Source organism: Toxotes jaculatrix, chromosome 11 (genome assembly GCF_017976425.1).
Source record: "Toxotes jaculatrix isolate fToxJac2 chromosome 11, fToxJac2.pri, whole genome shotgun sequence".
Classification (NCBI taxonomy): Eukaryota; Metazoa; Chordata; class Actinopteri; family Toxotidae; genus Toxotes; species Toxotes jaculatrix.
In genome coordinates, this window is record NC_054404.1 from 9,455,653 (window position 1) to 9,744,010 (window position 288,358).

The 288,358-nt window shown below is 38.3% G+C and overlaps 10 protein-coding genes across 21 annotated transcripts in view; 4 read left to right on the forward strand and 6 right to left on the reverse strand.

The window, feature by feature from the left end:
• mgmt (O-6-methylguanine-DNA methyltransferase) overlaps window positions 1-9,226 on the forward strand; it is a 21,513-nt gene extending 12,287 nt beyond the window's left edge. For both annotated transcript variants that reach the window (XM_041050445.1, XM_041050446.1), the window contains exons 4-5: window positions 4,020-4,159; window positions 7,167-9,226. In XM_041050445.1, the coding sequence (XP_040906379.1) occupies window positions 4,020-4,159; window positions 7,167-7,295 (269 nt within the window). In that variant the 3' untranslated portion in view covers window positions 7,296-9,226. The remainder of the gene's footprint in view (window positions 1-4,019; window positions 4,160-7,166) is intronic.
• A 6,174-nt stretch (window positions 9,227-15,400) lies between these two features.
• LOC121189369 (transcription factor COE3) lies at window positions 15,401-83,575 on the reverse strand. 8 transcript variants are annotated; one of them, XM_041049423.1, is made up of 16 exons: window positions 82,865-83,575; window positions 82,420-82,576; window positions 82,071-82,134; window positions 81,701-81,756; window positions 79,712-79,785; window positions 77,933-78,001; window positions 43,656-43,737; window positions 41,395-41,512; window positions 36,660-36,790; window positions 36,361-36,487; window positions 25,644-25,732; window positions 20,563-20,628; window positions 20,160-20,331; window positions 19,536-19,721; window positions 19,021-19,110; window positions 15,401-17,645 (listed from the first exon to the last, which is right to left on the reverse strand). In XM_041049423.1, the coding sequence occupies exons 1-16, from the start codon at window positions 82,993-82,995 to the stop codon at window positions 17,614-17,616; spliced, it is 1,644 nt and encodes a 547-aa protein (XP_040905357.1). In that variant the 5' UTR covers window positions 82,996-83,575; the 3' UTR covers window positions 15,401-17,613. The 8 variants fall into 8 exon arrangements, with proteins under 8 accessions (XP_040905357.1, XP_040905353.1, XP_040905356.1 ...); XM_041049419.1 differs by having other exon boundaries at window positions 18,943-19,110; XM_041049422.1 differs by having other exon boundaries at window positions 36,660-36,793.
• Window positions 83,576-96,220: 12,645 nt separating this feature from the next.
• ppp2r2d (protein phosphatase 2, regulatory subunit B, delta) lies at window positions 96,221-101,352 on the forward strand. The gene is made up of 10 exons (XM_041049486.1): window positions 96,221-96,403; window positions 96,621-96,695; window positions 97,200-97,297; window positions 97,428-97,593; window positions 97,720-97,832; window positions 97,928-98,105; window positions 98,223-98,387; window positions 98,739-98,908; window positions 99,421-99,512; window positions 99,669-101,352. The coding sequence occupies exons 1-10, from the start codon at window positions 96,397-96,399 to the stop codon at window positions 99,946-99,948; spliced, it is 1,344 nt and encodes a 447-aa protein (XP_040905420.1). The 5' UTR covers window positions 96,221-96,396; the 3' UTR covers window positions 99,949-101,352.
• An 80-nt stretch (window positions 101,353-101,432) lies between these two features.
• Window positions 101,433-104,651, reverse strand: bnip4 (BCL2 interacting protein 4). Its single transcript, XM_041049487.1, has 6 exons — window positions 104,490-104,651; window positions 103,884-104,058; window positions 103,707-103,767; window positions 103,452-103,558; window positions 102,990-103,139; window positions 101,433-102,105 (listed from the first exon to the last, which is right to left on the reverse strand). The coding sequence occupies exons 1-6, from the start codon at window positions 104,530-104,532 to the stop codon at window positions 102,063-102,065; spliced, it is 579 nt and encodes a 192-aa protein (XP_040905421.1). The 5' UTR covers window positions 104,533-104,651; the 3' UTR covers window positions 101,433-102,062.
• A 9,302-nt stretch (window positions 104,652-113,953) lies between these two features.
• Window positions 113,954-115,147, reverse strand: LOC121189471 (alpha-2A adrenergic receptor-like). Its single transcript, XM_041049617.1, has one exon. It carries the CDS (start codon window positions 115,145-115,147, stop codon window positions 113,954-113,956), a length of 1,194 nt encoding a protein of 397 aa, XP_040905551.1.
• A 1,832-nt stretch (window positions 115,148-116,979) lies between these two features.
• On the forward strand, window positions 116,980-120,796 carry smndc1 (survival motor neuron domain containing 1). 2 transcript variants are annotated; one of them, XM_041049619.1, is made up of 6 exons: window positions 116,980-117,116; window positions 117,473-117,592; window positions 118,133-118,275; window positions 118,904-119,065; window positions 119,241-119,394; window positions 120,185-120,796. In XM_041049619.1, the coding sequence occupies exons 2-6, from the start codon at window positions 117,473-117,475 to the stop codon at window positions 120,320-120,322; spliced, it is 717 nt and encodes a 238-aa protein (XP_040905553.1). In that variant the 5' UTR covers window positions 116,980-117,116; the 3' UTR covers window positions 120,323-120,796. The 2 variants fall into 2 exon arrangements, with proteins under 2 accessions (XP_040905553.1, XP_040905554.1); XM_041049620.1 differs by lacking the exon at window positions 120,185-120,796 and adding an exon at window positions 119,504-120,082.
• LOC121189472 (max-interacting protein 1-like) lies at window positions 120,791-129,545 on the reverse strand. The gene is made up of 6 exons (XM_041049618.1): window positions 129,239-129,545; window positions 128,037-128,139; window positions 127,797-127,826; window positions 126,330-126,444; window positions 123,374-123,545; window positions 120,791-123,249 (listed from the first exon to the last, which is right to left on the reverse strand). Exons 1-6 carry the CDS (start codon window positions 129,465-129,467, stop codon window positions 123,086-123,088), a joined length of 813 nt encoding a protein of 270 aa, XP_040905552.1. The 5' UTR covers window positions 129,468-129,545; the 3' UTR covers window positions 120,791-123,085.
• Window positions 129,546-132,389: 2,844 nt separating this feature from the next.
• add3b (adducin 3 (gamma) b) lies at window positions 132,390-154,503 on the reverse strand. Of its 3 annotated transcripts, none has more exons than XM_041050039.1 (15): window positions 154,244-154,503; window positions 146,187-146,424; window positions 144,550-144,694; window positions 143,674-143,825; window positions 142,909-142,989; window positions 142,191-142,340; window positions 141,742-141,885; window positions 140,534-140,632; window positions 139,447-139,620; window positions 137,384-137,644; window positions 137,052-137,168; window positions 136,666-136,755; window positions 135,954-136,077; window positions 134,576-134,671; window positions 132,390-134,364 (listed from the first exon to the last, which is right to left on the reverse strand). In XM_041050039.1, exons 2-15 carry the CDS (start codon window positions 146,385-146,387, stop codon window positions 134,114-134,116), a joined length of 2,085 nt encoding a protein of 694 aa, XP_040905973.1. In that variant the 5' UTR covers window positions 146,388-146,424; window positions 154,244-154,503; the 3' UTR covers window positions 132,390-134,113. The 3 variants fall into 3 exon arrangements, with proteins under 3 accessions (XP_040905973.1, XP_040905974.1, XP_040905971.1); XM_041050040.1 differs by lacking the exon at window positions 154,244-154,503 and adding an exon at window positions 147,272-147,484 and having other exon boundaries at window positions 134,576-134,668; XM_041050037.1 differs by lacking the exon at window positions 154,244-154,503 and adding an exon at window positions 147,272-147,484.
• A 21,417-nt stretch (window positions 154,504-175,920) lies between these two features.
• Window positions 175,921-279,016, forward strand: LOC121189452 (VPS10 domain-containing receptor SorCS1-like). The gene is made up of 27 exons (XM_041049581.1): window positions 175,921-176,619; window positions 192,324-192,391; window positions 193,858-193,957; window positions 194,191-194,349; window positions 195,763-195,836; window positions 200,181-200,245; window positions 200,846-200,964; window positions 201,313-201,402; window positions 202,332-202,511; window positions 203,880-204,026; window positions 205,423-205,525; window positions 205,768-205,844; window positions 206,528-206,619; window positions 206,777-206,884; window positions 207,219-207,336; window positions 207,517-207,650; window positions 208,717-208,830; window positions 209,151-209,322; window positions 209,609-209,795; window positions 210,520-210,653; window positions 210,740-210,863; window positions 211,561-211,673; window positions 212,588-212,722; window positions 216,211-216,310; window positions 216,746-216,854; window positions 217,935-218,089; window positions 278,884-279,016. Exons 1-27 carry the CDS (start codon window positions 175,921-175,923, stop codon window positions 278,940-278,942), a joined length of 3,735 nt encoding a protein of 1,244 aa, XP_040905515.1. The 3' UTR covers window positions 278,943-279,016.
• A 4,234-nt stretch (window positions 279,017-283,250) lies between these two features.
• sorcs3b (sortilin related VPS10 domain containing receptor 3b) overlaps window positions 283,251-288,358 on the reverse strand; it is a 42,852-nt gene continuing 37,744 nt past the window's right edge. The window contains exon 27 of the mRNA XM_041049600.1: window positions 283,251-284,037. Within this exon, the coding sequence (XP_040905534.1) occupies window positions 283,973-284,037 (65 nt within the window). The 3' untranslated portion in view covers window positions 283,251-283,972. The remainder of the gene's footprint in view (window positions 284,038-288,358) is intronic.

A 288,358-nucleotide genomic window follows, 5' to 3' on the forward strand; every position in this document is an offset into this window, starting at 1 on the left:
TGTGAATGGTGGTAAAGTTTGAATGAGCTTATTGTTGGCTTGACCAGTCACCTAGGGTGAGTAAAATGAAAGCACCCCAAAAATGGACAATTAGTGTCCTTTCAACTGGTAGTTGTGACTGCCGAGTGAATGATTGAGGGCGCTGAGGAAAGGAATGAGGAATTAATTATCCTTGGGGTTTTTCCTTTCATGGAAACAAACAATACTCGCAGCCTGACAACTCATTTTTAGAATCATAAACTTATCACGCTCGTTCCGTTTTCAAAACAATTACAGGCTATTTCTTTGTCACACTGAGACGTTCATTGCATTTTAACTTAAAGATTTTCAGAAGTGCTCATTTAAAGGCAGAAGCACACCTACAAAGAAAAAAATAACTCTTAATATATGCATTTAACAATTGTGCCTCTCTTCCCCTGTAATCAGGCCGTAGTTGCTCTCTAATTTCATGCAGATCTGCAGTGCTTGAGTGATGGCATTTTCAATGAGCAGGTACTCCATCGAGACCCTGTATACAGCTATGAGTCCCACGCTCCCGCAAAGGCAATGCAGAAATACATCAGGACCAATTACGATATCAACTTTCAGTGTGATTCCCTTCGCCACCAAGTGCTTGTGTACCAGCCCCAGGCTCTTTCAAATCGCATCTCATCTGAAGTCTTTGGGGTTTTAATTAAATTTCAGGATAGATGGAATTCTTCATTAGTACCTGATCTGAATAGGTGATTGTGCTGTGTTCCACCTCTCTCCCTCGCCTGTTGTTTTGGGGCTCAGTAAATACAGGGTTTAGGCTTGGATTGCTCTCAGTAGTCAGAACCATAGGCCATGCCAGTATAAAAATGTTAAATGTGAGCATCAAGAGTATTTGTCTTTTGAGGGAGGAAAATAGAGGGTTTCTTCCTTTTTTTTTTTTTTTTTTTTTTGCTTGTTGATTCACAAATATTAAGGATTCGTTTTTTCTGTACAAATTCCTACTCAATCTTGTCATGCAGCCGCTGCCTGCCTGGGAAAAAAATACAAGTTTAATCAGGTCATTACAATCTGTGACAACCAACTTTTGTTTGCTCAGTTATCTTGTGGGAAAACCTGAACGCGACAGCGCTCTCGCAGCTCATGTCATGTAATATTGAGTTGTGACCTTCACTTGAAGTGTTGCCATGTTTATTTACACATTTCTGACAAAACAAGCCACTTTTCATATTAGCTGTCACGATATACCTGAGAAACAGAGGTGACATGAAAGGAGACGCGAGGTGCAGTTTTCTATACTGTCTGACTGATTGTCATGCCCAACATCACACACGGGTTTGGTCGACAGGAGTACAGGAATGGCAAGTGTCGTGCTCCGTGAACACGTGTATGTTTGTGTGTGTGCATGCGCTCCCATTCGCCCCCTCAGAAAAGCACAGACACCATCGTGGGTTCTTAAAACGATGCATATTCTTATCTCATTAATTATACATCCATATGTAACAGACGAGAGGATCTTAGTCTCGGTAAGCGGCACAGGGAGTGTGCGGGGAGGGGGCCAGGCAAAGGGGGGGAAGGGCGCTCTTCAAAGCCCAAATGACTGTGTTCCTGCAGGAGCCTGAACCTCCCCCTGTGCACAGCGCAGGGCGAGATGAGACACTCACCAGGACTCGCCCCTGTGATGTGGAGAGGAATTAGGGAAATGAACGTTTTCAGAATATCGAATAATCAGAGAATCATCAGCACCCCGTCAGCCTTCAAAAGTATGGATCCCTCAAGACTCAAGAGACACTTTGACTGGGAGTCAAAGTCTTCCCTCCCATTAGACACAAAGGATAATGAGGTAGCTGCATTTCCACTATTGTCTTTTTACTCTCACAACCATGTATGAGGTGACTGTCAGCTGGAAGTCATCGCTCCAAATCTATCATCAGCAGCGCTGATGGAATTCAGTTTATTGTTTTTTTTTTCTCTTTTAAATTGCTTTCATAAACAAAATTATGAGCAAATCAATCATATCTGTCAATATCTTCATAATCACAAGATCTGTTCGATTTTACTCTGGGTCAATTTCTCTCTGCCTCTGCAGTGGCCCTATCACCTGGCCTCATGGCAGGTAATGACCTGTGACATAATTATGGGATGTCTGTAAACATGTAAGTGGTTCCTCTCAACTTTTATTTAAACAATTGACATCACTGCACCCCGATCTAAAGAGGGTCCTGACCCCAGACACACCATATTAGGCTCTTTATGAAGTATGGGGCTAGGGGACTGCTCTCCAAATCATTGCTGGTCACCTCAAGTGACCCGCATGAAGTCTCTGTCACTAACACTGATGAGGGCAAAGTTCTTTAACCTCTGTACCGGCAGATAAAAGCGCAGACACTTGTTTTTGTCCAGAACTGTGGGAGATGTGAAACCTTCCAGGAGAAACAGCTGCTCAGGATTTGTAAAAGGTGTAAACAGCACTGTAGCTTGTTGCTCGGTCTGCTTGTAGGCGAAAGTGCTCAGCAGCGACTGCTGGCATGACACTGACTTTGGTTGTTTGTCAATAACGTTTGCATCAACAGGGATTTGTCATAGCCATAGTCTGGGCAAGTTGTCATCTACCCACCAGTGACAAAGCGATATCAATATGTACCACGCACATCATGTGGCCAAATCCGAGCTTTATGAGGGAGAATAATGCATGAAAGAAATTTCAGGGGTGTATCTTATCTCCTCATAACATTAAGTCTATCTGCGTAAGAGCCCGTCATCTCGTTGACAGTGTGATTATTACCTGAAAAATTATTAAACAGTACCTACGGGCCTTGTTCAAGACAAAGAACTCACATGGGTGCGCATCAATCAAATGTATCCCCTTTAGGTTTTACACTTATTCCCCCCAGTTTAGGCAAATTGCCTTGTTCGCGTGGCTTTGTGTAGCGGAGAGTGACTATAAGGTAGCGAGGGAGCCTGGGGAGCAAAGGATGTTCACTCTGTAGAAGAGAGACAGGGGTGTGACATGTTTTCACACAATGCCAATTTAGAGGGATTTCTCATAGATCACTTGTCATGTGCTCTCTTAGACCATATAAATGAGAGAGAATGGGAGATCACTAATTGAATTTTCATGACTGAGTTCATGTATATACTAGAAGAATTTCACCCCCTCTTGATAACGAGACTATTGTTCCTCATCTTGTTCTCCGTGCAAAAAAATTGTTGTTCGCTTTCTACTCAGTCTCAGTGCATCCATGTCTTAAGGTTTCGAGATGCTTCAAATACTTTCCCCTTTTCTTTAGCAATCAGAGCTAGACAAACATGCCTCTCAGTCACTGCCTGGTAATCCAGAAAAAAGATAATGCTACTGCTAAAGTGCTAATGAAATCAAAGCCGTTAATGTGGTCGGTTAAGCTGTGGATGATTTGAAGAATTCCGCCATTTAAGTGAAGATGATATAATGAATCTACTCTGAATAGAAAGCAATTAAAAGGACAAATTGGTCTGATTAACCTCAAAGTCATCCCACTGCCACAAATGGTGTGCAACATTCAAATTATTATTATTAAAAATCTGGAGCAGATTTGCAGTCTTTTTGGCCTCTCTTAATCCTTTTAAATGAAGGAGCGAACTTTTTTAATTTTAGCTGTGACCTTTCAAAGCATAACCTAGATTTTTCTGCCATAGAAATAATTTTCTCACATCAGCTTCTGTAGCATGCTAATACTAGTTCTAAGGTCAAATTGAGGGACTTCAGTGTATTTGGTTGTTTAATGAGTATTGTAAAGAAAAAAAAAAAGGGACTCATACAGAGCACCTTTGAAGAAGCACTGGACCTCAAACACATGGGTGAACAGTGAAGTGGATCAAAATGTAATGATGTCTCAAACTTTTGATTTAAAGTCAAAACACTAGTTTATTGCAGAGTATAATCCACATTGTACAAAACTCTTGTCAGGCAGCTGTCTCGGTTTGATAGATTAAATGAAGGACTCTTTTTTTTGCTCACTCCTTCTTTCTGTCTCTTGCTCTTCCTCTCTGTCCTCTGCTTTGTGGCGAAGACGCGTTCACCAGCCGCGTGCTGCACGTACTTCTGAAGGATGTGAAGTTTGGAGAGACGGTCTCATACAAACGCCTCGCTGAGATGGCGGGAAACCCCAGAGCGGTGCGAGCGGTGGGAGGGGCCATGAGGAGGAACCCGGTGAGTGTGGATGACATTGATTGACAGTTTTCTCTCTTACATACTTTCTCTAGTCAGATAGTGAAAGTAATTTTTAGTTTTATGTGGTTTTTGAATATGTTGTATGTGGACAAGTGGACAAACAGTAGAGTTGCCTATAGTCAAAAATCAATTAGTAATATTATATGGGTCATAAATAAGGAATTTGATAAGTAGCATTGGAGCCACCATGACATCACTCACAGTATTAAATATAGAGCTGCAACAATAAGTTGACTGACTGAAAATTGATCTGCAGCTATTTTTGTATTAATAATTTGAGTCACTTTTCTAAGCAAAAGCTTCAGTCATTCTCTCGACATAGATTTGCTGCCTTTCTCTGTTTTATGTAAATGTAAACACAATACTTTGTGGTGTTGGACTGTTAGTTATAAAAAGTAAGACAATTGAAAATATCACCTTGGAAACAGTGACAGACATTTTTCACTATTTTCTGATGTTTTACAGACCAAACAGTTAATCAAGAAAAGAAGCAGATTAATTGATAATGAAAATAACCATCAGTTGCAGCTCTAATTAAATATCCCTGCAATTTGGATTTGTAATGTAATTTGAATTATGTGAAACCACCATGCATAAGTTGCAGTAGATTTAAAGGTACATCAGTATTTCATGTTCTAATTGCAGATAAAGGTTAAATGAATGAATGAAATGGCGAATTAATTAATAATAGTACAGAAAACAATGAAAAGATATTGAAATCTGTGTTAAACATGTATGATGAAATAATCACCTAATGCTGAAAATACATAAAAAGGGACACCATGTCGAAGAGAGCTTGTCTACCTGCAAAAGACAAGTTGAGTACACCACCTGAGTTTCCCAATAAAATGATTTTTAAAAAGTCTTCCTTGATGCAGTATATGTAATCTAAACTGTAGGTGTGTTCGAATATGTGCGATGGCAAAATAAACGCCTCCCGCAAAGAACTAAAACTCTACCTACAGCACGATTTTAAGCCCACACCTTTTGTTCCCGTTCTCTCAAGTCTTTACTGTAGATGTTCGCTGCAAATCTCCGATTCTTGTAGGAAACCTGGCCCGCATCATTTTGCCCATGAATCCACTGTGTACAAAATGGAGGGCTAGAGGGCAAGTGGTGTGTCTTCTTTTGATCAAACCCTTTGATCAAAGCCCGTTTAGCTCTGCCCATGTAGTGCTGTGGGCACCACCGGTGTGCTCTGTGAGGCAGAGAACACTTCTTGTACAGAAATACAGCCAGTGAGATGTTCTCCCTCATATGTGCTGTTGAAATATCTTGTGTACTTCCTCATCTTAGTGCTGTGTTTTCCCTCTGATGCTGTTTTGTGATTAAAGCAGGGAAGTAATTTATAATGACAGAAAGAAATTTAGAACACAGAATAAATGCAAATAAAACATACAAAAAAATATAGCATTTCTGTGTTTTTAATACTATACACTAGTTTCTACACATACTTTATACATTACATTAGCCAATGGCATTGCTGCTGGATGGCTGTATAATACTTCTCAGACTCATGTTTTACAGACATTGCTTTTCTTTCGTCAGGGAGACTGGGAGCCTGAGCCCTCAGCTCCTGATACAGATCCAGAGTCAGATTGTCAGTGTCAATTACTTGTCAGTAGCGCTGCTCCACTCGGGCTTCAGCTGTGAAAAGCTCAGTGTGTTCAATCGATCCTCGCCTCTCTGTGGCACTTCTTCACCAGGATTTGAGTATTGATAAGCCTGGTGTAGTGCTCTTTTCCCCCCAAGTGAAGAGGCAGATCCGAAGGCCTTGAGGGTACCCTGCTCTCCCACCAAACCCGGGGAACAGTATTGATCCGAATACTTGAGCAGTATTTCTCTGTCTGCAAGGTTAATCTGGGGCTCGGAAAGTTTTATTGCTGTTGATATGGGAGCGGGTTTAATGATGGATTTGAACTGAAACGCACTGCATGCCCAACTTTTTCTATAAAAAGCTGGAGGTGCAGCCATCAAGTCAAGATAACTCGGTTAAATTGGAGAAATATGGTCACAATGCAGCGAGAGCGAAAAGAGGGTAGCATTAAGAAAATTTTAAAAGAAATAATTGCTGTGATTCTTTCCAACCATTGCCACTCTGCTTGTTCTGAATTCACAATGATCGAAGTGTTTTAGGCTTGCTTGTTTAATCTTTCTCCAGCCATTTAGTTTACAAAGAACTCGGGACCCCCCTGGCAGTCGTCTGCAACAAGAGTAAACGCTCCACCGACTTCCTCTTTTTAATGATCACAGGGTTATCAGATCTTAATGTTGACACCCTCTCGATTGAATATTCATCCTGCTGGTGTTTTTGCCCATTAATTTTTGATTGCTTCTTTGCTTTACACTATTAAAGAGTAAAAAACATTTATACCCAAAGACTGAGCCATCACCCTGAATGTGGATTTGTGCAGGATCAAACCAGACACTTCTGGTGTGGCACTTTGTTTTCATGCAGTGCATGAACATAAAAAGCTAAAAAAAAAAAAAAAAACAACAAAAAAAGTGCAGATTCATATTTTCTGCATGTTGGTTACTTTTAAGTCACACCGTTTATGTGGTAAAACAGAGATTCTTTCATACATAATACATATCTGCTGCCAACACCTCCAACTGTTGTGTTGCTGTGACAATAAATGTCAACCAGTGAATATGAAAAGCACTTGACTTGTAAAGCTCCAAATTGTGTATCTGTTTTTATTCAAATATTATTTCTGCACCCCAGCATCATAGTTCTGTGACAATGGATCATGGAATTTTTATTTTTAAAGTTTAAAAGCTGTATACTGAAAATATATGTTTTGCATCCTCCTTAATGAATTGTATAAATTGGAAAAATAATTGTCCATTTGAGGAATAAGCAGAAACAAGCATTTTAAAAGTGTCTCTGTTTGCATGTAAAAATGTTCTTGGATAATATTTGAAAAGGTTGCACATGTTTATTTCCTCAGAGTTGAATTCCTCTCTCTGTCTGTGCGTGTGCCAGGTTCCTCTCCTCATTCCCTGCCATCGAGTCATTTCGAGCAGTGGACAGAGTGGGCCGTACATGAGCGGCAAGGGCAACCATCTCAAACAATGGCTGCTCACCCATGAGAGGCAGAGAAAGGAAGGCTAAAGCATGACGGAGGCCAACTGTCCTTCATTCACTACACACACACACACACAAGGCCAGGATTTTTTTTTTATTTTTATTTTTTTTAAACACAAAACAGGGCCATAAAGTTTAGCGTGCTTGGCACACACTGTGGAACAACTGGAGCTACTTCTAAATATTCAGTTTATACTCCTTTTTTAAATCTAAGAATAGAGATGCTGCATAGTTAATGTGATACAGAGTTGTTGCAGAATTAGAATGTACAAAAATAACTTAAACAGAGAACAGTAGGAATTACAAACATATGCTCCCGTGGGTCTCCGTTGCGTTTGCCAGATAGTGCTGGAATGGTTTTTCTAAAGAATTATTATTCCCTTAAAAATATGTCTCTTGCATTGTTGTTGTTGTTGTTTTTTTTTTCCTAAGCAGAATTAGTCTTTGTACCTCTCGTTGGTTTTTTAATTTCCTGCCAAGTGAATGCTTTGTTCAACATCCAGTGATAAAGGCTCTGAATTTTACTGCTACAAAGCTTTGTAGTGAAGCATTTGTTTTGTCTTCATTTAGATCTCATTGTTTGCTCTCGCCTTATAATCTACCTAGAGAAGAGACGTCTTCTGCATTATATACTGTACTTATGATACATTAGACACGTTTAGATAAATACATTTCACACTGACAAATCCTGCCTTTTCATCATTTTAATTGTATTTAATTTAAAAATTGATTTCATGTAGCATTCACTCAGTTCGGATCATAATTAATTATGCTGTATGTCTTCTCTCCCCGCTGCAGCTCTGTATGTCAGAGCTCCTTCTTTTATTTCTGAGTGGTGTTTTCCATTAGAGGGCAGTACAGAACGGGAAACAGAAATCAACATTTCAACCTTGAATTCATCCTGCACATTTAATCTCTAAGTTAAATGTTTATTATGTTATTTTATTTTCATCACAACTCCTTTAAATCCCTTTGGGATAAATTATTCACTCTTAAACAGACCATATGGAGAGGGCAGATGTGGTGGTGTGTGTTTTGAAAAATCACTTGCTTTAATTGAATATGTCCTGTACTTTTATTTTCTACATTTCCTCACAATGATCTGGTGTAAAATTGACAGTTTAGACTTTTTTTCCCCTTAAATTCTTCATTCTACTCACTGTCTAGTGCAGCTCCAGAGTGACCCTTACTTGCCCATAGTTATTCCTCCTCTGTTCGGCCCAGGTAGCCTAATAATCCAAGCTCCAAAAATAACCTCAGCTCTAACCTTTACAGAACCAATTCAAGTGGCCCACTCGCTGAATACATTTGAACTTTGCTGCATTTTTGAATTTCTTATCCGATCAGCTCCGTGTGGCTGTCTTGCCGTGCTGCTGGACTCACTTACTCTGCCATTGGAGCACCATCGCAGCGTAGATGTTGAGGCAGCAGACAGGCAGATGAAGAATGAGACTCAGTCTGTGGTTTCACAGAGGGCTAATGATGCCTGTGGTGACTACAGGCTACAGTCAGCCCCCTAACGAAGGGAGCTGTGACACAGCCACAAGGGGTCCCATTTAAGCTGGGCGCACTCTGAAGTGCACTGTAAGCACCCTCCTTTTTTGCTTGTGGCTAAGTAAATTCTATGGAATGCTATGAATTTAGCAACCAGAGATACTGATATCTGTAGAGTTGTGCAGTTGATGTTAAAAAACAAGTCCAGCATCAAAGCCTCAGACATCCTGCCAGTAATTGGCCATGTAATTGCTTAGGTACCCAAGGAAACTCTCTGAAATAATTCACACCTTTTATTTTCACCATTTTTACATTTTCGTGGTATTTTAGTATTTATCAGCATTAGTAGCAGTGTTATTATTATGTCTGTGTTATTTTGTGGTTGTAATTTTACCATGTGTACCACTTCCGTATCATGCTGGCTCAGAGATAAAAAGGAATTAGATTAAAAGAGGCTGAGACGATCTCATCATCCGCACTGTTAATCTCTGTGAAACCTTTAATTTTGGCCTAATATCTGCCTCCATTTCAGGGAGAGGGAGTACATGAGCGCACGTGCGTGTGTGCGTGCAAGGTGGTGTGTGTGTGAGCATGTGGCCATGCGTGTTGGTGTGTGCACATGTGTATGTCCATATGTGTGTGGGTGAAGTGGATGATATTGAGTCTGACTTCATAAATCACCCAGACACTGATAAACTCCCCATGCACCCACACACCGCTAATGGGCAACCCTTAAGGAGTGTGAGTGTCTCGTGCGGCGTTTGATTCAACATTTATTAACCCCCTCACACACACACACTTTCTCTCACATACGATACACACTCATTTGAGCCCCAGAAAGAGCGAGGATATGGTTGGTGGCATTCGCAGCGTTAGTGCGGGGTTTTGACCTGGCCGTGCTGTATTAATCATAGAGGATACTAGTAAGATACATTTTAGCTTATACAGCCACAACAACAAACCCCTGCACTTCCTAACATTAGTTTCCTTCTCATAACTTATATCCTGTCTCCAACTCCCCACTTCCCATCTCATATCCTGGCACCCCTCCTTATTATAGAACAATTTTCTGCCCCCACGTCAAATACAAAACACTCTCTGAGCTTCCATCTCTTGCTCGTCATACATGTCGGCCTATAATTTTACTGTTATCATAACTTCACACTCTTTGGTACGTCGCAAGCTTAGTGGGGGCACTGCACAAGTTAATCCTGCAGCTACGTCAGTGATTCATAAATAGCTGATCTTATTCTTCCAAAAAAGTTTGTACACTTAAACCCAAAAAAAAAACAAAAAAAAAAAAAAACTTTTTCACTTTTTGGAGAATATTAACTCAGCTGCAAGCGGTGCACGGCTGCTGGGAAGGCAGAGGAGTATCCGGCATGCAGATAGGCAGTGTCCAACAGTCAGTCAGACAGATAGACACAGGGATAGATAGCTGGATAGACAGACATTAGAGTGGGGCTTGGCTGCGCTATCAGGTTTCCTCCCCCTCTGTCTCTCTGCCGGGACAGCCTGGCCTCAGAGGCCCTGACACCGAGGCACCACGCAGCCAGCCGCGACAGCTGCCACAGCAGCATCTAATACCAACACACTCCACGCTACGCCACAACTACAAAGAGAAATATCATTTCAAACATGGCATACTTTGATGCTCTTGTAATGATCTTTGTGTTTTGAGAGAAAAAGCGGGAGGATAGAGGGTTCACATGGTGCCTTTTTTTTTTTGTTTTGTTTCTTTAGAACAAAGAGACCCCCCCCCACACAAGCAAGTTTAGGACAGTGGTGATGAGATGAGAGCGGGAGTAAATGAGAAAGTAAAAGAAACCCTGAGAGGTATCAGCATGTGAGTGTGTGTGCTGTAGCAACCTTGTATCAGTGTGTCATTGTAACCTTATGAACTCAAGTGCTGGTCTGGGGGTCTCTAATTAGGAACGGCTGATGAACGGCCATATATTACGTGAGAGCGGGTGCCTGTGAGTGTGTATCCCTGCATGTATCAATCTGTGACTGCGTAGCGTGGTTGTCAGCGCGGTAAGGAGAGTGTCTCAGCCTGGAGAAAGTGCAGGTCTAGCCTTGGTCATGTTGACGGAGGGGCGGCACTTCAGAGGCTCCAGGACCCCATGGCACCAGTCTCCCCAGTCCCCCAGACAGACTGGGAGCATCTGGGCTCTGTCAGCGCCTCTGGCCCCCGCAGACTCCGATCTATATGACGGGGGAGAGGAGTGGATTGGATCAGGGAGAGGGAAAATATGAGCCAGATTCCTTAGCCTTGTGCAAAATGCGTGCTTTGCCAGTAAGCATGTTACGTGTGTGTGTATGTGCGTATGGTTGCTTTAAGGCCTGATAACAGGTCATAGTGATTAATTTTGTATGATGAAAGATGGGGGTTATTGATTAGCGACTAACGTTGGAAGAGTCCTCTCTATAAACTGTCCAATTAAGCATTAATTAAAAGTGTGCAGCTAAAAATATGCAAAGCCTGTTCTGAGCAAAAACATCAAGATTAGACTGACAGATATCATTCCAGAGTTTCCTTATGAACGCGGGCAATGATTTGATCAAGTGGATATAACTCCTAAGCTCTACCACATGGAAACTGATACACACACTTGCCAAGACTAATTAATCCATACACTAAATTAGGAATATAAATTGTGGTCCCAATTTAACAAGGTCAGTCTTAACTTCTCCCTTTACACTTTATTTAACTGTGTAGGAGAAAAAAAAAAAAGGAGCCCTATCAATGTGCTTCGCTTATTATGATTGACGATTGATGATTAAGTCCTCCAGCTGACACACACCACCAAAGCCGGTGAGTTGGAATTGGATGTGACACATACACAGTTCTGCGTGTTAGGTAATTCGTTGACGAGGGGCCAAATTCATTTATGGAACAGCGGTATTGGCAGGCATGGACACTCTCTGCAAAAACAACGATAATCACAGAGGTTTGGCGCGGCGTGACAAGGACTCTTCAGGGAAAGGCCCTTACACGCTGCTTTGTTGGCCGTTCCTCCCTAAGATGGAGGGAAACATCCGCCACTGTTCTTAAGATGAGAGTCGCTCAGAGGAGAAGCAGAGAGGTTCATGCAAGGTGTGGGTGATGTTTAAAGGGTTTGATTAGTATTTGTTGGATCTGTTTTGATGGAATTTTTAGTAGTTCATCACCTTATCTGGAATGTATAGAATTTTTTAAATGTAAATTTGGTTGCAGCCTTCACTTTTTGGGGGAGAAGCAATAAGTGATATATTTTTTTCTTTTTTTTTTGTGGAATTGATGAAATAAAGGCTCTGATAAATCCTCTGTAATGAAACATGAGGGGGACCCTGTCTCAAGCCATTTAATCTCTTTTCACATTCTCCATTTTTTCTGCTAATGAGCCTTATTGACAATCAAACAGAAGCTGTCATCCCCCAGGATGCAACACTCCCAGCCCCTGCGTGTTTGTCATAGTGTCCTGGCAATCAGAGCTGCCTGCAAGACCAGGCTGGCAGTTAGTGGTTCTCACAGCAGCACTGCCTGAAAATGGCACACTTCCTGTAGAGTTGCAGCTGCCACCTCTGCTACTTCCATTACTTTCTATAGCATGCAGATGTTGTATCAACATTCCCTGCCAAGGGGACTGCAATAACTGTGAGATTCATGCCATGTTTCAGAGGCACGTCAATTTCTCAAGTGGCACAATTAAAGAGGGGAATACAGTACCAGGTTTTTCACAGGCGCTGAAATCGGAAAAGGGCTTTTTCACTTTTTTTTTCCAAAGGGGGGCTGTTTCATAAGGGTTCAGAAATCCACCCGATTTTTACTGCCCTTTTCCTGAGTTGAGCTGTTCTGTGAGCCTTTGTGCGGCAGACCTGTCGTGACCCACAGCGGATATGGAAATGGGGCTAAGGTTTTATGGGCCAAACGGATTGGACACAGTCAAGCTCAGGGGGCATGAATATTGGATGTTATTTCTGCTCCCTTTTTATGTAATCCATTGCCAATACATTATTAATAGATGATATCATATCCAGAACTACTGGACAAAGCACTACAGAGGGGTGCTATGAAAGGAGCTCTATGTGGTGGAGACTGTGGCAGAAAATACAGTTCAAGTGATATTATTTTATCGCTGTAGCCTAACACTCCCTGACCAGGCAATCTTTACAGTGTAATTTTTGGACTAAGTGAAGTTCATAGAAGGAAAATATGGTGAATACTGTATTTCTACCAGGGGTAAATCCTGCATTTGTGGGTTTGAAATGCACTGAAACATTGATGAAGTATCAAATGACACCCAAATACAAGTTTAATGGATTTTGAAGCACTGGGATACTTTGCTCATCCTTCTCGACTGCAGTGAGTGAAGTGGAAATCTTTGCAAGAATCTAGAGTTTTCCTTGCAAAGCTGACTCCCAGTGTACAGTAACAGGGGAGCAGTGTCTTATCTGATGTACCAATTCACAGACAGGAGACTGTGCTAATGTGGGACTATTTTTAAAAAAGCGGTTAGGTTCCCCGTTTTGAGTCAAATGTGAAATTGTTCAAAAAAGGTCAGATTCCCTATTTTGATTCATTGTGATCTCAAAGTTATGATCTCCAGTCGCTAGTGCAGTTTTTATGAGTCACTGCAGCTCTCATGTATAAACTTCACGAGAGTCGCAGCTGCTTTTTCTCCTGCACAAAACACATCACTCAGCGGTTACACAAATCCCGTCTGTCCAAGAGCAAATCCTTAAAAAGTACTTCTCAGCACTGCCCATCGAGCACAGAAGATAAACGATTGTCCATCTTTTAGTTTTATGGCCTGTCTTGATACTGTACACATGTTGGCACACAGGTATTATCACATAAACATCCATTAAAAGTGAATGTATAAGTCCCTCAATAAGAGTTACATGGGGAGTGGATGCGTAAGGTAATATTCTCTTTTTAAGGTCAGTTTGAATTGTTTTTTCTCATGGGAAACGGAAGATTGATAAAGAGCAAACAAAACCTCTTTTCTGAATGCTTGTCCTCCATGGCCTCAATGAAGGTTTCATTCCTTTATATCATCCAGCCCAATTCCCAGCATGCACGGCCATTGTGGCTCTTTCAACTGGAGCTCTCCATTGACTGGCTCATTGTCCGGCCGCTCTTTTGTGTGTGCTATCACCGGAGCACAATCTTTCACCTGAACAGCACAGGAGCGCAGCCTGGACATGGTCACGTAAAGCTACTGAGTCACCCATGTAGATGCCAGGCTGCACAATTAAGCCGGCGCTAATGAAGAAATATTTATTACGTATATATCAGCTTTTAAAAATCTCTGGTGATGCTTGTTAATAACATGGAGATTAGTCATACTCAGGCAGCCTGCGTCAGACAGAGATGTTCAATATTACCGCTCAGGCTTATATTATTGAGAGGAGGTTTTTTGAAATATAACAATGCACGAGCAGATGTTTGAAGCGTGGCCCACGGCAACACAAGGCTAGTTAAGATCGATATTGCTTTCAATATTTCTTTCCTTTGACAGATAACCAGTACTGAGGAAAGTCTTGATAAGAGTGGCAACATATGGATGTGGCGAGCCTCGCTCTCTTTTGATTGCGTGACCCCTTGACCTTTGCCTGTGTTTGAGAGGGAGGCGGCCACATGGTATGGTGGGGGTCTGTCGGGCTCTGGTTATGGGGCATTATTGACCCAGGATTTATAAATATTTAATGCACACATTAAGATCATGGTGGAGGGTGGCCATTAGAGTTCTCCAATAAAGAGGCTCTCACGATGATTGAGTGGTGTGGCAGAGCTAGTAGCTGGGTACAGAGAAACTTGCTGAGACAATACACTGTACCTCAAGCCTGCCTGCCAGGCTGCGAAGCTCTTAAAACTGACAACAACTGAGCAAACTTGTGGGGGGGCTTTTTTCTTTTTTTTTTTTTTTTTTTTTTGTATTTTACTTTTACCCTCAGAATTTGTTTTTTTTTCCCTCAGTGTCTATTTTTGTTCTGTTGGTTGTTGTTTCTGCGATGAGACACAGCTTCCTTGTTTTCATTTATGGGGCAGTTAAGACTAAATAAACATATGGTTTGTGCAAGAGTGTGTCACTGAATAATAGAGAGAGCGGTACGCAAAGCGATAGATCCAAACCTGTGTATGTGTATCTGAAACAGATAATGCAATGTCAGGAAGCAGATGTGTGGCTATTGTTATCAGACACATTGGATTATCGAGGGAATGATTTGAAGCACAAGGCGATCGCAGCTGAAAATTAAATCGCTCTTTTGAGTGTATCTGTCCTTTGCGCTATCAGCAGCTCCTGGACTATCTCCCGTGCCGTGAGATCTGTGCATGCTGCTTGACATAATAAGCTGTGATATGCTGATTGCCACTCAGGTTTGCCGTCGTTTAATTGTGCATTAAAGGCAGAGGTGGCCTCGGACAATGTTTCCTTGATGAGAAATTGACATTTTGTGACCTGCTCAGGATGCCAGATAAGATGCTCAGTTGTTTTTAAGGAGAACCACTATTCTTCCCTCAAACACTGTTTGACCCACTTGATGAGTATAGATTTCACAGTGGCCCCCCTTTCAGCGCTCAAACTATAAGAGGTTCAAAACGATACCAGCCCTTATAGACAAAGGATAACCTTGCTCTTTCAATGTATTGATTCTTTATTAACTAGGTGGCTTAATGCAATAAAATGAGGGATTTGAATGAGCCCCATTTGGGGTGCTTTGAATAAAAAGCTCGCACTGTTTATGAATAACTACAATGAACCTTTGAAGCACCACAAATGCAGGATATGCTGATACAAAGACCAGTAGAAATACGTAACAATGTCAGAGTGCTTTGCTGAAATAATATGAGTAAAGAGCAGTTTTCATCTTTTATGGATGTTACACTTTTCCACAGGTTTCAAACAATTCTATGGCAAAGTCATGGCAAACACTACAACTTACAGACGAATCACACGTTTGTCCTCAGAAGTTTCTACTGTCTTTTTCTTTGTCCTGATTGTCAGTTTGTCTGCCAGCCAAACTGTACTTAAAACTGAAGAAGTCCACAGTTGAGGAGCTATTGTGTTTTTACTGAAAATTTTAATAAAACATCACTTATTCATTTCTGTTTCCATTCCAAATGTTGACATTTTTAAATTTTCTTCCCTGTAAACACATGTAAGCTATGTGGCAGAGTCATAAGTGGTGAGTAAAAATGACTTCTATACATTCTACAAAACAGAAAAAAATACAACCACAAATGGAGTGTTTTTTTTTATCTCCAAGGTTGTCCCTCATGCACATTAGTCTCTATTGGATCTTAACAACTATCATATGGGTCACAAACAATTTATTTGACAATACAACCAACAAAGTTTTCTCCAAAATGGTCTGTATAGATAATTTAAAATCAATATAAAAATAAACAATGAAGTTTGACTTCCCCTTTAAAAAAATGGACAGAGAGTCTTGACGGAGTAACACAAATTTTGAGGATACACATGAAATATATGCACATTGCATTTCATCAAATACAAAAAAAGAAAACAAATGAAGGCAACAGTTCTTGGCTGAATTATCTGTGCTGCATCACTATATTAAGGGCATGACGATTAATACATACATAATGAAAAGCAATATACAAAATTTCAGAGATAAATACATTATTTATAGTTGATATGTTACAAAATTTCCCTCAGTGAGCGCAAGTGTGTGTTTGAACAGAAATATGACAATGAACTACTATACTCCTACATTCTCAATGGATTTTAATTTTGTTTTTTAAATGTTTTTTTGTTGATCTAAAAGAACATGAAAAAGACAGATGTATAAATATTTAGCACAAGTTTGGCAATATCACAATAGTCTACAATTTTTAACCACATATAAAACACATAAGGGAGTTGGAGCTAGAAGGGGGAGACTGCTCCTCATCAACAAGAAACAGACTTCACAGTAGCCTAGGAATGCATTAATATACAGTGCTAGCAAAAAAGTTGAAAAACATGGCAAAACACACTTGCTTAAAAGGAAGCTCTAGACATGGAAGTACATCATATTCATCAACAGAGCAGTGTTTTGTACACGTCAGTGTGCTTGTTGAATCAAAGAGGATTTTTTTTTTTAACTTTTGAAGATGATTTCTAGCTACAATAAATTACAAAATTTAAGTTAAAATGCAGGAATGAAACATGATACATCCTTACCCACCCAGCCCCACCCCCTTTACTCGTATTTGTTGTACTTTTATGATCAATTTTCTACATTATATATCTCATATATTTTCCAGTTGAAATTCAAACTGTCTTGGCCCCTGTGTATTTTTCTCACACATAAAAATACAAAAAGTCACATTATAAAGACACACAACTGTTGTGAATCTATTAAAAGAGAGTTGAAACAGAAAAAACAATTTCTGAGGCAAACAAGTTCATTGGCAAATGTACTGTACATCAGTGTTTTTACTTTACAACCAGATGGTGAGTCCACAGAGTCCCTTCCAGTATTGAATGTGTGGCTGATTGGACATGTCCGAGGCCGAAGCACAACCCGACAGGTATACAAAATAAACCCTTCATCATCCTGTGTCCTCTTCAAGGGTGATAAAATGGAGAAAAAAATAAACAAACCAAAAAATTCCCACAGAAAAAAAATATATTGTTCCTTGTGAAATCCTTTTTTTTCTGTAGGTTGGCGAAAGTCATTTAAAAGAAAAAAAATCCTTTTCTTTCTTTTCTTTTTTTTTTCTTCATCTTTAAAAACAGAACAAGCGGTTGACTATACATTACACCAGCTTTTTGTGGTGTGCTGAGAGAAGGAGGAGGAGGGGGGGTCCTCTGAAGTGGTAGTGTGTAGACTGGTGCTTGAGATGATGAAAGTGCATTTACATTGGAGGGACAACCAGGCCGGACATGGCTGGGGAAAAACAAAAGAGAGAAAGAAAAGGGATATTAATTTATTGGGCTAAAAAGGTAGGGATATAAATTTGAAAAATTATTAAAATGTTGTTATTTACTGTGTGTGCATGCATGCATGTGTGTGCTGGTGCATATGTATGTAAGCGTGTGTGTGTGTGTGTGTGTATGTATGTGTGAGTCCAGCCATCTGACAGTGCACAAATGCGTGAATGTATGCCTTAATGTGCCTGTTTGCGTATGTGCCTGTGAGTGTTTGCCGTGTCCGCCAGCCTGCTGCTGCACGTCCTCCTAACAGGGAGAGTTTGAAAACCTCCCTCCTGCTCTGACATTTCAGCCCCCAGCACGCCAGTCTTGCCATGTGTGATATTTCTCCTGGCGTTGGGGTAATGGCAAACAGTGGCCCAGACTCCCAGGAGACCCGGCCGTGGTGACGGCAGAGCAACAACACGGTCACTTCCCACAATGCCACAATACTACAGTACTAGACACTCCTCAGACTCCCCTCAGATTCCTTCTATCGCTTATTTTCCTCCCCTCATCTCTTTATCCTCAACTCTCCAACGCCGTACAGCACATTACTCCAACATTTCCACATTCCCCAAGTCGTGCCGCAGCGTCATTATCCAAGAGAGATTAGGCAAGATCAAAGGTAGCTTCCGTTATTTTACCAGGACCATCTGCTTAGGATATCATTAGCAACTGTACCTCACCCTGAGAGTTTATATATTCAGTATTTTCACACGTTTTAACAATTAGGCGACTAGTGAAGTGCTGGGATGATATATTATTATATTGCTCTGAGTATATTTGTAGAGTCATGGTTGAAATGCTTTTAAGTTTGCCAGCGCAGATGATGGCAAGGCATTGCTCATTAATTTCTGCACAACATGTATTAATAAGTATGAACGTGTAGCAAGATGAACTTTAATTTCCCACTTCATTAAGCCCAATGTTATTAATCTTGGGGCACACACTACGGCTAAGCTTGTTTTCAAAGCAATCATGTTGGTCATGACACATGCACAAAACCTAATAAACATAATTACTAAAACAATTCTGGGAAGGTCTTTTCCTGCGACATCAGAGGAGATCATTTGTATGAAAGGGCAACAAGGATGTATGTTTGCATGTATGTTTGCACAGACGTGAGCCGACGCTTGCAATCCTATACTTGCACACGTGTGTGTGAAGACATGCTCTTTGTGAGTATGTGTGTGTGTGTGTGCTTGAGTGTGAACTGAAAGGTGTAAATTGGCCTGTCAAAATGCATATATTTGTAATGATTAATCCCTCACCAAACCGGACAGAGGCCTGAGCAGCGGTATCTGACCAGTAGTCCGTAGGGAAGGGATGAGGGGGTGAGGGGGGCTCACCTTGCAGTCCGTTGCCGTTGGCGCTGGTGCAGGAGGGGGGTGGGGAGGCCTGGGGTCGGACCACAGGGGCGAAGGCGCTCTTTTGTTTAACTGCAGAGACGATAGAGAAGGAAAGGGAAGGAGGGAGGTTGAGAGTGAGAACATGCTGTGAGTAGTGCTCGAGCGGGAGAGGGCAGTTAAGGTAATGCTGGGATAGTATTTCTGCCAGAGGGGATACACGATCAGTACTCACAGGCCCCTGCCATCAACATCTTGTCCGGTTGAACAAACACAGGTGGCATATGGTGAAATACACATAAAAATGAGTATTTCTTCTATTCTATGCTACATGTGTGTTCTCCGAAGTACTAAAGCTAAACAAGCCTCCGTGAATGAATAGTAATATATTATCACCATCAATTATGTTATAACCCTGTCAGAAGTGATTCATAGAAGTGAAAACGAATGTGGGAGCTGGAATTAAATCAGCAGCAGCTTAGTGCTACTACAGCGTGCGATAGTGGCAAGCTACTCACTTCCATATGGGGAGTTGGCAGAGGATCCGTTGAGGAACCCAGGGGAGCTTGGCACTCCCAGGTTCATACCGGCATTGCCGTAGCCATTCATGCTGTTGCTGACGGTGTTGTAGCTCGACTGCTGCGGGGTGCTGCTGGAGATGTAGCCCCGGGGAGACACGCTGCTGGTGTTCCGACTGTAGCCCACTGAATAACACAGGTGGAAGATGGAAGGGGAAATTCATTCATTCCTTTCCTTCTGTACAGTATTTACCAGGGAAATGTTCACTGATTACAGTAAATGATAGTGGAAAATTTACTCCTGCAATCAAACATGCTTAAATCAGCTCATACTGCAGATACAAGTGTAATGAGAAAGGAATTTGTCACTTAATTGGACCCGTTAACTCCCTATATTGTTCCTGCGGATTGGGGCAGTGAGCCTGGTGTTCAAAAACAGAATTTCTATCAATTTCTTCATGTTAATGAGTGGGGAAAAAAAGTGAAACTTAACTATTTCTCAGTTTGCTGCAACCCCCCCCCCCCCCCCCCCCCCCCCCGGAATCCCCTCAAGGACCCCTGCAGGTCCCTGGACCCCACTTTTGAGAACCACTGAGTTATGGAGCCATACCCTAAATCACATACCTTGGTCATTCCCTTGTGACTCAGACACATTGACTGCTAGCTGGCTGCTGAAGGAGTTGACTCCCATCATGCCGTGGGAGGCTGTGTTAGCAAGAGAGGGGATCTGGTTGTGGTTGCGTGGAACGCTGTACAGGGCCTCAGCGATGTCAGCTGCCCTCTTCAGAATGATCTCCTGAGAAGCAAAGAGAAAGCAGAGGTTTTGTTATTTATGGTTTTTTTTTATAGCTGTGCTTTTGCTTTGATGCATGGTTCATGGCTATATGGTTAACTCACAACGCATGTAGCCTACATTGTTCCAGATATAGTGGTGAAAATACACTTTGGTGATACTATCAGTAAATTTTCAATGGTTTCTTATTTAGCAGAGGTAGAAGCACGCTGAAGCAGCTGTGTGAAGACAGACCTGATTGTTGTGGGGCATTCCATACAGGGCTTCAACGAGATCGGCCGCCCTCTTCAGTAACACCTCCTGATGAGAGAAACAGGAAGAGTACATGTTAAGATTCAAGCAGATTATGTTTGAGACCCCAGTTGTTCTTACTGTAACAAACAATATCGAAAACAACATTAAACAGCAAGGTCGTGGAGAGATTTAGAAATGTTTACATTTTCAACTGGCTAAATAAAAGCCACCCTGATTTAAGAGGCACCAGTGCTGCATTTATACAGCACTACCACTTTGCTCCTTCCAACCATGCAGAGCAGTGAATAATGTTCCCTATCTTAATTAAACTGGCATAGTCCTTTAAAAACAACACCTCACCCCTGATTCTGGGCTTCACGTTTGCTCTGGAGTTCAGCGCCGAGTCCCCTCTCTTCAGAACAATAAAGTGAATTAGCTCTGGGTTAATCTAGTTCTGTTGTAATGACATTAAGGAATTTTTCAATTAACCTCTTTGACTGGCTGTTGCAAAGGACTTCACAAATGACTTCCCATCCAGCAAGAGCTGGGTGCTTGTGCCTTGGGGACACGGATGCTCAGGATGTGGTCTTATCCATGTCTGCATGCTTGCCCCCGCTTGACAATGCGGATTAGCTGTGTTGCTTTGGCTCTTAACACCGAAAATGAGTTGGCCCCGGATCCTGTTCCCCCCACTCTTGTTTCGGGGTTTCAGCTAGGTGGGGTTTGGCCCGTTTGTGTGTCTTTATCTGCTCTTTGAATTCAGCTCTTACAATTAAATCCCTCTCAAGCAACCAGACTGCTCTCTTTGTCTTCTATAATACAGAAGGCAATATGCTCTATGAAAACCCTCTCTTCCTTTTAGAGTGCATTTAATCTGACAAAGGCAAGTTGCAGACATGGCTGTTGCATGTGTTTTTAAAATGCTCGCTTGTTGTCACCTGCTGTAGAGCAGAGATTTGTCGACTGTGCTGTTAGAACCCTGGTTAAAAGCAATGCAAATCTGTCACCAGAAACATCTCAGATGGTGCTTGTTTTCTTCCCACATTCGCTATGTTTTCTTTTGCGGGCCTCGGTAATTTGTCTGAAGTGTTCCATCACTTGGCAATAGCAGTGTGGGATTAAGACGGCAGCTGCCATAAATGAATGTAAACACAGCCTTCGCGCCTTCAAACAGCGGCCTCCAAGACTTGGCCTGCATTTCCAAGGCACAGCGTATGTAGTGTGTACGGAGTGTGTGTATGGGCCCTTTCATCCTGAGGAGCATATCTACCACAGTCCTTGATTTATCAAGATGAATCACTGTAGAAGCCACTTCCAGCGTATGCCATGCTCTCTTATAGAAACATATCGCTTAATCCACCCCACGTTACCGGATGGGTGGCTCTTAGAATGGGCATTTACCTCTGAAATTGGTGTGTATGCTCAACGTTGCATGCATCTAGTTTGCATACAAATAAAGAATTATGGTTGTCGTGAGGCAGGTAGACTAAATGAGAGGACCAGCTGTCTTGATGTGTTCTCATCAGGCAGAACAGATTTCTCTCTCTCTTGCTGAGTGAGATAAAGTGGTTTTCTTTCTTTTTGTCTGCAGTTAATAATTACCAATAATCTATTCTATCATATTTCAAGATCTCCTACATGGCTCTCAATTTTAAACAACAATTAAAGCAATTAAGACTGTCGCGTTCGCAAGCCATGTTTCATTCTCTTTAAAACGTCCTCTCCCTCCTTGTCCATATGGTACTTTGCAGCAGTGACATAAGGACAGCTTGGAAAAAGGAGGAGAGAAAACGATATTGCCTCTCATCCTTAATCTGTCGTTTACCGCGTGGTGTCTTAACTAACCAAGCTGACTCGCAAGGCTATGCTTAAGTGGCAACCTAGTCATATCCGAGGATGATGAGAAGTGCTGCACCCAATCAAGGAAGAAGTTTGTTTTCTTCTGACGAGACGCTTTCATGCGTATCAGCTCACGCTGTGAATACGATTAACACGGAATAGTGTTCTGAGGGCATTTCCATGTAAATCTCAATACTACTCCAGCATAAGTGTAATTGGCTTTCTTGTCATGGAGACATATCAGAACACACCATGTTAAATTGAAACAATTAAAGGCCTCAAATGATTTCTGTTGTTCTGTGACAAATGCGTGACAGATTTCTGCTATTGTTTGCCTTGCTTTGCATAAAGGTCTCGTGTTCAACAACTGTTTAAATGGGGCTGCTCAGATGACAGATCACCTAAGATTTAGAAGCTGTTTTATATTATTGCAGGGGGGAAAAAATGAAAGGAAGCCATAACAAATGATGTGTTATAAAAAATATCTAACAATAAGACGATCTGGTCTAAAACAGCCTGAATGTGATTCTTCAAGCACTAGATTAACATGGATGTTATATTTATATTATCACAGTTAATAAAAGAGGGCCTAGGTTATGTAGCTTGGAGTGCTAATGCCATTATAAAACTGTAAGGCAATTACTCTGTTAGCTCTAGCCTGAGGTAATGAATGCATTTAGAAGCATAGGGCCATTAGATGAAGGTACTTCAAAGAGCACAGGAAGAGAGATTCATTTAAATACATGGGTAATTGCTTGACATGAACACATTTGTAATATTTTCTCCTTGTGGATTACACAAAGAATTGGAAAAGAATGGGCTTATGCTCATTTTGGGAGGAAAGAAAAGAATCCAAAGCAATCAGCTTAATAATAAAACAATATTGAGTTTCCACTTTTAATTTCATAATGAATCTAATTTGTTACAGAAGAGAGAAATTGAGTGTGATATAATGTGATATCCAGTCTATTTGTCCATTACTGCCAGAGGGCACAAAATGGTATTATAAATTGTCTTTTTTATATTATGAATAGAAAATTGTTTTATAACAAGATCTTAAAAAGGAGGGTGAATTCCAAAGTCTCTCTTCACTTAACGCGATGCCCGCAAACCAATCTCCTTTCTCATCACTTGACTGCTCACACTTATTACTTTCATATTCACCCTGGACTTTGCATTGAATTTTTATATCTCCACTCCTCCCACAGGGTCAGACTGTCATCTACGATGTTGTCTTAGAATTACGAGGTAAACTTCAATCAGAGGCAGCTTCCCCCCTTTTTTTCTCTGTGTAGCAACAATATTAGCGTGCATCCCTTGCTATCCATGAGCACTCCCATATTGGCTTTCTGTCTCCTTACAATTACCACGTGTCTTACTGGTCCCAGGGAGAAGGCTGGTGGAAATCAATAGCGCAGTAATATTATCAACTGGAGGGTGAAGTCATGGGAAGGGGGGTAGAGGCGGTGAGTGGGCTTGGTGTCGATTTGCCTTTCCGCTAATGCACACCGCGCGTCCTCCAGCTTTATCTTCTTTTTATAGAGTCTCCCTACCTCACCTGCACCCTGTAATGGCAGTTCTCTATATGCTGTTTCTGTTCTCATTCCAAATGTACATGCCAGCCTCAGCACGCCGTGGGCTGTTTTATTGGGAATGTGCTTTTGACCCCGAGAGCTGACCCTCAGATGGCAAGCTTAACAATGACGAATCACTTGGTGGGATCATTTACATGCCCCCTGAACCCCATATTTGGGTCCATTAGAGAGCAAATCAAATATTTATGTTGTTTATTGGAAGTGCAGGGTTTCATCTCACTCTGTGATTGTTTCATGCAAAGGCTGGGAGACCGTGCTATATTAAGTATACGCACACCCAGGAAACTAATCTTGGGTTCAGTGTCAAAATCTGTCTCGCAGCCAACCACGCTTTGTATCCAAGGAAAGAAGTAAGGTTTCTCTGTAATAAAGCTGTGTTTAACATTGTTGCTCTCTTTCTCTCTCCAAAAAGATGTGGACTTCGCAAAGACACCGTGACTTAGAAACGACGTGACGTAGAAACAGTACCTAGATTGACCAGTGATGCCCGCGGAGATAGAGAGAGCCATGTGGATATTAAAGGTAAGTGTACTTTACCTTTTGGTCTACATTTACAGTTGAAATTAGAGTAACATTTCATGTCTGGGTGTTGTTTCCTGTCTCCACGGGGACTGAGTCTAATTGAAACACTTCATATACTGAACCAGGGACTAGCTGTGATGTTCCATTTCTCCACATTGCCTTGGTCAAATGTCTATAGCTACCACACAGTCTGTTCTTTATTAAATTGTCCGTTGGACGTTAATGATATTGCTGTGTTGCATGCTGGGATTTAATAGATAAGGTCTTTAAAGGTTTTACAGTATTATTAAAACTCTGAGGTGGCCACCACTTTACTACGTGCCGAGGGGTTTTGAATGTACTAATCAGTCATATTATTACACTTGACACATCTGGAGCGTCAGTCACCAAAATGGTTACTGGCAGGGTAGCAATTAGTGAAAACACACAGATAGATTTTATCAATCGGAAATGGAAAGAGTAAGAGAATCAAAGGGAATGAAAAGAATAAAAGAATCAAAGAGTTTCTGCAGGGGAGGGAACTAAAAAAAAAAACTGTGCACCTTAGTTTTCATGCTCAAGTCTTTCAATATGGCAGCGTATTTGTGTGCCACACCAGTGTGTCTAAAACTGATGAGGCTTTCAACTCCTTCACCCGGGTTCAAAAGAAAACAATAAGAAAGCCAAAGCATAATAACATGCAGTCTTTGTCTATTAGCTGCAGTAAGACTAGGGGGTTTACGGCACAGGGTTCTGTAAACAAAAGATTAAACCAAATCGAGCTGCAGAAAATGAAAGGAAAACATGAGTGGGGTAATGAGGGTGCAGACGTCGTTTCTGACCAGATTACCATCTCCACAGACTACTGGAGAGGAAAACGCCTGATTGAGCTATTTTACCACACAGAGAGTTTACGCCTCTCTCCACACACAAAACCAATACCATTACCACACTGGTTAGTGGGTAAGCCACATATGTGAAGCTAAGCTGTTACGGTTTGGGGTCACAGTGCTCTGCGTTGATGGTAATGCTGTTTTGTTTATTCGTCACATTCAGAGTATTAAGGCTTTATAACCCAGACAGCTCTGTCTCTTTGCTGTTCAGTGTTTCTTTTTTTTTTTTATGCTGCAAAGACACTGTACCAACCTTTGGTAACCTCTCAGGATCACCGGGGTGTCTGGGGATGACTTTCTGCAGCCTCTGGAAACCATAGTCAATGGTTGGCTCATTCAGGGCTGAAAGAAAGAGAAAGAAGATGAAAATTAAAACCATTTCAGGGCTAATTTTGCCAGAAACAGGAAGAAACTAATTGAGAAATCTACTAGAGTTTACAGTACAAAAGTCATTTCAGAATGCCTAATTTCAAAGAAACCTCAGGGGTGAGACAATGTTTTATGAAACATCAGCGGCTCCAGGGGGCAAGCGATGGAAAATGACACGGGTTCCTCTGACACTTGTGTCACCAAGTGTTATTCCATTAACAGCCATGATGCCCTACATCAGTCTGAGAATTCTTCAGAGGGACCCTCCCCCTTTTTATCTGCTTGAGAATATTGACTACAGCAAACTACATAGCAGGGGTCTTTTAATCTAACAGAGCTTTAATAATCTGTGAAAGGCTGTCCACACATTGATCTAGTGTAGGTTGCTGTCATTTCACCCTTCTGCACCAACTGTACTGCAACACTGGGTCCGTGAAATACGGCAGCAGATCCCATGCAGCCATTAATCTCTCCCACCCCTCAAATAGTAATCTGGGGCATGAGGCATATTGGGCGATGAATCAGAGGCACAAAGTAAATGAATCATAACCCAGACTTTGGTGAGAGCAGAGCGTTTTATGTCTGACAGTCCTAATGGGTAATTGAAGGCTTCCTTACAGCTCCGCTTGATTCTAAACAATCATGTGTACACTCATAGGCAGGACAAGGGGAGGGAGGGCAGAGGAGAGAAGGAGGGGAGGAGGGGAGGAAAGGAGGAGAGCGGTGTAAAGGGGGAAGGAACGACTTAATAGAGAACATCACTTCTCAATGTAGATATCATTTTCAGGAGAGTAACTCCGCCGAGCAAGGCGCTTCATAAATCAATGGCTTTCTATGGAGACTAATAAGAGCTGCCTGCCTCTATTCATTGTTCAGCCTGTAATTTGGCCCATCACTCATTACTCAGCATGTAATTTCAGCATTAACACCGCACAGCTCGCTGAACCTGCTGAACACCAGAGAATGTGAAAGCAAGCGAATGCCCCCCCCGCCACCCCGCACACACACACACAGACACACAGACTGGCAGGCAGGGCCACTGAAGCACAAGCCAGGCAGTCATGGCAGGAAAATGAACATTTATGTTTCTTACTCTTTCTTTTGTTCCCTCTCATCTAAATACACATGCAAGCACGCTTCCACACACATACCGTACCCACTCACGCATACATACATTGGTCATGTACTCTCTCACACACACATATACACACACGTAACCCATGTACCGCTTCTGCCAAAACCTGAATACAGTAATTGCCAGCTCGACCGTGATCAAATGGAGCAATTATGTGTTCAAGCATGGACAATGCAGGGTGCTAATCGATAACAAGGATCTAGCTTGCAAAATACAGTGCTATTCAGCCCCGTTGCCCTAGCACACCTGAATAAACCCCGCGCCTCAACAACATACACTGCTGGAAATCTGATTTGACATGTCATCATGTGTCCCGAAACGACAAAGGTCTGCTTTGGAATGTGAGGGAACGCCATCTTCTGCTTAATAAAGGATTGATCTGCCGTATTGATCGTACATGACAAGGCTGTAGCAAGGAATTTGCCCCTTTTCTTTTGTTATTTCCACCCCCTTTCTTATCTATGCACTCTGGCAGTCTCATACATGTGTACACGCAGGAGCATGCATATCGGTGTATGTGTGTGTGCGTGTGTGTGTGTGCACATGCCCGGCTGTGAGTGCATGTCAGCCCTGCCAGACCCCGCTGCTCAGTGTGATGTAAATTGTGTATGTGTAAAAAGCACTCCATAATCAGGCCATCCATCATCAGAGGCTGTCAGTGGGCTCTCTCAGGGTGATACATCACGCTCTCCTGTCCTCTGCCTCAGCTGGGGCCTACACAACCCGCCAGGCATGCTGGGAACACAGCCGGAGAGACGTACAGTACAGGACGAGACCTAGGTTGGGAGAGGTGTTCTGTTTGATGTACCTTTCCAATGATAATGACGCCCGACTGTAAATGCAGGCCTAAGAATTATGATGAATGTGATTTTGAGGGTGGGGTACCCTGTAGTCTTAAAGAGAAGTTTAAACTGAATTTTATCTGTATTTTCTACAGTTTATACGCAGCATTAAATGCTTACATGTGGTGGAATTAAATCTGTCAAACTAAACAAAAATATCATTTACACTTGTCTCAGTCTGGGTTTGGAACATGGCTCAGTGTTCTGCAGTTGCAGTCCAAGCATCAGGCATGATCTCCACATGTCGACATGTCGCCGTCTCATCTATCATGGAGATGATCTTTGTAACAACCCCAGCGTAATGAAATTGGTGACACAGACCGCCATCTGCTATTGATTTCATGCAAATGCTTTTGACAGCTGATGGAGACTTGCATTAGCGCTAAACGGTGCTGTCAGTTGATGAGTTGACAGTTTCGTAGTCATAGCATGTACACTGGTGCAGACAGACACAGACAATGTCAATAATCCTGTAAGAGCTGCTGATGATATATACTGAGCACTTATATTCAATCTGGACAATAAATGTGTTATATGTGTATTCATCGCATTGCTCCACACATTTTTCCTTCCAAGCAAAGATTTTCTTTCATCTGCTGAGCTTTTACAAGAATCATTGGGGCTACTCCTCTTACTTTTTCTTACACCACACACATTGACAGTGGCCTCTTCCCCCCACCCCACCCCTTTTACTCCCACCTTCTCACCCCGTGTCTTTTTTAATCCTTGGCACATCATTATGTTCCAACTTCACACTCTGTCGTAAACTTTACTCTCTGCTAAAGATATAACAGGCAAATCTAGCTCTGTGATGGCCTTGCATGACTCCATGCATGCCAAAATTAGTTTGGCCCTCCCAGTCCTTCCAACACAATATGGTGAAAGAGGGGGGACAAGGGTGTGGAAGGCGCGTACCCCCCTCCATTACCCCTCCTGTAAGGGTTCTCAGTCGCGGCAAGGAAACATGAAACCTTCTACACACATCCCATAAATCCTGCACTGGGTGGGGAGTCTAGCCGAGGGGAGGAGGGACCGAGGAAGGTGGGGGAAACTGGGAGGAGGTATGATGGGGGTGGGGGGCATGGGGGTGGGGGGGTCGCTGGCACGTTCCAGTCACGCCCGCTTCCCGGCCCGCGGCCAATCAATACCACTTTCCTGTTTTAGAGGCGGGTAATTATGAGGTGGAGAGATTGTGTGACCTCTCACCCCTGCTGCATTACTCGCCTGATATTAAGATAAATTGCCTGATTTTGGGTAAACATATGCTGCAATTCAAACTGTCAGCACTGGTTTGCTCAGGGATAATTTGTATTGATCTCCTGGCTTCTTCCCCATTTTGCTTACTGACCTCATGGATAATTAGAGAAAAAGAGACACAGGGAGGTAAGGCAGGGCTTGCATTTGAATACTTTGCAGGAGAGATGAAGAGCACATGGGAAGGGGGGGAAGGGGGGGGGGCAGAGTGAACATTATGGACTAATAGAATTTTCATTTTCTCTCATCTTCTGTTCAGATTTAGACAGGTTACATGTTTTGTTCAATTACATCGTTTATATCTTTTTCCCTGCTTGTGTTACATTTACAGAGATATAATTGTTCATAGATTTGTTTCCATGGTTTAATTTCAGAGATGATTAGAATTTAACTAAAGCAGTGAGACAACAAAGTGGCAGCAAATATGCTTCAAATTTAACAGCAAAAGAATTATTTCCACATATGAGTAAAATTAACGTGATAAGAGACAAAATAACAGACCTGCGGAAGACTCTCCTTCTTTTTCTTGAAGGTATGGGAAAATACATTTTAAGAATATTTCAGTAATTTTCTCACTCTGGAGAGTGAATGATCATGTTTCAGAATATGAAGAAATGGAATGCATGACTCGATGTGCAGCTGTGACCATATCGTTTCCAATTTTGAATATCACGCATGCGCACTAGCATCCATGGCAGGGCTTCAGTGGAATTCTTCTGTCTGGAATGTGCACTTCCCAATCTTATTTTGATCTGACGCCTTAATCTGCCTGTCCTTTCATGCCACTAACACATTTTCTCTGAGAGCCCCTTTAGCCGCTTCAGTCTAGCCACTTTACTTAAAATGTAGAGTGGATGGCTTGTACATGGCATCTGAGTGTGGTCTGCTGCTCCTTCTCCATGTTCTCTAGAAATAGGACATGAGTAACCGCTCTACAGGAACAGTGTAACATGGCCGACGTTGGCAGCCAGAAGTGCTTACATGGCAATACACCACTGTGTGCCCTCGGTCTATATGGAAGTGGATTGAACACGTGTATTGGCTTACAGTATCAGGATATAAACATAGGGAAATGTTTGAGCAAAGCAGTAAATTCAAGGGAAATTGTTCCTTGTTAAGTCTATGAGCCTGAATGGAAGCTTGCACAGAGTACTAGCATTCCTGCCAGCCATTACAGCTTATTACGATAACTCTATCTTTCCAGGAGATAAAAACCTAGCCTTGTTGCCATTTGCCAGCTATTACTTTCGCTAATTATACTTAACTGCTTCGAGCTTATCTCCACTCCTCCTACACCATTGAGCAGTTATTTTTTTCTTTCCCCTTAACACAAATTAGAGGTGGAGTGGGAGTTGGAAAGGGGGAGACAGATAAACAGCACAGGCAGAAGTTCATTCAAGTGTTATTGCATTTGTGACTTGTCAAACAGTCTAACTGAAGCCTTCTAGGCACCTGCAGTCTGTTAGATGGATGCAGTTCAGAACGGCATCAACACACATAATGACCTCATCTGGCTGATGCTCAGCAGAGTCTACAGGAGACACAGAGAGAGTGAATATCTTCTCAGTGTTACTGTAAGGAGTTAAAATTGAATACTGTGCATACAAAAAAGTAAGATACTCAGAAGTCATGCTGCTGCTGCACAGTATAGATGTGATCCAGTGTTGAGAGAATAGAAAACACGCATGCAGATGTAGAGGCCATCTTAAAAAATCAAACCAAGTGGAATATTCACAGCAAACCCACGCAAAGCAAACCTCATCTGTTTTACCACTGACCATATCATCTCCATCCACTGCAGCCAGTTATCACTGAGTGATTCCATCTCCAGCAGTCTCAAGATGAACAGGAAATTAAAATTTCAAAGATCTGCAGTTAAGATAAATCAATGGAGACAGATCAATGATCATTGAAATTTCATGAACTTTGAGCCAATACAGATGAAAAAACCTAGACAGTTACAGTCTCCAGCAGATATTGCTCCTGCAACAGATAAAATGTAATTAACACGGTTAAAAGGGAGCAATGTTACAGATTGCAGATCCATAATTTCAGACTCCCTTCATATCGGTTGTATTATTAGAAAGGGCCAGAGACACCTGTTCAATCCTCTTAGATGACATCTAAAGTATGTGTGCCACTTCTCGAAGGACGTCGGCGGACTTTCACACATTACCAGCCAACAGAAATCAAATGGGTTCCCTTCACAGCTGATTGCAAGCGCAAATTAATATTGTAAAATGAAGATCAATACATGGACGGGGCACAAATCGATGACGGCTAAATTACGGCCGCGTTTTCCCCCCTCATTCAAGATGAGTTGTGTTTTCCTCTCAAGTCAATACTGTGCTGCCTCCCTCATTCATTTCTCAATAAACTTGCCGATGAATTTCAATCAAAATGCAGCAGTGGGGGGGTGGAATTCTTTTAAAGCCCGTTGGGTGTGGATCATACTGAAAATGGGGCAAGAAGAGGAGGAAGGGAGAGGAGGAGGAGGAGGAGGGGAAAGATCCTCGTCTATCAAGAGCCCCCCTCCCTGCATTCTCTGTCTATCTTTCCTGTGGCAGAGGACTGATGCTGTGACTCAGTGAGGACAATCCATTTTAAGAGCCATTACAAAACAGACCTCTAACAATACTGTGGGACAAAAAGTGGGCCCAATTAAAATTAAATCAATGAATACCATCCTTACTGGGAGTAAAAACACACACCCATACTTTCATTTTTCTCTTGAAAGATACCCACAATACATTTCACAGGGAGATGTAATGGGAGAAAATACATGCTCAACTGCAAGTACTTATTTCAATCAATTTCCCGGAGCTGGATTTCACAGGTCACTTGCTGATAACACGCTGTGGAATAATGCCACAGTGTGCTTCTCAAAGCCTACCTGACAAGCTGCCTGACAGTGGGGGAGTACGAGCACGTGTCACGTCAGCCCTCTAATTGGACACAAGGACCTTCCTCCGCGGAACCTTGTCGCGCTCCGCACAAGCTCACAAGGCCTTCAAACCAGGCCCATCTAACTTGGCAACGAGTGTCTGCTCCACTCCTGTGGAGCTAGTGCTAAATACCAGAGTTGTAATGAGACAGGCAGGTATGGGGATACGGCTAGTGGATAACATGCTTTGACACATGCTAAAACTGTTGTGCCAACTGGTTACAACCCACTTGACTGTGGCGATGACATTTATAAATGCCTATGTCATCCCTTCTCATTGTAGCACTTCATGCTGTAGACTGAAATTTTTTTTTTAAATCTGCAGATAAATTACATTTGATCTTAAATCTGAAATGCTGTGTGTAGTTGGTTTGGGGATTTTAAATATACAGCGACTATATACAGTACTTGGCAAGTGTTTGCAAGTCCTCCTCTAAAGCTGCTCTGTTTACATACCTCCTTGAATGCCTTTGATTATAGCATATCTTTGCTGTTGGCCACACCCCATCACTGACTAGCGACCAGTGGAGTACCACACCCAACCCTGCAGGACAGGAAATGAAAAGGAAGCTCTCCATCTGATCAGCTTCTGAGTCTGGTACTTCAAAGTGATGGCAGGGCGGAGAGGAGACGTAAGGATAGGCCCGATTCACAGGCTGAACAGTGCGAGGCCCTATCTGATGCGCTCCGATAAAGACGTCTGTGTTTGTTTATTTAATTTTTTTGGGAGAGGAGGGTTCAAGACTACATAACATTTTGTTCCTCTTTCTAAGAGTGGAGCAGGAAGTGAGTTTAATTTTGGATTTGAGAACTAGATATCACTATTTATATCTCTGATTCGCTGTACAAAAAGGTTGCCGGTTTAGTTTTGGTGGACATCAATTGTACATGCATGTAAATCCATAGATTTTTTTTTAAATATATATTTTTTTACATTAATAAATTAAGAAATTGTAGTTGAAGCTTAACTAAAAAAGAGACCTTACTTCTCCACTAGCAAGATCTTCCTTTTCCATCCCTTACAGGACTGACATTTCTTGATCTCCACCAGTATTGAGTGAAGCACACATGACCCCTTTGTCCTTATGTTGATGAATGACTGCCTCATACCCATTTTGTCAGATTTTGGTGCAGTGGAGTCGATAGCGTCACCTTGACAAGGAAACTTTGTGATCCATCAGCCCTCAAGGCTGTCTGGCCTCACCTAAGGCCTGGCAAGAGCAGCTCACTGTATGGGGCATGTGCTCCATCCAAAATCCTTCACCCAGTGTGCTGCGATCTTGTGAGGTCGAACGAATGGCTCTTATTACTGCCGCTTTACAGAGGAAAAAAAAAAAAGAAAGAAAAAACACTTGACTTGTACTAATAGCTGAGAAGCCATGCTGGTCACCAAAGGTCTGAAGACGAAGCACCCTGTCAGTGCCCAGCTTGGGAAATTAGCAAATAATGTTCCCTTCCCCCTGACAAATGTGTGACAGCTCGCCTTCGCCAATCATTCTCTCCTAACGTTATGATGCATGTCCTGGATCCCCACTGGAGGATACAGGCGAAGTTTACTGACCCTCAATTTACCCATGACAAATGGGGTCCCGGTAAATGTGCGTTTTCTGGGGCGCGGAAGGGGTTCATTTTAAGCAATCCTGGTTATGTGGATGTCACTGATTAGGATAAATAGTGGCTGAGTGTGTTAGGACTGCTTGCAGAACCATATTACCAAGGGCCTGCATCGTTGCCCCTGGAGGGGAGCTCTCGTGGAAACTAGAAAACCAAAAGCTCTGATGCAATTAGGTGCTTAAATTGGATAAATTGTACGGTCAAAGTTTTTATTTATGATTTACTCTTTCATACAGTACTGTAACTATGCAGTAAAAAGGTTAAGATGCTGCAAATGAGGCTGAAAATGGAGACTTTTCCTTTAAAAAATATCTGATCAAACCAGCATGTACTGTTTGCAGCGTTTAATAAAGCGTAAAGTATAATAAAGTATTGACTCAGGTACGGCCAGGACTTTCTCCTTTTGATTTTCTACAACCTTGCTGACAGTTGGTTCTACCAGTCCTGTCCGGACCAATGGATAACCAATACATGGATTAGACAGAGGACAAGCTAGCAACCTCCAAGGGACAACACTTTGTTAGAAGGTAAAAGGTATAGACTGTAAAATAGCAAAAATAGCCAACATGTCATTCCTTTAAAAATGTGGCAATTAAAGTACAGATATAAGCTCCTTGAAGCAGTCAGTTAACTACAGTCTACTAAAGTTTTATATAGTATGTCTGTTTGTCTCATTAGTGTTTTAAACATTCAATAGTCAATGCCAACAGGATTATTTGACATACACTACAGGGTGCTCTCTTTCTGAGAATGGATTGTGAGTTTTGGAGCCGTTCCAGGGTACTAACCCGAATGAGGACGTGTCCCTCTGCTGTTCGAATTGACTGCAGTCTCCTCTGTGTTGACTCTTGGTAATTTGTGATAATTTCTTAAATTGACCGAGTTAAATCTCCACAATTAGGGTGGTGGTGCAAGAAGAGTCAACATGAAAAAAAAAAAAAAAAAAATCTAAAAAGGCACTCCTCTCAAGCCGTGCTCTCAAGTCACGCTTGAAGCCGTACGCTTTGATAACTAGACCTTTGATATGCACATGTTGCTCTCCAATATGACACCGGAACATTCTGTGCCTTTTAGACAGCACTGTGTCACTACATGCCCTTTTCAGCCCATGTAATAGGCTATTGTAACTCCAGGTCATTTCAAATCTATTTGCTTGTGTAGTGCCATTTGTTCAAGTGCTGTATCACAGAAAGAAATGCTACGGTTTGAAATGAGCCATTTCACTCTTAAATCCATGATCCTGCTCTCAGAGCATCAGCTCATTCGCTTTTTAATGCCAGATAGGAGTAGCTAACATCCTTTCACCTGGCAATTACTGTACATATGGAATCAGTGATACTTAATTCTAGTGTTATGCATTCTGCTCTCTTTAACGGTTTCATTCTCTCAAGCGTCAACCCTTGTACAATCAGGGTGAGCCACACGGGGAATAGCAGAGCAGAGGAGCTGGACCTGTCTATTGGTGACTTTCTCTTTTAATTCACCGCACTAATCAATTGTACCACCATTGCCTCCAGGGGTAATTGTATCTTTATACTAACTGGAAGTGAGTAGGAACCCAGGGAAGACAGAGAGGAAGAATGGAGGGGGGGATCAACAAAGATAGAGAGAAGGGGACACGTTTCCCCAGTAAAACCTGATGGTAATCATCCCAATCCGCTTAGCCTCTGTGACTAATGGGGTCTGTTCTTAAGGGACCTGGCACTTTCACCAGGGTGCTATAGAAGCCATTAATGTCTTAACTTATACACCTTCTCAGGGCTGTGCAGTACCACATGTACACACAGACACACACAAGTGCAAGCACACTTTCTCCCTCTTGCTCACACAAACAGACACACATACACTTACGCAGCCACACTACACTCCTGTTTCATTATCCCGGTGCCTTGTTGGCCTCTGCTCCGCTCCTGCTAGGGAGGTTAAATGCAGGAGAGCTGGGCCAGACTGCACGGTTGGAGGAGAAGGGGACGGATGGCTGGGGGTGGTAGTGGTGGTGGAGGTTTGTGGAGCAAGAGAGGGGGGACTTGATGAGAAACAGCTGCCCCAGGATGGAGGGGTCTGGACGGGATTTTTTTTTTTTTTTGGGAGGGGGGGTCTCCAGCCTTTACTTAGCAATTCTGCTATGCTCAAGGCCAGGGCTGTGCTGGAGGCCTGGGGGTGCTGGGGGAAGTGAGAGTGCTTTGACGAGCCCCTGTTTCATTCTGCCCATCAGAGTTGGAACAGACAGAGGCTTCCAGGTCAGACAGGCTCTGACCCCCGCAACCTCTGTCTCCTCACCAATGATGACAGATAAGACCACCACTTCCTTCTGTTAGCCAAGATAATCAGATCCCTTACTTATAGTGTGACACACACACCCGCTCTCCCATGCATACACATCTTTGTCATCTCTTTGTACACTTTCTCTCCTATGAATTCATATCATAACTTCTGACACACTCATGCACTTAACCTAGATATTGCTTTTCTAATCTGATTCATAAAAAGAAAGCATTATCTGTCGCGCAACAGGATAGATTAAGAAAATTGGCAGAGTGAGTTGTCCTGACAGCTTGAGTTTAACAGAGTTTGGCAGCGCCCTTGTATGATGGCAGGTCAGAGGGGGATCGAGTTGCACTTGTTGGAGCCCCTCCACAAAAACACCTTTTCGCTAGCAGTGCAGATCTCACACATTTAACATTCAGCAAGCAGGGCCCTGGTTAGTCCATTAATAGCGCCTGGACTTGGGGCTGAGGGCTCCTTCCAGACAGAGGGAGGAGAGGGAATGGGGGCACAGGAGAAGTCTGTAGAAGAGAGGGTTTTGACTCACCAGTGTAGACAAATCTCCCAGGGGCACCTTTGCAAAACTGCTTGGACTTGTAGGACAGCGTGACTTCCACAACACCGGGGATGTGCCGAGGTGGAGTCTGGACGCGGATGGCGTGGGGAGTTATCAGCTGGATTACAGAGGAAAAGAAAAGAAATAATGAGCTCTGTGTAATAATAAGCTATGCAGTCTGTACTGTTATCAGTGGTGGCTAGAAAGTTTGTCTTAATACTTTTGACAGTTTTTTGAATTTCTAATACTCTGATTGGACTTTAGTCCATCTTATAACAAAGACATCGTACCTCGCTCCATACGAGCATGGTGCCGAACACGACTTGTAAGCCATCAAAGAAGTTGTCCCCTATGATGATGACAGTGGCTCCACCAGTGGTCCATCCCTCGCTGGGGCTGATAGCCTTGATGCACGGGGTGGCTGCTTATCCAAGACAAAGAGAAGAGCAAATTCAGCACCTAGGCTTCAACACTCGGGCCCATGTCTCTTTCCACACAGACACATTACTGCCTCCATGTCTCTCTCACAAAGACATATCATGGAAATTGCCCCTGGAAAAAAAAAAAGATGGATTTGTCCTTTAAGGCATGAGAATCAAAATCATTTATCAGCGCGCTGGAGTGGTGTAGTTAAGCAGACCCTTCAAATGGTCCACTTCACAAAGGCTAAACGCCGGGCTCGCCAGGAAAATGATTTGATGGAGCAAATTATGTGTCAGGGCAAATGTAGCTATCAGAATTGATTAAGCATGCACCCGCATGTACAGTAAAATTTCAAAGTTGAACACATCTTAAATGAGTCAAGAATACAGGCTGTTAAAGTGGAAATGACAAGCTAAAGCTTTGCTGGTTCATGTTATTTCATTACCTTTGTTCTGCATATGCAGTACAGTGCAGGCACACTGAGTGTAGATTCAGGTTTCATAACGTGAAATGCACTCATGAATTATTCAGATTGAGTTTTTTTTTCTTTCTTTTTGTGATCGATTCAATCCATTTCATATTGTTTATTACAATGCTTTTCATCTGGCATGACTTCTGCTACGTAGCTCTGCCATTCATCAACAGTCTGGGTTGTTATTATAATCTAATTTGAGTGATCTGGTGCCTCACATTCACTGTCATTTGATGCATTACCTTAATATGGTGTTCAGCACAACACCGTGTTTACAACAGAAATAGCATGACAGCTAGCCATAAAATAGCAATATCAAATTTAATCTATTTCCATCAATATCTTTTAATACACTATGAATTGTGCATGTTTTTCCTACCCCTCAAAATGTGAGCAACTATTTCAGCAAGTTCCTTTTTACTTTACAAGCTCAGTTCTAAACCTCTATTATCCTTTCCATCCAGTAAGTAAATCACAGTCGGCCATTGTTGTATGAATCACCTCAGACAAGACATCTCCCTTTGTTTGCCTTGCTGTTGGGTCTGTTCAGGTCATGTTTGCTCTCTCTCCCTGCCCATAAAGTGCACACACACACATTGGTACTACAGGGAATCTGACTTTAACAGACGCTGTTGACTTCATGCTAATCACCTCGTACAGATTTTCATTTGTGAGGCCTGGAGGAGTGACATTTGCTTTCCTTAATTGCAAAGCGGAGCGTCTGAAAGAGGACCAACCCTCTATGGGCATGCTGGGCCCCCTCTGAGGGCCTGACCTTCATCAGTGCGGACGATTACAGCAAATAATTCACCCTTCAAAATTACTGTAAACAAATTGACTTTGGGGATGAGAGAAAGGGAGGGGGGGCAGGAAGGAGGAGGAGGCAAGAAGAGGGCCTGATGGTGACGGTGACTGTTGGGGGGCAGCTGCAGCCTGAAACCTACGACAGGCATCCACAATCACGCGCGCACAAACGCACACACACAAACCCAGACGCACCACCTCGGAAATCCCAGTGCCCCCTCCCACACACAGAAGGACCCACGGAGAGGCAGCGACTGAGGCCCTAAGCCGTCCACCCTTCTGCCTAAAAATTTGCATATGTCTCAATGCACAGACAGAGAGGGGAGCATGTGCTGAATGGGGACCGTGGCGAAGTGGATTACACAGTCAGCGCAGGCGATCTGATGACAGACACGCACAATGCCCCCTCAGCAGATGATAGGCACCATGAGGAGTGGACGGATGAGGATGCAAAGAGTCGTCCCGCCGGTCTGAGTGTTGCATCACTAAGACTCTGCAAACTTTGGGCTACAGTAGAGGAAATTTGCGCAATTTGAATTCATATGTCATGCCCTGTTTTTTGTGCTAAATTGTTACTCTATCTATTCGTTTGTGTGCTCGAATTTGTTTCAAGATCCACTTTGCGATCTGTGATCTGTCCTAATCTTTTTCCTCTCTGGTTAGGGTTAGTTGTAGAGGACGTCAAAACTGATCCGAGATCTGAGCAGAGGAGGTCCCAGCTCTAGTATTGTGACACTCAAACAGGTCTGATGTGGCCCCGCGAAGCCGTCCTTTGTTCTGCCTGCTGAAATGTGTTGTAATTGTGCTGTGGGATGTCCAGATGGTCGGTTGATAGTGCAGCTGATGGGATTATACCTTTTACCTCTCCCTGGGCCATCTGTTCCCTTTGACTCTCTCTCTCTCTCACTGCCTTTCACACACTCTCAACCTCTCTCTCTCATACTCTCTCCTTCTCTTTCTCCTTTCCTCCTCTCCTTTTCCCCCCTTCTTTTCTCCCTCTCTTTCTTCCTCTTAGGCCCAGCAGTCTGGATTCACTTGTCTTTATTGCATAAACCCTAACAGCATTACAGCCACTTGGCATGCAAATGAGGCAGGCGCTGCAGGCTCTATGCTGAGTCTCCTATATTGTCTGGGGCTCTATAATGGTGGAACTGAGCTAAGGAACGTGTGTGTGAGTGCGAAAAAGAGAGTGATAGAGTCTGTGTGTGTCGGTACTGTGCTCTTCGTGTGTGTCTGTATGTGTGGGGGGTGATGCTGTCTGTGAAAGACTCGGCTATTTGTGAGCATGTTTATGCACCTTTGAGCCTGAATCTATACATGTTTGAGTGACAGGCAGCCACAAAGCACATTCGTGTCTGAATGCATAATATGCTTGTTGTGTGACAGTCCACACAAGTGAACAAAAATGTCACATGGTGAGATTCAGTCTGTCATCCACAGGCTATCCCATCTCTGCGCCAATAGGGGGCAGCACGTCTTGATCAATGCGAGGCAGCCGCTTGCAAGTGCAATGTGAGCTGAGAGGAAGGATGCCTCTCTGTTTCAGCCACACAGTCAGCCAGTCAGCCAGCCACATATCTGAGGCTTCTCGCCCAGTGAACTCACAGTGAAGAATGTGTTGCTAATTTAAAGCACACTGTCTGACTGCCTGCTAGTTGTCAGAGCACTATGGAGGATAAGGCTAGAATTACATTTTATGATAGGGGCTCCTTTTCTCATGTGTCACATCTCTGTTTGTTAAAGGTGAACCAAACAAAGCGAGCGATCGTTGTTGATGCATGTTAAATTAGTTTGTTATGGAGCTGAGTCTGGGAGGGAGGAAAAAAATAAAAGATCTTAACTTGAGAGAGCACACACGGTTAAGCGGAAGGAAGGTGTATTAAAGTTATTAGACAAAGACATGTTCAACTGGGCGGTTGACAATAGCTTCTTTTCTTGCTTTACGGGGCGTCACTCTGCTGCTTTGAAGAGTGTGGTGAAGAGAGGAAGAAAAGGATGGGTTGGGGTAACCTGTAAAGAACACAAGTACACACACACACACACACACATATAGACACACACACACACACACAAAACACAGAGGGCCCCATGGGAGTGGGGGAACATGGAGGCGAGGGCTCAACCTCTTTAATTGCTCTCCTCATTAAGAAACTGGTTGCTAGGCGATCCACACCTATCGTGTCATAAACGTGAAACACACAAACAGAACGTCAGTGAACATAATGACTTTGGTGCTCCGGGCAGGACTTTAATTATTTGATTTTGTTCTCCAGTAGAGGAGTCATTAATAAAGACAAAAACAAATAGATTAGCTTTTCCCCCACTAGGACTGGAGAGCACTGAGATATATTAATTGTCTAGTCTTTTTTTTTTTTTTTTTTTTTTATTAGTCGTTGTTGTATTAAACATTACATTTGCTTTTGGTGATAGAACCATTAATGCCCATTAATGTGTAGAGAAGCTTGTTTTAGTCAGTGGTGTATATAAACTGTTTGCCCAGCCATAATTGGCTCTTGAAATCTGAAGATAAGCAATTTGCACAATTGGCCCAAGTCAGTTCTCTCCTTTTTTTTTTCTTACAATCTCTCAGCTGTGTGTGCTCCCATCTGCGAGTGGAGGCCATGAGGGTCATAAGGTTATGTTTAGTGCATTTTACTTTTTGGATTTCCCATGGTTTGGTGGTCCTTCTTTTCTCTCTTTTGGCTGAGCAGGCAATCAGTCTATCATATGGAATCAGTTGGAGGAAAAACAGTAAGTTCTGTTTTTCTCATAGCCCCCCCCCCCCCCCCCCCAGCTCCACACACACACACACACACACACCCCATCAACCCACCCTTCCAACCCCCCCAATCCCCCCACCCTCCTTTCTCCTTTCTCCCCCTGTTTCAGCTCTCTCACAGCTAAATCTGCAGAGCCCAATGACAGGAAATTGACCTCACAGCCAAATTCTTAAGCAATTTGATCATGTTTCACATAGGCTTTTAGGACAAATGTAGGTGCATTAGGAGACTGGAAGTAGTATAACATTTTTAAATCATGAATTAGTCTGAGTATTATCATCATCATTAGTGATATCTAATACACTTGCATAATGCATACTCTTGCCAGTCAAAAAATAACAGTAAGTATGAGGGAGGCAAAAAGCAACTTAAAAAGTAAAAATGAAAGCGATGGAGGAACAAAAGATTCTAAGGAACTAGAAGCAGCTACAGTAGGTGTGTGGTTTGTAAAATGGGAGGATGTCTGAGAGAAACTAAGAGAAAAAGAGCGTAGCAAATTATAAGATGTAAAAATGTGCCTACCATTCTCCAGATAAGGAGGCGTACCTTCTGAAGGGTCGAGTCTGCGAGCCCTTCGCCCATGCTTGGAATTGTTGTGTACGAACATGTTGTCAGAGACAGCCAAGACATGGCCGTCCACATTGACCGTCGTCGATACGACAACCTGCAACAGGAGTGAAGGTGAAACATGTAATTTAGCATGTTGTAAAAATAAATAGATAAATAAAAAAAACTGAGCAATATAGTTTCACAGATATTCTCACCGATGTTCTGGGGTACAGAGGATACATGAATGCTTTAGAAATTCTGTTGTGTCCAGGTGCACATGCCTGTGCGCTATTGATTGCTATTGTCAAACCTCTTGAAGTGGTTGTTCTCTTTGGACATATCGCATTACCGTTATCCAGCTTCTCAGCCATTTTGTTTTTGCTTTTTAGTGTCTTGCATTTGTGTACAGCTAATTGACTTTTCAATCACTAAAATACCATTTCCGTTTACCCACTCTACCAACTGTCATCATAGCCGAAGCTCAGAATTATTGATCAGCTTGTCCATCTATTTGAGGACGGAAGGCCTCCCTTTTAAAATATTACTGGAGTCATTACCAGCTGAACCGTACTCCAACCCATCACTCAACAAACATTTTACTAGGATCAGATTCCAAGCCACACTCCATATTTCATAATGCTTATTTTTGTTGTTGTTTTTTGGCTACCACATCTCCAAACAGTGAGCCGCATGTGAATGGCCAAAGTGTTTCTGAGCCGGAAACAGAGAGCCCCTCTCAGGTTTGCTTCGCCGGTAAGTGACCTCGGTGTAGCAGTGGAATTTAGGGGGGCGCTTTTTTTTTTTGGTTGGTTTGGGAAGGGTGGGGGGTGTAGGGGGAGGGGGGAGAGAAGGGGAAGTGAAAGAGCTCCATTCTTGTGAGCAGGTTCAGAGCTGGGCCAAGCTGAGGATGATGGATTGGGCCCTCTCTGGCCTCCAGCTGGTTTTTGGGGGTAATAAGTGGAGTGGAAGGCATGCAGAATACACAACTTTGGCCAGAGAAACACCTATGGTGGAGCATCTGCGAAATCTATTTGGCGAAAATGGCATACTAACTGTTGGACTGGAGACAAAGGATGATCATCAGCAAAAAATAAAAATCCCAGATCTTGTTGTTTTAAACTTAATGTGAACATTTTAGTTTCACAAAAAGTGAGACGCTGCAACTTATTTCTTGCATTCCTTTTGACACACAGGAGTGAGAGGTGAAAGCCCTTGGTGGCTGTCATGCATCAGTCCACATTCACCCTGAGGGGAAGATTTGAGGAGGCAGGGGAGGTCTGATGGTGGTGACATCAGGAGGGGACACCCTGTCTTGTCTGTTTCATGTCTGGGCTTCCTCCTGGAGGATGTTGGCTTGGTGTGTCTATCACAGAACAGTGCTGTCAGTGACGGACGCCCTCCTGTAGTTTGTCGTTATCCTGATAGGACAAATCACACTAAACTCTCACTGTCTCACCTTGACCTAGTGGGCTGCTTGTGGTGAAAATGTCTGGGTAGGATGGATGGATGGTTGGATAAATGGATCAGCAGGGGGGTCAATAATTTCAAGGCTCAACTACTTGACACATTAGAAGCGAGAGGGTTAAAGAAGCAGTAAAGGTGCTCAACGGTCATGTCCTTTTAGTGTAAATCGCAGCATTTTGTCAGCCCACAGTAATGATGGCTTTCAGATGGTTTACAATGGTTTTCATTGGCTATAGAGAGAATTGCATATGTGTGACTCTAAGTGTATGCATATGTGGGTAAGAATGAGAGAGGGATATAGTGAAAGCAAATATATGCGCTCCTAGCGTGTATGTGCATGCAGCCATATGTGTATGTGCATGTGTCTGCGTGCTTGTGCATATGTGTGTATAAGAAGGTATGCGTTTCCGCTGCCAGACATATTCTGAGTTAACACTGTTGTTACATGTGGTTGGATCGTCCTCCCCTCTGCGCTGAGGCTCAGAAGGCTGTCAGGAACACAATTGATGGCACTCTTAAATCCTATATCCTTATTTGTGTCAGATGGTACTCCCTAATAAATATTCTGTCCAGAGCGCACAGGACACAAAATCCCTCGTTCTCTCTTTCCCTGGTTTTTGCCTCCTTCAGTGCCAATAATAGAATTGTATACATATGTGAATTTGTGTTGAGGTGACTTAGTGTAGTTCAGTTGTGCATTTGCACACCTTTGTGTGTGTGTGCCTGCAAAAAGAGAGACAGACAGTGAGAGACAGAAATAGACAGAGCATATGTGTGAAATAGATTTCAGTCACCTGGAATCTGCGCATGTCTCGAGGATTCCCTGCATTCTTCAGACAGTTCTGATTGCACTTGAGAAAGAACTTTAGGAAGAATCTGAAAGAGAGCACAAAACAAAAGCGAAAACTATTAATTATACCATTAAAGCTGAGTTGTTTAATTGCAGAGTGATAGAATATTTAAATAAGATTTCTCACACACTCCCACGTCTGACACATTCATCCAGTCAGTCAGAAATAAACGTGACACGACTACTACTACTACTACAACTTCAGTGTTTAATATTCCCTCAAAATCAAGCGCATCAGTCTCTTTGTCATCTCATCCCCTCACCTGAGTTCATGGGTCTTTCCCAACACCCATCTGCCACTAACATACAGGAAGTCACTTGATATTCCACCCACCTCTTTAATCCCAGGACACCCCCTGTGCAATTAAAGTTCTCCTGTTCAATAGGGAAGCAAATGAGGCCCACCTGTGACCAGGTCTTGTTTGAAGAGCATCAGGGATAAAGGACCTAACAAGGTGAGAGCGCGCCACAAAACTTATAGTCCTGTCAGGCAATTAGGCGGACACTCTTGGGACCACCGTATGCCACACACACACAGACAGACACGCATAACGCATACACACACCCATGCACTTGTGGGTGGGTGAGGCAATTATGCCACAAATTACAACCTGGCTAATCGTCTCTGAACAAATGTCACGTCTGAGTGAGATCTGGGCTTGGTTAGTTTGTAAGCTGCCTCCCTTTGCCACTTTCTCCCAAGTCTTGCTGAATTTACAGATAAAACCTCGTACTGAGAGCTGTATATAAGATGTGTTCTCACAGACATAAAATAGTTAAAGAGAGGAAGATTAAGAACTAGGCCAAAAAGAAAAATTGTCTCAGATGTAGCCTATTGTGTAAAATCTTACACAACCACACAGAATAAACAATGAAATTGACTTGTTGTTTCTGCAAATTCTCCCCACAGAATCATGACTGATTGTGCCTTTGCTTTCTCCGATTCATTATAATACCATGCCGCGATATTTATTTTTCATCACATTGCACGAGCATTACTATATGCAATACTGTGGTTTCCATTGTAATACTAACTTGGCTCACTGAATCACAGCAGCTCATTGGATTACCATAGATTGCACCATAGATTGCATGGCCATTTCATTCAGCTAAATACAGTGGCTTGTGTGGCCTGTGAGGACGCTTTCACAACACTTAAGACTTCTCGTTCGCCCAGTGGGATCCTGGCCAGGCCATAAATCAGAGTCTGAAATGACCCCTCTAACCCTGGCCACATTAACACATGCACTGGTCATTTAGAAGCGTTCTTCGATAGACTCCTATACCTTGTGCTTCACTGAGGGCCCAGGAGGGAGAGGAGAGGTGAGAAAATATTTTCACTCCACATCCAAGGAGCTTTGGCTTGGACATCAATAAAAGGCGTTTTAACCCATGCCAGAATGCTGATTGCCTGTCGGTGTGTGGTGAGGCCATAAAAAACCTGACTTGTCATTAGTGCATTTCGCTTGATTGTGTTCACTGTGTTTTCGGGTTGCATCTGTTGGCTGATCATCAAAATGACCATTATGTACTCTAATTCCCTGACCCTGTTTTTATTTCCCCAAAGAGTCATAATGTAGAGCAGCAGACATCTGCGGAAAGCAGACCTGAAATACGACTTTTATTTGTCTGTCGCCTCTCATACAGATTGGGTAAGGCCAGTGTGTGTGTGTGTGTGTTTGTGTGCACGTGCAGATCTACACATGCGTATGTGAGCCTGTGCGTGTACATGCATCACCCATTGGTAGACAATTTATGTCAAAGCAAGAGATAGAATACATTTCCCAGGCAATACATTGACTTCATAAAAGAAACACATTACTTTCAGAGTTAGTCTTGTCTCTTTTCTTGGATACTTTAACACTTTTACATACTGTTTCTACTGCAGCCAAACCAAAAGTTAAGAAACAATAAACACAAGAAACTGAGTGCCCACGCTATCATAAAGTAGCTCCTTTATGTTTACTGTTATGAAGCAATTAAGCACAATTTCTCTGCTAAAAAGATAAGCTTAATTTTCATAGTCCACAGCAGTGGCAGTGCTATAGCATCCATTACATTTGAGTTGGTTAAGATTCTCCATGAGCACAGTGCAAATTGGTCCTTGGTGAAAAGGAGAGCAATTAAGACAAGGCCCCTCTCTCTCTGTTTTACTTCTTAAATATCTACAGAAGTTTGTGCTGGTGTTTTGGCACGCATGGAGACAAAAGGAGGTTGTTTAATTGTTTTTTAATGGGATATCAAGTCGTCGCTGCCATTAGATGTTGGCAATGGAGGGCAAAGGGGGATAGAGAGAAAGAATGAACTGCAATTAGGTTTGATTAAAGCTATCCTTCTCAATAATCAGCTGTTCTGACAGGACAGGGGGACCCTGGTGGCCGCTGAGATGGAGGAAGGTGTTGAGTGATATTAAGGCCAATGAAGGGGATATTAACATGGCTAATTAAAGCTCTTCCAAAGCCGGGAGAGGAGGCTCTCAGTGGACCGCACTGGATGAAATAATCGGCCAAGGCAGCTATCAGTTGGAGGAGAGAGAGAAAGGGAGTGCGGGAAGGGGTGGGGTGTAGTCCATCTGAGAGAAGGGGGGAGTAGAGGGAGGGATAGTGGGAGGCGTAAAGGAAAACTATGAAGTGTGAAGAAAGACAAAGAGGAAGACATCGACAGGCATATAGAGAAAGACTTCCAGGGCAGCCACAGAAGCTCATTTTGACATCAGCTCTGTCTGCATGCCCGAAGTCTGCCAGTATAACTAAGACCTGACATCAGCTTTTATCTCCGACAGCTAGTCATACAGGTCCACAAATCAACGTTAAAACAATCCTGCTCATGCCTTGGTCTAAGGCAATTAATACGATTCTCCTGTAGTACCTCCATGCTCGCCCACTGCTGAAGCTACTAATCATGCCATAATGATTTCTCTCCCTCTGGTCAAAGGGGAAATAGATTGTCTCTTTAGTAATGCAGCAGGCTCTGCGCCTTCCACTCCCTGGCTTCACAGACCCGGTAATTGAGGAGAAAAAGGCCGACTTTGGCACTTTGACTGATTTGAGGGCTGCTAGACCCTCTTATCTTTACTCTGATCATTTTAGGCTGACACTCAAAGGAAGACCCATCGCCCTAATTCTAGCTCACCCTCTCCCATCATCAAACAGAGGGGGAACAGAAAAAAGACGAGAGAGAGGGGGGAAAAAAAAACAAACAGGCGAGGTGAGGAAGGCCTTCTCTCATTTAAATGGCCAACTTAATTGCCGGGTTGATGTCACTCATGCATAAATGTCCATCTCTTTGATTTGAGTGAAGAGGGCAAATAAGGATAATGTTGTATTATTAAGAAGGCTCCGTCGACACTGGAGGCTAGCTGTCCTGTCAGTTTCATTCATTTTTTTATCCATTCATTTTCAGATTTTTATTATTTTTAATGACTTGTAAAAAATTAAAAGTTGAGCCTGAGCTTTTTGAAATTATTTTCACATGCCAGTTTCTTAAATTGCAACCACGAGAGTATATTTTTTTCCCTTAATAGTACACCTTGTTCTTATTGTACAAAAGAGCCTCCCTACATTTGTTTAGGCCGTTACACAATACACTGACAGATGGCCACAGTATCTGTAAGAGTCAGGTATTGACAACTCTAAGCTCCTGATTGGTGCCCCGGCACTAATGACTAGCATGCAGTGTCCACAGCCGGTAGCCATGACAGTGAGGTCATCCGTTGCAGGGCGGTGAGTATCGATCACCACCCAGCTCCAGCCCATCAGGCCCCAGCTGCCTCCCAGACTCAATGGGCCCCTGTTACAGGAGCCCTGTAAGAAACGGCTCCCAACACCAGACTACAATCTGCTGACACCAGATCTCTACGCTGAGATAGTAGTACACGGGTCAATAGCGTATCGGATTTCCAAAACGCCAGGGTCTTAATGTCAAGCCTCCTGCCTTCCCTACCTACTGCTCCAGTTATTAGGCACTCCACTGAACTGCATTCAGATCCCTGTTGTGACAAGGCGGAGCAGGTAAAACGAGAAATAGAGACACTTATAGATCTTAATCTTCCCGAACACTTATTTATGCAACTGAGTGGGCTTGGATATATGTGCCAGTTAAGTCCCTGGGAGGCCGAGCCGAGCTGCGTGGCCATTTCTGTCGTATTCTGGTTCGCCGCTGTCTTCTCTCGTCAAGCAGAGCTGTTTTTCTCGCCTTAGCTGAAGTAAACCACAGCACATTAACAATATTTGCTCTACCCCTGTACAAGCGCCGAGGGACCAGACCCACAGATCCTATCACTTCTTTGTCAGGGAACAAGTGCCTCACTATCCAACCTTATTGGGTTTGGGAGATTAACCCCTTCCACTCACGGGCTTCTACCCATTTCCTCCGAGAGCAGCAAGGCAGATGTCACTGTGATTATTATTGTTCGACATCAAATATCCCAGCTACACGTCTCTGAGAATTTATTGAGTATTTCCAAGGCCCATATTTTGTTTTTATTTCTTTATTTTTTCAGCTGTTATTGTCAGTTCATTTTGTTGTTTCATATTTCATATTTTTGTTAGTGGTGCGTGTGTGTGTGCGTTGCGGGGGTGTCACAAATAATTTATGTCCTTCCCCTGCACCCTAAGATGTAGCTGTGTCCCTCCATTCATCCCTCTTTACCCTCTCCTCCACCATCCCCCTTTCTCTCTAATGGGCAGAGTGGCATTGACATTATTTCACTTGAGGATCCCTCACTCTGTCAATCCCTCTTCATTTACTCCATGGCTACAGGACTCATTATGGTATCTCTTCCTCCTTCTCCCTCACTTGTACTCTCACTCATTCTCCTCACCTCCTGTCTCGCTCACTCTCTTGCTCACTCTCTCTCTCTCCGGACACTGTTAGTTTCTTACTTAAGAGAATCGCTCGTCTTCACAAATGGTTTCACGTCAAACCCACTCCTAGCTGGCCCCCTCTGATTCCCTTCAGGCTTTGGCACAGGTTTACTGTAACAGATTAGACGAAGACTCCGAGCTCCTGCTAACTATCCATCACTTGCTAACAGTGGACTAAGGCTGTGTGCTTTATGCAGCTTTTAGCTCCAGCCCGCCACATACTGCATGTTTAGCCCCAAGCTTTCTCTCTGCCTCTCCCATCCCCTCACATCCAGATACTGCTGAGGCTGTGTACTGTTGCACGCTGTTCTTTGTTTTACTCTGAATATGGCTTTTCTCTACCAGGACTTTGAACACAATATAATAAGACACAAAACATAAATAATTCTGTGTTGTTTTGTCTTGCGCAGCACTGTTGTAAAAACGAATCAAACACTGGTTGCCGCCATAGAGCTGAAATCATCTACATCCAAACTGGAGTTCATAAATATTATTGAATCATCACCTGTACCGTAAAACTTGTACGATGATGATTACTAGTAATGACTATGTAAGTGTCAACAATGTCAGTCATGAGGTTGCTGATATTACAAAAATAATCACGCTCATCAACAATACGGTTCTCAGGAATATTTACTCTGCTCACCAGCTGGACGGCAGAGAGGTATCTCCAGGTTATTTTTGCGCAGAAGGAGAAATATGGTGCTTTGATTACTGGTCAGCATTTGAGCTCGGGGCCTTGAGGAAATACCAGTCAGCACCTCCCTGCACTAGTGAGATGGAAGATAAGCATATGTTGGAGTAACTCGCCTGGGTGAATAGTAGTATTTAGGGTGTTGGACGTGGGGTTCTGGAAGGCCCCAGAGCCGGTCTACAATGGGAGCCATACAGCGCCGTCTCATTCCTGTGGCACCTTAGAGTGATCAGACCCAGGCAGGACGCAAAGGAACGCAGCTGTACAGAGAAGGCCAGCAGGGGGGTTTTGACCGTTTACCGACAGCCATGCTGGATCCAGCAGGCCAGTGGGGGCTTATTTGCATATGTGTGTGTGTGTGTATGTGTGTGTTACATACAGGTCAGTGAGTCAGTGGTTTTGCTGTCTGTCCATGCATGCTCAAACGTATGCGAGTCTATTTCTACATCATATTATTACTAATGTATAATACATACATCTAAAGTGGCTGTCAGGACTGGTCAGTCATCATAAAACATGAGGCAGCCACTCTGACATGGCCGCCACATTAACGTGTTCTCAGAAGAGAAAAAAAAAACACCCACTGTGGACTATCATGTAGGCAGGGGGGATAGAGACAGAAAGACAGAGAGCGGGTCGGTGCTTAAAGCTAACAGGTAACCTTTCTGTGCACCTAGGACAAAGGCAGGGGGAAAAAGAAAATGTCAAATTAAGAGAGGCCAGGCAGAGAGACGTGGCTGCCATATTTGTGTGAAAGCCCAGTGCTGTTGGCAGCAGAGATGGCTGCTTTCTGATTCATCTGGGGCCGTATGGCAAAGCTTTGTCAGTCTGTGCGAGGTATAAATAATTCAGGGTGAGAGATGGCAATTACAGGGCCCTGCACAACCAAAATGAATATTTTATAAGGACTAAAACTGCCCTGGAATGAATCACACACATGGAGTCACACACACATACACACTCACGCTCACACACACACACACACATGCACACACAAGCATAAGTGAATGTGTGCACCCACACACACGTAAGCACACATGCACCCAAACACACACACAAGGTAGCACATATGAACCCTTAGCATTGCCGTTGTATTGTTGACAATATAACTATTATATAAACCTCTGTATTGAGGGTTAATCATTTTTAATATGCTTGCATGTGTTATTTCTCACAATATTTGGTTAAAGGTGAGGGAGTGTGTCAGATTTCTTGCGTTGTATTGTAATTCTGTTGTGGAAAAAAAATGCACGTGGAACCACAAACAAATATACCTGCAGAAACAGTTGAGAAGGCCATATGAAATACATCAGCAAAAAATAAAAAAAATAAAAATAAAAGCAAAAAGTGCTGTCAGTGCACAGTAAAGATCTACACAAAAAGCAGTCTCCAGAGACTTAGAGCCTTTACTTTTGACCCTGTAAATATGGTCTTTGTGCGTGAGCAAGGGGGGGGGGGGGGGCAAAATGCTAATGGGAAAAGATTAAACCCAAAAGCCGCCTGGAGCATTTACCTCTAAAGGGTTTTGTCTGTCAGGTTTCCTGCAAAACTCTGTCTTTATAATTCTGAGACAAAAAATAACATTGTTCCCTAGTCCTGAGGAGCGCTGTGGCTTGGTTGAATGGCCATTGTGTGGGCCTTGCTAATGATACCTTAGCTTTTGTGAGAGGGAGGCCAGGTAGGTCTGTGACATCAGCGCCACACAAGTGCTTCTCTGTCCGGATGTTTAGGGAAGGATTTCGTCCGTGGTGGGAAACGGGTATAGAGAATAAACAGGTCCTGTTTTTGTACCAGCTTTTTGAACCCCTCTCTCTAAGACAGGGGTATCCTGAAGAAAAAAAAAAAGAACCACATTTAAAATAGCTGTTTTATTTTAAATCACTACCATTACTTTTATCAAATTATGTGAATATAATACATCAGTTTCTGGAAGAACTGCTTCAGCGGAGACTGATGTAATTCCAGGAGAATCTTCTTTTTTTTTCCCCCTCCTTTTTTATATTTCAGCGGGAGTGTAGGCGTTTTATTTGTCAGTCCAAAGGGAAGATGGCAACCCTCTGAGGGAGGAGAGACCCCAAGCATGAAGACACAGATCGCATGTGTTGGAAAAAGTGACAGCAAGGCAAATGCTAAGAGAAAGCTGCTTCCTTACCGAACCGCACACTGTTAGCGATATAGCTAGCTGTTGTGAAGGCAGCTGACAAACCCATAGCGTGGCATGTCTCGCCCCGTTTGTGAGTTTTCAAAGAGTGTGATTTGCAAATAACATGAGTCTCTGGGCATAGACTGGGCATGTAAGTACGGTGAATAAAGCCCCCCTGCTCTGCTGAGGGAAACCCTTACTTGTCAGCTCAGTTCTTTGTCAGGAACCTGACAGATAAATAGACAGTGTTTTGCCGCTCACTCCTCCTGCCTTATGTACACAGAGGCGTGTGTCTGCTTCCACATACAGGTTGACTTGCTTTAGGGGAGGAATTTGTTGAAAGACACCCCACCGCTTCTCAGGGCAATGACTGAAAATATTGTGGGCCACTTCAGACAGCCTCAAACAACAAACAATGGGGGTTGATGTGTAACCAGATAAAACACAGATCGAATAGCTGGGTCTAAGCACCACTACAGGGCTTATTTTTCATGCAAATTACTACTAATGAGCTTCCTGAAATCTGACTAATTATATCAAAGTGATTTCTTTAATTAGTTTGTAATAATTCCTCGCATAAACATCATAGTAAACAGATTAAGCTATATAAAAATATCAATTTGTCACACTTTATATGAGATGCTGTGCAGTTGACGCTAATCTTGCTTCTCCAAAATGCCAGTGCAAACATTTATTAAAGAATTAAATATGTACTTAGAGTGTTTGGTAACAGTAAGGAAGTATATCTTTTGCATATTTGTCATGGTTTCTCCACAATGATTGCTCTAACATATAACGGAGAAGCCTCTGAAAGAATAAGAAAACATAACGAAGTGAGTGTAACGACTTACACATATGTAATTGGTGAGAGAGAGTCGAGTTAATAATTCAGTATTATAATATAAAATACAATAAAAAATTCTATCATTAAAAGTCATAAATTAGTGTATGACTATCTAACTCAAACAGAGCTAATGTTATTGTAATCCGACATCAGAGATAACACCGCTGAGTGACTGGAAATACTCCATGTCAAATCCAAATACCTATTTGAAAAATAACAGACAACTTCAGAAAAGATAAGACATTGCATTTATCTACCACTTTGCACCTCTTGTTAATCCAACAACATTCCTCAAACCCCCAAAGAGCAAAAATATCTAATATACTACCAGTCACAGGAGAACTCATACGACTACCGATCTTTCTGATACCCTCAATCTGCACTGAGATGGATTAAACATTCAATTTGTTACTCGCCAGACTACCACCTAGGTTCACCACTTACCATACAAATGGAAAACACGCTAGTAATCTATTAGCCTGCCTGGCCTGACACTGTATTATGTTGTATTTGTATTATATTTACTTCAGGGAAATTACGATTCAAGTCATATTTATCTTCATGTGGAAATGTGTGTCTAAATGGAAATCACCTATAGTGTGAGGGTGGATGCAGAGCAATACTAATGTGATCCATGAACCGTGCGATTTAGTCACCCTCTATGGATGCACTATGGGTTGATTCTACATATCAAACATGCTCTCCCCCTGTTAAAGCCCATACCCAGAGCCCCCGATGCTGTTTGATAATTATTACGCTTACATTACAACACAAGACCTTGCCTGTGGAGCTGGAAGAGCCGCCCCCTTCCCCATAAACACACACATACACACACGCACACGCATGCATGCACGCCCTTTGTCATATACAGTAGTAAACAGCTTCCCAGTAAGCTGTTTGCACTTCACTGCCCGCTCTAGGAAATAAAAACAAAGAGCAAATTGGGGGTTTTGCGTCTCAGTGAATAAATAAGGTTGTTTTACTCACAGAATCCATTACCTTTTAAAACATGTGCCTAATGCGTTGAGCCTTTTCATTTTACAAACAAAGCCTAAATTAGGAATTAAATACATTCGTATTTAGATAACGGCATTAGCTTTACGACATCAATGTGAAAAAGTTGGACGGCATCCATATCATTCCCATGCTTCCATTGTTACGTTAAATTGCAATATTAATCCTGGCTCAAACCAAGGTACTGTAGCTTTTATGCAGTACACTTGAATTATGCTATTGAAGTAATTGATAGTGATTCAGTCATTGAAGGTACTAATCCCATGATTCAGTTCATCTCTCTCAGTGCCATTTACCTCCAGATGTTTAGAGTTTGGGGTAATCAATAAAGAGGGAATAAAGATTGGCATTCACAATACTCCCCTTGACAAGCTCCAGCCGAATGTTTGTCAAGCAAATTAAACACACTTAGACTTTTCACCTGCTCCTACAACGACACCACATATGGCCATGAAGTTAAAAATAAGAAACTGTGCATACATTACCATGCATAATGCACAACTCCCTCCATTTAATATGCAAATTTTGTAAAATATTACTGAATACCTTCTGTTCGGAATGAATAAATTTGAATTGCAATTAGAATAATCTTGTATAATTAATGAAAACTGTCAATTTTGGTTCCGAAGTAATTTGATTAGCATGTTGATAGGACACTTATCAAGTTCAGTAAACTGTTAGATTAAGAAGATGAAAAAAAAGATTCTAAGGATATTTTTCTCAACGGCTCTGACATTTTCCCTTGGCATTGTAAACAAAGACAGTAGCTGGCAAACTTCCTGAATCGAAGGGCGAGAAAGGGAGGGTGGAGAAACAGAAAAAGAGAAATGGAGACGAGGACAGAGATAGAGAGCCTCTTGAGATAATCTGTGAATCTCAGTCCACAGATGAAAAGGAGTCTATCGTCAAGGCTCCTGAGTGAGCTACTCATCTCTGCCCTCTGCTCTCCAGCTAAGCCCAAGTTTATGGGATTTATCTTGTGAACCATTTGTAGTTTTCACATCACATGATGAGTTAAAAACAGCACACAGCTTTTCTAAATGTTTCGAGGCTATAAATGTAGAGTTCTCAGCTAAAACCCACAGACAACTGATCCCAGTCTGCAATTCTTCTGAGAGTAGCTATCTATTAGCGATCAACAAATTGATGTACGCCATTGTTGTACTGTATAAAACAGAACCATCTGTACTGTCTACAGATGAACAGAGCAAGTGACCTCCTTTTCCCCTCTCTTTCTCTGCTCATTAGCTATCCTGAACCTCTTTCTCTCCTGCTTTCAGTTTTCAAACCCCCAAATGAGACCTAAATCGCTTGCAATACAGGTTAGCTTGAGGAAGGGGGGGGGGGGGGGGGGGCAAACATCTGTCGCGCTAGGTACCCGCACGCAGCTCGGGGTATCTCCTGCGAGGAACTTTGGGGATGTTTAATTCATAAACGCTGTCATCCATGTAAACCTCCTGATTTCATAATGACTAACTCTTGGTGGTTTAATTAATTTAATAATGCCTTTCAGAAGCCATAAATGAAAGGGTCTCTGAAGTGGTGCATTAATTAGCCAGCGCCGATGCTAGCCCTGTCAGACTGGTGGCTGTCAAAAGCGGGGCGAAGCGGAGGATGGGCACAGCTGACGTCCTGAGGTCAGAGGTCATGCCAATCATGCTCCTCACCACACTTAATGACTCATAATTTGTGTCTAGTATACACATGTATTAGGGTCAACGTGTGGTCATGTCCATAATTCTCTCCCCTTGCTAGACTACATGAAAATAACTGGAGGGGCGACAAGGTAGTTACACTCTCAGTAATAAGCTGTGGCGTGGCCACATTATGCTTCCACTTGTATTTACATGGCAACCACCCCACAAATTACAATCCATCAGAGCTTTGCCTTTACCTTTTCCTAAGGTTGATGTTGTTACTGTCTACATCTTTTGCTTTAATTACAATGTTATGGCTTTCTCGCTCACAAGGTTATAACATGGAATAAATCAAACTTCATTAAAAGTCTCAGCAATTCAACGCATGAGCACACAAAATCATCACAGAACCAACCAGATTATATTCCAAACTAACTCCATGCATCTCATAAGGAGGTTGTTTTCCTTTTTCATATTTCATAAATATGAACCAGGGAGGTTTGTGTCTGTGCCTGTCCATTTATTACCATAAAAATCAGCTGACTGAAGTATCTCACTATCTGTGGAGGCAATTAACTGTTTTGAGAGAATGCGTAATACGGGACTTTGTAATGGTATCATTTGGAGTCAAGGCACAGATGCGCCGTGCGGAGCCATACTGTAATTAGAGAGAAACGCTGTACAGGTTTTCCACTAATTAGCAAATTATGCTGAAAATAGCATCAAGCTAATTAACAGTTATTATGGCATTTTTGAAAGTATGACTTTAATTAGCAAAGTCCTGACGCAGGCAATTTCAAACTCGTCTCCAAGAAGATGAGGTAAAAAAGGAAAAAAAAAAAAAAAAAACATGGGGCATGATCAAGAAGATACCCAGATTATTATGATGCCGTCAAAAACTAAAGGAAGGGGAGAAAAAAAAAGGAGACTGAGAGAGTGAGTGAGGGAGGAAAGGGAGGAGGAGGGCCGGGGGGGTAAAGCTTTTGTGTGTTGTGTCTGCATCTCCATCCAAATGAGGGGACATGTGTGCTGTGCCACGTTGCCAAGAGGAGCCCTGAGCCGTGTGCCCAGTGTCAGGTGGCAGCGGCTCACCCCTCAGCTACCAGGCGAAGACGAGAGTGAGCTCAGCTGGTGCCCACAGCCACTCACTTATTCTACTCCGCTGCACATTAAAGGAGCCCTCGAGTGGAGCCAAGCAACGCCAGCCAGCCAACCTGACAACAACACTCCACCTCCTCCTCATTTCCAACAGTTCCTCTTAGCACTTCCAGGGACCCACCTTGGACCTAATGATGGTCGGTGACAGCAGATAAACCTGAAGAATTATGCATCCTCTTAGTTTATAAAAAGAAAATATCTTCTCCGTCATTTTGGAAATGCTGTGTGGAATAATTTGTGTTTGGAGAAATGCCATTCATTAACATCACAATTGTTGATACAAGTGAGTATTTGGGATGTGTTTGGAAAATGTGTTTTAAAGGCACCTGTGCAGAACCTTTTGAAGGGAGGAAGTGTCACCAATGGAAGTGGGGAAAAGAGTAAAAGAGGAGTGGAAGAGATGGAGGAAGAGAGGAAAGAAGGAGAGGGGTGGACTGAAGGGTCTTTGAAGGCCCAGTGTGTGAGAGAGAACAGAAGTGTGCCTAGCCCCAGGCAGCCTACGGCTCAGGCCCATTAGCTAGACTGACCTTGCCCGCGCCTTTGTCTTTGTGCTCTCCTCCCGCTGCTTCCCCTTCTCAAGCATTCCCTTTTTGTTGTCTCCGAGCGAGATTGGGAAGGGGGCCATATCTTTCAGCTTTCTAAACCTCCCAACCCCCCATCTACCACTCCACTCCACCCCCCCCCCCCCCCCCCCCCCCCCCTCCACAACACACACCCCCCACGCCTTGCCTGGAGCTTGTGCCCCAGAGGGCTCAGTACGGTGACACCCCTAGCCGGTGGCCACCTCTGCCCCAACGAGAACTTGGCTGGAGTGGTCAGTGCCCCGAAGACCCCCAGAGAAAATGCAACATATCAGGGAGCCCAAATCATGGCGCTGTAGGCCTCGCATACGTGCACCCACTCTGGGCAGCCTGCCTCTTTATTGCCTGCCTCTCATTTGAGAGGATGGAGCCTGGCTGCCAAGTTTTGACACCGCCACATATGGCCTCCTCCATCAATCGGACTAATCAAGCATCAAGGGGAGGCAGGACCAGCTTAATTGCCAGCCAGATATAGCTGCTCTCACTTGACGTGCAACCTGAAATAGAAACAGGTCTGAGGAGACATGACAGAAGATAAATGAATACGGCCATTGTTCTAATAATTATATCAAAATGCACTTCTTTACTCTTATTCTTCATCTATACTCCACACACATGGCAGTTAATGCAGTAGATGGTCTTATTTCAACATGACAAATCAACACTATTGCAAATATTGCCTTAATATAGCATCATCTACTCATTAAAATGTGGATTATGTTCACATTTGTAATGTTTGATACCTAGGTTAGAGAAGTGTACAGTAAGTTGTAAGGGAGTGCTTTTTTTCCATGCAGGCTGCAGTGCTCTGCTCCTCCAGAGTCCTTGAGGCATTCTGTCTGCCTCTGCCTGCCTCTCTCAACTTCCTGTTTCCCTACACCCCCCACTGGGGTAGCAGCCACGGAATAACTTAGCACATGGAATGAGGAGGAGAGATCAACAGCAGTGATCCATTCATCTTGAGTTTCTCCTGTCACTCTCTCTTTCCGTTTGTAAACACTGAGGGTCTGTGGTCAGAATGGCCTTTTGTCCACTGTGTTTTTCTGCGTCCCTCTCTTATTCACTTCAAAGGTAACAAGTGACAGATGTCTGTCTTCTCTGCGGTCTTAAACACTGAGGCTCCGCGATAGCATCTGGGCTGAATGTCAAACTGTGAATCTTCCCCAAGAATGTACTGTGGTTATGCCAAGCTCATTGTTATTAATGTCAGGGACACTGCCTACAGAAGTATTTAAGATACTCCCTGTTGTTCACAGCAGGGTGAGCATGAGGGGGGGCACGTATGTAAAAATGATGGACAACAATTATTAGAAAAAATATTAAAATAGAGAAATTACAACAAAGGACAAAGTGAATGGATGAATAGCTCAATTAAATCTATAACAATATTTCCTGGTGGGCGTGCTACTTCCCAAAGAATCTGACTCTGCATGAATCAATTTAGCCACAGGAGATGATAAAAAACAAAAAGGGAAAAAAAAGAAATATATAATATGGTAAAGCAGAAGTTCAGCTGGATTAGAGAGTTCCTTGGAGTTGCAGGAACTAAAAATAAAAAAGTGGCAAAGGTGGTGGTGTTTTGAGCTTGTAATCACAGCACGGTGCTGTGTTTATTTAACTTTCTCATCTCCATCGCTGCCTGCTTTTGGTATTTACATGTTTAATTGAGAAGTGTGCTGCCGGTTTCTTCTGCCCATCTGCCGAGTCCCTTCCTCTTATCAGACTCATTCCTCAAACTGACAGCTCTCCCTTTCTGCATATCTCTCTTTCACTCCCGTGCCACTAAGCCACTAACTCCTCTCTCTCCCTTTCTCTGTCCCTCTTCAATCTGTCAAGGCCGAATATGAGTAATGACAATGCATTTTCCCTCAAATCAAACCAATAAGTAGAAACACGCACAGACAGCCTCACAAGAAAATTCCCCGCCAAGGGTATCGTGTCATGAAACTCTCTCTGTTGTGTGGTTTAGGTTTGTTTTTTTTCTTTCTTTTTTTTTTTTTACCCCCACGTCTAAATCACCGCCTGTCAGATGCAACATGTGTGTCATTGTATCCCCATCAGCGTGTTTCATTGTACACACTACCACCTCTGAAGAGCTGCCTCTTATCAGTCGAGTGTCAGAGAGCCCCCAGCACCACCACCTCCTCCCCGCTGCCTTTCTAAATGCTTTTCTATTAAGAGCAGTGTTGTGTCCCTCTGATAGCAGCAGCTTCTCCACTTCATCATTCATAATCCCAATGGGCATCAAAGGACTCTATAGCCACACCAAAGGCTTTGTCATTCAGTGCAAATGAAAACAACCTAAATGAGAGAGAGAATCTGAGGAATTCACTAAAAGAGAGACGGAAATGACCCAATAGGTCCAAACACTCCAGTCATGAATAGTCCACTCCACAGCAAGGCACTGCTGAAACCTCACATGCTTGGAGTGGGATTTTGATCTGCTTTAATCCTTTCTAGATGGCACAAAACATATGGAAGGTATTTTACAAGTGTAAAATGGCACTACTTATGTGCTTTGTTTTTTAACTGCTGTTCTATTTTAGATTTTAGCTAACTGCATGGTATGACAGAGAAAAAAAACAATAAATTCCCTGAGGTAGACAATTGCTCTGCAAATCAAGGAATGAGAGCCATATGAGAAAACAAGGAGGAAAAAACATCCACTTCTCTACATTATAGCGACGGCGTAGGCTAACTTTCACCAGCTCAAAAAGTCTAAAATGATGTTCCCGCCCTTCCCAGCATGCAGAAGTCCCGCTGGGGGCCTCAATGTGATCAGCAGCATCCCCACCACGTCTCCTCATTATTGAGTAAATAGGTTTGGGCATGTCCTCAGTAAACAAAGCCAAGACTGACAGTTAAGGGAGTGAGGGGAGTGGGAGGCAGCCTCGTTCCCAATTAGAGTCGCCTCAGGCAAAACTTTAAAGAGGAGATCAATCCTACAGATCGCTAAACTGATCCTGTCACAGGCTGGGGATATTTAAACCGTGGTGCAGAGCAGAGCGGTGCAGGCTAGTTCTCAGTACAGTTTGACTGTGTGTGCTAATGACTTGGGGGTAGGCTCTCTCACCAGGACACACACCCCACAGCGAGGCGGCCGTGATTGACGGGTGAAATCGGACCTCAGCTGCAGTTCTCGGCACTGTAGGGGCCAGATGGGGAAATAGTGATTTGCGTTTTTTAGTATGCAGGCCCTGCACTTACGGATATTCCCTAATTGTCTCCCTTACTTACCTGTGAGGCTGTTTCCCATCACAGATGCAGAATACATTTCAAATTAACCCAGGATGTTTTGATTTTTTTTTTTCCCTCACCCTACACCTTTGAAGCAGACTTATTAAAATGTGCCAGTGGGGGCTCATCCCTGTCCATCTACATGAGGTAAAAAGTTAGTTCTCACTAATCTTGAGACAAAAAAAAAAGAGAGACTAACATAAGGTGAACGAAGCAGGAGTGGTGGAGATGACACCTGAGTTTAATCGCATCGTCAATTCATGACGTCCTGCTAAAGAAGCACGTACTGTATCTTTGACTACAAGTAGGTAGCTAGCACACTCCAACTCCCAGGCACACACGGGTAATGTGTAATGAGCTACCATGCTCTCTGCAACTGCAGAGGAACTGAACATTTAAATGAGCGAATGATGCATTATGTATATCACCAAGGTTCCTGTGCAGGAATTAATCATGATCATAAAAGCCAACGACAAAACAACATACTCAGGCCATTGCTAAATTGTTGTGATCTAATGCAAAACAAATTCATTTTTCATGCCATTAAAGATAAAGAAAATCTTAAAAGGTTTGGTTTTGCTTGTCTGCGTCTCTTATTGAGAGTCATTCACTTTCAACTTTATTTGCGGATTATTGCAAATCCCCGGTACAAATCATATCATGAAATCATGTAGCTGGGACATTGGATGTGTTCTGCTAATGCTCAAGGAAGATCCCCTGAGGGAGCCATTGAGTGGGGGAGAAGGGAACGAAAGAGAGAGGAAGGAGAGAGGCAGATAGAGGGAGAGCAAGCAAAAGAGAGGTGGAGAGTTACAGGACGGGGAAAGGAGGGAAGGGCGGGAAAGAAAGACAGAGAGGAGGGGAGGGCGGCAGCAGTCAAGCTGCACTTTATCCTGACAGATCTCCTTTACACACTAATTTCCTTGTTAAAGAAGAGAAAATGGCACTCAATCCGGAGAAATCCTTTTCTCCTGGAGCAGGCCTGTCAGCTGAGGGATGAGTGGATACAAGCAGAGCTTTCCTCCTCAGGCTAGCTCCCCCTGGCACACAGCAGCTAGGCTACCGCTCACAGCAGAGCTCTCTATCTATAGCCATAATTAATACACCATCGGAATATAATGAACCATACCATGATACATGAATTTCAGTGGGTGCTGTCGACAGCAGTCATTTAACAGCTTGCTGGAAATCAAATGTGAAGTGAATTGATTTTTTGATCATGTCATCTCCATCACAAATGGCAAACAAATCGTGTACAAACATTTCATGCTCAGTTGCTGTTTAGAAACATTCCCCATGACAAAATAGTAAGCCCCCCCTTCATTCACAGTTACTAGCACAGACAATAAAATCCAACAAGGGCACATCTCTCACCGCAACATATTTATCACTGAATTTGTAATTCACCAAAGTGTATTAGCTTGGATTTGAAAAAGGAAGAAAAGAAAAGCCTCTTTTATTTTAAGTCAGGGGTGTTAGCTGTTCAGTCTGGATGTTCTCATCTCCCAAGATTACTATTCGCGGGGTGTGTGTCAAGACTACTTTTCAGAAATCTCGGTAACAATTCAGATGCGATCGATAAGGAGTGACAGTTTATTCTAAGGCTTAGCACAGGCCAAGAAAAGAACGACTGAAGCATCAAGTTTAGAGGAATGAATCTGTTTTGTATTTGATTTTTCCATTAAATTTATCACCACTTTAACTCTCCCTTTTTCCCTCTGCTTCTCACTCCTTCTCTCTCACTTTCTCCCACACTCTGTCACTCACATCAACAACAAGGCTGTAAACGGCTGTCAATTTCTCATCTGTGATTTCCATGTCTTCACTTTCATCCATTTTTGATTGCTTCACACCCTGTACCTATGATGCTTTTAGTGCTCATCGGTGACCTTGTGAGATGATGGAGAAAATTATAAAATAAATTTTCAGTGGCAGAGTGCTGCTGCCCTTTATAACACTTCATCATATCTGCAGTGGACGGAAAATAGTTGAGAAACATTTTCTTACAAAACTCCCTGATGCTGGTTTGGCACAAAATCACATGGTAAATCTATTACCACTTTGTCAAGAGAAACCACTTGAGGTTTCCCACAGTGTAGCAGCAGGCAAAGTGGGAAATAGTAACCCTGAAAGTACTGTCCGATTTCTCTTATTAAAGTGTTTTCAAAATCTTCTCCCTTTTCGGATTTAAGGGTCATTGAGAAAGCCAATCAGAGGGACAGGCCAGTCAGAAAGCCAGCAGCGTGAACAGGACAGGAACCAGCTGATGAAATTCATCCATACTTCTCACTTATGATGACATGATTGATTTTCCCTCAGAGTGCTCAAATGTAGGATTGTCTTCCTACCCCCATCTCCTCCTCCATCCCGCCTCAATCTGCCCACCCACCCGCCAAGCCAACAGCTAATGGATAAAGCCTCTGTCTGTCTCAGGCATGGCGGAGAGTTGACGAGTGGAAGAACAACTGCAACGAATGAAGGGTGAAATCTGAGAGTGCAATTTTCCGTCTGTCAATCTCCCTTCAAGAGAACAAGTTGACCACCAATCAGCAGAGTCGATTCGGGGCTGGCGGTTGATGGGAGCATTCTGAGTGACAGCGTCATGTCACTACATTAACACAGCAATGAAAAGACATAAAAGGGAATTTTTTGAAGGACCTGGCCAGTTATTCGATTTCTGGATGTGATTTGGGGGAGGGGTTGGGACCATACTTTTCTGCCTTAACAAATGAACAAACTGACAGGTTAATGCATAACACATCACTATATAATTCATGATTCTGAATTTGGGAGACTCCTATCATCCACTAGGTGCTTCAAAATACAACCAATTAAACTTTACTTAATTATTAAAGGTAGAAAGTGAGGGAGAAACATGCCTTAAAAACTCTTGCTTGCAGTCAATTACGATAAAACTTTAATGAGCCTGGATAGAGAGCCATAAAAACTGATAGCCCCTCCGTCATGAATTATATATCCATATCGATTTTGTTTCTTTGCTATAAGAATTGCAGGTAATCGTATGTTACCACATGTAAAGTGCACTTCCCTAGTGAGGATAAATATTAACTATCAAATATATATGAGGTGTGTGTGCATTTATGACCAAGCTCATGTAGAAAATGAAGAGCAGAGATGTTGAGGCAAGGGCCACTGGGAATGGATGAAGGGTGCCATATCTGACAGTAAGAGAGACCCTTAGCGGTACTGGCTTGATATGTTACCTAGTTAGCGTCACAGAGAGAGGAATAAATAGTTCTTTATTATTTGTGGTTGCCATCATGTCTCTCCTAATAGACAGGCTATACTGAGTTTAAACCACATTATCCTCTGCGAGACCATCGCAATTACTCTTGAGAGCTAGGTCTGATGTGTGGATAAGGCAGGTCGCCCATGTCTTAATGAACACAAACAATGTGAAATGGAGGAAGGAGCAGTGGGGGGAAAGATAATGGCAGGGGAGGGCTTGTTTTAATAGAGACAGCACTAAGTTGTTTGCTATGATCTATGCGAAGTCTGAGAATGCTGAAAACCCCCAATGTTAGTTTGTAGAGATCTTTTTTCATGATCCTATTACCCAATCAATCCACACCCTTTTCTCTGCATTGTGGCGGTGAACAGCAGGCACAAATCCTGTTTAGAAGATCTCCAGTTGTGGACTTGTGTGTCTTGCTGTCACACGGTCCTGCCTTGTTGGACACTCGTGGAGGTTAAAGGGCACCAAACTGGATCACCGTGACACCCAGTGCGAGCGTTATCCCTAGCACAAATGGCTCAGTGCTGGGTTAATTGATAAACTGCCGCTCCACTTCATTAGTCAGACAGACCGGGCTTAACGAACGAACACAGAGAGAGTGTCACTCTGAATATGTTAATCATGACTGGCCATTATGGGGCTCTTCCCTCTACCTTCTTGTCTCAATCTCTGGTAAACTACAAAGACGAGGGATGTGGACTCACTTCAAACCCTGTGTACGCTTGTGTCGAGCAAGGCTATTTATCAGTGACAATAGAAAAAAAACGGGAGACAGACAGACGCAAGAGTGGTCCTTGGTGTTATTGAATATAAATATATAATAACCATGTAAAAAATGCATCATTTGGCCTTTTCACAAAGGCAGTTGTAATATAGCGCTAGGTGAGCACTGTACTTGACGTACACACTGGAGGTGAGGGTGTCAGGGGAGAGCTCGCTGGAGCGAGAGGAGGTTTTATTGTTGCCCAGCCCTTCCGCTTAAGTGCACATGGCTGGGAGGAAGCCGGGACCTCCAGCTCTGACCTCTGCGCATGTATATTTAATAGGCCATCAGTTGGCCGGGGCAGCGCTCTGATCAGGATTCAGAGAGGGGCTTTGAACACCCCTGTGTATTCCTGAGCGTGCAGCCTCAAGCTGCTCTCCCCAGCTGTGTCAATCCGACAGCACTGTTACAGGCACCCAGACAAGGCGCTGGGCACTCCACTGCTACCGCCTAATGACTACAGGAAAAAAAAAAGCAAAACAAACACAAAAACAATAACATTTGGCGTATGGAGCTCTGCTACCATCTAATGAGTGGCTTTAAAAACTGAAATATTACGCCAGCTGATATACTGTAGGGTGTGTGGGATGTGTTTGGATTACATCAGCTATACTATACAATGCTATGTTCCCCTTAATAATAACAAAAAGGCAATCTCACAGTGACTGCACTACACACGCCGGTAACGATCGCAGAAACAAGACAGCAAACAGAGAAGTGCCACTCGTGTGTCTTTTCTTCTAACAAGGTATCACTACTCTTTGAATCAAATCGGCTCTGTGTGTGGGTGCGTGTGCATGTGTGTGTGAGCGTATGAATGTCACAGTGCACGCACGTGTATGTGTGTGCGTGCGTGTGTGAGGGCAGCTTAACGAGGGTGGTTCATTTGACAGGCAATTAGTTTACGGAGCTGCTATTGACAGCCCCTGTGCTTGTGTTTGTTCAACAGCTCTGGGTGAGTTCCACGCTCCCTGGGCTATGTGACAAAGCACCTCCGACAGGGAGCTCCTGATCTCCACCGAGGCTCGGAGGCTCGCACTGTGAGGGGGGTGGATATGTGACAGCCTAGCAGAGAGAAGAGAGGAGAGAGAAGGGGGAGAGATACAAAACCCACAAGGGTCTATTAGGGGGTTGTTGCAAGTTAATGTAGCTACAACACACTTTTTGTGTCGTATTTTGAAAGGCCTGAGCAATGATGTTGTCATTTGTTGTTTGATTGCGGGGATAGCGGAGGGTAATCTTAGGAGACACGCAGGCTCTCACACTACATGCACACACATAAAAATGCAGAAAGAGAGGAGACAAGGAGGTGGGGGAAAGCTAGAGGGAGATGGAGAAGAGGAAAAATATAACAAGATCCAAACACTCTTTTATCCTCGAAAATCCCATATTCTAATGCAAGGGCCCATCCCTCTTTTAGTTGCAACCGTTTCGTTTGTAGAGCCAAGCTCCAATCAATATCATTATTTTCACAGAGGATCGAAGCGCCTTCACCGAGTTAATGGGGGATTGAGGTGGTAAACGTTTACCCTCTCACTGTCAGCAGAGCAGTGGTCCATAGTGGGCCCAGATGACAGCACTGGCCCCACTGTGGACACACTATGTGGAGATGTCCTGTGGGTAGACAGGCTGCATGGACTGTCAACCGCCTGCCATGCCCTAGATGGCCTAACATATCAGCCACTTGAGTTAGAGCAGCAGCATGGTCTTTTGACTTCTGCTAGAGCTAACAGAAACACACCGGCCAGTGCTGGCAGCAGCATTACTGCACTGTCTGACATTATTATTGTGCCACAAGAAAAATTGGAAATACACATTGTTTTTTCTGTATCGTTTAAAAATTAACAATTCAACGTAATGCAGAAGTAATTAAGTAAAATATTAAATACCATGCTGCAGCAACATAAAATATTTTTTGGTCATTGCTAAGCCGTCTTCGGCTGTGGATCAGCTGTTCTGTCGGATTTTTGAGAAATGAAGACTAATCTGCAGCTGGCAACAGCAAAGCTAATTCTCTCATATAGCAGCATATGCTAAATAGCTCTTCAAGCACGCAGATGCATTGCTGTAAAATACTTCTCCTGTCTGCGTATCTGCATCTCCCAGATGGGTCCCAAGCTGTGCCAAACTACATCCCATCAACTGCTATGAACTATGGCATCACATGACCGCAGGAGATATGTGGGGTCCTATTCTGTCGTGCCTTGGCACAACACGGTCAAGCAATGCATCATCAGGAAGCCCACACTTTGTCAAAATGGAGGTAACTAACAGTGAGGGGAGGCAGGGGAGAGACAGCGCCTGTTCTGCTCAAAGTGTTGAAAGTTCTGTTCAATAGACAGGAGAAAAGAACAAGACGTTTGTCCAATTTCTTTTTTTTTCACTTTGGAAAAAGACTAATCAGCAGAGTTTGAGTTGATCTGGGTTTGCATGAGGGTGTGACAGAGGGGTAAGAGATTTCATGGGACGTTGCCCCATGATTCATTGAGTTATTGGTTTCCGCCCTGTTTTAATCGCTGGCGGGCCTGAGCCAAAAAATCTCGGAGGATTCCGGAGAGCTCTTTTCTCCACCATTCAGCAGAATGGAATTTGGTCTGCAAGTGCCTCACGTCATTTGAGGCGTCCTTCACAGTTTCGGGGGCCCTAATTCAAACCACATGGAGGCCAGCGTCCGGTTACGGACCTCTGCAAAAAAAGGACACATTCCCATTGGCTGCTTCAGGATGGGAAATGGGGTGTCTTGATGGAAAAAGATAACAAACACATCTAAGTAGGAGTCACAACATAGCCAAAGCACACACACACATTCACATGCATAAATATACATACACATGTACATACACAGGGACATATACAAATATACATGCATATACACAAATACACACACAGACTGAAAAATGTACACTTATGGGCCTGCAAAAGCTGTTTGCTTGACATGATGGAAGAATGAGCAGCAGGCTCTGTAATATTGCTCCTATTCTTCATTGACAAGCATATATATTTTTGCTGTTCCCAACTGACTTTGCAGCGCTGAACTCCATTTATGAATTATCTGACATATTTCCTGCTATTTTTTTGACAGGAGTACTCAGAGGAAATTTCAAGGCACCTTTCTCCTGACAAGTAGAAATATCAATATTTGAATAAATTGCAGATTTGGATCTCCTCACATGGATGCTCTCCAGCAAGAGTGTGTGTGTGTGTGTATGTGTCTGTGTATGACTGTGTGTTTGTGTGTGTATGTTTTTGCGTGTGTGTGTGTGTGTGTGTGTGTGTGTGTGTGTGTGTGTGTATGTGAGTGAAGGGAATGGGAAGGGGTTTGTTTCATTCTGTTACCACGGTCTTATCCCCCTGAGCCCGCAGGCAGAAATCTGTATGCAGCATTTCATTAGGAGGGAGCTCGACTGAGTGACATGTGAAGCACACCTCGCCGTCGACCTGATGAAGTTTACTTCTCTCAAACGACAAAAAGCCACTTTGTAGACTAGCCCTTTTTTCCACAGAGGAAGAGAGGGGGTGATGGCTGAGCACCAATAAAAGAATCATGAATGTTGTTTCACAGAATGACAGGCCTATCTGTACACAAATATTTCTCTTCGAAAAAAAATGTAAGCTTCAGAGCGTTTTTCCTCTTCTCTTTTTAAGGCAGATTTGACTTGATAGAACTGACAGTGTTCAAAAATATGATCACCTAAATTCTAAGCCTTGTAGAGAACAGCTGACAAGAAGCTCAAGAGGTAGAATAGAAACAGATTGTTCTTATCTTACAAAGGTGGCAAGTGTTATGTGAGGAAAGTAGCATTTCACCCAGTGAACTAAATAATTTACAAACAAATACACCATTGTCCTACAACCTTGATAAATACACCATCGCTGTCTAAGAGGTCAATGTCAAGCATCCATAACACTCAGCACTGTCTTCTTAAAGCTCCTGGTGTTACGTATGAGAGACTTCTGCCTATCTGTCTCACTCTGTTTAGCTGCAGTAGCTGCCATGCTGTCTGCATGTCTGCTGCTGCCGCTGATAGATCACTCTCCTGCCTACCCCTTCAACCTACCCCCCCTCTTCTCCATACCCCACCATCATTTCAGGGAGTCTGAAAAATGGCTTAGCCAGTGAGGTTACTCAGGTACCAAAAAAGGCTGCGACCTTGTGACCCCCAGCGCCGACCTTCCTGACCCGAATGTCATACTTTCTCCCTCTCCAACAGAAAACAAAAACAAATCTTATCATGCGCCTCCGCGGCTCAAAGAAAAAAAGAAAGCCCTTATATCAATGTGGTGCTTTGACAATCATCTATCCACATGACCTGTGATTTCTCCGACAGGGTCTGCTTGACACTTACAACAGAGAGGTGACGGCACGCAGGTTGTCCATCTCTCGCCTCGCCTGCCCTTATCTCCTCTCTTCTCCATCTCTCCCCTCACTCCTCCTTGTGTGCACAACTTAATAAGCAAGCAAGGGGTAGATTCCCATTATGGAAACCCTGGAAAATGGCCCGGACATTTTCCCCCATATCTGGGATCTCCATCTGGAGAAGGCACTCTCGCTCTCACTGCCCCCCTCGTCCAATCTCTGTGTGTGTTCTGGTGAGCCTATACTGCAGAGATGGCTTTCACTCTCCACTGGCTACAATGAGATTGGCCCACCAGGTTGACTCTATTCGAATCGACAACCCATTTCAATAACGTAACAAAACAGAACAGAGTGGTGATGTTGAATAAAACATTTCTGAGGAGTGCCCAGGGGGCAAGATGGGTGTCTTAAATTATCTAAATCTGTACGATTTTGGAACACTTTAACAGAATATATATATCAAGACATAACACAAAATAGTCTGTTGCATATTGATTTAATAATAGCATGCCATCTTGTTTAGGTTCCCCCTTAGTGTTGTCTTGAACTGCATGTCTGTGTCACTGCTCTCACATCAGTTATTCATAACTAGAGTATATGGTTAACAGACTAATAAAGATTACACTGAGGTCAGCAAGTCACTAATCCCCGGCGTTATTAGTAAAAACAAAGCCTAAAGCTTTACGCCATGCACCTCATCACATCTGAGTGCCTATGCACGTGCATAGAGTCCGAACATAATATGGTGTGACTTAAACCATACAATGAGAAGAGAAAATAAATATGCTAAGAGCAGCAGGGGTGGACCAGGCCAGGCCTCTGCGGACCTATGTCATCACTCCCTCTGGTCTCGGCAGTGCTCCCCACCCGAGCGAAAGGCTCAGTGATTACGGAGGCTCAGCTTCCCTCTAAGAAAGCAAACCGGAGCTGCAGTCCAAACAAGGCCAAGCCAGCAGAGAGGGAGCACTGCTACACCAGGCAGCTCGGGTTTACCGTCGCCTCCGACCTGGCTGGCCCCCGGGCTTGCATTAGTCCCCCAGCCCAGCCTCTCTTGGACAAACAAACAACCACCACTTACACAGTCAGGGACGAGCAGTGAGGCAGGGAGAGCTGGTGCCACCAGCACTGTGTGGAGGGGAACCTGACCCAATTGGATTTGCTTTATCACCCCATATAATGACTCCCAGACTGGCCTGTTCCAGTGGTAGAAAATAAAAGATTACAAAAAAATCTGCCTGCCTGCCATTCTGAGTTTGGCCCAAAATGGGCAGCTCCCCCAAAACAGATGGGGAGGCATCTCAAAAATGTTCTCTGCCTCTGGGGACATGTGGTTTTCCCCATCATTATATAACTGTAAACTCCTGGATGTCAGAGATTGGGGATAATAACTTTCAGATGTTGGCAGCCCGGGCCAATGCTGGGACCTGCTGGATGGGAACGGTTATTTGGCAGAGGGGAGGAAGTCCGAGAGATTAGGACTAAGATGTGACAGGGAGAAAAGTGGATCTGGACAGGAGCTGAATGGGTCGCCTTATTCCGTTTCACTGTGTTCGGCATCGTACCGGGCCCTAATAATGACCGTGTGGGAGAGAGAGGCCCAGCGCGTGTGTGTGTGTCTGTGTGCGGGTGGGAATGAGACACAAATTAATATCAAAACCACAGGAAATCATGTCATCATGTTAACACGCCGAAATCAAGCTCAAGTGCTCGGGCTTGATCCACCACTTTTAGCATTCCATTTCAATTTTCAGATTGATTTGATATGACAGTTTTAGCACTCCCCATTGCAGTGCAGATGTGCCACTAATTCAGAAACAGACACACCTCCTTCAATAAATGAGTCCTTATAGAAGTGTCATCCCGTTAAACCATTTTTATTGGTTTGTCTCACATGGGGGGAGAGGATCATTGTTCACTGTGGACGTGGTTGCTGGTTGCCGGTGTGGTCAAGGTTTGGTCACCCAGACTCATACTCCTCTAATGAAATGAAGCATCTCCTCACATTTTATACATTCCAGCTGGTCACTGCATGGTAAAAAGCACAATCCTGTTTTTCTTCTTTTTAGATTTTTTTTCCCCTTTTGCTTTAAAGTATCGATCGCAGTGCTGAACAAGCAGAGGAGTGTTTTTTATTGTAAATCAATACTGATCGATCGGCAGCCTGGGTGTTGAATATGGATCAATATCACACCAGGCTGTGGAGGAGATCTGATTTCAATTGGCAAAAGAAGCCCGCAGCAGGTTTCCATCAAGCGGTAATTCAAGACATGGGAACATAAGTCAGATGGATTGATATAGACTAGCCAGGACCTTTCTTGCCACTGAACCAGCACAAGGAAATTTCTGTCATATATCATTAGCGCAGTTGGGGCAGGCAGTAAAATAAAAAAAAAAGAGGGGGGACGGGGGGGGCAGAATACCTCAGTGACCCTCAGTGAAGAGCACTGGTCAAACATTGAATAAATACTCCATTATTAGCATGAATATTATGTTTTTTATAAAGAAACTCCGGAATAAAAAAAGTCCAACCAACTCAAACACGAAAATAGACGCTGAGGCTCTACTCTCTGTGCACACATGCACCACAGTGTGGTCATGTTCTGTGGAACTTCTGGAACTGATTATGCGGAGGTCAGCTTGAGATTCATACTGTAAGCTGTTATTAATTTACTGAACAAATGTCCTGGAGAAAACTGGTGAATGGTGAAATATTTTTATTACACTTATCATACAGTCGATCTTTATTAAACTCGCACATTTGTTTAATTTAAGCGCCCCAACAAAATTCATAACATAATTTAACGACACACGTGTCGCCAAAGTGCATCGAGCGTGTGTATATGTTAAAAAAGCAGGTCGCCTTGTTCATTCATCACTTGTTTGTGATTCCTGAACAGTGGGGCACTGTTCCAAATGACAGCATTGTAAAACAATAAAAACAGAGCTATAGTTAGAAATAACTTGTCACTTTTAATAAATGACACTGGTTCAGGGCTCTTTCTCTGGGGCTTCTCCTCCGATACATCCCAGGCACCCCTGGGGCCAACAGAGCAGCCAGCAGACCAGCTCGTTTCCCCGAGGTAACTGATGACCCTATCCCTGAATTCCCCCATCTTTGTCCTGTGACCTCACACCAGCGGGAGCAAGACCATGTCCGATGAAATCTTCAGACTGCTTCCCATCCTAATCTTGCCTGTGTCACACTACAAATTGCTACATTCAGAAAATGGAAATAGATTGAGGTGGAGAAGGAGGGAGGGACTGACAGAGGTAGGGAAAAAGGGAAGGATGGGAAGGGGAGTGGAGGAGCGCGCATCGACAACCAGTCCCCTAAGAAAAATACTTGAGGAGAGAACGACTGGGGAGATCCAGACAAGGAATCACATCTCAGCGAACATATTGATCTGATTTACAAAACCTCCACTCTAATGCGAAACAAATGGCGTGGGCGTGAACTGGTACTTAACCATAAAACCCCAGCATTACTCCGTCTCCGATGAAATACCACATATATCCCTCACCAGGGCCTAATGTGCTGTTTTACGGCCAGATACGACTGAGGTTGACCCAACAGTTTGTTTGACAATTAGGGGAAACCTAATAAGGATTGAATGGGAGTGAGAACATGCCAAGAGAAAGAAAGGAGACCCTTTTTCAAAAGAAAAAATGGCTAAAAAAACATTGGTCTGAGTGACCTAAATTCACAGTGATTCACAGGATCAGGAGCTGTTTGACAAAGCTCTTGCGTCATTAATGCTTTAAGAAACCAAACAACATCTTCAAAACAGCTACAAATTTTAATTATAAAGGAGAGCTGCTAAATATTTGAGAAAGAGTGGCATGTTTTATTTACTTCAGATTTAATTTCAATAATGTAAGATTTTCATCATGGTGGCTTGTTGCAGCAGTGTGTCAGGGAAAAGTGAATAAATCTTAATAGATTGTTTTCTTTCATAATATCAAAATAAATCACTTATATTGCTCCACAGCTGCATTTAAGTCACATTAACATGGCATTAAACCAAGTCAGTGAATGCAACTGAATATAGTAAACTTTAACAACATATAAAAACATACACCCAAAAAAAAAATCTTTGATAACCTTTTTGTATTTCTCTTCAGCGTGTGTGTGTGTCTGTGTGTGTCTCTGTGTGTAACTGTGTGTATATACAAGGTCCGGTGTTGCTCTTGGCCCAGCATTCATCCCATCACCCCAGCTCTGGCCTTGTTTCTGTCAGCAGTGAACCAGGGGAGTAAAAGAGTGGGGGGAGAGGAGAGCAAGAGAAGGAGAGGAAGAGAAGGAAAGAGGGAAAGAGAAGGGGGTGGTGAAGGGGGGAGGGGTTGTCTCCATGGACAGATGGACTGCTCTTTCTCAACACATGTGGAACCATGTTTCGTCTTTCACTGCCGTCAAGCTGGAGCCGAATCCGTCGCTCTGTTGGCCCGCGCCACTCTTTCGTACTGCACACCTCTCTCTTTAGCACAACACGCACACACACACACACACAAGTGCACCAACACACACATACATGCAAGTGCATGCACGCACAGAGACACACACACCACACAAACATCTCCGTCTTTCTCTGCACACATGTTAAAGTCATCACCCCTGCTCAGCGCTAGTAAAACACAACACCCCCGGCTTCTCTGCTGTTGTCAAGTCTTGCCATTAGCTGATGCCACTGGGGAATCCTACCCTAGTGAGGTGGGTCTCCCTCGGGAACGTCAGGCACCACGTTACGTTCAGCCGCCACTCATGTGAACCCAAACATGTGAGCATAATTTGGAAAATATCATTTATACTGTGCGTCTTTGTACGTGTCTTGACATTTACAAACTGCGATAAAACCGACATGAGGGAGGAGGGAATAGAAAACAGGGCGAGAATAATTTGAGGTAATGTTTTGCTTAGTGAACAGTATTACCCAATCCTGGATGTTGGAGCACTGGGAAGGAGGTTCTGGCTCTGAGGCTGCAGAGAGGGTCTGGGTTTCATTTTTCGGCAAGTGCAAGCCAAAGGAGAGCTGCCAAGTACAGCTTTCGCTCTCAACACTTCCTGCTCTTCCTACTCTGGCTCAGGAGGAGACAGGCTTCACTCAAACATCATGTCGACTTAGGCAGGGGTGGCCAGTTTACTCTCCCATTTCTCAATGGGCGTCAAAAATTCACATCTGTCACACGAATTACAACAAAGACAGCCCTAACTAATGCCACAGATAAAAGGTGCGTGTATGCATGGGTAAGTATATAAAGAAAGCATTTCCTATACTAGTTAACAGTTTTAAATGACACACTGTAAAACCTAGAAAAACACTGCAGCGCGGGTTCCACAGCTCAATGGTATAATGTAAAAAAAAAAAAATCCAGAAGGAACACCTGCAGCAATCAGCTCTCAATCACAACAACAGTGACCCCATCCACTGCATCATTTTCATTATGGATGGTGGGAGCACAAAGCTAGATTAACACTACCTACTGAGTGCCATCTTAATTGCCCCTCTGCAGATGCAGTGAAAACATGTCATTTAGGTACTTCATAAACAGACTTCTCTTTGCAGGTTATCAAGACAGCCGCTCAGTGAAAACACACCCTCTTTTCCAATGCTGATGTGCAATTAAAATGGTTTTAGAAATCCTCTTTGACAGTCCAGGGCTTAGCCAAAAATGTAAATGACATTAAAGGAGACAATGAATTTAATTTTGTTTAATGTCCCCTTTCGCTGATTCTCATTTACATCACATTTCCACATAAAGGGCTGACCTTATAAATACTGGCATTTGTTCAGCTTTTGGAGGTAATCACGGTTTTGCAAAAACCAGATGGGAGCACACAAATTTTCCGATTTGTTTCTTAGAAGGCCGAGGGAACCACATGTGAGACGTTCTAAGGCTGCAGTCTTTTGTTTCTGGTAAACAACTTGACAACAAGTCAAGTGCACTCTGGGAAATGACCTCGTAGGTGTTCCACAAATGAACGATAACGCAAAGTCATTTAGAAAATACAGCCTCACTAATGAGGGACATAACGGAAAGCTAAGCAAAATTTACATTAGGCCAAAATTTAATTGCATTAACACACGAACAGGTGCGGTGAGGCCTTTATAAATGAGCTAAATGAATAAAAGCCTCCCACAGCACAACCATGTGTGCTGACCAAAAAAAGAGACAAGGGGAAAAATAAGGGGAAAAACAAGTCAATGTCATGAATTATTCAGTGGCTGGGCTGCACTCCAAAGGTCAGTGCTCTTTGACCTTTGTGACAGGAAGTGAAAGGGAGTGCCGTAGCCGCTGGAATAAATGGAGCTGACATGTTTAGATCTGGTCCAGAATCCGTTTCTGAATGGCAGCGTAAATTGACACAGGATGTTAAACTGTATGAACATACATTAAATTCAAAATTCATATATGGGCAGAATACACACTGATAACACATTCTCTCTCTGTCTGTCTCAATTCTACTTGCATAAATTGCTCCATGCTTCTCAGAGTAAAATGTGACCTTTGAACCTCGACACACAGAACGAGTCATTTTCTCTCCTCTTTCAACAACATGTGCTGTCTTATTACAAAATCCATGTGTGAGCCTGAACAATGTATCTAATCTTTCACACAAGAGAAGACAAAGTCAATATGCAAGAGAGTGAAGACAGATACCAGACCAGGAGAGTCATCGCAAATTGAGTTATGTTTGGCTATACACTACATGCACTGTAAATGGGAAAGCCATCTAATCAGATATTGGTACCTCATCACTGTAATTCTAAAGACTCAAATTACTGACTGAATAAACCTACACCCCCATTTACTTTAAGGCACCATTAACTTATAAATGTGACATCTGTAGCACTGCTGGATTTATAAAGGAGGGAGATGATTACACCAAACTGCAAAGTGCTGCGGTCACAGCAACAGTGCTACAATTAGTCACAAAAAAAATCTGCTTTTTTAAATTTAATACAAGCAGCATTTTTCATCTGCGCTGATGTTGGAAGAAAGAAAAAAGTGCACTCACTATTGGAGACAATGGACTTCTTTTTTTTTTCTTTTTTTTAATACTGACTTTCCCAAAAGATTTTTAAATTTGAGTCACAACACATATAAACCCACCCAAATGCAACAAAAATAGGGCCTTTCTTCATCCAAAAAATGAGTATGAATAATGCAAGGGCATCAAATGTAAGTGCTGAAATATTTAAAGACCAAGCAGTGCTGAAACTTTGTGACAGCTGTTGGGCCTATATCTAACCAACTTTTTTTTAAAGAGAATCCTTCCTCTTCAAAAATCTGAGTGAAAATCTGTATCAAAACTCTGAGAGAAAATAGGGTAAACAGATGTCTGGCTTGACCGCAGGAAAATAGGACACATTTGGAATGATAAGTTTCCCAAACTCCGTTGGATATGCCAGATCCATGGGAACGCCAGTTAATGTCTTGCTAGATGCCAGCTAGCTGTGTGCGCTTTCCCCTCTTACCATCTGGGAAAATGTTACAGCGAATGAACGCCATCAATGATTCACTCCAAATCTGTTTCTTAAGGTTCGGCCATGCTACTGTTTCTCCAGGAAATGTGGCAGTGCTAGCTGGTTTTCATACTGTAATTGTAGACAGATGAGACATGCCTGATTCAACAATCAAACCTCTCCTCTAGGTTTATGTCACTCAACTATGTTCTACTCAATTGGAAATAATCAGTTTCTGCCAGCAGCGACCGCAGCACAGGTGCCTGTAATGATGTGCATGAGAAAATGACAGATGTAACAGAAATGGCTGTAAAACATGGACGCTTTAACTAAAAGCTTACCCATATGCACAGCGGGAACAGTCAAGTAATTGCAGTAAATAATCTTACGTAGCGAGCCTACAGTGTGCTCTGGTCATGTCCGTAACTCATGCTAAACCCTGCAACCTTTCACAAGCACCCCTCTCTGCAAGCCTCCTTCAGTCACTGGGAACCTGTGTGGGTCTGTTAGGGTGAGCTGACGGGCTCATAGTTACGACATGGAGACAATGGGAGGGTCTAATGAGGAACATATGCTTTTGTGTTTCAACAGAGCCGCTCATTGTGCAAGGAAAGGGATACTCTACTCCTATTCAGACTCATCACAATGAAAATCCGAGCCCTCCCTGAGCCAGTTGAGCTTACAATATCCATCCGCTTCTTTTTTCCCTGTTCTTTTTTTTCCCACCCCTCTTCTTGACTTTAATTCTCCATGCATTCATTTTGCTTATTGTACTTATGTTACATGTTTTGTCTCGCAGATTGAAGAACAATGGCGTGCGAAACTCTAAGCAGTAAAAGGCAGCAGAGCGACACAAAGCAAACATGAAAGCAGCGGAAATTAGGCAAAGTAGACATCTCAAGTTAAATGTTAATGTTCGCGATATCATCCCTTCACTATCAAATGCACCTGACTAATAAATTAAGCAATCCGCTTGGCACCAGACACCGCGAAAAAGCTCTATCCTTACATTGCCCTAAACACTTCAGTACTTTACTTGTGCTTGCACTGTGACTGTCATAAAGAATATAAACATTCAACCAGAGCAACAGCATAAACAACACTCAAGCAGCATGCATGCGTATGAGGATGTGCTTGCGTGTGTGTGGGTGTCTGGCTGTCTGTCTGTCTGCGTGTTTGTGTCCTCGTCTGTGTGTGTATCTGCATTTATCTACGTGTGTGTCTGTGTGAGTTTGAGTTCAGACAGCAGTAGCTCTGGTAATCCATCCAGGCTCCCAGGGCAGCCAGCTCCTACTTCCTGATGCATGAGAAGCCGCTGGAGTGGAGTGGCAGCAACAACTGCTCAGCCCTATTTGATTACTAATAAGAGAGTTGTCCCCTCTGTCAGATACCAGGCATTCTCCACTAAGCAAACAGTGATTCCGGCTAGTCAAACATTAGCATTGCTGTCTCTCCCTACTACGTGGTGAGAGTTACATTGAGATCGACGCTCAAACGAAACCCCCTACCTCGCCCCTATATCCACCACACACGTACATGAACACACACACATATATCCATGTCCCTAAACATATTCACTGTCCAGGACATATAGTTTCATAGTGTGAGAAAAATGTCAATGCCTCAAACAAGCCCATTTATTCTCCCTCTTTAGAAAGTGATGAAGGTAATATAAATGTGGCAGATGTAACTTTCCTGAAGGTGCAGAACAAAACAGCAGACATAAAATGTTTATCCCTTCTAAAACAAAACTTTAATGGCATCTAGCTCACAGCTACCTTGAGAGAAGGAAACAGTCAATGAAAAACAACTATTGACAGTGTAAGCATCACTGTCGTAAACAAAGAAAGGAAGCCAGCCAAATAAATGTGAAGTTGCCTAAGCTAATTAGGTGTATTCCCAGCATGATCCTCTAGTGATTGAGCCACCTGTGATTGAACAAACCCTATCCAGGTGGTGACCGCCCCTCAGTGCACAGGTACCTGGGAAAGACGCCCCTCAGCCACTCACACAGAATCACCCACGGTTCCCACACTGTGGGCTATAAGATGCAAGTCAGCCCAACTGGGCCGTCTGGCACACCGGGAGGGAACTCATTTGTTCACTAGCTCATCCATGTGCCCGCTTATCCGTTTCGTCAGTCAGAGACTCACTCATTCACTTACTCACTCCCCGTTCACAAACACAGAAGAAGCTGCACACGTCCTACCTGTCAATGATCACAGGGTCTGATGGAGTCTCGTTCCTGTTTCCACAGCTTTTCTTGTCACAGCATCGGCTATAGGAACATAGACAGTGTGTGTCAGAACAAGCAATACTTTGCTAAATAAATAAAAATAAATAAATAATGCAAACAAAACCACATACATTTATGAAGTGCCTTGGAGTGGTTTTGATATTGGAAATAAAATTGCCATGAGATTTCCTTCACTCAATCCATCCATTCCATTGATGCTGATGGCTGATAAAAATGGTGAAAACAACATGTTGTGTTGTTTGGCTTAGTGTTGGAGGGGAGGGGAGTGGGGATTGGGCCAGGAGGCAGGGGAGTCACTTTTCACAGCTTCAGCTTTTGTTTACCTCTAATTGCCAAGCTGCTATTTCTGAGGGAGATGCAAGGTGCCACCCTCAACCAATATTTCTGCGGGGCATTTATCAATTATGGCCTCAAAAGCACTAATCTATCTTCCACCACATGTTTCAACCATCTCCTCCCTAAGCCTATAGCTAGCTGCCTTTCACTACTTTGATTAGAACTTGAATCAAAACTGCAAAAATAAACAAATACATCATCCCAGCTTCCATGTGAAATGAAAACATATGAACATATGTGAATAAGATTGATTTATGCCATATGGTGCAGAAAGAAAAACAAAGATTTTATGCAAAACTACTGTCAGTCAACCACACACTGTTTAAATATGTCTGATTTGCAGGACTTTCTAGCAGTAATGATAAAGATGTGTTTTATAACTAAGATCCTGCAAAGTATTAGAGCAAAAATATAAATCAAAAACTAGTGTATTACAAGCACAAAAAATAAGATAAGCTTAAACGATTATTCTTGTTTTAGCTGCTCTTATTATGTATATCTGCTTATCTGATAATAGGCAGCAGTTAAAGTAGTTCTTTATTCAGCAGCAAAATGCACTTCCTCTTGGCAAAAAAATATTACCTCTAGAGCACAAGCATATTCAACGTGTCACAAATAAGTGATGGATGCATGTATAAATTGAGCGTGAGTGATGAGTTTATGCATGGAAAAAGACAAATCATTCTCAGCTCTCATGCTGCACTTGCTCTCAACCAGTAACTTGAACAATGCACCGGTGCAACAAAGGAGAGGTTAACCGACAGTATCCGAATTCAATGTTCACAAAGCTCATGCTGAGCTCAACAATAACAACAAAAGGCGTTTTTCCTTTTAGTATCAATGACACCGCTGAATAGCAGCGCAATATGAGAGGTTGAGATTTATGTGGTTAAATGACGCTAAAAGGCTCGCTGATCATTGTTGACAGGTGGGATCAACCGAGAACTGACTCAGTGCTAAAAAAAAAAAAAGTGATGCATAGCATGGAACATCTATGCATAACTTAACAGAAAGCACATTGTCTCTGGCAGGCATAAATGATGACATACAATTCTTAAAATATAAAAATAAATAAAGTAAAAAATTAAAAACATAACTTATGTACTGTGTCACTGACTGTTTATCAGACATTCAATTCCCCTTCACTGAAAAAGACAAGTCGGCTCATTCTCACTGTCATATTCATATTCATATCAAAGTTGAATCACATCATATCAAAGTTAGAAATGACAGCAGCTCTCTCTCTCTCTCTCTGTGATTGCTGAAGGACCACAGGACAGTCTGGTTTGCTGCATCATATCATGAGTGTCAGAACTTATTGAAGGGGGAGAGAATTACTTTTTGCCAGGATCTGCAAAATGGACAGAGCAAAAAATAAAATAAAATATTGCTTACCTGCACATAATTTCATGAGTAAGAAGAACTCTGCACATTTCTGGATTCTTGTCTTGGCCCTCATAAACTATGGCCTTTGAAAGGAAAGGAGATGGAAGTAAAGTGAAAACACAGTCGTCTCTTAAGCACATATGAAATCACATGAATTCAAAAATAATTAGTCCAACGTAGCAGCTGTTTTGGAACTTCACAAAATAAATCATGGCAGGAATACACATGATGTTAGGACAACACAATATATTAGATGTGTGCAAAGGCTGAGTAAGAATGTGGTTAAGATGGTCACAGTGTTATAAATTATATTAATTTGTATAAACATCAATTAGCCTACATCTAACCAAATAAGCAATTAGAAAAAAAAATAACTGTTAAGAACAACACTAATAATAGCAACAATATTTTTAGTGGCAGTAATAATAAAAAATGTAATTATAAAATGAATGGTAATGATAATGATTATAATAATAATAAATTGTATTTTTTATTAATCTAGATAATATCCTGTGGCTCAGACAGACAGACAGAGAAAGAGAGACAGAGAGATTTTCATAAGGAGAGATCCAATAGAAGTGTCATCAATATGCTTATAATCTGGGGATATTTGGGGGAAAGTGTTAATGGGCAATCTGTTGTTTATTTTGAGCCGCTAACAATGATCTTTCTGTGGATAAAAAGCGGTGTCTGGCGGTACGGTTGAGTAATTTTTGAGCATTGGCTGAAACAGATGGCGTGGAGCTATCAGTTCTGCCGCTCTTCTCTCTCTCCCTCGATCCCTCCCTCCTTCTTCCATTTCTAAGGATAGACTCTTTACTCCCTCGTACTGAACCGGCACCAAGTGTAAACGCAAGCAAAGCATCACATTATTGACAAAATATTTTTAAAATAAATAAATAAAATAACAAAACAGAATACAACAGTACAAAAATACAATAAATAAGGAGCGTGGCGTTTGTTTATGTTTTGCTGCTATGAATAGATTCTATGATTTTTTTTTTTTTTTTTTTTTTTTTTTTTTTTTTTGGCACGCTTCAGGCCAATATGAAAGAGTGACTTTGAAAAAGTGACATATCTGAACCAGGTCGCATCACTCTCTTTTTATAATAAAAAAAAAAAAAAAAAAAAAAAAGCTGTCCTACTTGACCTGGTGTGTCTGTTTTTTTCTGGGAACCGGGCGATTATCTATATTGGTTTGATTTATGTCGCTATTTGCAGCTGTAGAAACAGAAATCCATAAATTGCTTGTTCTGCGTCATTGACTCGGATCATTCGCACAGGAATGTTGTCTGTGACCAGTGGCCCAGGCTGCACGGCTCTATTCAGAAGGCTCTACCTGAACTCTCCGTTTAATAACAAAACATCAGACGGAGAGCTGAAATAAGGACGCCTGGTTTTCTTTCCCGAATTAAGGTTACAGATCTCTGCGTTGGCTTTAAAATGTGCTATAAGACACAAAAATAACATTTCGTGCGTTGCACTCTGGTTTGAAAGTCACTCAGATGTTTTGAGCCAGTGGAGTGAAATGTACCTCAGCAAATATATATATTAATATTTATATTTATAAATATAATACTTTATTCAAAATTTAAAAATATCTTTAGAGTGTCACCTCTGACTCTTTGCATTAAAAGTCAAATAAGATCATATGGAGCAGACGTAGTGTTTAAATTTTAATGTTGGACAAACCGTGCCTGCAAAGAAGCCTAACTCTAGGTAGAGTAAAATTGACTTTGGAGTCTTGCAATATGATATGGTCAAACGTAAACAGTCGAAATGGAAGCTGTCTGTTCTTGTTACACCGGTAATTTGATTTTATTTTGTGCCACAACTGCATTTTGCAAGCAATTTTTTTTTTTTTTTTTTTTAGAAAACCGTGTGTTGTATGTATCTCAGGGGTAACAATTTGCACGGCATGTTAAGGTTTTGCACAAGTGAACCGTGGGTGCGAGCAGAGTTGCACTGTGCGCAGACACAAGTGTAACAGCAGCTTACCTGCTTCGTCATGGAATCGATTAACCGTATGTAAAGATCCTGTTCTGTTCTGACGCCTGGGGAGAGAAAAACAAGACCACTTGTGAATTTTGAGGAATTGTAGACAATAAATAAAAAAAGAAAAGAAAAGACCTCGGAAAAAGTTTGGTAACATGTCATTTAAAAAAATAATAAAATAGAGAGAGTTCAGAGTCTTATTACGTGTATAAACTGATCAGACTACTTTTATTATTATTATTATTATTATTATTATTATTATTATTATTATTATTATTATTATTATTATTATATGTGGTTTTACGCAAACAGACAAAGTAATAGCTGATGCATTTGCAAGTGTTTGCAAAATATTAATGACAGTTTAACTCACCATTGCTGTACAATAACTGTAGTTTGTAATGTATCCCATTGTTAGTTTTTTCACTGGTTGGTTCCTGCAGGAGACAACAGTTTGTGAAAATCAGCATCAGCAAAACAACTGCCTATCATTACCACATGTCTCTGACTTCAGAAAAAATATTTATAGTTTCTGTGCAAAAGAAGAGAAACAGCTTTAGTTGTTAAAACGACTCTCTGTCATCACCGAATTGAGTTTTAAAAAAAATCAATATTACACGTGACTTCCCCTTAGTAACCCATTGCCATTTCAGAGAACATAATTTCGATACATGTGCTGATTATGTTCAGGAGTGCATGTATTTCTAAAATACACCGCTTACTTTTTCTTTCTCCACAAAGTCCACAAAAGCTGTCCTTTCGATCTCCACGGGCTGACCCTGTCTGTCATACAGCGCCAGGACGAAATGGAAAAAATTGGATTTTCTGAGGTTGGAAGGGGGCTGCTTTTCATAATGTGCCCGTGCCAAGCCGACACCGCTGCGGGGAGAAAACAAGAGACCATCTCGGTTAAGCACCGGACACCGGGGATACTAGATGATGGAGAAGCTGATGGAAACATTGGAGATGCAGAAGCACGCTCGAGTACGGGGGAGATTTCTTGATTTGTCACAATAATGGGTAATCTCATGTAATGAAAGAAGGGAAAGCCGAAGGGGGGGCATTTATTGGGAGACCGTAATTGATACAGAGTATTCAGGGGATTGAGAGGTCGATATGATGAGGAGGGAATGCGTGAGAAAAATCAGATGCTTTTGGCATGCGTACCTTTGGGCGGCTGTGTTTGCATCCACCACCCCAGCTGTGTGCATCCAGGAGCGGACCGAGTTCAGTCCACCCAGCGGTTCCTCCTTCATCGTCGTCCCACCCCGCGGTATAGTTTCCTGAATCCCAAACATTTAGGACAATTTGCGTGAAAAAGAGCCTCCTGCGAAATTAGGGAAATAAACGTCCAAGCGTGTTATCCTTCAGGGTTTTTTTTTTCACGGGATAAGTAGCGAGAGCCGATTCAGACTTGCGAGGGAAAACCCGGTCCACAGGTCTTGCCTCCCTCTTCAGTCCGTCCGATGTGAACAATTCTCAAAGTGCTGTACTTAGTTAGAGCGGTATCCACAGACTGGAAAAGTGAATTGTTCAATAGACAAGATTTTTTTGTGTTGCTATTGTTCCTCTTTGTTTTTCTTTTTTCTTTTTTTTTTCTTTTTTTGTGCTATTCACAGAAAAATCGATGGCAGTTGTTTGTGTTTGTGGGTGATGCTGCTCTCAAAGTGCCCACATCCCTGAAGCACCGCATCCAAAACCTTCAGGACTTCTTGTTGAATAAAAAACCCACTCCTGAAAAGGTGCTGCTGCTTCTCCACAAGACAAACACAGGCAAAGGCTGATCACCAGTGGAGGTGTTCCTAGTACACAGGAGAGGTGGATAAGGGGCCCTTTCGCGTCGTGCAGGATGGATGGGAACATGCAAAACTAAGCCCTCTTTCCCCGAGGACTGAAATCTTTCCCGGGAGCCAAAACTCTAAACCCACGGGAGAGGCGCTGTCAGAATATGACGCTGAAGGGGCGTGGTTTTGACCATATATGGAGCTCTGACGGTTCCTGTCAGGCAGTGGCGCTCCACTGTACGGGTACAGCCCAATAGTGCAGCAGCCTGAGAACACTCACTCGCTCCACTTTTCCTCTTGCTTAGGCCCTATATGTGGTGAGTTTGATTTTTTTAACGATATGGAAAATTCAACCGTGTGTAACCATCACACATAACGAGGAAAAGGGAAAATAAAATAAAATAATAATAATACATAATAATAACTCGAAATTCAGGATACAGTGTTTATTAGTTTTAGCCGGCCTAATGATTGCAATTTCCGTGATTAGTTTGATTACATTAGATTAAAATTAATAGTATTTGATATATTTATTAGGTTAAATTTGTTATTATTATTACAAATTGACTTGATGAGATTGTTTGTTCACTAATCTGTCGAAAGCATCTCAATAGCTGTGTGAATACAGGCCATAAATCATATTTCAATAATAGCAGATCATGTTTCTTCATATAATTGATATATTTTTATTGTGCACTTTTAACTCTACGCTGCAGCTTATTTTATCGTAATTAAAATGTAATTAATGTAGCGCTGATTTCTGAGAATCAGACATGATAATACGTCTACTAATTTGCATCAACTTTTTCATTGAGAATTTTTAACAACAGATGAGTGACTTTCACTTGTTTGGTTGTGTATCGCGGAGCAGATCATTTCTTTATTCATTGCGGTGAGCATAAAATATAAACAAGGTTTGAAAATCAGAGTTTCTTAGCATCCATATTGTTCTTGTCAAAACGAATCAGTCACATCGCTATTCCATTTACAGAAGATAAAGTCAGATCTTCTGACCTCTTTCTTTTTATGGGCTAAAAAGCAGAGCCACCGTGTCTCATGACATTAAACAAACTTCAGGAAAGCCATGGTTCCGTGTCTTCTTTATTTCACGCACGTCCCGTAAAATCAGTAATAATCAGAAACATCTTAATCATTTTTAAAGAGCCAACTGCCTACATGTCCGACTCTGTCCGAGAGGAGCAAGCAAGCAATTCGGTTCATTAGTGGTGAAAAGGAGGAGAGGATGGAGGGAGAGAGGGGAGGGTGCGAGGAAGAGAGATGTGTGCTATATCCTGAGCAATCTATCTAGCTGGTGCTGAGGGTTAATAGCTGCTGCCAAAGATAAGTGAATTATAAGCTGTTGCTTTCACCTCTACACAATCTATTGCCAAATTGCCCAGTCACAAAATGAGGGTGTGGATTTTTTACTTTTTTATTATTTAAGAGAAATCCAAGTTTCAATTTGTGGGGAAAAATATATATTAGAGAAAAAAACTCAAAGGGGGCCTCTTTGTTCAAATTTGGTCTTTTTTTTCTCTCTTATGAAACAAACCGACACGCGTGTTGTAAATGTTTTGTCTGTTCTACCGAGATTGCAAATATCTTTTTTGCACAGAACTCACTCTGCTTTTTTTTGCAGTTTCAAGTCGCTTATTAGAACTTAACCCCTGATTACACGCACCAAGGCGATTTAAATCTGATTATCAAATTAGGAGACTTTGAGACAAATCCTCTTAGATCTGATACTGTTGACTGGAGAGAGAAAATGGATCTCCACACCCGTCACGTAGGTAACGATGCTGTCCTGAAAGGGAGTTTTAAACCGTATTTGACAACAAATGCAGCTGCCCCGCTATTTCAGAAGATATTAGAGGAAAATGAATGCAAATCTGTGTGCAGGGGCCATCTGGACGTGGAGAGAGGGAGTCAGCTGCTCCACACACTGAGGCGCGGAGCCTGAATCCGTCTCAGCTCATTCTGTGGGATCATCTGCGTGGTGGGCTTACACCGTGGAAAATGCGCTCTCCATCATTAGGTGAAATGTTAGCATCAAAATAAAGGAAATGTTGATCCCCGTTGGTTTTAGTGGCTGCGTGCATGAAAACTTTGCACGGGCGTGGAATTTGAGGATCTTAGTCACATTTTATCATTTCTAAACTTAAAAAAAGCCTGTTTCTCTGCAGCACGCTGGAGGTAAGTGATGGGTGACAAGTAGGGAAACAAGTGCAAACTATTTGCCTGAGCTCTGCGTCTTGGCCGCCTTTGAGTCAGGCTGAATGCTCGTTTAAATGACCGGTTGATGACACGGGGCCCTGTTATCTCATGCTTCTATTCAGTGGCCACAATGAATGGACCCCCAAAGATTTGGGCCTGACCATTGATATAAAACCAAACTCCTCGGGACGCGTGTCTCCCAATAAAAATGTACACGGTGACTTCGAAGACCTCCCGTCTCGACGGAACGAGCCTCCTCCGTATTGAGGGTGACGTCTTCTTTTTTGTGTGAATTTACGGGGCGAGGCCCTCATGATCTCCTTAAATTTGCATGTAAATGGCGACATCAGCCTATACGCGTGCCAGGGGCCAGCGGGCCTCCCAGATGTCAAGGCAAAGTCAATCAGCCGGCCGCTGCCCAGCTGTCCATCGATGCACTTTATTGGGACAACACTTTCATTATGCTCACCTGCATTGTTTCCTAATGGATTGATTGGCAAAAAGGGGAAAAAAAAGAAGAAGAAATCTTATTAGCACCCACCAAGCAAGTTCGCTCACGGCTTTATCACAGAGGCTGTTTTAAAGTGATCTTTTTTCGATTAAATATTAATCAAATACGCCTACAGTTACGCATCATTTCAAATTCCATATGGAACAAATAGGCAGTCAGCCCACTTATTGTTTACAGCAACTCAACCAACACTGTTAATTCTATTGTTTATACTTTTAATGCTTAGAGTATGCTGTTGAACCTAAAATTTATTTGTTTGTTTATTTATTTATGTTCATGTGACATGTACAAGCTAGCGCGCAAAAATAGAAATTTGCTGAGAGGTGTGAAGCCACTGATTTAAATCGTCTATCACTTGTAGCTGTATTTTAAAAGATCAACTTGGTTTTATGCTTGTTTATTGAGACTTTAATCATAAGTGGGATAAAAAAGACAATATTTATAATTCTTTGATTTTCTTAAATTAAATTAGGAAAATGTTTGGTTGCTTAGTATAATGAATGCCTCCTTGCAAACTTTGTTTCCAGAAGCTATTAACGTTGGGCCCTAATAAATGCACGCCCGAAACACGATGTGACATATTCAAATATTATATTAAAATACACTTTACACGTTATTTTTAATTATAGGAGTAAAACACAAATGGCCACGAGTGATGAGATCAATCATATAGGCTACTCGTGTCAAGTCCTTGTTAGAGCTGATAGACGGACAGCGCCCCTCGTTGGTTACACTTGAGATCATTGTGTCGATATGAGGCAGCTGTGTTCCTCAGTGACAAGATAGCTAAATCTCAACATAGGTTTATCTAACACCCACCCCCCTCCCCAGCCCCCGAAGCGGCCGAAAAATTGTTTTGTTTTTGTTTTTGTTGTTTTTTTTTCTTTGTTATGTTTGTGGGACAAATTATCTCAAATAATAAACCAATATTTTTCAGGAGAATTCTTATAAGAATACTGACCAGCGTGCACAAGAGAATTGAAAAAAAAAAATCAAATTAGATTTTTATAAAATACAGATTTATAGAGCAGACGGCGTTATTGTTTTTCATGCGGTAAAATAAATTAAAATAAAATTATTATTGTTATTATTATAATTATTATTATTATTACTATTATTATCATACACAGTGCATTTGTTCACCCTTTTGATGCGTTTAATGTGGGGTAAACACGGCCATGTTGTGTGACACACAGCTGGTGTGACCTCACATTTCGTCACTAACTTCTGTCAGAGTGCTCATGTTAATTGTGTGCAGTGGTGAGTTCTGTCAAGGGCATTGCCCGTGCGCACAATTTGCATTTCCATTCTGCTGTGGAAATGATGAGAGAGTTTCTGCGCGGTTTAGAGCCTCGCGGCGCAGTCTGTGGGCGAATTACATTTAAAGAAGGCGAGAGAAATTAAATAAGAAACCGAGACCACTTCAGGGCTATTAACATCTAAAATATCCCCTGGAAATTTAGACCAAAATACACATGACCAAATACCCAGGATACCTTCGCTCTTATGCAGCCCCGTCTTGATTGTGTCCATCACTGTTTTGTGGGCCTATCTAAAATTCTTTATTTAAAAAAAAAAAAAAAGAAGTTATCAGAGCGCCTCACATTTCTCAGTGGTGCTGATGGAAGTGAGATAAATTTGATTATTCAGCCGTAAATCGGAACATATTAACTTAGAATGTAGGCGCCCAAATGCCAAACGGACTGTGCCACTCAGAAAACCGGGTGGAAAAAAAAATCTGACTTTAAAAGGTCATTTAAACATCTCATCAGTAAGTATGATATGAGCACATGTTGCATCGGGCAACGTGGCCTCCAAAACGGGAGGCATCAGCTTTAACCTTGGTTCTTTCAGAGCGCATGTGCGTGTGCATGAGCAAACAGGCAGCAGCCTTTGCCTCAGCACTCAAGAGAACTTTAATTTGCCTGTTGACCCCTGTGATGGAGCTTTTGCCAATCTACAGTCATACTGCCACAACTGCAGGACTCCAATAATTCTCAAGTCACTCACATTAAAATGTATATTTTTCAAATGTTGCATCAGTGCCTCTAATTTACTTCTACACAGATTTTTGTTATTAAGGAGATACAGATTTCATAGTGATTGACAAGGAGTCTCATATATGAGAAAGGCAGCACCACTCAACAACTGAATTTTGATTTTAGTCAGAGATCCTTGTTAATATTGAACAGTGCTACTATTAACAGAAATGTTAATTATGATGTCAAGACAGAGAGAGTCAAGGTGAAAGCTGCACAGCAATAGCTAAAAATAATCCATGCCAGCCAGAGTACAGTATGATCCTGCAGAGGAGTGTTACTGGCAAGGGACCTTTTTGCTGCAACAAAGAGGTGGAAAAGAGGAAGTAAATGAATTAGAGTACAAGCCAGATTTTGTCTTTGTTTCATCCACACTTGTCCTGTCCCTATTTTCCAACCTCTCCCTTTTCCTTGCTATTGGAAGTGCTGCAAATTGTATAATGCTGGTCTTTGTTCTACAGAGTCAAGCCACATGAATAGCCGTCCTGAGCACACACAAAAACACACTGACAAACTGATCATCTTAAAAAAGCAACGCCCTGGTGCTCACTTGGCCTACTTTCCACGGCAGCACAGGGACGTGGGAAGAGGAATAGAATTCAGGGGAGGATGTTCTTGCACTCTGGGAAACATTCAGTATAGCAAGTGTGATGCACATAAACATAGCCTTTGCATTGTCAACCTTAGACCGCATTTGCCCCAGATAACTAGTCCCCATGTGTTAGACTATTCTCTTTGACTTTGCAATTGAAATCCTGAGAAGATTATGCCAAAGCTAAAAGAGGCAAACTCCAGGGTGGGATTTCAATTGTCAATTCCTGTTGGATTTTATAGCATTATGACATATAGTACACCATCTGTTACGTTTCCTGTGACTAGGTCTATGTCTGCACAAGTGGGGCCTATTGATGTGAACATCATTACAACTAAGACCTATGGTTTTAAATGGACAGTAATAATAGTAATCACCAATATTTTTCTCTTACACACTCTTTAATACACATGTATGAGTAAGCACAGGGGGTCTCTATGTCACAAATCACAAGGGTAAATTAGGAAGGTACAGGAAAGTAACCACTCCTAACTTTAGCTAAACAGACTTCCTGAAACGCTAGATAATCTGGGGCTTCTATGTACACCGCCTAACCAAATGTCGACATCTGTGAGGGTGTGCATAAAGAAAAGCTCCTCAGAGAAACGGGGGATAATAATCTTAGTTCCCCTCACCTTCAGTTTGCCCATAGGGGTTTAAAAGGAGATGAAGAAATCCTATGTAAACATGCCAAGTCAAATTTTCACTTGAAATGTGACATGGAGGCAAAGGGCAACCTTGGTGCATCACTGATGTGGTTCCACACATGAGTTTTCAGTGCCCCTGGATGTAAACAATTGATATATTCAGTCCATGGTTTGAGCACTGACTCACTATACACGCTTAGTATGTTTGAACATCTTTTTATCTATGACTGTATGTTTAGTGCATAGGTGAAGAGCCCAGAGAAGTCAACACAAAGCTTGTACACAATCAGAATCTCTGTACTCAATAGCTTCCATGAAAGTGAGTTTTGCTCTCCTGAGAAACATACAAAGTTTGAGCATCTGTTCCATCATGTAGTCTTTGTTGAGAAATTAAATATTGAACTGATCTAGTGTACCATGAATGTTTCACTCACATAGTGATTAGACAGACTGGAGAGGCAAGACATCGCAGCACTTTACACTCTACTTTAATATACTGTATTTGCTGTTGTTGCCTTAAAGTGTTTTATACACCAGATTACATTGTTGTTGTAGAAAATGTTTTTTAATGTTGCTTTGATTAGACTTAACACGCACGTGTAACTCTGGTATACATACTAACACACAAACAAATTTATATGCAGGTTATGTATACATGTGCACAAATACAATCATCCACTGTACACAATGAGCATTATGGATGTAGTCCAGCTGGTTGGTGTACAACAATATAGTTGAAAAAAAAAATGAAATTAGAGTTTTGGTTTTATGGTTCAATTATCAACTTGGTGGCATCACTTTTCTCCACTTTTATGCTGTGCACCGTATAGAAAAAGTACTGATTTAAATTTAAACTGGTTATGGTTGCTTGCAGTTAAAATGCATCTCAGGATAAAAGATGTCTTCTCTCTTACTTCATTGTCCTATGCGCCAAATCAACATCTCTCTCAAAGGAGAACCCTTAAAGATGTTTTTTGACATTAATATTTCAGATTAGATGAGCAGACCAAGGTAACATGCGAGCAGGAGAAGGAAACGGTATCATCACAGAGATCATAAAATGGTGTCGTGAGTAGTCTTTTGTCCGGGACCATAGGAGAGTTCTGTTGCTAAAGGGAAGGACAAAAGCAGAAGGCGCCACGGGTATAAGGTTCCCCTGAGCAACAATGCTGAAAGTTTCAACTTGCAGCACATGGGTGTAACTTTAACTGGAATACTGTGGATCAAAGACTCACAAACAAAGTGGGTGGAAATGCTGGAGGAGTGTCTGTGCTCAAGTGAAGGACAGGTTCACCAGAGAGAAAGCGGGAGAGACCATTTATGAAACACAGACTAGGCAATCAAGGCTAATTACTGAGACTGTGTTTTGTGAACTCTAAGGGCAGCGTGATTCAATTAACAAAATTGATGTGTATTATAATTTTCGCTCATTTTGAAAAATAAAATTACCTCCACAAAAACTGTGGCAAAACAAGCTTATCAGATATAAACACAAAATCAGAATCAAATTAAATTTAACAAAGAGATTTAAAATTTGTCAAGGCTTCATGCACACAGAGGACACACAGTGGAGTTTGTATGGCATCTCAAACATTCATCCCAAACTCCTGTCTTTGCCTGTCATCTTTCAGAGATTGGGGGAATTATTCAGTTCTTCTTCTTTAAATAAGAAACAGAGCCTTGAAATTTGTGAGGCTTAAGGCAACTCATCAGGTTAGATCAGTACAATGTGGATGTGTAACCTTTACACTGCAGTTGAACCTGCACATACAAGTGTTATGAAAGGTCCCTGTGGCACTCTGCTCTTCTGACATGGATTTGAAGACTTGCCACTTTATTAGCTGCTAAGCCCCCAATACTTGTTCTATATAGTGGAGGCCTATGTTATGAGCTGAGATCTCATTGTCTAGCGTTATTAGAGGAAGAGTCTGCAGCACTCTCTTGTCCCCCCGAGAGAATATCCTTGAAGGGAAGCTACAAGTGCAATTTAACCCATCTTATTTACAATATGATCTGTTACAAGGACATCATTGCTGCAAGGATTCATATCTAATATATCCCCTCAATGTGGTTCTTTTCTGTTCTCATTGATTCGGAAGAGTATATTTTGTTTGATGTTCACTTGAGCCTTTAAAAAATATTTCTCTGAATCTGTCAAGTGATTCATGGAGATAAACTGAAAACTTTGGTGATCCACGCTACTCCAGTTTGGTATTTTCACATAAATTTCACTTGAAACTTAAAACAACGAAACAATTACTTTGTGCTTAAAGGTCAAAAGTTAATTAATAAATGCAAGTGCATATGGCGTTCTTCATGATACCATCAACATCAGCTTGGGGAAAACAACATTTGTGATCATCCCTTGTGTCAGCCGCACACACTTATCCTGCAAAATGGAAATTATCCATTGGCATTGAATAATAAGTGCCATAGTGCCATCTAGTGCACAAATTTGCACACTGGAGAATGACAGTCCCTGTATGTAAACTATACACTATATCCTACATATCAATGTATAGAGCCTTACTAAAGGGGTACAACTGATATTTAAATAATAAAAAGTAGAGGACAGTGTACTATTTACACTCATCGCTTGTGTGCTTCAGTGTGAGGTTTAACTACACTGAATGACCACGCTGAAAATTTTCACTCATGGGGGAAATAAACAAGGAGGCAAAGGTTTGTCTTCTAAGCGAGGTCTCTGACAACCCTCAGTTGTGGAAAGCTGCAAGGATAATCTCCTTCAGACAATGAGACAATGTTGAAGGCTGTGCATGCAAATTATACTCTGCCATCTAAATTACAAAGAAATACACAGACCTCAAGTCATCAGGCCTCATATTTCACTCATCGGGCCTCCTGGCTGTTAATTTGCCAGAGGATGCTATAGAAACAACAGAACAGAAATAATAAGAAAAAACACATGAGCCAAAACAAGAGTCTTGAATAATTGATTGTGTTTGTCTTTGCTGTTTGTGTATGTGCGTGTAAGGGTGTGTGTGTGTGTGTGTGTGAGAGAGAGAGAGTTAAGACTGAGGGTCTGGACAGAGCTTATGCCCCTGAGCAGAGCAGACACATCCACTGGCCAATGGTTTGTGTTAAAAACTGTCTGATGGACCAAACGTGGGGGAAGGGTTTGTCTGTGCAGGGTGCAAATGCATGTGTATGGGTATTTATGTGCATGCCTCTGTGTGTAAATTCAAACTGAAATAGATGAGGTCAGTAGGTCTGTGTTTAATTTTGTTAAACAAAAAAAAACTTGAACATGATGAGCTCATGTTCAAATCAGAGGGTTTTTTTATTCAGTTACACGAGAATAAAACGAAGTAAAGATTTCCAGGATAACAAACGCTTGTTGTTAAACGGCTCAGGAATAGGTGTGTTGTAAGATGTTAAAAAGTCAATATACCTTCATTTTGTCTGCGCTGGTAATGAGCCATATTTTCTGGGGGAAATGGCTGCTTCTCCGGAGGCACCATGTCTACTGAATGTGGCCCTGATCCTGGATAAAACAGAAGGCTCACCAATCAATCTCTCCAGGTTGCCCACAGCCAGAGAAAGCAGCTGCACCACATGTTTGCCTTGCGCGATAGCGACAAGTTAACATACGGGCAGCACAGTAACCATCCACAAGCAGCCTCTAGCTGTCTTATAATGAATTCCCACAGGGATGGGGAACTATCAGAGTCAGTGGTGTTACTGGAGGCTCGGAATAAAGTCAACACCTCTCCTTATACCTGATGAAGCTACGGCACGGCAGCACACACTCTCTTGCACACACAGTCACAGCCACAAGACAGAACTTGTAAAAATGTGAAAAATCCAATGTGTACAACAATTAGGCTGTACCGTTTATTAAATCACAAATTAGGCTTAAGTCAAATGTTTCTCCTTTACACAGTTTTTAATAGTGCACTATTAGTCAATGGTAGCAATTTTCTTCACTCTTATTTATAGTAATAATATATAGTAAAAAATAGACGTTTTAGAATGGAAGTAAAATTCAATTTTACTTTGAATTTTTACTATCCTTTATTCTGGTCATTAGTGTAGTATCTATACCTACACTAGTTAATGCTTTAAAGTACAAAGTGTTTTGTACTTATTGTATCCACTGTCTACACTGCCTCATCAGACAGCTACACATTTTGTTGCGTTTGGTCAGAGGTTGAAACTATCAAAGTAAAAACCACTGTGAACCCATTTAATGCTGTGTGTGACTGCAAAGGGCTCCTCATGCAGGAGTCAAGGATGTTTTAGAAGTTCAAGTGGTTCTTACAATAATGATGGTTTTACAAAACACTGGCGAACCTTCTATTTTTAATTCAAGGGTAACATTCCCATGTCTTTTAACTACAAATGGGATCAATAGACATGCAGGACTAAAATGCTTATTGGGGTTTAGTGAAAATGTAATATGACTATCAAACAGTATGTATCTGTAATTTACACAAATTACTCAAATTAAAATGACCTGTGTATAATGCCACATTCTTACATCATATTTCCACGCATGCTCCCTCATTTCTAGGAACTATATTATATCAACTGGCTTGTACCAATACTGCAAGCACAAGTTGGTCTACCTTTAAATATATATATATATATATATATATATATATATATATATATATATATAGATATAGATATAGATATAGATATAGATATAGATATAGATGTAGTCTTCCTAACCTCCAGGCCTTTGCTCTGGCTTCTCCCCAAGGGACACTCTGTGAGTGATGAAGGGGATGCAGAGCTCAGGAGATACTGAGGAGAAGGTATGGGTGAGATTTGATCCAGGTCTTTCAGGTTACATCCGTATTTATTCACTTGCTACCTCCAGGATAATCTGCTGATGCAAAAACAAATATAAGCACAATAGACATTATAACTTCAATATGTAGTTATTAGTAACTAAGTTATCACAGTTAATTAAAGTGCAGATAGTTTGCTAGCTTCAAAGACACATATGATTCAGTTAAAAACTATCATTATTTGTTAAGGAGCACTTTTCAGGACCCTGTGCTATTTAAAGATTTATAGTAAAATTAGAATAAAACAGTTGTACAAACATAGGACCTCATTTTACTTTTCAGTGAAATTAATAGCTTATTCCAATCAATCAGTCTACTTAAAAGAACATACAGTATCTCTGGTTTTTCCATTTCATCTACCAAAATGTGTCCCAGATATTACATATTCTCACAGTTCATCAGAATTTGCTATTTTTATTTATTTATTTATTTATTTATTTATTTATTTTTATTTATTTATTTATTTTTTTGGAAAGTGACTTTTTTAGTGCACAATCAGCCCCTATGGGTTATCCATCTCCTCCCAATTCTTGACAACTCCCACCCTTCAGAGTGCTGTTTACAGAAAAATAAGCATAAAACTAAAAACAGCTACCAAAGCTCTAACATCTATTTTTGTATGTATATTTTGCACCACGATTTTGAGCATATCTTCACAAAAAAAAATACAGAAATATACATGCCATACTTTTTGACAGATTCCAAGCAGAACATTTGGAAAGTTTGCTCCCTTGTGTAATATCTGCCATTTAAACAAAACAATACAAAATGATTGATAGCATACAAGTGTCTGGTTAACAGACTGAATTCTCCATTTAAAAATTTAATTTTCCGTTTTAGGAATGATGCACACAAAAATAATCAAGATCACGATAGATAGATAGATAGATAGATAGATAGATAGATAGATAGATAGATAGATAGATAGATAGATAGATAGAGTGATAGAGTGATAGAGCGATAGAGCGATAGATGTGGTTTTCTGAATTGTGCAAAATTTACCACTGTGATAAATTATTTTATTATTTTACATGCATGGCACCCAGCCAACCTACACACTGTAGGGTTATTGAAACAACGTGCTTCATAGGTCAAGATTATAAGAGAAGTGGCCTCTTCAGCAAATTATTCCTTATTCTTACAAGTCAAAATTAAAACTCTGAAACTACATTTACCTTTTTAACACTATTGGTGTTTGTTTTGATTGGGCTTGATTAATCAGGCTTTACAGACCAAATCACAAAGGAGCAGAAAAATTAAAAGGCCTTTGGCAGTTCTGTGAAATGGGATCTGAATAGTACAAACTGTAAGTATGTAGCAGACATTCAGTCTATTACCCTCAGAGGTGAAACACTGTGCACTACCCAAGAAAAAGTAACTGGATTTTCCTCATTTTCCCCACTAGGTGTCACCCATTGACCATATAATACTAAGGCTGGGATACTTGTAAGGTGTCACACATTTTTTGAGTTAGGACACACTTTGTATCTAACAGCAACAACAACCAAGTGAACAATAAAAAAGGTTTTACCATTAATAACATGATTTGTAATTAGACGTTTATCTCTGCACGAGCTTTACTAGTTACTGAAATTCTACAAATCAAATTCATGCACTATGCATTATAAACACTAGAAACCTTTTTATATTACATATCTATTTTTGGTTCATTTGATTTTGTGCGCTTCAGCTTTTATCAAAACATCTACACCTGATGTGTAAGTGTCATATGTCCCACCCACCCATCCGAGGACAGCTGTGTTGGCTTAAACAGCCTCAATAGGCAGTTCTTAATATGTAATGTTATAGAGATTAAGTCGAAAGCATGGGAAATAGGGACTGAATGCAGATTTACTGAAATGATACTCGGGAGGATGGTGGGAGCCAGGATGTGGCATGTGTGCATGACGTCATTTCTCCATGTACTGTGCGCCATTTTGGAAGAAAAAAAAAATCACGGATAATTTCCGTGGTCTTGACAGATCCGGACCCGAGTCTTCACACTGATTGTGGATGCTATCTGTTCCCCCGAGCAAGCCGCGTTGGTTGATTAGGTATTGGAAGCTGTGTACAGCAAGAGCTGCTAAATGAAGCAATGGCGGGTAAGCTACTTTTGAAGAGGGGAGAAGGATCCACCTCACTTGGTGTGTGTGATGGCCTGAATCTGCAAGTTAGCTAGCCAACGCTAACGCTGGCTAGCTAGGGTGCTAGTTGTCAAACTGTGTCACTGTCAGGTCGTTTTATCGCCACACGAAACGCGAATTAGACACAAACTAACGCTGTGTTCGTTTGTGTTTTTCTCTGTTTATTTTTTTACAGGAGTTGCAGGAGGAAATGATTTCCAGTGGTGTTTCTCTCAAGTGAAAGGAGCGATAGATGAAGATGTTGCGGAAGGTATGTGGCTAACGTTAGCTCGGCGGCTAGGCTACAACGGTGGACAGCTAGCTAGATGGTTTGATGATGATGATGCTGTGTGGGCTTCACATGAGATGCGCGATAGCTAGATGGTCGCACGGGGTTTATTACAAGTCAGCTGTCGTGATTGGTGTGAGTCTGTTTTTGGATCAGCTGCACAAACGCCCTTTCTTCTGTAAAGAACTGTATGCCGCTAGCTAGCTATATGCTAGGTGGTGGCTAAGCTATTAAAAGGGGAGCGACCGTGTCCATGACGTCAATGTGCTGCGTCCATAAATTGTCAAAGTGACATCATGCGTGTTTTCATTCATTCACACATGAATGGATGTGCGTGTTTTGTGTGTTTGGTTGTTAGTGTGTCACATTCTTCATTTAAGAAAAATATAATTTGCCCCAGTAGCATGTTTCTAGCTGTGATCAGAACTAGTATTTAGAAAGCTGAGCTGTGACGTCTGAATCAGTCTGATGTGTGTCCATTTTCAGCGGACATAATCTCAACAGTTGAGTTCAACTATTCTGGAGAATTGCTTGCAACTGGAGATAAAGGAGGCAGAGTAGTGATATTTCAACATGAACAGGAGGTAAGAGTTCTATGGAGTGACAGACAAGTGTCTTCATCAGCAGTATAATGTCAGAAGTTACGTGTTGACTCTGATAATATATGCTGTATGTATTCACCTTTTGACATATGCTTACAATGTTTTCTTTCAGTCAAAGAATCGTCCACACCTGCGCGGGGAGTACAATGTCTATAGCACTTTTCAGAGTCACGAGCCAGAGTTTGACTATTTGAAAAGTTTAGAAATCGAGGAAAAAATTAATAAAATAAGATGGCTACCCCAACAAAATGCTGCTCACTTTCTACTTTCGACAAATGGTAAGAGTTTACTTCTTATCTATTTTGATTATTTCATATTACAATTTGAAAGTGTGTGACTTGATCTCTGTCTGATTGTTGTTTTTCACTTCCAAATTAAAAAAATTTCTCATCTGCTTTTGTCAGATAAAACTATCAAATTGTGGAAAATAAGTGAAAGAGATAAACGAGCAGAAGGTTACAACCTGAAAGATGAAGATGGACGACTCAGAGACCCCTTTAGAATCACCTCTTTACGGGTATGTAACCTGTCTCATCTTTGAGCATGGCTTTTGTGATGGTGAAGATGGTTTTTATAAAATCTTATCTAAAGGGTGCACATTCTATGTTTTAGGTACCAGTACTGATGCCAATGGATCTCATGGTAGAAGCAAGCCCACGGAGGATCTTTGCAAATGCGCACACCTATCACATTAATTCCATTTCTGTAAATAGTGATCATGAAACGTACCTCTCTGCAGATGACCTAAGAATAAATCTATGGCACTTGGAAATCACAGACAGAAGTTTTAGTATCCTTTTCCTTCATCAGAAAGCAGATATTAGATATGTGGCTTATCGGTTAAAAGTCTCAACACTGTGTCACAATGAAACATAAGATTGCTAGTTCCTTAACAGTGTGTTCCCAGATATTGTAGACATCAAGCCTGCCAACATGGAGGAACTGACAGAAGTAATCACAGCTGCTGAGTGCCATCCACACCAATGCAATGTATTTGTGTACAGCAGTAGCAAAGGCACCATCCGCCTGTGTGACATGCGAGCAGCAGCGCTCTGCGATAGGCACTCAAAGTGTAAGTACCTCCACTGTAGTGCTGCAGTGTTTAGTCAGTTAATGAGATGATCAGCAGAAAGTTAGTTAATTAGAATTTAGATAGACCATTTTATGAATAAATACTAGATATTTTGTATTAATATTAGGCCAATATTTATATTCTGTGCTTTTCTCCATAGTAATTGATTGCATTTCGGGTTTTTGTCTTTTTGTCAGAATACATTTATAGACATCACTTATGAATTTGATAAATTCTGAGTACCAAAATAACAGATTTTCTAATGTGTAGTTATTTTAGTCTAAGATAATCAATGTAGATAATGATTAAATATTTGAGAAATAACAGTCAAGAGATGTCTCCTATTTCCAGTCTTTGAGGAGCCTGAGGATCCAAGCAGCCGATCCTTTTTCTCTGAGATCATCTCCTCCATCTCGGACGTGAAGTTCAGTCACAGCGGACGCTATATGATGACACGTGACTACCTCTCCGTCAAAGTTTGGGACCTCAACATGGAGAACAGGCCAGTGGAGACATATCAGGTGCATAAACCTATTAATCTAATGACTGCAGATGCAACTTACATTAACCCTGTGTGAGAACAAAATATGCATTACAGTGTTTTAGAATTGATTCCTCTGATTCAAGTAACAACTTAAAATCAGCCCTTAATGTAACATATATTTTATGTAGACTGAAAGGTTGTCATTTTATAGTTGAGGCTTTAAACGATGTAATTTACACTATATATCAGTGTTTTCCTCAAAGAATATAACAATAAGCCTGTTATGTTCCGTTTCATTTTCCGATCCATTCAGTGAATGGCACACAAGCTCTCTGTGACTCAAAAACAATAACCTCACAGGTGTGTCTGGTCAGTCTGAGGGCAGTTGTGTTTAAATTTTCTAAGCAGAAGTCACCATTCACGTGATGTGAAACCTTGGTGTAAATGTGCAATACTCAGGCTGGATGAGTCCTGTTACACTTAAATTTTATCTGTACAGATAAAGACATTACCTCAAGTAAAGGTTTGAGTTATTTGTTTTTGTCTCAGGTCCATGAATATCTTCGCAGTAAGCTCTGCTCCTTGTATGAAAATGACTGCATCTTTGACAAGTTTGAGTGCTGCTGGAATGGCAGTGACAGGTAAGTGTTGCTGCTCCTGCACAGGATAGTTTTTCACTTGCAGTAACTTTTATGACGTATTGTGTAATTTTCGGACCAATCGTCCTTGGTTATGTATTCAGTTTTGGGCTTTATAGTAAGTCCATGCAATCAATTTCATTTTCCTTCCTACGTCAGTGCCATCATGACCGGCTCCTACAACAACTTCTTCCGAATGTTTGACCGAAACACCAGGCGGGACATCACACTGGAGGCGTCCCGGGAGAGCAGCAAACCACGGGCTACGCTCAAACCCCGCAAAGTGTCCACTGGTGGCAAGAGGAAGAAGGATGAGATCAGCGTGGACAGCCTGGACTTCAACAAGAAGATCCTCCACACTGCCTGGCACCCCAAAGATAATGTGATAGCTGTGGCAGCCACCAACAACTTGTACATTTTCCAGGACAAAATCAACTAGAAGATTTGGGGCTCCAGAGGATAGGGCTTTTACCGTACCTGTGTAGTTAAGCCTACTACTTGTCTATCTGTATAAGAAGAAACAGCCTCGTTGTCCTCCTGGTGAAGAATTCGAAAGCACGTGTCTACTTTTTTTGCCACAGGAGGTTGATCCATAGGCCTGTTTTATTTTGAGTCTGAGCTTAGGTTGTTTTTGCCTTTGGCACCAGGGCAATCAACATGCCCCCCTGACCCAGAAAGCCCAATTCGGGTCTAATTGACAGAATGGCACTCCCTAGAGGTCAAACTCTTGAACGTTGGTGTTTGTGTTGACATTTTAAGCCTTCATTTCATGATTTAACAACAGAACTCTTGGAAGCCCTTAAAATGACGTCTTGTCAAAGTTGTAACATCATTTCTCAGATTTTGGGCCCTCTGAAGCACGGATTAATGGCCAATAAGCCTAACTGTAACATTCCCCCATTGGCCATATATTCAGGCCAAACTACTGGTGGAAGAGGCCATGAATTTGGAAAATGGACTCGTTTCTTTTCTCCCCCTCCCTCCTCTTACTTTACCCCAGTCAATACGGTGACATAATTTCACTGACTGTATCTACTCGAGTACACCTTGTCATCCACATAATAAAAGAAACTAAAACTACAGATGTGTTTTTAAATTTAGAAGTATGTATTAAAACATGTTTATTGCTTTGCATGTTTTTATGTTGTAGAGAGGTGGAAAAATGTTCAGTCACACCACTGTCTTTTGAGCAGATCTCAAGCAAACCTGTTATGGAAATACTATTTGGGGCTACCAGTTTCAGAACCACTGTTGGAGACAACTGATAATGTGTTTGTATGAAGAGATTAATTTCTAGTTTTTGACCATGTTTTAGGATGCAGGCTGGAAACTACATGGCACAAGATGGGGCCCAGGACAAAGGGAATCTGCAGCCTTAATACCTACTTCTATCAGTGACAGCTACAAGTTTATGTCCCCAAACGTTTTACAAACCTCATGTGCATTATTTGTAAATCCTATTTTATAGAGTTATGTCCTCATATACTGCTGCTATATGTGGCTGTCTATGAAAACACATTAAGGAGGAAAATTGCACACCATACAGTTTATGTGAGAGTGCCTCCGAATCATGTAATAAGTAGGAAATTCAGACAGGCCTCATACATGTGCCCTTATTCATTTATTAGGGATGTCACCCAAATTTGAACCGCGTATTGCAAATGTGGATCTTATCTCCGTAGTTGTGAATGCAGAAATGAAAGTTGACTACACAAAACATATACTGATGACATTAAAACAAACACATAATAATGCATTGTCTTTGTCCATTGATTCCTAACATGGTGGCAATGTATTCACTTGTTTATTATTTTGACCAAAGTTCAATAAAATTTTAATTGTGTTCATCTGCATGTGGCCCTCTCCTTTGATAGACAGCTTCATGTTCCTACATAATGTGCATAAAAGCATCTGGGCCATACATGTGTTTCCAGCTTTTATTTTGTGAAAGATGAACAAAATGGACCACGTTTGTGCTTAATAAGCTAACATTAGATTTTCTACAATTTACCATTGCAAAAATTGAGCAATCAGTGATAAATGTTATCTCTTAAACACTAAGTGTTTAAGAGATAAACACTTAGGTGACAAACACTAAGTGTTTAAGAGATAAACAAAAATTACAAGTCACAACAGTTTCATTTATGCCCAGCTGATCCCAAAAAAACAAAAAAAGAAATAAACTCACAGTATATGATTTTAAATCACAAGTGACTTCTCATTGCAAAACGAAAAAGGCAATAAAGTACTAACTATCTCTCTCTCTCAATTCCCTAACGTGCAGATTTAAGGAGCAGGAAGCAGCAAAACAGTCGACTCCAGGCCAGGACAGGGACTACAGCAAGGAGCAGAGGATTGGTCAGTATGTTCAGCAAAAAACAACAATGACATATCCTTTACTCTCCACGCTGCTGGGGGCAATACAAGGCTCTCTATCAAATTGGACCATGTCACATGGCCACAACTCGCTTGATCTTCAAAAGGTCCCATTTTAAGGCATGCCAGGCTGGTCACATCAAGGTGACAAAGCGTCGCCACACCCCACCTTTCGACTCAGTAGGTGCTGTGGGAGGTTAGGCGTTTCCCAATATATATCCTAAAAGGAGAGAGGCAAGGATGTAAAATTAAATGGTGCAGAGAGCAAAGTATACAAAAAAATGTGTCTTCCAAGAATACACTGAAGCAGGGACTTGATTCCTCTACTTCTTCACCATAGTTTTATCACTAGTAAAACGTGCGATATGGTTCTCTTTAAAATAACCCCATTGAGATTAAAAGACATGGTGGTGTTGCTCGACAGACAAATTACTCATGGTACTAAATTGAATTTCTTGTGTTGGCTGCAGTTTCCACAAATAAATAGCTGGGACACACCATATTATATTGTATTGTATACACTGTATACTCTTAGAGTTAAGAGCTAAGTCCCAAACATAACCAGTGGTTTACTTTTGTCCTTTACTCACTAAATCTGACACACTGAACACAAGAAGGGGTCACTTGTTGCTGCTGGCTACTTATCACCATGTTTATGTTCTGTTTTGTTTTTGTGTTTTGTTTTTTTGTTCTAGTTATCTTCTATTCTACTTATGTTAGAGCTTCACAAAAGCAAGATCAAGGTTAATTAATGGCACAATACAAAAGTAAATAAAACTTGTCCCACAAAAAGTCAAAACACAAGATTGGAATCTATCACTATCAAATTAACTGACAAGCCTTTTAATATAGAGACAAACACAAGGCTACAACTAAATTATTCATGTTATGTTGGTGCAACTAAAGGTGTGTTCGCATCCGTCATGGTTCTGAACACTAGGAAAACTGGTCTATATTTTCATCAGTTGTAAGTGGTCAAAAAGTGGGGCTTTAGAAGTGTCTTTAAATATCCTTCTGCATTTGCCTCTAGAGGTTACTATTACGTGTTTTTAGTTTTTGAGTTACTGTAATATTGTGAGTTAGCGATTAAATGATGTTGCTTACCCTAGGCCAACAGCGAGTATGTGAGAAATGATTAATGAGGGAAGGAAAATCTTCAGAAAGTCAGCAGAGAGAATGCCTCCCTTCTTCATGACGCTGGTGTTCCTAATACTGAGAGAGGTCGTGCGCTTAGGGTACTTCAGCAGGAACTCCCTACGGAGGAGAACATTAATTTTTCATTGTTATGAATACATTAAAATCAATGAGTGACAGTTTAATGTCATACTGACGCCTACGCTCACACAGACATTTAAAATTCTATGAATTACAATTATAACTCGTGGCATTTAATAAATATACTTAGGGTTTGTTAACACACTATAGGGTTTTAACCACTATCACATTTCTTATTGCTAGAGATTAGTTGTGAATTCAAACTGTCTTCACATGGTTCAGTTACTCCACTGAAATTACAAAAATGTCATAAAAATACTAAGAGCTAACATATCAGTGGTGGCAACATACTTTGGTGGATTGTTCTCAGGTCGACTGGACCAGTCCCAGATCCAATCAGCATTTTTCTTCATCAGGTTCTCTACTTCCCGTCTTGTTTCTTGGAAGTCTTCATCTGACTGAAAACACATCCCACGACAACTTAGCCATCATAAACGTTAAAAAAGAACATTACGATGTAAAATAAACTCTTAAAAAAAAAAAAAACACTTAATAGGACTTTGATTAAGATATTTGAATCCAGGTCAGTGGTTACAATAAATATACCTGTGAGCTGTTTCCCTCTGAGCCTCTCCACAGGAGAAGGGGGGTCTGTGCTCTGAGTGGGCTGAGGAGAAGAAGACAAGGAAAGATAAGGGAAACTTTGACATATTCTTGACAATTTGTATTACACAACTCGTAAGAAAAACACAAACTGTGCTTCCTCTTTTTTTTTCCACAAACCTGTTGCATTGAGAGCTTCCTCTGGAGCTGTTTCTGCCCGACTCGTTCTGTGCATCTAGCAGCATTTTCTCCACGTCACCCTCCTGGCTGGACGTGGGGATGATTTGCTCCTGGCTTCCGTGATGGCTTGTGCTTTGAGAGCCATTGCCACTGAAATGCAGCTCAACCCAGGAGCCTTAAATCAAATACAGTTACTCTTTAAACTTGAAATCTGATGGATTTGCAGTGGATTTGTGTCACAGGCCTATATAATCTGGGTCTGCCACGCAGGCTATGGGTACAGTGGAACAATAAACACGTAGGAACTGCCCTTCGCTTGAAGGCATTTTGATTTTGTAGCACAACAAATAAGTCTCGTCAGCTAACTAGGGCGATGGGCTGTCCTCTTACAGTGGTATCTCCACGTCTTACAGAGCGATAAAAAACATGTAATTACGTTAAGCTTAATCTTGCTGGCTAGTTATAAACCTCGACTGCTCAGCTAAGGCTTTACACGAGGCTAGTCTAGGCAATTTAATGTTAGTTACCTCGCGTGTTTCTAAATAATCAGCGAGCACTAGCATCAACACTGGTAAGCTACAAGCTGGTTTGACGTTCATACGTTACCTTGCAAACTCTCGTCAGATGAAATGTCCTTTTGCACCGACATTGTTTTGCTGTAGTCTTGAGGGTCCGCGCGTTTCCGCAGCTTTAGGGGCCGAAATTTAAGCGAAATGATGGCGAAATCTATGTAAGCAACTGGAAATCCAGCTACCACAATAACAATGACGCAATATTCTGTTTATCTAAAATGTGATTGGCTCTGAAAGGAGGCCACGCACGGTAGGCTGACTGAGCTCGTGTCTGCGCTAACGCCCGCACACACTTCCTTAACAACCCCAACAAACATGATAGCGGTCTCTTATTAGCTTTGTTAAAACATTACAGTGACAACCAAAAGACACATGTCAGTTATATTTACCCTTTCGGTGAACACTGTTCATTATCTATTATAAATTAAATAATGAAAACATTAAAAAAAAACACAAAAAAAATAAAGCATTTCCCACACCAGTCTGTAGATGGCAGTCATAGCTCATAACTCCCCCACTCTCTCAGTTGCTTCAGTTTATGAGGACATACAATATACCATGTGATAAAGGACGTGATATATACATTCGTTGCTAAACTATATAACTGCACATAGTGAAATTATTTGGCCTAAAAATGTCAAAAATTGAAATTCAATATTAAATGTACTGAGTGTTTATGCCTCTGTCCTGTACTGAGCAGTGTAGTCCATGTACAATTAAATCAGTGCTTTCTGGTTTAGAGCTGCTTTCATCCTCACCTGAAGAGCAAAGAGGCATATTAACCATGAAAAACCTTGTTTATACAGTCTTCTTTCACAGTTCCACAACTGACCAACAATGTCTGTTTTAAAGAGTAAGGTTTTTTTTGACAAGGTAAAACATATTAATTGTTTGCGACTTCTTGAGGAGGCGACTCCAAATTTCTAGCTGGCAAATTTAATTATGCTTGCTACCATGGAGATTAGTATGACTGATTATTCTTGCAAAATTAAATTATTTCTGCAGTTGAGGGGCTTATTATTCTGGTTTGTGTGCTCCTTCCTGGCAGACCATGGTTTACACGAAATACATGGAGCTTACCAGATCATTTCAAAACAAAGATAAATTACTTGGGTAATGCTGCAGGTTTCCTCCTTACAAAAAACAAGCGTGCACAAACAAGAAGCAATATTTATGAAATGACCTTTGGTGCTGCATCAAGGTTTTGTTTTGCAATTAAGCATTTCAATTTTCTGTCAACTGTCTGTCGTAAAGAGTGTTTTCAGTGCAGTTACTGTAAACACTAAGTGCATTTTCTCTATCTTGTCACAGAACTGAAAGCACAATTAAGAATTATACAGACAGTCTGAAGGAAATGCATATTGATTAAGCTACAAATTAAAAGAAGAGTTTCATTTTAAATGATGCTACCTCTAGCAGTAGAGAAAATATGCCTTTTGCCACACTGCACATGAGAATACCTGAAAATTCACTTGTAAGCCAGATCACTCCACTCTATAATATCAAATACTGGAAATAATTTTAAAATATTCGAGTCAACATGTTTTGTTGCAAATCACAAGCTTTTCTATATTCCCAAAAAAGGTCTATATATCCTAATAACCAAGCCTCTAGAAGGTATTATGTTCAGAGCTCTTGAATGTAGTACAAAATGATAAAATGTCAGTGATATTGTTTTATGAACAATACATACATCTATGGTGCTATGGTGCTATGGTAATATCCCATGTAATACCAAATTCTGTTTGGGTAAGTTGTTTAGCTTTTCATGTAGTGCTGTCAGAATTTATGATGGAGGTAATATTGGCAGTTATTTTGTTAAGTGTTATGAATGTTGCATTCCACTCCACATCCTGGCTTTCATTACAAAAATGCTCTCAGCAGATGGCATATATGCAACAACGAATGTATTACACAGAGTTATAATAGTTATAATAATTCTCTACATTGAGCTATTTGCCATGTATGCCATGTGTGGCTTTAACCAAAAGCTTTATATAGAGTTCAATGCGGAGTAGTTATTAAATAACAAAAATGTAAAAAGCTTACTTTGCCGCATTTATGAGCTTAGAAGAGCAATGAACGACTAGCTCAGCAAATACCATTCAATTTACTCTTCATAAAAGCCATTGTGCATTGCTGTACACTTTAAGCACTGACGCATCGTAATGTGTAAATCCAAATGTAAAATCTAAAGCAGGATGACATGAACAGTTTTAGACGAAAACCTCAAAGCAGCTCAACTATATAATAGGAAACTGCATTTGTGACATGTAACATTTACAGTCCCAAGGAAGGAAGTCCTCTCTCCCCCTTTCAGACCATCAAATTAAACCAGAAATTACCATGTGGAAGTCAATCACCACAGATAATCTACCATTATCAGAGCTACCAGAGAAGAAGAAATTAACATCCTGCTTTGCATCAGCCCAACCAAGAAAGAATTAATGAAGTAAAACCCAAATAGCATAAGAAAATCTACCACTGATGAGCCAACAATATTAGTCAGTGGTAAAAAAAAAAAAAACAGGGACCACTGCCACCCACTCAGGATTCCAGCTGAAAGCCAATCTCTGCACTCTTGCAATCAGCCATGCAAGGATTCACATGCCAGGAGCATGTTCACAAGAACAAATTAAAACACTTTAACTCTATTGGGCCCTGTGCCTAATACCTCGTCAGAATCATGCCTGAAAATTCTGATCAGAATCAGCATTACCAGTTAGTTAGTGGTGCATTGCTTCGCATGCACACTACTGGACCTCTATAGCAAAGCTACTGAGTCTCGTGCTCTACCAACTGAGCTAACCGGGTGGCTGAACACCGTAAGATATTACCAGGATTTCACAACATTTAACTGTAATGTTTCACAATAAATTATTGTATTTTCACATTACAAGATTTTACTGTAATATTCGCAAAAGGCCTATATTACTGTAATTTCGTATTCTGCTGTGAATTTGTTGTTTGCACAGTAAATTGCTGTGAACATCGTTTTTGCAAGAATTTCACAAAATATCACTGCATGTTTGCACAGTAGAATACTGTATTCACACCATCATTTGTGATAACACAACACATTACGGTAAAATTTGAATCGCGCTTGATCCGCCTTGCATTGTGGGACCGAGGCAGAGCAGCAGTGAGTCAGGTGCTTTTGGCGCGCACGTACGAAGAGGAGAGCAAAGAGGTAAGGTGAACATCATTTTAAATATTAGACAGCTTGTTATGACTTGCTATTAGGTGTGTGAGTTAGTACATGAACGAATGAATTCATTTTTATGGTCTCCGCATGGTGATGGGAGGGATAGTTCAGAGTTATTCGGCAGAGAATTAGCCGCTAATTAGCGTAAATGCTAAGTAGCCCATAGCAGCAGCAGCAACCAGACATCATTTCAAAGCCATTTTTCCAGGTGTCGATAGTTTGTGAATTATTTGACTGCGAAGATATAGCGAATTAGCGTGAACGTCAAAGTTTAAGTAAGCTAAGTAGCCCAGGTACAACAGCAGCAACCCCACATCATTTCAAAGCCGTTTTTCTCAGCGAAGCTTTGCCACACAGGCAAGTAACTTATACCATTGGAAAGCTTAAATTATGCTCTTTAATTTTATGGCCCCCATTTGTCTATAGTTTGTGAATTATTTGACCGTGAAGATGCAGCGAATTAGCCGCGAATTAGCGCGAACGTTGAAGTTAAACTAAGTAGCCCAGTCGTTTGCAGCATACCACTTCTTTACAATAGCGCAAGGTGGTATCTGTTCAGTTCAGGTGACATGATGAGACCCAGTTCTTGGATGCTGTCCATTGAAGGAGAGGTGGTGATGGGACCACAGGAGGGTTTCATCTATGGAATAGCCGAGGTTTTTGCAAGCTACTACAACTTCAATCTGCCGTATCATGAGGATAGCTCATGCACTTTGGAGTGTAACCAAAGCTATTGTAATACTTAAATTACCATTGTATTGGACTGCTTGCTTGACCCTTTTGCTTGATAACCCACCTTGCTCTCCTCTCTTCTTAGCATTTGTTGTCATCAGTGCTACATTCTTATTGCTTTCAATCAATGTCTGATATTTCCAAACTGTAATAATCCTTCATGTGATTCTCTTGGAACAGAAATCTAAATACAGTGGGAGTGAGTGCTATGATTGAGCATTTTCAAATTCAGCAGCCTAACACTCCTCAACTTTCTCCTTTTTGATAGCATGGCAAAAAGTACACAACCTGTGAGCAGCTGACATGTGCTCCTTTTTGGTAAGTTGATTTGGTATCATACATTTTAGTGTATTATTGTCTTTCTTAACGTTCAGTGTTTGCATGTCTGTCTTCATCTCTACGCACCTGATATGCTTGCCTGTAGTCACTCTTACTTGGCTGTCAGTACTAATTTTTTTCTTTGGTGTTGGATTTACTTACAGGGAAAGGGGCTCTATAGCATGTGCTTTGGATAAACAATGCAATAATACATTTATGTAAAACTGAAAGTTGTTGTCTTTGATTATTGTTTACAGATACTTCCTTGACATTAACCCTGAAACTGGATCAAAGTCCAGGAAAAAGCGCATCAACCCACATGTGAGCACACTGGTGCGAAAACTTATTGACTTTGACTGGATGGTAATGCAGACGTGTAACCCTTCTCTCCTCCTTGGAAATTTTTTTTTTTTTCTATGTCTATGCCCTAAACTGCTATGAAATTATTTTTTTGAAATATGAAAACTGAGTTTGATTGGATAGCAAATAAATGTAATTTCCAGTCTATTGTTATTGTAAGTTTATTGTTGCATTTTTCTGCTTGTTCTACTTATCTACTTGTAATAAAAGATAAAATGAGTATGGTCTTTGTTTTCTTTGTTTATTGTGGAGCAAATTCAAAGCACATTTGTGTAGTTGTGTTAAAATCACACTGAAAAAGTCAAATGTATCATATTTTATTTAAATTGTAAATTTACAGTAAATTACTGGCAAATGAGTGCATTACTTTTACAGTAACAATGTAAAAATAAGCTGTGAAGTTACAATATAAAGCTGTATTTTTGGTAGAAATTACTGTGAAATATTTACAGTAAATTACTGTGATATATTTACACTGATATTTTCCAACTTTGTAGCCACACAAGGCACCATCTGCTGACTAGTAAGGTAACTGCCACAACACACTCACAGATTCACAGATGAAATGGCTTTACTGAAATATGGTAGTGTAGTAGTGGTCATGCATGTGGAAGGAGAAGGCACCTTAAACTGTTTAGACAGACTGCAACCACTACTCCACGTAACTGGAATTTGGCCACAGGTTTGGATGCCTAAGCAGGGCCTTGTGATTCCAGCGTCCATGACAGTAGTCAGTAGGTTTGCCTTGTTGCCTGAGACCCTGTCAAAAAGAGGTAAAACAGACAATGTTAACATCCTCGCGGTAGATAACAAGGGTGACAAAGAGAAACAGAGAGCCCATAGAGATGTCACAGTTTATAGTGTGGTACAGCTTGTTCTATCTGTGTGTAGGTGTATGTTAACTGTCAGCTTATTGAACAATGAATTGTTGTGTTTACTTTGTGTCTGTGTGTAGCAGACATCATCCAGGAGCATGTCAGTGGGATGGGGATGGTGGTACTGTGCATCAGCTTGTGCATGAGGAGAAAAGTTGGCCAGACTGGCATTGGATACGATCAATAGCACAGACAGGAAGGAAGAATTATGGTGTCCGGAGCAGGAGATTTGCCAGGGCTTCATTTGTTACCAATGAGGATTTGTTGCAGAGCCTAGAAAGCATTGCTATAGATGGTGCTAGAAGTTTCACGGAAGGCGAACTACCTCTGCTTGATGATGATGCGCCAGGAGAAAGAGTTATTAGACTTACACTGGAACTTTTATCGTATTCATTTTATATTTTTTTGTATTAAATGTTAAGTTATTGTGACTGATACTTAAGGTCATGGATAAGACAAATGAGTAAGACCCATATTTTGGGACTATTCATAACAGTTTAGCCTTTAAAACTTTTCTCCCAGTTTCCTCCCTTTCTTTTCTCCTATCTCATTTAAATGCATACACATTATACCCAAGGACACGTGTTGCTACAAGGTCAGAGAATATATGGTAAAACAGATTTTATTTGTTTAGAAAATAAAACAGTGAAGCCAAAAAAACCCAAATACATCTGAATTGCTTAAAGTGGAAAAACGGCTACATTAGAGTGTTATGTATAAAAGTGACACATATTGTGATCCCATGTTGTCGTCCCCAATCCCTTGGGGTCTTCTTGAGCCCCTTCCAGACAAGCATGTTTGGGGTTTTGATGAGTTAAGAAAATATAAGTACCAATTAGCTGATTTTTTTATTCCCAGCACTAATCACAATAATCCCTTTCTCAAGGAGTGGGGATCAAAAATGGCCTCTAATGGGTCTGATCCTAACAAGCAGAAAACACTGGACCTGGCAAGTCATTCAGGAAATAAACACATTTTCCACTAACTAGAAATATTGTAATGAAATGTATTAAACACATTCAAAAACTGTTGGTTAAAGTATGATTTTTCACTGAGTGGAATTTCCATTGCAGATGCACTGGTGAGCAGAGGGAGAAGAGAAAGTAACAGAGTGAGATTGCTTGTGGTAAATTAAACAGGATCTTCCTGCTGCTTACATCCTTCAGAATGTAATTTGATTATCGTGCATCCTTATCAATTCAAGAGGGAGGAAGTATTATGTGCCCCAGTGTGCATGATGCATTGCGCTCAATCCATAATGAATGACCCAACATTCAATTAAAAACACTCTATTCATCACTAGTTATGATTTAAACTTGTTAGTATGGCCTTGATGCCTTTGTCTGACTCTGTGCAATCCAGCCTCGACAATATCTGTATGTCTGGGACGCAGTCTTTGGTCTTTAAGTTCACCAGCCTCTTTGAGAGACATGACTCGCAGCTTTAAAAAGCACTTACTGAGTTATAGGCGGGAGAAATTTGAAGTAAATGGAGAAGACTGACTGGGGAGCTGTGTGAAAGTTGCCAGAACTCCTGCCAGAGGCAGCTTATAAAGCATAGTTTTATAAGCTGTGGTGTCACAAGCATAAATCATGACGCTCTGAAGTGCCCTTTAGAGGGTGAAATAAATCATTGTCTCAGCCGACAGCAAAAGTGGACGTGTGTGTGCATACACGCTGAGAATAGCAATCATTATAGTAACCAGCTATTTACAGTTTGTAACCAACTATAATTTATAACGGTGTGGATTGAGGCGTAGAAGACTGAAAACTAAATTCACTGACACATTTGACAACATTCATTAACACAATTAATTCTGTATGTCATGTGTGTTTTTGTGGTTTACAGTTAACATACTAATCAGGAGATGTTGCCAAGTCAACTCTTTTTATTGAGCTGTTTTTTTCCCTTCAACTCTTGATGAGTTTTGACTGTTGTAATGGGTATTTTGGCATTTCATCTCTCTATTACTTGATGAGAATGTGCTTCAAAAATGTAATGTATGTATCCTGCTGCTCAAGCATAGTGAGAGGCTCCAACAGGGTTGTCATTTTAATTAAACCATGTATTCAGAAAGCAATTACAAACGCACTGGTGTGCTATGAGTCAGGGCCAAGAAGAAATAATATATATATAAAAAGGATTGTCTTGTATATTTTTCATAGTAGTTAATATTGCATAATGTTGATTCTTTAGTACTAATACATGCAGCTACTTTTGTTAAAATGTTCCAGCAACCATGTTTCAGTTTTTCACTGTTCCTAAGTGCTGTTAATGGCAAGGACCACAGATTTGTGTATAATTGGTGTACAGATACTAGCTGTGAGCATCAGTGCTCCAACAAAGCCTCGTAATTATTAAACAACCCTGCGGAAATAGATTTATCTTTCATAAATTTTACTTGCCACAAAGCCCCAAATACCAAGGTTTTGTCAGATTGTTCGTGGGAACTCTATGGGCAGTTTACTATTTGTGGTGAATAATAGATGTTTTATTTTAAGACTTAGGGACATGGTTGAACCCAAACGTGTACCACAGGAATCTCTGGACACTGGAGTCCCAGAGAGAAAGTCATGGGAATATTATATTAGTTACTGTATGCATGAGAGGTGACTGGTGGAAATGTTTGCTAAGTTAAAACAATTATGCCTGTTGCATTCACTTTATTTCAGGTTCACATACTGATACTGGTCTAAAAGTCTATTTGATAAAGAAATGTTGATACATAAAGAAAGATTGTAGTGCTATTTAATGTGTGCTAAAAAGGAGAAGAGACAGGGAGTGTTGATAACAGACCAAGTCAAGAAACACAACACATTGATAAGCTTGTGTGGATATTAACCTCACAGTGTAATTTGCAGCAGCCACTCATATTTCTATCGCTGCATGATTTTTGTTTGACTCCAGGGGAGGATTTAATGATATCCTGATATGAAGGGCTATAATTCATGATAAACCGCATTCAGTATTGTTGCGCCACTGATACCTCCCAGGTATAATTTTCTTTTCATATAATTGTCTTGTGCTTGTTATGAGAGAAGGAGATAGTTGGTGACATTGGATACAATTTCCTGTCATGTTCTCTTGCTATTGTACTTGAACAGTACTTGTACTGTTGTACAGAGGTTTTCTTTTTTAACCCACAATACAAGTAGCACTTACAGTGGTATTCTTTTCTAAATCTGTCTTTTCTTTAATTCTCATGGCAGTTGCAGAGAAAGAGAGATTTAGTTTCCAAATAACATGCATCAATTTTGGCATTTCTTTTGCAAAATAATTGCTGCCTTGAGCGCTTGGTTTAGTTTTCAGTCATAATAAAGTTATTGGCAATGGTTGTTCATAAGCTATTGACATGTCAGTAGATTTTCAATATTTGTAGGATATTGCACAGCAAATATCAGTAAACATTTTCTTGCGCTACACTGCGGTCTGTCAATTTGAAAAATTGATAAATGCAGGTTGCATGTTCTGTAATGTGATCCTTCGAGATCTTAATACCAACATCATTAATTTCACAGTCACAGTTTTCTTTCAGAAGTGATGTGCAGCAGTAATCTCTCCTTTCATTTTTTTTGTTTGTTTTGTTTAAATCATATTGTCAGTCGGTCTTTAAAGACTTAAAAGTCTTTATGTTTTAAAGCACAAGTACCCAAAGCACAACAGGTGATATAACTAACAGACCAGTTTAAATACTGTCACAAAACAAACACAAACATGTAGAAAACATATCTTCTATGTTGTCGCAGTTGTACAGTGTCAAACTCACAAGTTTTCACGGTGGAATATTTGTCATCAAACAAACTGTACATTAGATATGTTTGCATGATTTAACATAAAAACAAACACTAACACTGAATTACACAAAATGTAAAAACACAAAAGTAAAATATGCTGTATTTCACATTTTTCAAATATTCAATAAATATCCTTTATCTTTTTTTTAATATAATATTTACACTGACCATTTACACAGACCAAAAATGAATGGGGCTTATAAATAAATCTTATTTATAAGCCCCTTCTGTCAACTTTACAAAGGATCTTTTTAAAAGACCTCCTGAAGTCATTATTGAATATAGTGTATATAACAGGATTTAGTGAGCTATTGCAGTAACCAAACCAGAAAAACATTTTGAACAATGTCTCTGGGACGCAGCAGGTGTCACACACAGCAGTCAGCGTGTATGTGAAGAAAAAGGGGAACCAGCAGAGAACAAACACTCCCATGACCACAGCCAGAACAAATGTGAAGCGCCTCTCTCTGTATTGCCTTCCTTTCCACCTGCTCACTCTTACACAAGGCTGCACCTCTGGTGTTGGAGATGTCTCTCCAGGTCTCACCTGAGCCACTTTGGTTGTCCTGAGACCTTTCTTTTTCTTCAGGGAACACAGAATGGTTTCATTCCCATCAGAAGAGGATGGTTCTTCCTCCATGTCAAACCCGTTGACCTCTCTGCCGTCCCCCCCTTCCACCTCCTTCCCTTCTTTGTCTTTTCTCTCCAGGGGGTCCAGACCACACTTTGTGTCATTTTCTCTTTGTCTTTCACCTGGTGGGGCTCTTGTTATTTTCTTGGCAATCTGGTAGATTCTAACATACACCATAATCATGATGACGCAGGGTGCAAAGAAGGAGGCAGTGCTGGAGAAAATAATGTACCATTTCTCCTCATTAATCTTACATTCAGGGCTGTCCTCTTTACCCTCATCCTTTGTCATTGTGATAAGCGGAGGGAATGAAATGATGGCCGCCAGTACCCAAACTATGAAGATTGTGCATTTAATCCTGCATGGTGTCCTTCTCAGGTTGTACTCAATCGCTTGAGTTACGGACCAGTATCTGTCCAGGCTGATGGCACACAGGTGAACAATGGATGAGGTGCAGAAGAGCACATCCAAAGCAAGGTAGATTTCACACCACACTTTACCAAAGTACCAGTAACCCATCAGTTCATTCGCTAAAGAAAAAGGCATCACTAAGGTGGAAACCAGGATGTCTGCACATGCCAGAGAGACTAAAAACAAGTTCTGAGGTGCCCTCAAGGCTCGGCTTGTAATCACAGCAATCACTACCATGACATTGCCAAAAACGGTTAGCAGGATCAGGATCCCCACCAGGATTGTTAGAGGCACATAGGTCTGCGCAGTGTATGGATGCCTGCCAGGCAAAGTCTCATTTCCGCTGGTGAAGTTAAGACAGCCCATCAGGATGAGCTGTGGTGTCGATGATATTGTCTGAACAGTGCTCTGTTAGGAGGCTCAGAAGCTGTGCTTGCCAGCAGTCTATTAATTGCATCCATTCAAGAACACAGCATCAGAAAATTGAGTCTTTTCATTTTGTTCACTCGAAGATACTGTTGAAAGAAATCTCTGCTTCTTTGAGAAAATAGGCACCAGCAGTGAAAAATTACAAGATATGTTCCTTTATATTAAAAAGACAAAACAAAATAGTAATAAAGGGAACTTTGATTTTTCCCCCCAGTTTCCCACATCCAATATCTTTAAAAATACATCTGTTCTGTAAAAAAAATATATTCTTCATTCACCAGCCTTTCAGAATAAAACCTTGCAGTTAAGTCCCTTGGAAGACATTTCATAAAACAGACTTACATTGCAGAGAGTGCTGGCTCTGGCAGATCTTTTCATCTGCTGTGGCTGAAGTGGAGAGTACGTCTTTTATATGGGCTTGATCTGACGCTGAAGAGCTGTGATGCTGGCTCCACTTCAGTGAGAGCAGGAATGGGCGGGGTTCATATGCTGCTGGAGATTTAAAAGCAATTTGGTGTTGCTCATAGAGCTGAAACCATTGGCTGATTATGACATTAACAATATTTTTGATTTATAGATATAATATCTGTAGTCTATTAAATTACAATGGATTAAGAGTACACTCTATATGGTTTGTAGTTCAATTTCCCAAACAAAATGTTTAAATATGTCCTGAAAGAAAAATGGCTTGAAATAATATCTGAATCTGTGGGGAAGATCAGAGTCACTTACTGTAGAGATCAGTCACTAATAGTGTAGGAAAACAGCAAGAGCAGTACATTTGTAAGAATAAAAATTTCATCTTGACGATTGTTTGCTTTCTTGATAACATAATAGAATAAATCAAAGTGAACGTGGTGAGACGTTTTGTAAGTTTTCTAAACTATCGTCAGCTACTATGCAAAAAGAGTGCAGCTAGATGACATTTGTAAAGTTTACCTTATCCTTTGAAAATATCATTTTCAATTTTGGTGGCTTGTGATGGTTGTCACAACATGCCTGGGGGGGGAAAACTGTTCTTTAATAGAGTTTTTTACTTGAGCAACCCAACTGTGTTGTGTTTTCCATTACATTACATCATTGTTTCACCATCTACTTGTGTCCTGCTTTATTTCAAGTAGTTACAAGCATGCCAACCAGCATGCTTTGCTAACTATCCACTTTAAGATTATTATGTAATTTTGTTTAGCAGGCTAAACTTTTTTGGCCTCATGCAAAGCCAAGTCTGCATGTGACCATGTCTACTTTTATGTATGTGAATCATATCCAGGTCATTGTGATTTTCAATTTTGTTTGCTTTTACCCTTATTACTAGGATTTTACTGGGATAATGTTTTTGTGTTGTGAGATAAAAACAGATACTGATTTAAATATGGATGGCTGGATACATGAAACATTTACTTAGAGAAAGTCTGAAAGTTCTTTGTCAGGATAAACTGTATGCATGTTGCAGTTATTTTCTGTGCACAGTTAATAGGAGCACCTTTAACCTAATGGTGTAAGTTTTATTTTTCTCTTCTGCTTTTTGTATATGCTGGGTTTTACAAAACATGCGTGTTTTGCAAAATAACTCTGCCTTGTAATCCCAAGTGTGATGAGCCAATTGTCTGACATGAAATAGAGCTATAAATGCAAATATGTAATCTGTCAGTATGGGAAAGTGAACAGAAGATTGACGAGACTGTTGCAGACGGTGTCGCTCGGGGGCGCTAATGAGCCTCTTCCTGTGGACTTCGTGCGAGAGGCGTTGTTATCGCGAGAAACTTCTACGGGCTTTCGTTTGGCTAGTTGAGCAGGGGCAGACGGGGAGCGGATTGTTGTTCTTTGTAGCAGCCTTTTTGGGAAATAATCGAGCAGGAAATTTGAATGCGTATTGTATTTATCGGACAAGAGGGTTTATACGGAGGTAAGCCAACATATCAACCCTTTGTTTTTGTAATTTCTCCTCAGCCACTCGTAGCTAGCAACACAGCCGTCGTACGTTAGATTTACGTCGACGAAGGAAGGCCGAGGGACGTTGCTAGCCGTTTTAAGCTAACGTAAATATTAAATCATCTTTTAACGTGTTTTGTAGATTGCGTATTGTCCATGTTTCGCCTATTACGCGTTTAATACAGATTACACGAGGGATTTGGGTAATTAGATTATTGCTAATGTAAGATGGCTCATTAAGTTAAAATGTTTACCATTAGCTTATCGAACATGTGCTAATACAGCTAGCTAAGTTTTCCAGAAAACTGTACTGTTTTTGTCCTCACACAGATGTCGGACGACTTGGTGAAACAGTTAAGCAGCTACAAAGCACAGCTGCAGCAAGTAGAAGCTGCCTTATCTACCGACCCGGACAATGAAGACCTTCTAAAACTCCAGAAAGACTTACAGGTTTGTGTCTCCACGTTTGTGTGAATGAGATATATCGAGAGTATGTAGGGAGAACATAGCTGCAACGATTTGTCAAGTTATCAGTCTGTTGATTAACAGAACATTCATCCGCAAATAGTTTAAAAATTTTGTCTTTGTTAAGGCAAAAATGTAAAATATTTGCTGTTTTTAGATTCAGATATGACGATTTGATTACTTTGTATATCTTTGGATTGGATTTTGCCTGTTGGTCAGAGAACATAAAAAGAAAAATACTTAGCAGATTAATCAATAACAAAAACAAGTAAATCTATGTTATACATTTTAAAGACAGAAAACATGGGTTCCTAATAAATTACACGCATGTATCTGTGTGTGTGTGTATGTATGTATGTATGTTTGTAATTGTCTTACATTTTAAGAAGGAACATTGTTACAGGGTGGACTTTTGGTTGTGAATGAGGGGATGACCTCTTCCTCCTTAAAACATACCTATGGGAAAAATTGCCTACACTCTCCATGGACATCTGACTGTCTTTTGATTGTGTTTTTTTCCCACAGGAAGTCATCGATTTGACAAAAGACCTCCTGACCTCACAGCCCACTGATGGTGCTTCCAGTACGAATGGCTCAGACACAGTGCCAACAAAGCACATCTGGAAAGTGGGGGACAGGTGTATGGCTGTGTGGAGTCAGGATGGACAGTGAGTGTCACCAGACTCTTCTCACGAAAAGTAGTTGTTGTGTGGTTATTGGTAGATAACTGTGTATCTTAGAGTATGAATAAACTGCTTATATCATGCCTCAGCTTTTTAGAGAGATTGTTAGTAAAACCTAAATGGAACAGTTTTACACAGCAGAGGCAAGGCCCAAAGTAGAGCACAACTTTGGCTCTCTATTGTGTAATTGACAGCAGAGATTGGCTAGAAGGCATGGATTCAGTCCCAAAGTGTAAATGTCATGCAGTAGCGTTTGCCAAATAGTCCACCGGGGGATGCTCTGGGATAATGTATGGGGATAATGTGTTTATTTGGCTTTGAACAAGCAGCATTTTTTCCCCCTCAATGTATTTGAAACAAGAAAAGATGCAAACAACTGTAATTTTAATTTCATGCATGTTTGACCTTAAGGGAAACAAAAGTCAGTTCAGGGGAAATACATATTCTTGAAGGATATTCATAGAAAATGCTCTAAGAATCTCTTGTGGTCACATATTGCACAGGTTAACTTACATTTATTAAACTTTATGCATTAGCGTTAAACCTTACTTATTAAGTAGAGCTTGGGTCTTTGGCTCATACTCACCTGCTTACAGACGTGATTCTTTGGCAGGATATATGAGGCTGAGATTGAGGAGATAGACCGAGAGAACGGCACTGCAGCCGTTACCTTCACTGGATATGGGAATGCTGAAGTGATCCCACTGCAGAACCTTAAAGCAGCAGAGGAGGGGAAACGTTCTGATGAGGATGGGAGTGTAAAGCCCAAATCAAGGTATGAGCAAAAAAAACTCTTGTCTTGCTCATTTAATGTGCATACACACAAATCTGTTATTAAATCATTCTTATTTTTTATTTCGGTTAAAATATACGGGCAGCATGTTTGTAATTGTATTTTTTTATTTGTGCATCATGGACAAGAGCCAAATGTTTCTCCTTTTTCTTTTTAGGAAAGAGCAAATAGCAGAGCAAAGAGAGTATAAGAAGAAGAAAGCCCAGAAGAAGGTACAAAGGATGAAGGAGCTAGAGCAAGAGAGGGAGGAACAAAAGTCAAAGTGGCAACAGTTCAACAACAAAGCCTATTCAAAGAACAAGAAAGGACAGGTAAGATTTTCATTTTGTTTGTTTTTTTTAGAGGTCTGACTTGACTTGAGAGTGGACAGTGGTTTTATCCTGTACATGTCTTGTTTTTGCTTGATATTATTTTTCACAGCAGTGGTTCAGTAATGAATCCCCACAATGGGATTTCATTCAAATTAGCTGGGAAATAGCTCTGTGATAGCAGAATATTTCAAAGAGACAAACGGCAAAACAAGATGTCTATCAGGTAAGAGGATCTGGTGATACGGTCTTATACTATACTTCTAAAGCAAGGTGGTGATGGAAATTCAGCACCCAGACTAAAGGACAACCCTGCGCTAATGTTTAAGGGAATATTATTTTGAAGTTGAATTCACCGTGGGGACCGTGGAGACATGTCATTTACTATAGAGGCAGTCAAACTGCATTTTGGGTTATTTTATCAGATCTTATGATATGTAGTGGCCTTGTCACAGTTTAAAAGGCCACTGACTTTGCAATTAGGAAGGTTTGCTTTGTGGTAACCAGTTTCAACTAGTATATCATAGGAAGACCCAACTGGACCCATGGCCTGCACAGCTGTGATTTAAGCTACTTGAAGGATCAGCCACTATTATCAAAACCCAGCATATCCAGTTGTCTTTAAAAAAAAAAAAATGCCAAACTAAAGTGTGAATTCAAACAGTTGCATGAAGCTTTCAGTAATTTAAAATTTGAGTTACATCATTCATCTCTTGTCCGTCATGCATGTTAAACTTGAAACATACAGGTTTGTAACCATTGATAATGGATTATCTGTTTGGGTTTTTTATAGGTAAAGAGGAGCATATTTGCATCTCCAGAAAGTGTAAATGGAAAGGTGGGAGTGGGAACGTGTGGTATTGCAGACAAACCTATGACCCAGTACCATGACACGTCAAAATACAACGTCAGACATCTAATGCCCCAATGACCTGATATATCCTGTACATAAAAATCCACTGTATACTAGCTGTATCAGTGCTTTCCATTGTGTTTATACATGATTTAAGTTTCTCAAGTAAAGAAAGCTTTGAAAGGAAGTGCTTGCACACCATTGTTTGAAATATTGATGTAGTTTTCTTATATATATTATGTAGGTAAACAAAAAAAAAAATTCCCAGCACTGGAACAAGGACATATGTAAAAACAGGAAGCAGTGTTTTAGAAAAGCCCAAACGTTTGCTGTTTGTGTCCAGCTTCCACCCAAGCCAAACACCTGTTGAGATGTGTATAAAAATACATCCGTAGATTTGGTGGGTAAATTTGAGGCTGGATTTTAAACACTGAACAGTTCTCGGTGTGTCTGAACCTCAATAATGGTGTTGATTTGAGACAGCTGAATTCACTTTTTAATTTCTGTGTATATAACAGTGAAATAAACATTTTCTTTCTTTTTTTAAAAGAATTGCCTCCACCGCATTGGGACTGTTTTTTTTTTACATTTACCTTTTCATTGTGGTTCTGTCAGGTCCTGTAGGTGGCAGTAAAGACTTGTATGATTATTAATAAATCCATGTCATGAGCGGCACTCAGCAACTTTCAATACAACCCGTTTACCCATCAAAGTTACACGAGTTTTTTTTTTGTTTGAGATGTTCAACTTTGTTAGTTCAAGATGTTTAATGTACTATGTAAACTGCAGACTTGATGGATACTTTGTTGTTTTCTTTGAACAAAAGTCAGGGTGGGAAACAACTGTAGTGTGTCAGTCTAATTCAAGCCACCCAAGTTAATTATCTGAATATTAACGGACGGCTTACCAAAAGAAAAAAAACACATTGGTTTATGTCTGGGTAGTAGAGGTTTATTAGGATTCCAGGGACAGTTGTCAGGAACTGTAACAAAGTATTAGCAGGGGACCAGCAGCACATGTTTTGCAAAAGAGTCACCTTGGATGGCTGATTAAGCACAAGAGAAAACATTCTGGGGTGTGCTTTAACATACTTCCTTAACAAAAGTTTTTTTTTCATAGTGCATTTTATAGTTTCCCAAACAGGTTGGGGGGAAAAAGACCTGTAACAAGGAACTTTGTGCAAGAGTCATACCCATGTTAAGACACAATTTGGTAGTGATCTGCTTAGAACTTGGACCAGAAAAATGCAGATACGTGGTCATATTGAAATGGTGATGGTCATATTGTCTTATTTGGTTTCATGGATTCGAACAGCAGTGCAATTCTATGTGTCAAATATACATTTAATTATTAGTGGGAAGCCTCCAAATTTCAAGGATTTGACCTTGTACTTTTTCTGCTACAATACAAAAAAGATACCGTATTAAACATTGAAGTATAAACCAAAATTAGTATTCTGTAGTGTTTGTTGTTCATGCTACAGACATTTTATAAGACTTGTCAATCCAAAGCACATTACAACATGATTAGAAAGGCTACATTCAATACACATGCACCATAGCTTTTTTTTTTTTTTTCAATTACAATCATTTTTAATGCTGATTATTATTAACTAATACCATTACCAGAGCAAGTGGAGAACTAGCAAACAGTAATTTGGTGTTGGACGGACAGAATAGTTTGTTGTTAACACAGCCAACATTAACGATATGATAAGACTAGACATGTTATTGCTTGAACCTTGTGCTTGGACAAGTGCGGGATAGCTTATTACTGTCTAAATAAAGTTGAATTTGCACAGTGTGAAAGAGATGTTTCCTTCTTTCAACAAAAAACCACTGAGTAATGCATTAAACCTGTAGCACTGCATATTCTTCAGTGGGGATTAATTACATCATGTCGAGAAATTTGGTAACATTTAAAAAAAAAAAAAAAGGAAGGAAAAAAATAAGCAGTTTTTTTTTTTCATTCAAGCATGACCAAGACCTAGCTACAATTACAATTAAATATACCAAAAATAAATACTATAATCATATGCAAAATAAATTAGAATAACAAGGGTGGACCACACCACCTGTTTGGATATGACTGTGTTTCAGTCAAGAGGAGGGACACCACGTGGATCAATGATGGTTGTGGGTCCTAAAGCAGAGGTTATAGAAGTAATAAACATTTTGGAATGCAGACATTGTAGCCCTTGCCACTGGCTTGTTCACTAACAAGAAGTGCCATCTGGATATATTATCCAAAGAAAAAGGGCAATGTTTTTTACAAGGCAAATGGAGCGAACGTTCCCAATGGTGAGCTTCTAGCTGGTATTTTGTGTGTGTGTGTGTGTGTGTGTGTGTGTGTGTGTGTGTGTGTTTTTGCTGGTTTCAGAGGATCAACTTGACTAAAGGTAGAGTTTCCTCTTCAGTGTTGGACACTGGTGCAATCATGGGTCCTCTACAAGATCAGTATTGAGTGCAGGTATGGATGATTCAAGCTGGCTATAGGTAAAGGGACATTCAGGTGATTGGTTAAGTCAACTTTGAAAATGAGTAAACTTTATATTGCCACAGAAGTTAAATTTGAGGCTGTGGTGTAAAGTGTTTCAGACTGATGTAGAGGAGCCCCTTGGCTTTTGGAAGGGGGCAATTTTAAACTTTTATACTGAGTTGAACTTAAGGCTGGTTCTTGGGTAGAGTAGATGTTTGATTTGTCAGGTAAAGGTGGGACTGAGGCTGGTTCTTCTGAAGGTTGTTAACCTAAACTGCAAGGGAGAATGGAGCTGTAGGCTGGTACTTGGAAAGGTGAAAGCCATAGAAGACTGCAGCTGAAGTGAACGTATAGGCTGGTGCTTTAAGCAGAGAAGGCCAGTTTTAGACTGCATGTGGAGTAGCCCTCGTCACTGGCTGAGCTCTGCCGGCTGCTGTGGTCATCCAGGTCACTTACACCACTGGTGCTTACACTGTCCATTTCTCCATGGGAGAACTCAGTGCTTTCCACATCAACTTCAATTTCCTCTGTTCAAACACAAAACACCAATATGAATACAGATTAATTTTCTGAATCGTGCATTAGAAGTACGAACACTAATGATGCTGCAAAGTTGGCCCTTGTATAAAGCCTCTAATTTGGTCATCTAACCTCTGTCAGACTCTGAGCGGTCAGAGTCCATCCGGGAGCCTATGCTGTCTGTACGGACCCTTTCCCTCTCTCCATGATTCTGGAGCTGGGCTAGCTGCCTCTGCAGGTGCCTCTGCTCTCTCTCTAAGGTCTCCAGCTGGTGCTGACTCCTCCGGTCCACTTCTTCAAGTTTCTGAAAAGAGAGAAATGCATTAGAGTTAATTTTGTTGTTGTTATATAGAAACCTAACAGCAATCACGGCAATCAGTGTGTTTGGACCTAGAGTTGCTCTGTGTGCTTGTAAGAATTATTTTGCATTAAATTACACCATTTTCACTACACCCCTCTAGATATTACTCACGATTAACGGCAAAGCAAATGCATGAGAGGATGGTGGACTTATCTCGTGTGCAGTAATGTGATGTTAATATGTAGTTGTTGCTGACACCCCCTGTGCCTTCTAATAAATTATTCAACACACAAGAACAGCAAGTTGCTGGCTGGATTGTAGAGGAATAGCTGGTGTCTCTGTGTGGGGTGGATATAAGTGAAAGATTACTGGAAGAGGCAGAGTAATTGGTTTATGGGTTTCAGTATGCAAATGAAAATAAAGGTCATCCCGTCCTGCTTTTGGCAGAAACATTTTATTTTTCGCCTTCTGAGCTCTAATTTATTTGCTTAAACTTCTGCACCTTGGTCATTGATTTTGGCTCATTTGTGGTGTTCAATAGTGGTTTAGAGAAAAGCCTGGAAAGTTCAAAGAGCAAACACAAACAGCTCACTGAAGGTATATCTGCTTAAGCTAACAAATAACTAAAGTCCTGGAGATGCAATGTGAACCTCAGTCACCATAAGGGTAGGTCAGAGCCAATCCCTTCATCACATCTGATCATGCCATAAATTAAAACACGGATTGATGTTACTATAATAGCAGAGTAAAGAGCCCGAAGATTTTGTATGTGAGCTAGCTGAACACAGAACACACACAGAAGAGTATTACAGGTAGCAGAAATGGCTGACAAATCCAGAGGATATTTGTAAGATTAGTACTGATTCAGAGTACGTCATAACTTTGTGAAATTCAGAAAAAAAAAGACACTGCAGTGTTTAACAGTGACATATGCTGTTTCGTATCAGGTACTGCGCCTGGTTCATTTCCTCTGTCTCCCATGTGGATTCTCCAAATTGCTGTGCCATTAGGGAAATATTTGCATGACATAACTAATAATGTTCTCTCTGCTTAAAAGCCACCCTTTAACTTAAATAAATATAACATATAATTTTCTTAGCAATAACATTTTCTAATTATTTTAACTGTTATCCTCTCCTCTAAAATACTCCATACTGTGTACATTTCCCATGAAAAAAAAAACTAGTAAAATTATAGTTTTTTGAATGGAGTTTGGTACAATGTGCAAGTGAGAGCAGTACTTAAATGTGCTTTTTCTGTAGCACAATACACAGTGGGTTTTTTTGTCTGTTTGTTTTTGTGTGTTTGTTTTTTACTTCCTGCAGCCATGAGCTTCATGCTGGCTGCACCTGCTTCACCCTTTTACTCTACTACACAGCCTCTGGTTCTAAAAATACAACACAGCAGCATTCAGAAACCACATTTCCTGGACTTCAAACAGGCAAGTCCAAAGTCAACAGTTGACATCATAGCTATTTATCCATTACCCCCCACTGTGATAAACTCCCACAGACTGCTGCCAGGACTGCTTTCATATTGCATCCCTCAGTCATCCCTCTGCTGCTTCCCACCGCAGGAGCCTGCACAGACTGGGCCCGAGAAAGGCGAATATTAAAAAATATATATATATCTGGCTTAGATCGCAGCCATCAGGGGAGCCAGAGTGTTGAGTCTTGGATGCTTTGACGTTACAAACACATTTGAGGCTATCATCAGTCTCATGTAGTTCAGACGCACTCAGTGGTCCATTCAGGCAGGCAGTTCTAACAATCAGGACAGATCTGGTGCTCTCAAGACCAATAGTCAGTGTGCTCTTCTCACATTATCCTGTTGTGTGAAAGACATAGACCTAACCAAAGACTTGCCAAAGGTTCAAAATCCTGCCAAGGACAGCTCTTACAACAGCCCCAGGAAGATTTGTTCAAAGGGAAAGAAAAGCATAAATAACCAAGGAGCAACCATAATGTTCCAATGCTGAGGCCAAGTGCCTTAAGGTGCAGTTCATTTAATGGTTCTGAGAAAACTGGCTGTGTAGATGTGCCCGGGAAAACCCCTAACTACTCTGTCTCTGTACATGCTCTACATAACTGAACCACTTTTAATGTAAGGCAACCAAGTGAGAGTCACCAAACTTGCCTCAGTTCTGTGTTCAATGTCCTTACTATTTACATTAGACATGTACCTAAGCCAAAAAGTTCAAAGAAGAGGTAGAAAAATCAGGCGTTTTTCTGCTCACCCCCTGGTGTTTATGCTGTGTCAAGTATGATTACAAAACAAACAGGTTCGCTGGTATAGCTTTTCATCTGGAAACACACCAGAGGATGTACAGAATTTCAAGGTTCAAATGGATTTCAGGCCAAATATTGAGCTTTCTGTGCAGACAGCAGAGCTGCACTGTGATCACACCTGATGGACAGTAAAGTATCTGTAAAGAGACTGTGGGCCAAAAAGAGTTAGAGCTGCGAGACGAAATACAATTTTGTTCTAAACTACAAAACAGAATCAGACTATTGACTGGTAAGCCTTAGGTTTTGTATGCCATCACTACGGCTTCACATTGGGCCTCACACTAGAATCAAATGGATACTCAGATCACCCCTTATATATCAAAGTCATCCTGTATAGTCCTGCAGATCTATTTGCTGTCAATATAACATCAACAGTTTTTTACTCGAGGGAACAGCCACATAACTCATAATTCTAGATATGTGTGAGCAACACACACACATTTTCTATGGCTTTGTGAGTGTTTTCATTACTATAGGGGGTTTCCTTAGTGTACCACACCTTGATATGTGCTTTGGCCTTGTTGAGCAGTCCCAGTGTGGTGTGCCGACTGCAGTCTGGTCCCAGAGGGATGAGGGACTTCAACCTCTCCAAACAAAGGCGTAGATGTGCTCGTCTGGGGGAGGAGGCACAATCAGGAAGGGTCACTTCTCTTTAGAGACAGCATATATGTGCATTGTAGAGTAAATATACACAGCAGAAAATTGAAAGAGGAATTTCCAGACTAATATATTCAGACTATTATATTTTAATTAGAATTGTAATAGTTAAGGCAAACAACTGTTTGATTGGTCCTGATCAATTCTAGTTATGGTACCACTAATCCATCTGTGATGGGCAATGTAGCAGTCAAGATATTGAGGCACTTGATTTATCTGTTTATCCATATTGCTAGTTAGCCACGCCATCTGACTCCTTTGCAATTACATATGGATCTGTCTGGCCCCAGATTTAAAAGCTGCTGTGGTCAGCATGATACTGTGTTCCTGATCCACCAAGGCCTCTGGGCCTGCGGTCTGAATGAATGCAGAAACTGGCAAAGGACACTCACTATCCTTTCAAATAATGGAGTAAAATGTAGGTCAAGTTGTGATGTCATCTTTTCTCCCTGCATTGGGCACCATTTTGGAATAAAAAAAAATAGTCCAGTATGAAATAAGCTTTCCTTTTGAAGATGCCCTTTTTCTCATCACTGAAACTAAGATTCTCCCACACATGAGTGGACATTTAATTTTTGGATAAATGTGTCTTGACATTTGTTTGCCGCTCAGAGCAGAGGCTGCCACATCTCGGAGCTATAGAAGCAAGCTGCTGTTAGATTTGCAGCTGAGAATCTCTCAGGAAGGAGCCCTGTTGTCTGGAAACAGACGGTTCCCGTTTGCTGACTGGGGAAATGTCTGCAATGTCCTCCAGGAACAGTGCTGCTACTGCGGCTGCATTACACCTCCCTTTTATTTGCCTTGCAAAATGGACACTGCTCCAATTTGTTGATAAAATGCCTTTTTTGAAGTCCAGTGATGATAAGCTGATTCATAGCGCCGCAATACATCGTTTTGAAATGGTATGGTCAACATTTTTAGCATAACACCTAAATATGCAAACATGGCAGAATAGAAAAAGCTTTTGGTTTATCAGCTTGAAGCTCCATTCTGAGACTGCTGGCACTTGAGATAAACTCCCTGTGTAGCTCATTTGTTACAGCAGATTAAAGACTGTGGAGGTTGTCTTTCTCCTGCTGTGGTGTGACTTGCACGTCCACATTCTGAACTTGTCAAGCATATGTAACAGAAGTTGATTGAAGGTAGACAGAAGTAGAAATCTACGATAACGGCGCCAGTCACAACATTTCACTATCTTCATCTTGTTTCTTTTTCATGTACCTAATATCCCTGAGTGTTCCCTTTGCGTGCTGTCTGTTTTAATCATAAACATTCAAACAAATGACCTCTTCAGTCTTGTTTCACTCACCTATTTTTTTCCAGTTCATTGTGCGCTGACCTGTTGAAATTATAAATATATAAACAAAACTGTTATGCAAGTGTTCATAATGCAAAAAAACAGCCAGCATTTTAAACATCTTCGTCAATGATTATTGTGTATCAGAGAGGATTTAAAATGCCAATTGTACTACATACATATATGAAGACTAGCATCATATTCACATCCTCTATATGTTATTTGAGGACCTTTTACAGCACATTAACCTACCTGTTGTGAATATTGTCCAGTTTCCTGTTTTTGAATTTACGTTGTTTCTGCTGATGTGCAGTCTGGGTTGCAGGGTATGTTGAAGCGTACCCATGCTCACACTCTGGTGAAGAAAAAGATTAAGAGGATTATAAATATATATATATTGTACAGTTTTTAAAGAATGTGCTACACGCAAATTGGCCTGAATTGTTCAAATCTAAAGAACTAAAAACTTATAGAGAACTCTTTATGGAAAATATTCATTTCAATACACTCTTGCATTTTTTTCTATGATTTGTAATTATAATGTAAATGAGTATCTTGTGTGAGTAATTCACAACAACCCTCATTAAACACAGAAATGGGCCTCGAGGAAGAATATTTTGTCAAAACGCCTTTTTACGCTACAGTATTCTCACTGTTGCTTTAAAAGCCTACAGTTCCCATGAACCCTCCCTCCCAGTAACATACGACGTTAACGTGAACCTGCGTGTGATTGGCCAAATGCAGTGACTCTCGCGCTGGGAACATGTTTCCCGACCAATGAAAACTTTACAATTTGTTCCATGTGGAAACCATGTGAACAACACATACAAGGAAGCAGCAGCTGCTGCTTCAGATAATGATTGCTGGGCTTTGAACTAGGATTTTTTTTTTTTTTTTACAGAAAATAAAATCTAAATCGCAGTTTGCTGATGTAAGAGGGTGCGTGAGTGCGATATTTTGGACACGATATTTTTAGGGAATAGTCGTGAAAGGAGCTGCGATGAACTGAGATGGAAGATTAAAGGGGACATTTGGAGTCTCAAACCACAAACGTCTACATGTATTAACCTGAATGTGCACATATGCATATGCAAATAATGAACACATAAACCCGTGCTTATTCAAGAAAGTCTCCCACGGTCTGTTAAAGACCAGTTTTAATGGGAGAAGATCATTTAGCTGCAGGCTACTGTTGCTATAAAATCTGTCTCTGGCGATGCAGTTGCTTGCTGATTTTTTTTAAAAATAGGCAATTTATCGACTTCTTATGAAATTATAATATGCTGTAAGTGTTAGGTCGATGAGACTATAGTTTTTCAGTAGCAGGTGAAATATCCTTGGCTGCTGACGGGCCGGTTCATCTGTCCGCTGCGCGTCTTTTGTCGCCTTCGCCTCTATTGTTGTCTGCTCGGCGCATTACATGTTAATATCCCCTACAGCCCGTGTTTACTTACTTCCGTTGTTCTTCTCGATATTTTCTATGTAATTTGCTGCATCGAGCAGCACTTGTACGTTCTTCATAAAAGTGTCGATTTGGTCCATTGCGGAACATTTGGAGTATAAAACGTCGCTGAAAGAATAGTCGGACATCTCTCCGAAATCCTGCTGGTCCATGGACGCATCGGACTCCGACAGGACCTCCTCGGGTTTCAGCTCGCTGTGCTGTCGCATGTACTTTACCATTTTCACTTTAGGCTGTTTTTTAGGGGGGCTTTGACAAAGAAGCAGCGCTGAAATTGCACTCCCTGTCCCGTCTGTGCACTGAGCGGATGACTGTAATGAACCAGGCTGGATGGAATTGCAGTCCTTAGCCTCAGCCACTTGCCCTACTTGGATAATCCCTCCCACTAACGCATGCACATTGCATTCATTGTCAACTGTGCCATAATAAATCCTCATTATCAATACTGCAGGAGAGTAACAAATAACACACTTATGTTCAGTGACATTATGAAATAATGCCTGCTTTCTCTTGGAACAATTCTGCTTTACTTCAGTTGACATAAACTGAATAATTGTGACAAATGGGATCTGCCTTTCATGTGCACACTGTTGTGTCTGGGTGTATGTGAATAGACTTTAAAAGTGAAAAAGCATTAAGATAACAGGGCAGCAGACAGTATCAGGTCTAATCAATAGTGTAGCCTGGATATCAGGGACAGCTGCCAGGGTTGGTCTCAGTTATAAATATGTAATCACTTGAGGCTTCTATGTTGCTAAAGAGGCCCCCAGGCAGCAATGCTTTAATGTTAGGATCACAATAATATTACTCCCATGCTTGTATTTATAATAATGTATTAATGTAATTAATGTACAATAACTAACATCTCTTTACATTAGTACAGTTGGTTAAGTGAGGGGAACAGTTTAGATTGATGCTTCCTCTCATCAAGGTTATTTCCACCCATTTCCTATTTCTCTTGTAGATATAAAATACATAGTGTGGGATCTGAACGCTGACTGAATTTATGTTTGTTGCATGTGGGTGTCTGCTGTGGTACTTTAGGGTGATTTGCTTTCTCCCTGCTGCACCCTTAAGTTAGTAGTGTTCGGGAGTTTTCCCCTGGGTGTTTTGAATGCAGTACATTCATATGATTTTAGAGGCAGTTTGAGATTATTTGCCGTAATGATCACATTGTTTTCCCCCAGCTGTGTCTCTCTTGAAGTCTCCTCTTTTAATCTCAGCCCCTCTGGGTTTGTTTCCCTGTTCTAAAACATTCTAAACTCACACTGAGATAACAAAATATTAAACTAATAATAAACTCATAACATTATGTTTAATGTCAGAATGAGCAGCGCCCATCCCTTAGGGGGTGTTTTAATGCAGCGGACAACACAGTTTACATGGTAGTGAAAGTGACCATACTTTATTAACCTTTAAAGTCATCGTCCCATAGGGGCAAAAAAGAACTAACCTTGATATTGAATTTACTTCTAGCTTGATGGTCCACTTCTGTTGTCCTTTTGACGGATTAAGAAGTCATTTTCCCCCACACTGTGAGGCATGAAGGAGGACAGAGGGGAAAGGGCCTGCCTTTACGAGGCCAGCCATGCGTGCAGGTCTGTGTTGTGCCTCTGAGACAATGGGTGCAGATGGCTGGCCTGCTGCAGATGTGGCCAAGCCTGTAACGGACGCCTGTGAGAGAGTACACCCTCCCATGGAGTTTATTTCAGCTGCCTGGCAAGGCCTGACACACACAGACAGTCCTGATCTGGACACTGCAATAGAGACGCACACTTTAGTGGCAAAAAGAGGCTACATCCATGAACATGGTGTCTCTTCTGTTAGTATGCATTTTCCATTTAATTAAGGCCCTGGCTACTGGAGCATCTCCCACATTTCAAACAATGTCAGTGCAAACGTGGACATCATCTACTGCTAACCATGTGCTCAAACGGAGTCAGACAGAGAGTTCAGTGGGGGATGGAAACTGACAGCGTTTCACCAGAAAAAGGCTCATCTGTGCTGTGAGGCTCGTGTATAGACTGACTGGCTGTGAGTGGTGCACGCTGATGGGGACAGCGTGGAAAGCTGACCCGCTGTAGGTTGGTGTAGAATGTGACCCCAACTGGAGTAATCTGAAAAGCCTGAGGATTACACCAGTGGCTTGGCTGTCACAGAGGAGGCAAAGTCACACGGTGCTGGTGTGTGTGTTTATGAAAGAATGTACCAAACATCCCACACGAGATTCACATAGTTGGGAATATGAGGCATTTGGGGTGTTCTTGAAAGGAAAAGTATATCTTTTATCAAGCTCTATCTATCTATCTATCTATCTATGTAATGACCTGGCACATGCTGGTGGTCTGTTAAGATGACACTCTCAGATGAAGCATTGTGTAGCAGCCGCCTCCCTGTTGTTTTAAAACAATAGCTGCACTTTGCCCTGAGGTCACAGCAGAAGGACACTCCAGCAGGCCAGACGTGTGTCACCTGCTCAGTCCTCTCCTTAGCACTGTCATCAGGACATGGAGCTCAGCACTAAGCTTTGTCGTTCCACACATTGAAGGGATTGTTCAGATAATAAGTTTGGATCCTCATTCTTAGTCCTGGTTATGTTTTTTTAGGTAGGTACTGAAAAAAATACAGAATAAAAGCTGAAAGTTGAAAAGGTTTTCTTATTATTCTCATGACTGGAGAAAACAAAGTGCCATAAACAATTTATTCTCAAGAACTGTCATAGTTTGACTTGTTCTTTTAATTTAAGCTCCCAAGTCTCATTTCAAAATATAATGTTACTATGCTAAATTCTTATATGCAGTTAAATGCACTACCTTTGACCTCATCTTCCTTATGTCATCTCACAGGAGAGGTGTGTGTAGGATGGGGGTGGTGTTGGTATTGATCCTGTCACTCCCCCAACATGAACACCTGTTGGAGACACCAAATCCCCTCTTTGTCTCCACGGCCCCTTCTCAGTGGATTACCATGACAACGCCCATTCATATCATGGCTGAAGACTGATTATACAGCTTCACATGGTCAATTATCAGTGAGCTGAGTGCATTGTTTTACGGGGACACTGCTTTTTTTTTTCCTTAAAAAAGGGGTGGAGGCCGCGTAAAGTAGTTTTCTATAAAGCTTTATTTCTTACTTGAGGTGTTATTTTGTTTGTTAGAAATGGATATAATCCAATAGAGTTTCACACCACACCGGAGTGAAATGTAGCATGTGAAATAAATGCAAGTATACAACAACATCAAGAACCTGTTCATGTTTCAAAGCATGTTTGGGTAAATATAAGAGGCGATAACATCAAATATCTTTTCAATAAGCAAGAGAGCAATAATATGGTTATGGAAACATATACCAGCTTTTATTACATCAGGTGAAAGGCAATTTTAAAGGACTGACTTTGAGGCAAGGTGACTGCAATGTAAAGCACCGTGGAAAAACCCAGGAGATACAAATAGCAATGTAAACAACAGAGGAAATACAAGCACTAGGCATACAAATTACATAAGTAACACAGTTTGTAAACACAATGCGGTGTGCATGTTCAGTTAATAAGGAGCTTAATTAAAGTGGATAAAAACATGGTAAAAGAAGTGTTAAGTATTGTTATTAGATTGTACTGTCACATTTCTATATTTCATTGTTCAACATTTGGTTTAGGGTAACAAAAGAACTTCACAAAAACAAACTATTTACAAAGGCAAAGAGTTCACTCCCTTTGGGTCGAAACAAATCATTCACATTATTGACTGGGATGTAAATATATGGCCCTCTAATATACTTTATATCAAACTATAACAGTGGCTACAAAGAAAAGCTTTCCACACCATATTGCCATCAACTGGCTATGTGGACAAAATTAGTCAAAACATCCATCACGTTCATCAACTTTCTGTAATCCAGGCTTGGCACTTTCACTGTCAACATCCAAATGAGTAGCGATTTTCTGTCTATTCTGTAAAAGTCAAACTTCTGTCGCTCATAAACATCAATATGCAAGAATCATCACTTTGATGAGCTCCTCCTGTTAGTCACAGTCAATTCCTTGTCACAATTACAACAAAGCAGCAACCATGGGAATAATACCACTGACATAAATGTAAAAACAACATGGATTATTACTGTATTATCAATCACAGCATGTTTAGTATGAGTTAGTATGTAAAGTAAAATGCAAAGACTATCAAATTATTTATCTATCAAACACTATATTGTAATACTTGTAATATAAATCAACATATATTATTACAAGATAGTATAACTATGAATGCTTCAAATACAAATCGTACTTCTTATAAGGCTAAACGCTATATAATATTAATATGTTCAGCCACTGTTACACTACGAGTGTGATTATTACATTTTAAAATTGTTAAACAATTTTCTTAGCTTTCAGTTTACATTCAACAATGAACTTGTGCAAAAAGAATAAAAAAAAATCATATAATATTTAATAGGCCCAGTTTGCTGTATTTCTGAACTTAAAACCCATGAGTCCTATGATATCTATTCTTAAACCCATTAAAAATATGGGTATTAACAGCCACAGATATGCAGTTTTGCATTCACTTTTCATTTGATTTCATACTTTTACTGATCCCTTCAGGAGTGGTCAATCACAAATCCTCACAGGGGAAAAAAAAATCACCCATATTACCATCTGCTGGCACATCATGGAAAAACGCTCACATGAAATAATAGCTGTGAATGAGAGAAGATGTGCAAGATGTGAAAAACAACACCGTCCCGGGAGACTTTCTGACTAAATAATAGTCATTTCTCTTATTTTACTTCCCTTCAACAAGCTGAAAATTAAGAAGGCAATTCAGATGTTTTCTTAACAAAACACTCATTGTTTTTACAGTGAATGCTCTCAGGCTTCTGTTTTTTCCTTCTCGTCCTTCTTTTTCTTGCTCTTTTTCAAGAACGAAGGTGTGCGGAACTTCTTCTTCTTTTTCTTGGGGGACTTGGTTTGGCTCTCTGGGGTCTGAGCGTCCCCTGTCTTCTCCTTCGTTGTTATGGAGATTTCCACTGTTTCTGAAGTGCTCACGCTCAGCTTGGATACCTCGATACTCAGATCGTCCTCCATCTCTGCCAAGTGGTCCTTCCCATTGGGTATTGTGTCTGTCAACACAATGAAACCAAGTCAGTGATGAGGGATGTGGATAAGAGGTGCAATCACACAGACAAGGCTGTAATAATGCATTAAATTATCCATTTCATTTCAGGCATTTCTTGTTCTTTTACAGGTTATACCACAGGGACATAAAACAGACACAAAAAGCAGCTACTTCCAACACCTAATAATTTCAGTACCTATTGACCAGCTGATTACCTTGTTTAGCAGGCGTCATTATGGGAGAAAGAGAGAGGGAAATAGTAGAGCCATCAAATGTGGTCATCTCATCTGCATCAGTGGCATCATCATCTTCTGTAAAAGGATAAAAGTCATCAGAGGTCAGACATTCTAATGTAATACGCTCACAACAATAATGGTATCAGGTAATATGTTTACCATCTTCACCATCTTAGTTTGCCATGATTGTATGCTAATATTTTCTAATTGACACTAAACTCAAATTGTAGCTGAGGCAGATAAGAATATCGTAATTTCTGGCCACGTCCTGACCTAATGATGGCGCTAGATAAAAGGTTTAAGGGATCACAACAGTGATTATAATTCATCCAGAGGGGAACGTGAATGTCTAAACCAAATTTTAAATATAGTTAGATATTTCAGTGTGGACCAAAGACTGCTGGACTGGCACATCAAAACAAAACTGACTGAACACTACGCTGCTTTTACAACTTTGCCACATTTCATTAGTCTCTGTTAGCTGATGTGTTCCAAGACTGACATATTATTGCGATAGTAAAAATATAGGTGCTACTCTGATACACAGCTGTAGAAATGTTTCCCTCCCACACACACATTTTTTCCTTGTCTACAGTCATAACCAAGACATGAGTAGTTTGACAAGGCTGATGTCTTTGCAGCTCATCTCTCACCAGCCCTGTGAGCTGACTTCACAGCTCAGAGAAGAGTGAAACCATGGACTGACATTTTTGTGCTGGTGGCATTTTTGCAGAGAAGCTCCTTGTGTCTGTGAATGTAGTTCCAACATTTCCTCAAGGCAGAAACCAAGCACTCTGGATCGACTAATTACCTGCCTGGACTACAGGCTAATGACAAGTTTTTTATTTTGCGGCAGTCAATGCAGCAAACTTGTGGAATATATAAAACCACAATAGCATCAGACCCAAGAAATAAGAATCATATTTTGTCACCACAAGTGATATTCACATTCGATAATGTCTAGTGTGTGTGTTAAAAAGTCAAACAAGTAAAATTTGATTTCACAATTCTCCAGAAATCTGCATTGAATGGGTCATACCCTCTAACTTTAACCGTTCCCCTGCTGGCCTCGTTTGGTGAAGTCAGAGATCACTGTTAGGCCCTGAGATTAGCTTTGTATCTGCATCTCAGCTTCTTTCATGACCTCTTCTGACCCCACAGGATTAACTTCAAAACATCATACACTCATAATCTACATGGGATGATGTCCGATATGAGCCTGTGTAAGCCCAAGCAGGATTAAATTAAGTAGAGGTTTTCTATGGCTGTAAAGAGCAATGGTGCACTGTACGGCTTAGTAATGGTAAAGAAACAGTCTGACCCATCAGGACACTGTATAAAGAACAGCAGTAGGTACCTTCTTGGCCTTGCTGCTTTCTCTCGACCATGCTCTTGTATTCCTCCAGCTCTTTCTCTGTAAGATCATTGAAGGGGTTGGGGGGAAGAGAGCGAGTCTGTTCCTCATCTTCAATGATGAAAGCCTGTCAGGGGGGAGAGCATAAAAAGACGTGATAGTCACCTGATGTAACGTTTCACACCAGTGTGCAGTATGCATTTCAGCTTGCTTCCATACAGAAACGCTGTGATCAAAATCGATTTAACTGGTTCTGATATCAGTGGGAGAGCTGCATTCAACAACAGGATATTTGACTATTATTGGGCTACTGTGTGCAAGTCTAAATGAGAGATGACATATCATTTAGTGTTTTCTGTCAGGCTGGCAGTTATTTACAGTGAACTTTTGACTATCCTCACCCGTCTATACTGGTTGGAAATTATTTTAACCTTAATAGACATTCATATATTTGAATATCTTAATACAATTATAAAATATTAATACAAAAGATAAACTACCACATCCATCTTTGGATGGGATGTATAGTTTTGTTTTTGGATGATAAAATGGCATGGTGATTTCTCTTGATGTTTTAAGAACTGTTTAAAGGCAGAATTTCAGAAAATGAAATAACTAAGAAAAAACTGTAAACTATGTAGTGACACATTCTGTATCATGCTCTGTGGCTGCACCTGTGACTTAGTAACGCTTTACAAATGATTAATATACTCACTGGTCCTGGGATGGTGTCCACAACGATACCCGCTAGTAACTGAGACTTTGGTCCTGGAGTCATCTGGTCACCTCTGTGCTGTTCTTTTATCTGAGAAAAATGATTCAGCAGAATCATGTTAAATCTGGCTCAGGAACATTTGACTGTACATACGATACTTTAACAGCTGCAGCCCTACTTGTCAGAACATATTGGTTGCTTGCATCAGCATCAATTTCTTTAAAAACAAATCTAGTGCCAATTTCTATTACATACAGCATATAGAATATAATGTTTATATACTATCTCTAATTATGATATATTAGAGGCTATAAGAAAGACTGAAATTAAGTCTTGGTAAGTCTTGTAAATGTTGTGTGAAAAGCGTAATGATGTTTTCAACTGACCCGGTTCCTCTTGTCCAAAACCTCTGTGGGATCAGTGTTGAGTGGGACAAACTGGTTGGGGTCCTCAATCTTTATTGGGGTGCCAATGCAATTGCCTGGCTGTGAAGACTTCATCCACTAAGAGAATTAAAAAAAACATATTCATAAGAAAAATCTGGAGAAAAGCTCAAAACTCAAAGATTTAATAAATGCATTCAACAAACTTGCCACAAGAGGGCAGGATAATATAGAGGAACGGCAGCTCCTAGGATCATGCTTTCCTTCAGAGTCCAAAACAGAGAGGATTAGATTAATAAATTTCTTGTTACAGTTTGAGATGAAAATCAACGCACCATGGTTTTAGTCCTGGGGCTGACATCCCCGCTGGGTGACTGTTCAGGAACATTGACCCTTAAGTAGCTGTTGGGTGAGTTGAGCCACCGGGTCCTTTCTCTCTGCTGTTTCTGCACCATAAACTTGAAGGGGCTGCGCAGGCCCAGTTCATTGTCCTCCAGTGGCACAGCAGACACTGTGGCCGGGATCTCCACGTCGTTCTTAGAACGGGGTTTTTCACGGACAACGGGGTTCCTGTAAGAGTAGCCTGTTCTGTAGCCCTAGGTCACACAGAGAGGAAACATTATTCAAACAAACTTACTGAACAGTTATCAGTTACAGGTGAAACTGTTTTCTTTTGTGTAGTATCTTTCATTGTTCTTCAGTATTATCTTATCGTCCATTAGACAGGAAATACTATGCATAAAAGAGACAAAATTGCACACCACCCAAGCTCCACTTAAAGAATGCTATTAAATATTTTAACAGTGCTGTATATACAAACAGCATTTTTGCAGACATGCTCAGTTTCAGAGGGAAAAGATAAAACTTTGGTTTGAAGAAGTGTGCTGTGTGTTGTTAACAATACATCAAAGACCAAGAGAGACATCTAGAAAACTACTGATGGGGACTTGCAGTAGTTGCTGGCAGTACACCACTACAATCAAAACAAAAACTGGTGTTTTCTCGCAGGCAATATGACAACTTTGCCACCGAAAAAAAAAAATCCCTGTGTTGGGCTTTTGTCTCCACAATGTAAACAAGCCATCGAAAGAAATTTTGATTGCAAAACTGTTCACTGCCCCCCAGTTGCATAGTCACAGCTGCAATTTATATTTATAGGCTGGATCTTATTTTTTTTTACGAGCAGTAAGCACCTATTAGCACCTTTCAGGTGGCCCAGGTTAGAGAAGACATGCTAATTAAGAAAGTAATTAAGTTTAACATGTGTGAATTATGACTCATACATATACAGAATACAGCAACTGCAGCATTTAAGTGCATTTCTGCTCAATCAAGAAGTGAATGAGAACTACACTAAGTTCATTATTTTGTGACTACTGGTTGTTTTTTTTCAATATGACTAATTCTTTTTTCATATAATGAGCTGACAGATGGGTGCATGGGAGATTATTTTTAATGAAAGGCTACACTTTCTGAAGATCATGAAACTGACTGATACACTTACTCCTTGTGTTTGTAGAAAAGTTATCTGTCTGTTCTATCCTTTATTTGGTTTAGGTAAGTAACACCATTTCCCTCTCATTTGTGTTGCTGTAAAAAGTGTGTGTGCAGGACCAGCTTTAAATCATCTTTTCCCTCCTGTATTATTAGCTGTGACCTATACTGCAGCCAGGGCTCTTGCCTTTTTTTGGATTTCACCATTGAGATCATTACCGACATCATCTCATTCACAAAAACTAGCTGACTCCTCCTTCTGGCTTGGAAGGACAGACCTCCTGTTGCAGTGAGTGTAATTTACATCCAGTGCCATATTTGACAGTTTTTGAGAAAACGCCAAATCCTATTTCCAAATTGAGTCCACTAGAGTCCTTACACTAAATGACTGTGTAGTCTGTGTTGCTCTAACTGCCCACAGCATGCCTCACCATCTGGAAGCCATGATTGAGAGGGTGGGCGTGCTATGATCACACAGACGTAACACAGCTGCAGCCCACTCCAGCCGCAGTTGTTAGCGAACAGCTCACTCAAACACACACAGTCTGACATATTCTGTGTCCACAGAACATATCAGGCTCTGGTCATTAGCAGCGTGGTCAGAATAGCAGTGTTTAACTACAGCACAGAAATCATAAGGGTAACAGGACCATCCGGCAGCTGGTTAGCCACAGACAAACAAGCTCTCACGATAATTACAGAAGTATCTATAATTGAATTGAAAACATATGTGATTGAATAAAATTCAATCACATAATTCAATTACACAAATCATTTTTAGATAAGATTACCAAAAACACATCCAGTTTCATTGTGTTCTCTAATCAGAAACTTCCTGAGGAAGTGCCTGAGACAGGAAACTAAGAGCATCATGGGTAAAAGGCAAAGGTCAGGGTTCACTCACCAGGTTGTCCAGCATCCTCATAAGGGACTCGAACTCGGCCTCGCCCACTTTCCACTTGACCTCATTGTCCATCAACACCCCAGCAGCGGCCACTCCCTGGGTCAGGGGTTTAAACTTCTCCCTGTCCAGCAACACGAGGTTGTCCACGCCGCCTGAACACCTCAAAGCATTCACCTAAAAAAGACAAAAATTTTTAGTAAAACAACACATACTTCTGGAGTTACAAGCCAAATTATTATTCAGTGCAAAGTCACTGACGATTTTCCCTCATGCATTCATTAACTTACTTAGAGAACTTCCATCTCAGAATGTTAAATATTTTCCTTTCTAAGATACATTGGGATTTTCATTTCAAAATAGCTGCAATTATATGTGAACTGAGTTGTCAATATGTGTCAAAAACAAAGGAAAAACAAATACAGCCCAGAAACATCAGGATGATGAAAACAAACACCCCAACTGCCTGAGAAACACTCCAGGGCTCCACCTGGCTCTGAGTGTGCTCTAGCACATATTTGGATTAGCTTTGTTCAAACACACTGTATTCTCTACATCAGTTTTGCTTCCATTTCATGCACTACAGTAATACTCTGCTGTCTGTAACCAAAGCTGACTCATTGTTAAAAGAAAGGAGGAACATTTCTGCAGGAGAATTATGTCAGTGATTTGTACACATAAGTGGCTGCTGTGGTTTGGTGGTCCACTAATCGGAGGGTTGGTGGTTCGACTCCCAGCTCCCCCAGTCTGCATGTCGAAGTGTCCTTGGGTAAGATGCTGAACCCCAAACTGCCCCCAGTGTATTTCTGGTGTGTGTGTGTGTGTTAGAAAAGTGTATGTATAGAAAGGCACTGTGTGAATGTGGCTTGTACTGTTAAGCACCCTGAGTGGTAAACAAGACTAGACAAGAGATATATAGATGCAGCCCATTTATCATACACATGAAGCTAACTTTTTAATGTGCACAAAGGTGGATCATGGCCATGCTCAAGTTTACAAATAGCTCTGACCTGAATGGCTGGATGGTGCAGCGACAATTCATTATCAGGCAGAGGTAGTATCAAAAAGAAAAAAATCAAGCTTTTTATACCTGGATTTCGCAGGCTTGCTGTGAGTGGTACACGTAGTGAAAAGCTTCTTCGACTGTTTCTCCCAAAGCAAGCAGCCCATGGTTCCTCAGGATCATGACCTGAAAAACACAAGAAGCACTTGAGATGCCTGAAGGCTCACAATGATACACCGAGCGAATCCAAGTGGGCTATGGCATTAGCATATCCAGGTATGCAAATGTGAATTAATTCATTCATGTCTGCATTAATTAGCAAGTGTTTCCTTATGAACACACTTGTCTTGACATGACACGGATGGAGTGCTAAGACAATCTCTGCATCTCAAATGTTGGTTTTTTGTGCTCTTACAGTAATTCTGATGAAGTTGACAGGTGCTGTTGAGGTCTAGCTATAAATCCTTTTTATGAAGCCGATAATGCTTTGCTGATTCTTTGTCAGAGGTGTTGGTTGAGGTTATTTTGTGGCAGTGCTATACCGAATTATATCAAGAGGTGTTTCTAATGCACATGTAGTATGTAGAAAAGTATGTAGATGGTTAAAGGAATAGTTCAACATTTTGAGGAATAAAATGCTTATTCACTTTCTGGTGGAGAGTTAGATGAGAAGATCAGTACCTACACTTTCATATCTGTCTGTTAAATATAAAGCTACAGCCAGCAGCTGGTTAGCTTAGCTTAGAATAAAGACTAGAAACACCTATCAGCACCACTAAAGTTCACTAGCTAACCTGTTATGTCTTGCAGTTTGCTTCTGCATCTTTATCCCAAGTTAATCATCTCCTTCATATTTAGCAGACAGATATGAGAGTGTTATCAATCTTGTCATCAAAACAAATGCAAGTAATACAAGTGCATTTTGCAAAATGTCATGTCATTCCTTTAAAGGGTGTTTCTAAGATTCTCTACCCTTCATTTATGTACATGCTTAAGAAATTAACACTAAATACAATAAAAATCACAATTTTAGACAAAATGATTATATCTGAAGTTGATTAGCAAAAGATTGCTATTAAATTTTAAGAATAATGCCTTTGTGTGATTATATTGTATGCACACATGTTAATTCATTTACCTTTACAAACCAAAAGATACAACTGACCTCATATAAAACCAGCTGAACGTTCAGTGTAATATATTAACTGATTTTTTTGCATCCAGTTGTTAAAAGCCTGCTCTGTCCCATGTGAAAGTGAACCTGTCACTAATGGACTCCCTCGGTTTGACAGTACCTTGGCAGTAGGGCCCAGAGCTTTCTGAAACTCCACCTTCTCCTCTTTATTATCCAGGCTGCCATGGTAACCAAAGCAGCTCACGTCTCCCAGAAGCAGAGCCTCCTGGGAAATGGGCAGGATTCCACATTTCATCGAGGACACCTGTTAACATGGGATAAAGGCACAGACTGTGACATGCCAAAGTCTAAATAGAGGCAGTTTTTTTTCCTATCAGGCACAAATAAAACTTAACACAGCGATGTTCATCATGTGCTGCACATTTTACAACCAAGCTTCAAAGGAAATGGTAAAAGAGCGTTACAGGGTGTCTCCATCTTAAATAACTAGATGCAGGGGGTTGCTTTTCATTCAGCCTTTTTCCTTTGAAGCAAAATAAGCATTTAGCAGCAGCTTGTACGCTTTGATTAGGTTGAAGCTCATTTAACATTTGCCTGGAGTGTACTTACAGCAGCTGTAGCAGGGGTATGTATGTGGATGATGCATCTCACATCTGGGCGCATGGAATAAATGGCAGCATGAGGTGCAAATCCAAAATGATCGATACCAAAGTCAGTAGAGCCCTGGTCCACCACGTCACCGATCATGTTTACTTTCACCTTCATGGTGCAGAAAGAAAAACAGCAGAGATCAGATGTAATGAACGCCATTTGCCAGTCTTCTGTTGTTAATAGTGGTTGTTGTAGTAAAGTAGTTTAAAAGAAAAAGCAGCGCAAAGCTGTTATTTAATAGCTAGTGGGGTAATTAATACAGTATGACTGAACCATTAAACCCCGTGGAGTCTTCTACTAAGCAAATAAACGTATGCTTTCAATCATGAATTTCTTACAAAAACATGATGTGTATATTTAGGGCCAACTAAATGTGTTGAAAGTGTTTCCCTCCTTATATTTTTCATGTGCTTGTGTGTGAGTGTGCAATCTTGTGTTTATACATGTAATACAACGTTGCTCCATAGTGCAACTATTAGTCAAACGCTCCAGAATGTACCTTTCAAGCAGAATTACTTAATAGTGTGCCTTCTGTACATGTTTACTTGATAACAAACACCAATCTGATACCTCAACTGCCAGTCACATATTTTTCTGTAGTAAAACTCATGACAACTCAAGACATGACAATGCACTGTTACTCATAGCAACACACACACACAGCCATTGTGCTTACCAAATTTGCTGCCGTCACCTCAGCGAAAGACAGACCTCGTGGACTAATAAGAACATGGTCCTGTTCTTTACTAACGCGCACCTGAGACAGAATGAACACATCATTATGATAACACTAATTAATAACATTAAGATCATGAGTGAATTCCGACATGATACAATTGCAATATTACTACAGTGATTGTTAAGCTCGTACAGAAGAATCTGAGATACTCTATGTATCTCTGACACTTGTGGCGCTTCTGTAGGAGTGTCTCCCTCATAAAATAATTCTTATCAGGATCGAAAAACGCATTAAAAAGCACCAACGCCATGGGAGACCAAATCTCTACACTTAAAAAGTTTTTTAAGATGGGTTAGAAGTTAGTCGGTGCAGAGAGACCCATTTCACAAATTCAAGGGTATAGGAAACTCTGAAACCACACAGGAAAGCTCTCTTCTCTTTGAAGAACTCAAAAATTGGCGTGTGGGTTGATAAAACTCACTTTCTAGGCTTTGTCTTTGGGGAAAATCTGAGCTTTACATCTTGACATCTCAGGTGTTCATCACATATTTCAGTGTGAATATCTGTATTGAGAAGCTGTTCATATTCACAAATCTTACTTTTCTAAACCCTAAATAATATATGGTTCCTGAAAATAAAGAGGCATTCCCCTTTAAGCCTTCCAGGAGCCAGAGAACATGAGGCTCACATAAAGATGCACAAACCTTGTGCTGCATACGTAAGCAGATGTGCACTGGAGCGTGATTGTGAAGTTGTACTCACAGTAATGTAGGAGCTTGTAAAACGAGCCCAGCTGAAGAGGTCAACAAGCCTGTAAAGGCTGGCCAGCCTGCAGCGACTCTGTTTCTCCCCTTTAGCAAAGGACGGAGACTCAATGCCATACAAGTCATTGACTGGGCTCACCATCCCAAAGCCTGCCACAAGACATAACACCATAAGTAACTTGGGATGAACCAACAATGTTGAATTTATCATTTTTCAGACATTTACAATGATGTTCACATGCTTTGCCTTCACAGTATATAAAATTAAACATGCCAGGAAACTTGAGTCTCTACAGCTGAAGCTTAAAAAAGGCCTTTCTCAGAACTCCCAACAAGAAACTGAAGGATATTTTTGGACTAAAAATCCATATAAGGACATTTAATGATACAGGGCCCTATCTTTTACAGCCTCTCAAGCTTTTTAAAAGAGCAGGGCTGTCTTGGCAACTTCACAGCCATTTCATACCATGACATTTTTCCAAACATTTACAATTCTGATAGTTAGACTTTTTAAAATTGATCTTTTCAGCTTCAGGGTGCTCTGTGACCTCCCCCCCCAAAAAAAACAGTGTATAGAGGTTACGCTAACATAATTAGCACTGCAAACTGCTGTAATTCATTACCAAGGCTATACTTGAGGGCTGCTTAATAGAAACACTGACAATGAAGAATGCTGTCAACAACTTTCTGCCTTTCCTGCTGTTTCAGGGTTGTTCAGAGTCACAAGAATCTGAGAAATCATCCTCTGACAATGAAGATATTCAGTCTGCGTAATGCACAGAGACAGAGTATACACGCTGAATGACAATCAGGCCCAAAAGGAAATGGATGGAGACATTCACACACACAAACACTGAAACATGCTGCCACTCACTGATGGGAGAGGTCAAGGGGCCAGCCCCTCCAAAGGTGTTGGCCATGACCAGGTCAGCAATCTGTCTCAGAGCCAGGAGACCTGTAGGGTTGTTGCCCTTCGTCAGCTGGTCCTGAATCAGGCCTTCCAACTCATCTTTAAACACCTTTAGATAAAAAAGACAGATTTTTTCCTTTTAGGGTAAGGTATGGTGAGGTAAGGTGAGGTGAGGATGAGGTGAGGCGTAAGGGGAGAAGAAAGGGGAACAAACATCACTGTGAAGCTCCATTAACCTAGCAACCCCTATATACACAACCTAACCTTGACCTCATTCCAACACCTCCTCAGGATGAGTCAGGACGCACAGCATGCTTTCAGATCCACCTTATTACAACTGTACACAAATCACGAAAGACCACTAAAGACCTCTTTGTGTGTCTGTGAAAAGGGTTTTCACTAGAAGCAGGGGGGATCGCTTTAATCCTGACTATCAATTTTCTGCCACTAAGAGTAGCCTGTGAATCTTGAAACAGGACTATTTTCCTGTGTGCTGCAGCTAAGCTCCAGCATTCTGCTTCATCCCACCACGGTTCCCATGGTGATGAGATGAGGTCTACTTGTTGGGCCTGTTATGCAATCGCAGATGAGTGTGGGCTCGTCTTATTTCCATGCACTTCGCTGGCATGTGTTTATTGCACCTCCTTGTATTTCATCTAACCAGACTGCACTGCTCTGTTTATCATCCTTAAGGTTTATATTATACTGAGATAATATCTGCTATTATATATACTCAGTTGTGAGTTTATTAGGTGCACTCAGCTAAAACTGATACAGTCTAAGACAAGAGTCCTACACTAAATCCTGCCTTCACAAAGGTTATGATGTTCAGGTTTTGATTAAACTGTTTTAAAGAGGATTTGTTTCAGCTGTATGCTCCTTTTGGAGGCAGCAGTTTGTGGTGCTGTTGAACTGTTTCTATAATTTTGTCCAGCCCCATTTATGTCAGTGAGGGTGGGCTAAATATGAGTAACACCTCTCTCTGTGTGCTGCATGAAAAATACCAGCAAATATTTTTGCTTGAAAAACAACTAACGATTTATCGATTATCAAAATTGCTGGCACTTAATTTTCTGTCAGTGCTCTATTTGTTTAATCGTCTACTTGTTTAATCCCTAACTACTATACACATATGGTACATCAAATATCATGGTGAAATACCTCAGATGCTCTATTTTACCTATAAAATTAGTGGCAATACACCTCATACAGATAGTAATAACAGAGTAAAATACATTAAAACTGATGTCAATATTTAAAAACACATTACAGGGGGACATTGGAAGTTTATCTGTGACAGTAGCACATTTCATTGTTGCTGCAGCTGCCGTTTAACACTGCTCGCCTAGAGTATGTTTATAAGCCGAGACAACAGCAACAGTGCCAGTATTTTACACATTAAGCTCACAGCTAAACCCAAATCTAATTACAGCTGAGCATATAAAATGACCTCCACATATACAAGAAAAAACGGTGCATTTTAGTCATTCCTGAGTGAAGGTGCGGAATATTTCTCCATCTCTAAAAACGGCTATTATTACTCATCCGCAGTGAAAGCTTGTGTGTAGGAGGGCACTTATAAGGAGCTGCGGGCTACATACTGGACTCTGCAGGATCTGGGTGACCCTCTTCTTCTGCTCCATCATGTTGAAGTCCTGCCTCAGGTCCGGCGACATGTTCCTGCTGCGGAGGTACTCGGGGTCACTCTCATCCATGCGGTCGAAGTAGCGCTCCTTGGAGTCGTTGCTGGACAGGGACAGGGTCAGAGACCCCGCCGTCTGCCTCACCTCCACCAGACTCATGTCCTCACTGCACGGCCTCCTACTCTTCCTCTGGAATCTGTAAGAGCACATAAAACGTCACAGCTCACTTCACATTCAGGCTGTCAAGGCAACGGGTGTTGTTTTAACAGAAAAGATACTGTATGGGTGCAGTGGTGACTCATGTAATTACAGGGATGGAGACAAAAGAGTGGAGAACATTGTTATATGATTGATGCTGCTTTGTAAGTACAAAGCTGTTGATGTGCAAAAAGGATGATTTAGTCACAGCTGATGTGGACATGATGCAAGTATTTTTTTTTACAGAAATAAGTACAGTGTAATAACACAACAAAGAATCCTATCTCTCCACCAACATTCTTTCTCACATTCATTTTCTCTCACTTAGTGTGTTTCAGCACAGAAAGTTCACTGCCTCTTTCTTCTCCACACAGGCGAAGGCCAGCTTATAAAGTGTGAGGTGAAAGCAGCAAGTTTCCCCCCACTTCCACCGCTCAGCCAGAAGCTGTAAAACATTGTCAACAGTAAACAAAGGTAGGCCTCATGTAAATTAGCCAGTTTGAATAGCAGTTAGCGCCTCTGGTGCTGCAGTGTTACCTGGATGTGGGGGTGGAGGGATACACGAGATACATGAGCCAGGACTACATTTCATCAGGCCTGGAAATGAAGGAGTTTCAACACACCAAGCCAAATTAACCCTTTCACTGCTGGTTCAGCAGCAGCCTATAATACAGAGCTCCTCGAGGCATGGCATCTAACTCCAACTTTTAATCATTTACACAGCGAAAAGTAACGCGAGAGCTGGATATATCAGCCGAAGCCACACTCTGAGACTCGTGCGAGCCTCGTAAAAACAAAGTGAAATAAACCCACGAGGGAAACTGTTACTGTAAGTTGGAAATTACCTGAAACAAAGTGCTCAGCTCGTGAATTAACTGCCTCCGGCCGATGTGTTGTCGATTTTCTCCAACAGAGTCTCCAGAAATGTGAATAGACGCGAACCAGACTGGTATTATTCCCGATTCGGACACATTGTGGTGAGGAAGAAAAAAAAACTCGCAGGGCGCAACTTGGTGCTGCTACAGTATCCAGACGGAGGAGACTGCCCGCTGCGGGTGAGTAGTGAGTTGAGGAGTGAAGAGAGCCTGCATGGAGGAGGATGTGGGTGTGTTTGTGTGGGAAAAAGGAAAAGTGACCATGTGACTTCACTTATCCACCCACTAGGCCTTATGTATTCAGCGGGACAAAGGAACAGCCACTCAGGACCAGTTCAGCTTTTTTCAGGCTCCCCTTTGCAATCACACTGTAGCTTTCCTAAATATGGGTTTGTAGCGCTCCTATTTCTGTGGTATAGTTATATCTCCTGTGCCCCCCGATATCCCTGAAGGAACTTGTTACAGAATTGCTGCAGTTCTTGGTGAGGATTTGAAGCTGAGTTTGTTTTTTCTTTTTGATTAATCATCTTCTCTCCCTCTCTGTGTCTCTGTGTGATTCATTAACTCCTGCCATTTCATTTCACAAATAACTGAGGCTCATGTGTTCTCGCAGCAGCTCAGTGGAGGTTTTCATCAAAGCTGTGTGGCCCGGGCCATACCAAAACAGTGCACTTAAAAGCCCGAACAAGTGCTTCCTTCAAAAAGTGAGAGCCTCCAACAGAAAAAAAAAGTTTTCCAAAATATAGGATGTTTGTTCACATAAAGCAATGAAACACAGATGTTCTGTCATGGAAGAGAGACTATACTGTTGCTCTTTCTTTTAGTCACATCAGCCTTAATCCTACATCCACAAGCACAATGTGTTGTGATCACTCTCATGAGCCAAATATATACATCAACACATATGATTTGAAATGTTAAAATGTGCAGCAAAGTGAATCTTATCACTCATATTTTGGATCATTTATCCAAAATTTCCTCACTTTTAAACTTCTAAATGGCCGACACTGAAAGTGCTGGCTCTCCTTTCTTGGTAATCGTTTTGCGGATACATTAATGTAATTATAATATAGTAGTAATAACCCCAGCTAATGGAGCCTCATACAGGGTTGTTGCAAAAACACTTGCACACTGCTTTTCTTCAAGTGAATTAAATTGGTTCTCTTCCTGTAAAAGGAACATAAGATCAAGATTAAAGTGAATATGAAGCTGTGCAGATTTATCCTACTAAAGAGAGCAGGGATCCCTCCTCTCTCCACCCTCCTCCACCTCTCAACTCTTTTCTGCCTTGCTGGTCAGTCTCTCCAGAGAGTTTCAGAGCAATATTGAAATGCTCTCCATATTAAGTGAATGCAACTCTGGAATCTCCAATTTTCTCAGCACCCTGTTCCCACCAGCCCACAGAGTTATTACCCCTTTAATCATGCACAATCAGATGTGCTCGCACAAATATCAAGAACTCAGGAGTAAGAGAGAAAAAGGATTGGATCACTGACCGACATAACAATTCCAGGAAACAGAGTGGAGTCTGGGAGGCAGAGCAGATATGTGGACATATGGGTTGATGTAATGAAAAGCAGAACTTTCTCACTCTGGAGCAGTGTGACCCCCCCCCAAACCCTGAAACCCTGCCTCCCTGTTTTTGGCAGAGTTCCCACCGAAACAAGCTTGAATGTCTGCGCGCACACACACAGACGCACAATGTCCTCCCACCCGCCAGCCTCTGCATTCTTGCTGACTATTTGAACTTTTCAGTGAGGGCAGTCTACCTTGGAAGCATTGACCAAATGTCAGATGTTATTAGTCGATGTCTCATTCATAGAGATTACTGCTGAGGATATTGATGTCCACAGATAAAAGCACACCTTTGTGTTGTCACAAACTAGCTACTCCACTGGAAATAATCTCCAAATGCAGGCATGCAAATGCTCCCTAAATAAATCAATGAACACGTACAATAGAAATATGGAATGGAGGGGAAATAACCACCATACCATACCATCCCAAATCTAAGAGAAGTCACTATAAAAAAAAATCTAAATAATTTATATGGTAACTGAAAAGTTTCTCTTGTGCAAGTTTGGTTGAAGGAAGCCTAAGAAATAATATCATTATAATAAGCTTTTTTTTCATAGTCAGTTCACGCCCTCACTCAGAAGACGGTAACTCTAGTTTATTCTCTCAGTTCTTCTGAAATCCCCCCTGTGGTGAGTTTACTGCCTGGAAATTCTCCTGTTTTCTACAGCCGTGCTGGTGCATCAACACAAAGTAGATTCCCATTTGATATAAACAGTGAGGGCTGGCAAAAGTTGGTTGAAAACCACCAACTTTGTGGTGGAAACCAAAAAGAAAAGACAACTCACAGAGCAAACTGTTTTTTTTTTTTGTGAAGAGTGAATTCAAGAAAAACTGCAAACTGTGACAAGACAAAAAGTCTGAGCTGACTTTCCATTAGAAAAGTGTAGAGAACAGTAGGTGAAAGCTGTAAATGTGTCATGCTAGATGAGGAACCATTGTGTGAAGCTGTGTAAAACCTGCAGTAAAAGCTATGAGAGAGACATCAGTACAAAGAATGACTAGCACTGCCATGTCGTGGTTGAACTTTGGTTGAGCTTAAGAAAGAAGTTTGGTGCTTTGGTAGACAGAGCATGTAATGAAAAAGAGGAATGCATGAAGCCACCTTTTGACCTGTGAATCCTGTCTCATAGTTTGGTCTTATTTCTGCTGCTGATGGGTTTGAGAAGGTATAAAACAACATTGAGGCTGATGCTTTATCTGTCTAAACCTTGACATCAACAAATGTCATTCACCCAAAGGTGCTTTCACACGGGCTTACACACCACTGCTTAGCTTCAAAAACAAGGGAAAACAAAAAAGAAAGCAAGCCAGTGTGTACGTCAAAGACATTAAATTAAATAAAAATTAAACAAATTAAACATACAGTGCTCTCATACTTTGATGGTGTATGTTTGATTGTATGGTATGATTGTATGTAAACACTCTGGCATATCAAACAGGCTGGAAGGCCCAGGAGACATTTTCAGGAAAAGCTTAATTCAATGTTCAGGATAAAAAGGCCAGTAGAATATAAAACGCTTTTCATTCTCAGTCTCATCCAAATCGGACAGGTGACGCTTTCCGTCACCCTCTGGGACTGAATAGAAGCATCCAGTTTCCACAGCCAAAGGCAAAATGCCAGATCAGAATGGGGAATGCAAATAAAATAATGCCCACCCCTTTATCTGAAATTATTCATCAGTGGAAGACAGGATCGTGAAGTACATTTGATATTTTACCCTTTTTAAATGACATTTGATTAATTATTTAACAAAGAATCACTAGTTCCGTTATTAAACATACATTTCATACAGTGACTGCACACATAAAGCAGTAGTTTTGTACTCTCATTAAGTTTGTGGGGCTGCTGAGTGACAGATAAAAAGAAAAAACAAATGCAGCTGAGGTTGAGAAATCTTGACTTTTATTATCTAATATGGATCAAATTCCAGAAACACTGGATCCCACACTTTTCGTAATGCAACTCAACAGCGTGCTTCATGAGGCCGTGCCTGTCTGGTAAACATTCACATCTTTTAAACTCTGCACCCCCAGTTTGAAATGCAGACACTGTAAACTCAGCCCAACCTGAGATGACCCTGTTGACAGCATAATTTGGCAAAAGCTTCCTCAGAACCACAGAGGACACTGTGCAAATGTGTTCACAGGCTGGATAGTACTCCCCATGATGAGTAACCCAATCTTTGTGTGTCAAATTGGTGAATTTCCCCTGTCATACATTTCATTTTATTGACTTTTTTTTCCATAATGTTCTTCATCTGTCAGTTAATTCATAATAGTTGTCGGGACAGTGCTGAAAATCACAATGCAGTAGTGTATATACAGCCGATAATAGCACATAGCGAATTCTGTTTTTGGAAAACTTCATTTAAAATCAGAACAACATTTTATTATTTTGTATTGCTCTTTTTTTAAACCATAATTTTTGAATAGTTCTTTTTAGGTCATTAATAGTCATTTCAGGACAATGTAACAGATGAATTTGTATTAATGCCAGACTACATCAAACCAGGCTGTTTTGGTTCAGTGGATGTTATTATATTTAATGTCTCCTAGTTAAACCAGATGGATTGTTCTCTTACAGCTGAAAAATTATGTGCAATGAAAGGAAACAGTTTGTCTCTTTCTCTGAATCTCCCTTCTGCTGTTCAAGCTGTCAGGAGGAAGACAGCAGTCTAAACTCAGCCTGTGTCCTCAGGTAACACAAATGTCACCAGAAAGCACTGCAATGCAAAATACATACAGACTGGAGCCTGCTTTGAGAATACTGCACATTAAGACTTTTTGTGCAGACGTTTTGTTAAAATCATCAGCAAAGGTTTATTGTTACCGATCGGAGACTGCAAACATTCAGAGCTAAAGATTTACATCTTTATGATGATTAATTTGCAGGGGATGTGAAAACTTTGTCTCAGGTCTGTACCAGCACTGTTGCCGTGGTAACCAGTGCTTATGCTGTCTCTTGTCTGAGGCAAATTTAGGAGGAGAAGAGTGAATGGGCGCCAGATAACGACCACAGTTTTAGACAAGAGGGTGTTATCTGCACATGGCACAAAAAAGAAAAATTAGAACTTCACCAGAACTGCTTCACCAGCTCATGGAAATACAATGAGGAAAACTTTTCAACTCATTAGCAAATATAGCACTGGGTATTCTGCCTCCCTGACTGATTGGTCTTTCTTGTAATTACAGCACAAGGTAAAGGGTCATTGTATTTCCTCATTAACTGGAGCTATTCTGTATCGATTTCCTAGAAAACAGAAATCACAAATGTTTGCCTTCCAACTACAGGCATCTTTGAAAAATGTCAGAGTTGTTCCAACTCTCTCTCTGATATCCATTTCTGATAATTATTCTTTGTCCACTGTGGGCCACCTTATTTATCATCTCAGTGACCCTTAACCTTGAGTGCAGGCTAAATGATACAGACTGTTTAGAGCCATATGACAGCACAGAGCTAAGCTTCGTATTTTGTTTCCAGATCCAAACATTTGAATATATTGAAATAATATCACCAGTGATCATCCCAACACAGCTGCACATTGTCCGCCCTCAAAAACCTGAATGTGATCATGAAGCACAGAGAGTTTCAGACACAGTCACATTTTACACGTCTTCAAAAACCCAACACATTCACAGAGATTACATGTTCTTGACCCAGTTATCTTTGGGACAGTTATCTGTGCTATTCTCCAGTCAGTCTGTCTTGGAGACAGTATAATTAAGTCAATATAATTCTATTTAGATTGTTGTCATAATGTCTCACTTGATGGACATTTGGACAGTTTAAATGACTGATCAGTAAATTATGTAAACCTCCGCACTGAAAAACACCTGATAAGGGTCTATTTCCAAAATACAGTCAAAGGTTATTGAACACAGAGGAGTGAAACTGCATTTCCCAGACTGAAAACAAGAAGTTCCCTATACTGTAGTTTTCCAGGAATACTGTACATTAAAATACACACTTGCATAAAGCAAAACTTGCACACAAAGCTTTTGTATCAACCTGGGAACCAGGAAAGGCTGGCGAGAGAAGAGAACTTGTACAACAGAGTTTTTATATTTGCTACAAAACAACGCCACTGTTTTGATGACTTCACACAGAATATATCTCTCCACAACTTGCTAAAAATGGTCCTGCTACACACCCACAGCAGGGTGGGTGGCAACAACAGAGCACGCTTTGAACCTGAAACAATTTACATTGTTACAGTTGGATCGGTGCCTTCACAGCATTTGGGTGCAGGACCGCATCAGCACACACATAATCACGTAATCACACGCACACACACGAACATTGCAGCAGTGTGGAAAGAGGCAGACTTTGTTTACCTAAGCGGAGAAGCTGGCTGTAGTCCCTACTGTGGTTGTCTTTGGATGGCCTCCATGTTGGAGATCTAGTGGTTAGTGTGTGGTTCTCTTTAACTGGGTCTGAGGTAGCGGTCTGGCTAACAAATCCCTTGTATGTTGTCACGTTCAAACCAAGACTATGGGAAAATGAAGTGGTGATTTTGAGTTTAGTAATGCTGTAAATTTCCTGTAAACCACACATATTTATGCTAAAACCTGACTTTTGCTACAAACTGGGAAATATCCAAATTTAGAGTGGTAAAAGAACATAATTTATTGTTTTATGGAACTCATTTAGAGAGGAGGTGATGACGTTGTAAAACTCAATCTAACGTAAAATTCATAAAATGAAAACTGTGTAAAAGTGCAAACTGGAACAGGAACAATCTGTTGCACGGGTGAAAGGGTTTGGGTCACGACCTGCCTTTTTGGTTTTATGGCTGTCTATAACTCACATCAGCAGGCACACATATGAAATCCTGTGCTGCCCCAGCCCCACATCTAAAGTCAACAAATGCTTGTTCAGAGTAATGCTTCTAGAGGGTGACATTAATTGAAAGCAGCTGTTTGAAGCCTCTGCAGCTGGAGTTGACAGTGCAGCTGCAGACAGGCCGGTTTAGCAATGAAGATCTACTGAAGTGTTAAATCTATAAAATCTAAAAAAAAAAAAAAAGTATGCAATCAAGTCTTACTGCTTAAAACTTCAAAGCACCTCAAAACCCTACACACAACGTTAAAGCATATTTATAAGAATATATATATTTCAACATGTATTAACAATAACATGTATTGCAAATTGTGGCTTAGAAATTCTTTGTCATGGACCATAAAGTGTCCTTTATCTGCTATCAACGTATTGAAAATAACTCTGAACTCACCGAGAGCTTCAAAGCCCACAGATCACAAAATTGCACCATGCCATATAACTTATTTGCTTTGATCCTAGCTCCAGCAAATGCCTGCTTCAATGGATAAAACGGTAAAAAATAAATAAAAAAGAATACAACTTACAGTGTTAAAGTCGTTTTTTACTCTTTATCCTGCAGGAGAATTCTTCACGTTTTACTTCAAACTCCCACGGTTCCACCAGCTGCTAGAGAGCTGTTTACATTATCACTTTGAAGAAGGTCATCTGGTTTCCCAGAAGAGAGGCAACTGCTGCTTTGCCTCTGATCTCCTGAACTCCCTCGGCTCCTCTGTGACAGCGGCTGCCTATTCTCACAGGAAAGCAAGGAAACTTGTCAGAGGTGGTTCTGGAGACCAAGCTTTCAGATGGGACTGGAGTGGACTGAGCAAATGGGAGGGACAAGCTTCCACCCCCAACATGTTTACCGCATATATAAAACAGGTGATTTAAGGAACCTCAAAATTCAATTTTGTGAAGTCGATGCTCAGTGTTTTATTAGGCAGGAATTGCTTGAAAACCAGTATCTAACAGAGGAAAACTGCAGCAGTCTCCTGCCAGGCATATTTTTCCTCTGTATATTGAGCATGCCTCATGTTCTAAATTTTGCTGTCGAGGAGGACATTGCACACAGTGAATGCTTGCCTGCTATCACCTCCTCCCACATACTCTCTTACAGTGAATGAGTAGGATGTGCTGCTCTCCCCCCTTTTACTGCGCCACCTGAATACATCAGGCATCTGAAGAGTGCATGCTATTGCTGTGGAGAAGGTAGAAATAAAAGGAAATTACATGTTATAGGCACTGAGTTAACAGTTTGACTGAGTATAGCAACAAATGCATAATGATGACAAATGATGAAACAGTACACATTAGTGTGGGAGTCAACTGACCATGTATGTCCCCGATAGGTGGGTCTGTCTGTAGTTTGTCTTATAAACTATTAAGAAATACCAAGAGTGTGAAATAGATTAAGTGCTTATGCAAATTCCAGCCCATACTATGTCAACACAACACTGCTGTGATATCTATAGTATGATATCTATAATATTTATGCTCTCAATAAACATAGATTTTATCGAGCTAAAGAAAATCCAGATGTTTTGGAAGGGAAACCAACAGGAAACTGTCCTCTGATGATTTTATTTTAGTTGGCAGCAGCTGATGAGTTAAAATTAGACGTTTCTCTTTTCCCTCCCACTATGCTGTTGTTGCTGTTGTCTTTTTGCAGACTGATAAAACATTAATTTCCTGAGTTTTCTGCAATCACTGAGCCACACCCACAGGACGGCTCCAGTCAAAGAATACACCCAGCGAGGTCAAAGGTCATGATCTGATGACGGCAAGTTTTTAAAATAAATTTTAAAAACAGTCAGAGACTTTCTCCATACCACCACAACTTTGAGAAGTTATTGCATTTTTACTATGCACACACACACATACACACACACACACACATACAGAAAGTGAGAGAAGGAGGACTGAGAAAGTTTTTAAAATCATGCCATGTCTGCTAAAACTTGTCAAACAATATTCCTACACTACACTGCCATCTAGTGAGGACTGGGCAAACATAATGACAGTAAAAGATGTCACCTCTCCTCCTGTGTCCCCCTCCTGTCACAAATGCTCTTGTGCTCTCCCTCTCTCTCATTTCTTTTTTGGACAGGCTGAACCAGCTATCTGGAAAATCAAGAAAATAAGAAGCTCAGGGCAGGGAGCGTCACTGTGTGACTGGTAGCTTAGGGCTGTGAGGTTTTCGTGCATCAGATTTGGGCAAAACATACTTCAGTTTGTTTTGGTGAGGAGTGTCAAACAGTCAGATACTTTGTGTTGTTGACATGCTGAGGAGTACAATAACTACAATAAAAAGAAAAATGTGTTAATTTGAAGTTATTTTGATTATTAGATTTTATGTGATTAAAACTCCTGGATTAGTTTAATGAGAAGACTGGAAGTGACAAAAATGACGGTATCGCCAGCAACATTGTTCAAATATATGAAGTTATATGAAGTTATATTAAAATATTTTTAAATGGTGTTCAAATATACTCGATAAATCATACAAATTAAAGGGAATAAAAGCCAAACATTCAACTATAGTTTGCAGAGAAATTCTTGTAATCCAATTCTGAAGATCTGAGCAATTTCATTTTGTCCCCTCAGGAACCTTTAACTGAATATCATGACTATTTATGTATAAACATAGCTTCACTACATCAAGGCTCTTCCTCAGGTCACAGAGAAAAGTGGTGACATGATCACAGAAATTGGCTACAACCAGAGATCACTCAGATGAAGATGAAGGAACATGTTCGGTATGTTGATGTCACAGATATGACAGAAATGACAAAAATAACTCAGTTTCATCTGACATAGACTTATACATAAGCTCCACGAATAATCTTGAAATGCTTGAATGAAATGAATGATCAGTGATGAGCAAAACCTTTCGAGGAGTAATTAAGATCCAATGAGATTAATTTTCTCTAAAGATATAGGTCTAATGCTTCACTTTGAATCCCATAAAACAAAAAGTGAAACAGGAATTTTGCCCCCATGAGATGAAAGCAGAATATTAATGTTTCAATGAGGTACCATCACTGACGACTAAATGTAATGTAATAGGCTGCAACAGGCTATGAAACCAAAGAGGAGTCAAAAGAGGGGAACATGTCAGGAGATTTTTTGGCAGAAATTTTTACAGAGGAAAGCATTTGTTCTTTGTGACTGTGGCTTGTCAGAATCACTGGCAACAAACCTGAGCATCACTTCAAAACACGTAAACAATCTCACACACCTTTGAAAGGCCGCACGGCATCACCTTAATCTAGCAGTGGAAGGATGATCGTCTGATGACAGTGGCAGAGATAGTCTGGGACAAATGAGCTGCCTCTTGTCAGGAAGAGACGCTGGAGATGAGAGTTCTGGTTCTTTCTTGAGCTGCTTTCATTTTGGCAACGACATGAACACGCACCACCAGTGTTTGACTCTGCCGCTGCTGTTACTTATCACAGAGCCCAACAGTTTGTAAATAAATCAAAGCTTCTCCCTTGGGGCTACAGGGCTACGCTCTTTGTATTCAAGAGTCTTTGCAGCGTGCCATTCTTGTGTTGTGCTCTTGTCATTCAAGCACTTGCCAAGAAGTTTCTTTTGGTCATTTACATCACCAGCTCCCTTTGATGAAAACGCACAGATAGGATGAAAATGTTAATCAGACTGCCCTTATTGACTCACTGGAACCACCTTGGCTCCCTCTACCTCCTAACAGGAGCTCAGTGCCTGCCCTGCTTACCTCAGAGGGAAAGAAGAATGGCTCTGATCTAAAAGGCAAAGCCCCGACTGGGGTTTGACTTTATGCTGGAAGAAGGACGGGGTGCTGTCAGACCAAATTCCCAAGTACTTGAAGAGGCTGTCTGAGGCACAAGGCAATTAACTATTGTTGTCGTTGAGATGGAGCAAATTGGGATGTGCTGCGTCCTTAATTATAGATAGATTTTGGTCTTTATTGATAGCGTAGGTCTCAGCCTTCATTTTCCATCATTTTGTTTTTACTGTTTATGTTTAGCTCACAATATATGGAAAAAAGGGGAAAAAATCTTTTCACTTCTACAATGGCATTCATTACCTGTGTGCTTCAGGTAATTTGCTAGACAACAGACAGCACTATAGCATTAATATTTGAGTGGTAGAGGATTCACTTCAAAAATGACCCAAGGTAGCCTAATGGCTATTGCAGTTATAGTGTAATTTCGGTCTGCAGCACCATAATGAAGACAAAAATAACCCCTTTCTTTAAACAATTATGCCTCTGTCATCTCAAGCAATACCAATGGACTCAGACAGGCTCACTCAGGAGGACATGAGACACTTCTCCTAACTCTAGCTCTCTGCCTTAGCCTGTCGTTGAACTCTGCAAAAAGGCTCTTCATTTCATCACCCACTTCACATCAGGGCCGCCCTCAAATTCCCATCATTTAATAGTAGGCCCTACCTTCACAATGCATGTGCACACACAGAGAGAGTCCCACAAACACAGTCTCATACATATATTACCCCCCACACTGCACTGCAGATTGCCAAAGCCAGCTAGTTTGAAGAGCCACAATATCTCCTGAGGTGACTCCAAACCTTAATTACCCCGAGAACAGAGGGATAGATGGATATCTAAGACAGCGTCTCACTGAGTGCTGCGCTGCCTAAGAATCCCTACAAGGCAATTACCAGTTCTGCAAAGAATCAGGAGGCAGGGATAAAGAAAGGAAAGCAAACTTCATTAAAATGAGAAGCATTAAAAGTATATCCCCTCCTGTGATCATCATTTTCTTGTCCTGCAGTTCTGCAAACCTGGCCGAAGCCCAGACCCATACAGGCATGAGACTTAGTGGTATCAAACTGAGAGCGACTTTAAGATTGCAAAGCTCTGCCAAAACCTGCTCGCCAACAATTACACCCAAAGACATCATTCCTATCACGTCGTTTATAAGTTAAATTGATCCCTGCAAACATACCCTTAAGATCTGGAATCAAGCCTCTATCTGCCTTAAATTCCGAGTTATGGATTAAAAACAATAACTGTCTAATGCTGGAAATCCCAGATCTGGAGCTCTACCAAAATGTAATCAATTGTTCTTTGGCTCAGGGCCCACCTGTCCAGCTAATATCATGTAAATTCATTTGTACATTTTGAAATATCTGGTAGAACATAATAACTAGTGTACTGTTAGTGCAGGTAATAAGAGATCTGATTTGAGATAAATATTTAACACATATTGAGAAACTTTCTATGTTTTCTAGGTCAGTGGATGGTTTCTCACGTTGGCTTTTGAAACACAATTATTTTCTAGTTATTTCTAGTAGTATAACAAGGGAACATGTCATTAAAAGTTACTTTCACTGACTTTTAATGACTGAGACGATGTGGATGATCACTCCTCTCCCAGCTGTAATACTTTGATATGCCATATAAGTTAGCTGTAAGAGTAATACAAGAACTCTCTAATGTAAAACGATTCAAAATTTGAAAAGGAATTTAATGATAGGATGCTTAAACCAGGTTTTCTCACAGACAGCATTTTTGCATTTTTTTCCCACCTTTTTATTATCCCCATGGTGCTTGATTATTTGTTTGATCTTCCTGGGCTTTTTCAAAGCAGCTAAAGTATTTGTAATCTGAAATACCATACTGTGTTATTCACATAACATATCCGGTCATTTAGATTCAGATCTGAAAGATCAAAAACTGTTTTCAGCAAGGTTTCAGAGTATATTTGTCCTCTCAACTGCCAAGATTTAAATAAACACGTCTCCCTCTTAGATTAGGTGTTCCTGCAGAGCCAATTACTAAAGAAACTTCAGTGCATTTGTCTTCCGGTTATTTTCTCTCAAAGATCCTTGAGGAGAATGTTCAGAATATTCAGCTACACATGTGCGTCGGCAGCACATGTCCGACTTGCACCTGAACCTGATCCCTGGGTGGCCCTTGATGTGATTATCATTGAATACTTTATTAATATTGAGGCTTTTCATTGTGAAAAAAAAACAAAAAACAAAACAAAACATAATGTTACTGCTGCAGAACCATTCGACTCTGGGTTGCTTTTAGTGAGAGGGGCACAGACACACTTGAAATGGCTTATCTAACCTTAATTTAGTGCTGTGTTTTGTTGCTCCTCATCAGACTGGTATTTATTCAACAAAGCATGATTATGGCAACATTTTTCACTGTTGGGTGCAAGCAAGGACAACTAACTGTTAAGAAGATATTAAATAGGTTGGAGCTGTCTTTGCTTTTTTCCATTTTCCCAATTTTTGTGCTGGATTTAACAAGACTAAGAGTTTACAGCCACACTAGCAGCTCAGTGAGGCTTATTAGGCATAGTGCTTTAAGCTAAATGCTAACAACACTATGTCAACATGCTCACAATGACAATGCTAACATTTTAATGTTTAGCTGGTATAATGCTTGCCATGTTCATCATTTTAGAGTATTTATATGCTAACATTTGCTACTTAGTACACAAATCACAAAGTACAGCTGAAGGGGATGTTGAGATGTTTTACTGGAATATTGACATTTTTGACCTACCAGTGCCTTAAGTAGAAATTTCAGGGGATCACAAGTCATTAGGATTCATGGTCCAATGTCTGTACCAAATTTCATGATAGTCCATCCAATCGATGTTGAGATATTTCAGTCTGGGCCAAACTGTTGGACAATCAGACTGAAATTGCCGTCCCCAAAGATATGCCATCAGTGTGGCTTAAAACCATGATTTCTTTCACTGTGGACCCAAACTGTCCAAAAGTCTGAACTGATATTAGGTTGCTAAAGCAGAGGTAAAGATGAGTCATTTTTGAGAAGTTTTCTTTTCTTTTTTTTTTTTTTTTTTTTGAAACAAGTTGCTGTTAGTCCTCCTGCTATGTGCTTATGTTCTAGCCAACAAGAACTCCACTGGCGTAGAAGAGGTGCTAGCAGGTCTCTGTAATCAAATTCAGTTTGACTTCAGAACTGCTGTTGCCTATGCAACTTTAAAGATGAAAGCAGAGAGGGAGTCACGTAGTTTTTAGGATGGCGAATAGGACCATCAGTGCAGAATGCAGGAAACACAGTCTCCTGAGTTCAAACTTCACTTAACTTTGGCCACCGCTGACAGTTTAGATTCCCAGATACAATTCATCTCTGGTAACACAGTGTTGCAAACACTCAGGAGGAAATGAAAGAATAGGCCTAATGATTTTTTCTTACGTTGAAAGGATTGTTAAACCAAGTATGAAACCATTCAATATCAATATTCTGGAGGTTTTCATTATTCACAAAGCAATTGCTGATACAGCTGAATTGTCCATGATGTAAAAGAACTGCTTTATCATACAGGATAAAGAACTGGACATTATTACTGTGGTAGAATGTATTCTGAGATATTTTCCACCAAGTTTAAACACATTGTGAATATTTGTCGGATGCGTTATCAGACAATGTTCAGTCATCTTTCAGAAAACTCTGTCTGCCCTCTGGGACATTAGCAGTGTATTTATATACATCAGCGTTTTAGATATTGTATTTCAGGACAAAAACAGCAAAATAAGTTTTTTATAGGCTATCATTTTTCAGTATTTCAACATATAATGAAACCCTGTCATAGCTGTATGCACTGCCGGCACATTCAGGCTGTGTGAGCATGACTGTCATGGATATTTGTTATCTGTATTCTGACAGTTCAGACAATCTCTACAAATGTGTATGGTTGTTCAATCTATATTTAATTCAGGAATGCACAGAATTCATGCAGACAACAAAAACTACAATATATTTCTTGCACTGCACTGCAACTGCACTGTCATTCCTGCATGGCAATGTGGATAGTAATATTGATCAGTCCACTTACTCAAACTGAAATATTTCTATTTGATGGATGGCCATGAAATTTCATACAGCTATTCATGGTTACCAGAGGATGATACCCTTTGGCTCCTTTAACTTTAGCTCCACCATGAGGGGAGTATCCCAACAGCTAGTTCATGGATTGCAGTGAAACTTGCTACGCATATTGTTGAGAAATTTGATACCTGCTAAACATCACCACACCACATTTATGTTGTGGTTTTATATTTATAGTCATTTTGTGCTTTTGATTATGAATTTTATTGTAATAGATACATTTCTGCCATTCAATGTGTCTATGCCTGGTTGCAAAGCAACCCTCCTTCAGGATAATAATAATAAAGTAAAAGAAAAAAAAACCCAACAACACAAAATTCAAGAGCTGGGGGCTCTTTTCTTTTGATATTGAGTTGGTGAGCAGTGTGAATTCGTTTTAATCGACATTTGAAGGCCCGCTTTTAGAGACTGGGCTTTCATTGACGTTGTGTGCTGCTCTGTGTGTAGTGCGTCTGACTCATAATTCTTGCTCTAGAAAGGTGCTGTAGAAATGAATTAAATCTTATATTTACCTCACCCTTTCTACTCGGTCTGCTACAGCACTCTCCTTTGTTTTGTACTATGTGGGAAAAGGAAAGGTGTAAAAAAAAAAGATTCAACAGAAACCTGAGAGGACCTTTACCCATAACTCACTATAATGAATGTAACAGTTGGAAATGAAAGCCCTTTTGGTTCAAGAAATATAGCCCAGGGTTGGGTGCCATACCTGGTTCTCTTCGTTGTCATTGTCATTATCAAAGAAGAACAGGGTTAAATGAAAGAATTAAGGCCATGACTTCAGTATCTTGGCTCTAATTCATATTAGCCTGCTGTCCTGGGATTTGAACTGTAGCTCTTTGAAGACCGACTTCAATCATTTTAATGAGTTCATCATATTGCTGCTGACTGAGATGTCTCTGATGTCACTGCAGGGTCTACTCTAAATATATTCCATTGTTGTAACCATTGATTTTTTTTCCCTCTGAAATATTTGTTTTTAATGAGGTGGGTCTCCTCCTTGCTCCTCTGAGGCAAGCAAAAAAAATGACACATACTGTGGGTGGTGCTCAAACCCTGCAGAGTCTGTAGGTTAAAGGTGCAGAAAATCCCTTAAAATAGGCCAAAAGGATAACTGTGCAATTTTGACAGTGTACTCTGGTTTCACCTAAACAATGCAAGATAATTTTCTTATGTGGAGTTTATCACTTGCTACATGAACTCAGCACAGCACAAAAGTTAGAAATTGTGTTAATGTCCTAATTTGTTTAGCCAAACATGTTTTGTAAGAAACCCAAAGTGGCATGGATTATATCAATAGGAAACATATTTTCCACTGAAAGAAGAAACACAGAAGTCATATGGTGGTGGTCAGTCTATATGGTGAGTGTACAAAGACAAGCTTTTGCACGTGCAATGTGCTGGTTGACCACCTCAGAAATCTAATATGTTTATAGTATATGTTCTAAACTGTCATAATACGGAAGGATAAGTCACAATATTATTTCAATATGGGAATAACTGCACACATTTTCAGACACTCTCTCCTGGAAGGCACAGACAATGTTGTTAACATGAAAAGTGACAGAAATAGTTGTGTTAAGAGTGAAAAAAAAAATGCAGCTAGAGATATAAATTCAAACCCTGGTTCCTTTCTCACTTGTGCGCAGCCAGTCAATTGTGGCATGAAGTGGGTGTGAAGGTTAGATTGCTTGTTTAGGAAAATGTCGGACACATCTGATGTCAGAAAGGTCGGGGGGCGGGGGCGCGGTGGTTCTGAAGCTATCCAACTGTCTGACAAGCAGTACTGATTGAGTATACCAGCAGTGTAATATATTTGTTTGTATGTCTGTGTTTTTTTATTATATTAAATAGACCAATCACAATTATATGACATGATGTACATAATTATAAAGATGATGCAGTCTTATTGTTGCTTATGCAGAACTTACACACAAATGGAAACTCACCTTGATTTTGTCATTAGGTCTATAACAGCTCCAAATTAGCATGATGTTAGCCTTGTTAATAGTCTGTCATACAGTGTGTGACAGATGCTGTGGCTAATATCTTTATGAGCACAATTAATGGCTTACCCATTTTTAAAAGACTTTATCAAAACCACCATGGGCCTGGAATCTAACAAACAAATAAATCAATTTTGACTGCTTCACAATGCAATTAAACTATAATTAGGCCTCTAATTAAGAAAAATAATGAGATAAGAAACAAGAAATGAGAAACTTCACTTTTGTTTGAGTTCTTGAAATCAGGGCAATATACTCACAGATGTACATACTTTCAAAGTGACAATGACTTTGTTTGTCTCTTTTTTTATTCACAAAAGTTTTATTTGAAATCATTGTAGAACAAGACAGAAAGCGTTTCTTTTTGTTGCTTAAGCACACCCATGTGAACATCATAATTTATTTATAAAGTCTGAAAAGTGTGCCACAGAGAAGGCTTGGCGTCCTACGTCAGGCTTCAAAAAACTGGATGGTGCTCATAAAAGTTTCAGCTCCTCTCAGAATGGAGAGTTCAGACATGTTGTCTTTAATTATTTCATTTCACATGAAAAGTTTGAAAAAATGTACTGCATATCCAAAAATGAGAATATTTCTTGGTGCATTCCGAGGGTATTCCTTTTGGATCTTCCATCTCCATTCATTAAACATATGAGAAAGGTTCGCAAGTCTCCAATAACCTTATCTGACTGGCTTTTCTTTGAGAATCGATTCTTGTTTGTATCAGATGTAACCTAACTTATTACATGCTCACTTTCCAAACCCCTCTCACTGAGTACATTTACTGGAAACCAAAAAAATACTAATGTTTTCAGTGCAGTTAGTGCAGCAGTCTACAGTTAGTGCACCCTTCTTCAGATGAGATAAAAATGTTTTGATTTAAGAACCACATGGTAATGGTACCATTTAGAATTACATTTAAACATCTACTTTACCGTCATATTGGCCTTTGTGTAGTTTTAGTGTTCACGAATGTATGGACCATAAGATTTGTGAAAACTTAATAATGCTGAAATTCATCATTAGGAAGAGTTTGCCCCAAAATGTGTAGCTTTGATGCCAGCAATATTTCCAATGCTGTCACATCAAAAATGTTCTGAGCAGCCACTGAACTCTGATAGTTTCCCATGTGAGATGCTTGTGCCTCATTTGTGGCATGTTTCTTATTTCAGTCTTTCACAACAAAGTATGAGAAGTGAAGCTGGATAATGATGAGGTCATGCAGTTAAATCAGGAATCAGTGTCATCACCCCAACACTGCATACTGATGCTTCCATAAATAGAGTGTCTATTGACGTCATAGTCCGTCTCACACAGATTAATTTGAACCTACATAAGGTATGTGAATACATTCCTGATGGCCTTGACAACTCACTCTTCTCTCACACCTCCAATAAAACTTGACTGAGGAGTCTGCAAGCCTTTGTGTGTGCTTCTCACAGAGGCAAATCTCAGAGGAGCAGCGGTACTTGTGCTATGACAGTCAAGCCTGGGACGTCGAAGTCTCGCACTTTTCTTCTGTTCTTTATCTTTCTTTTTTTTTTCCTTCCTTGGCTAGTGAGAATAGGCTGAGTCTTCCCAATTAGCAGTTTTCTGAAGAGGTGTTGTGACAGCCAGGGAATACAATTTACAGTTGTTAAATCTTATCTGAAGTTGCTGTCTGTGTCTAACAAAGATAATGTTAAGCTTGATAATAATCCAGAAAACTATACGAAGTGAAGTATTGTGATGATTGATTGTATATGTTCGGATCAAAGGTGGTCTAATCCTTACAACACAGCTGTCCAAGCTGCTTAAACACTCCTCCTGAAATTGCTGTCTGCTGCCAGATAATGTAGACCAGTCGCAAATCACACCTGCCTTTTGTAAGCTGGTGGGAGACCTGCACAGCTTAGCTGAGAGCAGGAAGAAAGTTTACAATGGGGAGACGAAGAAAAGAAACGTGAGAAATGTGTTGCTGTTGTTTCCTAGAAGTGCTGTGGCTCCATTTATTACTATCTGACAGGAGACAATGAGAAATGTGTGGATGAAAAATGGAGGAAAGTATTTCACAGATCTCACAAACGTGTCTTTTGAAGTGTCTTCACCAAAAATATGTTCATCATTTATATTTTTATTTCACTAACAAAACAGCAACTCAATCCATCTTATTCCTAGCTCCATGATACCTTGCGTGAATAATGAGTGCAACCTGAGGTTAATCTTTTCACTGAACCAGGGTGTGCAAAAGTAGCGGTCTACCTCTGGTGTCCTGCCTTTTCTTAGAGCTTTCTGGGAAATAAATGATGAAGTAACACCTTAAAAGACAACAAAAATTTTGGAATTAGGCTTATACTCTTTCTTGCCAAGAGATGAGAATATTGCTGATACTTCCATGTTTCTGCAGTAAATCTGAGCAATTCATTTAATCAGTCCAAAATCAGTGCAAAAGAAAAGTATAAAAACAATACATCACTGTTATGTGGATTAAACAAACAAGACATAATGTGTCAGTGTGTGAACTTTAGTGGCGCTGGTAGACAAGTAAGGCTAGCTGTTTCCTTTAAGGTTAGCCAGCTGCTGGTGGTAACGTCATATTTAACTGGAATACATACATGAGAGCAGCATCAAACTTCCCATCTAACTCTCAGCAAGAAAGCTAACACTCATGCTTTTGCACTACCAAGCATGAAGAAGTAGCCTCAGATAGTATTAACAAACTAAGTTAGCTTAGTGTTAGCTAATAGATGTGGTCATGAGAGACTTTGAGTCTGTGTTTGCTTACAAACAGACAAGGTCTTGCTCCACCTCCTTTAATACAACATACAACTTTATTTTGTACTGACAAGCCTCACAGTTTATCAGATTGTTCATTGCTCCACTGTTGGTGGCAGCAGAATCAATAGAGTAGAGCTGGTTAAGTAAGCTATGTTACTTTAAGTTGATTGATCACATTATCCTGTTTGAGGTGTGACAGACTGTGTTTCCACATTTTCTATTTTCACAGACTCTCCTTGAGAAGAGAAGGGGAAAAGGGAATGAGAATTAGCCATATTCTACATATGCGGAAGCTGCACTCAGCAAAGTGGGTGACATTAATATTTTCTCAGTGTTTAGAACTGGAAAACCACGCTATTTCTTCCATTCACATCCTGTCTGAATCATGAAGGTGACCTCATCGTGCCGCCTGGGCTACGCTGTGAGGCAGTCCCTCTCACATCTTGCCAGTGGCATCAGAAGTGAAAAGACTCAAATGTATTGATTTGTAATGGTGGCTTTAATCTTAAATGACAGCTCTCTGTGAATGCCATTATGTGAAAGCTGCTCCAATGAACTTGCACATTGATTAATTTTGTCTTTTGAAATGGCAGCCGCGGGTCCGGTAAGTATATTTCTTTCATACAGATGCAGCTCAATATGTGGCCTTCAACATTATTGTTCTCGGTTTTCGCAGTCAACTTTTCCCCCCACTCATAGCTCACTGTGTCTTGGAAATGACGTAGCCAGATAAAAGCCTGTCAATAGAATGAACACTGACATGTTCTCAATAGAGTCTTGCCCTCTCCCTTGCTGTGGAATAGATTTATTTCATTTTCTCTTTAAATTCAAATACCATTCATGACAGTCGCCTGTATGCCTCCGACTTTCTCTTGCAGATCCTTGATGCCGAAGCATTGTGAATAAAAGCACACACAGTTCCAGCTAGATTTTGGTAAAGCATGCTGCAGTGCAGACCAGCTTGATGTTTCACTGAGAAAGTGAGAACAGCAGCAAAGGAACTGACCTATATGAAAAGAGCATTTTAGACCTTCAAGCCATTAAATTAAAACCTTCATAAGTGGAGACTGACAGCACAGTTGCCTTCTGTGCTTGGGGATTCTTGGGGGAGCGCTGCCAAATGCTGTACCTGCTGTCCCTGAACTACAGTGCAGGGTCAGCGCTGGAGGTGGCCACCTCAGCTGGGTGTAAAATGGCCAGTAAATCACAAGCAATCCAGGACAGGACAGGGCTTGTGTGGAGGCGTGTATGTGTGTGCAGTTGGTGTAGGGGGTGGAGAGGGGGGCAGAGTATGTGTACAATCTTTTACATTAAAATGTTGCTTATCCTCAGAACACTGTCTACACAATGCATGCATGATCAGCCAGGAGATTATGCGCATTCGGGTAGCAGGGTACTCTTTGTGCACTGGTGAATGTTTATGTTTGCTTCTGTGCCAAGATTTGCATGTGCATGTCTTTGTGTGTGCGTGCAGGTCACCCTGAAGCTGCTAGACCAGATGTGCAGGAGTCTGGATTGTGCGGAGTGATGAGTGGCTCCCTCGCTGACTCTGCAGACTTGGAACAATGCACACAGGTCTCTCCAACTAATGAGCTCTCTATATAGAGAGCACACGGAGAGAGCCTCCTCTCTGCCTACAGTTTCAATCAGGGGGCCTCCGTATCTGGGGAGCAGAGCTTTTTATGCTTGCGCTGGCGCCGGACCAAGGAACTTGATACAAAATGCAAAACAGCATCGAGTACCTGAGGTGGTTCCAGTTTGTTTGTGTCACTAGGTGGAGAGTGACAGGTTTGTTGGATCAGGATGGAGTAGGTTTAGAAATGCAGAGGCAGCAAGGCTATTTTTTGCTTTAGACTTTCTAAAACATACACATTCATAGGTTTTGCTTATCTCACATTGTTACTTGGCCCTTTCTATATCCGTGACAGTCACCAAAAACATGTAAAAATACATTTTCAGTAACTTCAGAGTTGTGTGGAAACTGTGTCACATTTATGCTTCGCAGCACAAGGACAAAGATGAATCATCTGCTTTAACATTGCAAGCTCATTGCATTGGAAAGCTCTGCTCCCCGATGGGCTGTTAAAACCAACTCAAACAAATATAGGTTACAGGGGCTTAGAGAATGACGCAGCCCTCCTTGAGGCAAGAGTCCAGACTTCTTACTTAGCAATGACTCTACATTATTCATTTCACCTCTAATGTCTTTGTTTTGCAACAGTGCAGAACAGGACAAGACCACGACCTTAAATCTGAGATGCCTAACTACCAATAGAAAGCTCCAAAAAACATTAGATTAAAGTTATCTAAAATTATCTGGAAATAGATTATTTATTTATTTTTTGTCAGATGAAATAAACAAAAATGTGCTGTGACAACATCATTATTAGAAGCACCCACAAGGAGGGGAAAACCTTTTTATCACCACTGGTTGCAGCAGAATGAATCAGAGCCCACGCTGAAATCTAGTCTTCCCAGTGCTAAATATGGTTCTAATGAATCAGGGAATTGCAGGCTTTTAACCTAGCGTAAATATTTTTACCTGCCTTGTGGTTTTTAACCTCAGGGGAGACAATGGAAAACACCATACCACTTGTTTTTGGACTGCTGGGTACATTAAGACATATCTAAAGTTGATAATGATGAATTTTTTGCACAAGAGGCAGTTTGGAATGCAAATCTACTCTTATGCTACCAATCATAGCCTGGTAGCAATATCATAAAATATTCATTTTCACAGGAACACTATTCTGTGGTGGTGCAAAATCCTCTGCCTCTGATGGAGAAGTACAAAGATAGACCCACATACCCTACAGTGTTCCTCTGCCATATCGCGTACCTGTCAGGGAAATTACAAAGACTCGTGCGCTCGCGTCAGATTTCAAACGCCTAACCTTTCTGTCTTAGGTTTGTGTTTCTCTGGCAGCGCTAAATATATGAGATGCCCTCTAGTATCTTACAAGCTTACTGTTTTGATCTATGAGGTTGTGATATAAGCTTTGGTTAATAATTGATGTCTAGAAGGATGTCTCTCTCCAGCTCCCTCATACGACTCAAAAATGACATTCCTGAAAATAAGAGGGGTCTTCTGCAGGATGAAATATTTTACTTTGTGAATTACTGATGCACTGTGTGGGAGTTCCCACCCCCTCCTGGCTCCGTTGTTATTGTGCAAAGTTAAGTGTTTTTAAGTTTTCCATGGCCTTTAGACTACTAAGGAAAGGCTGTGCTGACCTCATTAGTGGTTACTGGCTAGCTCATGAAACTAGTGATCTGTGTCCTGAAGTTTCTATCTGCATGCTAAACAACAAAAATGACCTTCTCTTTTTCTCATATGTGTCTCTCCATGACTAATTAAGTTAGGGAAAAGGGGACTTGAAGACCACTGCTTTGCAAGGAGAAACACAAGAGCAGCATGTTGCTTCCAAACCTAAGCTGCTGCCAAAGAGTGTGTAAGACCAGTTTAGTAAAAAATAATATGACATTTTGGGGAATATGCTTATCTGTTTTCTTGCTTAGAGTCAGATGATGGACACCAGTCTCATGTCTGTATGGTAAATATGTAATACTGCCAGCAGACGGTTAGCTTAGTTTAGCATAAAGTCTGGAAACAGGTGAAACAGATAAGTAGCTGTTTCAGCTCTGTCCAAATGAAACCAAATCTGCCTCTACCTCTAAAGCTCATTTATTTCATTCATGCAAAAAAAAAAAAAAGTATAAAAACACATGGACAAATTCAAGCTGGATGTTTTTTCCAGTCTTTGGCTGGAGCCTCATATTTACCATGAGTGGGTAGGACATGAGTGGTATTGATCCTCTCATGTAACTCTCTGCAAGAAAGCAAATAATCAAGACTAGGCCCTGTGTGTTGCTTCAGATGGTTGACATTTACTTTGGGGAAATTGTTGTATCAAGCACGTTTCCCAGTAAAAATCAGCACATCTGGGTAGATAGATAGATAGATTTCATTTTTACAATAATAATTAGAGCTAGTAGTAATTGTTATTTATTATTAATCAATAGTGCCATGCACTATTGATTAATAAGTTTTATCACTCTTGCCATTTGCAATATGAGGAAACAGCTTGAATGGAGACATCTATAATTGATATAACAAGTCTGTGCCTCATGTCTGTGGTTTTGCAGCTGGAGGCTCATGAGAAGTTGTTATAACTCCCACTGTGTCCAAGACTCTTGAATAAGGGGTGAACTGTCTTCAAGATCTACAACCAAATCCAGCTGCCCTCAATTCAACTCTTCTTGGATAACCATGACCTGGATGACTGATAATCTTCACAGACATCCCACTGTGTGGAAAATTGTTTGACTTGTCCTCCTCAAGGATATCTGGGTTTGTCCTGTATATCTCTTTAATACTTTTCAAACATTTATCCTGTTCATTTATAATATTTACATGTGTGGCTGTTACTTAAGATTTCAAAGATATCTCTCTCCACTTGCAAACTGCTGTAATATTTTCTAAACTGAGTGGGTCAAAAAGAAAAAAGACAACACTTTAATGAGGAAATTGTCCGCAGGGTGTCCAGACTTCTGTCACTTCCACAGACCCTTTAAATGGACATGAAGGACTTCTAAAAGTTTTAATCCCAAGCTACTTCAGAGAAAAAAAAACTTCAGGCCTGCTGTGCCAACATTTCAATATTCCTCTCAGATATTAATGTTTACAGCCAGGGTGTCTTCAATTACTGGGTCAGGATTATTTTTCTTCTTCCACTTTCAGGACTCCCTCTGACCACCTGAAGACATCCCTCAGGAATCAGATTTGTTAATCTAATGAGGGATGAATCACCACAGCATCATTTCCCAAGCTGTCCATTTTTATATGAAAAAAACAACTACAGCAACAATAAGACAAGAGGCCATTGTCTGCAAACCTGTTTGTATTTGTTACCCTAAAATGAACTTTACCTCAGCTTCTCACAAATGACCTCCTTCTAGCTTTTATCTGGGGCATCAAATAAAAATTTGCTGTGTTTTGGTTTTGTTAAACAGCACTAATATCTCCTCTAACTCAAGTTACAGTACAGTTACACACAAAAAAAAAAAAAAAAAAAAAGAATTTGAACGATGATACATTTATCATTGAAACAGAAATATTAGGCTGGGACAGACCAGTGGGATATTAATTAAAGAGATAAGTTGTTTTATTTTAATGGAACCAAGGTTTTTGGCTCAAACATCTATAATGGCTCTATTTGTTTTATTCAAGCCTGGTGGCCACGGGAGGTATTAACTGCTTTAAACTCATTATTTTCCAGAAAGCAAACTTAAGGGACTTTAGTTTTTAAATAAGTTCATATTATGACATGCAAAATTAAATTAAATAATTTCTTTTTTCATTTAGTGGAGACTAGAAAATATTTAATTTGCTCTAGAGCACTTTATTCTAGTTCATTTTAATCTACAAGCCTTTAATTATGCTCTCTACATAACTTTAAATCCAAATGTGCACGATAGAATGAATCCATTATACCATGTTTTGTGACAGACTACACCAAGGCAAGATCATGTCTTCATTCCCCACTGAGCCTTGTTCATCTAATGCTGTCTTGGCAGTCAAACATGAAGATAACAACCACCAAAGCAAATAGAACACTGTACAACTTACTGAGTGTGCACTAATGCTGTGAATAATGAACACTTTATGAAATAATCTGCTATATTTGTTCCTAAGTGCTAAGTGCTTATCAGGCCCTGCATTACCACTCATATTTGCTGGTTATTCTAACCATATAAAGTTGTCCATGTTGGGCACATAAAGTAAAAAACAAGAAAAAAAAACAAGACAAAAAAACAAGACAAAATTAAGACAAATAGCTCCAAAATACATAATTTGCAACATTTTACCCTTACTTTGCACATGTTAAAAAAAATTATAATAATAAAAAAAGAACTGGTGCCCTGTGCTATAGCTTAATTTCTTCAAATCTTACAAGCAGCTCAGACCTATCACACAAATTTCTAGTGGAGTTAAGGTCATGCAACATCACTGCATTTTGGCTTCTTGGCAGGAGCGAGATGTGGAAAAATTTATGCCCTGGAGCTCAAAACATTAATTTCTTAACGTTTCCTCAAATTGTGAAAATAATGTACTCTTTAAAATGTGGATTAATGTAACTTTGTGATCATATTAAGCCGCAGTTTTTGTCCTGAGCTGAAAACTGAAGGTTGAGCTAAAGATGAGAAAGAATGAAGATTAACATAATGGCGAGGAGGTTCTGAGATAAGGAAATCAACTCCACTGATCACTAAATCTGTGAATAGATGATGTTTTTGAATCAGACCTCATATCCTGAGTTGAAGGTCATTGAATTAAAGACACATCCACTGTACAATAACATGAGCACAAAATGAATCAAAGTAGAGAATGGCAGCAGTAGAAAATAGACACTTTGTATGTTTCTGGTAATTAGATATCATAAGTATCTGTATTGATCTGTTTACAATATTTCATATCTTTCTGTGAATAGAAAAGAAGCATCTCACCATTTCACTGGCAACACAGCAGACTACAAACCTTATATCACATATTTGAAGAGTAACTAAAGGATTTGTGGTATCAAATGGGTACACCCTGCAGCATTTCACTGGGGTCAGAGCACTTAACCTGCAGCCTGTATTGCATTTCACCATATATCTCAATAATGTAATTGAAATCATTATTTGAAAAGGTGATTTTCTCTCCTGATGCCCCAGAGGTGTGTTCAGCACTAATTGAAGCAGATGTCTCAGGTGCCCATCATTAAATTGAGCTATGCTATTGCTATCTCAACACCCTCTGACTTAGTATGAGTGGTTCTGTAACACATCTGCATGACGCCAAATAGCTTGCACAGAAGTTCCACGCTTTTTATTACGTTTCTCATTTTAGAAAATTAGATTTTTAGAAAATTAGGTACATAATTATCACATTCTGAAAAAGAGGATCACTTTTCTATGGCAACTGTTTGTGGCTTTTGTCACATACACATATATTGCTGCTCATAATCAATGCTAAGCTGCACTGAAGGCAGATGTTAGCTTTTTAGTTGGAGCACAAGGGTGAGACAATACACTATGCATGACTAATGTCTGGAGTATCTTTGGTCCTTTTTTAATATATTATGAGGACCAGAGTAATCAGGATGGTTGTGAAAGTAAACCAGACACCAGAGTGGAAAAGGTCTCATTTCAAAGAAGGGCTATACAGTACTCTTTTCTTCTTCCACAGAATCCTATTTAATTAAAAAAACACAGATTAATCCAGCAACATGGATCACTGTCGTTTCAGTCCTTTGTGTGCTTTTCACACTGCTCACAAGGTCCCATCATAGAAGTATGAGCTCAGGGAGCATGACGCAGTTTGTATTCAGTCTGTGTGACAAGCGACAAAGCAATCTTGTCAGTCGAAAGACGATTCCACTCAGCTGCCATGTTGTGCACACCAATGTGCTGTATGGTATCAGTCCTGAAATCTGTCACCTTGTAAAGTGAAATTTAAACTCTGTGAACAAGTCAGAAACATCCTTCCAGGATATTTGATTTTTAATGCACACTTTACACCTCCCAGTCCTCAGTTTAGTTTTTTTTTTTGGAAAATCAATTCAATCAGGAAAGACATATATTAAGATGGATGCAGAAACTTTAATTAAGAAAGACTTTGGAACTGACCCTGTCGATTAAGGCGATGTATAGGGATAGAGCCCTATGAATAGTAGCCAATCAGAGATCCCTGAGGGAGCCTGAGGTACAGTATTGACACTGGTGGTGGTAGAGGGAAGAAGTTGCGAGCAGTGTAGACTGCAATGTCTTTTTCACTATTTTCTTACATTTAAACAGTTAATTGTTTAATCGAGAAAACAATCAGTATCGATAATGAAAAATTGCATCCACCTTTAGAAAACTGTTTTTTATCACAGAAATGTTACAAGCAAAACAAGGGACAGTACCAAACCAGCCATACACAGTCCTAGCTGCATGTGCACAACCATCCATGTCTAAACTAAGCAGACAGGTTAGGAGAAAATCCATTATAATCACTCCACAGTGTCATTGCAGATGTGTGTCTGACAAAGTCACAGCAAGTAAAAAATACATGTAAAAAGTTGAATAGGTGCCACGCACAGACTTTATTTCTTTTATGAGGTCTCCTACATTACAATAGTTAGACTGTGCTTTAGGTCTGCATTACGGTCAAGACTTGAGCTTTTTAGTCCATGTTCTCCATGATTGAAATTCTCAGTCAGCCATCAATCTGCATTATAGACTGGTTTCCCCTTGTCTGGTGGGGGCTAACTGAAACAGATTGAGACAGCTCTTGCTCACTGCATCACTAATGGCTGCCAATGAAAGACATCTCTGTGCAGTTGACCCGTATGTGGAACAGGATCACGTCGCAGCTCGGAGTGATGGGAAGAACACAGCTCAATATAGGCAGTCTCTTCAGCATCAGTCACCAGTCAACAGCATCCTCATCCTATTGACTAAATGTTGCCCAGAAATAGAATCTAATCACAGGGTTTGGACAGGCTCTAGTTCTCCTAATGGTTTACCATTAGCTGACTGGAACAAAGCCCAAAGTATAGAGAAATATATTCATACATATACAGTATGTCTGCATTGCATGGCAATAATGGCTTTTCGATTATTGCCATGGCACCTGCATACTCCCCTGTGCCTGTAACAGCAAGCAGAGGAGGATGATAGAGAAAATGATTACTCGCTCACCTCTGGTATGAATCCTTCTCATTATTTTCTGTCAGACAACCCTCCATTAACCTGAGAAAAGGGCACAAAAAAACAGAACCTAAAATTTGAGGAATATGCATTTTCTCCATTCATCTGTGTTGAATGGGTAATACAGGAGTGCAGCCTAAGTGAAACAATTTCCAAGCCATTTTGCAGGCGGGCCACAACAGAGTCATTACCTGCGTGGCATAATTGACAGTGAACACAGGCAATCCTGTTAATTGATTACCCAGGCCTGCACTAATGGAAAATGCAAAGCCTCATTGTATCTTCCATAAAGCCCCTGTCAGGAACATTTCCACACAAAGACTACCAGAGGCAGAGCCGATAATGTCTCTAGATTTTTTCCCCAGGGGCCCCAACATCTGAAGACCTTTCACACTATTTTAATCTAATGCATAATTACCTATGGGATAATGAATATTACTATTACTTTGACATATAATACTAAGGCAAAATATTTCGTCTGACTTAGTATCTGGCACAGAGCTGATCAAAAACAGAATAAAGACCCCCAGGGGAGCGCGTGCCTCTCCAGAAATATAACTTAATTAAGAGTACGCCCAGTTGCTGTTTTTTTTTTCTTTCTTTTTTTCCATCCAGGTTGAGATGAGGATGCGGGGGTATGGGCCCCTCTCCCCCTCTCTCGTACAGGATTCAGCCTCCAGCTCCTCCTCTGATGCGTCGTTTACATCAGTACTTTGGAACACTTGTCCGCGCGCTGCTGCACCTCCCCACAGTGCATTCACGGACTCCACTTTGCCAGGTGATGACAGACAGACGCTCAACAGTGAAAATGATATGTTTTTAACGCGCCTGAAGTCGGAATTAGCGTAGAATGGAGACGCGCCTCGGTCACTGCCTTTTTATCATTTTCTCTGAGTGGATTTGGCTCTTCACCCTAACTTCCATCCTGGGCGGAACAAAAGCGGAGGTGAGGTGCAATCCCTCGTGCCAGCTGCCGCTAATCACAGCATATCCCCGGGAACTCTCGGCGCTGGATTTGACTAATTTTGGTGAGGCACCAGTTGAAGAATTTCTTCGATTTAACGACGGGACACCGGGAGCCAAACCCACCGCCGAGGGGGACGAAAAGCACAACGCTGCGGAATTAACCGCGAGCGGAGAAAGTTCATCCAAAGTACAGCCACGGATACGGGGAAATAAAACAAGTTGCCTCGAGAAGGACGCGTTAAACGGTCAACAAAAACTTTCCAACTCGAAACTGTTTTCTCGTGCGTTTACTCCTTTTCCCCAAAACGTGACAGAGAATGGCACCGGTGATGCGAAAAATAACAGTTTTTATGGAGAAAATGGGGCGCAGGTTGATGTGACGGTAAACGAGGACAAGGATGTGGCCGGTCGGAGACGAACGCGAAGGGGCGCAGAGACTTGGTCCGGATTCAGACCCGAGGGCGGGGATGAGGCTTCGTTTTCGGACCAGGAGGAGTTTCAGCTCACAAGTTCGACATTTGCACTCAGCGGGGACACGGCCCATAACCAGGCGATGGTGCACTGGTCCGGACAAAACAGTAGCGTAAGTAGTGAATGTGCTCCAGATTTACGCACGGAGCCCTTTTGACGCAGTGTGGTCAGTGTTCACTCACATGTCTTGTGCGGTAATTTGAGGGATTTTGACTGTGAATGACCGAGCAGATTAAATATGAGCCTGATGAGAGGTAGCAGAGTTTGAGGGAATCAGTCTTGTGTGCCTGTTTCTTGCCCTGCCCCTCTCCCTCTCTCTCCCTCTCACTCACCCTCTCACTCTCTCTCTTCCCCTCTCTCTTCCCCTCTCTCTTCCTCTCTCTCACTCACTCACACACACACACGCACACACCCAATCCATTCTATAGTTAATTGATTAACTGATCTGGCAGGTAGCCTGAAATTTAAAGGAAAAAGAAAAAAAGTGAAGCCAAGAGTTCTGCATAGAGTTTAAAGGGAATTATATCTTCTCTTCTCTTCCCTTTGTCATTCTTTCCCCCATTTATTCACTAATTCATCCACACTCACACAAAGGCACATTGTTCTGTTTTTTTTTTCAAATCGCTTTTCTTGGCAGTTTGCTATAGGCATACATTTTGTGCATAAATGAGATCAATAATCCAGTACATCTTGATAGCGCTTATGTCTGCTTTGTTCAAAAGCAGAGAAATGGTTGTTGCTACAAAAGGTTAAGTATACAGCTCACTGACTGATATACTGTGTTCTCAAGCATATAAGTCAAGCAGACATTAAGCTATGTCTGAGAACACACAGCTACTGAAGGGTAAAAATGGTAGTTACTATATAGAAGACAGATGGAAAGTCTAAAAATAGCAACAACAATAGAAATAACAATTTATAAGGCACACTTCATACAAAGAATGGAATTTGCTTTACAATCAAGAGAAATGAGGAGCAAAATGGAAGACAAAATGGCACCATAGCAATACTAAATTTATGTAAAGAGTAAGAGAAACATTAGAAAACCAACAGAATCAGATGTCTTTTAAGCTGTTGCTTAAAAATGCTCACTGAGGTTGGCTCCATAACATCCAGGGGACTGACATTCCACAGTTTGGAGACACGAAAATGTCTCATGTCTGTGGTTCTGAACTTTTAACAATGCACAGCGGAGGATGTGAGTGAACGTGAAGGCACTTAAAACAGCAGGGAGTCTGTGATGTGAGCTCATTCCTTTAGAGCTTTATATATAAACAAAGGGAATTTAAAATCAATGCTAAAATATACTTGGAGCCATTTCAGGTTCAGTTAACACCACACTCATTTGCTCCCTCTTTTTCTTGTCTTGATTCAAGCAGCAGAAATTATACTATCAGCAGTCCCTAAATAGATATTTCAGTAATACCAGAGAAATTTGTAGAAGTCTGTCCTACTTGAGATGTAAGCATGAATTAGCTTTTTGGCACCTTGCTGGTTGAAATTGGACCCTGTCAGTATTTTTGACTGAAAGAATGCTGATCATGTAGTCCTCAGGCTTGATCTTGGGAGCCAGAGATCCAGGGTTCTTGCTTTTTTTGGCCTTGGTGCTAAGCAATAGTATTTAGTCTTGTAGGGCTGCAACAACCGATTATTTGATTATTAAATGATCTGCAAATTATTATTATTATTTTTTGGTTTGTTGATTAATTGTTCTGTCTGCCAACAGTCCAAGACCCAAACATGCTTGTTTACTATCATGTATGACAAAGGACAGCATCAATTCCTCATGTTTGAGAAGCTATAAATATAAAATATTTGACATTTTAGCTTAAAAATAACTAAAACAGTCATTCAAGTTTTAGAAGGTTATTATACATCCATTTATTAAAAGCAAACAAGCATGTGTCATTAGCATAGCTGTTGATATTGATATTCTGATAACATGATCTAAGAGCAGCACGACTACTGAGCAGATCATGGGGTGAATATAGTTTCCTTTTTCTTTACAAAAAAAAAAAAAAAAAAAAAAAAAAAAAAAAAAAATATTATATATATTATATTATATAAAAAATATTTTTAAAAGCTGTAATGCTGGATAAACATGTCAAAGTTAACTGTTAGATTGTAAAACAGATGCAAAAAAAAAAAAAAAGCAAAAATAAAATAAAAACCAACATAAACCCAAACACAGAGCTAATGTCAAGTTATATTTTTTTAAAACTATGGCCTTCCTCAAATGAACAGTTTGACATTTTGGGAAATACAATTACTTTTTAGCCAAGAGTTTAATGAGTAGATGCCACTCTCATGTCTGTATAGTAAAAATGAAGCTGTCACAATCTGTGCTATTTCCTGTTTTATTTTGAAATTACTTTCCTTATACGTCCTTTGTGATTTTACTTCCTTTCTTTGTTTCTTTTCCCACCTTTGCGATTGTCTGCCCCACCCTGATTAGTTCACCTGTGTGTCATTGTGTACCCCTCACTCTTTGAGGTTCGTCTGCTTTGTTCCTGGTTGTGTGTGTGTGTTTCCCTGATGCTGGTATTCCTGGATTCCTGTCTGCCGGCTTGTTCACCTCATCTGCCTGTAAGCCTGTTTTTGCCTCATTAAAAGTACCTTCACAGCATTCACCTGCCTGCTAGTGAGGCTGCATTTGGACCCTCTCTACCTGTGTTCCTGGCTTTTTCAGTGACAGAAGCTACAACCAGCAGGTGATTAGTTTGGCTTAGCATTAAGACTGGTAGTAAGGGGAAACAGCTAGCCTGGCTCTGTGTAAAGGCAACAAAATCTGTCTCTAAATTTTTACTATTTAACATGTTATTTTGTTTAATTTGTATGGTTTAATGGGGCAGTTGAATGCTGGAACCACTTCTTGGCTTTCTTAGTTTTTTCCCCATTTCCATTCATTATGCTATTCAGCTTTTGATCAACTCTGTGCCATTACCCAAAATGTCAAACAGTTGACCTTTAAATACATTATGGTAATACTGTGAGAGTAGTAGTATCTTGGGAGAAGTGTTTAAGGATGAGCAAGTCATACAACATGAATAAAAAGTGTAAAGTATTATCCAGTATTTGGAAAAGTTTTGTTTCTAATTAGTAAAAATAAGCATGCATGATTAAATTACACTGCTAAAGCTGATGTTTAGCTATTTGTCTTTGATTCAAGTCATTATCGCCAGGATTTATCATAATCTTTTTCACAGTTACATGGCAAACTTTCTAGTCCTGCTTTGAGAAATCCCCCCTGATGGCACAGTCTCATCCCTCCTACGCACAATGTTATGTGTGTGTTCCCACTTCTGCTATATGCCACACCCTCTCTCACTGTGTAGGTGCAGACCAGGTGGTCAGCAAGGAAGCTCACCGATTTTCCAGCTGGTGTACTTTTTTTTTTTTCTTTACAGATCTATTTAAAGTAGTAATTATTTCAAAATTAGCTAATTTCCCTTTCCCAAGTTGAACATCTTTGTTCATATAGTTACAGTTCAGTCATTATGACCATAATCCGCTTCCTTAAATATTAGAAAATCCAAAAGAGGATTAAGGCAGGCAGTCACACATCAATAGGCAACCCTTTCTTAGAGGCTGAATTATGCGAGTGAGACAGTTTGTAAAATAGTAGATAAATTGGACAACAAGTACAAAGAAAGAAGGGAGGATTTAGGGGCTGGTGAATGCTTGCAATGTTCATACACGTAATATCTCCTCTGGCTTGTTACTGTGACTCAGTTTGTATGGTGGAAAGTGCTGCTCTGTTTTGACACTTCAGGCAGTTGTCCTCACATGCTGACTTTGTCACACATGAAATCAAGTTTTCAGGCTGGCCACACTCCTCGAAACTCCAGACATTTCTTCGTTAGCTGCGTTGTGCACCCCACTGTGATATGTTTTTTTTTGTTTGTTTGTTTGTTTTTTGCAAATTTTGAAACCTGATAATTGGTTTATAGTATAAAGCCTACAGGACAGCAGTCTGTGAAACGCACTGTCTGAGCTTGTTATTGACTTGTTTTGATATTTAGTTTTCTTGTCCAATTCCACATGTCATTTTGTTATTAATTTGCATCTGAAGTCTGGTTGGTAGTTCTTACAGTTCTTTTATCATTTCTCCAAGTGTCATGGTTTGAAAACTAAGCTGCGATGTCATTTCAGCTTTTCGGTTGGCATGAAAACCAAGGCAAATGCAAAACAGTGCTCAGTCCATGTGCTGCTACCACACTCATTCATGTGGTTGCTGTCTCTGACATGAAACATTTCAACAACAATAGCCCTCTCATTGGATGTGAACAATTTAACTGCAGCAATTAAGTGACATGCTTCAAGGATTCAATAACAATGAAGCAATGAGAAAGTAAACCTACAGTATTCCTAAGAAGATATACTGCATTCAAGCAGCCATAGCCTTAAAATGTTTACCTATAGGAGTCAGTAGATAAAGAATTTCATTCATCTTATGTGGCAGAGGATGTTAATCAAAGATCCAGTGGGTCTTCAGGAGCAATTAGCCAAGGGCAAAACATGTTATCAAGCAGGAAATGCTACATTTCTCAAGGTTTTCAGTGTGCAGTGAGACATATTTGATTTAGTTGGTTTTGCTTTAGGTTTGTCACTTTCGTATTTGAAATTCGAACTAGGGTTTGAACTAGCTGGGGGGGGGAAACTGAATATTCGATCTGTATCGATCTGTTCAAATACAAAATTCTCAGTGTATAACCACAACAGGCTGTGCCTTGTACTCCGGTGATGCAAGCTCATAAAATGCACTGCAAAATGGAGAAAACTAGCGAGCTGTGCCGAGCGAACAATTTTGGCACCAAACTATTTAAGATACCACGAGAAGAAGCATTTTGGGATTCAGGGGCATAGATGGAAAAACTGTGGCAAAGGGTGATGCTGCTTACATTTTCATCAAAGTGCTTTTCTATTAATCTTGTATGTTGTGTTAATTTACTCTACACACTTAAATTGGCCTTTCTGCACAGTCAAAATATATGACTTCTTTGTTCATACTGGACAGATCAGTCAATCGATGATGACAGAGGTGCCCATACTAAATGTAAACAGTGAACTCACAACTCATTTTTGCCCACTGACAGCTCCAGTAAAGTTATTCAAACAAGACGGCTGTCTCTTCAACAATATTGACAAGAAAAAGGCAGCGTTCTTTTTACAGTTCTGCTATGAACCAGAGATGGTCTATTCTCCTGCGAACTTGAGTCTCAGTCAAGACTACAATAGCCACAAAATGTAAAATCCTATTCCAGTAATATTAAAACAAGCTTGCTACAGTTTGTAATGAGTCTTTTGACAGCAGCCATGTGGGAAATCAAACTGTGGGATTGCTCAAACTGCAAGACAACCGACCAAAATTTCTAACATGCCAGAAATTCACCCAGCGGTCCAGCAGCCAGATAGCTGAGTATTCAGAAATTAAACCCATTTCTTAAATGGGGGGGGGGGGGTCCTCGACTTTACAGTAATGTTAGCTTGTCACACAAGGGAGACAGAGGAGGAAATGCAAATGAGCAGAAAAAATTTTAATTCTATGACAGATGTTTCGGATTAGGCTTACATGGGGTGCGTTTAAATTAATTTGAATGAATGACGTGTTTTAATTAGTTTGAACTTTATCTTTTGAAACGGTGATAGGCCTGTTTGTCATGATTTCCCTGTGCCTAAATGGATTTTATTCAGGTGCTCTAGATTCCTCTCACAGTCCAAAGACATGCAAGTAAGGTGAATCAGAAAGTCTGAATTGCCTGTAGGTGTGAATGTGTTTTGTCATTCTGTGTTAGCCCTGTGAGACTGTCAAACTGTCTTGCCTAGTGCATGCTGGGATAGGCTGTAGCCCCCTATGACCTTGAACACATCTGTCCTATTTTGGTTCCACTTGGTCCAGCTGTTTTAAATGCCATGCGCATAACGTTAATCACTTAAAATTCTCCACAGAAGAAACAGTATACAAGCCACACACTGTATAATTTAAGAGACATCACAGGCGATAGATATTTCACTGAATAAAAAGGTACTCGTGTCCTAATTGTGTTCAGAAACATGGACTCCATTTTCCTCTTTTTCCTCTTCTTCCTCTGGGTTGGGGCCAGGATGATGATCCCTACAGCCTCCGGGACATTTCTTGTTTGAGTATTTGTCCTAAAAAACATAGTTATGTTTTATTGCCAGGTGACCTCTAGTATCTGTAGAAAGGAGGAGGTTAGATGACACAGGAGACAGCCTTTCATTTCCCTGTTTGCAATCTGCTATGGGTCGTATCTGTGGGAAGGGACAAACATCCAAATGGTTGTTCAAGTTGGAGGACTTCTTGGCTGAATGGTCAGCTCCAGGGTTCTTAAAACTCTCTGTGTCTAGATCCTTTGTTGACTTTCTCCATCCTAAGCTTTCTACTCTTGGGGAAAAAATATTTTTCTCTGCCTTGAGCAACTTCGTGGAGCAGCTGCTCAATTCTTGAAATGTTTCCTCCATCTTACAGCCATTGAATATTTATTCCCCCGCTCATGGGTACTCAAGTCCATGTTTTGTAGTATCTTCAGCTCCTCCATTTTCTAGTAAAGGGTATAGCGTAAAGTGAGTAGTAAAGTGATAGCCTGGCATGTAGCTTCTCCTCATCTACCTCATTGAGCCCTTGCTAGATTGTCTCATCTGCCTGTGCAAACTGGAGACGGGCCAGGTATACAGTCAGTAGTTTCATCTGTATCTTGGTTGCTTCTATGACTCACTGACAGACAGGTCAATAAAATATTGTATTCAGTGGCATTCTCCAGTTCCACTTTAAGATTTCCCTCAGTGACCTCCAACATTGCTGCAGTGTCTGTTATCTTTCATTTGGTTGAGCTGGATCTTACTGTCTGTACTGTAAGTTCTGAGAGATGAACCAGCTGTCAGTGAATCTCCTGTCCATTCAGTGCAAACATCTATCCTATTCTACAGAAATTATTCAGTTTTATTCAATTATTAATCTCCATTGTCCCATCGGAGGCTGCCATACCTTGACTACACATGCTTGAGAAAATGTCCATGAAAGCCAACACCTTAGAGACTTTTAAGTTTTTGAGTGCCAGTGTCACTTGTCTGAGGTAAACGGAGGTAAATGATCAGTTAGAGATCCAACAGAATGAGGGTTATTTCATGATCGAGGAAAATATGACACTAGCTCCTTTCAAGCTGTCAGTTACAAGAATTTATTTAGACTCTGTCAGTGCCACAAAAGCCCTGAAAAGATAATTGAAATTACTGTTATGAGTGTGCCTCGATTCTGCGGTCACTGTGCAGCACAGCTTAATGGATATCAGAAAGTGTTACGTCAAAAACAATTAATGTAAAGTTAAATTTAAACTAAGTTTTAAATTTTTACATTTTTTTTCAGTCAAAGATGAGATGGGTGAATTGTTACTTTGAGGTAAAGATAAAAAAAATATCCCCAATGTGAGTTTGGCGCAAACACAGTTTTCAACAATGTTAAATATAATTAAGGAAAAGAAAGAAGCCTATGGAAAGATAAATATCGGTATGACATCATTATGAGGATATATGCTAAAGTATGGCTTTAAATATACTGCAAAAATGAATTTGCCGTGTTTTGAAGTACTTGAAAGTCATGTCTTCTCCCTTTGTGACTTGCAGGTGCCTTTTCTTTTCTTTTTTTTTTCTTTTTTTTTTTGCCAGAGACACAGCTGAACACAAAGTTCTGGAATCACATTGAAGCATAGTACATCTTCCAAAAGTTCTGCTCAACAGCAGAGTGGAAACACACCCAAACTGGTTATTTTAGTACAACGCTGGCCTTACTGAAGGAACAGTGTTAATGTAGAATACATCTTACTTAAAAATATATGAAAAAACATTAAATAAAAGATAACATTAAATATATTTAGGGTGAAATAGGCTAAAAAAAAACAAAAAAAAAAAACAATATAGTTCTACTGTGCAAAAATCTTGGGGTATTAGCAAACTCTTGTGAATGGCAAAAACAAAACAAGCCAGAGATGGAAGAGAGACATGAGAGGGGTACAGAACTTCTCATCTAACTCTTAGCAAGAAACCCAATAACCATATTTCCCAAAATATCAAAATATTCTTTTCATAAAAATTGGAAGCCCCTTTGAACAATGTCAGTATGAAGGCAGTATATGCACAACAAATGTGACTTAAATTAATAAAATTTCAAAGTCAGGAGGCAGTAACCTTGAACCTAAAATGATACCTTATAGCAGTATAAATTAACATTTTATAAAACTTAAGCCAAGGTGGATTTTGTAGTACTTAAACCTACAGGATGCAAACATGATAGATGAATATTTATCTGGTCGAATACAAAGTATACTGTTTTCAATGCAAATATAATCAGAATAAAAAACTGATTTCTGACTATATTTGTCTCACTGTATATTGATTTGTCCTGTTGTCCCTGTCCCAGCAGAAAGTAGTTTTGGACAATTACACCAGAATCTGCAGCTCCCCCTACCACAGCAATATGTAATTCGGTTGACTGTTACGACCATGTTGACAGTTATTAAACCTGTTCAGCTCTGACTTCCCCATGGTGTACCTTTGGCAGGGAGGAACAAGAGATTTAATATGATCAATAAAAAAAAAAAAAAAAAATCAGTAGTTTACCTTTTCACCATTTTATCTTGTTTACCTCCCCCACCTTGATTCCTACTCCTTACGAACAGCCCTGTTTTGGACACTGATGCATGTAGTTCCCTGCATATAGCTATGCTGACATGCTCAGACAACCCTGTGGCCAATGCTGTCAGCACGGGCCTCCATCAGCTCCCCCCTCTCCTGGGTGGCTGTGATGGACAGGCTGTGGAGTGTGGTGGTGAGGGGGGGGGGGGCGATTGCTGAGGTGTTGTTTCAGGGACTGAATATCACAAGTCCTGCTAAAGAAACATAAATAAATTCATGAAATACATAATGATAAGAGCTGTACCACCACGATTCAACCTAAAGACAAAGAATTTATTTTTCCTGATGTATTTGTGAATGTGGCGTTGCTTACATTGCGTGGATAAACAGAGGGGCTGGTTTTTAAATCTCAGCATGCAGCTCTGCACAGAAACTACTGGCAGCCTGAGTTCAGCTCTGCCAAGCCACCAAGCCTTCCTGTGGAGAGGTTCGCTAACGCTTTGAAATCCTGCAGTGTGTTTTTGTTATCGTAAAGCTGTGTAACCCTCCTGGGTTTCCTTTCTTCTCACCGAGTGCTGTCTAATAGAGCAGAAATTCCATAAAAATCTGGCAAATTTTTTTTATGCTCGACCAGGATGAAGTTAATTTGGCTGGAACAATGTATAATGAGATTTTACCTTTTCTTTTTTTTGTCACAGGCACATCTTTGTGTTTGCACTTCCTTGTCTTCACGTACATCAAACTTATCTTGTGCAGGTTTATATTTTTGTTATATGTGCTCTGCCCGTTTTCACTGTGCCTCACTGTTGTTTCATGAACAGCTGCAAAAGCTTCAGAATAACTGTAGCAGCAGTTGGTCAGTAAAGAGCCAGTTTTAAACATTTTTTTAATGAGATATTTTGACAACCAACATGAAAATTATCACTATCTTTAAAATGTATTTTTATGTTCTCAGCTGGTTGGTGTGTTAATACAGTTTCAATCAGTCCAGCAGCTCCATCTATGAATCTGAAACTTTTTTTTTTTTTGGCCATTGCTCAGTTGCCACCTTATTTACTGTTTCTGAACACTTTGATTTTACAGTGGCCACCTGCATTATTCATTCATTCATATGAGTTACACCATCTGGCTGCTGCAAGAAAAGCCTCACATTCAAAACCATAACTTTGATTCACTCTCTGAAGTTTCCTTTTTGGAATTATAGTGATGCATTTTGGCAAAAGAGGAGGTTTCAAACACTACTTGTGAGTCTAATAAGACATATGGATGAGAGAAATCCTTCCCCAGCATATTTATCATATAAGCTGTTTTACTTTATTTATGTCAGAGGAAGTGTACTTTATTAAAGAGTCCAGGGAACTTTTAGTTTTTCACTGTGTCTTTTACCATCTCACTCAGCACTTCCAAATTTCAGAATGCTGAAGAGTTAAAAGGAGTTTTGGAAAAAAAAAAAAAGAAAAACACACACACCCTTGCACAGTGGGCACAACTTTTTGGTTGGGTTGAAAAACCTACCCACTCACTGTCTAATCCTTCCTGCATTGATCAGACCCCCTACTCATGCATGCTGAAGCTTCCAAGCTCAGCAGGCCACCATAGCCTAGCTGCTGAACTAGCCTAGGCTTTCATTTATGGTGCAGAAGCAAATGATGCGAGAGTGTAAGCCCAAAGAAGAAGAAGAAGAAGAAGGAAGCTGTTTCAGTTGACTTATCAACCGAGCTGCTACTTTCACACAGGGTCGTTGTCTCAACATGAGGAGTCCAATAAAGTCAGACACTTGCTGTTCTGCTTGGAAGCCGTAGCTGTAACACGGAGTATCTGCTTGCTGTCCATTTTAAACGCTGTTTTGATGTTCACAGATCAATAGAATTACCATCTACAAAGGTAGCAGAAAGAAAGAATGTTGCACATCAGTCACATTATAGCTAATTCTATAAGAATTAGATTTTAAAAACCAAGTCATTTTAATAGTGCTTGAAACAGTCACCAAAAAATGTTTTATTCCTTCTCCAATCATTTATTGTGATTTCACTCCTCTTCATATTTGTATTCAGACCCCTTCACTTAATTAATTTTATGTTGCAGCCTTATGCTAAAATCATTAACATTTTTGCATTTTTCCCCTTATCAGTCTACACTCGGTACCCCATAATGACAAAACAAAAACTGAATCTTTAGAGACCATCTTTGAAATGTTTCTACACCTTGAGCGGAGTCCACCTGTGGTAAATTCACTTGACTGCACATGATTTTGAAAGGCACACACCTGTCTATATAATGTCTGACAGCTGAAAATGCATATCAGAGCAAAAACCAAGCCATGAGGTCGAGGGAACTACTGGCAGTTCTGGAGTTCAGAAAAAGGATTGTGTCCAAAAAGACCTGAAAATGGCTGTCCACTGACAGTCCCCATCCAACCTCGCAGAGCTTCAGAGTATCTGCAGAGAGGAATGCCAGAAAACACTAGATTGTTGTGTCATATCTCGCTGAAGACTCAAGGCTGTAATCACTGCCAGAGGTGCTTCAACTAAGTACTGATTAAAGGGCCTGAATACTTCTCTTAATGATATATTTCAGTTTTTCCTTTTTAATAAGTGTTAAAACATTTCAACACTGTTTTTGCTTTGTCATCATGAGGTATTGAGGGGAGAATTTGAATTTAAACTATTTTAGCTTAAGGCTCAATGTGAAAAAAGTAAAGGCGTCTGAATACTTACTGAATATCGGCCTTTATCAGGACAGAAGTAGTTTATTTTGTGCAGAGTGATATTGTGAAGTTGCTTTATAATTTATGATTGTTGTGACCTGCTATCCATTGGAGAGCCAGCAGCTCTGACTTCCAACAACCAAGCTTCAACACAACATCTGGTGTATCAGGAAATGTTGCCTTTGTTAATGAAGTGATATAAATTGATGTGGCAGACAAAAGCCTCTGTACATTACATGTCTCACTGAGGTGGTATTGAAGTATACGTGGATGTGCTTTCCTGCAGGCTCTTGTTGCTGTGGAGTGAGGCGCAGCTACACAAACAGTGTAATAGATATAGACTTTTTTTTCTTTATTAAAAGTGTCAAATGATGCTGTTTTTAATGTGGTTATTTTGTCAAGTGAAGTTCTGTACTTCATGCTGCAGCAGCCCCTGGGGCCTTTGAGTTTGCTTTCTAAGCTTATTCCTTGAAAGTCATTCGCCACCACACTGTTAACACTTCTGTGGTGTTAATATGTTGTAGGCAGGTGTTCTCACCCTTCTCTTCCCAATTAGTTTGTCTTAGCTGTGACACTGTCACCAGTTGTCTCAAATTTGAATATTACCATTACACCAAATCTTGACATCCTACAAAAATGTGAAATTCAATTCATCATCATTAAAATTTTTCATTTTAACAATATATCACATGACTACTTGTATGCGAAAGGTGTTGTTCATACTACTGACTGCATTATCACCCAGTTCTGCAGCTCCCCTGAGCTCCACGAGGATTTTTGACACCTTTTTTTAGCTCATTGTTTTGGTTTTACGGCCTATAACTGATGTTTTGATTTTGTCTCACCACTCTCATAATGTCGCCACCAGATGCAGCAGCTGGCAGTTGTTTTTCAGTGAAAAAGCTCTACAAACTCAGTGTATGCCACCTGCTCGGCACCAAACAGCAGACTGGCACAGGTAGTGACTATCTGGTGAATATGGTGGAGCATTTAGGAGCTAAAGAGTCAAATATTTCCCTCAGGAGTTAGTGGAGCCAAAAGGAGAGTGAATTTTGAAATTGCAGTCAGATGGGGGACACAAGCAAACTCAAAATGACTGATAATATTTGTCCATGTCTGCTGGATATGTAAATAAGCAACAGTTTCCAAACACGTCCCCCTTATCATTTACTGTATGCATATTATATAAGGTGACAGTATGTCAGTCTTGATTACAGCTCGTTGCTCATTCAGTTAATGTTGGTTTAAGGAAAACAATGGAGAATAAATTGCCAGCTCTGTTACTCTGTAGACTTTTGTGTTTTTCTTTAATTGTCAAAGGGTTTGTTCACCCAAGTAACAAAATAGTATATCTACACAGTATCCTGCATTACTCCATTACTCTGAATTATCTACAGATTGGGTTGACAGTAATGTTAAAGATCCAAATCCAGAGCACAATACTGTATGCACCACAAATTTCATTCACTTCCATTGTATTGGATTGTTTTTTTTTTATATTTTACTTTTTGATTTGGTTTGAGTTTATTTTATTTATTTATTTATTTATTTATTTATTTATTTTAATTTGGTTGAATTAACCATTTAAATGTGTAGTGCAGCCTAACCTAGCATGTCCTGGGAAAAAGGCAGGGAAACACCTAGACATATTTACCATTTTTTGATTGTCATATTTGTCTTTATTATTAATATTCCAGTCAATAACTCCTGTAACAACTGCACTTATGGAATCATCCATCTGTTTAATTGCTGTGGCTAAGTGTGATGACAGTTTTATTGATGAGGCAACTTAATTCCAACAGCTGATATGGTTGGATCAATGGGTCGGTGAGAGTGGGAATGAGTTGTAATACGTATTCTGTTGCTCCTTTGCTCCCTCTTTTCATTTGTTCATCCTTCAATAACACAATCCCCCCACCCCCAACTTCGGCTTTCTTGTTACCTCTACCTTACGCCTTCTCTTCTACATACAACACATTCATTTCACATCCATAATCTCTTCACCTTAAGCCCTTTAAGTCACCATTAAGCCTCCATTCATTCTTACATAATGATCAAATTCATCCCAGTCCATTTACCTCCAAGGTTTAAGATTTACAAAGGATTACAGGTTGAAAAATCAATTTGCTTGCTCTTGGATGTCAGGTAATCCAGTTTGGAGATATGTTGGTGGTACTGCAGTCCAATGGGCCTTGCACTATGTGTGGGCTAACATCAAATGTGGCACCTTTGTTGAGATTCAAAGGGAAAGATATGCTAATGCATATGGCATTATTATTTCAGTTATGCCATTTTTTTGTGTACGGTTAAAAGAAGAGCCTTCGTCCAGTGATTTCAAATAGCAAATTAGTGGCTTTTGTGAAATGCTGAACTTCAAACACCTGCTTCACACAGATCTACAAAGTGAATAATGTATCACTGTATTGATGCATTAACTGTAGCCATAGCCAGCATCCCTCAGAACACAGGAAACTTTTCCAGCCGGCAATAAGGTGGATACATATTACATCTGACTGTGATCCTGGATCCTTCCCAAGTAAATGCATAAAGTTAATTGCCACACAGAAGGGTGGATATAATTTGTCCTAATTTTCAGGCTGCTGCGGGTTGTTTTATTGTGTATGACAGTGTCCATGAGGGTATGACTTTTGGAAGGTATAAAGGCCATTTTATTGGAAGACCATAAATCTCTGCAGCCCAGTCTGGACAGTTGGTACCATAGTTATAACCAGCTCTGTGGATTATCTCTGAACTATCCCACATATAAAAGGTTTCTTACATTCAGCACAAAGTAAAAATGGAGTCAGAGTTTTCTTTGGCCGTTTATTCAAAAGAAAGCAAATAAAATATTTTTTAAAAGTAAACAACAGAAAATATTACCTGCTTCAAGCTTCTCATTTTTGGGAATTTGCAACTTTTCTGTGCTTTATTTAAAGATGCATTGCAATGTTGCGTTAGCCTCTGGCACTTTCCACTATTCGATTGTTTTCAGAGTCCAAATTAATTATTAGTTTTCATTGGCTTTGGCGATTCTGTTTATTGATACAGGCATTAACCATATCAGTTGAGAGAATCAGATCGTGAACTGCCCATATTTAGGATGGAGCACTTGAAGACTGGTGTTGCTGTTGTTTGCACAAATTGAGGTGTGTTGTGTTTGTTGCATTGCACCACTAAAATAAATCGACTGATGGAATGTCTGAGTTGGATGTTTTTGAAATTGTTTTTCCAGCTAAATGCTGGAGTCGATTGTACATAAGTGACCTGGAAGTGCCTTGCGTGCACTGCATGTGTATGTCACAGTTCAGTTTCACTGAAGCAATTAGTTTTGAGAGGGGGCAGGCAGGCTTTTATCTAACAGACATGAGGAGGGTTGACTTGTTTGGTTTGAGCAAAAGCCTAGAAAATGACTGGTGTTTGGAATTTCTTCTTCTCTGTGAGTAGGGTTTTGAAAAAGAGGTTACAATTTCTTGTTTACATGATGGAGTTCTTACTTGTTATTGGGATTTTTACCCCAAACACTCATAAGACTTGATAATTAGAAGATAGCTGAACAAGATGCCCAGAGAAGCTTCCCGGGAGAGCTGTATGATCTGCAGGTTTTATGATTGCACAGTGCAGGCAGGGCATTGCTTGAGAGATTAATTTGTGTAAAGGGTGAAGGGCAGAATGTGAACAACTGTTTTAGTGTAAAAGGACTGTTGGAATTTTATAAAAACACATTACTGTTTGTAGAAAAAAAATCATTCTGTTGGACTAAAGTCATTATAATACTTAATCCTTATGTTATTGCCTCACTTAACAGAAACAGGTTCCTCATGTAAACATGACTTCATGCATCAGTAATGACATGCATATACAAACACACAGGCATTCATTTATGTTCAGATGTTTGCTGAGGAAAACAGTTCTCTTCAATTTAAACAGAGGCAAATAGAAATGACCACAGTGAGCTTTTCGATAAATCTGGATTCATTTACAAGACATGTTGAAATCTACAGCTTTTCATGTATATTAAGTAGAGGCCTGTGCATTGAAAACCACATGTGACTATGACACTTTTTATGATCCTCTTCAAAAAAAAGATGTCCGTGATATTTATGAGGTCTATCTCTCTGTGCCAAGAATGAATTACAGTGCTGACTTATTTATTCATTCACTCATAGCTCACCAGTGATAGCATTTGCTGGTAGTCTGCTGAGTCTTAAAAAGCATTACAGCATACACATGTGATCAGAGAATATGCATAAGGTTTAGCTTTACAACAAACAGGGCAGCAGGCTGACACATCAAAGTTTTTATTTGGGTTTTAATAAAGGAGTGTCTGTCAGGGAGTTTAAAAGCCGTGCATGGATGGTTCGGCTCTTTTGTTTGTGTGTATGTGACATTTTATTGCAGCTGTTTTTAAACCTGATGATACACTCATTCGAAGCTAGTAATCTGTTTGATCTGTTTTGTAGGTGATCCTCATGTTGACAAAATTCTACGACTTCAACTCTGGCAGAGTAACAGAGAGTTCTTTATGGAGGTAAGATTTTCTGTCTGGTATTTATTTGTTTAGTAATGACTTCATCCCAGAGTTTCCAAATGTAATTTGAAATGACACATTACATGCATTTGGAATCTCAGACCTTATCCAGATTTATGTTGTTGGAGTTTAGTAATTTAGTGTAGTTTATTCATAAGAAGTCTAACAGTGAGTCACAAATAAATGCAGGATAATATACTATACATTTCTTTGTCTTTGAGTGACTATACATATTCTTTCAGTTGTTAATTTATGTACACCTGGCTAAAATTAATGTTGTCTAATACAACAGTCCAGCAATAGTCTGCCTTCATGAAGGTTTTAATGTTTGTTTTTTGTTGAAACTGTGTTAAATAGGTGTTGATTCAACTGGATGACCATTTTGGAGACTGTTGTGTGTGGTTTTCTTGTTAACCCCATTCATATCAATGAGAGTAGGCTAAACAACAGACACACACTTTTGTATTATGCAACACAGTTCAACAGTACCACAAACTGGAGCCTCAAAAATGATCATACATTTGATTCAACATGTCTTTAACACAGTTTCAATAAAAACTGAACGTTGTAACCTTCATGAAGGTGGGATTTATTGCAGGATTACTGTATTAGACAATATTAGATTTAGCTAGATGCACCTAAAACATGAAAAATGCTTATTTGGTATAATAACAATGCTCTGTGGTCATTTCCATATGTTGTCACCTTCATCAAATGTACAATGTGGCAGTTTGTGGCAAAAAACAAAGGGTTACAACATCAATACCCAAGGTCATAACAAAAGAATAAAAATATTTTCCTTAAGCACATTAAAAACAAAAGATCCTAACAGAATAAATTTTTAAAAAATCCAAGAATCTACAAATGTGTTTTGTACTGTGCAGCATAAAACATTTCATTGTTTCTGAAATGTCACCAAGCAACTGCGACTGAAATCTATTTTGGTGACAGTGAATGACATCCAAAATGAACTCAGCAAAGGAGTGCCATTTTTTGGAGGACAATCAATATTTTCAAGTATATCTCTGCTTATGAAAAAGTTTCAAAAACCTGCCTTTGTCAGTTTTTTTGTTTTGTTTTGTTTTTTTGAGCCAACAGGCAAATATGTCCTTTGTCCCTCCATTTGAGCTGTAAAACAAGAAAATGACAAACCTTTGAATTAGTTTACCCCAAAGCATCAATAATGATAATAATGATAATAATAATGGAAATAATAATAATAATGATAATAATAATAATAGTAGCTCACCCCTCACCATGCATGCCACACTGCCTTGTTGTTTATTTTGATAATTAAAAAAAATCTCCATCCATCTAGCAAATTGCCTCATGACTTTTGCTGTTGCAATTTTCTGCTTGCCTGATATGCTTAATGATACCATCAGCATCTTAACTAGTAGGTGTTTCTCCATTCTGCTTTACTCACCATCACAACCTATTTACTTTATCCTATAATTGAATTTTAGGTCAACTGATTATGGCACCACATATGAGAAACTTAATGAGAAAGTCGGGCCCAAAACCATACTGAGCTACTTGTACGTGAGCCCGAACAACAAAAGGAAGGTAAGTTTCCACATGCATGTTATGAAAGGTCCTGCCTGTGCTGAATAAATCTATCAATTATTATCACTGTGTGGCAGAGTTATGATCATTTTCCCTACATAGCAGCCCTGCTCGAGCCTGCGCCATGTGTCTGTTACAAGCAGCGCATTGCACAGGCACACTTAAGCCCTGTGGAATGGATGCTGTCAAAGAGGGCCGCTGATTCCCCCGTCTCCTTTCTTGTCTCGTCTCAGATCATGCTACTGACCGACCCAGAGGTGGAGAGCAGTCTGCTCATTAGCCTCGACGAGGGGGCGTCCTATCAGAAACACAGCTTAGCCTTTGATATCCTCAGCCTGCTTTTTCACCCTGAGCAGGAGGACTGGATCTTGGCTTACAGCCACGACCAAAAGGTAGAGTGTAGCTGTCAGGTGGAATGAAATAGCTGGAATAAAAACCGTAAATGTGACAGGAAAAAAGAGTTGCTGTGAATTGTTTACTTGCTGCTTATCATGTTTTTGTTAGCTTTGTGTGAAAGCTCTGCCAGATCGTTGTTCTGTCAGATTATATATCACAGGCCTGTTGGGTCAAAACAAAAATAATATCTATATAAAATGATACACAACATAGGTTGCTGTCACGGTCAAAACCATTCATTTTGATAATAGCGGCTAGCTTTCAGGACATGGTCTTAGTGAGCAGAGAGGTCTGCCGCTTAAGCCAGTGCTGCAGTTGCCAAAACAGAGGCAGCTGATCACCTGCTCCCCTGAACAAGTCATAAGGATTGGCTGCGGACCCTAACTTTGAATGGATGTGTCCTAGACAGGATAGGGGAAAGTTAACAAGGGAGACACGCCCAAACAATTCACAATCTCGCACACAGGCACACATGCACACACTTGCGAGTGTAAGCACACACCCTTCATTACTCTATGTGAGAACCCTGCTGTCTGCTCCACTCAGCACCACAGACATCAAACTCGGCCTCCCCAGCCTGCTATTGGAAGACTTGATTTTCTGAGAGAAAAAACAGTCAAGGTCTGAGAAGTGAGATAAATGGCGCAGGGAGGAAGATGAAAGCTTAGTTGTGAACCATCGACGGGTCAAAATAAAGACTCTCTAGAGAAGTTTGCCTTCAGGTCGTTCTGTATGTCTTTGTAAAGCTGAATTCCATCAGGGTTTTTTTTTGGTTCTTTTATCACTCCTAGAAATTAATCTCAGCTTGGTTTCATTTTACATTTATTGATCGTCCGTCATATCTTTTTTAAAGCCGTAAGCTCTTAGATAAGTCAAAATGATGTTGCTTATTCTTGTAAAGCTCCGAGCTTAAGATGCTTGCTACTCGGATTATTATAGAACGATGACAGGCTCTCTGAAAGCTAGGACACCACTTTGATACAATGTCAGTCAAATGAGTGATTTTGTGGTGTCCGTTGGACTGAAATCCTGCTGAATCATTGTAAGGAGACACTTTTATTTTAACACAGAGGCCTATTTGTATGACCTCACTTCCCTTTTCCAAGGCGTCAGAACAAATAATCTTTGCTCCATTCTATTTTATTTTAAAAACTCACTTTCAGAATACTTCTCTATTTTTATAGGATCTGATAGATGTTCTCATCACTGATGCATTTTCACTGATTCATGTGCTCAGTAATGCAATATTCAGAAGAACATCAACATATTGACGCCACATAATCTACAACTTTGACAGCTGCTTGATAATACAGTTTGACATAAGTCTGGAAATAATTCTCTTGGATATTCTGACTTGGGTAATTATTCTTTATATCTCATTTGGTTAATGCATTCCTCTCATTTTCCAGCTCTATGTCTCTGTCGAGTTTGGGAGGAGATGGCAGCTTGTGCACGACAGCGTCGTCCCCAACAGATTCTACTGGTGAGATCAGCAATCAGTCATTTGCAGAGAGTTTGACTTTCTGGGGGTGAAATGCTGCAATATTTTTATATGCTTCAGAAATATGAATAATAGACAGTAGACAGAACACAATTATTCATTAATATATTACAGTGGATGAACTTTTAGTATTCTGTTCACAGTAGCACAGAGGGGAAATACCCTCACTGTACATATTTTAATGTTTTGTAAAAATTTGTCTGGACAATTTTTCCTGTAAAAGTCTTTTTTTTTAGATTCTGTATACTGATGTAGTAGAAACAGTGACTGACTCATACTTCATGAATATTGCATGTTTCTTCAGTCAGCATCTCATTTACAGTAATAACATTAACAGGAACACAAAAAACATGAATGTTATTGAGCCAGATTTGTTAGGTAGTTTAGTCCCCTGGATACCTAGAGGCTGGGTCTCTCCAAGGAGGCAAAAGATAAATCTGAGGGGTTGAGAGATGATTAATAAGGGAGGAAAGACAAAAAAAAAAAAAAAAAATTAAAAAATCATCAACAGCATCTGAAATATGTGACAAGAGGTCCTTGTATTTTATAAACGTATTATTTTTAATGTCAGATCTTAAAATTAAAAATAGTGCAGATAAAGGTAGTGGAGTAAAAAGTACATTCATTTTCTCTTATGTGTGGTTGAGACAAAGCATAAAGTAGCTTAAAATGGAAATACTAAAATATCCCTGTACTTATAACTGTACTTAAATATGGTGCTTTAGTAAATGTACTTAGTTACTTTCCATCACTGATTACAGTAAAGGTAAACATTAAGAAAATGAAATATCATTCCACATTCTAATCCCATTGCTTTTATTGCTGAATTCCAAACCAGGCTAGGTTTTTGGGAAGGCAGGACGTATTGATAAATAATGTATGCTTTCTTTTGTTTTTTTATGTAATGTACTAAGCCTCTGGTTTACACACACAGATTAATATTTGATCCGTTGAAGGCAGGCTGCTCATGAAATATTGCTGTGATATTGTTGGGATACCAGAGTGAATCACAAATCGAATCATATCCAAACATTATCCATCCGGTTTTCATTTATTTTGAATGATACCTGATGTATATTGCACAGAATCAGGACTGATGATGTAGCAGAGCTTCTGGGTGGTTTAGCTTTATTAGCACTTGTGTTTTGGTACATGGATTACAGCCCAGGATAAATCCTTAATTTATAATGGTTTTTATAGTTGTTGGCTACGAAATCCTTTTCACACTCTTATCCACAGAATTAAAAAACAGAGCCATGGATTAATCAAGGAGTTTGGAGTGACCTACAGGGGAGAGAGATACGTGTTTTGCATTAGTCTGGGAAATACAATGAGCCAACATGCTAATAATATTACTGTGAATAAAAATCACTTGAGGGAAGAGGTGATGACTAAGTAGATATTAGAGAAAACAAAGCACAAAGACTATCTGTTGTTTAATGAGGCAGATATTTTTATCCTCAAAGGATTGTGGATGTATGACACTCATTTCATGTGGAGGTTGAAGAGTAATCATGCTCCAGTGGTGGCTAATTAATTTTTCCTGATTCTATGCAGCAAAACAGCTGTGGTAAACTTTGGGTTAACTGTACAGTTCACGATTACATCCGCATAAACAAAAAAAAAAGCATGTATGAAGTAAATCCACAGTAACGACTGTTAGTGAGTCTCTAGTGGTGTGTGCTTAGTTAATTAGGTGTTATTTATTGTGCCACGATGCACATGCATGTTTCTAACCCGCATGGACTTATAAAACACCAAAAATACAGCTGCAGTGGTGAAACATTTGTCAGAAAAGAGCATCAATTCTTAGATATAATATTACATTGCAAACAAAGAACTGCTGTCCCAAGCACTACACATAAAAACTGCTGCAAAAAAAAGCTTTTTATAATTCATCCACCCGGCAGAACTCACCAGAAACGCACAAAATTGTAGCCCTTAAATCACTGTATAATGAGCAGTAAAACACTAAATGTACTTCATCCTCAATCTCACCTATATCACATAACAAAGCTTAGTTGTGAGCTTTCTCTCCTGTTTCTGTAGCTAATGGTAATGAATTGAGCTCAACTGTGCACATAGAGATCTTTGACTTACACTTAAATTCTGCTTCACATAAGGCTTTATTCTGTAGCTGTAATTCAGGTCCTAATTTTGTTGTGTGCCAAGCTCGAACAGCCTTTTCTTATCAGGAACAGTTTGCACAGAGCACCATGCTCCATGATTACATTGCAAACTATTTTAATAAAAAAAATAATTTCAAAAATAAAGATTTGACCTCACTAACTCAATTCACAAGTGAGGTACGGTACATTGTATAGTCTGTACATTTGTAGTATCTTTAATATTAATATATGCCATAGAATTCACATCATTATTTTCCCTTTATGCCAACAAACTAAGGACAGTGGCGTCTGAGATTTCTTTAGCAACATCCTAAAATTGAAGTGTTAGAAGATCAATCAAAAACCATATTTTTGATGTTCAAACATGTAAGCACTTTCTTTTGTCCTACAGGAAATAAGTCAACCAAAAACATTACAGAGAAAAAAAAGAAAAAAACGCTCCCCACAAGATCAGAGATTCACTATGAAAGAGTTACTTTCATCACATCCCGCGTTGCTCATCTTATGTTAAAAAAAAATGACAAACATGATTTACAAAGACATGTTAACAGACACCCTCGCTAGGCAGACATAGTGTTAGTTATGGGGGAACACAATGTAACATTGCAGGGGTTTATTTAAGAGCAAGGGCTGCTGCTCACTGATAGAATTGGATGAAGTGTTTGACAGAAAGTCCATTAAAAGAGATGGAGCTCTGAGGCAATTACAGAGTGCTGAGGGAAGCAGGACGGGGGCTTTTTATATTATAGTTCAGACGCGGTATGGAAAATGAGAAGAAACCCATCTTCTGTCACAACAGCTGCTATTAATACAACAAGTGGTCACTCCTGTCGCTCGGCACTTAACAACTGTCGAAGAATCTCTGTTGAAAGTGAATGAAATGGCAAGGTACACCTTACCCATTAAGAGCGGTGCAGGTCAAATGTCCATCGGACCAGTATTTATAGCTAAGGTTGTTGTATTATTGCTCCAGAGAGAACAGTAAAGATCCCAGCTACATTTCTTATCCCATGTCCCCTTACAAATTCAAAATGAAAATCAAACCACAAATATTGTAACAGAACAAGATAAATTATTATTGCCAGCTGTGAGCAGCTTTCTTTGCTTTGATTATACTTATTTAAACAGCATCACTTTATCAAAATAAGCCTTGGGACAGAAGCAAATAGTTGATCTAGCTTTTTGTTGTCTTTTATTAAGCCACCTGATGTTTGAAATAAGTAGCAAGAAAGTTAAAATTGCAAAACAAATGGTCTGTATACAAGTTTGTACTGCACTTTTATTGCATACTACATAATCAGTGGTTCCAAACCTCAGGGTCAAAACCAAAGATCCCTAGATAAATATGAGAGGTCAGATATGATTAAAGGGATTAGGAAGAAAAATTACAAGTAATTTCTGCCTTTTCTCTGAGTTTCAAGTTCTTATTGCAGTATTATTAGTTTGAAGTGATTAAATTCAGGTTGCATCATTAAAACTTGAGAAATGTGTTATCCTAAAGTAACATAACAGCCAAAAATAACATTTTTATGGGCCAGTCAATGTTAAATTACTAATCCTTTGTAAACGTAGGTATTGCTTAATTTCATTTATATATGCATGCATGCATGTAGAAATGTGTTTCTGAGTTCACAGTATTTATCCAGAGTGGTTTTTAAAAAAATCTGATGCTTGTCACACGCATAACTTTATCATACCATTTTGGAGTACTCTGTTATTTTTGTGAAGTGTAATTTAAAATCTAAATAATTTTAAACAGCTTTGTGCTCCAGTGTCAGATATGTTAAGCATGTTTCATCTTCTTTTACTCTTCCACAAGGCTAATATATTAGCAAGCTATTGTTAGTACATTTGGGTTGGGATAAGTCTGAACCTGCAAAGAGCTGGTGTAACCTTCTCCTTGAGTTGGAAAGGTTTTTAGAGGCCTTCTAAAAAGTAAAAATTGATGTTGTAATAAAATATATAAATAATAATAATAAATAATTTGATAAAACAGGAAAATCAGTCTTTGGCGCTTACAAGTACAGCTCATGTTTTGGACAGAAGACATTGCTTCATTATAAGCTCAAGAGGTCGGAAACCACTGACCTAAATGTAGGTACAGGATGATTAATAATGTACATGATGTTGCCATTAATAGGCACTTGACTTTAAGTAGAAATCTCATGTTTCATAGATGTTTGTCTTGATGTAACAGGTCCAGACTGGGTTTGGATAAAGAGCAAGGAATGATTCACCTGGAGACCAGCGTCTCTGATGGACGTGAGTAATAATATGATGTTAGAAGTAAAATAACAAAAACCCCGTAGTTAAATCACATCTCTCTATTGTGTTAGTGTGTATTATCTATTATTAAAATGAGACATTATATCAAATTATATTTTTGCCTTCTCTAATATTTCTTGTAATTCCTAAACTTTAATTAAAAAAGCAAAAAAACAAAACAAACAAAAAAAAGATTTTAGCTTTTCTTTTACTGTCTGTACTAAAACCCCCTTCCTCCTCTGAACTGGGCATGTGGAGACTCTTCACACGATCAAGTCAATTCATTTTTCAAGGGCCAGGCTATGACTTGGCTCTTTTCTTGGCCGCAGCACAGAGAGGGGGGCACATCCATAAGGCCTCGTGTGTTAATGCCCTGTCCCTGGGGAGACCGCCTCATTTGCCTGATGCTAACACACTGGGACAGCTCTCTCTACTTTATCTATTAGTGATAATAAGGATTGGCCTCCAAAATTTTGCCTCTGTGGTTCACTTAAAACCATGAGCATAAGCAATGCTGAACCTTGATTGTAGTCTGCAGAAGGTTGGTTGTTTTTCTCTTTGTTGTATTTTTAGCACTCATGTCTTGCTTACCTACAGGGTCACAGTACATAACTTGTAAACTTCAGAACTGCTCTGATGGAAACAAGGGCAAGCCTTTCCCTGGATTTATCATCCCTAATTCCCTGGTGGTTCAGGATGAATACGTTTTCATCCAGGTGGGTTTTTATTGCGTTTTGTTGAGTTCTGGCTTCATTAAAAAACAATTAAAAGCTGTAAAACCACTGCATTCAATCGCATCTTAATGTACAGATGTGTTTTTCATTAACTAAAAAGGGCCATTATCCTGGGAAGGGATGGCATGAAAATGAAATCACGGTGTTGTGTATTATATTAGAGCTCCACTCTGCCATAATGCAGAACATCCTAATTACCACAAACCTCATGTTTTGATAGTGATTTAAATTGTTTGATACATGCTGCTAGCAATCAGTGTACACAGTGAAGTTTATGAATATTCACCTGAAATGTGATGAACTTCATATTGCACTATTTTTTTTTTCCAGGTGCCAATAGGTGGCCAGTCTGTCCATTATGTGTCCTATAAAAGAAATGCTTTCTACCCGATGAAGCTTCCTAAGTACACTCTGCCAAAGGTAATACTGCAGGAAAGGATGCAGGGTTTGGTGAGTTGAGCACATGCAGAGCGACAAGCAGCAGAACATACGCAGCATAAATTTTGCTGTGAAACACTCGATTTATTCCTCCAGGCTATTTTGTGTTGCCATGATGACTTACTGCGGGTTGATTTTTCAAATGATTTTAAGTAGTGTTCTTCCTAGTTAGTCATAACGTTTGTTGACAAATCCATTAAATTGTTTTCCCACATTATTATCCTTCTTAAAATTGATTCTGTTCTGCATAATTATATCTTTAGATCTTGTGTTTATTTAAGACCCATGCCTAGCTTTTAATCAGTTGCCCTCCCGTCTGTATCAACAGATATTTATTTAAAAAAATAAATCTGGAGTTGCACAGTCAGTGTTTCCCAGAACTCCAAAAAAACTTTTTGAAGCAGAAAAGTACATTTGCATTTGCACAGAACAGTGTTCTGCACTAATTTCCATTTACTAAAGGCACAGCAGGGTGGCTTAGTGGTTTGAGAGACTGTGTCATAACAACAGAAGAGATTTAGTGCCCACAGTGTTGTTTCGATCAATCTATCCATCCAACCATCCAACCATGTATACTGTCAAAATTTCCTTGAAGGACACACATCTCCAATCTTGCCTCAGGGATTCAGTAAAATTAAATGGGGCCTGTCTTCATTTTTAGTGCATGGAATGAAACGCCTGAGGTCTAATCGCTGCTGATCCCAACTGAATGATGTCAAGAAGTGACGAATCCGCATCTTGCTGCTCAAACTCTGTGGCGACTATTGTGCACACGACTATGCAGATTCTCCCTTTTTTTTTTAATTGAGAAAACTTCTTTTTTATTGAGAGAACTCCTTTAAATCAAATCTTAAAACCTTGTTGGTTGGTTAGTTGTCTGAAGCATCTACTCATGAATTTCATATATTTAGGATTTGCAGATAATCAGCACAGATGATAACCAGGTGGTGGCAGCGATTCAGGACTGGCACCAGAATGACTCCTACAACCTGTACATGTCTGAGTCCAGAGGACTGTTCTTAACCCTGATGCTGGAGAACGTTGTCAGCAGCGGAGGACCCGAAGGCAACATCATGATAGACCTGTATGAGGTAGGCAGCGACAGTGCTGTTGGGGTGATGCTGTCGTTTGTTTGCATGTTTTCAGGTTATTCAGGCATGTCGAGCAGGACCAACTCAAATCCCTGGCCTGGTTTTGTGACTTTTGCAGTTTATAGGACAATGTGTCATGCTCACATTACTGATTTGTGCAATAAATCTGAGTACTTTTATACACACTTGCAAAAATATTTTCTGTCATGCCTGCATATTCTGTAAATTCTAATCATATAGATCATATAGACAGATAAAGACATCACACTCATGTTCACATACTGTTTATAGTTCTCAGTTTTCCTAATATGTCATTTCACTATGAGGTAACATGGGGATAACATGAAAACAAAAAGGCCTCATTCATTGTGTGCATCTCAGAACACCATACAAATTTAAATCTGTGGTTTGAGAGCTTTTTTGGACAATAAAACAGACTCTGACTGACAAGAAAAGTACCACCAGACAGCCTAAAACTTTCTTTATGCTTGATTTTTTTGCTGTGTTTTCCTTAAATGTACCCTGCACTCAGATGTCTTGGATGCCCTCACCATAATGGAACAGATGCTGGTACACTGCATTTAACTCTGCAGCATGAGAGTGTCTTTCTCATAGCCACTTCCTGGCTGCTTTTGTTATCTTTTTTTCATGTGACATTATTTACATTAAGAAAAAAAAATTAGAAAGTTCATTCTTTAGATGGTGCATCATCTACACACAAGTTCAGTAAACACTGGTGTCACTTACAGCCCATAGTCACAATGCAGGCGAAGTAGCAGCTTTAACTTGTGCCCTGAACACGTTATATCGGTGTTGACAGATGTGCTATGAGGTTGCTGTGACTGTCCATGTATGCATCACTCTAGATTATCCTCATCTGCAGCCAGCAGTAAAAGCAAAACACTGTTACAAACACACACCTAAGATAGCCATCAGTAGTTGTTACTCTCGGTGCTCACTGACCTCCACACACATTTTATGCCTAGAACTATTTAGCTGCAACGACTGACCAGTAAAAGATATGAAATGGTCATTTTTCCTTTGACAAAGATTTGTGCTCTCCGAATGGAAGAGAAATGTGAACTCAAGCGATAGCTGTATGTGAGAGGCTCCATCTCTCTGCACATAAATACAAAGAAGAAGAAATATCTCTGGGCTGCGCCATATGTTGTTTTGATTCTGCAGTCCTACAGATGGTCCAAAATAGTGCTCCCTGTCAGAAAAACTATCACTTTCAGATTTCTCTTCCTCTCCGAACTAGGCCTTCAGCTTTACTTAAGTTTGAATAATTTACGGTTATTTTATATTTTATTTTATTTTATTTCCTTACTTTTTCCTCCTACCGCTCCCTGTCTCTCATGTTTGCAGGTTGCCGGGATTAAAGGGGTGTTCCTGTCAAATAAAGTTGTTGAGAACCAAGTGAAAACTTACATCACGTACAACAAGGGGAGAGACTGGCGTCTCCTTCAGGCTCCAACAACCGATCTCCAGGGAAACAAGGTCTATTGTGAACAAGTAAGTGGGCCACTGACAACAGATAGATTTGGTTATTTGGATTTCCATTATCTGCTAAAAAAAAAAATATTGCACTGAATCACACCAAACCATGGTCAAAGACTGCAAATGAATATCACATCAACACAGCTCAGAATATTTCAGTTACTGAAGAGACCTTTTAAATACTTGAATAGTCTTCGGTAATGAAAACTGTCTGTCATTCACAATTTTGCCAAACTCACTCAAATTGATCAAGTGATATTTATTTAAACACAACTGTCCTTAATAAATGTTGAATCCAAATATGTGAAGTTATTAGCTTAAAATTGTCATTTTATTTGTATCATTAGCAGTAATAGTGGTAGTATGTCTGATTTTATCATAATATATTGTATCATTCTGCATATGCTGCATTGTACAACATATTGTATCATCACTACTGGGGTGATTTTAGTCGATAGATGTTTAATAAATTAGATTAGAAGGACATTTATGTTACCATTTTTTAGCTCAAGACTGATAATCTGTTCAGTTAAAATTGTTTTTGGCACATAAGTTTTTATTAATTTTAAAGAAAAGGTTTGTTACATGGCAGCAAGTGAACCTTACATTATCTCATAGGCACAGGAGGAAATATTACCAAAAGACATGGTGTAGAAAAAAAAACTCATGATGAAAAAGCAAAATAAATGTTAGGAGCACAAACAAAAGTGGTAGACCAAGTCCACAACCGAATAAAAATTAAATGAAAAACAATCCTATATGCAGACGATTCAGAGCCAAAAATGAGTCGCAAAAAACTTCTCACGAACATAGCGCGTGTCTCAAACAACCCTTTAATCTACTGTGCGTACACTCATAAGATACAAGCTATTTCATAAGCTATTTCTACCGTTGTACCTACCCAGTCACTTTAAATCTGTTCCTTTTAGCTTTTTTCTGCTGTTTTAAAGTGATTCTGGAAGCTGTAACAAGGCTGACCATAAATAACAAGAAATACACATTTTGTTGTATTTGGTATTTGAGTCAGCGTCAGTCAGGGGTCAGTGATTCTTCTGTATTGAAACATAAATTACCCTTTCACTCTGTGGGGACTTTACAGTGTATGGTAACATCTACGTAACGGTTTGTGTTGTGAAACTTTGCTTCTTTATCATAGCATAGTTTACCACAACTGTTCAGATTCCTGTTACAGATCTCGCTACCATACCAGTTTAACATTTCCTCTAAGATTTTTAAATAATGTTCAAAGAAAAATTACTTATAGCATTTAACAGCCCATAGCAAAACCTTAGTTTTTTCATAGTTAAGTAAACTGATTAATTTCCGGTGATTGTATGTGAACCATGTCTTTATCAAACCTGTCATTATCACATTCTGACTACAGCAAAATAATCTCCTTTGCGTTCCTCAGCCGTTCTGTTCGTTACATCTGCACCTTCACGTGTCGGAGAATCCTTACACCTCAGGAAACATTGTCAGCAAAGACTCGGCTCCAGGAATTATAATAGCATCGGGTGAGGAGATTATTTGATTTGCACTTTGATGTGCACATCCATACTGATGTTTGTTCTCAGCATTAATGCTGCTCCTTGATTATATCCCTCAGCTCTCCCAGTCAGATCTGTTCTTTAGTTCCTGTTTTCAGCTTTGTCTTTCTCAGCTGACGACCGTTTACAAAAAGAAATGAAATTTCCAAAATGAAATGAGCATTTACAAAATTAAATAAAATACCTCTTTTCCTCCTTTGCGTATTCAGGTGTGGTAGGACCTGAGCTGACCAGTACTAATGTCAGTATTTTCATCACATCTGATGCTGGAAACACCTGGAGAGAGGTACAATACAATAACCATAAGGCAAGGGCTGGGTGTAAAATTTTGGGAGTCTGACACCTGCACATTACCTTGTGTTTCTGCACCCATCCTTTTTTAATACGTTACTTTGCAAAGTATGATCACGTTTTTTTTTTTTTTGTTGTTGTTGTTGTTGTTGTTTTTTTTTTTTACAAAAACTTTAATCCATTTAACAAACTAGAGAGAACTTCTTCAAAGCTTCTGTGCTAAATGTTATTTCCTTGAACTTTCTTCTACAGAGCAAAATGAAAAAAAATATTACTTTAGTCAGACATTATCTGAATAAAGAAAAAGAGAACAAAACTGGGAATCTATTTAATTCCAACTTTCAGTCCATGGTGCTACAGTCACAGTGGCAAAGAAAAAGATTTGACGTTTGACACCCTTGTGCAAGACATGTGCATCTCTGATCTTTAAAGCAAATAAACCAAAAGGAGCATACAGATTTTTGCCACCGGCTTAACACTCCAGAATTCAACATAGAGAGCAACTCTTGCTTGACGCTTTTGTTTATTCACACAACTGAGACTCTTGTGTAATGAACAGTTGTGGTTTCGGCTTTACTGTGTAGGTGTAACTATGCATGTTCCTTATGTTGCACACTTTGTGTAGACTTGAATTTTTCTCTGGTGAGAGAAAGTGAAGCTGGCTGGTCGTGTCTGCAGGTTTTTCAGGAAGAGTACAGTGTGTTTTTCCTGAATCAAGGAGGATCTCTGGTGGCCATCCGACACACACCTCTGCCAATTAGACACATTTGGTAAGGCTCTCCAAGGATGCAGCACATCTTTTTAGAGACTATACTCACTTTTCAAAGCAAGAAGTAAGACTGCTTGTCCTGCAGAAGCCTTTATTACTGGATTCAACTCTGTTTGTGGCTGGTGTGTCAGTGATCCAACCATTGTTCTGTCCCTCAGGCTGAGTTTTGATGAGGGCAGAAACTGGGACAAATATAGCTTCACCTCCTCTCCGCTCTATGTTGATGGGGTGCTGGGGGAGCCTGGAGAGGACACCCTCATAATGACGTAAGATATGAAGGAAACATAAAGAGATGATGTGTCTCTGTTTTGTTAATTACTGCACTAGTTAATTATATATTAACTTGATGAAGACTTAAAAGTGTACATGAATATTCTTGAATTTATTTAATGTGGTTTTGAAACAGTCTCATAAGTCCAAGATGTAGAGGAGTTTCTCAACCCATAGATCAGAACATAGATCAAAGTCAGAGCATCAAAAATACCCAAAGTGGAGTTACAAGTTGTTGTTTTTTTAATCCAACAGGTGTTTTTTTTTTTTCTTAAATCTTTCCCTCACACCAAATGTTTTTGATATTATTTGTCTGACTCATTTTTGCAGAATATTTGGTCATTTCAGTCATCGATCCGAGTGGCAACTTGTCAAAATTGACTTCCGGTCCATTTTCCAACAACGGTGCACACCTGAAGATTACCTGACATGGCAGTTACACAATGAGGTAAGATAAACTTGCTGCTTCTTGACTCTTGATATGATGAACATCCAGGCATTGATTAAACTCAAGTAAATCTTTTTGATTCAGTTGCACAATAAAAGAAAGATGGTAAAAAGACAAAAAATTTAAAAAGGGGGAGGAAAAAGAACCTCTGAAATGTTTATGATGAATTATTCATCACAGGGGGAAGTGTGCATCATGGGAATGAAGAGAATCTTCCAGAAACTGAAAGCAAACGTTCCGTGTGTCAAGGCCAGAGATCAGTATATTTCCCAGATGTCAGACTCTTGTCCATGCACAGAGGCAGATTTTGAGTGGTGAGTTCCCTGCTCTGCTCTGCAACTACTCTTTTCACTTCATTAAATCCAATGCACAACACTTTATCAATCTCCAGAGGCAGAGTCTGTGAAGCAAACCTAAGGCACAACAAGAAGAGTGTTTGAAGACTCATATTTTATAATTCGCCACTTGTTATTCTTATTTCTGTCATATTTTTGTCAACTTAGGAAGCAAGTTTGTCACTACCATTTACAGAAGATGTCATCAGTCGTTTTAACTCGTAGGAAAGAATTATTTTGTAACAGTCAATCTTAATATGAGATGTTGATGTATTCAATATCCCAGTATTAATAAAATTATTTTTCTGATTTTATATATATATATATAATTTTTTAACTACAGTTTTCTTCGATCAACAGTATTAGATTAAAAAGGTCTATGATCATATCAGCACTATTTAAAGATTACTAATAATAGTGAATAACTGCTTTGCAGTCACAGTCAAGTATATTATAGGACTATGCTGCTGCATCTTTCTTCTTATATCAAGTGCACCTGAATAGATTTGCATAATGAATAACACAAATGGTTCACTCTAGACTCTATTATAAGCTACCTCTTTATATCTCACAAATATTGTTTCAAGTCAGAACTTCACTCTGTCTCATACTTTCTTTTATCTTTCTGTTCTAGTGCTAATTGATCAGCACTGACTAGTATATTACAAGCTTAACACCACTTTAGTACTAAAAGACTCATTAAACTTTCCAACTCTGACTCCTGAGCCTGTTTTTTCCTGATCACAATGAAAGAAATATGACAGATCCCTTTGACTTTGCCAAGATATAATAATAGTTTGTGTAAACACAAACAATGCTTTTTTCTGCTTCAGAAGTTTGATACATAAAACATTAAATCTCAAAAACTATGTGCTGCTGTGTTGTGAAAATCTTTCTCTTGCCTAGAACACCTCTATTCACGGCAGACATGCACTTATTGTGTTTGAGCTCAGTAATTATATATATAGTAAGTCAGTAATTTTATATATATATAACACCCCAGTGTATCTTTTTTTCTGTGTACTTGTTATTCCAACTGAAACAGCGACTATGGGTTTGAGAGGCAGATTGATGGAAGCTGCGCTCCAGCTTTCTGGTTCATTCCTTCAGCAACATTCAGAGACTGCATCACAGGAGACAGCTTCCTCAACACCACAGGGTACACCAGATTTGTTTTTATTGACTTGAGCAAAGGGAGTAGTGGGTGCACGAATGCCCTTGGTTACATTTAAGCTCAACTTTATTGAAAACATGCTATTCTGTGTGAAAACAGTTGTTTGGATACTTGTCCATGAATGACTGGTAACCCTCAAAACCAGCTGAAAAATAAACATGCATGCATATTTTTTATACCTCATACAAATGTTTTCCTGTTTGTACATCTTTTGTATGCATGTATTGTTGTATGTATGATAGAATGTTTGTTTATTCACTCGTGTAGTGCTCATCTTTGTCTTTTCGGATTCTAATGAATTCCAGATATCGCAGGGCTTTGTCTAACAACTGCACTGAAGGAACTCTGCTGAAGTACAGCCCTAGGCGACAGAAGTGTCCCAGTCAGGCCCCCAGGGGCCTCCAGCTCTTCACCAGTGAGGGAACACTGGTAGCATCTCTAGGGAGGAATGTCACCTTCTTGGTCTTTCTGGAAGAGGTGCTGACTTCAATTTAACAAAGCAACAGTTGTGTGTATTACAAGGAACAGGCTGCATGCTTTTTCTTCTTGTATCTAGTGCATTATCTGTATATTGAGATACTGTCAGACATAGCACAGAGGGTGGAGCACCAGCATCTCAGTTAAATATGCAGTGACATGATTTTTTACTTGACCTCGTTCTTGTAGATGTTATGGAAAATGCACTCTGTTATGTGTCAGCGAGGACTCTCACAAACAACTGAGACTACAGTGTGAGTGACAGTATTTTGTTCTCTTTCTGAAGGGTCTTGGCTCCACAACGAGTATAACAGTGGACTTCGGCGACGGGACCACCATTTCGTATGTTAACATAAGCTCCATCGATGGCGGGGTCAAGCATAGCTACAGTAAAGTTGGCATCTACCAAGTTTCTGCTACAGCAAGCAACACTCTGGGCTTTGACAGGGCGACACTCTACCTCCACATCTCCTGTGAGTTACAGCAAAGTAAACGGCCATTTAAATGTTGCTGCTAAAAACAGAAGATATTTTATGTGTAAATATAACAAACTATGATCAGGATTATTTTACCCACTTGTTAAATTCCCCTTTACCCCAAGTATTGATTCACTATAAAAAGGCTTTCTCATTACCTGCATATGTGCTGTAAGCATGCATATTTCCTGCCACTTCAGAAGGTGAACTTTATATTGGTTAATATAATGAAGTGACTACATTATAAACTATTGTCTTGATCCTTTATGTCACAGCCAATCAGACTGTGATATCCAGCAGCCTTCAAGTGGGTCACAATACTTCAACTCGTGCTCATGACTCTAGTGAAACTTCAAATTGGCTCATTAAAGAGAGATTTCATTCGAAATCTCCATCCAAAGTTTTGAGTGTCACTCACCCTGTTTGTTGTTTCCTCATTGACAGAGAAGAGCAGCGGTGGTCAGCTTGAATTCAGCTCATTATAATGGATTCCAATGGTTTCATGGCAGCAAAAAGCCTGAAACTATCCACAGACACTTGCCAAACAACTTCTCCACTGTCTATCCATATGCTCATTGTGCTCCAAGCAGTCACTACTGTGCCAAAATTTGGCTAAATACAAGGCCTGTTTTGGAGGTTTGAGCATCATGGAAACAGGATATTTAGCCATATTTATTTATTTTAACAAAAGGTGTGATTTTTTTTTTGTTTTTTTCTAAAGGTCAACTCGAACAGGTCCAGCTCTTGGCTCCTTCAGTGGTTGTCAGGAACAAAGCAGTAAACCTCACTACAGTGTTACGCCCCAGCAATGTAGGAACAGTCATCTATTACTGGTGGTTTGATAACAAAACGGAGGTAAGCCTACAACGCTGCCTATTTACTGAATAACATGATAGATTCAATAGTCACAGTACATCTCTCTCTCTCTCTTTGCCTTTTAGCCGGTGGTGACCCTGGATGGGGCGATGTCCTTCACTTTCTCCAAGGAGGGAAGTCACAGTGTCACTGTTCAGGCTTCAGTGGGCAATACTGTCCTTCAGGACCAAATAACTGTGGCCGTTTATGGTGAACCATTTATTCTCATTTTATTTTACTCATCGCACTTAAACAGCCTCTTGATATAGTACAGTGAAAACTATGGAGTCGGTTTTATATCTCTGAACTGAGAGTGAATTCATAAATGTTTTGAAACCTGTGAAGTTTTTGGACAGAGACAAAAACTGTATGACAGGACCACTTAGCTCGTTTTTCCAGGGCTTTCAGCTTTCTGCCTTTTTGTCTTCGTCTGTGGATGGAATTTGCTCCGTCCTAATGGAGATGGTTTAGTTCCATATTTAGACCCTGTGATAACAGGTGGTTGTATATGGGGGTGAGAGTGTAACCCCAGTTTCTGCATGAAGATGGACAAAATTCCACCCAACGATGAAGGCCATGAGATGTGTCTTTGAAGCCTTTTTTCCCCAAAAGATTTTTTCCATTAGCTCATGTTTTGACAGTAGCTTGTAAAATCACATGCAGCTAATAACTGAGCTCCTACATTTCTATATTAAATTAATTTTCCTGCATATATGTAAATATTTTCTCTCTTTCTTTTTAATTGTTAGTAGTATTTTTATCTCACAATAGAGGTGCAGAATTGTACGGCTGACGACCATAACAAAAGTTAGCGGTTATTTGATAACTGAAGTGGGTTATTGTGAAGAGGAATCTCACAGAAGGAAGAAGAAGTGTATTCGCTAAATTTAATTTCTGAATATTTCAGATTATTTCCGGTCACATGTTTTGGCCTTTTCTTCTAATTTGGACGAGCTGAACCCTGGGGTTTCGGAGTGGAGAGAGGACATCTGCAGAGTGGTGAAGAGTTCCATGGTTCAGGTCAGTTTTTCAGCTGCTAGTTGGTATTATAAAGACTGAAACATAATCAGGAATGAGCTAAACTCCAGAAGACCTCATTCAGATTCTGGCAATTAGCGGCTTTGCACCCGCCTGGAGAGAGAAACTCAAGTGTCAGTGTAGTGAGCCAATAACATTTCCATTCTTGGTTATGCTGCATTTGTAATATATGCATGTGGTCTTGTGTCAAGTGTTGCACTCCGCTACTTTCAGTATCATTAACCTCACTTGCTGTGTAATTAGTTGTTAACCTCTACACGCTGACATACAGTAGCACATCACCCGAAATCATTATTATCAGTTCAAGCTTTCAACTGAACTTGTCAAAAGACTAAAGGGCAATAAAAGCCCTGGCATGACAGTTACCTATTGCCCTCTAAAGAGATGAATGTCATTGCCTCGAGAGAACACCAAAACCTCAAGTAAAGTGAGTCTAACTGTGGTTAAGTGCGTCTGGTTTTCCCTCTCAGACACTGCAGAGATGTCAAAAAAGCAGCAGGTTATGTAAAAGACCTGGATACTGAGCTCTATATATATCCTACAGTAGCCCTCAGTATGAAACATTCACTTTGACCTTCTGTCTTGTCAGATATTACCATGGTTTACACCAGGAAACTGACAGTAGACCTCTGGTTATGGCATAAATGCACTAAAAGCCCTGGCCTTTACCAAAGACTGTCAAATTGCACTTCCATGTTTTAGTTGATCCGTACATTATATCTTGACAGTGACTGGTACTTAGGCAAATGATACATGAAGCAGAAAGCCAACAGTATTTACTCATTAATACAGGCGACCCCCAAGAATCATATTTCAGGGCCAAAGTGTAGAATATCACCTCAGACAGTGTCAGTTAAAAAACCTTTTTTAATGAGGTTTTGTTGTTATTGTTAAAGGTCACAGGAATCAGTGAGGATCAGCTCCTGGTCACAGTGCCTCCAGGTTTACCAACCACAGCAGAGATTTTTATTGTGCCTGAGAGGAGGTCAAGAGACGGAGCCATGGATGAAAAATGGGCGCACCTGGATCAGGTACTGTCTCATCAAATCATTTTAATAGCCCATGGCAGATGCTCAGTGCAATGTGGTTTTCTGTGATAATTAAAACTGCTCAAAAGGAAGCCGAGGAAGTCAAGAGACTGCCTCTAGAGAGAACGTCCCTGGAGAACATGTTCTTTACTTTAGAGTGTCATACAACACTATTGTGACATCACTTTGTGACATCGCTCTGTTGTTGTATTAAAAAGGGGCCACATTTTATGATGTTTGGATTTTTTTCTCACCAGAAGGGTACATCTTCTTTTGCAGCTTTAATTTTTTTTAAATATATATTTATATATATTTTTAAACTAAATGTGTGGGTTGACACGAACAGCACAATACTTGTACAGAAGCCAGAAGCACAGCTTTCCAATGGCCTATGTATCACATATAGACACATATATAGTCATTTTTTCCATTATTTCACATATTATTTATATCATGTCTTAAGACAAAGGTTAGTTTCTCCTAATAGTTCATTTCAGTGAGAGCTGCAGTCCAGTTGTCCTTCGTTGGGGGGTTTGCGAGCAGCCATTTGCGTGATAGTGTTTTTGCTCACAGCCCTAAAAGATATTCATCCTATGCCATGAATTCGTCTGGGACTTTGCCCTGGTGTAATGTAACAAAAGCACAATCAATTTCTACTCCAAATATTTTTATCTCTTTTGGAATCTCTTGCCAGTATGAAAAAGCTAAAAGAACAAATCTACACTGCCACTAGCATTTGTTTAGTCCCTGAGTAGCTCTTTGTATAAATTTTGATTTTGGTCATCATCATCTTGCTTTCCCATATATTACTGCAGTCATTCTCAATTATGTCTGATTATTTCTCCAATTTTCAGTTGACATGGAGTTTTGTGTTCCATCATACAATTGTGATATTAGATGTTTGTTGTCTTATGTGTATGCTTCAGTGTATATGTTTACCAAACTAGGCCCACAATCCTTGTCTTGTTTAGTTTCTTTACTAAAATAGTCTCTGACCTGAAGATATCTGAAGGTTTTTTTTTTTTACACATATTCAAGAGATGTTTGAAAGAAAAGTTCTTTGAAAATGTTCTTTCTTAACTGCACAGCCTCTTTGTTTGTGTACAGTACTTAGACTATGTGTGCACTGTAATCAAAACATAGTGAACAGATATTTACACACATACATCCTCTCTTAACTATGACTACTGGAGAGTTGGTAACCACAGTTGCATTAACAAATTATTTTCCAGCTCTTTTATGAAGTGTTTTGCATTTCACATACATTTGAATTCTTTTTCCCACCTTCCAGGCAGCCTCTGGTTTCCATTCATTTCAGTCTGGTGTGTGAGAATCAACTTGTAGAGTCTTAAAGCTTGTTTGGGGTGAGGCAATACATCACAATGAGCATCATGTCTGCATTTATTTTTGTCAAAGTTACATTATTGTTGTGTGGTAACAGAGTTTTAAGTGCAGCTTCATTTGAAAAGTCTGCACTCCATCACCATGCAACAATAAGGTTAACTTTGACAAAAATAAATGCAGACATGATGCACACTGTGATGGATTACCAAAGTCACCCAAGTTTAAAGTATCTGCAAATGTATTTTCATAGCACAGTGAAATGAATGGACACCACTGGCTGCATAGTAGGTAGGGAAAACGCTGTGTTATTTTTTGGAAAAGGTCAGCAGTAATGAAGACTGTACATTCTTGTAGTAATTGGGGTAAAAGATGCAAAAACTCTGGTGTGGTCCATTAAGTGAAAATGCAGAGAACAAGAGGAATATATTATAGCTCCACTGTTATTTTCATGCAAGCACATAGAATCTCATCCCCATATAGCTTCATAGGACTTTTTCCCCATTTAGTTTCCGGATTCTAGAGTAAACCCCTTCAACTCCCTGTGGAGTCCTTTGATCAAAGAACTACTTCTCAGTTCTGCTGTATTTGTAATTTTATAATGATTTAATCGTGCAATACAAACCTCAGTTGTTAAGTGATTGTTTTCTTTGCCACCAAAGAAAAACGTATATGTTTCCTCCTGATTGAACTCATTGTTTCACAGAAGCTCAGCCTTTCTGAAATGAAATTTTATGTCTGTCTTTCCAAAGTGCAAAATGATTTAATGCTCCCTCACATGCTCTTTGTATTTCAGTCCCTTTGAAAGAGTAATTCATAAAGTCAACACTAGAGGGCAATGTCTTCCCATGCAAAAGCACAGAAAAAGCATCCATCAGAGCACTGAAATAATATTCATACATCATCTCAGTACCTGCCACCATTTAGAAGTTTAAACACTTGCATAAACCTTCAGATAATAATAAAACCATAATCATTTCAAGCCACCATGCTTCATAGTTATTATTTTCTCTCAGTAAAATAAGATTCCTCAGTCTCCAAAATTGATCTCTTATCACGTTATAGAAAACTGTTCAATATGTGAACAAAACAATTAAACCAAGCTGTTTTTAAAGCACCCGCTCGACAAGCTCATTTATTCATCATAACGGATAGGATCTCAGTGTATCACAAGTAAACATAATTTTGCTTGCGCACAGTCAGTCTTGAACTAAGTTAATAGGTATTTAATTACATTGATGCATCATATAATTGGCACCATCGAGAAAGGAGACAAACTGGGGCAGGCTGCCTGGATTGGGAATTAAAGAGATGTATTTATCTAAAGCCTGTCTGATTACCTGGCAGAACCTCACAGACAATAGGGTAATAAATCTTCAGTTCACTGTTCTCATCTCCAGTGAATGACTTGCAGTGTGGATGCACTAAGTGAGTGTGTGCCCACACATACACACACGTGCACGTGGTGAGTGTATGTGTGGAGCAGCTTATTAAAATGTGTAATAGATTTACTGACCCTGATATGCCACTAGAACAAAAAGTAATTATTCATACTGTGTAGAGCAGTCTAATTTTAACCAGTGGAAAGATTTTAGAAAGAGCGAGATGGAATTAGTGAGGCATGGCTAAGGACTCAAATGGGCTCCGGGAAGGCATTTTGGTCTCTTGTTAAATGACTGCTTCATCTAGGTGTGAAAAGCAGGGTTACTTGAAGCACTTCAGGGAGAAAAATTAAAACAGCAATTTTATGATATTACGACAGACTTTGATTTCCAATAGCTTTGCCTCACTGAGCTTTTACATCGCTTAATCGCGCTGTCTTGAAAATAGGTATACCAAAGGAATTCCTTGTTGTGATAGAAACAGCAAAAGATTAATCTTTTTTAAATGTCACTTCCACACCATAAGCAGGCCGCCCTTTTACCTGATAGGGTGTCCATCGCTATTAAAAGCCTGCTGGGTTTCGTGTGCAGCAAGTTTGGTTTTCCATGTGTCATATCAACATTTGCTCCTCTTTAGAAGGAAGCAAAAATTCTGATTCATAATTCAGGCTGTTGGATAAAATGACTGCAGTTGAAATATTGATGACAGTGGAATATTGCTGTGCAGCCGCTGCTCAGTCTTCTCTGCTCTGTCACTCCTCTTCATAGCTTTCTCAGGTTCTGCTAAGTGCTCTGAACCAAGACCTCATCCAGTTCACACTCAAACCGGGGGTGCAGGTGAACGTATATGCCACACGGCTGTCTCCGGGTGAGTCTACCGCATCTGGCACACACCTACCTGAACAAATGGCAGTCCAGTCCAATTTTTCGGAAAGAGGTGGTTGTCCTTTATCTGAGGCCAGACTTACTGCAGCTCTTCCAGTTTGGAGATGAAGATGAATATTAGGTTTAGAAGCAAACAAACCAGTCTTAATACCAGGGTGTACCTAGGACACCCTGGAAAGCAGTTCTGATAGTGACTGGAAATATAGTAACCTGAACCATACAGAAAAAGATAGTGTTGGTTGGACAATAGCTTTCTCCTTCATGATCATCAAATATTTTCAGTGAAACAGCACAGTGGTGATTCTCCATTATTATATAATAAGATTATTATATAAATTGTTTAAGATAGAAATATGCATTTGTCCTCCTTTGGCCTTCATGTGCACTCATTTTCTCTTCCATTCTTTCTCCTTCAAAGCTCCTCTTGTGGACAGCAGTGATAGTGGCCACAGCGGCACTGCAGTCATCATGCTCGTTTCAGTCGTACTGATGGGCTTGGCCGTCTTTTTAATATATAAATTTAAAAGGTACAGTATACTGTATATTATATATTGTAACCATATATAGAGCATAGTCAAATGGAAAACTGTTAGCTATAACTCCTATGAAAATAACTCCGGTTTGCAGCCTTGCATCGTTGCAAATATCTACAATAAGACAGATGTTATTGCTGTTTTATTTGTGTGTGTGTGTGTGTTTGCATAACGGCCCTATTTAGAGTCAGACTCATTATCTACAAGCAAGCACCTCACTGCTGAACTCCTAAAACTTTCCAGAAGTATTCCGACTCCATATATCTCTGAGTTATGGACATCCGTGGCACAATAATAGCTTGAGGAATAAGACAATTCCCCTCTGTCTCAATCTGCAGAATATTACAGGGAATGACAGTCTAATCAATCCTCCCAGAGTGCTGAATGGGTGTCAGAGTCCTGCAGTTATCAATATTCATCTATCTGACAATGTGAGGGTTGACCTTTCGGAAATGCTAAACACAGCCATTCAAGGTGAGGCATACTCTGCAGAATGGCAGGAAAGGTTGAGGAGATAAGTCCTGAGACAACATATATTATACAGTGAGGGACATACAGTAAATAGCATCCTCTGCTGCAGGTAATCCCATGCCAATCACAGGGGAATGGTTTACTTCCTCAGTAGTTTGCAGATTTTCTACTCATTATAAAGTAAAACATTAGTTAACTTTAACTTTCAGGATTATAATTACTGCATTAAGAAATCAACTCTGAGTTTCTAAAGCTGCCTCAGATGTTACAGCGCCAGCTGCGGCAAAAAATCACAAGGGGCAAATCTGAAATTAGAAATGCAAGATGTTAGTTTTAAGCAGAATTGGGGGTGCATCTGAGGGGATGAAAAATTGATTGAAAACTGAGGTGAACAATATGAAAGTGAGAGAGCAATGCCCAGTGGAATGCAAAATGCCCTAGTTTCCAGCTTTCAAGCAATCCTCTCCCATCCTTAACAGTTAAAAATAGTGTGTGACACATTATGCTTAGTGAAAGCATTAGTGAAACAGACCTGATGGCAGGTTTCTATTAACTTGCCTCTTTTTTTCTAATCTTTTTTTTCCCCCTCTGCATGACCTGCAGGAAGATCCCGGGCATCAACACATACACAGCGGAGCAGCCTGACAAAGAACAAGAGGTCATCCCGACGGTGACCTCCATAGCCGTCCCAAACCCTGAGGGGGACAAGCTGACCTCACTGGATCATGTGGATGTACAGCTGGACTCAAAAAGTAGAGGTATTAATGTGTCTGTTTCTTCCTTAAAGCTACGGCCATGCCTCTAGAATACACAGGGTTTCTTCAGATAGTTATTTTCAGACTCTTACATTAGACAATGAAGGTCTGTTGTTTATGTATTGTTGTATTCTATCTCTCTGTCTGTGGTATTAGAGCTGTAAAAGAAGTCTGGTAATCACCTCCTTCATTCAATGTGTCAGTTTTCAAAGCAACAAAAGAGCAAGCTTCCAAAACAACCACAATGTTGGTCACTTGTCATAAAACCCACAAAATGACTTAATGGGTCAGTTCACTCAAAATGACAAAACTGTTTCTTAATTACATTTAGTTTTATCTAGTAGTGGTTTTCTTTGCCCAGGTTTTGAGATATCAATTTCTGTAATTTCTGTCACATTTTGAAAATTCAATACCAACATGTCTTTCCTGGAACAGTTTATATTATGCCTTTGTACAGTCCATAGAACAGTTTTTATTGGAACTATTTCTTAAGTAAGTGGTTCGTATAAAAACTGTTCACAGGTGGTGATGAGGAAATAAAAACTAACCAGCAATGTGCCATCAGCTCATTTGGCACAGTACACTACCAGAACTGCACAACCACTATTAGAAACCACTTACAGCTGGTGATTTCTCCCCTCATATTTGTTCATTACCGGTGACATTCACATCCTTTTTGGGGCCGAGTGTAAAGCAGTTTGATTGAACACAAGGACAATGTGACTGTACAGACAGTTTTTTTTTTTTAGATCTAAGTCTTTAATTAGGGATGGGGCTGATCCGATCCAGTATCGGTATCGAGTTCCGATACCAAAATTTGGACTTATGTTCCTTCTAGGTATAGTAGGAAGAAAATGAACCATGAGTGAGCTTTGAAGTGAACGACGGGAGCCAGCTCCTGAATGGGAGCTGTTTTGTTTGTTTTTTTTTTCTCTTTTTTCTTCAAGCCACACGTGATTGATCAATATGTGTTTGGGGCCAGTGTTTGCGCTGAGTACAGGGGAGAGGGGCAGTAGTTAGACTCGCAGCAGCAGTAGCACATGAACAGGAGAGCAGGAGGGGCAGAGACATAGAGAGCCAGGGGCTACAAGAAAAGACAACATCGACGCATTAGAAAGGTAGAGTTAAGAAAATGAGTGACACCAGGAAAAGAAGCAAAATCTGGAACCATTTCAATTATATTGATAATACAAAGGCAGAGTGTAGAGTCTGCAAGAGAAGAATTTCATATAGAGCTGGCTCCACAAACAACCTCCACAGACACCTGAGAATTGTTTGTTTAAAAGAAAAAAGCTGAAGGTTTAATATTGTTAAAAGGTGAATTGTAAATAATTGTTTTTTGTATTTTTTATAATTTATTTTGTTGTGGAGTAAAGGAAGGCATATTTATATAAGAAACATATATAAATAAAAGAAAAGACATTAGTAATTCATTTTGTTTCGTTATTGTTGATAGTAAATTAAATGGTATGGCCTCAAAATATCATAAAAATGGTCATATTGCAATAAAGCTTCAAAATATGCCAAAAAAAAGTCATACTTTAATATGGCCTCAAAATGTCATAAAAAACGTCATAGTATAGTAAGGCATCAAAAAATGTGAAAAAAAGTCATTTTTTTGTAAGACCTCAAAATGTCATAAAAAAAATATCATCGTATAGTAGGGCATCAAAAAATGTGGAAAAGAAGTCATTTTTTTGTAAGACCTCAAAATGTCATAAAAAACGTCATAGTATAGTATGGCGTCAAAATTTGCCAAAAAGAGGCAAAATTTTTTTTGACCTCAAAATGTCATAAAAAACGTCATAGTATAGTATGGCGTCAAAATCGGCCAAAAAAAGTCAAAACATTTTTTGACCTCAAAATGTCATAAAAAACGTCATAGTATAGTATGGCGTCAAAATAGGCCAAAAAATTTCAAATTTTTTTTTGACCTCAAAATGTCATAGTATAGTAAGGCGTCAAAATCGGCCAAAAAAATTCAAATTTTTTTTTCACCTCAAAATGTCATAAGAAACGTCATAGTATAGTATGGCGTCAAAATTTGACAAAAAAAGTCAAAAAATTTTTTGACCTCAAAATGTCATAAAAAACGTCATAGTATAGTATGGCGTCAAAATTTGACAAAAAAAGTCAACAAATTTTTTGACCTCAAAATGTCATAAAAAACGTCATAGTATAGTATGGCGTTTTTTTCAGGCACAAAAAGTCAAAAAATTTTTGACCTCAAAATGTCATAAAAAACTTCATAGTATAGTATGGCGTTTTTTCGGGCACAAAAAGTCAAAAATTTTTTGATCTCAAAATGTCATAGTACAGTATGGAATCAATATCCGCGAAAAAATGTCAAATTTTTTTTTGACCTCAAAATGTCATAAAAAACGTCATGGTATAGTATGGCGTAAAATTTGACAAAAAAAGTCAAAATTTTTTTTGACCTCAAAATGTCATAAAAAACGTCATAGTATAGTATGGCGTTTTTTTCGGGCACAAAAAGTCAAAAAAATTTTTGACCTCAAAATGTCATAGTATAGTATGGCGTCAAAATCGGCGAAGAAATTTGACAGAAAAAGTCAAAAAAAAAATTTGACCTCAAAATGTCTTTAAAAATGTCATAGTATAGTATGGCGTCAAAATCGGCCAAATAAAGTCAAAATTTTTTTTGACCTCAAAATGTCATAAAAAACATCATAGTATAGTATGGTGTCAAAATCGGCCAAAAAAAGTCAAAAAAATTTTTGACCTCAAAATTTCATAAAAAACGTCATAGTATAGTAAGTCGTCAAAATTTGACAAAAAAAGTCAAATTTTTTTTTGACCTCAAAATGTCTTAAAAACGTTATAGTATAGTATGCCGTCAAAATCGGCCAAAAAAAGTCAAAAAATTTTTTCGACCTCAAAAAGTCATAGTATAGTATAGCGTCAAAATCAGCCAAAAAAAAGTCAAAAATTTTTTTGACCTCAAAATGTCTTAAAAATGTTATGTATAGTATGGCGTCAAAATTTGACAGAAAAAGTTAAAAAAAAATTTTGACCTCAAAATGTCATAAAAAACGTCATAGTATAGTATGGCGTCAAAATAGGCCAAAAAATTTTAAATTTTTTTTTGACCTCAAAATGTCATAGTATAGTAAGGCGTCAAAATCGGCCAAAAAAATTCAAATTTTTTTTTCACCTCAAAATGTCATAAGAAACGTCATAGTATAGTATGGCGTCAAAATTTGACAAAAAAAGTCAAAAAAAATTTTGACCTCAAAATGTCATAAAAAACGTCATAGTATAGTATGGCGTTTTTTCGGGCACAAAAAGTCAAAAATTTTTTGATCTCAAAATGTCATAGTACAGTATGGCATCAATATCCGCGAAAAAATGTCAAATTTTTTTTTGACCTCAAAATGTCATAAAAAACGTCATGGTATAGTATGGCGTAAAATTTGACAAAAAAAGTCAAATTTTTTTTTACCTCAAAATGTCATAAAGAACGTCATAGTATAGTATGGCGTTTTTTTCAGGCACAAAAAGTCAAAAAATTTTTGACCTCAAAATGTCATAAAAAACTTCATAGTATAGTATGGCGTTTTTTCGGGCACAAAAAGTCAAAAATTTTTTGATCTCAAAATGTCATAGTACAGTATGGCATCAATATCCGCGAAAAAATGTCAAATTTTTTTTTGACCTCAAAATGTCATAAAAAACGTCATGGTATAGTATGGCGTAAAATTTGACAAAAAAAGTCAAATTTTTTTTTGACCTCAAAATGTCATAAAAAACGTCATAGTATAGTATGGCGTTTTTTTCGGGCACAAAAAGTCAAAAAAATTTTTGACCTCAAAATGTCATAGTATAGTATGGCGTCAAAATCGGCGAAGAAATTTGACAGAAAAAGTCAAAAAAAAAATTTGACCTCAAAATGTCTTTAAAAATGTCATAGTATAGTATGGCGTCAAAATCGGCCAAATAAAGTCAAAATTTTTTTTGACCTCAAAATGTCATAAAAAACATCATAGTATAGTATGGTGTCAAAATCGGCCAAAAAAAGTCAAAAAATTTTTTGACCTCAAAATGTCATAAAAAACGTCATAGTATAGTAAGTCGTCAAAATTTGACAAAAAAAGTCAAATTTTTTTTTGACCTCAAAATGTCTTAAAAACGTTATAGTATAGTATGCCGTCAAAATCGGCCAAAAAAAGTCAAAAAATTTTTTCGACCTCAAAATGTCATAGTATAGTATAGCGTCAAAATCAGCCAAAAAAAAGTCAAAAATTTTTTTGACCTCAAAATGTCTTAAAAATGTTATGTATAGTATGGCGTCAAAATTTGACAGAAAAAGTTAAAAAAAAATTTTGACCTCAAAATGTCATAAAAAACGTCATAGTATAGTATGGCGTCAAAATAGGCCAAAAAATTTCAAATTTTTTTTTGACCTCAAAATGTCATAGTATAGTAAGGCGTCAAAATCGGCCAAAAAAATTCAAATTTTTTTTTCACCTCAAAATGTCATAAGAAACGTCATAGTATAGTATGGCGTCAAAATTTGACAAAAAAAGTCAAAAAAAATTTTGACCTCAAAATGTCATAAAAAACGTCATAGTATAGTATGGCGTTTTTTCGGGCACAAAAAGTCAAAAATTTTTTGATCTCAAAATGTCATAGTACAGTATGGCATCAATATCCGCGAAAAAATGTCAAATTTTTTTTTGACCTCAAAATGTCATAAAAAACGTCATGGTATAGTATGGCGTAAAATTTGACAAAAAAAGTCAAATTTTTTTTGACCTCAAAATGTCATAAAAAACGTCATAGTATAGTATGGCGTTTTTTTCGGGCACAAAAAGTCAAAAAATTTTTTGACCTCAAAATGTCATACTATAGTATGGCGTCAAAATCGGCGAAGAAATTTGACAGAAAAAGTCAAAAAAAAAATTGACCTCAAAATGTCTTTAAAAATGTCATAGTATAGTATGGCGTCAAAATCGGCCAAATAAAGTCAAAATATTTTTTGACCTCAAAATGTCATAAAAAACATCATAGTATAGTATGGTGTCAAAATCGGCCAAAAAAAGTCAAAAAATTTTTTGACCTCAAAATGTCATAGTATAGTATAGCGTCAAAATCAGCAAAAAAAAAGTCAAAAAATTTTTTGACCTCAAAATGTCTTAAAAATGTTATGTATAGTATGGCGTCAAAATTTGACAGAAAAAGTTAAAAAAAAATTTTGACCTCAAAATGTCATAAAAAACGTCATAGTATAGTATGGCGTCAAAATAGGCCAAAAAATTTCAAATTTTTTTTTGACCTCAAAATGTCATAAGAAACGTCATAGTATAGTATGGCGTCAAAATTTGACAAAAAAAGTCAAAAAAATTTTTGACCTCAAAATGTCATAAAAAACGTCATAGTATAGTATGGCGTTTTTTTCGGGCACAAAAAGTCAAAAAAATTTTTGACCTCAAAATTTCATAAAAAACGTCATAGTATAGTATGGCGTTTTTTCGGGCACAAAAAGTCAAAATTTTTTTGATCTCAAAATGTCATAGTACAGTATGGCATCAATATCGGCGAAAAAATGTCAAATTTTTTTTTGACCTGAAAATGTCTTAAAAATGTTTTAGTATAGTATGCCGTCAAAATCGGCCAAAAAAAAGTCAAAAAAAATTTTCGACCTCAAAATGTCATAGTATAGAATGGCGTCAAAATTTGACAAAAAAAGTCAAAGTTTTTTTGACCTCAAAATGTCATAAAAAACGTCATAGTATAGTTTGGCGTCAAAATTTGACAGAAAAAGTCATAAAAAAATTTTGACCTCAAAATGTCATAAAAAACGTCATAGTATAGTATGGCGTCAAAATCGGCCAAAACATTTGTCTAATTTTTTTTTTACCTCAAAATGTCATAAAAAACATCCTAGTATAGTATGGCGTTTTTTTCGGGCACAAAAAGTCAAACATTTTTTTGACCTCAAAATGTCATAGTATAGTATGGCGTCAACGTCGGCGAAAAAATTTGACAGAAAAAGTCAAAAAAAATTTTGACCTCAAAATGTCATAAAAAACGTCATAGTATATAGTAAGGCGTTTTTTTCGGCCAAAAAAAGTCAAAATTTTTTTCGACCTCAAAATGTCATAAAAAACGTCATAGTATAGTAAGGCATCAAAATCGGCCAAAAAAAGTCAAAAATTTTTTCGACCTCAAATTGTCTTAAAAAACGTTATAGTATAGTAAGGCATTTTTTTCCGCGCAAAAAAGTCAAAATTTTTTTCGACCTCAAAATGTCATAAAAAACGTCATAGTATAGTAAGGTGTCAAAATCGGCCAAAAAAAGTCAAAAATTTTTTCGACCTCAAAATGTCATAAAAAACGTCATAGTATAGTAAGGCGTTTTTTTCGGCCAAAAAAAGTCAAAATTTTTTTCGACCTCAAAATGTCATAGTATAGTAAGGCGTTTTTTTCCTCGAAAAAAGGTCAAAATTTTTTTCGACCTCAAAATGTCATAAAAAACGTCATAGTATAGTATGGCGTTTTTTTCGGCCAAAAAAAGTCAAAATTTTTTTCGACCTCAAAATGTCATAGTATAGTAAGGCGTTATTTTCGGCCAAAAAAAGTCAAAATTTTTTTCGACCTCAAAATGTCATAAAAAACGTCATAGTATAATAAGGCGTCAAAATCGGCCAAAAAAAGTCAAAAATTTTTTCGACCTCAAAATGTCATAAAAAACGTCATAGTATAGTAAGGCGTTTTTTTCTGCCAAAAAAAGTCAAAAATTTTTTCGACCTCAAAATGTCATAAAAAACGTCATAGTATAGTAAGGCGTTTTTTTCTGCCAAAAAAAGTCAAAAATTTTTTCGACCTCAAAATGTCATAAAAAACGTCATAGTATAGTAAGGCGTTTTTTTTGGGCCAAAAAAAGTCAAAAATTTTTTCGACCTCAAAATGTCATAAAAAACGTCATAGTATAGTAAGGCGTTTTTTTCGGCCAAAAAAAGTCAAAAAATTTTTCGACCTCAAAATGTCATAAAAAACGTCATAGTATAGTAAGGCGTCAAAATCGGCCAAAAAAAGTCAAATTTTTTTTCGACCTCAAAATGTCATAAAAAACGTCATAGTATAGTAAGGCGTTTTTTTCGGCCAAAAAAAGTCAAAAATTTTTTCGACCTCAAAATGTCATAAAAAACGTCATAGTATAGTAAGGCGTTTTTTTCCTCGATAAAAAGTCAAAAAAAATTTCGACCTCAAAATGTCATAAAAAACGTCATAGTATAGTAAGGCTTCACAATCGGCCAAAAAAAGTCAAAATTTTTTTCGACCTCAAAATGTCATAAAAAACGTCATAGTATAGTAAGGCTTCACAATCGGCCAAAAAAAGTCAAAATTTTTTTCGACCTCAAAATGTCATAAAAAACGTCATAGTATAGTAAGGCGTCAAAATCGTCCAAAAAAAGTCAAAATTTTTTTCGACCTCAAAATGTCATAAAAAACGTCATAGTATAGTAAGGCGTTTTTTTCCTCGATAAAAAGTCAAAATTTTTTTCGACCTCAAAATGTCATAAAAAACGTCATAGTATAGTAAGGCGTCAAAATCAGCCAAAAAAAGTCAAACATTTTTTCGACCTCAAAATGTCATAAAAAACGTCATAGTATAGTAAGGCGTTTTTTTCGGCCAAAAAAAGTCAAAAATTTTTTCGACCTCAAAATGTCATAAAAAACGTCATAGTATAGTAAGGCGTCAAAATCGGCCAAAAAAAGTCAAAATTTTTTTCGACCTCAAAATGTCATAAAAAACGTCATAGTATAGTAAGGCGTTTTTTTCGGCCAAAAAAAGTCAAAACTTTTTTCGACCTCAAAATGTCATAAAAAACGTCATAGTATAGTAAGGCGTCAAAATCTGCCAAAAAAAGTCAAAATTTTTTTCGACCTCAAAATGTCATAAAAAACGTCATAGTATAGTAAGGCGTTTTTTTCGGCCAAAAAAAGTCAAAATTTTTTTCGACCTCAAAATGTCATAAAAAACGTCATAGTATAGTAAGGCGTTTTTTTCGGCCAAAAAAAGTCAAAATTTTTTTCGACCTCAAAATGTCATAAAAAACGTCATAGTATAGTAAGGCGTTTTTTTCGGCCAAAAAAAGTCAAAAATTTTTTCGACCTCAAAATGTCATAAAAAACGTCATAGTATAGTAAGGCGTTTTTTTCGGCCAAAAAAAGTCAAAAATTTTTTCGACCTCAAAATGTCATAAAAAACGTCATAGTATAGTAAGGCGTTTTTTTCGGCCAAAAAAAGTCAAAAATTTTTTCGACCTCAAAATGTCATAAAAAACGTCATAGTATAGTAAGGCGTTTTTTTCGGCCAAAAAAAGTCAAAATTTTTTTCGACCTCAAAGTGTCATAAAAAACGTCATAGTATAGTAAGGCGTTTTTTTCGGCCAAAAAAAGTCACAATTTTTTTCGACCTCAAAATGTCATAAAAAACGTCATAGTATAGTAAGGCGTTTTTTTCGGCCAAAAAAAGTCAAAATTTTTTTCGACCTCAAAATGTCATAAAAAACGTCATAGTATAGTAAGGCGTCAAAATCGGCCAAAAAAAGTCAAAATTTTTTTCGACCTCAAAGTGTCATAAAAAACGTCATAGTATAGTAAGGCGTCAAAATCGGCCAAAAAAAGTAAAAATTTTTTCGACCTCAAAATGTCATAAAAAACGTCATAGTATAGTATGGCGTTTTTTTCGGCCAAAGAAAGTCAAAATTTTTTTCGACCTCAAAATGTCATAAAAAACGTCATAGTATAGTATGGCGTTTTTTTTGGCCAAAGAAAGTCAAATTTTTTTCGACCTCAAAATGTCATAAAAAACGTCATAGTATAGTAAGGCGTTTTTTTCGGCCAAAAAAAGTCAACATTTTTTTCGACCTCAAAATGTCATAAAAAACGTCATAGTATAGTAAGGCGTTTTTTTCGGCCAAAAAAAGTCAAAATTTTTTTCGACCTCAAAATGTCATAAAAAACGTCATAGTATAGTAAGGCGTTTTTTTCGGCCAACAAAAGTCACAATTTTTTTCGACCTCAAAATGTCATAAAAAACGTCATAGTATAGTAAGGCGTCAAAATCGGCCAAAAAAAGTCAAAATTTTTTTCGACCTCAAAGTGTCATAAAAAACGTCATAGTATAGTAAGGCGTCAAAATCGGCCAAAAAAAGTCAAAAAATTTTTCGACCTCAAAATGTCATAAAAAACGTCATAGTATAGTAAGGCGTCAAAATCGGCCAAAAAAAGTCAAAATTTTTTTCGACCTCAAAATGTCATAAAAAACGTCATAGTATAGTATGGCGTTTTTTTCGGCCAAAGAAAGTCAAAATTTTTTTCGACCTCAAAATGTCATAAAAAACGTCATAGTATAGTATGGCGTTTTTTTTGGCCAAAGAAAGTCAAAATTTTTTCGACCTCAAAATGTCATAAAAAACGTCATAGTATAGTATGGCGTTTTTTTCGGCCAAAGAAAGTCAAAATTTTTTTCGACCTCAAAATGTCATGAAAAACGTCATAGTATAGTAAGGCGTCAAAATCGGCCAAAAAAAGTCAAAATTTTTTTCGACCTCAAAATGTCATAAAAAACGTCATAGTATAGTAAGGCGTTTTTTTCGGCCAAAAAAAGTCAAAATTTTTTTCGACCTCAAAATGTCATAAAAAACGTCATAGTATAGTAAGGCGTTTTTTTCGGCCAAAAAAAGTCAAAATTTTTTTCGACCTCAAAGTGTCATAAAAAACGTCATAGTATAGTAAGGCGTTTTTTTCGGCCAAAAAAAGTCACAATTTTTTTCGACCTCAAAATGTCATAAAAAACGTCATAGTATAGTAAGGCGTTTTTTTCGGCCAAAAAAAGTCAAAATTTTTTTCGACCTCAAAATGTCATAAAAAACGTCATAGTATAGTAAGGCGTCAAAATCGGCCAAAAAAAGTCTAAATTTTTTTCGACCTCAAAGTGTCATAAAAAACGTCATAGTATAGTAAGGCGTCAAAATCGGCCAAAAAAAGTAAAAATTTTTTCGACCTCAAAATGTCATAAAAAACGTCATAGTATAGTATGGCGTTTTTTTCGGCCAAAGAAAGTCAAAATTTTTTTCGACCTCAAAATGTCATAAAAAACGTCATAGTATAGTAAGGCGTCAAAATCGGCCAAAAAAAGTCAAACATTTTTTCGACCTCAAAATGTCATAAAAAACGTCATAGTATAGTAAGGCGTTTTTTTCGGCCAAAAAAAGTCAAAATTTTTTTCGACCTCAAAATGTCATAAAAAACGTCATAGTATAGTAAGGCGTCAAAATCGGCCAAAAAAAGTCAAACATTTTTTCGACCTCAAAATGTCATAAAAAACGTCATAGTATAGTAAGGCGTTTTTTTCGGCTAAAAAAAGTCAAAAAATTTTTCGACCTCAAAATGTCATAAAAAACGTCATAGTATAGTAAGGCGTCACAATCGGCCAAAAAAAGTCAAAATTTTTTTCGACCTCAAAATGTCATAAAAAACGTCATAGTATAGTAAGGCGTCAAAATCGGCCAAAAAAAGTCAAACATTTTTTCGACCTCAAAATGTCATAAAAAACGTCATAGTATAGTAAGGCGTTTTTTTCGGCCAAAAAAAGTCAAAATTTTTTTCGACCTCAAAATGTCATAAAAAACGTCATAGTATAGTAAGGCGTCAAAATCGGCCAAAAAAAGTCAAACATTTTTTCGACCTCAAAATGTCATAAAAAACGTCATAGTATAGTAAGGCGTTTTTTTCGGCTAAAAAAAGTCAAAAAATTTTTCGACCTCAAAATGTCATAAAAAACGTCATAGTATAGTAAGGCGTCACAATCGGCCAAAAAAAGTCAAAATTTTTTTCGACCTCAAAATGTCATAAAAAACGTCATAGTATAGTATGGCGTTTTTTTCGGCCAAAGAAAGTCAAAATTTTTTTCGACCTCAAAGTGTCATAAAAAACGTCATAGTAGTAAGGCGTCAAAATCGGGCAAAAAAAGTCAAAATTTTTTCGACCTCAAAATGTCATAAAAAACGTCATAGTATAGTAAGGCGTTTTTTTCGGCCAAAAAAAGTCAAAAATATTTTCGACCTCAAAATGTCATAAAAAACGTCATAGTATAGTAAGGCGTCAAAATCTGCCAAAAAAAGTCAAAAATTTTTTCGACCTCAAAATGTCATAAAAAACGTCATAGTATAGTAAGGCGTTTTTTTCGGCCAAAAAAAGTCAAAATTTTTTTCGACCTCAAAGTGTCATAAAAAACGTCATAGTATAGTAAGGCGTTTTTTTCGGCCAAAAAAAGTCAAAAATTTTTTCGACCTCAAAATGTCATAAAAAACGTCATAGTATAGTAAGGCGTTTTTTTCCTCGAAAAAAAGTCAAAATTTTTTTCGACCTCAAAATGTCATAAAAAACGTCATAGTATAGTAAGGCGTTTTTTTCGGCCAAAAAAAGTCAAAAACTTTTTCGACCTCAAAATGTCATAAAAAACGTCATAGTATAGTAAGGCGTTTTTTTCGGCCAAAAAAAGTCAAAAATTTTTTCGACCTCAAAATGTCATAAAAAACGTCATAGTATAGTAAGGCGTCAAAATCAGCCAAAAAAAGTCAAAAAATTTTTCGACCTCAAAATGTCATAAAAAACGTCATAGTATAGTAAGGCGTTTTTTTCGGCCAAAAAAAGTCAAAATTTTTTTCGACCTCAAAGTGTCATAAAAAACGTCATAGTATAGTAAGGCGTTTTTTTCGGCCAAAAAAAGTCAAAATTTTTTTCGACCTCAAAATGTCATAAAAAACGTCATAGTATAGTAAGGCGTTTTTTTCGGCCAAAAAAAGTCAAAATTTTTTTCGACCTCAAAATGTCATAAAAAACGTCATAGTATAGTAAGGCGTTTTTTTCGGCCAAAAAAAGTCAAAATTTTTTTCGACCTCAAAATGTCATAAAAAACGTCATAGTATAGTAAGGCGTCAAAATCGGCCAAAAAAAGTCAAAAATTTTTTCGACCTCAAAATGTCATAAAAAACGTCATAGTATAGTAAGGCGTTTTTTTCGGCCAAAAAAAGTCAAAATTTTTTTCGACCTCAAAGTGTCATAAAAAACGTCATAGTATAGTAAGGCGTTTTTTTCGGCCAAAAAAAGTCACAATTTTTTTCGACCTCAAAATGTCATAAAAAACGTCATAGTATAGTAAGGCGTTTTTTTCGGCCAAAAAAAGTCAAAATTTTTTTCGACCTCAAAATGTCATAAAAAACGTCATAGTATAGTAAGGCGTCAAAATCGGCCAAAAAAAGTCAAAATTTTTTTCGACCTCAAAGTGTCATAAAAAACGTCATAGTATAGTAAGGCGTCAAAATCGGCCAAAAAAAGTAAAATTTTTTTCGACCTCAAAATGTCATAAAAAACGTCATAGTATAGTATGGCGTTTTTTTCGGCCAAAAAAAGTCAAAATTTTTTTCGACCTCAAAATGTCATAAAAAACGTCATAGTATAGTAAGGCGTCAAAATCGGCCAAAAAAAGTCAAACATTTTTTCGACCTCAAAATGTCATAAAAAACGTCATAGTATAGTAAGGCGTTTTTTTCGGCCAAAAAAAGTCAAAATTTTTTTCGACCTCAAAATGTCATAAAAAACGTCATAGTATAGTAAGGCGTCAAAATCGGCCAAAAAAAGTCAAACATTTTTTCGACCTCAAAATGTCATAAAAAACGTCATAGTATAGTAAGGCGTTTTTTTCGGCTAAAAAAAGTCAAAAAATTTTTCGACCTCAAAATGTCATAAAAAACGTCATAGTATAGTAAGGCGTTTTTTTCGGCCAAAAAAAGTCAAAATTTTTTTCGACCTCAAAATGTCATAAAAAACGTCATAGTATAGTAAGGCGTTTTTTTCGGCCAAAAAAAGTCACAATTTGTTTCGACCTCAAAATGTCATAAAAAACGTCATAGTATAGTAAGGCGTCAAAATCGGCCAAAAAAAGTCAAAATTTTTTTCGACCTCAAAGTGTCATAAAAAACGTCATAGTATAGTAAGGCGTCAAAATCGGCCAAAAAAAGTCAAAAAATTTTTCGACCTCAAAATGTCATAAAAAACGTCATAGTATAGTAAGGCGTCAAAATCGGCCAAAAAAAGTCAAAATTTTTTTCGACCTCAAAATGTCATAAAAAACGTCATAGTATAGTATGGCGTTTTTTTCGGCCAAAGAAAGTCAAAATTTTTTTCGACCTCAAAATGTCATAAAAAACGTCATAGTATAGTATGGCGTTTTTTTTGGCCAAAGAAAGTCAAAATTTTTTCGACCTCAAAATGTCATAAAAAACGTCATAGTATAGTATGGCGTTTTTTTCGGCCAAAGAAAGTCAAAATTTTTTTCGACCTCAAAATGTCATGAAAAACGTCATAGTATAGTAAGGCGTCAAAATCGGCCAAAAAAAGTCAAAATTTTTTTCGACCTCAAAATGTCATAAAAAACGTCATAGTATAGTAAGGCGTTTTTTTCGGCCAAAAAAAGTCACAATTTTTTTCGACCTCAAAATGTCATAAAAAACGTCATAGTATAGTAAGGCGTTTTTTTCGGCCAAAAAAAGTCAAAATTTTTTTCGACCTCAAAATGTCATAAAAAACGTCATAGTATAGTAAGGCGTCAAAATCGGCCAAAAAAAGTCAAAATTTTTTTCGACCTCAAAATGTCATAAAAAACGTCATAGTATAGTAAGGCGTTTTTTTCGGCTAAAAAAAGTCAAAAAATTTTTCGACCTCAAAATGTCATAAAAAACGTCATAGTAGTAAGGCGTCACAATCGGCCAAAAAAAGTCAAAATTTTTTTCGACCTCAAAATGTCATAAAAAACGTCATAGTATAGTATGGCGTTTTTTTCGGCCAAAGAAAGTCAAAATTTTTTTCGACCTCAAAGTGTCATAAAAAACGTCATAGTAGTAAGGCGTCAAAATCGGGCAAAAAAAGTCAAAATTTTTTCGACCTCAAAATGTCATAAAAAACGTCATAGTATAGTAAGGCGTTTTTTTCGGCCAAAAAAAGTCAAAATTTTTTTCGACCTCAAAATGTCATAAAAAACGTCATAGTATAGTATGGCGTTTTTTTCGGCCAAAGAAAGTCAAAATTTTTTTCGACCTCAAAGTGTCATAAAAAACGTCATAGTAGTAAGGCGTCAAAATCGGCCAAAAAAAGTCAAACATTTTTTCGACCTCAAAATGTCATAAAAAACGTCATAGTATAGTAAGGCGTTTTTTTCGGCCAAAAAAAGTCAAAATTTTTTTCGACCTCAAAATGTCATAAAAAACGTCATAGTATAGTATGGCGTTTTTTTCGGCCAAAAAAAGTCAACATTTTTTTCGACCTCAAAGTGTCATAAAAAACGTCATAGTATAGTAAGGCGTTTTTTTCGGCCAAAAAAAGTCAAAATTTTTTTCGACCTCAAAATGTCATAAAAAACGTCATAGTATAGTAAGGCGTTTTTTTCGGCCAAAAAAAGTCAAAATTTTTTTCGACCTCAAAATGTCATAAAAAATGTCATAGTATAGTAAGGCGTCAAAATCGGCCAAAAAAAGTCAAAATTTTTTTCGACCTCAAAATGTCATAAAAAACGTCATAGTATAGTAAGGCGTTTTTTTCGGCCAAAAAAAGTCAAAAACTTTTTCGACCTCAAAATGTCATAAAAAACGTCATAGTATAGTAAGGCGTTTTTTTCGGCCAAAAAAAGTCAAAAATTTTTTCGACCTCAAAATGTCATAAAAAACGTCATAGTATAGTAAGGCGTCAAAATCAGCCAAAAAAAGTCAAAAATTTTTTCGACCTCAAAATGTCATAAAAAACGTCATAGTATAGTAAGGCGTTTTTTTCGGCCAAAAAAAGTCAAAATTTTTTTCGACCTCAAAGTGTCATAAAAAACGTCATAGTATAGTAAGGCGTTTTTTTCGGCCAAAAAAAGTCAAAATTTTTTTCGACCTCAAAATGTCATAAAAAACGTCATAGTATAGTAAGGCGTTTTTTTCGGCCAAAAAAAGTCAAAATTTTTTTCGACCTCAAAATGTCATAAAAAACGTCATAGTATAGTAAGGCGTTTTTTTCGGCCAAAAAAAGTCAAAATTTTTTTCGACCTCAAAATGTCATAAAAAACGTCATAGTATAGTAAGGCGTCAAAATCGGCCAAAAAAAGTCAAAAATTTTTTCGACCTCAAAATGTCATAAAAAACGTCATAGTATAGTAAGGCGTTTTTTTCGGCCAAAAAAAGTCAAAATTTTTTTCGACCTCAAAATGTCATAAAAAACGTCATAGTATAGTAAGGCGTTTTTTTCGGCCAAAAAAAGTCAAAATTTTTTTCGACCTCAAAATGTCATAAAAAACGTCATAGTATAGTAAGGCGTCAAAATCGGCCAAAAAAAGTCAAAAATTTTTTCGACCTCAAAATGTCATAAAAAACGTCATAGTATAGTAAGGCGTTTTTTTCGGCCAAAAAAAGTCAAAATTTTTTTCGACCTCAAAGTGTCATAAAAAACGTCATAGTATAGTAAGGCGTTTTTTTCGGCCAAAAAAAGTCACAATTTTTTTCGACCTCAAAATGTCATAAAAAACGTCATAGTATAGTAAGGCGTTTTTTTCGGCCAAAAAAAGTCAAAATTTTTTTCGACCTCAAAATGTCATAAAAAACGTCATAGTATAGTAAGGCGTCAAAATCGGCCAAAAAAAGTCAAAATTTTTTTCGACCTCAAAGTGTCATAAAAAACGTCATAGTATAGTAAGGCGTCAAAATCGGCCAAAAAAAGTAAAATTTTTTTCGACCTCAAAATGTCATAAAAAACGTCATAGTATAGTATGGCGTTTTTTTCGGCCAAAAAAAGTCAAAATTTTTTTCGACCTCAAAATGTCATAAAAAACGTCATAGTATAGTAAGGCGTCAAAATCGGCCAAAAAAAGTCAAACATTTTTTCGACCTCAAAATGTCATAAAAAACGTCATAGTATAGTAAGGCGTTTTTTTCGGCCAAAAAAAGTCAAAATTTTTTTCGACCTCAAAATGTCATAAAAAACGTCATAGTATAGTAAGGCGTCAAAATCGGCCAAAAAAAGTCAAACATTTTTTCGACCTCAAAATGTCATAAAAAACGTCATAGTATAGTAAGGCGTTTTTTTCGGCTAAAAAAAGTCAAAAAATTTTTCGACCTCAAAATGTCATAAAAAACGTCATAGTATAGTAAGGCGTTTTTTTCGGCCAAAAAAAGTCAAAATTTTTTTCGACCTCAAAATGTCATAAAAAACGTCATAGTATAGTAAGGCGTCAAAATCGGCCAAAAAAAGTCAAAATTTTTTTCGACCTCAAAGTGTCATAAAAAACGTCATAGTATAGTAAGGCGTCAAAATCGGCCAAAAAAAGTCAAAAAATTTTTCGACCTCAAAATGTCATAAAAAACGTCATAGTATAGTAAGGCGTCAAAATCGGCCAAAAAAAGTCAAAATTTTTTTCGACCTCAAAATGTCATAAAAAACGTCATAGTATAGTATGGCGTTTTTTTCGGCCAAAGAAAGTCAAAATTTTTTTCGACCTCAAAATGTCATAAAAAACGTCATAGTATAGTATGGCGTTTTTTTTGGCCAAAGAAAGTCAAAATTTTTTCGACCTCAAAATGTCATAAAAAACGTCATAGTATAGTATGGCGTTTTTTTCGGCCAAAGAAAGTCAAAATTTTTTTCGACCTCAAAATGTCATGAAAAACGTCATAGTATAGTAAGGCGTCAAAATCGGCCAAAAAAAGTCAAAATTTTTTTCGACCTCAAAATGTCATAAAAAACGTCATAGTATAGTAAGGCGTCAAAATCGGCCAAAAAAAGTCAAAATTTTTTTCGACCTCAAAATGTCATAAAAAACGTCATAGTATAGTAAGGCGTTTTTTTCGGCTAAAAAAAGTCAAAAAATTTTTCGACCTCAAAATGTCATAAAAAACGTCATAGTAGTAAGGCGTCACAATCGGCCAAAAAAAGTCAAAATTTTTTTCGACCTCAAAATGTCATAAAAAACGTCATAGTATAGTATGGCGTTTTTTTCGGCCAAAGAAAGTCAAAATTTTTTTCGACCTCAAAGTGTCATAAAAAACGTCATAGTAGTAAGGCGTCAAAATCGGGCAAAAAAAGTCAAAATTTTTTCGACCTCAAAATGTCATAAAAAACGTCATAGTATAGTAAGGCGTTTTTTTCGGCCAAAAAAAGTCAAAATTTTTTTCGACCTCAAAATGTCATAAAAAACGTCATAGTATAGTATGGCGTTTTTTTCGGCCAAAGAAAGTCAAAATTTTTTTCGACCTCAAAGTGTCATAAAAAACGTCATAGTAGTAAGGCGTCAAAATCGGCCAAAAAAAGTCAAACATTTTTTCGACCTCAAAATGTCATAAAAAACGTCATAGTATAGTAAGGCGTTTTTTTCGGCCAAAAAAAGTCAAAATTTTTTTCGACCTCAAAATGTCATAAAAAACGTCATAGTATAGTATGGCGTTTTTTTCGGCCAAAAAAAGTCAACATTTTTTTCGACCTCAAAGTGTCATAAAAAACGTCATAGTATAGTAAGGCGTTTTTTTCGGCCAAAAAAAGTCAAAATTTTTTTCGACCTCAAAATGTCATAAAAAACGTCATAGTATAGTAAGGCGTTTTTTTCGGCCAAAAAAAGTCAAAATTTTTTTCGACCTCAAAATGTCATAAAAAATGTCATAGTATAGTAAGGCGTCAAAATCGGCCAAAAAAAGTCAAAATTTTTTTCGACCTCAAAATGTCATAAAAAACGTCATAGTATAGTAAGGCGTTTTTTTCGGCCAAAAAAAGTCAAAATTTTTTTCGACCTCAAAATGTCATAAAAAACGTCATAGTATAGTAAGGCGTTTTTTTCGGCCAAAAAAAGTCAAAATTTTTTTCGACCTCAAAATGTCATAAAAAACGTCATAGTATAGTAAGGCGTTTTTTTCGGCCAAAAAAAGTCAAAAATTTTTTCGACCTCAAAGTGTCATAAAAAACGTCATAGTATAGTAAGGCGTTTTTTTCGGCCAAAAAAAGTCAAAATTTTTTTCGACCTCAAAATGTCATAAAAAACGTCATAGTATAGTAAGGCGTCAAAATCGGCCAAAAAAAGTCAAACATTTTTTCGACCTCAAAATGTCATAAAAAACGTCATAGTATAGTAAGGCGTTTTTTTCGGCTAAAAAAAGTCAAAATTTTTTTCGACCTCAAAATGTCATAAAAAACGTCATAGTATAGTAAGGCATCAAAATCGGCCAAAAAAAGTCAAACATTTTTTCGACCTCAAAATGTCATAAAAAACGTCATAGTATAGTAAGGCGTTTTTTTCGGCCAAAAAAAGTCAAAATTTTTTTCGACCTCAAAATGTCATAAAAAACGTCATAGTATAGTAAGGCGTCAAAATCGGCCAAAAAAAGTCAAACATTTTTTCGACCTCAAAATGTCATAAAAAACGTCATAGTATAGTAAGGCGTTTTTTTCGGCTAAAAAAAGTCAAAAAATTTTTCGACCTCAAAATGTCATAAAAAACGTCATAGTATAGTAAGGCGTTTTTTTCGGCCAAAAAAAGTCAAAATTTTTTTCGACCTCAAAATGTCATAAAAAACGTCATAGTATAGTATGGCGTTTTTTTCGGCCAAAGAAAGTCAAAATTTTTTTCGACCTCAAAGTGTCATAAAAAACGTCATAGTAGTAAGGCGTCAAAATCGGGCAAAAAAAGTCAAAATTTTTTCGACCTCAAAATGTCATAAAAAACGTCATAGTATAGTAAGGCGTTTTTTTCGGCCAAAAAAAGTCAAAATTTTTTTCGACCTCAAAATGTCATAAAAAACGTCATAGTATAGTATGGCCTTTTTTTTCGGCCAAAGAAAGTCAAAATTTTTTTCGACCTCAAAGTGTCATAAAAAACGTCATAGTAGTAAGGCGTCAAAATCGGCCAAAAAAAGTCAAACATTTTTTCGACCTCAAAATGTCATAAAAAACGTCATAGTATAGTAAGGCGTTTTTTTCGGCCAAAAAAAGTCAAAATTTTTTTCGACCTCAAAATGTCATAAAAAACGTCATAGTATAGTATGGCGTTTTTTTCGGCCAAAAAAAGTCAACATTTTTTTCGACCTCAAAGTGTCATAAAAAACGTCATAGTATAGTAAGGCGTTTTTTTCGGCCAAAAAAAGTCAACATTTTTTTCGACCTCAAAGTGTCATAAAAAACGTCATAGTATAGTAAGGCGTTTTTTTCGGCCAAAAAAAGTCAAAATTTTTTTCGACCTCAAAATGTCATAAAAAACGTCATAGTATAGTAAGGCGTTTTTTTCGGCCAAAAAAAGTTAAAATTTTTTTCGACCTCAAAATGTCATAAAAAATGTCATAGTATAGTAAGGCGTCAAAATCGGCCAAAAAAAGTCAAAATTTTTTTCGACCTCAAAATGTCATAAAAAACGTCATAGTATAGTAAGGCGTTTTTTTCGGCCAAAAAAAGTCAAAATTTTTTTCGACCTCAAAATGTCATAAAAAACGTCATAGTATAGTAAGGCGTTTTTTTCGGCTAAAAAAAGTCAAAATTTTTTTCGACCTCAAAATGTCATAAAAAACGTCATAGTATAGTAAGGCGTCAAAATAGGCTAAAAAAAGTCAAAATTTTTTTCGACCTCAAAATGTCATAAAAAATGTCATAGTATAGTAAGGCGTTTTTTTCGGCCAAAAAAAGTCAAAATTTTTTTCGACCTCAAAATGTCATAAAAAACGTCATAGTATAGTAAGGCGTTTTTTTCGGCCAAAAAAAGTCAAAATTTTTTTCGACCTCAAAATGTCATAAAAAACGTCATAGTATAGTAAGGCGTTTTTTTCGGCCAAAAAAAGTCAACATTTTTTTCGACCTCAAAATGTCATAAAAAACGTCATAGTATAGTAAGGCGTTTTTTTCGGCCAAAAAAAGTCAACATTTTTTTCGACCTCAAAATGTCATAAAAAACGTCATAGTATAGTAAGGCGTTTTTTTCGGCCAAAAAAAGTCAACATTTTTTTCGACCTCAAAATGTCATAAAAAACGTCATAGTATAGTAAGGCGTTTTTTTCGGCCAAAAAAAGTCAAAATTTTTTTCGACCTCAAAATGTCATAAAAAACGTCATAGTATAGTAAGGCGTTTTTTTCGGCCAAAAAAAGTCAAAATTTTTTTCGACCTCAAAGTGTCATAAAAAACGTCATAGTATAGTAAGGCGTTTTTTTCGGCCAAAAAAAGTCAAAATTTTTTTCGACCTCAAAATGTCATAAAAAACGTCATAGTATAGTAAGGCGTTTTTTTCGGCCAAAAAAAGTCAAAATTTTTTTCGACCTCAAAATGTCATAAAAAACGTCATAATATAGTAAGGCGTCAAAATCGGCCAAAAAAAGTCAAAATTTTTTTCGACCTCAAAATGTCATAAAAAACGTCATAGTATAGTAAGGCGTTTTTTTCCTCGATAAAAAGTCAAAAAATTTTTCGACCTCAAAATGTCATAAAAAACGTCATAGTATAGTAAGGCGTTTTTTTCGACCAAAAAAAGTCAAAATTTTTTTCGACCTCAAAATGTCATAAAAAACGTCATAGTATAGTAAGGCGTCACAATCGGCCAAAAAAAGTCAAAATTTTTTTCGACCTCAAAATGTCATAAAAAACGTCATAGTATAGTATGGCGTTTTTTTCGGCCAAAAAAAGTCAAAATTTTTTTCGACCTCAAAGTGTCATAAAAAACGTCATAGTAGTAAGGCGTCAAAATCGGCCAAAAAAAGTCAAACATTTTTTCGACCTCAAAATGTCATAAAAAACGTCATAGTATAGTAAGGCGTTTTTTTCGGCCAAAAAAAGTCAAAATTTTTTTCGACCTCAAAATGTCATAAAAAACGTCATAGTATAGTATGGCGTTTTTTTCGGCCAAAAAAAGTCAACATTTTTTTCGACCTCAAAGTGTCATAAAAAACGTCATAGTATAATAAGGCGTTTTTTTCGGCCAAAAAAAGTCAAAATTTTTTTCGACCTCAAAATGTCATAAAAAACGTCATAGTATAGTAAGGCGTTTTTTTTCGGCCAAAAAAAGTCAAAATTTTTTTCGACCTCAAAATGTCATAAAAAACGTCATAGTATAGTAAGGCGTTTTTTTCGGCCAAAAAAAGTCAAAATTTTTTTCGACCTCAAAATGTCATAAAAAACGTCATAGTATAGTAAGGCGTTTTTTTCGGCCAAAAAAAGTCAAAATTTTTTTCGACCTCAAAGTGTCATAAAAAACGTCATAGTATAGTAAGGCGTTTTTTTCGGCCAAAAAAAGTCAAAAATTTTTTCGAACTCAAAATGTCATAAAAAAACGTCATAGTATAGTAAGGCGTCAAAATCGGCCAAAAAAAGTCAAACATTTTTTCGACCTCAAAATGTCATAAAAAACGTCATAGTATAGTAAGGCGTTTTTTTCGGCTAAAAAAAGTCAAAATTTTTTTCGACCTCAAAATGTCATAAAAAACGTCATAGTATAGTAAGGCGTCAAAATAGGCCAAAAAAAGTCAAAATTTTTTTCGACCTCAAAATGTCATAAAAAACGTCATAGTATAGTAAGGTGTTTTTTTCGGCCAAAAAAAGTCAAAATTTTTTTCGACCTCAAAATGTCATAAAAAACGTCATAGTATAGTAAGGCGTTTTTTTCCTCGATAAAAAGTCAAAATTTTTTTCGACCTCAAAATGTCATAAAAAACGTCATAGTATAGTAAGGCGTTTTTTTCGGCCAAAAAAAGTCAAAATTTTTTTCGACCTCAAAATGTCATAAAAAACGTCATAGTATAGTAAGGCGTTTTTTTCGGCCAAAAAAAGTCAACATTTTTTTCGACCTCAAAATGTCATAAAAAACGTCATAGTATAGTAAGGCGTTTTTTTCGGCCAAAAAAAGTCAAAATTTTTTTCGACCTCAAAATGTCATAAAAAACGTCATAGTATAGTAAGGCGTCAAAATCGGCCAAAAAAAGTCAAAATTTTTTTCGACCTCAAAATGTCATAAAAAACGTCATAGTATAGTAAGGCGTTTTTTTCGGCCAAAAAAAGTCAAAATTTTTTTCGACCTCAAAATGTCATAAAAAACGTCATAGTATAGTAATGCGTTTTTTTCGTCCAAAAAAAGTCAAAATTTTTTTCGACCTCAAAATGTCATAAAAAACGTCATAGTATAGTAAGGCGTTTTTTTCGGCCAAAAAAAGTCAAAATTTTTTTCGACCTCAAAGTGTCATAAAAAACGTCATAGTATAGTAAGGCGTTTTTTTCGGCCAAAAAAAGTCAAAATTTTTTTCGACCTCAAAATGTCATAAAAAACGTCATAGTATAGTAAGGCGTTTTTTTCGGCCAAAAAAAGTCAAAATTTTTTTCGACCTCAAAATGTCATAAAAAACGTCATAATATAGTAAGGCGTCAAAATCGGCCAAAAAAAGTCAAAATTTTTTTCGACCTCAAAATGTCATAAAAAACGTCATAGTATAGTAAGGCGTTTTTTTCCTCGATAAAAAGTCAAAAAATTTTTCGACCTCAAAATGTCATAAAAAACGTCATAGTATAGTAAGGCGTTTTTTTCGACCAAAAAAAGTCAAAATTTTTTTCGACCTCAAAATGTCATAAAAAACGTCATAGTATAGTAAGGCGTCACAATCGGCCAAAAAAAGTCAAAATTTTTTTCGACCTCAAAATGTCATAAAAAACGTCATAGTATAGTAAGGCGTTTTTTTCCTCGATAAAAAGTCAAAAAATTTTTCGACCTCAAAATGTCATAAAAAACGTCATAGTATAGTAAGGCGTTTTTTTCGACCAAAAAAAGTCAAAATTTTTTTCGACCTCAAAATGTCATAAAAAACGTCATAGTATAGTAAGGCGTCACAATCGGCCAAAAAAAGTCAAAATTTTTTTCGACCTCAAAATGTCATAAAAAACGTCATAGTATAGTATGGCGTTTTTTTCGGCCAAAGAAAGTCAAAATTTTTTTCGACCTCAAAGTGTCATAAAAAACGTCATAGTAGTAAGGCGTCAAAATCGGCCAAAAAAAGTCAAACATTTTTTCGACCTCAAAATGTCATAAAAAACGTCATAGTATAGTAAGGCGTTTTTTTCGGCCAAAAAAAGTCAAAATTTTTTTCGACCTCAAAATGTCATAAAAAACGTCATAGTATAGTATGGCGTTTTTTTCGGCCAAAAAAAGTCAACATTTTTTTCGACCTCAAAGTGTCATAAAAAACGTCATAGTATAGTAAGGCGTTTTTTTCGGCCAAAAAAAGTCAAAATTTTTTTCGACCTCAAAATGTCATAAAAAACGTCATAGTATAGTAAGGCGTTTTTTTCGGCCAAAAAAAGTCAAAATTTTTTTCGACCTCAAAATGTCATAAAAAACGTCATAGTATAGTAAGGCGTTTTTTTCGGCCAAAAAAAGTCAAAATTTTTTTCGACCTCAAAGTGTCATAAAAAACGTCATAGTATAGTAAGGCGTTTTTTTCGGCCAAAAAAAGTCAAAATTTTTTTCGAACTCAAAATGTCATAAAAAAACGTCATAGTATAGTAAGGCGTCAAAATCGGCCAAAAAAAGTCAAACATTTTTTCGACCTCAAAATGTCATAAAAAACGTCATAGTATAGTAAGGCGTTTTTTTCGGCCAAAAAAAGTCAACATTTTTTTCGACCTCAAAATGTCATAAAAAACGTCATAGTATAGTAAGGCGTTTTTTTCGGCCAAAAAAAGTCAACATTTTTTTCGACCTCAAAATGTCATAAAAAACGTCATAGTATAGTAAGGCGTTTTTTTCGGCCAAAAAAAGTCAAAATTTTTTTCGACCTCAAAATGTCATAAAAAACGTCATAGTATAGTAAGGCGTCAAAATCGGCCAAAAAAAGTCAAAATTTTTTTCGACCTCAAAATGTCATAAAAAACGTCATAGTATAGTAAGGCGTTTTTTTCGGCCAAAAAAAGTCAAAATTTTTTTCGACCTCAAAATGTCATAAAAAACGTCATAGTATAGTAATGCGTTTTTTTCGGCCAAAAAAAGTCAAAATTTTTTTCGACCTCAAAATGTCATAAAAAACGTCATAGTATAGTAAGGCGTTTTTTTCGGCCAAAAAAAGTCAAAATTTTTTTCGACCTCAAAGTGTCATAAAAAACGTCATAGTATAGTAAGGCGTTTTTTTCGGCCAAAAAAAGTCAAAATTTTTTTCGACCTCAAAATGTCATAAAAAACGTCATAGTATAGTAAGGCGTTTTTTTCGGCCAAAAAAAGTCAAAATTTTTTTCGACCTCAAAATGTCATAAAAAACGTCATAATATAGTAAGGCGTCAAAATAGGCCAAAAAAAGTCAAAATTTTTTTCGACCTCAAAATGTCATAAAAAACGTCATAGTATAGTAAGGCGTTTTTTTCCTCGATAAAAAGTCAAAAAATTTTTCGACCTCAAAATGTCATAAAAAACGTCATAGTATAGTAAGGCGTTTTTTTCGACCAAAAAAAGTCAAAATTTTTTTCGACCTCAAAATGTCATAAAAAACGTCATAGTATAGTAAGGCGTCACAATCGGCCAAAAAAAGTCAAAATTTTTTTCGACCTCAAAATGTCATAAAAAACGTCATAGTATAGTAAGGCGTTTTTTTCCTCGATAAAAAGTCAAAAAATTTTTCGACCTCAAAATGTCATAAAAAACGTCATAGTATAGTAAGGCGTTTTTTTCGACCAAAAAAAGTCAAAATTTTTTTCGACCTCAAAATGTCATAAAAAACGTCATAGTATAGTAAGGCGTCACAATCGGCCAAAAAAAGTCAAAATTTTTTTCGACCTCAAAATGTCATAAAAAACGTCATAGTATAGTATGGCGTTTTTTTCGGCCAAAGAAAGTCAAAATTTTTTTCGACCTCAAAGTGTCATAAAAAACGTCATAGTAGTAAGGCGTCAAAATCGGCCAAAAAAAGTCAAACATTTTTTCGACCTCAAAATGTCATAAAAAACGTCATAGTATAGTAAGGCGTTTTTTTCGGCCAAAAAAAGTCAAAATTTTTTTCGACCTCAAAATGTCATAAAAAACGTCATAGTATAGTATGGCGTTTTTTTCGGCCAAAAAAAGTCAACATTTTTTTCGACCTCAAAGTGTCATAAAAAACGTCATAGTATAGTAAGGCGTTTTTTTCGGCCAAAAAAAGTCAAAATTTTTTTCGACCTCAAAATGTCATAAAAAACGTCATAGTATAGTAAGGCGTTTTTTTCGGCCAAAAAAAGTCAAAATTTTTTTCGACCTCAAAATGTCATAAAAAACGTCATAGTATAGTAAGGCGTTTTTTTCGGCCAAAAAAAGTCAAAATTTTTTTCGACCTCAAAGTGTCATAAAAAACGTCATAGTATAGTAAGGCGTTTTTTTCGGCCAAAAAAAGTCAAAATTTTTTTCGAACTCAAAATGTCATAAAAAAACGTCATAGTATAGTAAGGCGTCAAAATCGGCCAAAAAAAGTCAAACATTTTTTCGACCTCAAAATGTCATAAAAAACGTCATAGTATAGTAAGGCGTTTTTTTCGGCTAAAAAAAGTCAAAATTTTTTTCGACCTCAAAATGTCATAAAAAACGTCATAGTATAGTAAGGCGTCAAAATAGGCCAAAAAAAGTCAAAATTTTTTTCGACCTCAAAATGTCATAAAAAACGTCATAGTATAGTAAGGTGTTTTTTTCGGCCAAAAAAAGTCAAAATTTTTTTCGACCTCAAAATGTCATAAAAAACGTCATAGTATAGTAAGGCGTTTTTTTCCTCGATAAAAAGTCAAAATTTTTTTCGACCTCAAAATGTCATAAAAAACGTCATAGTATAGTAAGGCGTTTTTTTCGGCCAAAAAAAGTCAAAAATTTTTTCGACCTCAAAATGTCATAAAAAACGTCATAGTATAGTAAGGCGTTTTTTTCGGCCAAAAAAAGTCAAAATTTTTTTCGACCTCAAAATGTCATAAAAAACGTCATAGTATAGTAAGGCGTCAAAATCGGCCAAAAAAAGTCAAAATTTTTTTCGACCTCAAAATGTCATAAAAAACGTCATAGTATAGTAAGGCGTTTTTTTCGGCCAAAAAAAGTCAAAATTTTTTTCGACCTCAAAATGTCATAAAAAACGTCATAGTATAGTAAGGCGTCAAAATCGGCCAAAAAAAGTCAAAATTTTTTTCGACCTCAAAATGTCATAAAAAACGTCATAGTATAGTAAGGCGTTTTTTTCGGCCAAAAAAAGTCAAAATTTTTTTCGACCTCAAAATGTCATAAAAAACGTCATAGTATAGTAAGGCGTTTTTTTCGGCCAAAAAAAGTCAAAATTTTTTTCGACCTCAAAATGTCATAAAAAACGTCATAGTATAGTAAGGCGTTTTTTTCGGCCAAAGAAAGTCAAAATTTTTTTCGACCTCAAAGTGTCATAAAAAACGTCATAGTATAGTAAGGCGTTTTTTTCGGCCAAAAAAAGTCAAAATTTTTTTCGACCTCAAAATGTCATAAAAAACGTCATAGTATAGTAAGGCGTCAAAATCGGCCAAAAAAAGTCAAACATTTTTTCGACCTCAAAATGTCATAAAAAACGTCATAGTATAGTAAGGCGTTTTTTTCGGCTAAAAAAAGTCAAAATTTTTTTCGACCTCAAAATGTCATAAAAAACATCATAGTATAGTAAGGCGTCAAAATAGGCCAAAAAAAGTCAAAATTTTTTTCGACCTCAAAATGTCATAAAAAACGTCATAGTATAGTAAGGCGTTTTTTTCGGCCAAAAAAAGTCAAAAATTTTTTCGACCTCAAAATGTCATAAAAAACGTCATAGTATAGTAAGGCGTTTTTTTCGGCCAAAAAAAGTCAAAATTTTTTTCGACCTCAAAATGTCATAAAAAACGTCATAGTATAGTAAGGCGTTTTTTTCGGCCAAAAAAAGTCAAAATTTTTTTCGACCTCAAAATGTCATAAAAAACGTCATAGTATAGTAAGGCGTTTTTTTCGGCCAAAAAAAGTCAAAATTTTTTTCGACCTCAAAGTGTCATAAAAAACGTCATAGTATAGTAAGGCGTTTTTTTCGGCCAAAAAAAGTCAAAATTTTTTTCGACCTCAAAGTGTCATAAAAAACGTCATAGTATAGTAAGGCGTTTTTTTCGGCCAAAAAAAGTCAAAATTTTTTTCGACCTCAAAATGTCATAAAAAACGTCATAGTATAGTAAGGCGTTTTTTCGGCCAAAAAAAGTCAAAATTTTTTTCGACCTCAAAATGTCAAAAAACGTCATAGTATAGTAAGGCGTTTTTTTCGGCCAAAAAAAGTCAAAATTTTTTTCGACCTCAAAATGTCATAAAAAACGTCATAGTATAGTAAGGCGTTTTTTTCCTCGATAAAAAGTCAAAAAATTTTTCGACCTCAAAATGTCATAAAAAACGTCATAGTATAGTAAGGCGTTTTTTTCGACCAAAAAAAGTCAAAAATTTTTTCGACCTCAAAATGTCATAAAAAACGTCATAGTATAGTAAGGCGTCACAATCGGCCAAAAAAAGTCAAAATTTTTTTCGACCTCAAAATGTCATAAAAAACGTCATAGTATAGTATGGCGTTTTTTTCGGCCAAAGAAAGTCAAAATTTTTTTCGACCTCAAAGTGTCATAAAAAACGTCATAGTAGTAAGGCGTCAAAATCGGCCAAAAAAAGTCAAACATTTTTTCGACCTCAAAATGTCATAAAAAACGTCATAGTATAGTAAGGCGTTTTTTTCGGCCAAAAAAAGTCAAAATTTTTTTCGACCTCAAAATGTCATAAAAAACGTCATAGTATAGTATGGCGTTTTTTTCGGCCAAAAAAAGTCAACATTTTTTTCGACCTCAAAGTGTCATAAAAAACGTCATAGTATAGTAAGGCGTCAAAATCGGCCAAAAAAAGTCAAAATTTTTTTCGACCTCAAAATGTCATAAAAAACGTCATAGTATAGTAAGGCGTCACAATCGGCCAAAAAAAGTCAAAATTTTTTTCGACCTCAAAATGTCATAAAAAACGTCATAGTATAGTATGGCGTTTTTTTCGGCCAAAGAAAGTCAAAATTTTTTTCGACCTCAAAGTGTCATAAAAAACGTCATAGTAGTAAGGCGTCAAAATCGGCCAAAAAAAGTCAAACATTTTTTCGACCTCAAAATGTCATAAAAAACGTCATAGTATAGTAAGGCGTTTTTTTCGGCCAAAAAAAGTCAAAATTTTTTTCGACCTCAAAATGTCATAAAAAACGTCATAGTATAGTATGGCGTTTTTTTCGGCCAAAAAAAGTCAACATTTTTTTCGACCTCAAAGTGTCATAAAAAACGTCATAGTATAGTAAGGCGTCAAAATCGGCCAAAAAAAGTCAAAAATTTTTTCGACCTCAAAATGTCATAAAAAACGTCATAGTATAGTAAGGCGTCAAAATCGGCCAAAAAAAGTCAAAATTTTTTTCGACCTCAAAGTGTCATAAAAAACGTCATAGTATAGTAAATCGTCAAAATCGGCCAAAAAAAGTCAAAATTTTTTCGACCTCAAAATGTCATAAAAAACGTCATAGTATAGTAAGGCGTTTTTTTCGGCTAAAAAAAGTCAAAATTTTTTTCGACCTCAAAATGTCATAAAAAACGTCATAGTATAGTATGGCGTTTTTTTCGGCCAAAGAAAGTCAAAATTTTTTCGACCTCAAAATGTCATAAAAAACGTCATAGTATAGTATGGCGTTTTTTTCGGTCAAAGAAAGTCAAAATTTTTTTCGACCTCAAAATGTCATAAAAAACGTCATAGTATAGTAAGGCGTCAAAATAGGCCAAAAAAAGTCAAAATTTTTTTCGACCTCAAAATGTCATAAAAAATGTCATAGTATAGTAAGGCGTTTTTTTCGGCCAAAAAAAGTCAAAATTTTTTTCGACCTCAAAATGTCATAAAAAACGTCATAGTATAGTAATGCGTTTTTTTCGGCCAAAAAAAGTCAAAATTTTTTTCGACCTCAAAATGTCATAAAAAACGTCATAGTATAGTAAGGCGTTTTTTTCGGCCAAAAAAAGTCAAAATTTTTTTCGACCTCAAAGTGTCATAAAAAACGTCATAGTATAGTAAGGCGTTTTTTTTCGGCCAAAAAAAGTCAAAATTTTTTTCGACCTCAAAATGTCATAAAAAACGTCATAGTATAGTAAGGCGTTTTTTTCGGCCAAAAAAAGTCAAAATTTTTTTCGACCTCAAAATGTCATAAAAAACGTCATAATATAGTAAGGCGTCAAAATCGGCCAAAAAAAGTCAAAATTTTTTTCGACCTCAAAATGTCATAAAAAACGTCATAGTATAGTAAGGCGTTTTTTTCCTCGATAAAAAGTCAAAAAATTTTTCGACCTCAAAATGTCATAAAAAACGTCATAGTATAGTAAGGCGTTTTTTTCGACCAAAAAAAGTCAAAATTTTTTTCGACCTCAAAATGTCATAAAAAACGTCATAGTATAGTAAGGCGTCACAATCGGCCAAAAAAAGTCAAAATTTTTTTCGACCTCAAAATGTCATAAAAAACGTCATAGTATAGTAAGGCGTTTTTTTCCTCGATAAAAAGTCAAAAAATTTTTCGACCTCAAAATGTCATAAAAAACGTCATAGTATAGTAAGGCGTTTTTTTCGACCAAAAAAAGTCAAAATTTTTTTCGACCTCAAAATGTCATAAAAAACGTCATAGTATAGTAAGGCGTCACAATCGGCCAAAAAAAGTCAAAATTTTTTTCGACCTCAAAATGTCATAAAAAACGTCATAGTATAGTATGGCGTTTTTTTCGGCCAAAGAAAGTCAAAATTTTTTTCGACCTCAAAGTGTCATAAAAAACGTCATAGTAGTAAGGCGTCAAAATCGGCCAAAAAAAGTCAAACATTTTTTCGACCTCAAAATGTCATAAAAAACGTCATAGTATAGTAAGGCGTTTTTTTCGGCCAAAAAAAGTCAAAATTTTTTTCGACCTCAAAATGTCATAAAAAACGTCATAGTATAGTATGGCGTTTTTTTCGGCCAAAAAAAGTCAACATTTTTTTCGACCTCAAAGTGTCATAAAAAACGTCATAGTATAGTAAGGCGTTTTTTTCGGCCAAAAAAAGTCAAAATTTTTTTCGACCTCAAAATGTCATAAAAAACGTCATAGTATAGTAAGGCGTTTTTTTCGGCCAAAAAAAGTCAAAATTTTTTTCGACCTCAAAATGTCATAAAAAACGTCATAGTATAGTAAGGCGTTTTTTTCGGCCAAAAAAAGTCAAAATTTTTTTCGACCTCAAAGTGTCATAAAAAACGTCATAGTATAGTAAGGCGTTTTTTTCGGCCAAAAAAAGTCAAAATTTTTTTCGAACTCAAAATGTCATAAAAAAACGTCATAGTATAGTAAGGCGTCAAAATCGGCCAAAAAAAGTCAAACATTTTTTCGACCTCAAAATGTCATAAAAAACGTCATAGTATAGTAAGGCGTTTTTTTCGGCTAAAAAAAGTCAAAATTTTTTTCGACCTCAAAATGTCATAAAAAACGTCATAGTATAGTAAGGTGTCAAAATAGGCCAAAAAAAGTCAAAATTTTTTTCGACCTCAAAATGTCATAAAAAACGTCATAGTATAGTAAGGTGTTTTTTTCGGCCAAAAAAAGTCAAAATTTTTTTCGACCTCAAAATGTCATAAAAAACGTCATAGTATAGTAAGGCGTTTTTTTCCTCGATAAAAAGTCAAAATTTTTTTCGACCTCAAAATGTCATAAAAAACGTCATAGTATAGTAAGGCGTTTTTTTCGGCCAAAAAAAGTCAAAAATTTTTTCGACCTCAAAATGTCATAAAAAACGTCATAGTATAGTAAGGCGTTTTTTTCGGCCAAAAAAAGTCAAAATTTTTTTCGACCTCAAAATGTCATAAAAAACGTCATAGTATAGTAAGGCGTCAAAATCGGCCAAAAAAAGTCAAAATTTTTTTCGACCTCAAAATGTCATAAAAAACGTCATAGTATAGTAAGGCGTTTTTTTCGGCCAAAAAAAGTCAAAATTTTTTTCGACCTCAAAATGTCATAAAAAACGTCATAGTATAGTAAGGCGTCAAAATCGGCCAAAAAAAGTCAAAATTTTTTTCGACCTCAAAATGTCATAAAAAACGTCATAGTATAGTAAGGCGTTTTTTTCGGCCAAAAAAAGTCAAAATTTTTTTCGACCTCAAAATGTCATAAAAAACGTCATAGTATAGTAAGGCGTTTTTTTCGGCCAAAAAAAGTCAAAATTTTTTTCGACCTCAAAATGTCATAAAAAACGTCATAGTATAGTAAGGCGTTTTTTTCGGCCAAAGAAAGTCAAAATTTTTTTCGACCTCAAAGTGTCATAAAAAACGTCATAGTATAGTAAGGCGTTTTTTTCGGCCAAAAAAAGTCAAAATTTTTTTCGACCTCAAAATGTCATAAAAAACGTCATAGTATAGTAAGGCGTCAAAATCGGCCAAAAAAAGTCAAACATTTTTTCGACCTCAAAATGTCATAAAAAACGTCATAGTATAGTAAGGCGTTTTTTTCGGCTAAAAAAAGTCAAAATTTTTTTCGACCTCAAAATGTCATAAAAAACGTCATAGTATAGTAAGGCGTGAAAATAGGCCAAAAAAAGTCAAAATTTTTTTCGACCTCAAAATGTCATAAAAAACGTCATAGTATAGTAAGGCGTTTTTTTCGGCCAAAAAAAGTCAAAAATTTTTTCGACCTCAAAATGTCATAAAAAACGTCATAGTATAGTAAGGCGTTTTTTTCGGCCAAAAAAAGTCAAAATTTTTTTCGACCTCAAAATGTCATAAAAAACGTCATAGTATAGTAAGGCGTTTTTTTCGGCCAAAAAAAGTCAAAATTTTTTTCGACCTCAAAATGTCATAAAAAACGTCATAGTATAGTAAGGCGTTTTTTTCGGCCAAAAAAAGTCAAAATTTTTTTCGACCTCAAAATGTCATAAAAAACGTCATAGTATAGTAAGGCGTTTTTTTCGGCCAAAAAAAGTCAAAATTTTTTTCGACCTCAAAGTGTCATAAAAAACGTCATAGTATAGTAAGGCGTTTTTTTTCGGCCAAAAAAAGTCAAAATTTTTTTCGACCTCAAAGTGTCATAAAAAACGTCATAGTATAGTAAGGCGTTTTTTTCGGCCAAAAAAAGTCAAAATTTTTTTCGACCTCAAAATGTCATAAAAAACGTCATAGTATAGTAAGGCGTTTTTTCGGCCAAAAAAAGTCAACATTTTTTTCGACCTCAAAATGTCAAAAAACGTCATAGTATAGTAAGGCGTTTTTTTCGGCCAAAAAAAGTCAAAATTTTTTTCGACCTCAAAATGTCATAAAAAACGTCATAGTATAGTAAGGCGTTTTTTTCCTCGATAAAAAGTCAAAAAATTTTTCGACCTCAAAATGTCATAAAAAACGTCATAGTATAGTAAGGCGTTTTTTTCGACCAAAAAAAGTCAAAAATTTTTTCGACCTCAAAATGTCATAAAAAACGTCATAGTATAGTAAGGCGTCACAATCGGCCAAAAAAAGTCAAAATTTTTTTCGACCTCAAAATGTCATAAAAAACGTCATAGTATAGTATGGCGTTTTTTTCGGCCAAAGAAAGTCAAAATTTTTTTCGACCTCAAAGTGTCATAAAAAACGTCATAGTAGTAAGGCGTCAAAATCGGCCAAAAAAAGTCAAACATTTTTTCGACCTCAAAATGTCATAAAAAACGTCATAGTATAGTAAGGCGTTTTTTTCGGCCAAAAAAAGTCAAAATTTTTTTCGACCTCAAAATGTCATAAAAAACGTCATAGTATAGTATGGCGTTTTTTTCGGCCAAAAAAAGTCAACATTTTTTTCGACCTCAAAGTGTCATAAAAAACGTCATAGTATAGTAAGGCGTCAAAATCGGCCAAAAAAAGTCAAAATTTTTTTCGACCTCAAAATGTCATAAAAAACGTCATAGTATAGTAAGGCGTCACAATCGGCCAAAAAAAGTCAAAATTTTTTTCGACCTCAAAATGTCATAAAAAACGTCATAGTATAGTATGGCGTTTTTTTCGGCCAAAGAAAGTCAAAATTTTTTTCGACCTCAAAGTGTCATAAAAAACGTCATAGTAGTAAGGCGTCAAAATCGGCCAAAAAAAGTCAAACATTTTTTCGACCTCAAAATGTCATAAAAAACGTCATAGTATAGTAAGGCGTTTTTTTCGGCCAAAAAAAGTCAAAATTTTTTTCGACCTCAAAATGTCATAAAAAACGTCATAGTATAGTATGGCGTTTTTTTCGGCCAAAAAAAGTCAACATTTTTTTCGACCTCAAAGTGTCATAAAAAACGTCATAGTATAGTAAGGCGTCAAAATCGGCCAAAAAAAGTCAAAAATTTTTTCGACCTCAAAATGTCATAAAAAACGTCATAGTATAGTAAGGCGTCAAAATCGGCCAAAAAAAGTCAAAATTTTTTTCGACCTCAAAGTGTCATAAAAAACGTCATAGTATAGTAAGGCGTTTTTTTCGGCTAAAAAAAGTCAAAATTTTTTTCGACCTCAAAATGTCATAAAAAACGTCATAGTATAGTAAGGCGTTTTTTTCGGCTAAAAAAAGTCAAAATTTTTTTCGACCTCAAAATGTCATAAAAAACGTCATAGTATAGTATGGCGTTTTTTTCGGCCAAAGAAAGTCAAAATTTTTTCGACCTCAAAATGTCATAAAAAACGTCATAGTATAGTATGGCGTTTTTTTCGGTCAAAGAAAGTCAAAATTTTTTTCGACCTCAAAATGTCATAAAAAACGTCATAGTATAGTAAGGCGTCAAAATAGGCCAAAAAAAGTCAAAATTTTTTTCGACCTCAAAATGTCATAAAAAATGTCATAGTATAGTAAGGCGTTTTTTTCGGCCAAAAAAAGTCAAAATTTTTTTCGACCTCAAAATGTCATAAAAAACGTCATAGTATAGTAAGGCGTTTTTTTCCTCGATAAAAAGTCAAAATTTTTTTCGACCTCAAAATGTCATAAAAAACGTCATAGTATAGTAAGGCGTCAAAATCGGCCAAAAAAAGTCAAATTTTTTTTCGACCTCAAAATGTCATAAAAAACGTCATAATATAGTAAGGCGTCAAAATCGGCCAAAAAAAGTCAAAATTTTTTTCGACCTCAAAATGTCATAAAAAACGTCATAGTATAGTAAGGCGTTTTTTTCCTCGATAAAAAGTCAAAAAATTTTTCGACCTCAAAATGTCATAAAAAACGTCATAGTATAGTAAGGCGTTTTTTTCGACCAAAAAAAGTCAAAATTTTTTTCGACCTCAAAATGTCATAAAAAACGTCATAGTATAGTAAGGCGTTTTTTTCGGCCAAAAAAAGTCAAAATTTTTTTCGACCTCAAAATGTCATAAAAAACGTCATAGTATAGTAAGGCGTTTTTTTCGGCCAAAAAAAGTCAAAATTTTTTTCGACCTCAAAATGTCATAAAAAACGTCATAGTATAGTAAGGCGTCAAAATCAGCCAAAAAAAGTCAAAAATTTTTTCGACCTCAAAATGTCATAAAAAACGTCATAGTATAGTAAGGCGTTTTTTTCGGCCAAAAAAAGTCAAAAATTTTTTCGACCTCAAAGTGTCATAAAAAACGTCATAGTATAGTAAGGCGTTTTTTTCGGCCAAAGAAAGTCAAAATTTTTTCGACCTCAAAATGTCATAAAAAACGTCATAGTATAGTAAGGCGTTTTTTTCGGCTAAAAAAAGTCAAAAATTTTTTCGACCTCAAAATGTCATAAAAAACGTCATAGTATAGTAAGGCGTCAAAATCGGCCAAAAAAAGTCAAAAATATTTTCGACCTCAAAATGTCATAAAAAACGTCATAGTATAGTAAGGCGTTTTTTTCGGCCAAAAAAAGTCAAAATTTTTTTCGACCTCAAAATGTCATAAAAAACGTCATAGTATAGTAAGGCGTCAAAATCGGCCAAAAAAAGTCAAAAATATTTTCGACCTCAAAATGTCATAAAAAACGTCATAGTATAGTAAGGCGTTTTTTTCGGCCAAAAAAAGTCAAAAATTTTTTCGACCTCAAAATGTCATAAAAAACGTCATAGTATAGTAAGGCGTTTTTTTCGGCCAAAAAAAGTCAAAATTTTTTTCGACCTCAAAATGTCATAAAAAAGGTCATAGTATAGTAAGGTGTCAAAATCGGCCAAAAAAAGTCAAAAATTTTTTTCGACCTCAAAATGTCATAAAAAACGTCATAGTATAGTAAGGCGTCAAAATCGGCCAAAAAAAGTCAAAAAATTTTTCGACCTCAAAATGTCATAAAAAACGTCATAGTATAGTAAGGCGTTTTTTTCGGCCAAAGAAAGTCAAAATTTTTTCGACCTCAAAATGTCATAAAAAACGTCATAGTATAGTATGGCGTTTTTTTCGGCCAAAGAAAGTCAAAATTTTTTTCGACCTCAAAATGTCATAAAAAACGTCATAGTATAGTAAGGCGTTTTTTTCCTCGATAAAAAGTCAAAAAATTTTTCGACCTCAAAATGTCATAAAAAACGTCATAGTATAGTAAGGCGTTTTTTTCGACCAAAAAAAGTCAAAATTTTTTTCGACCTCAAAATGTCATAAAAAACGTCATAGTATAGTAAGGCGTCACAATCGGCCAAAAAAAGTCAAAATTTTTTTCGACCTCAAAATGTCATAAAAAACGTCATAGTATAGTAAGGCGTTTTTTTCGGCCAAAAAAAGTCAAAATTTTTTTCGACCTCAAAATGTCATAAAAAACGTCATAGTATAGTAAGGCGTTTTTTTCCTCGAAAAAAAGTCAAAAATTTTTTCGACCTCAAAATGTCATAAAAAACGTCATAGTATAGTAAGGCGTTTTTTTCTGCCAAAAAAAGTCAAAAATTTTTTCGACCTCAAAATGTCATAAAAAACGTCATAGTATAGTAAGGCGTTTTTTTCGGCCAAAGAAAGTCAAAATTTTTTTCGACCTCAAAATGTCATAAAAAACGTCATAGTATAGTATGGCGTTTTTTTCGGCCAAAAAAAGTCAAAATTTTTTTCGACCTCAAAATGTCATAAAAAACGTCATAGTATAGTAAGGCGTCAAAATCAGCCAAAAAAAGTCAAAATTTTTTTCAACCTCAAAATGTCATAAAAAACGTCATAGTATAGTAAGGCGTCAAAATCGGCCAAAAAAAGTCAAAATTTTTTTCGACCTCAAAATGTCATAAAAAACGTCATAGTATAGTAAGGCGTTTTTTTCCTCAATAAAAAGTCAAAATTTTTTTCGACCTCAAAATGTCATAAAAAACGTCATAGTATAGTAAGGCGTTTTTTTCCTCGATAAAAAGTCAAAATTTTTTTCGACCTCAAAATGTCATAAAAAACGTCATAGTATAGTAAGGCGTCAAAATCGGCCGAAAAAAGTCAAAAAAATTTTCGACCTCAAAATGTCATAAAAAACGTCATAGTATAGTAAGGCGTTTTTTTCTGCCAAAAAAAGTCAAAAATTTTTTCGACCTCAAAATGTCATAAAAAACGTCATAGTATAGTAAGGCGTCAAAATCGGCCAAAAAAAGTCAAAATTTTTTTCGACCTCAAAATGTCATAAAAAACGTCATAGTATAGTATGGCGTTTTTTTCGGCAAAAGGAAGTCAAAAATTTTTTCGACCTCAAAATGTCATAAAAAACGTCATAGTATAGTATGGCGTTTTTTTCGGCAAAAGGAAGTCAAAATTTTTTTCGACCTCAAAATGTCATAAAAAACGTCATAGTATAGTAAGGCGTCAAAATCGGCCAAAAAAAGTCAAAATTTTTTTCGACCTCAAAATGTCATAAAAAATGTCATAATATAGTAAGGCGTCAAAATCGGCCAAAAAAAGTCAAAATTTTTTTCGACCTCAAAATGTCATAAAAAACGTCATAGTATAGTAAGGCGTTTTTTCCTCGATAAAAAGTCAAAAAAATTTTCGACCTCAAAATGTCATAAAAAACGTCATAGTATAGTGTTACAACCTTAATCGGTGGAAGCTAGGGGTTTTAGGTATGTAACAGCAAGCAACCAAAGAACTGAGGGAGAGTCAGTATCGGTGGCATCAGGCGTCAATTTATTCAACACATAGACCTTGAAACAAAACAGAAAAGGTGGGGGAGATGTGGACCAGAGGTTGTGCCAAAGAAAACCAAAAGAGTTACAATAAAACTAGGCCTAGACTACAAACTACTCTAAGAAAACAAAGGAAACAAAAGACCTGGCTGAGCTAGCTAAAAAGATAAAGAAAACAAAATACAGGGGGTGGCACCAACCAATAACCTAGTGTCTTTAAACAAGGAAATTCCTGTGTGCTGCAAAAAAAATGTACAGGGTCCCCCAGACTCACCTGTCCACAATCAACCTCCACACTTACTGAACCGCCGTATGCCACCAGAGGAAAAGAGAGAGAGAGAGAGCCATTGTTGTGCCCTCCTTTTATCAGTTGGCCTCACGTGCTGATTGGTTGGGCCGGATCATTTGAATCTGCACCTGGAGCACTGTGAAGCAGGGCAGGGGAGGAGAAAAAGAGAAAAAAAAACACACAGGCCATCCAGGCACGTAACATATAGTAAGGCGTTTTTTTCGACCAAAAAAAGTCAAAATTTTTTTCGACCTCAAAATGTCATAAAAAACGTCATAGTATAGTAAGGCGTCACAATCGGCCAAAAAAAGTCAAAATTTTTTTCGACCTCAAAATGTCATAAAAAACGTCATAGTATAGTAAGGCGTCAAAATCGGCCAAAAAAAGTCAAAAATTTTTTCGACCTCAAAATGTCATAAAAAACGTCATAGTATAGTAAGGCGTTTTTTTCGGCCAAAAAAAGTCAAAAATTTTTTCGACCTCAAAATGTCATAAAAAACGTCATAGTATAGTAAGGCGTTTTTTTCGGCCAAAAAAAGTCAAAATTTTTTTCGACCTCAAAATGTCATAAAAAAGGTCATAGTATAGTAAGGCGTCAAAATCGGCCAAAAAAAGTCAAAAATTTTTTTCGACCTCAAAGTGTCATAAAAAACGTCATAGTATAGTAAGGCGTCAAAATCGGCCAAAAAAAGTCAAAAAATTTTTCGACCTCAAAATGTCATAAAAAACGTCATAGTATAGTAAGGCGTTTTTTTCGGCCAAAGAAAGTCAAAATTTTTTCGACCTCAGAATGTCATAAAAAACGTCATAGTATAGTATGGCGTTTTTTTCGGCCAAAGAAAGTCAAAATTTTTTTCGACCTCAAAATGTCATAAAAAACGTCATAGTATAGTAAGGCGTCAAAATCGGCCAAAAAAAGTCAAAATTTTTTTCGACCTCAAAATGTCATAAAAAACGTCATAGTATAGTAAGGCGTTTTTTTCCTCGATAAAAAGTCAAAATTTTTTTCGACCTCAAAATGTCATAAAAAACGTCATAGTATAGTAAGGCGTCAAAATCGGCCAAAAAAAGTCAAACATTTTTTCGACCTCAAAATGTCATAAAAAACGTCATAGTATAGTAAGGCGTCAAAATCGGCCAAAAAAAGTCAAAATTTTTTTCGACCTCAAAATGTCATAAAAAACGTCATAGTATAGTAAGGCGTTTTTTTCCTCGATAAAAAGTCAAAAAATTTTTCGACCTCAAAATGTCATAAAAAACGTCATAGTATAGTAAGGCGTTTTTTTCGACCAAAAAAAGTCAAAATTTTTTTCGACCTCAAAATGTCATAAAAAACGTCATAGTATAGTAAGGCGTCACAATCGGCCAAAAAAAGTCAAAATTTTTTTCGACCTCAAAATGTCATAAAAAACGTCATAGTATAGTAAGGCGTCAAAATCGGCCAAAAAAAGTCAAACATTTTTTCGACCTCAAAATGTCATAAAAAACGTCATAGTATAGTAAGGCGTTTTTTTCGGCCAAAAAAAGTCAAAATTTTTTTCGACCTCAAAGTGTCATAAAAAACGTCATAGTATAGTAAGGCGTTTTTTTCGGCCAAAAAAAGTCAAAATTTTTTTCGACCTCAAAATGTCATAAAAAACGTCATAGTATAGTAAGGCGTTTTTTTCGGCCAAAAAAAGTCAAAATTTTTTTCGACCTCAAAATGTCATAAAAAACGTCATAGTATAGTAAGGCGTTTTTTTCCTCGAAAAAAAGTCAAAATTTTTTTCGACCTCAAAATGTCATAAAAAACGTCATAGTATAGTAAGGCGTTTTTTTCTGCCAAAAAAAGTCAAAAATTTTTTCGACCTCAAAATGTCATAAAAAACGTCATAGTATAGTAAGGCGTTTTTTTCGGCTAAAAAAAGTCAAAATTTTTTTCGACCTCAAAATGTCATAAAAAACGTCATAGTATAGTATGTCGTTTTTTTCGGCCAAAGAAAGTCAAAATTTTTTTCGACCTCAAAATGTCATAAAAAACGTCATAGTATAGTATGGCGTTTTTTTCGGCCAAAAAAAGTCAAAATTTTTTTCGACCTCAAAATGTCATAAAAAACGTCATAGTATAGTAAGGCGTCAAAATCAGCCAAAAAAAGTCAAAATTTTTTTCAACCTCAAAATGTCATAAAAAACGTCATAGTATAGTAAGGCGTCAAAATCGGCCAAAAAAAGTCAAAATTTTTTTCGACCTCAAAATGTCATAAAAAAACGTCATAGTATAGTAAGGCGTTTTTTTCCTCAATAAAAAGTCAAAAATTTTTTCGACCTCAAAATGTCATAAAAAACGTCATAGTATAGTAAGGCGTTTTTTTCCTCGATAAAAAGTCAAAATTTTTTTCGACCTCAAAATGTCATAAAAAACGTCATAGTATAGTAAGGCGTCAAAATCGGCCAAAAAAAGTCAAAAAATTTTTCGACCTCAGAATGTCATAAAAAACGTCATTGTATAGTAAGGCGTTTTTTTTCTGCCAAAAAAAGTCAAAAATTTTTTCGACCTCAAAATGTCATAAAAAACGTCATAGTATAGTAAGGCGTCAAAATCGGCCAAAAAAAGTCAAAATTTTTTTCGACCTCAAAATGTCATAAAAAACGTCATAGTATAGTATGGCGTTTTTTTCGGCAAAAGGAAGTCAAAAATTTTTTCGACCTCAAAATGTCATAAAAAACGTCATAGTATAGTAAGGCGTCAAAATCGGCCAAAAAAAGTCAAAATTTTTTTCGACCTCAAAATGTCATAAAAAACGTCATAGTATAGTAAGGCGTTTTTTTCCTCGATAAAAAGTCAAAATTTTTTTCGACCTCAAAATGTCATAAAAAACGTCATAGTATAGTAAGGCGTCAAAATCGGCCAAAAAAAGTCAAACATTTTTTCGACCTCAAAATGTCATAAAAAACGTCATAGTATAGTAAGGCGTTTTTTTCGGCCAAAAAAAGTCAAAATTTTTTTCGACCTCAAAATGTCATAAAAAACGTCATAGTATAGTAAGGCGTTTTTTTCCTCGATAAAAAGTCAAAATTTTTTTCGACCTCAAAATGTCATAAAAAACGTCATAGTATAGTAAGGCGTTTTTTTCGGCCAAAAAAAGTCAAAATTTTTTTCGACCTCAAAATGTCATAAAAAACGTCATAGTATAGTAAGGCGTCAAAATCGGCCAAAAAAAGTCAACATTTTTTTCGACCTCAAAATGTCATAAAAAACGTCATAGTATAGTAAGGCGTTTTTTTCGGCCAAAAAAAGTCAAAATTTTTTTCGACCTCAAAATGTCATAAAAAACGTCATAGTATAGTAAGGCGTCAAAATCAGCCAAAAAAAGTCAAAAATTTTTTCGACCTCAAAATGTCATAAAAAACGTCATAGTATAGTAAGGCGTTTTTTTCGGCCAAAAAAAGTCAAAATTTTTTTCGACCTCAAAGTGTCATAAAAAACGTCATAGTATAGTAAGGCGTTTTTTTCGGCCAAAAAAAGTCAACATTTTTTTCGACCTCAAAATGTCATAAAAAACGTCATAGTATAGTAAGGCGTCAAAATCGGCCAAAAAAAGTCAAAAAATTTTTCGACCTCAAAATGTCATAAAAAACGTCATAGTATAGTAAGGCGTTTTTTTCGGCTAAAAAAAGTCAAAATTTTTTTCGACCTCAAAATGTCATAAAAAACGTCATAGTATAGTATGGCGTTTTTTTCGGCCAAAGAAAGTCAAAATTTTTTCGACCTCAAAATGTCATAAAAAACGTCATAGTATAGTAAGGCGTTTTTTTCGGCTAAAAAAAGTCAAAATTTTTTTCGACCTCAAAATGTCATAAAAAACGTCATAGTATAGCGTTTTTTTCGGCCAAAGAAAGTCAAAAATTTTTTCGACCTCAAAATGTCATAAAAAACGTCATAGTATAGTAAGGCGTCAAAATCGGCCAAAAAAAGTCAAAAATATTTTCGACCTCAAAATGTCATAAAAAACGTCATAGTATAGTAAGGCGTTTTTTTCGGCCAAAAAAAGTCAAAATTTTTTTCGACCTCAAAATGTCATAAAAAACGTCATAGTATAGTAAGGCGTTTTTTTCGGCCAAAAAAAGTCAAAAATTTTTTCGACCTCAAAATGTCATAAAAAACGTCATAGTATAGTAAGGCGTCAAAATCGGCCAAAAAAAGTCAAAAATTTTTTCGACCTCAAAATGTCATAAAAAACGTCATAGTATAGTAAGGCGTTTTTTTCGGCCAAAAAAAGTCAAAAAATTTTTCGACCTCAAAATGTCATAAAAAACGTCATAGTATAGTAAGGCGTTTTTTTCGGCCGAAAAAAGTCAAAAATTTTTTCGACCTCAAAATGTCATAAAAAACGTCATAGTATAGTAAGGCGTTTTTTTCGGCCAAAAAAAGTCAAAATTTTTTTCGACCTCAAAATGTCATAAAAAAGGTCATAGTATAGTAAGGCGTCAAAATCGGCCAAAAAAAGTCAAAAATTTTTTTCGACCTCAAAGTGTCATAAAAAACGTCATAGTATAGTAAGGCGTCAAAATCGGCCAAAAAAAGTCAAAAAATTTTTCGACCTCAAAATGTCATAAAAAACGTCATAGTATAGTAAGGCGTTTTTTTCGGCCAAAGAAAGTCAAAATTTTTTCGACCTCAAAATGTCATAAAAAACGTCATAGTATAGTATGGCGTTTTTTTCGGCCAAAGAAAGTCAAAATTTTTTTCGACCTCAAAATGTCATAAAAAACGTCATAGTATAGTAAGGCGTCAAAATCGGCCAAAAAAAGTCAAAATTTTTTTCGACCTCAAAATGTCATAAAAAACGTCATAGTATAGTAAGGCGTTTTTTTCCTCGATAAAAAGTCAAAATTTTTTTCGACCTCAAAATGTCATAAAAAACGTCATAGTATAGTAAGGCGTCAAAATCGGCCAAAAAAAGTCAAACATTTTTTCGACCTCAAAATGTCATAAAAAACGTCATAGTATAGTAAGGCGTCAAAATCGGCCAAAAAAAGTCAAAATTTTTTTCGACCTCAAAATGTCATAAAAAACGTCATAGTATAGTAAGGCGTCAAAATCAGCCAAAAAAAGTCAAAAATTTTTTCGACCTCAAAATGTCATAAAAAACGTCATAGTATAGTAAGGCATTTTTTTCGGCCAAAAAAAGTCAAAATTTTTTTCGACCTCAAAGTGTCATAAAAAACGTCATAGTATAGTAAGGCGTTTTTTTCCTCGATAAAAAGTCAAAATTTTTTTCGACCTCAAAATGTCATAAAAAACGTCATAGTATAGTAAGGCGTTTTTTTCGGCCAAAAAAAGTCAAAATTTTTTTCGACCTCAAAATGTCATAAAAAACGTCATAGTATAGTAAGGCGTTTTTTTCCTCGATAAAAAGTCAAAATTTTTTTCGACCTCAAAATGTCATAAAAAACGTCATAGTATAGTAAGGCGTTTTTTTCGGCCAAAAAAAGTCAAAATTTTTTTCGACCTCAAAATGTCATAAAAAACATCATAGTATAGTAAGGCGTCAAAATCGGCCAAAAAAAGTCAAAATTTTTTTCGACCTCAAAATGTCATAAAAAACGTCATAGTATAGTAAGGCGTTTTTTTCGGCCAAAAAAAGTCAAAATTTTTTTCGACCTCAAAATGTCATAAAAAACGTCATAGTATAGTAAGGCGTCAAAATCGGCCAAAAAAAGTCAAAAATTTTTTCGACCTCAAAATGTCATAAAAAACGTCATAGTATAGTAAGGCATTTTTTTCGGCCAAAAAAAGTCAAAATTTTTTTCGACCTCAAAGTGTCATAAAAAACGTCATAGTATAGTAAGGCGTTTTTTTTCGGCCAAAAAAAGTCAAAATTTTTTTCGACCTCAAAATGTCATAAAAAACGTCATAGTATAGTAAGGCGTTTTTTTCCTCGAAAAAAAGTCAAAATTTTTTTCGACCTCAAAATGTCATAAAAAACGTCATAGTATAGTAAGGCGTTTTTTTTGGGCCAAAAAAAGTCAAAATTTTTTTCGACCTCAAAATGTCATAAAAAACGTCATAGTATAGTAAGGCGTTTTTTTCGGCCAAAAAAAGTCAAAATTTTTTTCGACCTCAAAGTGTCATAAAAAACGTCATAGTATAGTAAGGCGTTTTTTTCCTCGATAAAAAGTCAAAATTTTTTTCGACCTCAAAATGTCATAAAAAACGTCATAGTATAGTAAGGCGTTTTTTTCGGCCAAAAAAAGTCAAAATTTTTTTCGACCTCAAAATGTCATAAAAAACGTCATAGTATAGTAAGGCGTTTTTTTCCTCGATAAAAAGTCAAAATTTTTTTCGACCTCAAAATGTCATAAAAAACGTCATAGTATAGTAAGGCGTTTTTTTCGGCCAAAAAAAGTCAAAATTTTTTTCGACCTCAAAATGTCATAAAAAACGTCATAGTATAGTAAGGCGTCAAAATCGGCCAAAAAAAGTCAAAATTTTTTTCGACCTCAAAATGTCATAAAAAACGTCATAGTATAGTAAGGCGTTTTTTTCGGCCAAAAAAAGTCAAAATTTTTTTCGACCTCAAAATGTCATAAAAAACGTCATAGTATAGTAAGGCGTCAAAATCAGCCAAAAAAAGTCAAAAATTTTTTCGACCTCAAAATGTCATAAAAAACGTCATAGTATAGTAAGGCATTTTTTTCGGCCAAAAAAAGTCAAAATTTTTTTCGACCTCAAAGTGTCATAAAAAACGTCATAGTATAGTAAGGCGTTTTTTTCGGCCGAAAAAAGTCAAAATTTTTTTCGACCTCAAAATGTCATAAAAAACGTCATAGTATAGTAAGGCGTTTTTTTCCTCGAAAAAAAGTCAAAATTTTTTTCGACCTCAAAATGTCATAAAAAACGTCATAGTATAGTAAGGCGTTTTTTTCGGCCAAAAAAAGTCAAAAATTTTTTGGACCTCAAAATGTCATAAAAAACGTCATAGTATAGTAAGGCGTTTTTTTCGGCTAAAAAAAGTCAAAATTTTTTTCGACCTCAAAATGTCATAAAAAACGTCATAGTATAGTATGTCGTTTTTTTCGGCCAAAGAAAGTCAAAATTTTTTTCGACCTCAAAATGTCATAAAAAACGTCATAGTATAGTATGGCGTTTTTTTCGGCCAAAAAAAGTCAAAATTTTTTTCGACCTCAAAATGTCATAAAAAACGTCATAGTATAGTAAGGCGTCAAAATCGGCCAAAAAAAGTCAAAATTTTTTTCGACCTCAAAATGTCATAAAAAACGTCATAGTATAGTATGGCGTTTTTTTCGGCCAAAGAAAGTCAAAATTTTTTCGACCTCAAAATGTCATAAAAAACGTCATAGTATAGTAAGGCGTTTTTTTCGGCTAAAAAAAGTCAAAATTTTTTTCGACCTCAAAATGTCATAAAAAACGTCATAGTATAGCGTTTTTTTCGGCCAAAGAAAGTCAAAAATTTTTTCGACCTCAAAATGTCATAAAAAACGTCATAGTATAGTAAGGCGTCAAAATCGGCCAAAAAAAGTCAAAAATATTTTCGACCTCAAAATGTCATAAAAAACGTCATAGTATAGTAAGGCGTTTTTTTCGGCCAAAAAAAGTCAAAAATTTTTTCGACCTCAAAATGTCATAAAAAACGTCATAGTATAGTAAGGCGTCAAAATCGGCCAAAAAAAGTCAAAAATTTTTCGACCTCAAAATGTCATAAAAAACGTCATAGTATAGTAAGGCGTTTTTTTCGGCCAAAAAAAGTCAAAAATTTTTTCGACCTCAAAATGTCATAAAAAACGTCATAGTATAGTAAGGCGTTTTTTTCGGCCGAAAAAAGTCAAAAATTTTTTCGACCTCAAAATGTCATAAAAAACGTCATAGTATAGTAAGGCGTTTTTTTCGGCCGAAAAAAGTCAAAATTTTTTTCGACCTCAAAATGTCATAAAAAAGGTCATAGTATAGTAAGGCGTCAAAATCGGCCAAAAAAAGTCAAAAAATTTTTTCGACCTCAAAGTGTCATAAAAAACGTCATAGTATAGTAAGGCGTCAAAATCGGCCAAAAAAAGTCAAAAAATTTTTCGACCTCAAAATGTCATAAAAAACGTCATAGTATAGTAAGGCGTTTTTTTCGGCCAAAGAAAGTCAAAATTTTTTCGACCTCAAAATGTCATAAAAAACGTCATAGTATAGTATGGCGTTTTTTTCGGCCAAAGAAAGTCAAAATTTTTTTCGACCTCAAAATGTCATAAAAAACGTCATAGTATAGTAAGGCGTCAAAATCGGCCAAAAAAAGTCAAAATTTTTTTCGACCTCAAAATGTCATAAAAAACGTCATAGTATAGTAAGGCGTTTTTTTCCTCGATAAAAAGTCAAAATTTTTTTCGACCTCAAAATGTCATAAAAAACGTCATAGTATAGTAAGGCGTCAAAATCGGCCAAAAAAAGTCAAACATTTTTTCGACCTCAAAATGTCATAAAAAACGTCATAGTATAGTAAGGCGTTTTTTTCCTCGATAAAAAGTCAAAATTTTTTTCGACCTCAAAATGTCATAAAAAACGTCATAGTATAGTAAGGCGTTTTTTTCGGCCAAAAAAAGTCAAAATTTTTTTCGACCTCAAAATGTCATAAAAAACGTCATAGTATAGTAAGGCGTTTTTTTCCTCGATAAAAAGTCAAAATTTTTTTCGACCTCAAAATGTCATAAAAAACGTCATAGTATAGTAAGGCGTTTTTTTCGGCCAAAAAAAGTCAAAATTTTTTTCGACCTCAAAATGTCATAAAAAACGTCATAGTATAGTAAGGCGTCAAAATCGGCCAAAAAAAGTCAAAATTTTTTTCGACCTCAAATTGTCATAAAAAACGTCATAGTATAGTAAGGCGTCAAAATCAGCCAAAAAAAGTCAAAAATTTTTTCGACCTCAAAGTGTCATAAAAAACGTCATAGTATAGTAAGGCGTTTTTTTCGGCCAAAAAAAGTCAAAATTTTTTTCGACCTCAAAATGTCATAAAAAACGTCATAGTATAGTAAGGCGTTTTTTTCCTCGAAAAAAAGTCAAAATTTTTTTCGACCTCAAAATGTCATAAAAAACGTCATAGTATAGTAAGGCGTTTTTTTCGGCCAAAAAAAGTCAAAAATTTTTTGGACCTCAAAATGTCATAAAAAACGTCATAGTATAGTAAGGCGTTTTTTTCGGCTAAAAAAAGTCAAAATTTTTTTCGACCTCAAAATGTCATAAAAAACGTCATAGTATAGTATGTCGTTTTTTTCGGCCAAAGAAAGTCAAAATTTTTTTCGACCTCAAAATGTCATAAAAAACGTCATAGTATAGTATGGCGTTTTTTTCGGCCAAAAAAAGTCAAAATTTTTTTCGACCTCAAAATGTCATAAAAAACGTCATAGTATAGTAAGGCGTCAAAATCGGCCAAAAAAAGTCAAATATTTTTTCGACCTCAAAATGTCATAAAAAACGTCATAGTATAGTAAGGCGTTTTTTTCGGCCAATAAAAGTCAACATTTTTTTCGACCTCAAAATGTCATAAAAAACGTCATAGTATAGTAAGGCGTTTTTTTCGGCCAAAAAAAGTCAACATTTTTTTCGACCTCAAAATGTCATAAAAAACGTCATAGTATAGTAAGGCGTTTTTTTCCTCGATAAAAAGTCAAAATTTTTTTCGACCTCAAAATGTCATAAAAAACGTCATAGTATAGTAAGGCGTTTTTTTCTGCCAAAAAAAGTCAAAAATTTTTTCGACCTCAAAATGTCATAAAAAACGTCATAGTATAGTAAGGCGTCAAAATCGGCCAAAAAAAGTCAAACATTTTTTCGACCTCAAAATGTCATAAAAAACGTCATAGTATAGTAAGGCGTTTTTTTCGGCCAAAAAAAGTCAACATTTTTTTCGACCTCAAAATGTCATAAAAAACGTCATAGTATAGTAAGGCGTTTTTTTCCTCGATAAAAAGTCAAAATTTTTTTCGACCTCAAAATGTCATAAAAAACGTCATAGTATAGTAAGGCGTTTTTTTCTGCCAAAAAAAGTCAAAAATTTTTTCGACCTCAAAATGTCATAAAAAACGTCATAGTATAGTAAGGCGTCAAAATCGGCCAAAAAAAGTCAAAATTTTTTTCGACCTCAAAATGTCATAAAAAACGTCATAGTATAGTAAGGCGTCAAAATCGGCCAAAAAAAGTTAAAAATTTTTTTCGACCTCAAAGTGTCATAAAAAACGTCATAGTATAGTAAGGCGTCAAAATCGGCCAAAAAAAGTCAAACATTTTTTCGACCTCAAAATGTCATAAAAAACGTCATAGTATAGTATGGCGTTTTTTTCGGCCAAAAAAAGTCAAAATTTTTTTCGACCTCAAAATGTCATAAAAAACGTCATAGTATAGTAAGGCGTTTTTTTCCTCGATAAAAAGTCAAAATTTTTTTCGACCTCAAAATGTCATAAAAAACGTCATAGTATAGTAAGGCGTTTTTTTCTGCCAAAAAAAGTCAAAAATGTTTTCGACCTCAAAATGTCATAAAAAACGTCATAGTATAGTAAGGCGTTTTTTTTGGGCCAAAAAAAGTCAAAAATTTTTTCGACCTCAAAATGTCATAAAAAACGTCATAGTATAGTAAGGCGTTTTTTTCGGCCAAAAAAAGTCAAAAAATTTTTCGACCTCAAAATGTCATAAAAAACGTCATAGTATAGTAAGGCGTCAAAATCGGCCAAAAAAAGTCAAATTTTTTTTCGACCTCAAAATGTCATAAAAAACGTCATAGTATAGTAAGGCGTTTTTTTCGGCCAAAAAAAGTCAAAATTTTTTTCGACCTCAAAATGTCATAAAAAACGTCATAGTATAGTATGGCGTTTTTTTCGGCCAAAAAAAGTCAAAATTTTTTTCGACCTCAAAATGTCATAAAAAACGTCATAGTATAGTAAGGCGTCAAAATCGGCCAAAAAAAGTCAAACATTTTTTCGACCTCAAAATGTCATAAAAAACGTCATAGTATAGTAAGGCGTTTTTTTCGGCTAAAAAAAGTCAAAATTTTTTTCGACCTCAAAATGTCATAAAAAACGTCATAGTATAGTAAGGCGTCAAAATCGGCAAAAAAAAGTCAAAAAATTTTTTCGACCTCAAAATGTCATAAAAAACGTCATAGTATAGTAAGGCGTCAAAATCGGCCAAAAAAAGTCAAAATTTTTTTCGACCTCAAAATGTCATAAAAAACGTCATAGTATAGTATGGCGTTTTTTTCGGCAAAAGGAAGTCAAAAATTTTTTCGACCTCAAAATGTCATAAAAAACGTCATAGTATAGTAAGGCGTTTTTTTCGGCCAAAAAAAGTCAAAATTTTTTTCGACCTCAAAATGTCATAAAAAACGTCATAGTATAGTAAGGCGTCAAAATCGGCCAAAAAAAGTCAAAATTTTTTTCGACCTCAAAATGTCATAAAAAACGTCATAGTATAGTAAGGCGTCAAAATCGGCCAAAAAAAGTCAAAATTTTTTTCGACCTCAAAATGTCATAAAAAACGTCATAGTATAGTAAGGCGTTTTTTTCGGCCAAAAAAAGTCAAAATTTTTTTCGACCTCAAAATGTCATAAAAAACGTCATAGTATAGTAAGGCGTCAAAATCGGCCAAAAAAAGTCAAAAATTTTTTCGACCTCAAAATGTCATAAAAAACGTCATAGTATAGTAAGGCGTCAAAATCGGCCAAAAAAAGTCAAAAATTTTTTTCGACCTCAAAGTGTCATAAAAAACGTCATAGTATAGTAAGGCGTCAAAATCGGCCAAAAAAAGTCAAACATTTTTTCGACCTCAAAATGTCATAAAAAACGTCATAGTATAGTATGGCGTTTTTTTCGGCCAAAAAAAGTCAAAATTTTTTTCGACCTCAAAATGTCATAAAAAACGTCATAGTATAGTAAGGCGTTTTTTTCTGCCAAAAAAAGTCAAAAATGTTTTCGACCTCAAAATGTCATAAAAAACGTCATAGTATAGTAAGGCGTTTTTTTTGGGCCAAAAAAAGTCAAAAATTTTTTCGACCTCAAAATGTCATAAAAAACGTCATAGTATAGTAAGGCGTTTTTTTCGGCCAAAAAAAGTCAAAAAATTTTTCGACCTCAAAATGTCATAAAAAACGTCATAGTATAGTAAGGCGTTTTTTTCGGCCAAAAAAAGTCAAAATTTTTTTCGACCTCAAAATGTCATAAAAAACGTCATAGTATAGTATGGCGTTTTTTTCGGCCAAAAAAAGTCAAAATTTTTTTCGACCTCAAAATGTCATAAAAAACGTCATAGTATAGTAAGGCGTTTTTTTCGGCCAAAAAAAGTCAAAATTTTTTTCGACCTCAAAATGTCATAAAAAACGTCATAGTATAGTAAGGCGTTTTTTTCGGCCAAAAAAAGTCAAAAATTTTTTCGACCTCAAAATGTCATAAAAAACGTCATAGTATAGTAAGGCGTTTTTTTCGGCCAAAAAAAGTCAAAAAATTTTTCGACCTCAAAATGTCATAAAAAACGTCATAGTATAGTAAGGCGTCAAAATCGGCCAAAAAAAGTCAAACATTTTTTCGACCTCAAAATGTCATAAAAAACGTCATAGTATAGTAAGGCGTTTTTTTCGGCTAAAAAAAGTCAAAATTTTTTTCGACCTCAAAATGTCATAAAAAACGTCATAGTATAGTAAGGCGTCAAAATCGGCAAAAAAAAGTCAAAAAATTTTTTCGACCTCAAAATGTCATAAAAAACGTCATAGTATAGTAAGGCGTCAAAATCGGCCAAAAAAAGTCAAAATTTTTTTCGACCTCAAAATGTCATAAAAAACGTCATAGTATAGTATGGCGTTTTTTTCGGCAAAAGGAAGTCAAAAATTTTTTCGACCTCAAAATGTCATAAAAAACGTCATAGTATAGTAAGGCGTTTTTTTCGGCCAAAAAAAGTCAAAATTTTTTTCGACCTCAAAATGTCATAAAAAACGTCATAGTATAGTAAGGCGTCAAAATCGGCCAAAAAAAGTCAAAATTTTTTTCGACCTCAAAATGTCATAAAAAACGTCATAGTATAGTAAGGCGTTTTTTTCGGCCAAAAAAAGTCAACATTTTTTTCGACCTCAAAATGTCATAAAAAACGTCATAGTATAGTAAGGCGTCAAAATCGGCCAAAAAAAGTCAAACATTTTTTCGACCTCAAAATGTCATAAAAAACGTCATAGTATAGTAAGGCGTCAAAATCGGCCAAAAAAAGTCAAACATTTTTTCGACCTCAAAATGTCATAAAAAACGTCATAGTATAGTAAGGCGTTTTTTTCGGCCAAAAAAAGTCAACATTTTTTTCGACCTCAAAATGTCATAAAAAACGTCATAGTATAGTAAGGCGTCAAAATCGGCCAAAAAAAGTCAAAAATTTTTTCGACCTCAAAATGTCATAAAAAACGTCATAGTATAGTAAGGCGTCAAAATCGGCCAAAAAAAGTCGAAATTTTTTTCGACCTCAAAATGTCATAAAAAACGTCATAGTATAGTAAGGCGTCAAAATCGGCCAAAAAAAGTCAAAATTTTTTTCGACCTCAAAATGTCATAAAAAACGTCATAGTATAGTAAGGCGTTTTTTTCCTCGAAAAAAAGTCAAAATTTTTTTCGACCTCAAAATGTCATAAAAAACGTCATAGTATAGTAAGGCGTTTTTTTCGGCCAAAAAAAGTAAAAATTTTTTTCGACCTCAAAGTGTCATAAAAAACGTCATAGTATAGTAAGGCGTCAAAATCGGCCAAAAAAAGTCAAACATTTTTTCGACCTCAAAATGTCATAAAAAACGTCATAGTATAGTAAGGCGTTTTTTTCGGCTAAAAAAAGTCCAAATTTTTTTCGACCTCAAAATGTCATAAAAAACGTCATAGTATAGTATGGCGTTTTTTTGGGCCAAAAAAAGTCAAAATTTTTTTCGACCTCAAAATGTCATAAAAAAACGTCATAGTATAGTAAGGCGTCAAAATCGGCCAAAAAAAGTCAAAATTTTTTTCGACCTCAAAATGTCATAAAAAACGTCATAGTATAGTAAGGCGTTTTTTTCCTCGAAAAAAAGTCAAAATTTTTTTCGACCTCAAAATGTCATAAAAAACGTCATAGTATAGTAAGGCGTCAAAATCGGCCAAAAAAAGTCAAAATTTTTTTCGACCTCAAAATGTCATAAAAAACGTCATAGTATAGTAAGGCGTTTTTTTCGGCCAAAAAAAGTCAAAATTTTTTTCGACCTCAAAATGTCATAAAAAACGTCATAGTATAGTAAGGCGTCAAAATCGGCCAAAAAAAGTCAAAATTTTTTTCGACCTCAAAATGTCATAAAAAACGTCATAGTATAGTAAGGCGTCAAAATCGGCCAAAAAAAGTCAAAATTTTTTTCGACCTCAAAATGTCATAAAAAACGTCATAGTATAGTAAGGCGTTTTTTTCGGCCAAAAAAAGTCAAAAATTTTTTCGACCTCAAAATGTCATAAAAAACGTCATAGTATAGTAAGGCGTCAAAATCGGCCAAAAAAAGTCAAAAATTTTTTCGACCTCAAAATGTCATAAAAAACGTCATAGTATAGTAAGGCGTTTTTTTCTGCCAAAAAAAGTCAAAAATTTTTTCGACCTCAAAATGTCATAAAAAACGTCATAGTATAGTAAGGCGTTTTTTTCTGCCAAAAAAAGTCAAAAATTTTTTCGACCTCAAAATGTCATAAAAAACGTCATAGTATAGTAAGGCGTTTTTTTTGGGCCAAAAAAAGTCAAAAATTTTTTCGACCTCAAAATGTCATAAAAAACGTCATAGTATAGTAAGGCGTTTTTTTCGGCCAAAAAAAGTCAAAAAAATTTTCGACCTCAAAATGTCATAAAAAACGTCATAGTATAGTAAGGCGTCAAAATCGGCCAAAAAAAGTCAAAATTTTTTTCGACCTCAAAATGTCATAAAAAACGTCATAGTATAGTAAGGCGTTTTTTTCCTCGATAAAAAGTCAAAAAATTTTTCGACCTCAAAATGTCATAAAAAACGTCATAGTATAGTAAGGCGTTTTTTTCGACCAAAAAAAGTCAAAATTTTTTTCGACCTCAAAATGTCATAAAAAACGTCATAGTATAGTAAGGCGTCAAAATCGGCCAAAAAAAGTCAAAATTTTTTTCGACCTCAAAATGTCATAAAAAACGTCATAGTATAGTAAGGCGTCAAAATCAGCCAAAAAAAGTCAAACATTTTTTCGACCTCAAAATGTCATAAAAAACGTCATAGTATAGTAAGGCGTTTTTTTCCTCGAAAAAAAGTCAAAATTTTTTTCGACCTCAAAATGTCATAAAAAACGTCATAGTATAGTAAGGCGTCAAAATCGGCCAAAAAAAGTCAAAATTTTTTTCGACCTCAAAATGTCATAAAAAACGTCATAGTATAGTAAGGCGTTTTTTTCGGCCAAAAAAAGTCAAAATTTTTTTCGACCTCAAAATGTCATAAAAAACGTCATAGTATAGTAAGGCGTCAAAATCGGCCAAAAAAAGTCAAAATTTTTTTCGACCTCAAAATGTCATAAAAAACGTCATAGTATAGTAAGGCGTCAAAATCGGCCAAAAAAAGTCAAAATTTTTTTCGACCTCAAAATGTCATAAAAAACGTCATAGTATAGTAAGGCGTTTTTTTCGGCCAAAAAAAGTCAAAAATTTTTTCGACCTCAAAATGTCATAAAAAACGTCATAGTATAGTAAGGCGTCAAAATCGGCCAAAAAAAGTCAAAAATTTTTTCGACCTCAAAATGTCATAAAAAACGTCATAGTATAGTAAGGCGTTTTTTTCTGCCAAAAAAAGTCAAAAATTTTTTCGACCTCAAAATGTCATAAAAAACGTCATAGTATAGTAAGGCGTTTTTTTCTGCCAAAAAAAGTCAAAAATTTTTTCGACCTCAAAATGTCATAAAAAACGTCATAGTATAGTAAGGCGTTTTTTTTGGGCCAAAAAAAGTCAAAAATTTTTTCGACCTCAAAATGTCATAAAAAACGTCATAGTATAGTAAGGCGTTTTTTTCGGCCAAAAAAAGTCAAAAAAATTTTCGACCTCAAAATGTCATAAAAAACGTCATAGTATAGTAAGGCGTCAAAATCGGCCAAAAAAAGTCAAAAATTTTTTCGACCTCAAAATGTCATAAAAAACGTCATAGTATAGTAAGGCGTTTTTTTCCTCGATAAAAAGTCAAAAAATTTTTCGACCTCAAAATGTCATAAAAAACGTCATAGTATAGTAAGGCGTTTTTTTCGACCAAAAAAAGTCAAAATTTTTTTCGACCTCAAAATGTCATAAAAAACGTCATAGTATAGTAAGGCGTCAAAATCGGCCAAAAAAAGTCAAAATTTTTTTCGACCTCAAAATGTCATAAAAAACGTCATAGTATAGTAAGGCGTCAAAATCAGCCAAAAAAAGTCAAACATTTTTTCGACCTCAAAATGTCATAAAAAACGTCATAGTATAGTAAGGCGTTTTTTTCGGCTAAAAAAAGTCAAAATTTTTTTCGACCTCAAAATGTCATAAAAAACGTCATAGTATAGTATGGCGTTTTTTTCAGCCAAAAAAAGTCAACATTTTTTTCGACCTCAAAATGTCATAAAAAATGTCATAGTATAGTAAGGCGTTTTTTTCGGCCAAAAAAAGTCAAAATTTTTTTCGACCTCAAAATGTCATAAAAAACGTCATAGTATAGTAAGGCGTCAAAATCGGCCAAAAAAAGTCAAACATTTTTTCGACCTCAAAATGTCATAAAAAACGTCATAGTATAGTAAGGCGTTTTTTTCGGCCAAAAAAAGTCAAAATTTTTTTCGACCTCAAAATGTCATAAAAAACGTCATAGTATAGTAAGGCGTTTTTTTCGGCCAAAAAAAGTCAAAATTTTTTTCGACCTCAAAATGTCATAAAAAACGTCATAGTATAGTAAGGCGTCAAAATCGGCCAAAAAAAGTCAAAATTTTTTTCGACCTCAAAATGTCATAAAAAACGTCATAGTATAGTAAGGCGTCAAAATCGGCCAAAAAAAGTCAAAATTTTTTTCGACCTCAAAATGTCATAAAAAACGTCATAGTATAGTAAGGCGTTTTTTTCGGCCAAAAAAAGTCAAAAATTTTTTCGACCTCAAAATGTCATAAAAAACGTCATAGTATAGTAAGGCGTCAAAATCGGCCAAAAAAAGTCAAAAATTTTTTCGACCTCAAAATGTCATAAAAAACGTCATAGTATAGTAAGGCGTTTTTTTCTGCCAAAAAAAGTCAAAAATTTTTTCGACCTCAAAATGTCATAAAAAACGTCATAGTATAGTAAGGCGTTTTTTTCTGCCAAAAAAAGTCAAAAATTTTTTCGACCTCAAAATGTCATAAAAAACGTCATAGTATAGTAAGGCGTTTTTTTTGGGCCAAAAAAAGTCAAAAATTTTTTCGACCTCAAAATGTCATAAAAAACGTCATAGTATAGTAAGGCGTTTTTTTCGGCCAAAAAAAGTCAAAAAAATTTTCGACCTCAAAATGTCATAAAAAACGTCATAGTATAGTAAGGCGTCAAAATCGGCCAAAAAAAGTCAAAATTTTTTTCGACCTCAAAATGTCATAAAAAACGTCATAGTATAGTAAGGCGTTTTTTTCCTCGATAAAAAGTCAAAAAATTTTTCGACCTCAAAATGTCATAAAAAACGTCATAGTATAGTAAGGCGTTTTTTTCGACCAAAAAAAGTCAAAATTTTTTTCGACCTCAAAATGTCATAAAAAACGTCATAGTATAGTAAGGCGTCAAAATCGGCCAAAAAAAGTCAAAATTTTTTTCGACCTCAAAATGTCATAAAAAACGTCATAGTATAGTAAGGCGTCAAAATCAGCCAAAAAAAGTCAAACATTTTTTCGACCTCAAAATGTCATAAAAAACGTCATAGTATAGTAAGGCGTTTTTTTCCTCGAAAAAAAGTCAAAATTTTTTTCGACCTCAAAATGTCATAAAAAACGTCATAGTATAGTAAGGCGTCAAAATCGGCCAAAAAAAGTCAAAATTTTTTTCGACCTCAAAATGTCATAAAAAACGTCATAGTATAGTAAGGCGTTTTTTTCGGCCAAAAAAAGTCAAAATTTTTTTCGACCTCAAAATGTCATAAAAAACGTCATAGTATAGTAAGGCGTCAAAATCGGCCAAAAAAAGTCAAAATTTTTTTCGACCTCAAAATGTCATAAAAAACGTCATAGTATAGTAAGGCGTCAAAATCGGCCAAAAAAAGTCAAAATTTTTTTCGACCTCAAAATGTCATAAAAAACGTCATAGTATAGTAAGGCGTTTTTTTCGGCCAAAAAAAGTCAAAAATTTTTTCGACCTCAAAATGTCATAAAAAACGTCATAGTATAGTAAGGCGTCAAAATCGGCCAAAAAAAGTCAAAAATTTTTTCGACCTCAAAATGTCATAAAAAACGTCATAGTATAGTAAGGCGTTTTTTTCTGCCAAAAAAAGTCAAAAATTTTTTCGACCTCAAAATGTCATAAAAAACGTCATAGTATAGTAAGGCGTTTTTTTCTGCCAAAAAAAGTCAAAAATTTTTTCGACCTCAAAATGTCATAAAAAACGTCATAGTATAGTAAGGCGTTTTTTTTGGGCCAAAAAAAGTCAAAAATTTTTTCGACCTCAAAATGTCATAAAAAACGTCATAGTATAGTAAGGCGTTTTTTTCGGCCAAAAAAAGTCAAAAAAATTTTCGACCTCAAAATGTCATAAAAAACGTCATAGTATAGTAAGGCGTCAAAATCGGCCAAAAAAAGTCAAAAATTTTTTCGACCTCAAAATGTCATAAAAAACGTCATAGTATAGTAAGGCGTTTTTTTCCTCGATAAAAAGTCAAAAAATTTTTCGACCTCAAAATGTCATAAAAAACGTCATAGTATAGTAAGGCGTTTTTTTCGACCAAAAAAAGTCAAAATTTTTTTCGACCTCAAAATGTCATAAAAAACGTCATAGTATAGTAAGGCGTCAAAATCGGCCAAAAAAAGTCAAAATTTTTTTCGACCTCAAAATGTCATAAAAAACGTCATAGTATAGTAAGGCGTCAAAATCAGCCAAAAAAAGTCAAACATTTTTTCGACCTCAAAATGTCATAAAAAACGTCATAGTATAGTAAGGCGTTTTTTTCGGCTAAAAAAAGTCAAAATTTTTTTCGACCTCAAAATGTCATAAAAAACGTCATAGTATAGTATGGCGTTTTTTTCAGCCAAAAAAAGTCAACATTTTTTTCGACCTCAAAATGTCATAAAAAATGTCATAGTATAGTAAGGCGTTTTTTTCGGCCAAAAAAAGTCAAAATTTTTTTCGACCTCAAAATGTCATAAAAAACGTCATAGTATAGTAAGGCGTCAAAATCGGCCAAAAAAAGTCAAACATTTTTTCGACCTCAAAATGTCATAAAAAACGTCATAGTATAGTAAGGCGTTTTTTTCGGCCAAAAAAAGTCAAAATTTTTTTCGACCTCAAAATGTCATAAAAAACGTCATAGTATAGTAAGGCGTCAAAATCGGCCAAAAAAAGTCAAAATTTTTTTCGACCTCAAAATGTCATAAAAAACGTCATAGTATAGTATGGCGTTTTTTTCGGCCAAAAAAAGTCAACATTTTTTTCGACCTCAAAATGTCATAAAAAACGTCATAGTATAGTAAGGCGTTTTTTTCGGCCAAAAAAAGTCAAAATTTTTTTCGACCTCAAAATGTCATAAAAAACGTCATAGTATAGTAAGGCGTTTTTTTTCGGCCAAAAAAAGTCAAAAATTTTTTCGACCTCAAAATGTCATAAAAAACGTCATAGTATAGTAAGGCGTTTTTTTCGGCCAAAAAAAGTCAACATTTTTTTCGACCTCAAAATGTCATAAAAAACGTCATAGTATAGTAAGGCGTTTTTTTCGGCCAAAAAAAGTCAAAATTTTTTTCGACCTCAAAATGTCATAAAAAACGTCATAGTATAGTATGGCGTTTTTTTCGGCCAAAAAAAGTCAACATTTTTTTCGACCTCAAAGTGTCATAAAAAACGTCATAGTATAGTAAGGCGTCAAAATCAGCCAAAAAAAGTCAAACATTTTTTCGACCTCAAAATGTCATAAAAAACGTCATAGTATAGTAAGGCGTTTTTTTCGGCTAAAAAAAGTCAAAATTTTTTTCGACCTCAAAATGTCATAAAAAACGTCATAGTATAGTATGGCGTTTTTTTCGGCCAAAAAAAGTCAACATTTTTTTCGACCTCAAAATGTCATAAAAAACGTCATAGTATAGTAAGGCGTCAAAATCGGCCAAAAAAAGTCAAAATTTTTTTCGACCTCAAAGTGTCATAAAAAACGTCATAGTATAGTAAGGCGTCAAAATCGGCCAAAAAAAGTCAAAAATTTTTTCGACCTCAAAATGTCATAAAAAACGTCATAGTATAGTAAGGCGTTTTTTTCGGCCAAAAAAAGTCAAAATTTTTTTCGACCTCAAAATGTCATAAAAAACGTCATAGTATAGTATGGCGTTTTTTTCGGCCAAAGAAAGTCAAAATTTTTTCGACCTCAAAATGTCATAAAAAACGTCATAGTATAGTAAGGCGTTTTTTTCGGCTAAAAAAAGTCAAAATTTTTTTCGACCTCAAAATGTCATAAAAAACGTCATAGTATAGTATGGCGTCAAAATTGGCCAAAAAAAGTCTAAATTTTTTTCCACCTCAAAATGTCATAAAAAACATCATAGTATATTATGGCGTCAAAATTTGACAAAAAAAGTCAAAAATTTTTTTGACCTCAAAATGTCATAAAAAACGTCATAGTATAGTATGGCGTCAAAATCAGCCAAAAAAAGTCAAATTTTTTTCTGACCTCAAAAGGTCATAAAAAACGTCTTAGTATAGTATGACGTCAAAATTTGACAAAAAACGTCATAGTATAGTATGGCATCAAAATCGGCCAAAAAAAGTCAAAAAAAATTTTTACCTCAAAATGTCATAAAAAACGTCATAGTATAGTATGGTGTCAAAATCGGCCAAAAAAAGTTAACTTTTTTTTTTACCTCAAATTGTCACAAAAAACGTCACAGTATAGTAAGGCATCAAAATCGTCCAAAAAAAGCCATACTTTAGTTTGGCCTCAAAATATGCCAAAAAACATATTTTTATTTGTGTGCTTCATAATAGGCCAAAAAAGTTATCCTTTAGTATGGCCTCAAATAATGCCAAAAAAAACATCATAGTATAGTAAGGCTTCAAAATAGGTCAAAAGAGTTATACTTTATACTTTAGTATGGCCTCAAAATATGCCAAAAAACGTCATAGTAGAGCAAGGCTTCAAAGTAGGCAACAAAAAAGTTACATTTTATTTTGACCTCAAAATGTCATAAAAATTGTCATATTATAGCAAGGTTTCAAAATAGGCCAAAAAAAGTCATAATTTAGTATGGCCTTGGGACATACTTGCGTACATTCGTACATATCATACTTGCCTGTAGAGAAGATTTATTACAGCATCATATAACAACAATAATGATAATAATAATATTAAAGCAAACAGAGCTCTGGTATTGGAATAGTATCCGTATCGGCAGATATCCAAATTCAGGTATTGGGATCTTATCGGAAGTGAAAAAATGAGGATCAGTGCACCCCAAGCTGTAATCTTCTCTACAGGCAACTATGATATGTACGAATGTATGCATGTATGTCCCAAAAGGCAACTTGAGGTAAGTATAAGGTCAGAAAAGAAAGTCCGAAAAACAGGAAATCCTGTTAAAGATATATTAAAGCGATACCAATAAAGGGTAACCTTCTTTTAGACTATCCCTTTCCAAATAGAAATAAAAAGGGCTACATGATGTGATCAGCACAAATAAAGGTTTTGTCAAATCTCAAATATCCTGAGGGGCGGAAGCTCACTCACGGTTCAGTTTCTTCCTGCTATACCTAGAAGGGACATAAGTCTGTGAGTAATATATTGTTGGTGTCTGAATTACCTGTATGATCTGTTATGGTGTCCCGCTTTGGTTTATCGTTTGTTTAAAAGTTAATAGCGCGACTGACGCTAATGCGCTAGCCCATCAATGGGATTCTCCATATTATGTTAGCATCGAGCTAATCACTACTTATTACCACTTGTAGGTCACGACGGAGCTTCCGCCCCTCGGTACAACAGCTTTGCAAACATTGCACTTTGCTGTCTTGCTTTGTGGTGTTTCTACTGCAAAATATTTCCACACAGTGGACATGTGCTGAAAAGTTGGTTAACCACGGTGCTCCTCAATGCTCGCCTGCTAGCTGGCTGCAAACTGTGGAATGGATTTCCTGAATGGCGGCGTGTCTCATTACTCTGCTTCTCATTGAGATATGCCTCCATTCAGGAAATCCATTCTACATTTTGCAGCCAGTTAGCAGAGCAACCAGCAGGGAATCACTTATGGAGTCATTTCAGCAGACAACATTAAAGCACAGACATGGTTCATGGATTGGAAATCTCTGCAGGTTGGATCGGAAATTTCCGATCCGTGAAAAATGTTGGTATCGCAACCTCATACCGATACTGGATCAGATCGGCCCCATCCCTAATTACAGCATTATATAAAATCAACAATAATGATAATAATAATATTAAACCAAACAGAGCTCTGGTGTCAGAATAGTATCGTTAACTGCAGATATCCAAATTCAGGTATTGGGATCGGATCGGAAGTGAAAAAATGAGGATCGGTGCATCCCTATCTTTAATGCTATGAGCAACACTTAATTAATCTCCTTTGTGTTTGTGAGTTGTGGCTCAGTACAGAAAAATATCCGCATTAGTCAGATACTGCAAAGTGAGGGAATATGTTTTGGGCTTTTTGTGTGTGTGTGTGTGTGTGTGTGAACTGACCTTTTAGTATGACAAGGAAAGTTGTGGCAAAAGTTGTGACAGTACACACCAAACTGCACTAGCAAAGAGGAACAGTGGTGATAAGATGAAGCTCACTGACAGGGAAGAGATGCCTGATGTTCACTTATTGATAAATGCTGATGCTACTCTTCCTCCCCTTGCGTTGTCACATCAGTTGCCAAGACAGTTATTATTATGTGCTGTATATTTATGTATTTGCCAACCTGAGTTTGACATAGCGAGGTATTAGTATTCACAGGTAAGTGAAGCACAATCAAGTGCGAGCTAAAATGATGAAATGTCTGGGTGAATTATTTTACCCAATAAAATAATTAGTGCATCAGGAAAGTAGCAGAGTGGTAAAAGCATTTTCATCAAGAAATATCTATGAGGTTCCAGTTGATTTACCTCTACCCATAGCTAAACAATCGACCCATCCAAGATAAATGTGTTTGCCTGCAAAAATACACCCGCATGCAAATAGCTACATAAAATTCCTCCTTATTTTTTTTTTCTCCTTTCCTCTCCCTTGCCAGGCTACCTGCCATCTCACACAGACATCAAGCTCTCTGATGAAGCGCCCCATGTGTTTTAATGTTGAGAGTCTATGACCGACTCAAAAGCAATACATCTTCTTTGGCAGTTACTTCCAGCAAGCTATGAAACCACGGTCACAATGAATGGTCTCGAGTGTTTTGCTACCCATGCATGGATGGACCAGTTCACACTGTGCTGCCTAATCCCTCTGAGGAGACTGTACAGATTTATACTTGCGTCTTGAAAAGGGACAATTTTTGACTGAAAATACTTGTATTTTTGCAAGGACATTGATCTTTTTATGTAAATAATGTACATCCATAATGGAAGAAGTAAAAGTTATAAGTCTCGGCTGGTTACAGCTGCGTCTGCTCAAATATGAAAATATCAAACAGCGGAACAGAAGTGATGTGTAATAATATCTCAAAATATGCTTTTATTTCTGTTCTTTGGGCTTGTGTTTGTGAAGTTTACTTTGTTTAACTATGTGGAAATAGCTTATCCGAGTAAGACAGTGAGGGAAGCAGATTCATTAAGCTCTGTACAATCAGTAAATCTTATCAGATTCTCATCAAATGAAAGCTTGCAATATCCAGGAGATGAAGGAGGGCTCCTAGTCCGAGATCTGTGTATTCCATCAAGTCTGTCTCTTGGCTGCCCAAAATGTTATATGTCATAACAAAAATAAGAACAGAAGATTAACATGGATATACTAGATAGGTATATACAGTAAATGAGAAAATGGGTAACCCCTCTTGTTTAGGAGACTTAAAGAAGTCATTTTAGTGACACTGGGATGAATGCTAGCATCATAAATTTTAAACCTACTTTATAACAGATTATACACAAATTTTCTGCTCTAAATTATGCGTATGGATTATTATTGCTGCTGCAATTTTATGTTTGTGTTACAGTCAATTTGACTGTTAAACAATGCAATGACTTTTGAACTTGTGCTATATTTATTTGTCGCCAGGAGAATTTCTTGTACATTCTGGTTTCTAGAAGAACAAAATGTAAATTTTCTGAATAATTCCTGTGTTAACAAAGAAGCTACAGTTATAGCAGCAAACACTGTAATGCAGTAAAAAGGAGAAAAAAAACAAAACAAAACGCCAGTGTTACATTACAGTTTTAATTAGTTTTTAGATCAAGGTTTATTCGCTACTAGATTTATAACCTTACATTTAAAAGACTCCTTGACACAGTTACAGAACATTTTTGATGTTTTTGTTGTTGTTCTTTGAGCTGATCTCACTGTGAAGGTTGTGGTGCCTTTTTAAAGGTAAAGTACAACGCTGAAACTACAGATTTCAATTGAAACGATTATTTATTTATTCTTATATACGGTTGTGTCAAAATACCTTTTATTTATTCTTAACTGTTCATATTAACCACAATGATACCAGCATCTCCACATGGTATTTCCTCACTTTACAGTAAAGCAGAGGAGCCTACAGTCTGTTCTAGGTTTGCCCCCAAGGACTCGGCGGACAAAAGGCTGCAGATTTGTTCATCTCCTTCGCTGCAAGGGACACAGAGATAGAGAAGACGTATCTCCTGTCAACAAGGCTCAGCCTACGCACAGAGCTTCGGTCAGCTGCTGTCTCTTTGGGATAAGTACTGAAGTTCTTCTTCATCAAACTTTTCTTTTTAAGTGTTGTCAGCATCATATGTCAGTAAGACAAATTGACTAGAGGCTTCTCCATACTTCTTCCCTCCAATCCTCCAATTGAGCCTGAAGCATAAATAAACTTGTACTCATCAGACAAACTCTGTCTCTCCACACTGATCATGGGAAGTTTTATTTTGTGCTTGATATTTATTTAACAAAATTTTTGTTGTCCCACTAATCGAGCTGTGAATATGATTGTGAGCATATTTGCATGATGTTTTTTTTCCTCTTTCAAGATACTTAAAATATGTCTTAATTAGGAGAAAATGAAATGTTAGAAATGTGAACTACAGTATTTTCCGTTTCTCAAGAGGCTAGACAACTCATTCATTACAAGTGACGTGATTATTCAGTGGGTTGTTACTGTGTTTTTCCATTTGATCTTGCAGCAGTAACCATGTTACAGAATAAAGTTGAAATAACATTAATGCAGTGTGGCTGGTTGTTAAACTCATTTTTTAAATCATAAGTAACTTATGTTTGCTTACTTTGACCTGTTAAAATCCACGTAATTGACTGCAGCTTTTAGTTTGACCTTTGATTTAGTCAATCCGATTTCGTGAAGAGTAGAACTATGACCGCACCTCAGCCGACTCTGGGTTGATTACAAATTGAAAGCTCTGATTGGCAGGCATTCTCACTTTGTCGAATTTTGTGCTTCTTCTGCTTTGTCTCTAACAAGTGTTGCTTAGCATGCCCAAAGTTTCAGATGAGCTATTTGCATGATACGATGGGGCCGAGCGGGAGGACAATGAAAGGCACCAAGTCGCCTGGAGTGATTCTAATGGGCTAGTTCCTTGGCTCTCCTGCTGCGCTACAAATTAATTATCTCCTCTCCAGGAAATCAACACACACACACACACACAAATCAAGGAAGATTTTCCCAGACTGGGTAGCACCTTGAATGAAAAATGTCCCACAACAATAACCCACAGCAATATTGTGTTAGCCACAGTGTGAAATTGATGAGCATGTTTCCTTTCATTGAGTGCTACATTACAGTGTCTGGCTGCTGCGAATCATCCATTAGTGATTGTCACCGTTCAATTTGATTGTGCGCTGCTGAACATCCCAGGGCAGTTAGAGAAAGGCCTTGGTGTTAATTCAGACTGAGAGCAGGAGCAAGAATAAGACTCTTGGGGCGCTGATGGCTGTTGAAGTGATGAAGATTGGTATGTGATATGAAGCTGCTGAAGTGGCAAACAAAATGCAAAACAGAGCAACAAGGGCCTTGTTGCTGCAGTTTTGTGTGTGAAGAGTTATTTCAGCCAATCAGCCAGACAGTTCTGTCCTCCAACCTCAGTGTCTCTTTGCTCTCTTTAATGTGCAAGACTTTTTTTCTAAAGCTGAGGACAGAGAAGGAGCAGTACCAATGCCATCACCTGTTTCTCATCACTCGACGACAGCCTCATTAATTGTTCCAGTTAAATAGAAACCATCTGTAAATGGCAACTTGAGTGATAGAGTGATGGGGGTAAAATGAAGCTCAGTCTAAGTGTCAGATGGAAATCTTCACATGGGTGTTATCACACTTCTGCCCATTAACACCAACCTCAGAGCTTCTCTGGGATCATTAAAAGTGGTATGCTGAGACTGATACACTGGCTACAAGGCACTCGTGTTTCAGATAAGACGTGGTATCGCAGCATGGCAAAAACAAAGCCTTATGAGCCCATTTGTTTTGAGGTTTATGGTCATGACGACACGGTCATTTCTCATTCATTGACAGCCAAAAAGTCTGTCCTGGAATCCTTTGGCTAGGGGAAAAAAGGGGTGTAAACCATTTGAAAATCTTACACATACCATAACCACTTGTACTGTAGGTACATGCAATAGAAAAACATAATTCCATATAAAAATACATTTATTTTGAACAGTCTCAAAATGGCAATTTGTTCACAGTAAGAAATATGATTCAAAACAAGACGATTTTTTTATCCGACAAAAAGGAACAATATAGATCATGCACAAGTTTTAGGCAACTGCACAACTAGACTATTAGACAGGGTGTTTAATAATTTGTTTAATGTGTCAGGTTTAAAACTTTAAAATCACCATGATATATACACAGTACTTGCTCACCCTAATATAGTTTTAAGTCTTTTATCACAGATAATTAGGGCATGCTACTGTAAAAAATAAAATAAATAAAAAAGACATACAGCTTGTTGTGAGACTGAAGGTCATGGAAACATACTACTGCCTGTTCAGTGACTTGACAATAAAGTAGGATGAAGCTACTGTATAGACTTACATTCCATCTTATTCTATGTACAAGTTGTCAGTTTTTCCACTTGTAAGGCCAGACTTTCATGTCCATTTACCATCAACTGAGAGACAGTCACTGAAAGCACCATGTTATCTTACAGAGAAAAACCAACTACATCTCTTTCTTAGTGGTATTCACAACAGTCAGATTTTGACATTTTTATATATATTCATCATGTTTACAACTCAAAGACCTCTAGTTATAGGGTGGTAAATGTTTATCCAGAGAATAAAGTTAAAAGCATCATAATGAGATGATAACAAAATCTAAAATGGCCCATTAATTATATTTCTATTGTAGAAATATACAGAGCAACATGTGTTCTGCATTCACTGACAACTCTTAGTTGTTTTGGTTTTATTATTAGTTCAAAAAAAAAAAAAACTAAACCTGTTGGTTTAGTTTGTGTGATAGAGGGAAACATTAACAAGTAATGTGAGATTTCAGAAACATTTTTATCACCTTAAATGAGTTTATCATTTTAAGCCCTGGATAATATTATAATATGCCCCAAAGACAAAAGTATCAGTGACTCATGAAATTTAAAGTCAGTGCTGAATTTAAAGTGACTTTATCAGATTTACACACTGAAACCTATGCATTCTTTCTCTTGTACGAGCCTTTTCTCATTTACATTATATCAATATTTTTCTCACACTGTTTCTTTCTGTAACCTATTGTCAAGGCTATGGGGCATTTTATTTTAGTCTGTTCCTCCAATCTGTTTATCATCCTAATAAAGAACCATATCAATGTCACAGGGGATAAAAAAAATTGTCAGTATCAGCTGAAGATTCATAACATAACCAAATTAGCAAAGTGACATCCAGGGCGGTGGTTAAAGAGCAAGGGATTCCTAATGCTAATTGGACATTTTGGGCCTTATCAGCCAATTTCAGCAATTCACTGCCCTCAAACTAGAGGCCCTAGAGTCTGGTTCGGTGTATTGATCTTCATCAGATATTGTAAACTAGATACTTACTCTATTCATGTGATTTAAAAACATAACTTGGAACAATAGCAGAGCATATCAGCATGAAATAAAGTAATAAATAAATAAATAAAAACAATGCCAACAAAGCAAACAATTTCAGCACAATTGTAACACAACAATCTGTACTTACTCAGTAACAGAGCGCATGTCTTAGACATTAGTACAGTTTGGAAATTCCCTTGTAACAATTCTCTCCATATTTCTTCCAATTCCTCCTGGAAACATGCAAACAAATAATAAAACAGAGTAAATATGGGGAAGTCAACTGCTTTGTCTACTTCCCATGCAAATCACAAGTTGCTGCTATCTGTGATATTTTGGCTTTATCTACATGACATTGATTTTGGGGTGAAGTAATAGCTGCTTTCAAACATCAACCAAACAACTCAAAGTTCAATCTAATCTTTTTACTGGAAGATCAAATGGTTTGTACATGCTCTTCCGCATAATTATAAATTCATCACCCAGGCATTTTGGTTGAAAAGCCCCCTGTTGTCTCAACAAAGGAACATGGCCTATCCGAGCAGGGCTGAGCTGGTGATAGAGGGCTGATAAGATGGGACTGCTGTGACAAGTGGGGTCGATCAGATTGCAGACACTGGCTTTTTTTTTTTCCTCCCCAAAGGTGGAACTTTTATCCCTCCACTCAGTGGTTTAAATTCAGTGATTTGTATAAAGCTGCATGAAGCTAAATTCGTGTTCGCCCATATAACTAACAACCTGGCAGTAAATTCATCAAGGTAAAAACCTGGCTGTCAGTTCAGATTTGCCAGAGAAAATATGATTTATGAGATTTAAATTGCTTTTATGTGAGGCATATTTTAAGAATAAAATCTGTGCAGTCTATCAAAAAAGGTAAAATAAAGTTTAAGATTAGGAATAAAGGCTGTTTATAAAATTTCTTACTATTTAAAAATGCTCTTAAATTTAAAAGTTGGTAAGTTTAAAAGCAGATCTTAGATGGCTGCAGTACAGAGAGGCTCTGACACATGCTTTGGACTGTCTGTATAAGATATGTTCTCTGCTGTTCCTCATCTGCCAGCAGCAGAATTACTTTCCTGTTCCAGTTTGGTTTTCTTTTTGTTTCCATTTTAGCTGATTTCTTATTATTCATCCCAATCCATATATTAATAAAGTATATTCGATTGTTGTTCATTTCATATGATAATTGCCACTGGACATATTAAACCTGCAATAATGCAATAATATTTTTTTTTGGCCACTTGAAGGCAGTGGGAAAAGGATGTGAACACAACACTGACATTTTATTATCATATCTAAACTGATATGTTGAACTTGTTAGCAAACAGTTGCTTAGTTACTCATCCAGCAGTTATGGAGCAACATATTTCATTTAATTTTGATAACATTCATTTGTTTGTTGTGTTTCAAGCACAGGCTTATGCTCCTTCTTGGCCCCCGGCATTCCTCTGAGAAATGTCGTTTGGCATTGCCATCCCTGCACACAAGGCAATCACAGACCAGACTGTTCTCATTTGTAGTTCCCTGATGGTGGAACAAGCTACAGAATGTTACCAGAGCAGGGGCATCCCTCTCTATCTTAAAGAATCTCTTGAAGACTCATCTTTTCCAAGAGCCCCTCCTCTCCTAACACCTCTAACACCCTAACATGCCTAACCAGCACTTTCAGTGCACTCTTTTACCTGATCTCCTTGCACTTTAGTACTTAGAACATACTTCAAGGTCTCCTACTATACTGAAGCTTTAGTGTTGTCCGTCATTTCTAAGTCACTTTGGATAAAAGCATCTGCCAAATGAGTAAATGTAAATGTTTCTGAGTATCAGATGAATTCCACACTTTTTTTAGCTCTTTATTTGGTCTCCACCAACTCCAAATGGAAATACCTGGGGTTTTTTCGATGCTAAATGCACCACTATGCTCACCAGATAGTCCCTAACTGTGCCTGCTGTGTGTCTGCTGTTTGGTGCTGAGCAGGTAGTGTACAGTGGGTTGTTGAAGCTTTTCCAGTGAATACAGCTGCCTGCTGTGGCTGAAAATGACACTGTGAGGAGTAAACTAAAAGACAGTAAAGCAGCAGAAGCTCTCTAGAAAGCTCCATAAAGCAGGAGGGAGCTGCAGATTCAGGTGATAATTCTCTGTGGTTTGTTCATTATGAGCCACAATTGTGATTATAAAAATATCAATTACAACTGCGCTAAAGATTTTACACAAATAAAAATGTTAATTACATTTTATTTTACTTTAGTTATTTATTTACTTATTTATTTATTTATTAATTTGCAGAATAACTACAACTGAATAAGAAGATTTTGTAAAGGTATAAACAACGGAGCAGATGGATAAATCCTTGTCTGACTGGCTTTTAATACACATAATTAATCATGTGATCATTTGAGAGCTGCTCTTAAAACTGATACTCAAAGACATTTCTTACTCCTACTCTGGCTGTTTAGATCATTTTCAGAGTAATTCTTAGAGGTTTGATAAATCCAAAAACATTTACTTCTTCCTCACAGCGCGCAAGCTTTGAGGATAGTCATGCTAATTGGAGAACTGTGGTTACAGAAATAACCCAAGATTTTCTTTCACAGCATTCTGTCACTTCTCTCATATTGAGAAATACAGACTTGACTTATAGGTAGACCTGTTCTGATGACCTCCTGTCTGGTGCAATGCATCATACAGAGGAATCCTGAATCTCTTTTACAGCTTAATTAATTCTTATTTCAACTGAACTGCAAATGTCTACTTTATAATGAAACATGAGCCCATGTGAGCCGTCGTGTTAATCATTCAGAACCAATTGGTATTAACATAAATCAAAGTAAGATCTTAAAATTAAGATCCTAAACTAAACTTTCATTACTTACAATTTTCATTTTAATCTGTCAACTCCTGCTTTAAATGCTCAAACCTTCATTTTAACCTCTATGAATTTTGTGATTTTACTACATAGCTTGAAGCCACACTGTGACAACTATCTGTGACTAGCAGATTCTTCTTCTTCTTACAGCTTGTAAAGCCATTTGGACTAAAATGAGAACACAGAAAATCACTGGACCCAGACATTAATTAAATTACAACGAGTTAATGTTTTTTCCTCTCGATAAAAGGGGGGATGTTCCCCACTGGCTTGAGGACCTAACTCACAGGCAAAAGAAAATTCAATACTTCATAAAGTTAGTAGTTGCATCTACATGTCAGAGTACCCTCAATGCAACAGTGAGAACAGCAGATAAACCAATGACTGCAATATCCAAAATAGATAAATGATTACCATTAATCCTGCAGTGAGTGGACAGTAAACTCCACAAGTGAATTCCTTTGAAAGCAGACGGTAGCTTTAGATCTTGCTGCATACTTGCAAAATGGATTGAAGCTTTGTGGGAACATTTGTGTCTAAGCCAAACTCAGACTGCATGAGAATCAAACCAAGCTTGCACAGTGTTAATGAAATCTTTAAGCAGCAGGTTGTAAATTCGTTGAATCTAGCGAGCCCCAAATGAAAGGTCCAACACTGGTCTGCCCTTTTGTGAATAAACACTTTCAAAAGCGACCAAAAAGGAGTTAATTTGTTTCAGATCAGCAAGGAATTGGAAAGGTAGAAACAGCTGAGAAATGAGGTATAGCCAAAGTGCTGAGTGACCAGAAAAAAGGCCTGCAGCCCACATGTCTGTGTCAGGAGCACTGCAATGCTACTTTCGTCAAATAATCCACACTGTCTGCAGGGACTGAATAGTTCTCATCTAAAAGACATCACAGTGGATGTCAGGCATAGCAATCGAAAAGTTAACTTGTCATCGTGATATCTGGTAAGTGTGCAGATGCTGCAGTTGTGCGTGCGGTGTCCCACTCTACAAAAATATGACACGCTGCATTGGTAAAGACATTCCAGCACTTCAGATGCATGCCCAAATAGCTCTACATTAAAATGGTAGCCTCACTTATAGCCTTTATATCATTTAAATAAGACTGAAAAAAGGGTGTTTTTTTGTATTCAAAACAGATGCTCAGTGATGTGTTTTTAGGGCAATAAAATGTTAATCAGTATCAGTCTCCTAGAGTGACAGTCATCCCTTAAATCCTGTATTAATGTGTCTGAGTAGTGCACAGATATAAATATTCTGTGTTTATTTTAGTCTTGGCATAAAAAAAACTGCATCACAGCTGCCACGCTGCTTTTTAACTGAATTTTCTACATCCAAAAATACATTGAAATAGTAAATCAGTGATGGAAAGTAACTGTACATTTACTCAAGGACTGAACCCAAAGTACATGTACTTTACTACAGTGTTTCAGTTTTACACGACTTTACTCCTAGTACATTTCAGAGGGAAATACTGTACAGTTTACTCCTCGACATTTATTTTCTACCTGCAGTTACTTTACAGGCAAAGATTTTTAAAAACCTACAATAAGAATATAAAATCCAATGAATCGCTAATTAATTAAACCACCCAACAGTTAAAAAAATAATTAGCTCTACATTAAAATGGGTAAAGCATTAAAATGCTGCTTACATGTTCCTGTATTAGTAATAATAATTTAATAG

Excerpts from the sequence above, each read along its gene's own strand:
- LOC121189369 (XM_041049416.1), bottom strand. The coding sequence starts at position 82,995 with ATGTTTGGGATTCAGGAAACTATACCGCGGGGTGGGACGACGATGAAG. Across the intron at positions 82,577-82,864 it reads GCAAACACAGCCGCCCAAAG|CGGTGTCGGCTTGGCACGGG; the intron begins GTACGCATGCCA and ends TTCTCCCCGCAG. Across the intron at positions 41,513-43,655 it reads GAGACATGCGCAGATTCCAG|GTTGTCGTATCGACGACGGT; the intron begins GTGACTGAAATC and ends CTCCTGTTGCAG.
- ppp2r2d (XM_041049486.1), top strand. Across the intron at positions 97,594-97,719 it reads CTTTCTACTTTCGACAAATG|ATAAAACTATCAAATTGTGG; the intron begins GTAAGAGTTTAC and ends TGCTTTTGTCAG. Across the intron at positions 98,388-98,738 it reads CTGCGATAGGCACTCAAAGT|TCTTTGAGGAGCCTGAGGAT; the intron begins GTAAGTACCTCC and ends TCCTATTTCCAG.
- bnip4 (XM_041049487.1), bottom strand. The coding sequence starts at position 104,532 with ATGTCGGTGCAAAAGGACATTTCATCTGACGAGAGTTTGCAAG. Across the intron at positions 103,768-103,883 it reads GGAAGCTCTCAATGCAACAG|CCCACTCAGAGCACAGACCC; the intron begins GTTTGTGGAAAA and ends TCTTCTCCTCAG. Across the intron at positions 102,106-102,989 it reads ATACTCGCTGTTGGCCTAGG|GATATATATTGGGAAACGCC; the intron begins GTAAGCAACATC and ends CTCTCCTTTTAG.
- LOC121189471 (XM_041049617.1), bottom strand. The coding sequence starts at position 115,147 with ATGGGCTGTCTTAACTTCACCAGCGGAAATGAGACTTTGCCTGGCAGG.
- smndc1 (XM_041049619.1), top strand. The coding sequence starts at position 117,473 with ATGTCGGACGACTTGGTGAAACAGTTAAGCAGCTACAAAGCACAGCTG. Across the intron at positions 117,593-118,132 it reads AACTCCAGAAAGACTTACAG|GAAGTCATCGATTTGACAAA; the intron begins GTTTGTGTCTCC and ends TTTTTCCCACAG. Across the intron at positions 118,276-118,903 it reads GTGTGGAGTCAGGATGGACA|GATATATGAGGCTGAGATTG; the intron begins GTGAGTGTCACC and ends ATTCTTTGGCAG.
- LOC121189472 (XM_041049618.1), bottom strand. The coding sequence starts at position 129,467 with ATGGTAAAGTACATGCGACAGCACAGCGAGCTGAAACCCGAGGAGGTC. Across the intron at positions 127,827-128,036 it reads CTGGACAATATTCACAACAG|GTCAGCGCACAATGAACTGG; the intron begins GTAGGTTAATGT and ends TAATTTCAACAG. Across the intron at positions 123,546-126,329 it reads AGGCCAAAGCACATATCAAG|AAACTTGAAGAAGTGGACCG; the intron begins GTGTGGTACACT and ends CTCTCTTTTCAG.
- add3b (XM_041050039.1), bottom strand. The coding sequence starts at position 146,387 with ATGAGTCTGGTGGAGGTGAGGCAGACGGCGGGGTCTCTGACCCTGTCC. Across the intron at positions 137,169-137,383 it reads GCCCCAGGACTAAAACCATG|TGGATGAAGTCTTCACAGCC; the intron begins GTGCGTTGATTT and ends TAATTCTCTTAG. Across the intron at positions 136,078-136,665 it reads TGGACACCATCCCAGGACCA|GCTTTCATCATTGAAGATGA; the intron begins GTGAGTATATTA and ends CCCCCCTGACAG.
- LOC121189452 (XM_041049581.1), top strand. The coding sequence starts at position 175,921 with ATGGAGACGCGCCTCGGTCACTGCCTTTTTATCATTTTCTCTGAGTGG. Across the intron at positions 176,620-192,323 it reads GGTCCGGACAAAACAGTAGC|GTGATCCTCATGTTGACAAA; the intron begins GTAAGTAGTGAA and ends TCTGTTTTGTAG. Across the intron at positions 205,845-206,527 it reads CTGGAAACACCTGGAGAGAG|GTTTTTCAGGAAGAGTACAG; the intron begins GTACAATACAAT and ends TCGTGTCTGCAG.